This window comes from Polyodon spathula, chromosome 1 (genome assembly GCF_017654505.1).
Source record: "Polyodon spathula isolate WHYD16114869_AA chromosome 1, ASM1765450v1, whole genome shotgun sequence".
Lineage (NCBI taxonomy): Eukaryota > Metazoa > Chordata > Actinopteri > Acipenseriformes > Polyodontidae > Polyodon > Polyodon spathula.
This window is the reverse complement of record NC_054534.1, coordinates 4,267,628-4,555,985: the sequence shown is the minus strand read 5'-3', so window position 1 is coordinate 4,555,985 and position 288,358 is coordinate 4,267,628. Positions and strand designations below refer to the sequence as shown.

Sequence of the window (288,358 nt, the reverse complement as noted above, 5' to 3'; positions counted from 1 at the left end):
CTCCTACCTTCTGTTTTCTGAAAGCAATGAAACTAAAGTAACGAAATAAATTTTTGTCTTTTCACATAAAACTGGAGTGTGCTAACAAGGTCTTCTGATAACAGCCTGCAAAGTTTGACTCCTTCCAGCAGGTGCTTTCACAGACTGCACACAGCAGTTACCCAATGTTTTTTACTGGGTATACTGATCTATTTGAAAGGAGCATATACAGTATTACTACAACTGACAAATAGTATATCATATTACTTCACTCAATACAGACCAGTTTAAATAATCCAATTCATGTCTATAACTCAGCACATTCCCAACAGGATTTGAACTCTGTGCCACGCTCAGCTCGGACCGGTTCTGTGAACATCACGACAGGCCTGTCCATCCAACATTTTTCATCAGAGGTGTGGGCAACCAGTGTCTTTACTCGATACCTGCAAAAAGGTGGGGCTCCCACCTCTACATTCTCATTCCTATCGTCAGTGGGCAAACAAATTTTAACTGAATCTGGGTCCATCAAAGAACCACGCATCTTTGCAACCAAGACCTTCTATATATAAGGATCTAATGACTTATAGCACAAAAGGTACATGCCAGAACCATCTGTGACTATATATATATATATATATATATATATATATATATATATATATATATATATATATATATATATATATATACAGTACTGTGCAAACATTTTAGGCAGGTGTGAAAATTCTGTAATGTAAGAATTCTTGCAAAAATAGACATGTTAATAGTTTATATTTATCAATTAACAAAATGCAAAGTGAGTGAACAGAAGAAAAATCAACATCAAATCAATATTTGGTGTGACCACCCTTTGCCTTCAAATCAGCATCAATTCTTCTAGGTATACTTGCACAAAGTCAGGGATTTGGTAGGCATATAGTCAGGTGTATGATTAAACAATTATACCAAACAGGTGCTAATGATCATCAATTAAATATGTAGGTTGAAACACAATCATTAACTGAAACAGAAACAGCTGTGTAGGAGGAACAAAACTGGGTGAGGAACAGCCTAACTCAGCTAACAAGGTGAGGATGCTGAAGACAGTTTATTTAGCAAAAAAAAAAAAAAAATATTAAGCTTTGCAAGTCGACTGAAATTGCATAGAAAATGATAAAACACTGCCCTATGTGACTGAAAAATCACGTCGCTGTTGATCACATTGGACAGTTGGGCAGGCACTGTATGATATCAAAAGCTGACACCACTGGAGAGGCAAGCGGAGAGGACAATCCATCCCAAACAATCCACACCCTGGGTTTTGGCAATGCAGGGTCTTTTCTGTCTTAAACTTCTCTGAATGTTTTCCTGCCTGTAAACCTGCCTGTAAAAAGATAGTCACATGTGTTGACACTATTGTATAAAACTATGCTCTTGGACTTGTTTTTTTAATGAAGTTGTCTTTTTGGATTGAAAGCTTTTCAAAATGACAATTTTCTGTAAATGCAGCATCTGTCTCCTAGTTCTTTGTTATGCTCTGATGTAGCACAATTTAATTTTGCATGCTTCTATTAGTTAAAGTCGCATGATTTTAATCAGCAGTATCAAGGTTTGGCAAAACCAAAAGCTGCAGCATCAGCAGGTTTGAGGACAGAGACTCTTGACAAGCGTATTAATCTGTAGGTAACAGCATAACTGCCAACAGGAAAAATACAATAAATACAAAATAAAAAAGGAAATGTAAAAGCTGGGGAAGAAAACAGGAAAAAATGTATGCTTAAAACATTTCTGTTATTTATCAAAAAATATGAGTAGAATAGACCATGACAAAACATACCATGTTTAAAGCTGTCAAGTATAAATGAAAACACTGCTAAAGGAATTACATAGACTAAGCTGAAACATCTTTTAACTAGCAGCTTGAAATTCTCTAATCATCCCTTAAGCAAACTCCAACCTTGCTATGGATATTTATTGTCAGGGATCACCAGATTAAATCTCTTTATCATCACTATTTTTTACAAAAAAGTAATGTACAATATAAGTTGAGGGGCTGGATACCTCACTCCTGTTACATTACATTATACACTGAGTGTACAAAACATTAGGAACACCTTCCTAATGTTGAGTTTCACCCCCTTTTGCCCTGAGAACAGTCTCAATTCGTCGGGGCATAGACTCTACAAGGTGTCAAAAGTGTTTCACAGGGATGCTGGCCCATGTTGACTTTATGATGTTCAGATATCCTGTGGCATTCAAACATTGCTCTATTTTTATCAAGGAGCTCAATGTGTGCCATAAAAACACACTCCACACCATCACACCACCACCAGCAGCCTGCAACGTTGACACGCGGCATGATGGATGCATGTACTCATGTGGTTTTCTCCATACCCTAGTCCTCCCATCAGCGTGAAAAAGCAGGAACCGGGATTCATCGGACCAGGCAATGTTTATCCAATCCTCCAGTGTCCAAAGTTTTCGTTCCTTAGCCCACTGCAACCGCAGTTTCTTGTGTTTTGCTGAAAGAAGTGGAACTCTGTTAGGTAGTCGGCTGCCATACCCCATTCCTGTCAAGGTACGACGAGTTGTGCATTCTTTTATGGGTCTTTCGGCACCAATGTTGTACTGGACAGGTGTTCCTAATGTTTTGTACACTCAGTGTATATCCCATTGTGGCAAAGTGGTTTTCAGTGCATAGGTGATGCAATACTCAAACAATAACAAACAACAAAGTTCACAGTCCAAACATTCCTTTTTCTATAATCTATAATCTAGGTAGTTTGTCGACCGTAAATAGTAACTGGCAATACACAACAATGTGTATTGCACAGTTAAAGCCGCAGGGTTCAGTCCCAAAATAATAAAAAACAGTACAAACACACACAGAACACAAACACAATCTGATCACTATTTCATTATTTTTTCTTCGTCTCTGCCTTCTCCACCTACCCCCACTGTCACCTCCCATCGTAACCTTTGCTCTCTCTTCCCCTCTGTCCTTGCTTCCACTGCCCTCTCACCTCCCTTCTATCGACTCCTTCTCCCAATTCTTTGTAGACTCTGCTACCTCCACCCTCTTCTCTTCCCTCACCTCCTCCCTCGATTCTCTCTGTCCCCTCACCTCCCCACATCCCACCCATCCCTTCCCTAACCCTGGCTCTCCTCTGTGCTCCACTCAGCAAGAACCAAACTGTGCTCTACTGAAAAGAAATGGAAGAGAACCAAACTCCCTGCTGCCCGAGATCTCTACTGTTCCTTCCTCTCCCCCTTCTCCTCTACTCTCTCCTGTGCTAAACGCTCCTATTTCCAATCTACTATCCAATCCTGCACTAACAACCCCCGGAAACTATTTTCTACCTTCCCCTCCCTCCTCAACTGCCCACCCCCTCCCTCCTCGATCTCCTCTGATGACTTTGCCTCCTCTAAAATCTCTGATATCCACAAACACTTTAACACCTCTCCCCCACCCACCCTCTCCTGCTCCAACCCTAACACCCTCCGTCTCACCTAGTAACTCGCCATCTCCTCCTCTCCCCTCTCAGAGTCTGACCTCTCCTCCTTCCTCCTTGGCCACAAACCCATTACATGTGCCCTGGACCCCCTCCCCACTCACCTCTTTCAAGCTGCTGTTACTGCTCTACTACCCTACATCTCCTCCCTTCTCAAGACCTCTCTCCTCTCTGGCCTCTTTTGCTCTGCCTTCAAACAAGCCTCTATCACCCCCCTCCTCAAAAAACCTACCCTCGACCCCACCTCCCTCCAGAACTAACGTCCTGTCTCCCTGTTACCCTTCCTCTCTAAAGCCCTTGAGCGGGCAGTAAACCACCTGCTTTCCTGTCTAACCACTCTCTACTCAACCCCCTTGAATCTGGTTTCCACTTTGCTCACTTGACTGAAACTGCTCTCCTGTCTCACTAACTCACTAAACTGCTCTCCTGTCTCACCAACTCATTAAACTCTGCCTGTGTTGCCTCTCTCTCCTCAGTCCTAGTTCTCATCAGTCTCTCTGCTGCCTTTGACACTGTCGATCACTATATTCTCCTATCCTCTCTCACTGACCTGGGAATCTCTCCACACTGTTCTGGCCTGGTTCTCCTACTACCTCTCTGACCGCACCTACCAGGTAACCTGGCACGGCTCAACCTCCACACCTAATCCTCTCTCAATTGGAGTCCCACAAGGATCAGACTTGGGTCTTCTCCTGTTCACTCTTTACACCTGCTCCCTGGGCCCCCTTATCACATCCTATGGTTTCTCCTACCATTTCTATGATGATGATGCTCAGATCTTCCTCTACTCCCCCCTCTGACCCAACCATCCCCTCCTGTATCTCTACCTGTCTGTTTACTATCTCTGTCTGTCTCACATCACCTCAAACTTAACCTCTCTAAATCTAACCTCCTTTTCTTCCCATCCTCATCTTCCCCCTCCTCTGATCCCTATCTCCATTCCCCTGGAATTTACTACGCTCTTTCCCTCCTACTCAGCCAAGAACCGCAGATTAACCTTGGACCCCTACCTCTCCTACTCCCAGCACATCTTCACTGTAGTACCTGCAGTTTCTTCCTAACCAACATACAAAGAATCCAACCCTTCCTCACCAACTACTCCACGCAACTCCTCGTCCATACCCTGGTACTCTCCTGCCTAGACAACTGCAACTCCCTCCTGGCCAGCCTCCCTGCGTCCACCACACATCTGCTCCAGCTCATCCAGAACTCCACTCTTCACCTGGTGTTCTCTCTGCCTCTCTTCTCCCATGCTACTAACACTGCTCCTCTCACTCCATTGGCTCCCGATCACCGCTCACATTCAGTTCAAGACTCTTGTACTCACCTCTTTTTGTACATTTTTTTTTAAATTTAGTAATCACCAGTTATTTATTTTATTGTTTTCTCCACAGTTTAGTAATGTCTAATTATTTTTATGTTCAGCCAACCACTACCACCCCTGCGCTGACTCAGGAGGGGCAAAGACGAACATATGTTGTCCCCTGAAGAGTGTGCCGTCAGCTGACTGCTTCTTTATACACTGCCTACTCACCATGTAGTCACCCAGAGCTACAGCATCAGAGTACAACGCAGCCCTGGGAGACTTACAGACAAGCCTTCATGTGTCCGGCCAGACCACAGGGGTCGCTGGTGTGCGGCAAGGCGAGGATACCCTGTCCAACCTAGCCCTCCATCCCATGGGCATTGCTCGGCCAATTGAACGCCTCCCCCTGGGAGCTGCCGTGTTCGGTCAGCAAAGAAATAGCCTGGACTTCAATAGGTGATGTCCAGACTATAGGGCGCATCCTGCACTCCATGTGTAGCGTTTGTACTGGATGCGCCACTTGAACCCCTCGCCTACCGATGCTTTGACCAGACTGCACCCAGCTACCTCCAGATCCTCATCTCTCCCTACATCCCCACCTAACCTCTCTGCTCCGCCTGCACTACAAGACTGGCTGAACCTCCTCTACACTCCCCTGTTTCCAGAGCCCGGTCCTTCTCCACCCTCGCCCCGTAGTGGTGGCTATGGATGTCAGGACTGCCCAGTCAATGACCACCATCCGGTACCTCCTCAAGAAACACATCTTCAGACTCAAGACACACCTCTTCAGAATATCTGTAAAATTCTACTCTTCCCCTTCTGCACAATATAGCACTCTGCCTTTAATGCACTTTAACTTACACCTATCTGCTCCATATTTTACTGTATTTAATCCTGCACTTAACCCAATCTGTAGTATTTTGTAATAATAACAAGTCCAGAGTGAGTGCTATACATGCAAGTGATGAAACACAATTAATAGTGAACAATATTGCAGTGTTGTCCGAGTTTAGTGCTGGTCTTTAACAACAGCTGTCTAACAATGACAAACGAGAACAATTAAAATGACAAATCATGAACGCAGTGATAACTGAAAAAATACAACCTTATCCATAACTACTAAACATTTGAATTTGATTTTTGTTTTAGTATTTCTAAACCAGTTTGGATATAAAGGATAAACACTGCTAAAATACTTCCAAAGATGATGATTTCATCTTTAAACGAGCCTTGACCTCTTGCTCACCAAATACAAGTTCTTCATTGCCAATGCATATAAAAAAGAAGAATCTCTTTTTTTTTTCTTCTAACCAATATGAGAGATGTAAGCACAAAAAATAAAATAGCTTTTTTAATGGAAAGGTAAAAACAGAAATAGTATATATCTGACCAAATTTAAATGCTATTTTTTTTTTTTTTTATCAAAATGTAGGTCCTTTAGATAAAAAAAGGAAGATATTTCCTTTACAGCTTTGTACAGCTTTACAGCTTTGTGCCTTCAAGGACCTGGTTCTATGAAATAAATGTGTGAGCTTATGCTTTAGAATTTATGAAAAATAATATGCTTAATTGTCCTTACTCTGTCTTGCTCAATGAAAATATACATAATATATGTAATCCGTTGCGTACCCGCCTGTCACATATCCGCCCGAACAGTTTATCCTCCATGATCAAGCTCTTCAGCAATGCAATGCTTTAAATGAGTTAAATCAATAACTTTAAACACTTCAAATCACAACACATGAGTTAAATCTAAAAAAGAAGCTTCAGTCTTGTCCAACCTTCTTCGCCAAAAGAAAATTGGTGGTCTCCTTTAAGGGTGTGTGTTCACACTGGGTCAGTTTAGAACAGGAGTGCCCAATCCTGGTCCTGGAGGGCCAGTGTCCCTCCTGTTTTTTGTTCCAACTGTACACTAAATTGCTTGATTGGACCAATTAAGCCTCTAATAAGTGTTTGATTGGTCCAATTAAGTAATTTAGGTGACAGTTGGAACAAAAGCCAGGAGGACACTTGCCCTCCAGGACCAGGATTGGACACTCCTGGTTTAGAGGGTTTGGTCTGCACTCGGTGCGGTTCGGTATGTTTGCTGTGAAGTGTGAATACAAAGTCTGTTTGTGAAATGAACCGTACCGAGTCTACCTAAAGATGTGATGTCAGTCCAATTGGGCACCGAGTCTGGTTCGCTTGCTAAACGTCAATATGAATAACTGCTGGACTCTGTCCTTTTGCACACAGGAAACAAACTATACAAGGTAACCTGACTTGGAAGTAAACATTTTGCACATAGTTTAGTTCATATTCTCAGGAAAAAAGTAAAGGAAAAAAACTAAAAATGTCTTTGGGAACTACATTAGGGTTACCAGACATCCCATGTGAACTCAAGAAAAAATAAATAGTCCCACTTTTTCACTGTCAAAATCTGGACAGTGGGAGAAACTGAAGCTCTGACAGAAATTTGGTCAGACACCAAAACCCAATCCAAAGTGGACAAAACTTGTGAAATATATTCAGTCTTTTCTTAAATTGCTTTGTTTAATGCCGAAAATAGGAGAACATTGCAGAATTCCTTAAAATGCATTATTTTCCTACTGTAAGCATTCAATACATGCAGCCCTATTAATTAGATACTCCTTCCACAACAATCTTTAAGAATCTCAAACATGCTATATTACAAACAATAGCAATGCATCGATGTGTAATCTTTCAGTATGCCTTGCAGGATATTGTAAACATCCGGTTCTCACACCATATAAATCATTCACTTGAAAACTGCATTGTGAACACAAATGGTCCTGAAAGAAAATGGAACAGAACAAAAATAAATACAAAAATAACTAACTTTAGTTTGAATCCAAACAAAGTCGGTCCCTTTGCTCTCAGATAAGTATGAACTGCAAGCACATCCTGAAATAGATTTAGTATTAAAACTGAAAATTGCTAGGTTTTTTTTTTGTTGTTTTTTTTTGCCAGATTATAAGCAGATTCTATATATTTCTGCAAAGCATGTTAACTTTTGTTGCATCTTATATGCACCTCCTTCCAAAAACCCATAAACAGTCTGAATTAAATTGGATACTTCACTTGTTACTAAAAAGAGATATTTTTCAGCTCAATGAGCTATATATGACTTGAGAGTCATCACAAAATTGGGTCTGTTTCTCACAGAATGGCTTCAACCATGTTTTGTGGTTGATCGAGACTTTTGACCTCTAATATCTGGGGTAGTGAAAGCTATGGGAGACTAAATATTAAAAAATAGATCTATTGTTTTCTTTATTTTAAAACTACTTATTTTTGTGTCTGTAATTGTTAAATGTTGAAAATAATTGCTATATTTTATAAGGATTAAAATGTAACATCATTATTAAATGAACGTCAAATAAAGTGTTACCCATTACATTACTGTTTAGACACCCAGACCCAAAGATAGACTTCAGGGACTGTTGTATTAATGTTAGTGCTGAACAGGCTGCTGTTCTCTCTCTTAAAATCAGGATATGCATTTCTTCTCAGGAAAAACTCCAGCACAGTCTTTTGCTCCCATGAGAAACACACGTATTTCTCAGCTACCATAAAGGTAGTCTGCAATTAAATTCTTGAGAGGACATTTTGCTGTGGTAGCACTTTAGAAAGTACTTTGCAAGCAGCAAAAGGGAATTTCCTCATAAACTCCACAGCAGTTGGCATTGTTGAACTTGCTCTGCAATGTAATAGTTTCCATACATTGCCAGTAGACTAAATTCACTCCACGCTCTGATGCTGAACAGGGGGAGTTTAAAACAGCCCCCTGTCATAACATTTCTCTATATATTTTGAGTAGACACTGATCTGCACCAATTCCATTATCTTACACAATTGCAACTCCGTGCTTTAACTCTCCAGTGGCACACAGAGCAGTGAGCAGTATGGCGAAAAAAAAAAAAAAAATCTGACTGAAAGAGCAGATTTAATTTACATTAGCAAGACTAAAATCTCAATGACTTGGTATCCATTCAGCTTAGAAACTCCTAATTCTCTCTCCATTGTCATGAGAATACGACGTATCAGCACACATCACTGACATTCTCACGCTATAGGAAGTGTGCAGCAAAAACATGGAACAGCTAAAAGAGGTGCGTGAATCACCTACTCACACTGAAAAGCAGGGTTTTCAATGGCAACAAGTTCAAAAGCTGTGCCAAATGTGGGAGAAATTTATAGTTGTAATTGAATGAATTTTCTAAAATGACATTTTAAATCTTGAAAACTAGGTCTGTGTAGCGATGAGACTAAAGATGCCGTTAGGTTAATTTTGTCCCTCAGCCTTCCTTCCCTCATAACATTCTTGATTGATCAACTTCTAAAGAATCTGATATTGGTAACAGAAGGTCGTAAAGCTGAGATTACCTGCTGGTCTTTACAGTGTGGTCTAAACAAACAAAGGTGATTTTTATCTGTTAATTAAGAATGTCTGTCTAAAACACAATATACAAATGTATTCCTATAAAGGGTACGACTGTGACACCTGCTGGATGAGGTGCCATGACTTTCTCCAATTAAATTAATTGTTACTATGAAATATTAGAACATAAGAAAGTTTACAAATGAGTGGAGGCCATCTGGCCCATCTTGCTCATTTGGTTGTTAGTAGCTTATTGATCCCAGAATCTCATCAAACAGCTTATTGAAAGATCCCAGAGTGTCAGCTTCAAAAACATTACTGGGGAGTTGGTTCCATACCCTCACAATTCTGTGCCTCCTATTTTCTCTTCTTAATGCACTTTTATCTAATCTCCATTTGTGACCCCTTCTTTCTTGTTTCAGGTCGAAAAAGTCCCATGCGTGAACATTATCAATGCCTTTTAGAATTATGAATCCTTTAATCAGATTTCCGCATAGTCTTCTTTGCTCAAGACTGAATGGATTCAGTTATTTTAGCCTGTCTGCATATGACATGCCTTTTAAATCCGGAATAATTCTGGTCAATCTTCTTTGCACTCTTTCTAGAGCAGCAATATCCTTTTTGTATATCCGAGCATCTTGATATATATATATATATATATATATATATATATATATATATATATATATATATATATATATATATATATATATATAAAATATAGGGATATATATATTATATATATTGCGGATTCGCCTCCCCTATATAGCGCGTATCCTGGCAGGGGTAAGGGATATATCGCGGTCCTGGCATTGGCTCCCCATTTTTATTGTTAACTCCATATGCCTTAGCTGCAATATACATAGGCATACGTTTGCGTGTGTTTGTTGTAGTATATACTTGTTAATGTTTTGCATCGGGTTAGAAAAGAATTAAACAGCCAATAACATTATTAATAGTAACTTTTAATAATATGTGACATATCTAGTCTTGCTGGAGCAAATGAACGTTTTAGCCAACAAGTGTTCCACAAGTGCACACCACTTCGCAAAATCGTTTTAGGTGTGATGTCAGCTCCCTAGCAACACGCTTCCTATGTTGTCGGAAAATGATTCTTTCATGCAATTACTTTGAGCATTTGTTACGTTTTACATGCAAACACGTATATATATATATATATAATAGATATATAGATATATAGATATATAGATATATAATCTATATATATATATATATAGATAGATAGATATATATTATATATATATATATTCTGCTTTTAGCATTTTTCTTTTTTAATTCTGTTTTAATGACTAACAAGGAGGCATCCTTTCACTAACTACTGTATGTTTCTGGCCTACCTCGTGGGAGCCAACTGAATACCAAATCAAATCACTTAATAATATTGCACTACCGGCAATCGTATTATCTGTGACTTTCATTAAAGCTGACACTGTGGGAGATTAGCTAACGATTAAGGAAGGAAGATGTTATGTTTAATAAAGTTTTCTTTTTTTTTTTCTTAAATGGTTTCACAGCTATTGTTAAGGAAATATGTATTTCAACTTTTAGGTATGAACAACATTTGTAAATGCTTATTGGTTACTTAATATTGTAAAAAACACATTTCTACATAACAGCGTAATTGCTTTAATATTGTCGTGTTTTTTTTTTTTAGTAACAAAAAGCTCCAAAGAATTGTAAGGAAATCCATAGTGTCCACCCTTTCGGTTTTGTAAACAAATGAATGTGACCTTAGCAGCAAGGCTTTCTGGGAAAGAACTGCCAGAATCTGACCTTGGCCGCAAGGGGAGCTTGGAAATAGCCGCTAACATCCGTCGAAAAATTGTTGCATGGAAACTGATTATTTTCACTCAACTCAGGTATGCTACCAATGGGATTCAGAAGGAATGCTGTAGAACCCGGATCAGCTCAAATTGGTGTTCAATCTGTGGTTATGGAAATGAGATACTGGTTTCCCCTGGAGACACATCTGCTTTAATATGTTTTAAGTTTTGTTGGCAATTTTTAGCCATGTTTAAAATCAAGTCCCCCCCCCCCCCCCATTTAGATATGACAAGACCTTGGTTTAAAATCTCATACAAAGGAACTGAGTGCCCCCTAAGTCCATGCTGTGGTAATAGTTGGTTGGCTTACAGGATAAGTGCCCACACTGAGCCACCAACATCTTTTTTTCTACAGCATCTGCTTTTCCATTCAATAATAACCAGACCCAACCTTGATTAGCTTGAGATCTGATGTTGTAGGACTGTGTATTCAAAACCACTACATTTTGATTGTATTCAATAATCTTTAAATTAATCCAATATATCTGGATCGTTCTTAGCAGTCCCAAGATCTGAAATCGAATTTCAGTAAACTCAAGTCTTTACAAGTGTAATATTATTGCCTTCTATTTAATACACCACTGAGATTGCCCAGCATCAGAGCGGACATTCATAATCACTTCCCTCTATTTCAATTACAAGTGTCAAATTGCATTTAACACTGGTTGTATTACTTTAATTTATATCATTAAATGCATTTATATGCATTTCAATTAGCAGTTTGGTTAGTGTTAAAATATGATTACATCTCTTACCATCTACAGTAAATGCAGCAAATCATTTATTCAGAATGTAATGAAGAAATGTACGCTGGGGAAGACTCATTTATTGTATATCAGGCTTACCTTGCCTGAATTCTGCATCTCTGCACTTGTTTCAATTTTGGTATTTCCCTGGCAGTTTCAGTTTGTGTTAACACATTTATGAACCCCTAATGACACTATGTAACACAATTTTTGTTCCTGCGTAGTAAGTGTTATTTTCTAATTGCTTATGCCTCAAAAGTATAAAAAATGGCTATTCCCTACAAACTTTGCTTTTGTGACCAGGACAGTGATATTTTGAAATTGACCTATTTCCAATGAGAAACTGGTCTTTTCATTCACATAAAGTCAGAAAAAAACAACATATGAATCCAAATTAACATGTATTTATATTAAAGTAATACAAAAATGACTACAAAAGATTTAGAAGTGAGTAGTTTTTCGGGATTTACGATTATACTGTAAATCACTTTCACGAATCAGCCCCCAAATGTAGTCTCCCGTCATGTTCTCGTTATACTGTCCTTGGTAGCGGCGTTCAAAGTCCAGTATATCCTGGTGGAAGTGCTCGCCTTGCTCCTTCGAGTACGCTCCCATGTTCTCCTTGAATTTATCAAGATGAGCATCAAGGATATGGACTTTGAGGGACATCCTACAGCCCCTTGTGCCATAGTTCTTCACCAGAGTCTCAACCAGCTTCACATAGTTTTCGGCCTTGTGATTGCCCAGGAAGCCCCAAACCACTGCGACAAAGCTGTTCCAAGCCACTTTCTCCTTACTAGTGAGCTTCTTGGGGAATTCATTGCACTCCAGGATCTTCTTTATCTGTGGTCCGACGAAGACACCGGCTTTGACCTTTGCCTCAGACAGCTTAGGGAAGAAGTGTTGAAGGTACTTGAAGGCTGCCGACTCCTTATCTAGAGCTCTGACAAATTGTTTCATAAGGCCCAATTTGATGTGCAGTGGTAGCATCAGCACCTTCCGGGGGTCCACCAGTGGCTCCCACTTGACGTTGTTCCTCCCCACAGAGAACTCGGTCCGCTGTGGCCAGTCCCGCCTGTGGTAGTTCGCCTTGGTGTCCCTGCTGTCCCAAAGGCAAAGATAGCAGGGAAACTTGGTAAAACCGCCTTGGAGACCCATCAGGAATGCTACCATTTTGAAGTCTCCTATGACCTTCCAGAAAAATGCAGATATGTATCCACTTAGGCAGCTGGAACTAAACTGAACTGGTGGACTTAAGGCCCCTGTATTTATACTACTATTTATATTACTGGAAAGTTCTAGAAAGTTCTAGAAGTTACTTCAAGTTTACTCAGCACTGAATCTATCTGGAATGTTCTGGAAAATAGGTACATTTCAAAATATCACTGTCCTGGTCACAAAAGCAAAGTTTGTGGGGAATAATAGCCATTTTCTATACTTTTGAGGCATAAGAAATTAGAAAATAACACTTACTACCCAGGAACCAAAAAAAAAAAAAAAAAATGTGTTACACGGTGTGATCACTCTGTACCCCAAACTGGGAGAACCCACCAAACTCATCTTCAACATCACCTGCAGCTGTGAGATGTGCAATGGCTTGATATGGGGGTGGGGGAGCTGACGATGCACCATGTGTCATTTTTGCTTTATAATATTTCCTTTGAAGTCTACAGGTGATCGATGAACACAGACCTAAACTAAAGATACAGGGCTCTATGTATTAATATTACTTACGTGTTGTAAATACTGCAAATTCGTAGCCTCTGTCCTTCATATAATTTTTGTGTGCAATGTACTAAACATCTCACTTTCATTTACAAACTGCATAAATTACTACTCAATATACAAGAGAGAACGGAATTTTGCATCTCATTATAGATTTGCAATGACAAAAGTCTCGATTTTGAACTTCCTTCTGGCAAAGATAAATGAGTGGTTGTGGCAAAGTGCCTGCCTCTGTGTGTATTATATGTTGTGTGCTAATGTTGGTGTATAGTCATTGGTACACTGGATATAAACGGGTATAAAATTGTATATTTGTATTTAGGCACGAGGATTGCACAGCACTTCACGTGCAAGTAAAATGTAATAATATATGAGCACAGGGAATTGTGCTTTATTCATTCACGTGCAGTTGTACCGCAACTCCAATTGAATGATTGATTAGCATCAAGTCTCGATACAGCTGCCTAAAAGCAGCATGTTTTCATTCACTCGGGGTTGTGTGTTCGGGAGTGGAGAACGGGTAAGAGGGAGAGGAGAAGCGTAATTATAAATATCAATTGCTACGAGTGCTGAAAGCACCAGCACCGTATTTGTTTTGTGTAGCATTCACCCACCCTGTTTTGTTAGTGTCTACTTGTTTTGTTTGTCTATTTATTTTGGCCTCACATGCCGTATGCTGTTTATGTTACAAACCTTTTATTTTCTGACTGTCTGTTCATTTATGAAATGCTGAGCGAGACCATTTGCTCAGCTCCACCAAACTCCACCTCTCTGTTGTTTATTTCCGGGTTCCTGTTTCTGGTCTGACGTCCTCCACTCCGGGAAGAAACATGGGAAGAAATAACCTACACAATACATTCACTAGGACACTGTAAGCAAACAGTGTTGGATCTTTAAAAAGCATTCCAAGGTGACTTCAAATGAGCCAGTGTTAAAATGCGATGAAGAATGTTACACAAACGCATTACAATGTATTATATCAAACTGAATGTGATTCTTAAACACAATGCAAACAGACCCTGCATCACATCACAAAACATAAAAGAAATGGTCCCCAAAAACAGAAAGCATAAATAAAACTAAGCTTGTTTCTATATATGGAAGTTTACCCTGGTAAATATGCACAGTAATTCTGCAGGTTACCATGTTTGTACTCGTCTGTACCCTAACCATGCTTCCCTATGCTTTCAGTGCTTTAATTTAAGAATATCACAGAAACAGTTTGCTTGAGTCTATGCATATTTTATTTGTGTAAAGGAAAAAAGTACAGTTCATACAGTAGGCTATGCAAGTAAATACGTTTTGATGTATTTCAGTTGTCTATGCACTGCATAATTAATTACTGATAAGAAGAGATTTCAGTTTGTGTTTAATTAAAGAACTCTGCAATGATTTATTTCCGTGCCTCCCTTCATTAATAAACTACCTTAACATGTAAAAGAAACCATGGTATTGGAATAAGCAGGCCCACCGAGAGGGTGAGGAGGAGGGGGCCCTGGGGAATTTTTTTCTTTTTTTTTTTTTTTTTTAAATATATAAAATGTTTTAAAACAAGTAGCCCTACACAAGACCTTTGTATTCCCACCTCCACATAAAAAAAAAAAAAAAAATTAAAAGAAAACACTCCAGTCCTGCACACCGAGCCGCTGTGCTTCTGTTGCGTAATGACTGTGTGAGTGGCACCAGTGCATGTGGGTCAAAACACTTCCTTTCACACAATGATTTGAACTTTCGCATTTCATATTTGACTACTCCATAGCAAGGCATATCGATCTAATGCATTTTTTTAAAGACAATCAGAATTTATAAATATTAAAAGAACCCCAAAGTTGCACAATATATAACACAGTATGAATTATTCTATTATTAAGATCTATGATTTTCTCAAAACAACAGGGTGCAGCAGTTTGTTAGAAAGAATCATATTGTGTAAAATAAATAAAGTATTTTCTTCAGCTGGTGGTAAACACAATTGGAATGATCAGTTATATTGCTCAAAATACAAATATATTTACTAATACAGGTTGTTAGTTAAGAGCAGAGATGAGTGGTTTATTTTTGGCACAAGATAAATAAAATAGTGTACCATAACACCATTAAAATGTATTTTAATGATAAAAATGTATGTTATTTGATGTTAAGTAAGCTTCCAATTAATGACTATTATATGTGAAGTTTGTACAAAAAAAAATGTATTCACTTACCTAAAAAAAAGTTTTGATACTGTAAATAACTTAAATATAACTACTTTGATAAAAAAAAGTAAACTATCCTACTGCAGATTTTAATTGAGATATTTAAACTTATAGGAATCGTTGACATCTTCCTCAGAGACTGCTAAGATTGCAAGTATCATTGCTTGTTTTATAAGCATGTTTGCAATAATTACCAAGTTTGTGTAAAGCCAAGCAAACACCTTTGTTGTTGCAATTACCTATCTGTCAATGTGATTTTTCAGGAAAATAGAAACAAAACCATTGTCGACTGTCTGTGACTGCAACAAGGGGCACATACCAATTCTTCCCTGGGCCCCATGATGACTCTTGACAACCCTGGTTATAAGAACCTTCTAAACAGAGGATACAGACTTGAATAGTCAAGTAGAAAACCTTCCCTTACCATCCTAAGACAGTTTTTAAAATGTGATTTTATTTTCTTAATTTCTGCATATGGTCTTTTTTATATGCTGTGTTTTGTATACTGTTACATAACTATAAAATAATGCACTGCACAAAAAAGGTTACCTGCCATAAAACAAAATCTTAATAAAACAAATATTTTTAAAAAGTCACATCAGGGGTAAGACTGCTTCTTTATGCAGATTTTTTGACAAAGACCTCTGTAATGAACCCCTGGAAATGTCAGCTCAACTCATCATTACTGTTTGTTTCAGGTTTTTTCATTTCTTTCTGCATCTCCCTGTGCTGTTAACCTTGAAGTGTACAAAAGTATATGACCTGAGTGAGTGGAATGTTGAAATGAGCTGAGACCGGAAGCTCCTGAGAAAGAATGTGTAATTTGAGGAAAACAACGTGAAAAACCTTTTGCATGAGGAATAATCAATATGATCTACATAGAGTCACCATCCATCTGTTTCTGTGTTAGAAACACATTTTTTATTTGGGGGGGAGGTGGGGGCACCACTATAGAATCTGATGGGATTAAACTGCCATTCATTATTTATTCCAAAAAAATGTCACACGACTCTTGCAATGTTAGAGATCTCGCTAAGATGACGCAACAGATATTTAAATTAATATATTGCGTCTCTCTTTATTAACATATTTTCTCTTAGTACATATGACAAAATGTATACTTTGTGAACTGTTGCAAGGAAAATGCAAATTGCGGTAAGTTTTCACTGCAACTGGCCCATCTTAGTACATCTACTACTCTGTATAATATTTTAGTGAACAAGACATCATTAGTGTTACTGTATAAGGAAAAATATATTGAGTACTGAGTAGCTTTTTAAGGAATAACAAGAAGGCCCCAGTGTCAAAAGCAGTAGTATTGAGATACACTTCAAAATACTGGGACATGTGAATTACAACACTGTACATACTTTCAAACAATTACGACTGAGCTTTCAATGCATGTTACCTTCAACAAAACCCCATGAATATAGCAATTGCAAGTGTAATTAAATTATATTGGTTTCAGAAAGCTTTATTTAACTCTATAGTTTTAAATTAGTTACAGACTGTACATTTAAACTAACAGTTTATAAGGATTATGTTTGATTTATAAATATAAACTACGCTGTGTGCAGTTTATAGTTAACACAGACTGCTAAAAGGTGGCACATGTGCATTTACAAGGACTTAATGGATTTCTGAATATTTTTTTTTTATTAGCATAGGAACACAACTCAAAACACATATTGCCTCAAGACTACTCAGCCTTTGGGATGGACAAAAGTCACATTTAGTATTGAAACACCAGCATACTGTAAATTAACCCTATTTAACAAGTGTGGTAGGAAGTGTAACACATTTTCTAGTTGGATACACTGGACCAATGGGTCAATATACATTTCCCCACCAGAAGCAAAGGTCCAGTAAATTAGATGTGTCTGACTGATTTACATTTGAAGTATATTGTGTTTTGAATAAATGTCAATGAGCTCATGAGAATGTACATTTTAGCTTTTATGACACAGGAGGCTACATTTCAAAGGGAATCTCTACAGTCTGAAGATTTAAAAGGAACAAGCTGCCCACAATGGACAGACTATGTAACATTGTTCTCTGATATTGAGATTTAAACTTTTTTAAGATCCATATTTGAGCTTCAGTATTTCTGTATTTCAAAATTTTCTCTGCAAAACCTTTTTGCCTGTATATTTATAATAATATGCACAGAATTTGTCTTGGAAATATCCTGCAAATTGCATTTCCTGAGTTACTGTTTTGCTTTAGCAAAGCACTTTTTCGATAATTGCTTTTCTTTCTGTTTTTCTTGCAGTATGTTTACAGCAATCTCTTTTTAGTAGGTTGTGCTGAAATTATCATTATAACCCTTTTAATTGCCTTTTAGGAAACAGTTTGGGGCCTTACAAATTAATTAGTTTAGAACATTGTACCCTGTAGCTGCTATTTCTATAAAACAGTATATATTGCTTCTTTCAAATTCATGGGCAGTTAAACATACTTATTACTCCCAAGTTCAATAAATGTATTAGTTATGCAGCACTGAACTCATTTTGCAGGCTGTGAGGTTGTATGTGCAATGATGCAGTAGGAATATATTTGCATTCAACACTGGCTTCTCCCTCTACTACCAAGTTACAATCTAATAAGAGGGCTATAGCCTGTACTAAATGAACAGTGGTTCAGCTTTTTAAAAGGCATTCTTGCAATCAATATCAGTTCGGCCCTTTATCTTTATATAAATGCCTTTTCATTTATTTATTTATTTATTTATTTATTTATTTCAGAACAGTATATTGTGCATGCCTGATTGGCTGTTCCAGGAAAAGTTTCACCTCTCATGAATATTTGTTGCATTAGCCTACTGCACATAGCACACTACACTAAAACTTACCCTTAATGTTTCAATGCTTTCCTTTCCTTGATGTAAAGAGGTTTGATGGGATATTTAAAAACAACAGTGCCTTGAGTTTAGTCCCCCGAAGTTAGATTGTATCAAACTTTGAATTAAGCCCTGGAAAAAAAACATTTGGGGCTATTAAGATTAGATTAAGTTTAAAAAGTTTATGAATAAATCCACATTTGTTGGTATATTACTAGAAAAATAAGCTTTTTTGAAAGTGAGTCACATCTCCATGCATAGTAAAATGTTTTACTGTATATTTAATGTCACTTAGTTTAATATATAGAGGAAAAAAGAACTGTTCTTCAACTTGTCTGCAGTACTGTTCAACACATAAGCTTCCCTATTTCTGTTGAGGCAAACAAACATTACTCTCTATTACACTGCAGTATTAGTTTTTGCTGTTTTTAAAACCAATGTTCTTCATCATCACATTACCATCCCTGTGGAGCTGGACAAAAACATCAGAAGGATGCCTAATTAAAGCAAATGTTCCCTGGGAATTAATACATGAATGGTAAAGCACTAGAGGCCGATTATTTATTAAGTTTGCTGAAAATATTTCAAAAAGAACAAGGAAAACTTTGATGAATCTTTAAAGTGTAGTTAGCAGATGTTTATCTACGAACAAATATGTTGTGACTGTCATAGTTATTGCAGATTTACTATATTATTAGTTTTATGATACTGTACTAACTGGAGGGGGCAGGGGTGCTGGTGTTTTTTTAAAGAGGTCCTTTAATTAACAATTACACTTCAGAGAGTGATTCCGGCAGAGGATAATAATAATCATTTATTTAGCTCATAAAGTAGTCCTGGACACCTTGGCTGGGTTGACACTTGCCTTCCTGACCTTTTCCAGATCTCTGTCTCCTACTGATACATTACAAAATCCAGGGTCAACATCATCCAAAAGCTGGCAAAGACTTCCTGGGATGTGACGCTGGGACTCTTCGGACATCAACGCAGGCCCTGGTCCATTCTACGGCAGAGTACTGTAAACCTGTTTGGTGCAACAGCTCTCACAGTGGAATCGTTGATACCCAAATCAACTTTGTGCTGCGTGTGGTAAGCTGCTGCCTAAAATCTACACTGCTGCCATGGCTGCCAGTGCTGGTGAGCATCCCACCATAGAACATCTGACGGGATGCTGCAACACTTAGAGAGTATAAGATCTCCTTTTGAAGATCGACATCAAATCCCTGCCACCCTCCTGTCTGAAGTTCAGACTGCCATTTTGGACACATGCCTCGACTCTTCTGTCGGCCGGAAAACACCATACGAAAAGATACGTTTCCAACCCAATTTAGTTTGCTGCTTTACTAAACATCCCACAAGCTCAGTGACAGCAAAATCAACCCAATAACAGGGACTAATTCAGATGAATTTGGAGGATTCGTTTCTTTAGATCAAGCTCCCATCAGCAGAGCATTGCTGAGTAATATGAAACAATGAGACTTACCCAGTCATTATGTGATTGGATTTAAATGAATGCAAGGTTGATTCCAAAATGAGATCAGGAATGAAAAAAATGATTCACTCTTATGTGTTATATTATCTCTAATTTGTACATATTTTAAAACAATTACTATTTATTTTTTATCAATAACAAGGTATTACAGTTACATTTTTCAGCAAAAAAAAAAATAGTTAGTCTTGTTACCTTTTCTCTGTTGTGCACTTACATTAGTGGTCTTTTTTTTATTTATTTTTTTAACCCTGACGTGCCAGACTGCTCTAACGACAGTGCCTCAGCACGGATGACGCAATCTTTCTACCAGGATGTCTCACGGCAATAATAAGCCATGGGGCAATCAAATCAGACTTTTCTGAGCCTTGCATCTGAATAAAGCTAGGCATGAGGAACAAAAAAATTAGTATCCCTAAATGCCAATGTTGATGATACACTTCAAAAACGTCATACAGGAAACACACCTCCCACTGTTTATATTCAAGTCCAATAGGACAAGATCGAGAGGAGTCTCGTACTTGACTATACGTACCACTTTTATTTATTTGTTTGTTTGTTTGTTTACTTACAGGGGTGGCAACATTTATTGCATCACCCCATTATCTTTACATTTACTGCTTTATCACAATATAGAATGTTTTTCTATAAACCTTTATTTTTATTTTGTTTTGTCATTGTTGATTTGCTCTTTTGCAAAATTATTGAAAGCCAGCAATTATACTGCACATTAAGTTTATATGCCAAAAATGAAATGTATTTATAATAGAACATTTTAAAAACCTGTTTGACACATTTAATAAATTAATTATTAGATTACGTTTTGTACTACTTTTTTTCAGTAACGTGCCCAACTCTATTGCTTGTAGAATAAAAAAAAAATCTTTCCACTTATGATGGATTTGACAGTTACACTCTAGAAACATAATGTAAGGAAATCCAAACCATTTTCCAAGAATTCAAATCACTTGAAACAATATCCACTAAACTAAACACCCCTTACTGATGTAAGCATGAAACCCGAGGCTTGGAAGTATCAAAGATGCATGCTCCTCTCTGCCTCCAACAAGAAATCAGTCAGATTAACCAGATGTCACTTGAACAAAAGTACAGCCACAAAGTCTAATGCTAGCTTTAAACACCACTCACAGGAGCAGGGCACCTGCCTCACCAGACATTTACCATTTCATAGTATTACAGAAATCTATGGAGCACATCTAGATTCTATTATAGGTTAATGTGACACGCTTATATTCAGCAGTGGCTATTCATGAAAAAAGATACCCAGAACTTCCAGTCAAATAAAGGAAGTAATGTTCAACAGTTCCCGAGGTTCCTTGACAGTTGATAGCTGTTTTTGAAATTATCATGACTGTATTACTTTGGATTAAAAAAAAAAAAAAAAACTTTAGTTTAGCTTTATTATTATTGTTTGCCTTATAAGGATACATTCTGACAGACTCTTACTTATTTTCAAACATGCAAGTCTCTTGTATGAAACAGATTTTGAACCAATTTCTAATCATCAATCAAATACCAGTAAGCTAATTTGGTCTAAGAGTTGAGACTTGCATTTCCATGTTGATTAAAACAGATGTCTTTGAAATTTACAATTTTTTTAAATTACTTTATACAAAGGCAATACAACTCAGCTTCCCAGAGAGTAAGCCAAATCCCTGTTTCACTTGAGTTATGATCCTTGTTTGAGGAACAAAAGGTCTTCCCCTTCATGAAACATTTTCATTACCTCTGTCTAGCAGTAATTCTATCCATATGACAAACGCGACGGTATATACATATACATTTCGGTATAACTTTACATGTAGTGTCTGTAATGACTGTGTATTTACAGCATAATTTCTTAATAAATACATGTGTACTTTGATTATAACATAATTACAATGTTATAATCAATGTTATAATCTTAAGTACATTAAGTCAATAGTAATTATTCATAATAAGAGTGTAATTATGCGCAAGTACACATGTATTTACTAAGTAACTACTATGTAAATACACATTAATTACAGACACTTAATGGAAAGCGTTACCAACTTTTCTAACTAGAAACCTGTAAGGAATCCAGACACAAAAAAATGTTGATGTCCCAAGGTCTTGACTAAACGATTGTGTCTCCATGTGCTCCCTGTCCGGGTTCATTGAGTACCTCCAGCATTCTATTGTTACGTCTTGTTTCACTGCACAAGACCGCAAGGTTACAAGAGGCCTCTCAGTCAGGATTAGTCTCCACTGGTTTGCCAAGCCAGAGCCAAACTGTGAAACTTTGACCTCATAACACATCTGTTTTTTTCATCCCTAGTGTGCAACAGTATATCGCAGTATTTTCCAAAGAGAAAAAATAACTGATGTTTCACAGATCTTCTCATTGCTTGTGGAGCACCAAATTGTTTTTTTGAATTTCAATTAACACAAAGCATTCATTCAAAGCTTGCTGTTATTCTAAAATGCATGTCCAATGCAATTTGGCTTTTATTTGATTTATTTCCAAATTTATTCCAAAAGACTTTTGCATTTTGCCACTTAGTTTACATCAAGGTCACCCCAAAATAGCCTACCAGAATGACTAAATAAACTCCTGATAAAGTGATCACTATTCTTTTTGGAGGTGATATGTGCAGATAAGTATCTGTACAGTTGTATATCTCTATGATGTCTCATTTGGCATTCATTAAGTAAGCACTAGAGAAGTGGCTTTTCACTGAAATTCTATGCAGTGATTGATTTTGTGCTTGTATTCTCCAGGCCGCTTATTCTTCCATGTGTCTAATTGCAAAGTAGCCCCTGTCTACAATGATGATTTGATAAATTAGCCTGGAGCAGCATTAAACACGAGTCACATAGGACAGCTATATACTTCAGTAGGAAGCCCTGTTTTTATGTTGTCAAGCATCTGCAATTGTGGTTATTTATATGTACAGAAAGGTACAATTAAATTCTATTGCTGATGCTTTCTTTTTTTGTTCTCCAACATGCATCATTTGAATACATGAGGACACTTTGGGTACCTTGAGTTTCTGTATGTTTACTCAATTTATTTTGAAGAAAAAGTGGTGTTTCAGAGCCCTAACTAACTAGTAACATTTGATGATGGAAGCCAGATAGGTTTGGAAATTAAATATAATGAGAGTGTACGAGGTTTTATAGAATCATGATGTTTTAGACATTTAAAAATACAAGAGGTTTGAGAACAGCTGAGAACTGTATCAAACCTTGTAATGCAACCGAAATATATCTTTTTTTTTTACAAAACACAAATTATCTGAACAATGTCATTTAACAGCACAGTAAAGTCAATGAAGTCTGTTGGTGAGTATCTTGGTAAAAATGTTGTAGATTATAGGAAGTAAGCTAATCGGTCTGTAGTTCTTGAGGTCTTCTTTATCTCCTTTCCTATGTAAAAGTATCACCGATGCATTATTCCACTCATTTGGCACTTTCTTTTGTTTAATACTATATATAAAAATATGCAACAGTATTTTTGTCAGTTTTTCACCGCCTTCTTTCACAATGTCAATTGTTATGCCGTCCTCTCTGGATGCCTTTCCTGTCTTTATATGCTTCATAGCATGTTTCACTTCTTCTGGTAGAACATCTGGAACTACTTCTTTGGGTTGCATTTTTTCCATCTTGTCTTCGTCATCTGCTACATTGCCCTTTCATCTTGATATTGTTTTCTGTAAAAGTCTTTGACTCTCTTCAAAAACAATGCACGGTTTTTGATCACAGTCCTGTCCTCATGTTTGATTGCTAAAATGTGTTTTTTCCCAATGATCAGTCTTTGTTTGGCTTTCTTAATGCTTTGGTTGTTTTCAATAGTTTTCTCTACCAACCTACAGTTGAATGACAGTGTATCCTCAGTAATGTACTTTCTTACTGTCTTGCTGAGCTCAATGACTTCAAAGATGCTATTTGTATCATTTTCATACTTTTCTTCATGAGGTTTTTTGTCTCTTGCATGATCTTCTGGTTGCATTTTATACTCTGTGTTGCAGCGATGTTTTTTCCTTTGTGCAATTATTTGCTTCACTTCCTCATAGACTTTGTTTACCTCAATTGCTTCATCTTTTTGCAAATTTTGAAGAGAGCTGAATCTATTCATCAGTTCAAGTTGAAATCTAATACAATAACATTAAATAAATGTATGAGCAGTCCTAAGTTTTAAAATTGAAGGTTTAATTTGCCAAGAAGGTGTATAATTAAAAATTAACCTCTTGCCTTCTGTGTATATCAATGAAATAATTGATTACAATAAATAAAATTACAATTTATAAAAGAGATTGCTATACTTAAGTATCTGAATTAGAAATACATGTTAGAAATCATTTAAAGTATAAACTGTAACTTTACATATACAGTGAATATAGTGAAAAAGATGTTATATTATAATATATATATATAATATATATATATATATATATATATATATATATATATATATATATATATATATATATATATATATATATATAATATAGAATATATATATATTGTATTATAATTAATATTAACCGTTCTTAATTATAACCTTGTTGCAAGAAGAAAAGGGAACAACAAGCATTGTTCAATAAGCAGTTAAATAAGGCTGTTATATTTAACATGTTCCTTATAGCTTAAATTGAAATGAAAATAAATGAACAGACCATTGTATGCCTAGTATTTTCATAGAAGGGCTTATGGTAAACCCCTACAGTCTTTGTTCAATACTTTATTAACAAACCTGTATATAAAATTAAACTAATCTGAAAAGTTGATGAGATATGCTGCTCAGAGGGAATACTGTAGTAGTATCTCTATATCAATTATATCCAAGTTAATAATTTCATGCAATATATATATATATATATATACTATATATATATATATATATATATATATATATATATATATATATATATATATATATATATATATATATATATATATATATATATATATATATACATCTATTTTATTACACATATAAACTTGTATCGTATTGTATTGTAGCAAGGATCCTGTGAACTGTGGTTCATCTGACTTTTTAGGAAAGAAGTGGTTGAAAAAGAGAAATATGAGATCAATGTTTTTTTAAAGAAATTATATCCAATTATTTTTTAAGGTTGTTATGTAATTAGTTATAAAAAAGAGTTGACCTGTTCCTTCTAGAATATATCATTAACTCATGCATAAAAACTGTCACGGCAAATTGATGATCAGATTTAGTTCGGACTCCTGGTGTATTCAATGGAGGGAAAATCCTATTTTATTCCTTTCCTAACCGAAAGATCATAATTGGATAAGTCTCCACCCCCCTGAGTTAATACTTCATGGAAGCACCTTTTGCAGAAATTACAGCTGTGAGTCTGTTGGGATAGGTCTCTACCAGCTTTGCACATCTAGATTTGACAATATTTGACCATTCTTTTTTACAAAACTGTTCAAGCTCTGTCAAGTTCCTTGGGGAGTGTTCATGGACAGCAATCTTCAAGTCATGCCATAAGTTTTTGATTGGATTTAGGTTGATGTTCTGACTGAGTCACTCAGACTTTTACCTTTTTGTTCCTTAGCCACTCCAGTGTAGCTTTGGCTGTATGCTTTGGGTCATTGTCATGGAGAAATGTGAACTTCCGTCCCAGTTTCAGCTTTCTTGCAGAGGGCAGCAGGTTTTCCTCAAGGACTTTTTTGGACTTTTCTCCATTCATTTTCCCTTTTATCCTGACAAGTGCCCCAGTCCCTGTCAATGAAAATCATCCCCTTAACATGATGCTGCCATCACCATGCTTCACAGAATGGATGGTATTCTTTGGGTGATGTGCTGCATTGGGTTTGCACCAAACATAACGCTTTGCATTTAGGCCTAAAAGTTCCATTTTAGTTTTGTCAAACCCCAAAACGTTTTGCAACATGGCTACAGAATCTCCTGAATACTTTTTTATAATTTCTACAAATTTCTAGAATACGTTTTTCACTTAGAAGTTGTGGGGTAGGATGTGCAGTAAAAAAAAAAAAAAAAAATAATGCATTTTAATTCCAGGCTATAAGTCAACAAAAGGTGACAATTTTGAAAGGGGTGTAGACTTTCTATATATATATATATATATATATATATATATATATATATATATATATATATATATATATATATATATATATATATATAATGTGTGTGTGTGTGTGTGTGTGTGTGTGTGTGTGTGTGTGTGTAAGTAATATGCTTTGGTTGTTCAGATGTTTGTGGAGTACTCAATAAAAATAAAAAAAATTACATCCAACTGTTTCTCCTTTTGTTATACTATTTAAAGTGTTTTGAATACAGTCGTCAGAAAGACTGCTTTGGGGCTTCTAGGTATGACTATATCTCTGGTCCTTCTAGTGTTAAATTTCTTCCCTGTGTTTAAGAGTGTGCTCAGAGAATATATATAAATAAAAAGAGTATGTGCGATTTCTGACACCTCTCCATGTCCATTTCCTGACGGGTTTCTTCTGGAAGGTGTTCATGATGAATAAGTTCTTGCTCTCTGCAAATTCGACTAGCCTGTCACCCCTCTCATTCCTGTTGCCATGTCCAGATTGCTGGGCTGCTATTTTGTCATTGAAGTCACAGATAATTAACTTATAGTGGCTCTTCCCATTTCCATGTATTTCTTGTACTTCTTCATAAAAATCTTCAACTTATTCATCTAGCTTGTTGTTGGTGCATATACAGTGAAAGAAAGTATTTTCCCCCTCTGATTTTCTGCATTTTTGCACATTTTTTACATTGAATTTGGTCAGATCTTTTTGTGGGTTGTAGTAGTATATAGAGGGAGTCTGAGAGAAAAAATGACACCAAAGTTTGGTACTTCTTTCTTGTTTGGTTTGCAAGGTAATCAAACATGCAATCTTCAGGTGTGAAAAAGTTATTGACCTCCCCTAGTTAACTCAACACAATTAAAGGGATCATTAGGGTCAGCTGTTTGAATACTTTGGTTAACAATCAGGCCTGATTTGGGTCAGCCCTGCCCAATATAAATCTGACTAACTTTGGCCTTTATCATCAGAGTGAAGTTGTCAGCACATAGGTTCTAGAGGCATCATGCCACGATCAAAAGAAATTCCTGAAGACCTCCAGGGAAAAAAAGTTGTTGATGCCTGTCAGTTTAGAAAGGGTTATAAAGCCATTTCTAAGGCTCCAAATGGAGAAAGTTTGGGACAATAGTGAATCATCCCAGGAGTGGCCATCCTGCCAAAATCTCTCCAAGAACAAGGTGTAAAATTGTCCAGAAAGTCACAAAGAAACCTAGAACAACATCCAGGGATCTGCAAGCCTCTCTCGCCTCGGCTAAGGTCAGCGTTCATGACTCTACCATCAGAAAGACACTGAGCAAAAATGGGATTCATGGCAGAATAGCAAGGCGGAAACCACTGCCCACTAAGAAGAACACGAATGCTCATCTCAAGTTTGCCAAAAAGCACCTGGATGATCCTCAAGAGTTCTGGAATAATGTTCTCTGGACAGATCAATCAAAAGTGGAACTTTTTGGCCAACATGGGCCCCGTGTTGTCCGGCGAAATCCAAACACTGCATTCCACAGTAAGAACCTCATACCATAGGTCAGGCATGGTGGTGGTACTGTCATGATTTTGGGATGCTTTGCTGAATCAGGACCTGGACGACTTGCCATCAATGAATTCTGCTCTGTATCAGATAATTGTACAGGAGAATGTCAGGGTATAATAGTTAAATCTATTTTTGCTCCTATGATGAGGTTTTAACCAATCATAGGTGAGCATTTCCAAGAACTATATATATGAGTCAACCTCAGTTAACTCGACACACCACTGGGATGCCATTTAGTGTTGACTTATCTAAGGTATTGAGTTAAACACGGGTGCAAAGAACCATGGCAATAACATGCATATAAGTAACGGAACTCACAAGTTTACAGTATTACAATATTTACACGTTTATTTTTAGTTAAATGTCCTTATGAACACAGTTGAAAGAACTGCAGTGAATGAATCCATTAGAGTATACAGTACTGTACAAACTTGTTACAAGTCGTCTAGTTTGATTGAAATAAGAATTAATAAAATAACTACGTTATTTTTATGAAAAAACAATCCAACCAAAAAATGCACAAACTGTTGATTATACTTTAAGTTATTGGCTTATACTGTCTAATTTTATGGCTTAAATAGCAAAAGTTATCAAATGTACGTTATACAGTATTAACTTGGTGAACAAAAAACAACAACTTACAGTTTCACACACAAATCAAGCATTGTCGATTGTTTTGCATGCAGAAACACATGCATTGAAAGCTCTGCTAAAAGATTGTTATTCCAAATAACCTGAGCTTTAAAGCCAATTGAACAAGAACTCATTTATTTGCTTCTCACTCATTGTGAACTGATACTGTAACCAACTGCACTTGGTAGATGTGAATGAATGAACGAACAATCCAATCAAATGAAGAGGCAGGATGAAAATATATTATATGGAGAAAATCCTGGACCAAGACTATCTGTCGAAATTAAAATTAATTATATATTAATTAATATATTAATATGGGGATGTGGATTTTTCCTCTAAGTTCCAGTGGTGGCCGAGTAATTTTTTAAACAAAAGTGACAGCACTTCTTTGTTTTCCTAATTGCATTAGAATAAATGGCCCCATCAATTATTTTATTTAATTAAGCAGCACAGAGTGAATTGTTCATCTCAGATTTTTGTTCTATAATTACATAAGACTTTGAACATTGGCAGAAAATGAAAACAGTTACAATTTCTAATCCAGTTGCTTCACAATGAACCTTGAAGACTGCAAACCTAAATGACTGTGTTTTAAATGAAAGCATACGATTATTATGCAAATCATTAAGCAAATAAATTACTTGTTTTACATTACTTTATTAGGAAAGCTGTATAAATGTAATTATGTTATTAAATCAAAATGAATTGAAGACTGTAGATCTGATATCATCTTGACATATTAGACCCGATAGAATAGTTAGTTATGTTTAAAGAATGGATAATTACTGACAAGCAAAGCTACAGGCGAAGAATACAAATATTAAATTACATTAAAATTGTGAAAATCGCATAGTAGCCATGAACAAAATAAAATATATATTATGAAATATATTTTAAGTCTTAAGCATTAAATTTTTAATGGTGTAATTTTAAAAGTATGCTCTTCTTTACCAATTTTAATTTCTGTGTTATTTATGAGTGACACAATGTAGTTGACTATAGTATTCTCTATCCTACCAGCTCCCAAACTGTTACACGACGGTAATATAAAGATTTAGACATTTTCTCTACAACGTAGAAAAAAAAACATTGGAAAGGTCTTTTTTTCAATTAAACAAGTTTAAAGATACATGTGGTTTCTGAGAGGAGAAGTGTACCAGTTAACTTCTACATAAGGAAGGAGAGGATGTCCTTGTGGAGAAACTGTTAAAATGGAATTAAAGAGGGTAATATCATTAAGGCAAATGTAACCAGATTACTTTAAGCAGATAAGAGGTTATCTTTGTGTTATTTAAATAGCTTCAGTGTCTTTTTATTTTGTCCACAGCCCCTCTGCCATGGTCCGTCTCTCTGTCTGTTGCTGCCTTCCCCCACAGTACGAAGACTTGTTATACTTCTTGATGCCCACATCTCCTCCATGGTCACAACTTCTTCTACCATCTTAGAAAGATCTTTAAAGTCCGTCCCTACCTTTCCCTCCCAGAATGCGGAGATACTTTGTCATGCATTTGTCTCCTTTCGACTCAACTACCTCATCTCCCTATATGCTGGTCTCCCAGGACACACTATAAACCGACTCCAGAATGTCGCTGCCAGGATCCTTACCAGATGTAAAAAACAACATTACAGGTTTTCAAAACTCTCCTGCTCACCTACAATGCCCTTCATTACACAGGTCCCAAGTACTTCCTCAACCTGCCAGCAAGCTGAGGTCATCTGACTCTGGACTGCTTGTTATCCCCAAGCAAAAGTGCACCACACTTGGAGAACAAGAACATTTCTTCAGCTTCATTGCTCTGACTCTTTGGAACTCGCTTAAATTAACTCTCAAGACACACCTGTTCCCTTTGGCTTTCAATGCTCTTTAAGCCTGATATCTGCTATTATCTGCTGTGTTGCTGTTACTATTTCATATATTATGCTACTATAATGTATTATGCATTTCTCTGTATTTAAAGTATTATGGATTTTCTTCTTGTTACTGCATCTTGTAAAGCACTTTGTGATGGTGGTCCACTATGAAAGGCACTATATAAAATAAAGATTGATTGATTGATTGATAGATTGATACAGGGAGAATACAGCAGCACTGGTATTGATTGGGGCTTGTCTGTTTATCCTGGTACTGCAGGGCTGGGGACTCAATGATTTTGCCCTGATCACATTGTCTTGTTCAGCTAGAGGAGATCAATAAGTAATGTCTATATTCAAACAGAATGCGAGTAGAAGGCATGAAATCGTCTGTCTCTTCCCAAAAAGCAGAAAAATCAATACACATTTACATCACCATTTAGACCTTCAATAGGCAGAGTTTCTCTCCGATAACATTCTTCAGGAACCAAGATGACCAGATGAATGATAATCAGTTGAGGTCTTTTACAGCTACTCACTAACTGAAACAAGACTGTACCATACATGTTTCTATTGGCATTAGGATATTCATTTGCATCTTTGTATCATACTGGTGTGCTTATTTAATTGACATAAACAGCCGGTCGGGAGATCTTTGTGAATTTCTATATTGCAATGTTGCTGTCCTACTGTGCATTTATAAAGAACCTGAGAATTAAATATTCTAAACTGCAGGTTTCATATCACCTACATTTTCTTGAACTTGACACACTGGTGGAAATATTGCATATGTCCAGACTGCCACAACACAGTGTAACAAGGTCATTTAGCAGTTTCCCCCTTATTTTTCATGTTTATGCTAAGCATTTACCATAGTTTACCGTGGTGTTCTATGCTTTTTAATATACTTTAAATTACCTCTCTGTTTTACTATGCTCACCTATGCTTGACCATGCTTTCCCCTTGCTTTATTACACTTTTCTATGCTTTTACTTTGGTAAACCTTTAAAAGGGATTCGTTTAGATACTGAATAACTGGGATGTTCAGAAGGATACATCTCTACCATTGCAACTGGAACACTGAGCACCAGCAGCTGTGAAGCACAGATTCTACAGAATGAGTTGGCTGTAAAATGCTAAAACACTACAGCACCTATGCCTGCATGCATTGCTATTTTATGTAACTGGATAATTTACTAAAGAAGAACAGAAAAGGGCATTCTTTAAGCGCTATAACTAAGTTATGTAATACAAGGAGCTGTAATTGCTATATAGTTACTTAAGACTTACCTAATATTGAAGAGTAATAAGAAAATAACGCTATACACTTTTATTTCAAATCATTTGCCTCCTTCACTTCAGTTACATGGATTTTTAAGAGTAGTGCACGTGCTTGAACATTAATTAAATGTTGTTTCAGGCTATGACTCTTTAAATTGAGTCTTAATGTGCTGGATGATAATACAGTAAGGGTTCTTTGGCTACGTCGTAAAAGTGGTTTCAGTGGTCCCAAGCTCATTTAGTATAAAAGTAATGCAAGTTACACGTTGCTTTAAAAATGTAACCTTAATTAACTATCATGGTATAAATGCAGCCCGGCCATAAAATGCTGGATGTTTTATATGCTCTGTAATGGCATTCTTATTTGTGGCTAACCTTTGAAAGACTACTTTATTGTATTGTTTAATGTCAAGCAACAGAAGGCTGTCCCTGATTCTAATAAGATTATACCATACTTCAGTTAAATTTAAAATGCTATGTATGCGTGAAATGTGAAGTAGTAAAAAAGGGAAATATTTTAAATAAATGTACAGGAGATGTATTCTAATGGAAACTGTGTCACTGTTTTTCTTGCCTTCATTTTCAATCTAAAAACAAACATTGTATTATTATAAGTTATCATTTTAATGTTATTTTTAATGACCAGTATCTTCTTTAGAATTATAAGATTGACTAACATCAAACGCTACTCTCATACATAATACATGACAAAGGGAGTATAGAGACCAATTAATTATTCACTGGTGACTCAGGGGAGTAATAGTATTGTCAAAACACCTGTGCCTTACTGGGACTGAATTACTGCAGGTCTCCTAAAGGTTTGTTCCCAACATTATCTGTTGGAAAGGATGGGTGGAATGATTAGGAATCATAGAGATTGGTCTATAATTTCTGTTATAATTATTATTTTCCAGCCAAACCCATTTTCTTTATATCAACCACAAACCAATTTTCTTAATATCAACCAATGTAGAATTGGAGTGTTAAATACTTGCATTGAATCAATGTATTTTAAAGAGTAAGTAGCAGAGTTCTGCTATAATATATAGCGTGATACGCCCCCAAGTGTTGCTATAACTCTTTAAATGACGTACTGTACCTGTAATTTTAATTTTCATTGTTAACACCCTGACTTATAACTTTAAACTCTGTTTCTAAGCTCTTTTCAAAAAGGCCACTCTAGTGCACTAGGGTTTGAGACCTGTCCTCTAAATCACTGCAGGAAAATCGATTAAAAAAAAAAAAAAAGTGCCTGGCTCTTCTATTCCGTACCACATCATGGATCGTTATTCCTTTGTTACCTGTTTCACAATGTGGGCAATAATCCTCGCATCCTTATAAGTGTAAAAAGTTGTCAGGATGTTAGCAATGCAAAGAAAGATTACAGGTATGTTATTTGAACAGTTCTAGCAACACGTGGGGACGTATCACACTGTGTTGTTCTGATTATAATTAGACACACCTGTTTTTGACAGATAATTAAAAATTGCGAAGGGGGATAGAATGCTGTTCAATTTGTTGTTTTTAGCTGATTCAGTCAGTTAGAATTTTTTAATAAGCAAAAGTTAACTACTATATAAAAATAACCTTCTACTACAATAAATATCTTGGAAGATACAGTACTTTGAAATACAGAAATAGTATACTATATATATATATATATATATATATATATATATATATATATATATATATATATATATATATAGTTTTTACAGAATTTCATCTATGTCTTCAGCATGATGCCAGAACAGTATAGACTAGCACAACAACTTCATGTTATAAATATTTGAGTATATTGATAAATGTTTGAGAATAAAGTATAAACCTTGCTTTTTTTTAAATAAACCTTTAAAAACAGTGAGCTTGGGTTGTGCTATAAGGATCTTTGCTATTACAGATAGTGAATAAAGAGGAGATTCAATGTTGTAATGCAGAAAGCCCTTGAAAATAAACCCTGTCCCTATGCTCTTGTTTCGAAGCACTCACATAGAAAGAAGAGGAGATAGTCAGGTCAGGAGATTTATTAAAGTTTAATTTTTTAAACACTTATACACTCCCATGGTTCAATGTCTACAATGTCATATCAAGGAGCCATTAAAACAAAGTAAGTTCAGTGCGCATTATATTTTGAGTTGTTCTAATGGAAGTGTCAGAAACAATCACGTCAGAACAGTTGCACAGTGTTATTATTAGAATAGAAAAAACAAAATTAATTAACTTAACCTTCAAACACTCAACTAGAATTGTCAACACTTTGGACATTACTTTTATGGGTGTAATAAATTTACTGTGCAATTGCTTTGAGTGAAAAAAAAGAAAAAATCTCAAAATAAATAAATGTAACGAACAGTAACTTTTCTTTAAAAAGTCACGCATTAGCTGGTGAATGACTAAAAAGTACATGTTTGTCACTGTGTGTGCTTGTGGGGATAAAGAATAAATGTAACGAAAATAGATTCTGTGCAAAAAGTGAAATAAACCCTTCATAAAATGTAATAGTCTATCAAAAATCCATGCCAGAACTTTAGGGGAAACCAATTTAAAGCATAATGCTTCTTCTTTCAAATTCTCTTTAGGTATCAGTTCATTTACTTTGTGGCCTCTGCAGTGGGGAATAATAGTAGATGGTATGTGGGATATCTGTCTGGCATGTTTAAAATTCGATTTTTGCTGATTTTACCCAACTTTGTTGCACATCCATTTGACACCAATGGACCATGCAAATTACACATTGATTGCATTGGGTGTGTATGCTATTTTCTTGTTGTTCCTGTTTCGGAATAGAATGGATGGGGGTGTAGCAAACTGTAATGTTATTCTAAAGAAAATCTATACTCTTTGCCATCTGAAATGTTGCTCTTTATTACTTTAGAGTCAATACAAAATGTATGCTGTTTCTCAAGTTGTGCTGGTAAATGTGTAAAGGGGTATGCAGTAAAAGAAGTCATGCACACCACACACTGAGGGATTCGCTCCTAACTAGGATATTGACTGAGAGGGACGTCTCCACTCCACATGGCTGGGCTTTGTTAACCGCAGCTCAGTGAACCAGGCAAGAAGAGCCCACTCTGTCAATACTGTTTTTTCATCCCCAATTTGTCACTATTATTTGCATGCTATCTACATCTGAGAACCATTCTAGACAAATCTTGCACAGGCACTATAGGTCTCATTCCACTAGACAAAAGCAACAAACTTGTATACCTTGTCAGAGCTTTGTATTGTAAAGTATCATCTGGGTTTAGCTTAAAAGGCCACATCCTGTCTTTCCAATACTCCTCTGATCCTTTCTAGTTTGTATTGTTTCACTGCAGCTCGCTCTGTGTTGGTTTTAAAAATGTATTACTAGTTGCAACATGAATAAATAAAAAATATATGTAAAACAATTCAAATTATTTCTAGGTTACAGAAAGGTTCATTAGATCAGTATTTTATTTTTTAAAAATGGTATAATACGAAGCTTGTTAAAGAAAGCCCCTTTCCATTGAACAATATAGGCCTACATCTGAATTATTTCATATCCCCAGGCTAATTTCTTTGGTATTAAACCTATTGGCCTCTCACCTGAATCTTAAATATTTGGTGATTCAAAGTGTAACTTTAAATGTCATGGTTTCACAGATTAGGCACATTAATTATATAAACAATAGATCAGTGTAGCAGGGTATTCCTGGGGGGGGGGTGAGGCTTGTCACTAAATTGAATTAAAAATAGTATACATCAAAAACAAAATGAGATCAATTTATATAATTTGTTTAATGGCTTTATTGGAAAGCTCTTAAAAACAAGCTTCTTAGTGATACTATTTGTCTATGTCATCCTTGCTTGGAGATGGTCAAATGTCATTGAAGTTGGCATTTTAACTACCCTCAGAGACAGCACTGCTTTTTCATCCTGGAACCACTTTCTCAATAACATAGGGTTCATGTCTAGTTAAACAGATATGGTTCACAAATCGGCTGCAATGACCCATTAACCAATGAGAAATACACATATTCCACTATGTAAATATACAGAAGCACAAGAAAAACCTGACAAGTACAGTCTTGTGCTTACTATACATTAACACCGAATGATACAATTCCCTACAAAATTCAGGCTTGAGCAGACCGCACTGAGCAAATTTGATCTAATTGCTTTCACTGTTGGTAGAAGGCTAATTGCTTCTTTAAAGCCATTTTTACTGCCAAACATATAATTGAGAGGGGCATGGACAATAAAATAGACAGCGATTATGAAAACTATGTTTCTGACCCAATTAAGATATTCTAAAGTTTGAACATGAGCACTTTTATAGATATTAGGCACAAGTTAAAGTACAAAGCCCCCTCATTATTTTGCTATCTGACATTTTAATACCAATTTATAGTATAAAATACAGCTTGTCTCTGATTGGCTTAGAGTTAGGTCATTAACTTCTGCTATAACTCGTTTTAGTTCCAATCTCAATTGCGCTGGATTAGTCAAATAGTTGTAATTCCCACGTGAAACAAAACATACAGATTTGCTTAGTGGAATGTGATTTCCTAGTTTAATAAGGTAGATTGTTGTTTCTTGTTCATATTCAGCCTAAACTTCTTTACAGAGTATCAAAAGCAATAGCCAACTCTATACGCTGTCTGTCCAAATTTGGGCTTCTGTAAAAAGCAGTCATTAACTGCCAGGAATTGACTGAGGGATTATTATTAATTCATTAACCACATTTATGAATAATTGAAACATGAAATTGAAGACACAGCAGAAAGCTGTACAAACATTAAGTGAACAGCATGGTGCTGCATTTATAGATTTTTTTAATCAGTTTTGCTGTTGCCTCAGGTAAATTATATGTCTAAGGTAAGGAATATGAAATGGAAATGAAAACCAAGTCAGCAGCCAGAGAAAACAAAGCAAATCTTCACTGGAGGTTTAGCTAGTGCAGCAGAGGCCAACCTAACTGAACTGGATACATTATTGATTAAATAATCAAAACCCAATTGTAACAAGGTTTCTCTCACACGTCTGTGTTAGGATTAGGTAATAGGTAGTACACTGTAGAATAGCTCGGAACACAAGGCATCTGTCACAGAGAATAAGGTTTGGCACATGTGGTGAGCTCCACCTGTGTCCATAGTTTAAGTGGGCAGCAAGGAACAGCATGCACTGAAAAAAATAAAATAAAGTGAGCGTACACCTGCTTCCAAAGTAGTGTTAGTCTTAAATTCTATTTTACATTTCAGCAATTTCCCCTGTCTTTGTCCTGCCTCTGCTAATTTGCATAGCTCTTCAGTATCACTGCCTCTCAGCCTAACTTTCTTTCCTTTTGATCTTTTCCATTTGTGACATGCCTGAACTGCTCAGCTGTCTTCATCGTACTCTGTGTGTCTCTTTCATAAGAGCTCATTTCCATATGTCTGGCTTGATTAGATGATCTGGCCCCCTGATTGTTTGCATTTTACTGAATGGAAGTCTGTGGATGATTTCCTCTGCCTTTCAGATGACCAGCACAACACTTCACTGATCTGCATGAATTACATTATAAGAGGCATGACCATCATCAGGTTTGCATTTATACTTTCACAAATTGATTCAGTTTTCTAAATATTAATAACAAATCTGCGAATAGAATTAAAGTGCTTTATATGTTATCAATTTCTTTATGTCTGATTTCTGCAATTTATCGTTGTTTAATGTAGCGTTATTCCAAATTGCAAATTCCACAAAAGCTAAGAACCAATGATCTTCAACGGAGCTAAAGCGGTACAAGTAGTAAATAGGGGCAGAATCTTGAAAAGAAGTGAAGACTGAAATGTGATGACTGTGTCAAAACAAACCTATAATGCAGCATATGAACTTCAGAAAAAAGTGAAAATTATACAGTGACAGAAGCCTGATTCTGCACCATAAGATAATTGAGGCAGAATAAAGAACTAAGCAGTAGGGAGGTATTTTCTTCTATGAGTCAAAGGAGGGCAAAGATTTGATTCTAATTATAAATTGCATTAAGAAAGACTAATATAGCTTTTAGGAAGTACCTATAAAACAGTATAGTGTGGCATTGTAAGCTGTTATTATATTATATTCCTTTTTAATATTGTTTCTGTGTATTAACCCCTTGCAGGTTTACAATTTTCCCTTTCCAGTCCGATGTCGGACCCTGTCTGACATCATCAAAAAGACATAAAGCACAGGTCTCTAGTTGTTTTTTCTCTGGAAAAAGCTGAGCAAACCTTTCAATGGCCGAGTGAGACCAATTGGAGCCGAATGAAGCCAAAAAAAAAAGCATATCTCATAGCCCCATGCACCACAGAGATAACACGGACATAACAAAGGAGACAGCTGCTTCTGCATCCAGCGCTCAAAGAATATCACAGACATTTGCAGAGCTTTTTGAGATGTTATTGTAATAAAATAATAACTTGGATCACATTATTGAGGAGTTTGGTGATAAAACGAGTGATCAGGAGACGATTTATCAGTATGCACGTCTATAAAGAGGTATTTGAAAAATACAGCGAACAAGGGGTGGAGCTTGGCTGGAGATGCAGTATTGAGTGTCTTTTTGCGATTCAATGCCTTTTAAACCTGTTTTACTCAGAAAAAAATGTAAACAGCACGTCTGACAAGCAATGAATAAATGGACTGCAAAGGGTTAACAATAAAATAAAATAAAATAACACACAAAAGTATATATTGTTTCTATGCAAGGGTGCTCAGAGAGGCAATGCTGTGAGTACCGCCATACAGTAGTTTATGGTACCTTTCAGCATGTTTTTGAGGTCTATTTTTTATTGTTTATAGCCAAGGCATGTTTGAATGCCTAATAAATGAATTGTATAGGAGGTGTTTTGACCCAGAACTCCACCTCAACGGTAAGTTCATGTGATTGTGGCATACAGTTCCCTGCTTGCACTCTTTCTCTTGCATGGCTCTATGCTGAGACAGCAGCAATATCTTGTTGTTGAGTAGGTTTTGTCAGGAGTGGGTTGCTGCTTCAGATTTAATCTCATTCCCTCAGGTTTTGTCAGAGTTGTCTTCTATATTTTTTTATACATATTTAATCTTCATGCCAGATGGCTCCAGACCAATGTCATTAGCCTTAGTCTCCAGATGACCTTTCAATGCGTCTGCAGTGCCAATTCCACACAGTTACAGTATTGTGAGGATCAATTGGTATATTTGCAGCAAAAGGAATGAGTTGGAGGCAACCTGAGTAAAAGAAGATTTCAAAAGTATCATCACTTTTATAAAAGAGAATTGATCAAATTTTACTTCCAGCAAATGTGTTTTTAATAAGCAGTCTTACAGTTATGAACATTTTGTTTAAAGTTAATTTCACGGTTTTGAAGAATGTTCAGTGAGGAAAGATTAATTACTCTGGCAGTACAGACAACTACTCTCCTACTCAATAAGAAAACAGCCCTGGAATTCACTACCTTGTCTGTTTGAATAAAGGGCATTTTTATTACTTGTTGAACAGTGATAGATTTCCAGAGCAATATGCAGGCAGCCATCCTTTTAAAAGGGATTGAGCTGATGTTCACTAAATAGCCAACTGAAATCATTTTTAATTTAATTTTTTAAGGGCCCATTGTGATGGTGCACGCCATCATTGAGTAGGACTGTGAAAATCATTATTTGGCAACATAAACAGCTACATGTTTATGTCCTAAATTAAGAGTATTACAACTATTGCATTGATGGGTGTATGGTTTTAAATAACAGAGTAAAAAGAAAACATGTATTTACCTGACATGTGTAACCCCGAGGTTTGAGCTGGTCCTGAAAAGAAAAAGAGAGAAACAAGAGGTTTTTGAAAACTTTAAAGGCAAAGTGAAGTTGAACGCATATTGTTGTTGGTGTACAAAAATCAACCCTTCATATACATTTGCCTGCCTTACAATAGGCTACCCAATCATCTCTCTTCCACCTTCGACATTCCAGCCCCATTCACTTTCACTGACAAGCCAACAAACTATCATTTTCCAATATTACCATTAAAAATGTAACAACAGTATACTATGTTTGCCATGTATTTACTATGTCTGGTATTGAGCTAGTCTTAACCAGTTTGCATAGAAATTTATAAAAAAAAAAAAAAAAAAAAAAAAACTCATTGCCTTGTCAGCAGTGGTAGTGAGCCTTTGATTGTCCACATCTCCTTATTATAATACACTGTGACGAACATAAAGTTACAAATCCTAGCAGTTCTCTTAAATAATTCTAATCAATTAGCAACCCCAATTACTGTACAGTGACCTTCTAGTTCACCAATTCTAGCTGGTCGTTCGGGTCTGCTGCTTTCCATTTGCTTTACGGTCATTTGAGTCAAGTTGATTTGTTCCTAAATGGCTAAAAGCATTGCTGGATATTTTTTCTTTTTTTGTCTAGGAAATCATACAGTACATTGTTACCAGATGTGTCTTTAGAACCACAGCCTGCCTTCATTGTGTCTGTAAGCAAATTAGTTATGTCTTATTATTACTATATTGCAGGAATTGCACTCTATTTACCATACCCCGTAAAACACTGTATTAAAAGGCAAATATATGCAGTAGTATCTGTAATCCTTGAACACAACTGCATGGTAGTTTTTATGTACTGTATGATGTTGTAATCAGACACTAGTGAATGTTGGTTTGTTATAGTTATGTACAACAAGATTGACTGTAACAATGCAAAAGCAGGTCATACATGCCGCGGTACACTTGACAACCATCAAGTTTTAAAATCACAATTACTTATAGATTTGTTTTTACCTTAATATACCATTCTACTCTTTCTGCAATATAAATGCAATATTTAAACAGTACCCCTGTCCCCTTGCTTTAATTTCACATTATTATCAGTTCACCTTTTGTCTTGCCAAAGCTCTCCAGGTTGGAAGGACTGCAGGAGGTTCGATCCATCAAGCCTGGTCCACTCCATTCTGTACAGCTCAGTAATCAAGCCTCCTGACACTGCCCCCTACACGCTTCTGTAGCAGAGGTGACTTGGGAGATTCACTTTGCTAAAGTACAAAAAACAAGAGCATGCATACAGAAACAAAATACTGTTATTAACTTTAATTGTAAGTTACTGGTGCAGTAAAGTGATAAAGCAATAAAGCAAAAAAATACAAAAGAAAAATAACTAAGATGCTGCATTCCAAAAGTGGAAATATGAACAGATGCTGTCTGCGTCAGCAAAACACGAGCTGCGGCCTGAAACATTGTACCTTGGGGATCTGAAAACTACACAGATGCCTGCCCATGCAATAGGACTTTCTATCAAATCCTCTGGGCCTGCAGTCCACCAGCAGTCTAAACATGGATGGTATGCTGATGTAGCCGGGGACAATCGACTTTCACTGGCTGTAGAAAAACATTTCATCCTTTGAGCGGAGAGCTTCAGTGTTTATTTGGACTGTTGCATACTGCATTACAGCACTGACCATAAACATATTCTTATGTATTGTAGCGTTCTTGCAAGAGGCAGGAGAGAAGAGACAACACGTTGGTTTACTGGAAACTACCCTTTATTTGGAACCTATTCTCCAGCGCCCTGTAGTCCACTGCTCTACCTGCTTCACCGCTTGTCTGGAACACACACACACTGAGTGTGTTGCGCTCCCTTTTTATAAATTAGCTCCATCCCTTTATCCTAATTGGGTGCCAGAGCAAACACATATCCCGTTGGTCCCCAGCCGCACACCAGGACCAATAGGTGCAGACATACAACAGCCAATGACAGGAACACAGGGTGCACCATGCGTGCAGGCTAGTTGACAGAGAAACACAGGGACAGGGCTAACCCACTTACCTCACTTCAGCAGCTTACAATGCACTGAGCGGACTCAACGTGGAGCAGCACCTATATTCACACATAACCATACAAATCAGTGCAGGCTGTTATCCCTCTCACAACATGTACAGTAAAACATAAAACCTGTTCAAAAATCAGGATCTTGGAGAAAGTCAATACAATCAGATACATCTTTTACACCAGAGGCGCTTTAAAAAAAAAAATAGTTAAATCTGCGCATATATTGAAGCTGTAAAGCAACACTTTGTTGCATGACTGGATAAAAAAGCATTTTCAAAATAGAATAGTTAAGTTTGAGGTGATACATTTTCATATTAAAAGAAGCTTGGATACTGCCTGAGGATAGTGAGGGGTTAATAATGTGTATGATCATGTCCAACTTAGACATAAGAAGAAAATGTGTCCTAAGAGCTGGGTTGTACAGTATGCTTTACATAAGCAATTTCATCTGGTGCTTGTAAGTAAGCACATGCTGAACAATGAGTACAAACAAGTCTTTGTTATGAGTATAGCATTCCCCCACCCCCTACCCCATAGTATGAGTTATACACAAGTAATTTAGGGAATACAATATGTAGAAAATGCACAGAATCAGTTTCTGGCTCCATTAGGTCAGTGACAACTGTGAACCACAAGTCTAGAGATAGAAAACCAGTCCAAGGAGGGTGGCTGGGGAATTCTACTATACAATAATTCTACAGTCCTAAATGTTTGCTGTTTCTTTGAGGCTTCAATTAATTCAGTCCAATAATTAATTGTTTAACTTGAGTAAGAAAACACAAAACTATCAGTTTTTAACATATTTAATTTAATGCACAGTGATGCTCATTCACAAAATATCCCTTTTTAGTTTCAAGAATAAAATGGAAGTAATTGTTACTTCAATGTTGTATATACGTCACAAACAATTTATCATATTCATTCTGAAAACTGTATCCATTCATAGACTCCTCACACATCTACATATAATTTTAGCATACAACAACTAGTAAATAAATAATAAAAAAACACATCTTACAAATTTACAATCTGGTCTAAGTGATCTCAATGTCAACTGAGTACATTAATCTCCGCCCCATCACGGGTATCCCATATAATTTCATTAAACATGTTTTAAAAACATTCTTGTAAACAAAAATTAAAATGAAACATTAGGACTTCAGAATTACAATAAAATAAGCATGAAACATTAGGACACTGTCGTCTTCTTTAGCCATTGGCACAGCTCAATAACTCTGCATGAATTTGTGACAGTTCTAAAAAAATGAGATCAACTCAGAAGATGGACATTTATTTATTTATTTATTTATCTATGATCAAGAATCCGATTTTATCGGGAGAGTTAAGCAATTTCAAAATAACATTATTTCTACATTTTTTCTAATTGCACTGCTATTTTCTTTCTCATCCTGAGACGTTTAACCACTGCATGGTAATTTACTCTCACTTACAAATCCAAACTAGAAACCTCTGTGAATGTTAAATATTTTATTTGTTGGTAAACCAAAGAATTTCTTGAAGGACTTGTCCTACACAGTTCTGATTGTACAGTTTGCACCATAGGTGATGCATATAAGAAGCTTAGCCATCCCAAAATAAGTTGCCCAAACCCTCACAAGAAATTCTTCTGAGTGAAGAATTGTGAGTGAGGAAGATAATTTTTTTTCCCTGCAAGTGCGCAGAGTAGGTCCAACAAACATATTTTTAGTTTTCCTACTGCGCAACTGCCAGACCACTAAGGCAGCTGGGATATCAAAATCAACACTTTAGTACAGATACAGGATTTAGTTGGCATTTCAATGTCATTGGAGGAGAAGATACTTGGCTTGTTTAACACTAGAACACTTTACATTGAAAATTAAAGTTTTTTCTTATTTTTTTTCAAAAATAGCACATATACATGAACATGAAAAACTGTAATAAAATATACTTTACACAATAAACTTCTGTGTAAAGAAGTGTAGAAAGCTGTATCCACATGTAACATTATAAAACATAAATAACTAGTTATAAACATTGCATAAAACAAAAATATAACATAGCTCTGTTTGTCTGTTCAGAGTTCTGTTACAGATTTCTAAGTAATCTACGCAGAAAACACGCTTTTCAACTGTACCAGTGCATTTGCTACAGACTGCCTTTTCACTGCCTTTTATTGCATTTAGCAAATTGGCATTGTCTTTTAAACCGTGTTTAATCCGTGTGCCAGTGGGCGCAGCACTGGTTGAAGGTTGAGGGGAATTTACCAGCTGGCTTTCGTGTCACTTTCAAAATGTTTCTGCTGTAGCTCCAGGGCTAGCTGAAAAATTAAGTCCCTCCAAGTGATTGTGTTGCCAGTGCACTCCTTGTACAAAACCAAAACGTTGATAGCTGCCAGGTCCAAAATATTATAAAAAACAGCCACACGCCACCAGCAAGTACCACCTTTGACAGAGTACAGCCGTGCCATTTGATCCAGTATATTCACAATATAATTTGTTGCGTTGTAAAATACAACAATCTCTAGCTTTCAATTAGCATCAGTCCCAATGGTCACTGATTTGTGCGGAGAGCTTATAATAAGCTTTGTTTTTATAGCATTACTTACCTGTGTTCTTAGTTTATTTTAAATAAATATGTAGCACTTATGTATGCTTTTGTAGTATATATTTAATATAGTGTTTTGGCTGTTTTTAGCTGGTTTATAAAACACAATTCAGCTACTTTTTGGCTGGTTACTTCCAAAATTTGTCAGGGCATTGCAAAAAAAAATCTGTCAGCGCTGTTGTTTAACGTCAATTCTTACCACCGATCTGAGCCCCCCATAATGCAACAGATGGCAGACAACGATAACGCTGAATCCGTTTCGCTCATGCCCTTGCCTGGAACATCCTCTTCACAATTTCTACATTTATTCGAATTGTGTTATCTATACAAACACCTTGACCTGAATCTCATTTTATAGAACAAAATATTTTCGTAGCATATTGACTGTTTTCACGCACCATCGTTTTGTGAGAATTTGATAACTGTGACGCTACAGTCAGAACATAATTCCTTCAACTGTTTGAACAAATAGATCCTTTCATAACATTGTTTGTGTTGCCAAATTATGAATGTTTCTGAAGTTTTTCTTTAAATTTTTCCAGTCCTTCAATTCATTTTCAGTGAAAGCAGGGTCTTCTGAACCTCTGCAAGTGTCTGCAAGGAAAGTAGAACAGTTCTGTTGCCGTATGGCCAAGGTCCAAAATACTGGATTTAGTTGCATTTCAATGTTATTCGAGGAGACAATGTTTGGCTGGTTTAATGTCAATTCTTCCCACCGATCTGAGTTCCATATAGCTATTCGAAAGTTTATGGTAAATGGTATATTTTGCAAATATACCTTATAAAATACGTTGAATGCCCCTTGATTATAAATACAGTAGTAAATGCATGTTTAGAAGCTTAATAGTCAGTATTAATAATTGATTTAAATAGGTGTGAAGTGAAGGAAATGGTGTTTGCAATTGATGTAGGTACTGCAGGACTACAGAGCAGGTTAACGGATTTAAAGGTTTTAAAAAACAGGGCAGCTTTTTATCCTTACTGTTTTTCTAATTTGATTAAATAGGCATAACATGTTTTAAAGCACAAACTAGTACCTTGTTAAACTTCATTTATTTGGCTTCCTTATGTTGGGGGAAAAAAACAAAACAACTATTTAAAATATATATGTAGCATCCCTGAGCGATTTCGCTGTCTGTATTTTTTTGTTCTATACATTATTATACAAGTTCTCAAAAAGACTCAGGAGAATGAATCTGGTTTACAGTTTTTATTTGTGTCAGTCAGTCCAAATATTTTTCAAACTCAACACAATGAATGAAACATAGTATCCAGACTCACTAGTAACGGAGTAATAAAAAATAATGAAGTCTTAATTTTTTTTTTATATATATATATATATATATATATATATATATATATATATATATATAATATATATATATATATATATATATATACTGTGTATGTATCTTACTGTACATTGTTGAGTTCAATAAATACAATAGCCTCTCCAAAGGAAAGATTCACGCCTATGGTTTGCACCCAGCAACTATTAAGAGGTTTCACTTGTAATAAATGAAATGAGTAATGGTTATGAATTTTAATAATCAGCAGGGAGGATTGCAGCAAGGAAATAGTCACAAGGGAGGCTGTACTCTGTGAATCAAGCAGCCAATTAAGCAGGTAATCAGAAAATTGAACCTAATTAAAAAACAAGTGGGGTTTAGCACTGGGGTCAGAGGTGCTCAGCAGGCACTGAGAAGAAAAAAGGAGCTGGTGAGCAATCTGGTGCTGAACAGCAGTCTATGATGTTAAACACACACAGGGTCTTATTTAAAATAGTACTGTACCAGAATTCTCTTTAAATAGCTGTCATTAAATTTGCCTAGATGACATGAAGATTATATGCACTTTCACACCTCCTGCTTGAAATGGCTGTTGTATATGAAACCATTATATAAAGCTGATGTCCCTTCCAAAGGTCTTATTTTAAAATGAAAATGTCCTTGATGACTGTTGAAGTTTAGCATGGTCACTACACTTTTATGATGGTTATAATTATATACTTATGTTATTAGCAATTTTAGTAAGGCTGTTTTCTGATTTTATGAACAAAATACAGTTTGATCTTCATGAAATTGTTCTAGACTGTTGTTAAAAAGCCAATAACATTTTACAAAGTTCTTTTTAAGCATGGATGGGAAGTGCTTTAATTCACCAAAAGCCTTTCCATACTGATCAGTTGGAAATCTGTTTTGACTTATACAAAAAAAGACATATCAACTTATTTACTTGTGCATCGTTACAGATTTTTTTCTGAAATATAAACAGTATTAAGAAATATATATTTAAGGAAAGAAACAAAATAAGATGGCCTGGCATCTACACGCTTTCTTGTTCTAACATAAATTTGGAGAACAGAGGATAACTGTATTATATACAAACCTTAGCGTCCACCCTTTTGAATCCCTTTCTCATAATGGCATCTTTTTAGAATGGTTTCCCTGGTGATGTGTCTTATTGTTTCAAACTGTTACTTCATTAAATACCTGTTTTTACAGGATTATTTGTATATAATGAACACAGTTACTAAATTTTAAGCATATAATTGAAATATTTTTTAATAAGTCCTCTTTAAAAGTTTCATCCTTAAATATTTTGGCATGAATATAACTGAAGGACACTGGGCACAGTATTCACAAAATATCACATTAAATTCAGCGTGAAATATCTTTTGAAGGTCAGAACCATAACTGTAAATTAAAGTACAAGCTCTATTCAGATGTTTCAAGTTATATAGCATTCATCCGAAGACTTAAGACATAAAATTTTACATTGCTGGAAAGCAAGCTGAATATCCTCCAAACAGTATGTTCCAGTGATGTCTTTCTATCTTATCTAAATGATAAATGGGCTGCTTTCATTTTTCAGTCTAATGCACTAAATGTGAAGTGTTAAATTAAGTCCATTGGATTTAAGCAAGAGGCAGAGCCTTTTTTTGTCATATGCACTCAATTAACCTCACTGTCCTCTAGACTGAAAATCAGCATCGCGGGTGTCATTTGAATTGAACACATGCCGGCTTCCCATCATGTTATTGAGCTGCCCCGTCTCTCTCCTGCCCAAGAGCAGGGTTAGGAATGAGCAGCCCCATATCTCTCCTGTGCCAAGGAGTGCTTAATTTTTGGTATTCCTTTGCAATGTATTGGACTGAATCTTCCAAACTGTTTAAAAGATTTTCTGTGAAATGGTACCTAATTAACTCTTTATACACTAAAACTAACATCCAAAGTTAGAATATACTTTGCACATTATTCTTTATATTGTTTTCCATTGGTCATTATTGTTTAATAAAACACAAGAGTGTGGTTCTCAATTAACAATAGTTCAAGAGGAATGAATCTAATGAACAAAAATCTTTCGGTCTTAAGATTATAAGATATTTTAGACCAGATATAGGAACAATGTCCAGCAAATTGATACAATGAATGCTTACAAATCATTTGGAACATATTTTTAAAAAATGTTCATGGATAATTTAAACAGCTAATTGTGTTATTGTGGCAAACCTGCTATTATTAAAAATATAAAAAATCATGTTAGTTCTACTTTGTCCAACAGAAAAGGACCATACTGATTTGATATAGAGAGGTGATGTCACTTTTGTATTCTAGACAAAAATGTTTTTTAAGTTGTACTCAAAGTCTCAGAGTAACAATGACCACAGAGACCACATGATTGTTTTGGAATGACTGAGATAAGGTTTCGTTAACATAGTGTTTCATCAGTTGTTATTTGGTCTTAGTCTCATGTAGCAGTGTGACAGAGAGTGAATGAATCCTAGTCATCAATCTCCCTCCTGACCTGTGAGGGCACTGTGTAACAGGAACAGGGTGTGCCTCATATTGGATGGTCCAGGGTCAGTCAGAAGCCAGCCACCCAGGAAGAGGGCAGAGTCACAGTGCCGGAAGCGTTGACTGAACTAGCTATAACAGGGTGTGGCGATGTAATCTGTTCCTTCGTTATGGTTAATGAAAGGACCAGTTTGGGAAATGGAAGTAATTAATTACTGTGAGTATTAAGTGTTTTGTTTGTTGCTAACTGTCTGTGCTTGTCATTATAGAAGGCTAACCTCCGGGAGCTGTAACCATCAGCGAGTAAACTCGGACTGCACTTCACCATTGTGCACGAGTAAACCTATAAATCAACACTTTCACTAAGATCACTCACTCTGGACTTGTGACAGTGTTGAGTTTGTATTGTTTTGAGTATTATTATTTCAGGACTGAACCCTGTGGTTTTAAATAAATAAGATGCCCATGCAGCCTATACATGAATAACCCTTATAATCTTAGAGCTGTACAATCCTCTTGCCAGTTACAATATTATACAGTAGCTTACATATATGGCACACACTTAAAACACAAATACATTGTACGGTGATCTGCTCTAATTTTCAGTTGGTATATGCTACTGTAGTCCATATGTTGTGTGTGTGTGTAAAACCACCACCCCCATTTACATTAACTGTTTTTCAAAGCAAGAGTTGCACAAGCACATAAAATCTTCAGTCCTCCTTCTGCCATTCTCTCACTGCACGACAAAACTCGGCCCCTATATGGTGAGATTCTCATGATAAATCACTGATGATATCGCTGGCGACAAAAATTGGCCCCTGTATGGTGGCCTTTAGGATAGAAGAACTAGGGGTGCCTAAGTTATGTACTATGAAGCTGCAGTTCCATTTCCTGTAGCTAAAATGATTGACAATATTTAGATCAGATTTCACTCTAAGGTCAGTTAATTCTGTGCTATGAAGAGTCCATATTGATCAAAACCCTGTCAAGCAGAATAAAAAAGTCTGAACTACAACCGTGATTTTTTTATTTTTTTATCATGTCTTATGACACCTGTATCTGACCTTTCTTGCCTACCCATGCATAATATTCATTTTCTGGGCATGTGTGACAGGGAGACCCTGTCACCAGTTCTTGGGTGCATGTGTGCCTTTATGGAAGCAGCTGGGACGCACAAAGGGAGACACTTTGTTAAGGAAATAATCAGTTGATCTGATTGGGAGGTTCATATTGGACGGGGGGAGTGCCTGGGGAGGCTGCATGGAGCTCAAAAAGTGTCTGCACCACAGCTCGAGGCTACTGCACTACCATTGCTGCACAGATGGGTGCTGAGTGAAAGCTGCCATTTTTTTGACATGAAGAAGGAGAGCATCTGCTCCGAAGCTCATCTTTCACGTTCGTGTTGATATCTATCAGTCTTGTTCACTTTTGTATTTGATTTGACACTGTACTATAACATCTGAGGTGGCTCAGAGGAATTGTCAACAGAACTAAACTCTTATAGAACAAGAAGAATATGTTTGACAATGTGATATTGTTTGGTATGTGATTTTGCTACTGTTTATCAACAAGAGCAGATGGTTTGACAAACCTTTCAGCCTATGGAATTGGTATGAAATGTTGTTTGTTGAAACATATGATGCCCATTTTAGAATTTAAAAGCTTTTGTGCTAGTTGTGACTTGCTTTAGTTGTGTTTTTAGTCTTGATGTGAAAACTGCAACGGTCTCAGCTTCCCTCACAAACAAAAGCAGATTTAGGAGGTTTACAAGAAAAAGACCTATCTCCCATGTTGCTTTTGTTGACCATAGGAATAATCAGCAGCCCCCGTGTCCTGTGATCTCAGAGTGCTGTTTCAAAGAAATGGGGTCATTAAATAACTAGATGCTAATCCATTCAGGGCCTTTTAAGTTAACACAATCTTAAAGTCAATTCTATACTGCACAGGAAGCTGGTGTAAAGAGGCCAAAACAGGGATAATGTGTTCACTTTCCCTGGTTTTAGTCTGAATTCTAACTGCAGTATTCTGAACAAGCTGCAAGCGGGATACCACACGTTTTTGGACACCATAAAAAAGTGCATTAAAATAATCAATTCTAGATGAAACAAAGGCATACATTAGTCTCTTGGCATCAGATGCAGAAATAATTGATTGGCTGTATTTCTCAAATGGTAAAAAGATACTTTAGTGACTTCTGTAAAATGAGTCTCAAATGAGAGATCAGGATCAAAGATGACCCCCAAACTCAATTTCTTGTTTAAGTTTTAATAAGAGACTACAAGGGTCAAATTCATGTAATCACACATTTCCTTTTAGTTGGTTCTGTGAGCCCACTAGCATAACCTTTGTTTTATCTGACTTCAACGTTAGAAAATTCTGTGACATCCAATGCTTGATGTCTGTAAGACAAGTAGCTAATAACACCCAGGCAGAAGAAATCCCTGGCTTTAGGGACAAATATACCTGGGTATCATCAACATAGCAATGCAAGTTCACTCCGTGTCTGTGGATAATGTCACCTAATGGGAAATTATATTCAATAAACTGTTAACTAATTATGGTACACAAGGACTTGCGTAGTTCAAACTGCTTCTTCTTAAAATACATTTGAGAGTGACTTATCAAGAGAAAAAGATGACCACATCCAACCTGTCAGTAAATTTCCATCTATTTTGTGCACCTCATTTCAAAAATAAGAAAGTTAGCCTTATGCCCTTTGTACCTTAAGGGGTTAACAGTGTCCATTTTTTAGATGCACATTGTTACAGTAATCTACCTGTAAAGTCCAAAACATGTAACCTATATTGCACACTGACTATTTTATACAATTACCAGTATTTGCATTTCTGCGGGATCCCTCCGTCTCACAAATATCCCAATACTGTACATGATTCATAATAGTAGATCTTAATAAAAGACTGTAGATCAAATTTCCATTCTTAATTATTTATTATTTTAAAAAAACAGCTTAAAAAAGAGAGCAACGTTTAGGCCAGACAGCCTTCATCAAGCTGTAGTGAAGAGGCACAGCAATCACCATTAAAATACATTATCACATTATCAGAAGTGATTGCGGATGGAAAATAACCACTTTCTAAAATCTTTTTGTGTAGGTGCTAGACTTCCGCAATCCACTTTTCAGAAACTTGCGTGGCTCTCTAGAAATATATCTGGAGTGTTTTTCCAGTAACAGAACGAACATGGAAAAATAAATAAATAAAAACTAATTGTCCAACAGGCAAAGTTTAACGACAAAACTGTCCCTCACAAAAATCTTGGGTGTCGGGGTGGCATGAATTGAACATCCCTGTAATTTAATTCTGTTTCTCAAAAGTATTAAAAAATATTCATGGCTGCACATGCCCAAAAAATCTTGTGATTAATGAAAATACATTTCCAAGTATACAATAATGTATCTATCAGGGAGAAAGCAGCTGAAGTCATATTCTTCCTTGAGTCCCTTAGGGCTCAGGCTATCCAATGTAAAAACCAAGAAAGCTTCACGGCAACACAACCTTTTTTTTTCTCTATTACCCCCTCTGGTGGGTATCCTAGTTTTTTTTTTCTATAACTATAAATCTTAACCTACATGCCGTATGTTTGAGAGGGGAATTGCTACAGAATGCAGACTCTCACAGTGTAGCTCTCAGAGGCAGCTCACACAGGGTAGTGCTGCGTGCGCAACTCATAATAGACGTTACCAAATGTTCCAGCCCGATCACATGATAATGGTGATGAATTTCATAACAATAACCTAACCCTGAACCTAAGGTTCTGGGGTATTGGCCATGGATTACCAATTCATTCTCACAGGGTAATCACTATGTTCAGTGTTCTCCCCCTCCCACACAATGTTTATGGTCACGTGCTAGCGGTGTTGAGGGTGAATGAAACACAACATAAATTATGAGTTGCACACTCAGCACTACACTGTGTGAGCTACCCTGCGAGAGCTATGCTGTGTTAGCCTTTGCTCTGCAGCACTACTCTGTGTGAGCTACCCTGCGAGAGCTATGCTGTGCGAGCCTTCATTCTGTAGCACCACCCTGTGTGAGCTCTCTGCAAGAGCTACACTGTGGTAGCCTTTGTTCTGCAGCACTACTCTATGTGAGATGCAGGCAAGAGCTGCACTGTGCAAGCCTTCGTTCTGTAGCTATATACTTTTGGTATGTTTTGCTACTGGGGAATGTAAATCCCCACGTATAATTGCTCAGAAATGCAGGTTTTAACAGGTATTGTAGTTTCACTAACATGCACAAGTCCACATGGACATTTTATCAAGTAAACCACATAACCAGAGACACATGTGAAGTCATCCTTAATATAATTTTTCCGTCCAAAATATCGATGGTGGTAAGTCTTAGATCTAATCATACTGTTACACTGTGCACAGTGTCTGCATGCTTTATTCCCTCAATAGATAACAAATGTGTCTTGCCATCTTTAGTTCTGAATGTGAAAGTATATCTCGCAAGTTCTTCCCTAGTCTGTAAGACATACGTGGTGGTTCAGAGCAGATCTTTTCTAACTTTTCATTCTCAGCAATTAAATACCATGTCTTTTAATAATTTTAGAGAGCATAGAAGATTTTGGCTCATATTCATAAAACTTACCGTCTCCTTTATTGTGCTAGTAATAGTGTTTAGCATGACAGCATTTCATCGGGAGATGCATAAACGCCATTTACTGTCAAAAATAAATAAATCATAGCAACGTTAAAATAAAGTGCCCTTAGAGACCAATTGTCTCATTAGCATATTAGTCATGCAACTGTATTGTGCCATTAATTGACCCTTGTCTAAGTTGTCTGAACAGGATAGACAGCTTACAAAAATGTTTGGAGCCTGTTCATTGCTCTAAGAAAATGTTTCTAACCCCATCAGCTATACATTATACAGTATGTGTAATACAACAGCATGATTTGTTTTGTGTGACCAGTAGCCTATAGGTAGCCTATATATCACAGCACAATGATTTAGACATTTAAAAAGCATTGAGCACTATAAATGTGTGTGTGTGATTTTATTGTATTATTTTAAACCCAACACCCTCAAGAATTTAAGAAGTGCAGTCTCAGTCCCTTTCCATACAAAAAAAAATATGTTGTCAATGTATCTCATCCATAACAATACATTCTGCTGATACATAGTACTCATATAGATATTATAGTCATCCAACTTCCCCATTAACAAATTGGCATACGATGGGGCCATATTGCTTCCCATAGCAGTGCCATGTGTCTATAAGTAATATTCTGATAGAAATTTAAAATAATTCTTATGAAGAACCAAATGGGCAAGTTAAATGAGATAATCCACAGGTACATCGATTTCTGCATTTCTTGATAGAAGCAGGCTTAGACTTTTTCAACCCTCTGGGTGGAATGTTTTTATATAAACTGCTGATAACTATACAAACCATAAACGTTATTTCCGAAATACAATTTTTTGTCAATAAATCAGTGGTGTCTCTTAGATTGTTACTAAAGCACTATATGAAAATCAACAAATCGTGGTAGAGGTTGAAATAATGAACCTATCCCCGATATTATAGGGCAGCCAGGTGGATTAACCAAAGTCTTATGGACTTTAGGTAGTGTATTGTTGTATTTAAAACCTTTTTTGTTCTGGGGTAATCCAGTTATTATTAAGACCCATCTCAATCCCATTATCAATTTCAGACTTGTATTTCATTGTGGGGTCCGAGGTCAAGTTTTTATAATATTTTGTATTACTTAGTTGTTCTAAACTTTCAAAAATATAATAGTTCTTATCCAATACTGCTATCGATCCCCTGCTATCTTTACATTTTCGTAGAGATTTTAAAGCTAATGATTCCAACTTAGCTAAATTATACTTGTGATTGTGTTTTTTATTCAATGATTTCTCGTGTCGTTTTTCAAGTATGTACAGCTGGAATAGTCACAGTATAATTCTTAGCGGGTTAATGGATGTCAGAGTGAGAGCTAACAACATCACTAGACTCCCTATCCAAGAAAAAGTTTTCTAAAGTAGTCAATTCATTTAGTTTCCAAAAGGAAAGCGTCACAAACGTTAGTAGCACAAAAGAAAGAGTTTTTTCTAGAACAAATCTACCTGCCTTGGCCCCTCAAGCAACAGTACCTGTCTTGCATACCATACTGATATATTTCTTGTTATCGTTTTTGCTTGTTGCCATGCACCTTTGTATGGAGCTGTTGTCACTCACCTCAGTTGCTAACCCTAATTCAATTTTATTATCATATTTGCATTTCTTTACCACACAGTATTCTATCTAATTTGTAGAAATATTTTCAGATCAGAGTTTTCAGAACTTTTGGATACTACTGTATTTTTGAAAAAATATTGCTAATCTGGGAATTTTTCGGCTATGCAGAATTATCCTATGGCATCAGCTCCTTGTTCTTATGAAAGACATATTTCCGCTGTTACATATTTATATCAATATAGATACAGATATAAATGAGTGCTAATCTTGGACTACCGAATGCTAATCGAGGTGTGTGAGACCAGTTGATAGTGTTTACTACAATACATTTGTTCAAATGTGACCCCACAAAATGTACCCTTTTGAGTATTTATGCCCCTAAAATTATTCTGAAGTGTAAACAAATGAATTATTTCTGAACAATATGTAGAAAACATTTGAGATGCATTGTAATCACTGTTCATTTGCCATACTATGTGCACATTTTCAGCTTCTGAAACTATTTTGCAAATGCTGGATGGTTTTATTGTATCATCTAGAAGAACAAATCTTCAAGCGTGAAGATTTCTGCACAGATGAGACAGGGTTCCAGAAAGGGCAGCTGCTCCTCAAATACAAAGGCATATGGAGCACTGTCCTTTCCAGCTTCAGACTAAGGTGACAGGTTAATGATGTGACAATAGATCACATTGCTCAGTTTGAGGAAAAAGGGTTTCCATTGATACATGCAGTGTCCATCAGAGCCTTATGGTAGACACCACACACAAATGATCCTTTTTTTTTTTTTGTTTTTTTTTTGTTTTAATAAAATGATGCATTTAGTGTGAACGGGGCAAATCTCTTTTGAAGTAGCTTTACTTAAGAAAATGTGACTTTCTTGCTTTGTTACAAATATGATTACAAGGTTATACTTTTAGAGAAAATAACAGACCATCCTTATAACTTTCGATAGTACAATACAAAAACAAGAGGGAATGAACCAAAATCCAATATATAACAACCTCTATGTGCCCTACAAGTATTGTCTTTATTGAAAAAAATGTATTTCAGTGGCAGGATATTAAGTTTGACATTGTTGATGTCATATAAGCTGCAACAGTGAACAAGAGATACATTTATTAAATAAGCCATTGTTATCTCTTAGAGCCAAGTTCATGTTTCTAACCATTGTAACTAGATTGGAAAAATGGTATGTGCAATAAATGCTGTAAAATGAAACTTGTATCGTCTAGTCTGTAAACCTAGGCTTCTACATTCAGGGTTATTTTGAAAATACAAACATTTGAGACAGTTTGATGTTGTCTGTAGACAGTTGAACTCCTTGTTTTCTGTTTATAAAGTTTGTACAATTAAGAGAAAAAACATACTTCTGTATAGCGTGTAGCATTTCTGTCAATAAGTAAGAGTAATGGGATGGAGGCTGGGTGTAAACTGGAGACCCTGTGCACTGCAAATGAACATCATAACCTTACCGCTGCTAGAATTCTGACTAAAACCAGGAAAAGTGAATATATTACTATTGTTTTGGCCTCCTTACACTGGCTCCATGTGCAGCATAGAATTGATTTGAAGATTCTGCTGTTAACTTACAAGGCCCTGAATTTATTAGCACCTAGTTATTTGCAGGAGTTACTGACCCCGTATTTTCCAAACCGCACTCTGAGATCACAGGATGCGGGGCTGCTCATTATTCCTCGGGTCAACAAAAGCAACACGGAAGGTAGGGATTTTTCTTGTAGAGCTCCTACATTATAGAATGCTCTGCCTTCGTTTGTCAGGGAAGCTGGGACTGTTACAGTTTTCAAGTCAAGACTAAAAACACACTTTTATAAAATGGCTTTCTTATCTTAGTGGGTTTTAATGTAACTTTAAATTTGCTGCTTTTGTATTGTGTATACAGTTATTTGAATATGTTATTTAAATGGTCTGATTGTGGCAGTTGTATGTGTGACATGCTATACAAATGTATTGTGGTTTCTTCTCTTTTTCCGCTATGTACTGTACAGTTCAATACTTTTGTATAAAAAGCGATATATAAACGCAATAAATAAATAAAATAAAATAAACCACAATTCAAAAGGTTATAGAGCTCTTAACCTCATCGCAGCTCATCAACTGGGGACAGAATCCGTAACGTCATTGTACCACAGAACACTGCCTGTTGCATAAGAAACTCATTTCCATTTAACAGTGAATCTGCACCAGTCACCAAACTTGATAGTTTGTTTCTATCAAGAAGCCGGGTGACGTAAGGAAGCGAGGCATGCCTCTGAAGGGGGCCCTCTAGTGGGTTTGAGCAGCAAACGCATTTTTTTTGCACCCTCTTCTTTAATGTAATAGCAGGAGATTTAAATAAAGTGAAACTATAAAAATAGACATTCCATGCTATTAATAGACCTTTAAGTGGCCAAATTTGGTTAATATTATTAAATCCAATATACTAACCTTTATTGGTATGTGACACTGTATTGATAGTCAGAATCTTAGCATTTGGTGACACAGCTGAAATCATTCACACTTGAGAACCAGTTAAAACAATGCTCTTCTCAACCTGGTGCTGCAACAATGTACTGTACAGTGAGGCTTTTAAATTCCAATGAATACATTAGCACAGCCTTGAATGCCGCAATTTTAAACATGCTTTTCATGGCTATTGACAGCTGACATTTATCAACAATTGCTTGATAAATTAACATGAAATGCTGAAATGGCTTCTATTTTCTCTATAACACAGTACAATGATGCGTATCACCACAACTCTAAAGTAAGCTGAATGTAAGTAACTGTGGCAGCAGTTGTGTTATTTATCAGAAGCACTTTATAGGTAGTATTGAAAGCTGAAAACAAACAAACAGTCTACAGGAATGTCATTCTAGAATCTAGTTTTAATGAGTCCAGGCCAAGGGTCTTGAAGCATGTGCTCATGTGTGTCACCAAATCAAGGCAATGTCATATTAATGTACAAGGCAACCTGACAACAAAGCATTCTGACATATTCAGAATGTATTAGAGAAGTCAGCCCATTTTGTTTTCCATTTCGTTTTTATCTCTGTTCATGTTTAGGTTTGATTTTGCAGCAGAAACAAAAGACAAAATAAAATGTGTGAAACAATGACCAACTGTGAAGAAAAAAAACAAATGCAACTGAGGAATACAAAGATTGTATATAAGAAATTGGAATAACCAATATTTCATGCTTAAAAAATGGAATATGGATTTCTGAAAGGACTGTATACAGTGTACCACAGCATGCTATGAAAACTATTTTGCTAACAAGGAAATTTGGAGGTGGAGGAGACATTGTAAAATAAATATTCTATGATGTTCAGTTTTAAAAACCTAAAAACTGAACTTACATTTCGAGAATATTGAATAGAGAGAAGTAAGGCAATAGAGTCAAAGAGATTTAATGGTCTGTTTTCTGTGTGAGGACTGTTTTTGTAAGAAGATGCACACTGAACAGGAACAACATTAGCATGAAGCAGACAGTCAGCGGGAGGCAAAAAATGGGGGCAACAACAGACTGCTGGTTAATCTAACATGACATTGTTATAGTGCAGGCTGTCACAGCAAGGGATTTTACAACTACCACTTCACCACTTGGTTAGCACTGAGTAGAATGAAAATATCCACTTTTCATACATTTCTATAAGAAGTACTATTACATGTTTTAGGTGTTAAAATCAAGCTTCGCTCAGGAAGAAAGTGGAAGCTGCTAGAGACTGGAAGATGCTGGCAGATGTTGATCAATGGCTTATTTTTCCACCTGAGATTGCCATCGCCATCCCTCGATCAGACATTGTCTTGTGGTCTGGATCAGCATGCCTTGTTCATCTGGTAGAGTTAACAGTGCCATGGGAGGATGCTGTGGATGAGGCGTATGAGAGGAAGAAACTTCGGTATGCTCAACTAGCTGCTGAAGCAGAACAGTGAGGATTGAGAGTCCAGGTTTACCCAGTGGAGGTGGGTTGTTGAGGAATTGTGGCACACTCCACAACTCGGTTTCTCGGAGACGTCGGGCTCAGTGGCCAAGGGGAGTTGCATCGCACAGTGAAGAACTTATCTGAAGCAGCAGAAAGGAGCAGCAACTGACTCTGGTTGAGACAGAAAGATTCTGGATGGGGATCTCAAGCACTATAGAAAGAAAGGAGGATGATGCTGGGACGCCAGAATCACTGTTGAGCCCTCTTGAGGTGTTGTGGGCTAGTCAGTGAAACACTGAGGATGGAAGGTGCCCACTTGAAGACCCCAGAGATGTACCCTACTTAGCTCAATCCAGACGGTTGTCATGCTGATGCACTGGGGAGACCACACTGGGTTGATCTTAGTTGGTGCTTATCTTGGCGAGAGCCGAGTTCAAATTAGGATGAAGTTCAACATCTACTCTCATGTAATGGAAATCTTGTCATAGTGGCCAAGGACGGCACCAACTGCTTCTGTGTAGATTTCAGAAAGGTAAACGCTATTGCCAAGTTCGATGCGTACCCTATGCCTCGGGTCGACGAACTTCTAGATAGACTGGGAAAAGCAAGGTTTATCTCCACTCTGGATGAAGGGATACTGGCAGATGCCCTTAACCCGCAGCTCTAGAGAGAAAACTGCATTTTCAACACCAGAAGTGCTGTTTCACTTTAAAACCATGCCGTTTGGGCTTCATGGTGCGCCCTCTGCCTTTCAGAGACTGATTAGCCAGGTTTTACGCCCACTTCATGACTATGCAGCAACGTATATTGATGGTGTGGTTATTTACAGCTCCACCTGACGATAGCATTTGACTAGGATTGTAGCCATCCTTCAGTCTCTAAGGGCAGCCCGGCTGACACCTAACTTAAGGAAATGTGCGTTTGCCAAAAAGAAACTCAATATTTGGGATTTTTAATGGGGAATGGAAAGGTGAGACCTGTAGTCATCAAAATCCAGGTTTTGGTTGATGCAGCGATCCCTAAAACCAAGACTCAGGTGAGATCACTACTGAGATTAGTCGGTTATTACCACCGCTTTATCCCTGAGTATGCCACAGTGGTTAACCCATTAGTTGACCTCACCAAAAAGAGTGCTCCTAATTTAATTAAGTGGTCAGCTGAGTGTGGGGAGGCGTTTGATGCGATTAAGCATAGACTTTGCCAGGCCCCCACCAGATTTCACCAAGAGATTCATCCTCCACACCAGATGTAGGTTTGGGTGCTGTCTTGTCCCAAAAGATAGCTGGAGTAGAACACCCAATACTGTACATCAGCAAAAAGATGCTACCTCGGGAACGCAACTACTCCGTAGTCGAAAAAGAGTGTTTGGCCATTAAATGGACTACTCACTCATTATGATACTACCTGCTGGGGCACTCGTTTGATCTCGTCACAGACCACGCCCCACTCAAGTGGTTAAGCACAATGAAGGACAGAAATGCCCGAATAACTCGGTGGTATCTGGCATTGCAGCCCTTCATGTACCATATGGCACACCGTGAGGGAAAGGACCATCAAAATGCAGATTATTTTTCCCGGGAGAGGGGAGTAATGGGAAAGGTAGATTCAGCCGAGTGTACCTTCGGCTCCACTCTGAGCAGTGGGATATGTGACAGAAATACAATGAGTTCTGGTTGTAAATCTCCCTCTCGACATGTGAGGGCACTAAATAGCGAAAAGAAAAGTATCTGGAAGGGCTGGCCTGACAGTTCGTTTCTGAGGTCAGGAAGTCGGTCAGCCTGGATGGAAGTGAGACTGTTGCAGGTACGTATTGACCTGGAAGGTAAATGAGGTAGCAGCTACAAGCTATAGACACAGATGTAATAGTTTACCAAGGGATCATGCAGGGTAGCATAAAAGGGGCCAGAGAAACGCTAATCTTTTCCTTCGCTTGGGTTGTTATTGTAAACCTGGAAGGACTGAGAGCTGCAGTAGAAACTGCCGAGGAATATTCGTGAGTTTGTTTTGAGTGTTAGTAATTGTCTTGTTTATTGTATCACTAGATGGCTAAACATGTTCCAGAGCTGTTGCTTTTGGGCCAGCACAAGCCGGAACCGCACTGAATGAACTGTCAACAAATAACCTGTCATCACCCACCATGAGCACTATTATGTGCACCCGGGACTAGTGACCGTGTTTTAGTATTGAGGGGCGGATAATGTTTATTGTTTGGGACTGTAAACCCGTTTGTTTGGCTCCGCGCATTACACATTGTTGTGTATTGCCGGAACGTTTCTCTTTTGTTGGTCAACAGACCCGGATTATAATTAAAAAGACCTGTTTCCTACCGGATTACAATTGTTTGTGATTTCTTCTGCACTGCATCACCTCTAGACCTGTTCACAATCACCGGCCAAATTGCCACAGAGCACTACAATACACAATGGAAACCCCTTAAAGCAGTGATTATAATCAAGGCTTTAAAATCCATTCGTTACCTCCTATTAGCCCCTTAAGCTGTGCTAAAGAGCTTTTTGTTCTTATTTGCTTTTTACTTTAATTGGGGATATGCAGATTTTTGAAGTATCTCTCTATCTTAAATGTGTTTCTTTCTCAGTGCCAGTATGGTATAACTTCCAGTGAAGAACAACAAATACATTCGGCTGATATATTTTAAGCTTGGGGTATCGCTTGTTTCAAATTCAAAATCAAATAATGAATCATCTTACCTTCCATGTCTACAGCGAAAATAAGATCCAAAAGCTCTTCATCCTCAAAGACAGGATCCTCGACCCCACTGGAGTAATCACAATTAAGCCTACTCCCATTCTCCAAAAATAACTACATTGCAAGTGCCTTACCTTATGAAAACCACTTGCCAAATTCTCTTTTACAAAATTAACTCTTTGTTTTCACTCCTAGCTACAATCTCACCTGGAGCCAAAGTTCATCGAGCCTTCCCTGCAGCCCACGTGACATTTTGAAACCTATCAGTACTGACAGATCACATTTCAGCGCTGTTTTAAATGATGCCATTGACAAACAAAGCAGGCAGCTCTGTGAAACGAAATATTTGGGCTTGGCCCAGAGGTAAATGTTCCGGGGCTTGGCATTGAAAGGGATAAGTTAAATAGCTCTATAACTGCTTGTGCAAACCTTTGTGTACAGTTGTTAAGCTGCATGCCTGCCCAGCCTACTCCCAGTTACATTTGTAGTAATTTACATGTTCTTATATTGTGGGTGTTTCTTCTGCTGCTTGTCTTTTCTTGAATAATCTTTAGTGCAGGTGCATATTCAGCAATATATATATTGACATAATGTCTTCATTTAGACAATGTGGGGAAGCTATAAGAAAGACCAACAAGATGCTTGGATATATTGTGAAAAGTGTTGAGTTTAAATCAAGGGAAGTAATGTTAAAACTGTACATCTAGAATATTGTGTTTAGCTCTGGTCACCTCGCTACACAAAGGGTATTGCTGCTCTAGAAAGAGTGCAAAGAAGAGCGACCAGAATTATTCCAGGTTTAAAAGGCATGTCAGGCTTAAAGAATTGAATCCATTAGTCTTGAACAAAGAAGACTATGTGGCGATCTGATTCAAGCATTCAGAATTGTGAAAGGTATTGACAATGTTGACCCGAGGGACTTTTTCAACCTGAAAAAAGAAACAAGGTCCAGGGGTCACAAATGGAGATTAGATAAAGGGGCATTCGGAACAGAAAATAGGAGGCACTTTTTTTACACAGAGAATAGCGAGGGTCTGGAATCAACTCCACTGTAATGTTGTTGAAGCCGACACCCTGGGATCCTACAAGAAGCTGCTTGATGAGATTCTGGGATCAATAAGCTACTAACAACCAAACGAGCAAGGTGGGCTGAATGGCCTCCTCTCGTTTGTAAACTTTCTTATGTTCTTATGTTCTAATAATTAGAAAATACCTGCAGTTGGTAATGAATTGAGACATACATTAAAGCAATGTGAGAGCTGTGTGCAACTGTTCACCAACAATCACAGGAAAGCAGCTCTATCGAAGTGGCGGCACAAGAGGTGTGATAATGGCTGCCCAGTGCCCTAGAATGGCAAAGCTTGCAGAAAACCATTAAAACTTATTGGGACAAGCAAAAAGGTTGCTGGATGCTACTGAGGTTGAAATTTATAAAAAAAAATAATAATAATTCTGAACAAGACGCATCTAACCCCATATTGAGTCCATTCTCAAAACATTTTTTGGTCAGTCAATGTAGCTTCTTCATCTCATTAGGAACAGCAGTTCTTCAGTCTTGTGAATTCTTGAACCCTGAATTATTGACTGCTTGGCTGTTCAATTATTCACCACTATATCGAAAGGTCAAAAGAATCAGGTTGAGCAGAGGTCATGTAAACACCTACCATTCAGTTTGGCAAATTATACACTCTGCAGCAAGGCCACCCCTGTCTCGCTTATCTGTACATGTTTCCTTTACATCATCATAAATCTAATGTTGCATGAAGGTACTGACCTTTGATATGATGAACGGCAGCAAAGACCATTGAGTGCCAAACTTGTTGGACATCTGTATCTCAGACTGCAGTTACAATCAGAAAATCGAGGACTGCCATGCCATATGTTAAAAAGTAGAAAGCAAACATTCCAGAAGACTTAAAAATTCTGTGAGAATGATTGCCAATTTAGCCTGGCCACATGTATAAAGGAGGAGCCAGGAAACTGTGTTTCAACGAGGGATTCAAACAGTTGGTCTGTGCTCTACGGCCTGGTCACTGAGATAGCTTTACCATAGGTGATTTATTGTTGCTCCTGGCCCAGCCAAAACGATGGCCAAAACTATTGTTTTGTAGTTTGTTTAGTATATATTTCCTGAATGAATATCTGTTACTAGCCATTCTTTTAAGCATCATATGTATAATATACTCTGAGTGTAGAAAACATTAGGAACACCTGCTCTTTCCAAGAAATAGACTGACGAGGTGAATCCAGATGAAAGCTATAATCCCTTATTGATGTAACCTGTTAAATCCACTTCAATCAGTGTAGATGAAGGGGAGACAAGTTAAAGAAGGATTTGTAAGCCTTGACACAATTGAGACATGGATTGTGTATGTGTGCCATTTAGAGGGTAAATGGGCAAGAAAAGATTTAAGTACCTTTGAATGGAGTATGGTAGTAGGTGCAAGGCACGCCGGTTTGAGTGTGTCAAGAACTTCAATGCTGCTGGGTTTTTCATGCTCAACAGTTTCCTGTGTGTATCAAGGATGGTCCACCATCCAACAGCAGGCCAGTGGTCGAAAACGGCTCATTGATGAAAGAGGCCAAAGGAGGCTGACACGAATTGTTCAGAGCAACAGACGGGCTGCAGTTAGTCAACTGACAGTCCAGTACCATATTGGTGCCAAAAGACCCATAAAAGAATGTACAACTCATTGTACCTTGACACGAATGGGCTATGGCAGCCGACGACCTAACAGAGTTCCACTTCTTTCAGCAAAACACAAGAAACTGCAATTGCAGTTTATTAGGGCTAAGAAATGAAAACACTGGACACTGGAGGATTAGAAAAACATTTCCTGGTCTAATGAATCCCAGTTCCTGCTGTTTCATGCTGATGGGAGGACTAAGGTATGGAGAAAACCACATGAGTACATGCTTCCATCATGCAGCGTGTCAACATTGCAGGCTGGTGGTGGTGGTGTCATGGTGTGGGGTGTGTTTTCATGGCACACATTGGGCCCCTTGATAAAAGTGGAGCGACGTTTGAATGCGACAGGATATCTGAACATCATTACCAATCAGGTGCATCCCTTCATGGCAGCAATGTATCCACCTGATAATGGATTTTTTCAGCAGGATAATTCCCCATGCCACAAGGCTAGGATTGTCCAGGAATGATTCCATGAACATGACAGTGAATTCAGCTTACTGCTATGGCCTGCCCAGTCACCAGATCTCAATTCAATTGAGCATCTGTGGAATGACATGGAACAAAATATTTGGAGTAGAGATCCACTATCAGCCAACTTGACACAACTGTGGGAAGCATTGCAGTCAACATGGGCCAGCATCCCTGTGGAATGCTTTCAACACCTTGTAGAGTCCATGCCCAGACGAATTGACGCTGTTCTGACGGCAAAAGTGGGTGTAACTCAATATTAGGAAGGTGTTCCTAATGTTTTGTACACTCAGTGTATATTATGTTAACACATCCTGGCTAATTATTTTTGATGTATTAAATCACAGCACATGTCATGATAAGATGCCTCCTGAAAGAGATTTGTTTCAGAGTGAAAAAAATCAAAGCTTGCTTTACATGTGCTTCCTCTTAGCAGTGTGGATATCTTGCATTCGTTAACAGAACAATGCCTTTCCCCTGAAACATGACCTAATTCTTCATACCTAGGGGATAAAATCTTTTTTTTTTTTTTTCAGTCTTAAACCACGGTTTCAAAATGTTGCATTATAATGTAAAGTTAAAAATGTATGTCTATAGAGAACCAGCTTCATCCTAAACAGCCTTTTAATGTCATGAACAGCAAATGGCCACAGGGGACTTTGCAAAGTATACGGATCAGCAGCTGAGGATGTATTATAGCACATAGGAATCTGTCAGTGTATAATATACAGTATGTTCCAAAGTTTAAAAATAAACAGAGCAAGGTGAACAGCAGTGTAAGTTTGTTTTGTATATTTGAATTATGCCTCGTAAACTATCGGTAATTGTGTTGTGCCCTAATCCGGACTTCTTTAAGAAATAATGTGTACTCTGTGGGTGATATAGTTGGCAGTTCATATTCTTAAAACAATATCCACTATGTTATAATTAGGTCTGCTCCAATTAATAGTTTAACCAATGTGAGAGTCAAAGATTTGCCCTAGTTTTTATGATGTCCAATCATAAGTGAGCAGAGGCGGGACATGCATATGCTTGGCCCTAAGCAGTGTAACAATAGCTGAATTCTGTGGGGTATTGCTTATTATAGAGCGTTACTGAGAATTATATTGAAAATGTCGAATTCATATTTCGGTTTACGTTTTACAAATAATAAATGAATATCATCAGACAATGGAGGCATTGTAGTTAATTTGGTTACCAATCAATTTTCAAGAACTTTCTCAGAAAAAATCGAAACCTTTAAAAGAAAGAGGTATACCCGAACTGACACAGGAAGAAAAGGGATATACTGGCCACTTCCAAAATTGAAATTATTAAAGGTATCTGAGGCTTACCGATAGCTGTTAATTAAAAAAAATAATACTGCTGGAACTGTATTTTGTTCCATACAGAAAAGGTGATATCAAACAGCACTGGCTACAGCAAACTAGGATATCTAACAAAGTCAGCACAAAAACATGAGTGTTCCCAAAGTCAATTGCGAGCCTGTGTTTTACTCCAAACTTTTGGACAAACCCGGATTGATGTTCAATTTGATGGATAAGCAGAAGCGTAGGGATACAATACATCAGAACGAGCAGCAAGAACTGGCTCAGAGGCACGATGAAGCACCAATTCCTCAAATAGAGGTAATTCTGTGGAATTACTTTCTCTGATACTTTCTACGACAGCATGTTAAGCAATCACTTGTCAATAGCCACAGTATTCTAGGGTACTGCTAACAAGATTCAGAGCGACTTAATCTCTTCAGTGTCTCAGGTTTTGCTAGATGGAATAAAGTTGGGAAGCTATCAATGAGCTACCGAAAATATTTTACCATAATGACCTTCTACTCTCTGTGTATGGAGCCAGAAATTCCATCACTTTCATGTACTGCCCCTCTTTTCTGACTGTTAAGGCCAGAGGTCGGCAACTTGTCCATACACAGTCACGCATGTCCGTGGCAAGAGTTCCCTGTGTCTGTGGCAGTGAATACATCCAGCACACACACGCATATAATTGTATATAACTTTCATTTTGTTTGTCGGTGGACAATAACTGTTTTATTTAATGTCCGTCACCTCTCGATATGGTGCTGACCCCTGGTTTCCCTGTCGCGCTTCTTTCTCTGATATGTGTCTCCAGGTTAGGCCATTGTTTCTTTACTTCCTCAACTACAATTGAAATAAAAAGTATATGCTTGTAATAACCTATACTGCACAAAATGCACGCATTTATATATGCTATCAGTTCATAATTTCATGTTTTATAATGCCTACCATTAATGCCCAAGTCCACGGCAATGTCTTTCCATATGTGTTCTTTTTTTTGTAATCTTTAATTTATGTTTTGGTGACACACAATTAGTTTTTCCATGCGTAATTACGTCAATTAATTTAACCCTATGCAACTTACACACTGAGTCTGTAATTACATGTACCATGGCATAACCTGCGAGACAGAAAAGAGGGGCAGTACATGAAACCAATGGAATTTATGGCTCCATTCACAGAGATTAAAAGGTAATTATGGTAAAAAGTATTTTTGGTAGCTCATTGCTAGCTTCCCAACCTTTAAAAATACTTAATACAGGAGCAAGTGTTTGAAATAACTTATTGGTCATATAGTTTCTGATGCTATGACAACTGTATGCAGTTGTGTAATATCATATGTGTTATTTTATTTTTATTATTATGTATTACGCAATAACATTATTGTAGTAGAAATGTAATAATTAGCAAACATTTTAACTTCCTTTTTAGTGCACTAAAGGATAAAGTGGTTTATGATCAGAGCTTGATGGTCTTCAGCTTGTGCAGATGGGGCCCAGCTGTATTCAATAGCTGCTCAAACTGAATTACTGACATCCTGAAATATACATGAAATCTTTTACAATCCAGTTTGAGCTCCTGTATCAGCCTTTAATATTCCCCCAGCTGTTTGCTTCTCTTTACTATCGGGTTCACTCACTATCACCTTGTTTTGCGTTTACTTCTAATATATAAAATGAGCATATCTTCTGCTGGAGCTACTGATATTTAAAGTTCAGCCATTTTTATTACATTACAAGTACGATATTAACGCATCTAATATGCAATGGATTGATGGTAAGTTTCGACCCGTGTAGAGCATGCCAGTGTGAAAGGGGCTTTAGTTGCAGGATAGAGCAGTTAAAATATTATTCTTATCAGTTTCTTGCAAGTTGCATGTTATTGCGTGCTTCAAAAACAACAGGGCTCTAAAAGATAACCCACTATTAGCTCACACTGGGTTTGATATACAGAACTTAGTTTGTACTTTTTTTAGGATTAATTATTGATATTGAAAATTGCATTTCATTTATAGAGTGGTCTGGGGTATCAGTTTCAATTCAAGAATCACATCTTCATTTTGTTAATTTTTTTCCTGTTGCATTAATTTTGCAGTGGGATTCCCAGCAAAAACTGAAAATGGTAAAGTTGTACTGCCCATTTACTACACTTGGCTGGAAACTTGAGCTGAAGGGCAACCTATGAGAAAAGATTATCTCTGTATTTTCCAGGAGAAAGACACATTAACTCGAAACAGCTTGGTGAATGCAGTAAAAAAAAAAAAAAACTAAACAAAACAAAAAGCCATCCTTGCAGAAAATAAGCATCCTTTTTCTTGGTTAAACCTGAGCTAAACAGCTGTATTTCAAAACGAAAGTAGTTATACAGTATACGTCATTTTGTAATATTATATTACTATTCTTGTAGATGTGTTTCTTAATGTAAGGTGTATACATTCATCCTTAAATAATTCATTTGTATTTCAAAGCAGAGGAAAAATTAAAACAATATAATGACCCCTTTGGGTTCTAATAAAGAGATTGAATATATTAATAATTAGGCTGCAATTTAATGTTTAAATTAGCATATTGCATCTCTGATCCTACAATTATTAATTCTCTTAGATCTAAGTGCTACCTTTGATACTGTGTAGACCACTGTATCTTATTGAATCGTCTTGAAAACACAGTGAGACTGTCTGGCCTGTTATATCCTAGCTCAAATCTGATCTTTCCGATAGATTTCAGTTCATCTCTATTAGGGAGGCAAAATGTGAAAGGTCTGAAGTTGTCTGCGGAGTTCCACAGAGCTCTATTCTAGGTCCTTTGTTATTTTCATTATATAAGCTACCATTAGGTGATATTATCCGCACACACACAGTGAACTTCCATTGCTATGCAGATGATACCCAACTAGATCTGTCCCTAAAGCCAAGAAATACTCCTGCTGGGGAATTACTTGCTGCTTGTCTTGCAGACATCAAGCGTTGAATGTCTCAGAATTATTTAATTCTAAATTTAGATAAAACAGAGGTTAGGCTAGTGGGCTCTTAGACCAACTAAAACATGTGGGATTACATGTGCTTGACCATAGTAATCTCTCATTAAATCTTAAACTAGAAGTGAAAACTTTGGGGGTCATCTTTCATCCTGCTCTACGATTTGAGACTTATATTAGGGAAGTTACAAATGTATTGTTTTACCATATGAGAAATATAGCCAAAGTTGGACCAATTATTTTTGTATCTGATGCTGAGGGACTAATGCATGCCTTTGTTTCTTCTACAATGTATTACTCTAATGCACTTCTCTCTGCTTTCTCTAAAGGTGTGCTGTCTCGCTTACAGCTCACTTACAATACTACTGCTAGAATAATGACTAAAACTAGGAAAAGTGAACATATTACACCTGTTTTAGCCTGCTTACACTGGCTCACTGTGCAGTATAGAATAGATTTTAAGATTTTGCTGTCAATTTATAAAGCCCTAAATGGATTAGGGCTCTCACACTCTTAAATCAGTGATAACATCAAACACTGTACCTACATTCTTTATGCAGATGATACTATTTTATACTCATGTAATCTCGCCTCTTCCTTGGCAATCAATAATTTGCAGGTTGATTTTGATTTTATTCAAGGAGCCTTAATTAATCTAAAGCTTCTTTTAAATTAAAGTAAGACAAAAGCTATGGTATCTCCTTCTACAAGGACAAATGCTACTAAAAAATTATCTTGAGTTTCTTTACATAACAAAGTTATTGAGATAGTTGATAAACATAAGTATCTGGTTGGATAGTAATCTTGATTTTAAGGTCCATATTGATAATGCAAAAAAAAACATTAAGCAAACTGGATCCTATATATCATGCAGCCTTGAGATATATAAGAATTCAAGTTACAGTACTGTCGCAAATAACGCTGAATCAGCTAGGCTGGTCAGTAAAACATTGAATCCTTTTGTATGGAGAATCTCAGTAGATAAGGCTCATGGTTCATCAACTGATTCAGATTCAGTTGTATTGAGTTTGCCCACTAATGATGATAAACAAACTACAAGTTAGGTGCCTGCTGATAAGAAAAACAGTAAGTTTTGGCCCCCTACTGTATTCTGGATGAATGACATCCCTTCTAAAGTGTCTCCATGTGAGCAGAAAGAAGTGTATAGTAACAATGTGTACAGATCCAGAACTATTGTACATGGTGCAGAAGTAACCCTGACACATAAATTAAAACATAATCCTCTTGTTAATTGTGCATGTAATATGTGCCAAAGCAAGTCATCAGTGACTGGGCTCAGACTTTGTCCGGCATGCAGTCATTTGGCTAAACACTGTAGAATCTTGTTTGAATGCAATGATTCTGTAGGTGTTTCTTTCTCTCATTTAAATGTAAACCCAAAAAGATATTAAGAGGATTGAATGCATGAGTTGTGAAAGGGTCACTTAGTAAAATGGGCGCATCTGGGAAAATTAGACTGTGAGGAAGGTGTCCCTACTAAGCGTGTACAAGTGTCTTGTAGGTACGAAGTAAAGGCCATGGCGACTCACACCTGTGATGCAAGACGATGGATTCGAGAGCCTATTATCGTGTTCACTGAGCCTACCCGAGTGGAACCTGAGACCGAAGTGGAGTCCTGCTGGGAGCGGGCTGAAACCCTGGACATGGATTGGAGAATTTAAAATGAAATGTATTAATGCAATAATATGTGTTATAATCCTTTGTATTGTTTGTATAATCTTTAGTTTGGAAAATTGTGTAAGTGTGTCATCAAAAGTAACTGGTAATGCTGTTTTAATTCTTAATTGTGAAACTTATGTATTTTCTTTATATAAAATCATGCAGTAGAAGCTGGTATAGTTTGATACAAGTGGCCAGTTTTTAGGCAGTTTCTTATCAAGATGGGCTTGATTCCCAGAATTGAATGCAAGTTTCTGCAGCACCCTTTTTAGCCTAAGAAAATGTTGTTAAATGTTGAAATAAGGTTTGATATGCTTGCTTTTTACTATAAACTATTTGTGCGTGACCATATGCTTAACACTGCCTGTTATAATAATATACATGAAATTGTTTCTCGTCAAGATAGGTTCGCATTTAAAATAGTTAGTAATTGTGTTCTATAGGGAGTAAACTGTCTAGTTTGACTCTGAGTTAAAAGATGATGCAACATAAAGGGATATTGTTTGAAAAATAAAATAAGAAGCTTAAAAAGTAATTTTAAGAAAAAGAATAGAAGATGGGTTTTAAGAAAGTAAAAACTTTATAACTTGCTGTGAGCCTGTCTTGAAGTCGTGCCAGAAAGTGAAGGGATAGTTGACATGAAGAGCGGAGTTCTCTTATCAAACAGCGTCAAGGTTAGAGAGTGTCTTCTCACCATAGAAAAATTGGAAAAAACCTTGATTATCGCTGGAAATTGGAAAGCTAAGCGCACAACTAGAAAACTGGTTTTAGCTGTTTTTTGTGCAGCTGAAAAAAATAGGAGGTCGTCCGCAGTTCAGCTGAATTCGTGCTGTTAGGAAACTCATAGGACAGAGACATTACAATGTTACACTTAAATAAAAAACAAATAGATTATCCATGAAGAGAAACTCTATATTGGGAAAAACATAAGATGGAAGCTCCCTATAATATCTGTTAAGCACACGCCTGTAAAGAGAGAAGGAAAACTAATTTGAAGAATAGAATGGCATGAGGGAATATATTATTAGACATTAATACATATAATCAATATAATCATAACTAATAGTGTTGTATATATTTCAAACAACACTCATATATTCAAAATAATATTATTTTCTTTGTTTCACCTAGCTTTTTAGATAGAGGAGGGGTCGAGAAATGAGCGGGTGAGATCATGATTGGATGTGTAGACCAGGTGTTATATTTTTATTAATTGTTGACACAAGGCTCTAAATTTTTAGGCTGTTGTGTGCCAAAGAGATAAGAATTAGACTTGATAAAGATTCTCCATGTATTCCTATGGAGACGAATCCTATAAAAACTCACACTTTTCGCAAAGGGGTACCACATTCAAGACCTTTGCTTGACAGGGTGAAGTGGTCCATCACTTGCAGATCTCCACCAGACTGATTCCTTTGTTCACGCTACTTTTCCTTATAATAGGAGGTAAGCATATTACTAACATTATTATATCTTACATATATTGGTTGCATTGCTATAAGGTTTTGAAACTATGTTTTGGTTTTAAGAGTGTTATATTGAATGAAACTGAAATATAGAAGTGGGTGCTTATAAACTACTTGTGTTGGAATTTGGAGGTCTGATCAACCTACCTTTTTCCAAATATTAAAAGCATTTTAATAAACCGAAGGAGCATTGCTCTGATTCGTAAAACTTAAAATGAATGAGTCTTGAGTGTCTTTCTTTTCGATTAAATAAAGGTTATATGAACATACTTACAGCTCGTCCAGTGCTCGAACATAAACCACTAGGAGTTTATAACATCTCTGTCCTCCTAACGTCTCCCTTGAGTTAAGAGTGTGTGCAGAGTAAACAGAAATAAAAAATAAATAAAAAGAGCGCGTGAAAATCTGCGAAACGCAGCAGACGTGGCAGTGCTCATCATTGTGTGTTATACAGTTTGGTTGGCTGGACCTCCTTGGCTTTGAGAAGGTTACTCTTTGTAAATTACCTCCATATAAAGGAATACTTTATAGTTGCTTTTTGTAACTACAGTATTAGATTGCATACATTTTTTTTAATTTCTAAAAGATCACTTGGCTAGATTGCTCCTTGATCTTCAAATGATTTACAATCTAAACATAAGTTGCAGTCCCAAAGAACTTTAGTACAGTTTAAGAGTAAGCTGCACGATTATCTACCTGACAGTGCATGTTCTAAGTAGGTGAGTAGACTTTTTAGTGTTTGTTACTGTTTGACTGTTGACTGTTGATTGTATTATTATGATCTGTATTGTATGTTTGTATCTGTGTTTTTGTATCCTGTTTTATTGTGTTGCTGCTGTCTTTCTTGACTAGGTCGCACTTGTAAAAGAGATTGTAATCTCAATGTGCTTACCTAGTAAAATAAAAGGTTAAAAAAAATATCACAGGATGCAGGGCTACTGGTTATTCCTAGGGTCAACAAAATTAACACTGGAGGAAAAGTTTTTTCATACCTTCCCTTCTTTCATTAGCGAAGCTGGGACAGTTAAATCAAGACAGAAACCATACTTTTACAAAACGGCTTTCTTATCTTAGTGAGTTTTATATACACACTGTTTTTTTTAAATATGTTATTTAATATGCAGCAGTTGTATGTGACATGCTTGGGGAGAATTACATACAAAGGTATTGTGTAAATGTAAATGCCTTTTTGAATTTACTGTTGCTTTGTGATACTTTGGTATGAAAAGCACTATAAACAGGATATTATATACACACACACACACACACACACACACACACACACACACACACACACACACACACTGTACAAAAATAAACGCAACATGCAACAATTTCAAAGATTTTACTGAGTTAGAGTTCATATAAGGAAATCAGTCAATTGAAATAAATTCATTAGGTCCAAATCTATGGATTTCACATGACAGGGAAAACAGATATGCATCAGATACCTGAAAAAAAAGGTAGGGGCATGGATCAGAAAACCAGTCAGTATTTGTCGTGACCACCATTTGCCTCATGCAGCGCGATGCATCTCCTTCACATAGAGTTGATCAGGCTGTTGCTTATGGCCGTGGAATGTTGTCCAACTCCTCTTCAATGGCTGTGTGAAGTTGCTGGACATTTTAGAGTTGCCTTTTATTGTCCCCAGCACAAGGTGCACCTGTGTAATGATCATGCTGTTTAATTAGCTTCTTGTTATGCCACACCTGTCAGGTGAATGGATTACACCGTGTAACAATTTTTTTTTTTTTTTTTGTTCCTGGGTAGTAAGTGTTATTTCCTAATTGCTTATGCCTCAAAAGTATAGAAAATGGCTATTATTCCCCACAAACTTTGCTTTTGTGACCAGGACAGTGATATTTCAAAATATCACTATTTCCAATGGGAAAACGGGCAAATGTGTGTCTTTTCGTTCACATAAAGTCAGAAAAAAACAACATATGAATCCAAATTAACATGTATTTATACTAAAGTAATACAAAAATGACTACAAAAGATTTAGAAGTGAGTAGTTTTTCGAGATTTACGATTATACTGTAAATTTACAGTATAAACGTATATCTCGAAAAACTACTCACTTCTAAATTAGCTCAGGTATAACCAATCGCCTTCAGAATCACACACCAAGTTAAGTGGCCTCCACCTGTGTTAAATTATAGTGATTCACATGATTTCAGGATAAATTCAGCAGTTCTTGTAGGTTCCCTCTGCTGGGTAGTGCATTTCAAAGCAAAGAATTAACCATGAGCACCAAGGTGCTTTCAAAAGAACTCCAGGACAAAATTGTTGAAAGGCACAGATCAGGGAGTGGGTATAAAAAAATATTAAAGGCCTTGAATATCCCGTGGAGCATGGTCAACATGATTATTAAGAAGTGGAAGGTGTATGGCCCCACCAAGACCCTGCCTAGATCACGCCGTCCCTCCAAACTGGATGACCAAGCAAGAAGGAGACTGATCAGAGAGGCTACCAAAAGGCCAATGTCAACTTTACAAGAGCTACAGGCTTTTATGGCTAAGACTGGTCAAAGTGTGCATGTGACAACAATATCCCAAGCAGTCTACAAATCTGGCCTGTGTGGTAGGGTGGCAAGAAGGAGGCCTTAACTCAAGAAACCCCACCTTGAATCTCGTTTTGAAGAATGCAAAAAAACACTCAGGAGATTCAGTAGCCATTTGGCAAAAAGTTTTTTGGTCTGACAAAAATAAAATTGAACTTTTTGGCCTAAATGTAAAGCATTAGGTTTGGCTCAAACCCAACACAGCTCATTTACCAAAGAACACCATCCCTACTGTGAAGAATGGTGGTGGCAGCATCATGTTATGGGGATGTTTCTCATCAGCAGGGACTGGGCAATTGTCAGGATAGAAGGGAAAATGAATGGAGCAAAGTACAGAGAAGTCCTTGAGGAAAACCTGCTACCTCCTGCAAGAAAGCTGAAACTATGACAGAAGTTCACCTTTCAGCACGACAACGACCCAAAGCACACAGCCAGCATTACAATGGAGTGGCTCAAAAATTTGTGGCATGACTTGAAGATTGCTGTCTATCAACTCACCCCAAGAAACTTAAAAGTTTTGTAAAGACAGTTTTAAGAACATAAGAACATAAGAAAGTTTACAAACGAGAGGAAGCCATACGGCCCATCTTGCTCGTTTGGTTGTTAGTAGCTTATTGATCCCAGAATCTCATCAAGCAGCTTCTTGAAGGATCCCAGGGTGTCAGCTTCAACAACATTACTGGGGAGTTGATTCCAGACCCTCACAATTCTCTATGTAAAAAAGTGCCTCCTATTTTCTGTTCTGAATTCCCCTTTGTCTAATTTCCATTAGTGACCCCTGGTCCTTGTTTCTTTTTTCAGGTCAAAAAAGTCTCTTGGGTCGACATTGTCAATACCTTTTAGAATTTTGAATGCTTGAATTAGGTCGCCGCGTAGTCTTCTTTGTTCAAGACTGAACAGATTCAATTCTTTTAGCCTGTCTGCATATGACATGCCTTTTAAGCCCAGAATAATTCTGGTCAATCTTCTTTGCACTCTTTCTAGATCAGCAATATCTTTTTTATAACGAGATGACCAGAACTGAACTCAATACTAAAGATGAGGTCTTACTAGTGCATTGTACCGTTTTAACATTACTTCCCTTGATTTAAATTCAACACTTTTCACAATGTATCCAAGCATCTTGTTAGACTTTTTTATAGCTTCCCCACATTGTCTAGATGAAGACATTTCTGAGTCAACAAAAACTCCTAGGTCTTTTTCATAGATTCCTTCTCCAATTTCAGTATCTCCCATATGATATTTATAATGTACATTTTTATTTCCTGCGTGCAGTACCTTACACTTTTCTCTATTAAATGTCATTTGCCATGTGTCTGCCCAGTTCTGAATCTTGTCTAGATCATTTTGAATGACCTTTGCTGCTACAACAGTGTTTGCCACTCCTCCTATTTTTGTGTCGTCTGCAAATTTAACAAGTTTGCTTACTATACCAGAATCTAAATCATTAATGTAGATTAGGAATAGCAGAGGACCTAATATTGATCCCTGTGGTACACCACTGGTTACCACACTCCATTCTGAGGTTTTTCCTCTAATCAGTACTTTCTGTTTTCTACATGTTAACCACTCCCTAATCCATGTACATGTGTTTCCTTGAATCCCAACTGCGTTCAGTTTGAGAATTAATCTTTTGTGCGGGACTTTGTCAAAAGCTTTCTGGAAATCTAAATAAACCATGTCATATGCTTTGCAATTATCCATTATCGATGTTGCACCCTCAAAAAAATCAAGCAAGTTAGTTAGACACGATCTCCCTTTTCTAAAACCATGTTGACTGTCTCCCAGGACCCTGTTACCATATAGGTAATTTTCCATTTTGGATCTTATTATAGTTTCCATAAGTTTGCATATAATAGAAGTCAGGCTTACTGGTCTGTAGTTACCTGGTTCAGTTTTGTTTCCCTTTTTGTGGATCGGTATTACGTTTGCAATTTTCCAGTCTGTCGGTACCACCCCTGTGTCAGGAGACTGCTGCATGATCTTGGTTAGCAGTTTGTAAATAACTTCTTTCATTTCTTTGAGTACTATTGGGAGGATCTCATCCGGCCCAGGGGATTTGTTTATTTTAAGAACTCCTAGTCCCTTTAACACTTCTGCCTCAGTTATGCTAAAGTTATTTAAAACTGGATAGGAACTGGATGACATGTGGGGCATGTTGTCCGTATCTTCCTTTGTAAAAACTTGTGAAAAGTAATCATTTAATATATTTGCTATTTTTTTTTTTCTTCATCTACGATTTTGCCATTTGTATCTCTTAAACATTTAACCTCCTCTTTGAATGTTCTCTTGCTGTTGTAATACTGGAAAAAACATTTTGGAATTGGTTTTAGCTGCCTTAGCAATGTTCATTTCTATTTCTCTCTTGGCATTTCTAACTTCCTTTTTGACTTGCGTTTGCAGTTCCGTGTACTCTTTCTGCGTACTTTCTTTTTGGTCCTTTTTTAATGCTCTGTAAAGTGACTTTTTTCGTGTTTTTTTTTTTTTAAATTGACCTATTAAACCATTTTGGCCATTTAGTTTTACATTTAGATTTGTCTACTTTAGGGATGTAATTGTTTTGCGCCTCTGGTACTACATTTTTGAAGAAAAACCAACCTTTTTCTGTGGGTGTTTTCTCTATTTTACTCCAATCTACTTCTGTTAGTGTCTGTTTCATACCTTCATAGTTTGCTTTTCTAAAATTGTAAACCTTAGCTTTAGTCTTTACTTTTGGGGTTTTAAAAAACACTTCAAATGAGACCATGTTGTGGTCTGAGTTTGCCAGTGGTTCTCTGACCTCTGTTTTAGTTATTCTGTCTTCGTTATTTGAAAAGACTAAATCAAGGCATGCCTCCCCTCTAGTCGGTGCCTTGACAAATTGTGTTAGGAAGCAGTCATTTGTCATTTCCACCATTTCTATTTCATCCTTCGTGCTCCCCACCGGGTTTTCCCATTTTATATGGAAGAAGTTGAAATCCCCCATTAGTATGGCTTCTCCTTTGCTACACACATTTCTAATGTCATTGTATAACAGATTATTTTGCTCACCGTCTGAATCTGGCGGTCTATAGCATGCTCCTATTATTATGCCCTTTGAATTTTTGTCCGTTATTCTGACCCATATTGATTCGGCTTTATTTTCTTTGTCCAGGTTTAACCCCTGGGCTTCAAGACTGTTTCTTATGCATAGTGCTATTCCTCCTCCGCTTCTGTCTTTCCTATACAGTGTATACCCACAAATATTATATTCATCCCCATCACTCTCAGACAACCAAGTTTCAGTAACACCTATCACATCATAGTTACTTATTAGTGCAGTAGCTTCAAGTTCTAGAATTTTTTTTCTGATGCTTCTAGCATTTAGATAAATGCATTTAATGGTTGTCTTACCTGAGTTGTTGTCCTTGTTTTGATGTGGTCTCCCTTCTGTTTTTTTGTTGATTTCTCCCCCTTTTCTTTCTAGTTTAAATGCTTCTGCACCTGCTCGAGGATCTTTTCTCCAAATAGACTGGTTCCCTTGTTATTTAAGTGCAGTCCGTCCCGTCGATACAGATAGTCCTCGTTGTAGAATTTGGTCCAATGATCAAGATGGGTGAAGCCTTCCTGTGTGCACCACATCTTCAGCCATGCGTTTTGATTAATTATTTCCAGCTGTCCATATGGTCTTTTGCAAGGTGCCGGTAGTATACCATAAAATACCACAGTTTTGGTTTTCTCTTTTAATTTCCTTCCTAGCTCTCTGAATTTGTTTTGCAGAGATTTTGGTCTGTCTCTTCCAATGTTGTTTGTATCGATGTGGATGACTACTACCGGGTCATCTCCTGTTCGTTCTAGGAGCCTGTCCAAGTTCTCAGTGATGTGCTTGACCGAGGCTCCCGGAAGGCAGCACATTGTTGTAGTAAGGGGGTCCAAACTGCGAATTGAACTTGCTGTGTTTCTCAATATGGAGTCCCCAACAATCATGACCTCCCTTCTTTTTGCTGCCTGGTCACCACTGTCACTGTCAATCCATCAATGGAGAACAATATATGTGAAGGTCAAGGTAGTTTTTTTGAGGAGTTGTTACTGTTTTTCCAGTATTTGATTTCCATTTGGCTTTGTTGATGAACATGGTTTTGTAGCAGTTTTTCACCGAATGCTGCTATTCGGGGCTGTATCCTTAACTGCTTGTTTGCATATGAGCCTGCCTTTTAACCTATTCTAATAAAATACAGTTTTGCATTTTATTCAGTATCTTTGTCTTTGAACCTTATATCTTTTACATCTTTTCGGTTACTATCTGAAATGTGTATCAACTTGGCTGAGTAGTTTTACTTTAGAAATCATTAAAAAAAATGCTTTCTGAATATGTATCTGTGAGGCGAGACTGTATTAAATGGAATGTCCAGACAGTAATTTATGTGTACAGAAATAAAATAATTTATTTTTATTATCTATACACAACAAAATAATTAAATAACAAAAGAAAACAAAATGGTGTGAGGGAAGGAGTGCAGGGGTGAAATCCAAAACAAACCGTGATGACTCGTCTTTAATCGTCTTCGTGGCGAACCATACATAAACAAAAAAAGACAAAAGAAATGTTAGTGTTTTTTTTTTTTGTTTTAAAAATCCCGCTGCACCAAACCAGTCTCTCCCTCCACCCATTACTCCTCCTATTTTACTTTCGGACCAACCCCGAACACAGTAGTACGTTCCCTTTAGTATGTAATGTCCCGCCTCTGTAGTCAGTGGAACACCAATCCCCAACTGACAAGAGTCCTTATCCTTCACTTGACTCCAGTGGCTGGAATTTACATACTCGTACTTCCGCCCCTCACCAAGGTGCCGCCCCTCAAAAAGATGACTTTTGCCATGGTCACAAGATCTTGGTAAGGGAAGTCCCGAGTTGGTTTGATGCCATCTACTGTCGGGAGGCTGAATCACAGACCGAAATCCCTTTGACTCATCACAGCATCTCTAAAAGGTAAATGTTTCAGGCGGCAGGCCCAGTTGGATATTGAAACAAGATATCTATAATGTATAAAAAAGCAAAAATAAATATTAAATCAATAAATAAAAAAATAACAAAACGTATGTATGCTTATCACCCCTCACATTTGTATTCTTTTGTAACTTCAAGTGTCATTATTATTATTATTATTATTATTATATTATTATTATTATTATTATTATTATTATTATTATTATTAAAAAACAAAAATACAAGCTGAAAAATGCACTTCATCTCAGTACCGTTCATCAAGTGTGATTTTACCAGCATAAAGTTTGACTGTTCATGACAAGATACATGCTAGTTGCTGCAGAAGCAGTACATTTTAATTATGTTTTGTTTTTAGTTCACTAAATTCTTTAAAAAGTCCGTTAACACCAAATTGAGGTGCATTTTCTTCCTCCAGTTATATGGAATATGTTACCATGGTAATAAATCCTTATATTCTTCATGTTCAAACACAGGTATGTGAAAAAAAAATTAAATATATTCCTGTAAAATATTGTAACAGGGTCAAGAATGCCCTGTTCACATTTATTTTACACTTGTATGTTATTATCATTTGTATAATTGTATCCATTGATTTGATTAGTGCATGTTTTATGTTGTCTGACACTTTATAATTAGTTTGTATCACGTTATGTTGGCATCTCTACCCTTTTTACATTGATCTGCCTTATTGAGCCCCGACTAATTGAATCATTGATACTGTAGGAGATGCCATTCTGCATAAAGTATTAATTACGTATTTGATTATAAGTTTCTACTATGTTATTTTCATACTTTGATATAGCTTAAAGCATGTGAAACTAGCTAAGCAAGACATTTGCAGTCTCTCATATCTTGGCGTGTGGGCAGAGAACCAAAGTTAGCAGGTGTCTAATCAAGATGTGTGGAGGAGTGGAGACACAGTGTGAAAACAGATCAGGTTAAGTCTGTAAAATGCTTAACCCTCTGTGGTCCTATGTTGGACCAGGTCCAACATTACAATTTCCCTTTCCAGTCAGAAGACTGACCATTGATTCTGGAAATTATATTTGTCATGGCATCCCCACAAAGGACACAAATATTTTAGTTGAGCTAATCAAAAGGCAAAACCTGCTTCTCTACACATGTATAGCATTTCAAATCACTATGCAGGAATAAAATTAATTATAGAATTGCAATTAAAAGATCAATTCAAAACACTGTAATAGAAAAGAGGTCAGGCCACCTACTGTTTTATCATATGGCACCTGCGGTGTATTTGCAAGGAATGAGAAGGACACCATGTTAGGTTGAACTATATACAAGTTTACAAGAAGTACAAGTACAAATGCAGACATGTTATTGAGTTGGCAGCAGTGTGCAGAATGACCCTCGGAAGATCCGGACTGCTATACTTCCCTATGACTACAGGCAACATATGGAGCTGGACTACATATGCGAACACTACAGCACCATATTGGATGTGTATACATTTCCCTTCCATAGATTGCCCTCTGGTCACATGTTTTTCATCTCCAAATAAATACTTTTAGACACAGAATGCCAGGAAACGCCGTAGTGTGTGTTTATTAGGAACAACAAAAAGAAAATAAACAAAACAAAACGTAAACCAATCTCGGGCTAACTAATAATAAGTCAGACTAAGCCTGTTACCTTGTCACCAAAACCAAATTGTAATCCAAATCATAATCCAAATACCTTTTCAATAGTTCATTGTCCCGTTTCCACAATACTCACAATAACCAGCTTGCTCTCCAACACCAAACTCCTACCGTCACCCACACGAAACACACACACACACTCACACTCTTTTAAACTTAACTAATTAATCCACTAATTACTCTATTGACTAAACCTGGATTTGGTCCTGACTCCAGTAATCTCTACTGGGTCCTAATGCCCCCAAGGATGGTTTCTACTAAATACAATATATTTATTTTAAACCAGGCTTAATTATATCTAGCTTCCCTTATTTTCACAGTATTAACCCATTTTTAGTTTTAATTTCCAACACTTCACATCAAATACGTTTTTACAAACCAGTTTGTTTACATTGTCTTTTACGTTTTTAAACCGACCAATCCCTTACTATATATATATATATATATATATATATATATATATATATATATATATATATATATATATATATATATATATATATAAAATGTTATTTATTTATTTATTTATGTATTTTTATTTATTTTTTTGCTGTTAAACCTTTATCTTTAATAAATGTCATTTGTGAGGTACCCAAGTTGCTTACCTGGTAAAAACAAGGCTGGGTGGTGTGCAGGGTGATTTATACAGGCTGGGAAGCTCAGGCTCTTGTCCTGGCTGTGCCAAGTTGCTAATAAAAAGGCCATACACTAGGTTTAAATATGGAGATTAGTTTATGAATGGCAGGGAACCACTGCCACCTCCTGAATTTCACCAAGGTTACAAGTTAAATGACAGGTTCAGTCTTAATGTATTACGATTTCTATTACATGAGAGAAAATGTTAAAACTTCATGCTGATTTGAACTTGGCTAACTGCCAAGATAAGCACAAACTAAGAAGTAGCTTACAGTAAACTAATGTGATTGATGTGCGTCCATTTGTGTTTCCTTTCATCCGAGGATGTAAATATCCTTCTGCCTGGTGTTGATGGCTGAAGTGTAATGCTGGCTACCGGGATCAGTTTATTTTGCCTCCCAATGCATCAGCACACACAACAGCTGCAATGATGGCTTCGGGGATAAACCACAGTGTAGTCTCCCCAGCTCATCAGCATGTCAATCATCTGGATTGAGCTAAGTAGGGTATATCTCTGTGGTCTTCAAGTGGGCACCTTCCATCCTCAGTTTTTCATCTAATACCTAACAATACATTAAGAGGGCTCGATGGTGATTCTGGCGTTGCAGCATCAATCCCATCTAGCAGCTTCCAGCTGTCCTGGGCGAGGCTTGGTTTTAACAATTTTTCTTGGCAGTTGCTCTCCTCGGCGTAGGAATGTTGTCTTTTGTGTGTACTCCTTTGATGGAACTGGTGGCAACTCATTGGTCATGTTACGCTTGTCTTCCAATGGTAAGGCCAAACATCGCAGTACCTGCGTACGGCGAAGTAAACCGTCCTTGGCTAAGACCCACCTTACATCCTGTCAAAATATGCCTTAATATTTGTATTTAATATGTGCCTTAATAAGACATGAGGGATCCTCTCATACCCAGAAGTTTAGGTTCTGTGGTAATGGGAGAACATCATATGTTGACCTGATGAATAAACTGATCCTGCTCTGTTCCATTGTCCATAGGTCTTTCCAGCCAATCTTGCATTGTTCCACACTCTCCTATCTCATTCATTCTCCCTGCTTGTCCTGGGAAACGGCCTTTATGCACCTCATCCTCTCCTCCTGCTTTTGCACCGTGCTGACTACCAGCTTCCACTGTTGAGCTGGTGCTGCCTTATGCAATGTAGGAGGAGCTGAACTCAGATCAAGACCTCCTCTTCCATGCTGAACTTACCCCATGATATCACTGATTTGAAGGGCAGCCTTAGCATCTTCCACAGCTTTCTTTGCCACCCACTTTCTTCCAGTTTTCAACACTGGTGCTGCCTCCCTTATGCATTTGTCGTATGACTCTACTGATGTAATTTCCAGTCGGACCTTGGCACACTTAAAGTCCTCGGTTAAAGCAGAGACTGGTAGCTGCTGTATTCCTTTACCATAAAGTCCCACTCTGCTGAGGGAGCATGGAACTCCCAACCATTTTCTGACATAAGAACTGATTAAAGTTTCCAGCTTCTCTACTTTTGTCAAAAAAACCTTGCACACAGTCAGTGGCCACAGAAGCCTTGTCAGTAGACCAAACTGAAAACACCAGAGTTTTAGTTTGCCCGGTAAAGTGCTGCTATCTATGCTCTTCAACCCTTCCTCTGCTTTTTGTTTTACTTCTCCCACACAAACTGTGTCCTTTGGATCCCTGTCGTACCATCTCCCCAGACTTTTCACTGGCTTCTCAGACACTGTTGGTATTGCCTTACCAATAATGTAGTACCTTTTATCTACTACTTTACCTGTAATTATAGAGATGTTCCTTGATTTAGTGGGCTTGAATTGCATTCATTTCCATTGTTATTGGTTAATTTGCCCAATAACCGATTAATGCATGCTACTGTTGTAGTCATGGTTGTCATGTCATCCATGTATGCTCGAATTGGTGGTAGTCGCATTCCAGAAGCCAAGCTCTCTCCTCCCACTACCCATTTTGATGTCCTAACAATTACTTCCATTGCCATGGTAAAAGCCAGTGGAGAAATGGTGCATCCTGCCACATAGTGCTGAATTCTGAGATTAAAAAAACTAAAATGCAAATCTCCAAAGTAAGCTTTCACTAAATTTGTTATTGTCTTCGGTACAATAAAAAAATCAATTGCTGCCCAAAGAAGTTCATGTAGCACTGATCCGTATGCATTAGCCAAATCCAGGAATGTCACACAGAGCTTCTTCCTCTCCTTTTAACTGATTGAATTTGTTGCCAGATCATGCTGATGTGTTCTAAGTATCCTGGGAAACCTGGATTGCCCGCTTTTTGTACTGAAGTGTCAATGAAGCAGCAGTATTTAGATCTGCCTGTGGTTAGATCAATTGAATAGATCCCAATGTATTTTTAAGCTAACTCTAAACAAAATAGGAGCAGAAACGATTCACAGTGTATTTGCTCTATTCAGGTTTTATGTTAGCAGTGAGAATAGGCAAGTGATTACAATGGTTAGTCTTTAATTTACACAAAGGTCCATGATTATTAGTGTGGATCAGTAATCAGATCTGATTAGGAGGATAGTTCACTATCCTAGTTTAATGAGTGGCACTGAGGTAACTGCTGACTGAAAAGGATTAACCAGACGAGATAGGAATTTAAAATAAAATCAGAATAAGATGGGGTGATATTTTGCTGATACTGTATTGTTTTAGTTGTCACTCAAATTTAAAGTGTTTCTCATGTTAAGCAGAAAAAAAAAAAACTGAAATGTCACACTGTGATATTAATAACACTGTTCTCTGTTGTTTGCTCATATTACAACAGACTAGAATACATTTATTAATATCAAGCAGTATTTTATTCATTAAAAAAAAGACTTTGCAAAAGTGCTTTTTAAATATCTCCTAGACATCGAATCACCAAACAAGACTTATCAGTGCCAAGGTATGTGCCACAGCTTGGAGTTATTTAAAGCTGCAGTGACGACAATCGTGTTTGATTTGACACTAAGATGTAACACTTTTTTTTTTTTCTACATTCTTCAATCGTTGTGTTTGCATTCCCCAAAGAGAGCTACAGGTGCTGGGTCACAAACTTCCTTCTGAGTCATAGGCTCCTGTGACAGAAAGATAATGAGTTCTGGTGATAAATCTCCCTCCCGACCGATGAGGGCGCTAAAGAACGGGAGGAGAAGTATCTGGAAGGGCTGGCCTGACAGTTCGTTTCCGGGACCGGAAGGTGGGTCAGCCTTGAAAGAAGTGAGACTCTGTTATAAGACCGTATTGACCTGAAAGGTAAACGAGGGGCAGCTGCAAGTAATAAAACAGCTGCAACCGTTTACCTAGATGTCGTGTGGGATTACATACAGGGGCCAGGGTAACGCTGATCTTTTCCTTCATTTGGGTAAACATTTGGAGAGAGAAGCAGTGAGAGAGGAACTCTCGGTATTTAAAAAAGAAATACGTGTTGTGTGTTGTGTCTGTATTGTTAATTATCTGTGTTTTTCACTTTAGACAGTTAAAGTACATCTCCGAAGCTGTCGCCAAGGGTCAGCACTATCTGGAGCACCACTGCACATCACTACCTGTGTTTGCACCGACCACCCACATGACTGCACTCACCCAGGACTGGTGACCATGTGTTTGTTTTTGTTCGGGACTGTGCCCTGTTTTTGTTATCCCCGCGCTTTACACATTGTTGTGTATTGCCGGGGATTTATTATTTTGCGGTCACCAGACTTGGATTATAATTAAAGCACCTTTTCACTGGATTACCGTTGTCTGCCTGTCACTCCTGCACGGCATTACCGCTACACCTGTTCCCCTTTACAAGCCACTTTGCCACAGCTCCCCACTACATGTTAGTTTTAGGCTCAACAACCAGTTTACATCATGTCACCTTTTCCTGGTTTCTTTCCTGGATTCTGAATACAGCTACCCTGCTCTTTGCTGCTCTCTCAGCTGCTCCAACTCTGCTGCCTTGTTCTCTTCATATTCCATGGGGGAGGAGATACGCTTGTATCAGAGCAATATGGGTGCAATATATAACACCATAAAGTTGCAGAACAGCATTTCATACAGGTTCACTGCACAAGCTTAGTTATAGCTCAGGAAACAAAAACATATATTTAATAAGACATCACTTATTTTATTTTATTTTTTTTTACCAAATTGAATGTTACCGTATACTGATTTATCAGTGCCACTCTGACTGTAAACTGTGTTATGCCAGTGTTTTTACTATTTTGTCGAACCGCTTTATTCTTAATATAATAGAAAAACAACAGAAAAAAATCTTTAATATTATGTATATACAGTAAGCCTTGCTTGTACAATCTGAAGTGCAGTTGAATTGTGGCTTTGGGTTCAACTGCATCAATTTTGTACAGAGCATGCACACAACAGTGTCATTGTAAAACATCTCTGTTAGTGAAACTCCAATAAATGGTACACACGAGTATAAAACATGTAATAAGAGGCACGTCATAAAATAAAAATGCACACTAGATACAGTCCTTTAAATGAGACCAAGCCTGTAAATGTACATTTTATGATCTTGGTTTTGTTTTAATTGTATTGTTTTTATTGTTTGTAAAATTCACATTCAGGAAGTTCAGTTAGACAAATGGCTTTGATTATTAAGATTCTCGAACAGCTCTTATTGTTTTTTCTTCTTTTTCGTAAGCACTTTCTCAGCAGACACGTACCCCAGATTAATTAATTATGTTTCAAAACCTCAGTGCCTGGGACTGAAAAAAGAATGAGTGTAATCTGTGCATTCTGTTCCTAAATTAATTTGCATTAAATGGGGAAAAAAACAGCAATTAATTAATACTAACCAGTAAAGCTTGTTGCAACATAAATCAAGTTAATAGTGATTGATCGGTCGGTGAAGAAATAAAATCATCATTCACTGTATTGCCTGCAGTTAAGAGATTTGTTTTGCTTTGCTGTGTCATTACTTTTGTTATTGTTGTTCATTTGCATTTATTCTTAGGTTCTTTCAGCAATGAACAAACCGTAAAACAAATAACCAGGTGTAGTTACCTTGGAGGACCTACTGATATTCTGATATAATTAAAATTACAAACACCAAAAATCTCAACCACCAGCACAGGATTTCTTTGAGATGTCCAGTGAGAGCCACCACTCCAGACTCCACTTTGCCACGGGAAGACCCTTTTAAGAGAGCAAGATGTAGAATGATGTGTGTCTTCCACAGGACTGCATCTTCTGCTGTCCTGTGTTTTATTCACTACCTTCTAGCATCAGCCCTATGAATGCACTGTCTGTCTACCGCACTGAGCCCCCATGGCTCAGTCAGCAGTAGGACAAGAATTTATAAGGGTTAATTTGGAGAATTTGGAGGTCAATTAGGTCCCAGTCGAAATGACAAGATTCATAGATTTAATCTCCCAGGATACAGAGGTCAAGAGGAAGAGCACACATTTCCCTTAGATATTTCATGTTACAGACAAGATATTTTAAGAAAACAGATATTAAAGAAAACAATTATGGTATAGGGAAACGTAACTGCCAGTCATTCATTTGAGAATTCGATTGGTGCTTGTGCAGTACTTGACCTCGTTGACTGTGAAATGCTAACACTGCAGTCGACTGCTATGGCATTTTCTACTGCTCTAGCTAGGCTTCAGATTCTAGTTTGGAGATCATACTTTTCAATAAGCAAGTCTCTGCTTCCCCTTTAAGTTAACCTTGCGGGTTGTTTGTTACTGACTTGTAAGATTAATAGTTTGATGTTACTTAAGCAAAAAAAGAAGTAAGCAAGCTGCTTTTTGTGTAATGGTCTTGTCATATCAGGCCCATCATGTCAAAATATCAAAATACATTGTTTCTTGTTGGATAAACATTTACAGAAACTGGATAGCTTAAAAATTAACTAGATTTCATAGACTAAGCTAATTTAAAGAAAATTTAGGTTTATTATTAAGTGAAGTAGCCATATGACAGGGAAGTTTTTAGTGTGCCCTAAATTTTATGACAACTTGAAAGGTGATTCCATTCTATCCTGTGTTTTTAGGGAAATTATACCTTGGCTAAACATCCAAACATCCTTTTCCAGTTTAAAATTCAATGTAAATAAGCAAAAGGCTCACTTTTTTATTCTTCTTTCTTCCTCCCTTTTCAACTTTAGTTTTATTGAGTGAAACACATTAAGTGCGTTGATAGGAGGATTGTAAAACTTGCATCATTGTGTACTGTAAATGATTCTTCTGATAGCTTAAGGAATAAGGGATAATGTCAAAAGAGAAGCTACATTAATCCCAATGTTGTATTGTCTCGTTGATTCCATAATGACTTGTGCTTTAGGAAAATGGAATACCCAGCTGCTCTACTGTATCTAATAAAAAAGTTCGGAATCACAATTATTTCTACTCATGGATGCACGAAGGAAAAAAAAACATTAGCGACCGTATTGTTTTAATTCCTTATTAACCATTACAACCTGTAATAGGTTGACAACGTAATTTATATTGTGTTGGGGACATCATTTGTTCTGAGTTTAAATCTCAATTCGGTTTGTTTTCAGTTAAATTAACAGTTTGAACTAAAACTAAACACATATTTGCAATTGGAAAATTTCACACCTCATACTAATTCACAAAATGTTAACATTAATAGTTGATAAATGTTGCATGCAATTTTTCTTTTTTATTTCACACACCCTTACTGCACACTCTTCTGCTATCAGCATCTTTTAGGTCTTTATGACTCTATGCAAGAGTAAAAAGATCAACACAGTTTAAAGGAAGCCACTCAATTTCAGTATTGGGGATGTCAATATCAAAACAATTCAAACACATTTATTGAAAACAAAGAACAAAGACTTTTTAAAAAACTTTTTTCTTTTTTTTTTATTACCATATAATATGTATTCGAAAAGCAAGGGATTCAGCCATTGTATGAGAATTAAGTCAATAACATTATCAATAAGGATTGAAGGAAAAAGCAAAAGTGGCTTTCTGCATCAAACACACACAAAAGTAATCTGACAGACAATTACTGCACTTTGCAATTTCAGATTATAAATTGATGAATACAAAACATTCAGCCCTATCAGAACCAATAAACATCCCAAAGTGTGCACAGTAAGAATGTAGATTAATTCGACCTTCAGGGTTTATTACAGTGTGTAATCATTGGAACAAACAGCACATGTTTAATTGTGATTGCTTTCACTTGCATGAAGAAACGCTACACGTGGGGTTTAGGAAAAATAATCCTATAGCATTTAACTGTCCAGAGAGCACAGTCAATCAAAATGAATACATTTTATTTATTAATAATAATCTGTATTTCTACATAGCACCTTTTATATGGACTACTGTCACAAATCGCTTTACAAGATACGAGACTAGGGTGTGTGAATTTTGCATCAGCTGCAGAGTCACTTACAATAACATCTCACCTGAAAGACAGAGAACAAAGAAGTTAAGTGACTTGTGCAGGCTCACAACTGAGTCAAAGACTGAGCTGGGATTTGAACCAGGGACCTCTTGGTTACAAATCTGTTTCTGTAATCACTGGACCACACCTTTATTAAACTTTATTTTAGCCGTAAGGTTCCTTTGATATATGCTTCAAGTGAATCAGACAGACACCATTGTGCATTGTTTAAAGTAATTGTAGCCAACAATTTTACCTGCTTTGCATATCCATTAGCTTTGGTACATAATTATTAAATGTGCAGTTTTTAAAGAAATGCATCTTGTAACAAACATGCATTTTAAAATATTCATGTGACGTATATATGATGCAAATTAGGCTAAAGAGGTTCTCAGTTTGCTTGCCTTGCCTTCCAGGAAGTCTGGTACAGCTTTACTTCCTTGTTCATTTCACCCCAGCAGTGCCTTCCCAGTCAAAGCATGTTACTGGCATGAAGCATGAAATCGGATTGTTCTTTTGACTGGAAAGAAGCCGGTGAAGGGGTGAGAAACTGTCACCCTTCAGGTTTAATGACCCAGGAAGTACATGGCAATCTAAAAGCAAACAGAGATTTCTAACCTCAGGGTAGATTCATTCTTGTCAAAATTCTTAGCAAAGGCTGGATAAATTCACAATGGTATTAAAACACAAATTCAAGGAGCCACACAAAAGGGGATTTTGTGTCTTCTCCATCACAGAGCCTTTATATACCGGCATTCTGTATCGGCATCATTTTGGGGTTCCAACCAAATCCCTATTGAAAGTAACAGTGTGATAACCTCTACAATCCAAAACCCATTGATTATGAAATCCAGCATGATTTGTAAGTGTTGTCTGCCTAAAACCAATGTAAATTTTGCCATGCAGTCTAGCATCAAGTCTCGTCACTTTTCTTTTATAAATTTATTATCAACTATATTGAGTAACTATGTGTCGACTGTAACAGTTTTTTCAAAGTGTTAAAATGGTTTGTGAATTAATACCTTTTTTTCGAGGTACAGCCAGAGTTGGGGTAACTCGTTACTGTAATACCATAAAACTTCAAATAATAGCTGGGTCTCAAATAATTGCCTGTCTCTAATATGCGCTGGGCCTGCTGGCAAATATTGTAAATAAACACTGGGTCTCTATTTAACACCGGGTCTCTGTCATTGCTATTGAAGCACAGGAAGATGAGGAGGAGCTTGAGCATAATGAATTGACAGCAGTGAAAGTGACTCTCCAGATTAATAAATAATAATATGTAATAGAAAACGTAATTTAAAGGTAGGCGTACATGTAATGTATATTTGTTTAATGCAGTTAATACGTTACAAGGTTGTGTGTTAGGGAATATTCACTGACCGCATGAAGCATGTGAAGCTAATGATTTAATATAAATGTCGTTCTCAAATAATCGCTTGTCTCCAATACGTGCCGGGTCTGCTGGCAAATATTGTAAATAAACACCAGAGGCGTTTAATTGAAGTTTTTCGGTAGTATAACTTTTGTCAATAACAAGGTAATATAACAGATTCATTTTTTAATACGAGTAATAATTTTAGTTACTTGTCAAGCTTGTCTTGTCACCTTTTCTCTATTGAGCACCTACATGTGTGGTCTTTTTTAAATCCAGTACATTTCAGTTTAGTTGTAACTGTAAATGTGAACTGCTCTTTAAACCGGCTAACGACAGTCCCTAAAGGGGTAACTGCTATTTTCCACACAACAAACAGTATAGCTTACTGAAAAATAAGCACATAAAAATATATCACTATAATGAAAATAACCATAGACTTACTTTTCTTTGTTTTAATGCGATGAATTAGCTTGTTTCTGTGAGAAAAGTTATTTTAAGATTGGAGTTTTAAAAGAACATTTCTAGTTTAATTTTCATTAACACTGATTTACCAAGAGGAAAAAGCACAGTCGGAGCTACAAATTTCCAGCTATAATCTTTATTTATAAGACATATTTTTTGCATTTTACTAATGGTAAACTTGTGTTAGGTCTATGAACAGTACTTCATGGGGTGGATCAAGGCCCCTGACGTAGTGTTTAATGACACGGAGTTAGTAACATATAAAATGTGTATAGAGAGGGGCTCTTCCTTTTCAAGGCCCAACATATAGTGCCTATAGAAAGTCTACACACCCTTGAACTTCTTTCACATTTTGTTGTGTCAGTGCCTCAGAGTTTCATGCATTTAGATTAGGATTTTTTTCCACTTATCACACACCATACTCCACACTGTTAAGGGGAAAAAGTTTTTATTGAGAAAAAAATATATATATTAAAAATACAAAACCGAAAGATCATAATTGGGTAAGTCTTCTGAGTTAATACTTGGTGGAAGCACCTTTGGCAGCAATTACAGCTGTGAGTCTGTTGGGATAGGTCTCTACCAACTTTGCACACCTAGATTTGACAATATTTGACCATTCATTTTTACAAAACTGTTCAAGCTCTGTCAAGTTCCTTGGGCAGCGTTGATGGACAGCAATCTTCAAGTCAAGCCAGAACTTTTCGATTGGATTTAGGTCGAGGCTCTGACTGAGTCACTCAAGGACATTTACCTTTTTGTTCCTTAGCCACTGCAGTGTAGCTTTGGGTTGTTGTCATGCTGAAAGGTGAACTTCCTTCCAAGTTTCAGCTTTCTTGCAGAGCAGCAAGTTATTTTCAAGGACTTCTCTGTACTTTGCTTAATTTATATTCCCTTCTATCCTGACAATTGCCCAGTCCCTGCCGATGAGAAACATCCCCATAACATGATGCTGCCACCACCATGCTTCACAGTAGGGATGGTGTTCTTTGGGTGATGCGCTGTGTTGGGTTTGTGCCAAACATAATGCTTTGCATTTAGGCCAAAAAGTTCAATTTTCTTTTCGTCAGACCACAAAACTTTTTGCCACATGGCTACAGAATCTCCTGATTTTTTCTGCATACTTCAAACGGGATTCAAGGTGGGCTTTCTTGAGTAATGGCTTCCTTCTTGCCACCCTACCATACAGCTCAGATTTGTGGAGTGCTTGGGATATTGTTGTCACATGCACACGTTGACCAGTCTTGGCCATAAAAGCCTGTAGCTTTTGCAAAGTTGCCATTGGCCTCTTGGTAGCCTCTCTGATCAGTCTTCTTCTTGCTCGGTCATCCAGTTTGGAGGGTGTGGCAAAGTGCCCGCCCCTGTGTGTATTTTGTGTTGTGTGTTAATGTTGGTGTATAGTCATTGGTACATGGGATATAAACGGGTCTGTGTAATACAAGTGTTTAAAATGTATATTTGTATTTAGGCACAAGGATTGCACAGCACTTCACATGCAAGTAAAACAGAATAATATGTGAGCACAGAGAATTGCACTTTATTAGTTCATGTGCAGTTGTACCGAGACTCCAATTGAATGATTTATTAGCAATCGAGTCTCGGTACAGCTGCATAAAAGCTACATGTTTTCACCCACTCGGGGTTGTGTGTTCGGTGAGTGGAGAACGGGATTGGAGACAGAGGTAATAATACAAATAATAACGTAAAGTAAAATAGAAGCTCACTGTGTTTGTCTGTGTAGTCCGTTTTGTTTGTCAGTTTGTTTTAGCAAATGTGCCATGTCCCGTGTTTTTGTTTTTTACAACCTTTTTATTTTCTGTTCTGTTCAGCTCCACCAAACGCCACCTCTCTCTGTCGTTTATTTCCTGGTTCCTGTTTCTGGTCTGACGTCCCCCACTCAGGCCGTCTTTGTGACACGTGGTATCATCATGGGATCACCAGCACCTTCTAGACGCAGACCAGGCAGGAACCACAGTTTCTTGTTTAAAAAAAAAAAAATGGAAGGCTGGAGACTCCGCCGCCAGGAGACTACACGTCGCTCCCACCTCCGCCGCCAGGAGACTACACATCGCTCCCATCTCCATCACCAGGAGACTACACGCATCCGCCACCTCCATCGGCAGGAGCAGAGCAGCAGGAGCTGCCTCGGCCTCTGCCACCTCCACCGGCAGGAGCAGAGTAGCAGGAGCACCCACTCCGGCCATCTTTGTGACAGGTAGACAGCCTGATCTAGGAAGGGTCATGGTGGTGCCATACACCTTCCACTTCTTAACCTCTTGACCGTGCTCCAAGGGATATTAAAGGCCTTCGATATTTTTTTAAATCCATTCCCTGATCTGTGCTTTTCAACAACTTTGTCCCTGAGTTCTTTTGAAAGCACCTTGGTGCTCATGGTTGAGTCTTTGCTTTGAAATGCACTACCCAGCAGAGGGGACATACAGCAACTGCTGAAGTTATCCTGAAATCATGTGAATAACTATAACTTAACACAGATGGAGGCCACTTAATTGGTGTGTGATTTTGAAGGTGATTGGTTACACCTGAGCTAATTTAGGATTGGGGGGGGGGGGGGGGGGGGGGGGGGGGGGGGGGACTTATCCAACCAAGATATTTCAGTTTTTATTTTTCATTAATTTTCTTAAAATTTCTAGAATATATTTTTTTTCTCTTAGAAGTTGTGGGATAGGATGTGTGGATACATGGGGGAAAAAAACAAACTATTTTAATGTATTTTAATTCCAGGCTATAAGGCAACAAAGGGTGAAAATTTTAAAAGGGGATGTATACTTTCTATAGGCATTGTCTATAAGGGAGACGAAAACTCCCTAGTAAAGAATACATTTTAGACACTCAAACTGTATATGACAGAGTTTAGACATTTTTTTACCTTCATTGTAATATGGCACTAAAGATAACACATGGATGCCATTTTCAAATTCTCTGGAATGTTTTAACTGGAAAATGATCCATCTGTTTGAGATTTGTAGCACATCAATTTCTTTTCTTTCTTTCAAATAAAAATTGAACTAATGATGGTTGTATCTTGCATTCTGTTATATAGAATAATGATCCGATGTCTTCTTTAGGATCTCCTGGCAATCTCAGCAACGTTGCGGGAGGGATCAAGCAACACTCTAACCATAGTCACAATAGCAGCACAGTGTCACTTTGCTAAATATTATTATAGTACTGTGATTCATGGTTTCTTCTTCCTTCAACAAAATACTGCCTCACTCACCTCAGTATGGATCAATGTTCCCTCTAAGGCTACAACAACCTTTGCACTCAGTTTACTAGCTTTCACAAGTTGTAAATATCAACCTTAATCGAGACTTCAGCATGTCAAGGTAAATCGAAAATTTTGAGCGTATTCTTGCAAAGCATTAACACAACATATTTGTATCTGTCTGCAGCTGATTCTCAGATTTCCCTCTGTAAAAATGCATGCCACATTCGTCCAGAGCTTGCTTTGGCGCCAGCGAATCTGTGGGTGAATCTGTGGGCGAAGCAGACGTCTGGCGATTCTGCATCTAAGAATGCTGCTCATGAACTTTGCAGTTTTGAACTTGTTGTATAAATGAATACTAATCAGTGAAGCACAGTCTTTCTGCATTATTTAGAAGTGTAAATACTCTGGTAAACATAAATACAAATCACAGTACTCATACTTTGATGGTGTTTGTTTTATTTCCCTTTTAAAAAACTTTCAGAAGTGTTTGGAAACTGGTAAAAGTGTAATCAAAATATAAATTTTGAGTCCAAAATACACATTTAATTGTATAATACAGTAATTGAAGAAGACATACTATGTGCATTTTGTTTTTTGTGAGTTTGTTCATCATGTGACTTAAATCACATGTCTCTACTGAAACTTAACATGGCAGCTGCGCAAACGAAGAAAAAAATGCAATGTCTCAGTAAAAATTAATCTGATTACCGTCAGTCGTAAACACGTAGAGAAAAAAAAGCAAATAAGTCGGCAGTAATGGCAAAGTATGGTTTTCTTCTATCCTGAAAAACTAAGGCCCAAACTGGGCTTTCCTGTTGCAAGAAAGCCAAATTAATTGCGTATTTAATTATTGTTTAGTTTATTTCTTTCCATGCTCCCTCCCTTTAATAAAGCTATAATTAGCAATATTAAACCATGGCTGTTTCTTAATTAACATTATATTATCTGACGATGAAGAAACAACCTCAAAGCGATTGTTCTAGCTATACATTCCTTAAAGGAAATTGATGGCTATACTGTATAAAGGGTGTAGTCTCTACACTACACACTGTTTGTTTCATAAAGACATCCTGTCTGGAGACACGCCTCTTGATCAATTTAGCAAATAACAAGGCAGAATTAGCAAAGAAACATTTTTATCAGTGTTTCATATTTTATCCTGGTTATTGTAATGCTAATAAAACCCCAAACTTCATTTGTGGAGTACTGTACATAGGATTGCTCTCACATGGCATTGCTGGACTGGTACTAAACTGTTCAATATGTTTTGTATTGTTATTGTAATACCAGTAATAAGATAAAACTGGTCTTTTCAAAACACATTCATTTGTAGACTGAACTAGGTTGTTTGTGGAAGACTTTAAATATGATTCTCACAACTGTGCTGGACGTTTGTTTTTTGAACTGTTATAATATAATTCTTTGGTATTCCTGCTTATTTTAATGGCAGCAATGAGCCAGGTGATGTCATTAGACATTATGATTGGTTTGAAGTGTTTATGTTTGATAAAAAAAAAAAGGAAAATCAGTAGCCCTAAAGATAGTTACAACTGAAGGCAGTGCAGGCGCCTGTGTTTTATACAGTAGTGTAAATCAGTTATATCCAGGCCACCAGTTAAGCATGCAATCTATGTCTAAAACCCCTTTCACACTGGCATGCGGGTCGGCTGTGCAATTTCATGCTGCCTTTGATATAGCAGGGTTGACCTGGGTGACAGACACAAGTGAACAATGCTGGTATCAATGTCCTGGAAGCATCTTTTTACAGGCACTTCTATTCAAGCCTGAACCGTTGACCCAAATGTTGATTAGAGCAAATGTTTCTTCATCCTTGCTGCAATCTGGCTCATGGTGTGTCTCAAGCAACAAAAATATGGCTAAACAGAATGTACAAAAACATTCGTTGCCAAAGTGAAACCTTCACTCAGGCACGGCTGTTTTTAATTTTGTCCTCCGTCAGGTATTTCGTCTCGCTCAACCGAAGCGTCTTGACCCTCATCCTAAGGTAGGTAGCTGGGACCCAGGTTAACCTGGGTAGAATCCAGGTATGTGGTTTCACACTACATTGGATTGTGACTCTGGTAGGCAGAACCAAGGTCCGGACCTGAGTAGGAGTGCCAGTGTGAAAGGGGCTAATGATAACAAGTGGCAGGGCTTCATAAAAATGCTACATAGCATATACTCACACACATATACACTGTTGTGCAAGTCTTAGACATTTTGTACATTTTTGTGGAGGGGGCTTTATACTACCATAGAATCAACCTGTGCCATCTACAGAACATCATGTCACGTATACATTTTAAATAAAAAAACATTTTACTTTTTTTTTTTTTGGATGCTTCTCGTGCCCCACTGGGTAAATGTGAGAACCACTGGGTAAATGTCATGGATTCGCTACTGCAACACTTTATATTAGCTGCTCATGTATAGTATACGAGTTGTTACGATCATTATGTGAGTTGCAGCTTGAAAGTCTTGTATACCTGAGGGTAATTACAAGTTAAACCACTTTGAGTACACACAGACTGAAACCATTTCACTAATTTTGTGACCTTTCAAACAAATCATTTGAATACTTATGCAACTGAGATTAATCTGTTTTTCTCTGTAAATCTTACTTATTTATATTCTATATGCATTTTTTTTTTACTTTATCAGTGTGGAGTAGTTTGTGTAAATTCTACATGTAAAGTCTAATTTGAAAACGTCATGGAGTTTACTCAGGAGCCAACATAATGTGAAAATTTTGCAGGGGTGAATACTTCTGTAAACCACTGTGTGTGTGTGTGTGTGTGTGTGTGTGTGTGTGTGTGTGTGTGTGTGTGTGTGTGTGTGTGTGTGTATATATATACATATATATATATATATATATATATATATATATATATATATACGTGTGAATGTCCAAGGGTACACCTTAACGTGTCATTTGGACAGTGCTATGTATTAATAAATATTTTTAGCATCTTATTTGTATAAACTAACTGAGAGGTTTTGTATTCAGCTCAAAAGGTCTGGCATGAACTACATGGGTCATCCATTCCTATAATTGGGCAATACCAGCTAGGTTATTTGATTAATCAGATACAGCACTTTCTTATTCAGAATTAACTATATGTTTGAGTTTACTATTCCCCATTCTATTTGCTAAGACCTAAAGAGACCAGCGCAAAATTGACAAACTCTCCCTAACAGGGAGCGATACACCATGATAAATAGTCAATACATTACAAAAGAGTCATTGTACATTGACAACTCAGTAAAAGTACAATAATTACAGTCCAGTTACATTTTCATCAAGCAAACTAATACAACACCGACATTATTATAGAACAGTAAAATGAGCTTTCTTTGGATCACTTACATTCTAACATCTTAGTTTTTTTTCATAGTTGCAATCAGAAAATGCTACATGCTTGGATAAAAACTATGATATAACATACTCGCCTAAAAACATTTTCTTTTTTTACTGCATTATGTAAGAAATGTCCTAGTTACTGTACAGAAATGAAATAACAAAAACAAAGAAATATTTACAATAATGACTTAGTTTCGTATTGTCTTTTCCTATATAGTATATTCCATTATTTTCATTTGGCAATCTGACACATTTCTGCAAAATCTGAGGTAACAAACTCCCACATCTAAATATATGTGACAACTTTTACATTTGCTTTTCTTTTGATGCCTGACAATATTTCAAAACACAAAGACTGATTTTCCCATTAAGATGCCTGTGGAATATTTGTATGTGTTCATCTGTGCCTGTCGTAAACCCCATTTTCATACTGACAAGAGAGAAAAAACCTTCTATCGACAAACATAATTTGAATGTAACATTAAGGACTTAAATGATAAACAGCAGGTCAGATTTTACAGAGCTATTTTTAAAACATAATTTAATTCTGAAATCATTGGGATTATGTTTTGTAAGTGTATATGGACAAATAATAACATACATGATGAATAAACATATTTGTCATGTAGATAGGATGAGGAAATAAGAATAGTGCAACGCTCGCTCATTGAATTAAAACAAATACTTTATTCTATCTGCATTAAAAACAAAACCATCTTGACTTTCGGCTACACAAGCGACCTTCATCAGAGACAAAAGACTCTGATCACAGTGCACTTAAATACACAAAAAATGGGACAACACTCTCAGAAACACCCATTTCAAATACACAATCAATATTCTGAGATAATTGGTAAAGTTCAGTGACCACTATAATAGACTTAACTTGGGGACAAAGAAGTTAGAAATAATCTCAATTAGTGCAAAGTGCCCAGTTTACATTTAGGCTATACAAATGGGCAATAACAACCCAACACCATTAGTCAAACATCATTCTTCAATTAATTTAGAAAACCTGCAGAGTAACCTAGAATGCGACCTATTACAAGAAGAAGAAAACATAATTAGTTAAACACATTATAATCCTTTTCCAGATTACGGCCCTTTGGTGTTACGGTGTCAAAAAGTGAATCCAATATGTTTCTTGAGATTTACGGAAATTGTTAACATCTCCAGCTCGTTCAATACCAAAATAAAAAAAGTCAGTAATATTATTTCCACGCCTAATGAAATGATCAGATGCAGGATTAGATCGATCTTTGCGTCTTATTGCGCCTTGTTCACAAATTAGATTTTTTTTTTTATTCTCTTGAGGTTTCCCCGACATAAAAAAGACCACATGACATCAGATACCATAGATAGAATTCCAGGAATTGCAATTAATAATACCTTGGATAGAAATTGCTCTGCCTGTTGTGGGATTGTTTCATTCTTTTTGTGTAACAGCACTGAGTACAGTTGCCACATTTTACAATTACCAGGGGGCAATGACAGATTGGACACACTAGACACATTATGTGACACATCAGCTCGTACCAAAATATCTTTTAAATTCCTAGCTCTCTTATATACCGTAGTTGGCAAGTGCTTAAACGTGTTACCAAGTGAAGCATCCATAGATAAAATATGCCAATGCCTCCTAAGAACATTCAATAGCTCTGGACGGATTAAAGTTCCTCAGAAGTTGTGCTTTAATAAAAGGGAGAGCATGTCTTGCTTTTGCTTGTGTGATGTGGTTTTAAAACTACTGAATGGCAACAAGTCAAACTGTTGGCTATGTTTCTGTATCTTTATCGATAAGAAGAAAAGTCAACATAACACCATCAACATTTCTTAAATTGATACAGACTCTAATTACCCAAATCCTCCACCTCCACATACTGTGCACTAAATCATAACAGTTTGTTTCATGGGTATAAATTGCCTTCAAGTTTCATGTGTATAAATTGCCTTCAAGCTGAACAGAAAATGTCAAATGATGCCAGTTAGCCAAAATACATCCTTTTTGCTTTCAGACAAAATATTTAATTGCAGGATATATTGCCAGAAAGATTATTTCATGCTGCATTACTGAATTATTTACATATTTTACTTAGAAGCAAAAACATTTCTATTTTATGCCTCAGTGCATTACTGCTGGGTGAGCGCGTGAACTAACTTTCCATGGTTGAGATCACATTACAGTTTATATACACTGCCATGGACCATATCAGAAGCTACACAGAAGAGTTGTCAGTGGGAACATCAATATATAGATTTCCTCCAGGGACCCTCTTCCAACACGGCTGTCATGTCAATTCTGTTTGTGGCTCTGCTTTGTTTGTTAACTCTCTAATGCTTTCTGCTAAGCTGTTCACTGTTGATATGAAGATGGATCTTTTTTAGTTTGCCCTTCCAGTGTCTGTTTTCAAGAAACATTATTGACTGACATGCCGCTCTACTTCCTTTCATGTACTCCCTTCTCAACACCAGTCTGCTCTCTGACTGTTTCCCCTCTGCCTTCAAGCAGGCCTGCATCACACCCATTTAAAAAAAAACTCCCTTGATCCCTTATCCCTCCAGAACTACTGTCTCCCTTCTCCCGTTCCTCTCTAAAACCCTTGAGTGAGCTGTACATCGCCAGCTGTTTTCCTGTCAACACATTCTCTGCTTGACCCCCTCCAAACTGGTTTTCTCCTGGCACACTCCACTGAAACTGCTCTTCTCTCTGTCACCAACTATCTACTCTGCCTGTGCCTCCTCCCTCTCCTCTCCTCTGTCATAATTCTCCTCAATCTCTCTGCTGCCTTTGACACAGTCGACCACTCCTCCGTCTCTGACTTGGGGCTCTCCGGCACTGCTCTTGCCTGGTTCTCCTATCTCTCCGAACGCATGTATCGGGTGTCCTAGTGTGGCTCACCTTCTGCCTCTTGTTCTCTTTCAACGTGTCCCCCAAGACTCAGTCCTGGGACCCCTCCTGTTTTCTCTCTACACCCGCACCCTGGGTCCCCTCATCTCCTTCCGTGGCATATTGAATCATTTCTATGAAGATGATGCCCAGATCTTCCTCTCCTTTTCCCCCTCTTACTCTGACATTTCCTATCTACCTGCTTTCGGCCATCTCCTCCTGGATGCACTTGCATCATCTTAAACTCAACTTCTTCAAATCAGACCTCTTTTTCTTCCCCTCTTCCTCCCCCACCACTGATCTCTCTATCTCTAGTCCTCATGAATCCATCATCCTCTCTCCCTCCTCATCCACCAAGAACCTTTCCTACTCCCTGCATATCTCTACTCTGACACACTCCTGTCGCTTCTTCAGCAGCAACATACGTAGAATTCACCCCTTCTTCACTATTCCACACAACTCCTAGTTCAGGCCCTAGTACTGTCCTGCCTTGATTACTGCAACTCCCTCCAGGCTGGCCTCCCTGCCTCTGCTATCCGTCCACTCAAGCTCATCCAAAACTCTGCTGCTCACCTTGTCTTTTCCGTTTCTCGTTTCTCCCACACTGCACCGCTCCTCCACTCTCTGCATTGGCTCCCTATCACTATTCGCATCCAATTCAAAACTCTTGTACTTGCCTATTGCTGTCTAGACCTTCTTACTCCCTCCTATCTCCAGCATATAATTTCTCCCTACACCCCCTCTCACCCCCTCCGCTCCTCCTCCACCAGCAGATTAACTGCCCTCCCCCCCCCTTAAGCTTTTCTTTTTTTTAATCCAGAACATTTCTAATACTCTGAGGAATAGAAGGTCAAAGGTGAGGGACATTACAGTCAAATTCAATATGAACCTGGGGACGACAAGGAGACCAGTATCCTGTGAGCATCCTGAGAATCGGGGGTTTCGGCAGTGAGCAGTTCAGAAAACAGCAGTATTTCAAAATAGCATTATAGCATGTACATTCACACCAATAGTATCACCAGAAGGTACTGTAGGTTACTTTGAAAAAAGTAATCTCCCCAATTAATAGATCCCCTCTATGCTTCATTGTCCACCCACATGCCTTCCATTGTGAATAACTTCAATACTTCAACAGCGTCTTTACATCAAAACTCTTATACCCCACTTACTTCACCAATTATGACTTACACTTTAAATCAGCAATTGGAAACTAATAGTTATGTATAGCCATGTCACACATGCTGGACATTTTCTATTTCTCTGTGAAATTAATTACTCAACAGGCAGTGGTGCACTTGTCTCGTCTTTACCAGTCCAGCTCTTTCAAAATAAATAATGTATTTAATATCTGTAAACCTCTCATACAAATGTAACCATTAAACACTATACCATCCTTAATGATGTTGCTGCTGTCACATCGGGAATACTGTAAATAGGTTTTTTGTATTAACAGAGTTTCAGTAAAATTTACGGCTGCACTGTACAGTGATGAATGTTGTAATAATCCAAGCCTATTAAAGTAAATATAAAGGCCAGGGGTTGGATGCAAACCATCAACCACACAGCATCTGACCAATCATATAAAGAGCAGGGTCTGTAATGGAGTGATTAAAAATATGTCAATGTAGTACACTCAACAGCACCTCAAGGAAATCCATCACAGACTGGAGCCCAGTCCATGTCCCATTAGCAACCAAGCACAAAGACGCTTTATAGTGAGAAAGCGTATCTCAGTTTTAACATGGCAGTTAAAAAATTTAATTACAAGTAGGGGGATAGGTTTTTCCCCATTGGGGGCCACTGTAATGATATGGCAGCCCAACGCATTAAACTTAATTTTGAGTCTGTCAACTGGATGCAAACAGTTATAAACTTTTCCTGTGTAGTTACAGATTTGTTTTGAACCATGCACAGTTTTCAAACACAGTCAAACCCTCTTAACAGTGGACATTGTAGAAAGATGGTCCTGTTGTTAGCATGGGAAATGTATTTCTATTTAGGCATTAATTTGACTGGTCCTTGTATAAAAAATATAATAACTAACTCACCTACGTATCATTCAATTAGTCCAATTAGTTTCACTCTCTTACCTTTATTCTTTAATGGGGAACTAACTGGAAACAAGCTGTAATGGTCATTAGTAGAGAACATTTAAGCCTATGTGAGCTCAAACTTTTTAAAATTAACTTTCAAGGATTCTGTCTACTGTATAAACTTGGAATGAATAGGAATGCAGGAATGCTGCTGTGAGTTTGATGTGGGTATGGGTAGATGATTAAAGCACTGTGATTCTGATATGACACATTCAGTTTGTAAATATTTGTCTTGCTTATTTACTTGGCTGCCACTGCTACTTTCTGGATATATTTAGATATTACATCAACTCCTCAACAGGTTATACAGGGGGCATTCTTACTGCCTGCTTCAGAAGGCCCTTTCATTTGTAGCAGCCCTTGGTCTGTGGCAGACTTTATTGTCTCCCATCTGTCTGTGCTCAGAAACCTATCCTTGGTCTTGCTATGTCTAATTTTAATCCCTGTGTCTCACTTATTTGAGATGGGGTTGCACAATTTGGGGTTTTGGCGTTCATATTTTTGGATTTTATCATTTTTTTTAAATGATATTTATTTTGTGGTCTTGCTGGTCTTTACTATTTAAACATTGAAGTGTTCATACCTTTGTAGTTTTTGTGCCTCCTAACGATGCGCCAGTGATGACTTTGACATGACTTTTGTTAGTAAAAATAAAGGACTAGTAAGTTTCAATTCAATCAAGTAAAACTACAAGAACCTAAGTCAAGTAGACAAACGTTTCAGCTACTGCCTTCTCAGTGACTTCAATATACTTTAGACAGCACTAGCTGCACTAGTTTGCTATCTTGTTTTACTTTGCAATTTTGATAAAGTGTTTTTAAGATATAGATAAATCATAAGTTCTGGGGCAAATGTTGGCTACCATTGCAATAATGTAGATACTGATATTTTTGACATAAAAATACATTTTGCAAATTATCTTTTATATATGTTAATATATTATTTGGCTGAAAATGGTTCTGAAACTGTCCTTTTAAATAATGTCTTGACATCTCTCTGTCTGCCATTTCTTAACAAAGTCAGTCTCATGGCACTTGCTTAATGTGCCTACTCCAGATACAGTACAGAATTAACCTCATTCATTTATTGGATAATGAATTACTAAAGTCCTAAGGACATACCTTGGTGACTGATCAAGAGCTTATAAGGATGTGGCAGTGAAAGTAGATAACTATTTTTGCTGCTTTATTTTTATCCTCGGTGTGGAGTCAAATTCCTACTCAATTCAGCAAATGATGTTCAAAAATGTTGAATTGCGGCTTGTTAAATCGATTACTGTATTGTTATCCAACAGGTGGTCAGGGGTCAAATTGGCAAAGTGCCTTTTCGGTTGCAAGAATCACAATCTTACCACACAAACATTTTTTGAAATTGTTGGGTACAGTTCTGTGCAGGAAAAGTTCCTGTTCTTCCTCAGATTGCACAGCTTATTATACAGGTCTGGCGATAACAGGACAACCCGTTTGTGAAGTTATAACCAAATAATAACCTGCAGATCTGGGCTATACTTTAGAGGAATGCCTTATTGTCCAATATCTGAGCTTAGGAGTAGTGTATTCTCAGCACATCGACATGTCATGCTCCAGCTTAATGAGAAAAAACTACAACTGATATAGATTGAACTGGAAAATGTGCATAACAGCTAAATAAAAGACTGCAAAAGCCTGGGTAAGATAGCACAAAAAGAGACAGACTCTTCAAATCAACTGTTTTTAAGAAAACGTAATAAGGGGCCAGGGACATAAATTATCAAAAAAATAAATACTGTGAATGGCAGTTCGTCATGCCTGTCTGGAGATAAAACACTTGTTCTGAAGCACATGAATTTGTTATCTGAAAATGTTACTTACAATTTAGGTACTGCCTTCCACAGATATAGTTTTTAATATGTAGCCTTGGTTAGAAAATGAAATGTCAAGATTGGCATATGAATCCATGCACATTTGGTTATTCAAACCACTGAGGCATACAGTAGTTTTTGTAGCAAACTGCGTACAACTCCCTAAGCTTGGAATTGCAATTAACTTTATGATAAAATAATAATAGCAAAAAAAAAAGAAAAAGTTAGAAAATCTTATTCAATATTCCTTTATTAAAGTGTAAAAGGAACATATTTACAACTATAACACTAAATAATATTTCAAACATAAATTGTTTTAAAAATTGTTCAGAAATTATGCATACAGTAGGAACAGTATGATTCTCCAAAGTTCACTGTAAATAATTTATTGTGCCTAACTAAAATAAGAAATTACTTTGATTTATTTTTAGGCAAATTACATGATTTAAGTGTTTTGGCTTGTAGCTCTGATTCCAGGTCACACCAACCAACATCTGGAAGAGAAAAAAAATAAGGAAAACCTACTTGTCTTCCAAAGAATGGATTGATTTCTAACAGACTGTGGCAGGATGGAAGCCCTCCAGTGTAATGTGTCGAAGATTGGGTTGGCACAGAGGGGGTTAAATTCCTCCTTGCCAGAACACACGTCGGAATGTGGCTGGGGCCATAATGGGATAATTGATGATTAATCAGGCTGCAGCCACAGAAGTATAAAAAGGGTAATAACAGGTGTTGATATTAGAGTTAATGTTGGTATGGTGGTGGGTGGAGGTATTGTTGATGTGTACTGTGCTATGCCATGGATATTGAAGGGTGAATGTGCAGCAGTTTTTTGGACACGGTGCCTATTTGTTTTGTTTATTAGCATTTGTTTGTCTGGTTTATGTAGTAAACGCATGCAGTAGTGCTTAAATCTGCAGTGTCTGTGTCTGTGTCTCTCTCCATGATGGAAACAACCTTGCCATGATGTTAACCTGTCACACATACCTATGATGTTTCAACTGAAATTCTATTTTTACAAAATTCACAATATGATACAGTAAACAGATAAACAGTATACCTTCCACAATACTGATACTTATGACATCTTCTATTCACTTAAACCTTAAGGAAATACAGTTTTGTCAAATATGAAGCCCAATATCAGAACTTCCTGAGGCAGGAGCCAGGCCTGCGTAAAGGCACTACTAAAATAAAGACAAGGTACATGTGACTTTAACAACAGAATAGGGGTTTCCCCTTGATTACACGAAGAATCACCCTCGCTGATGTGATGCCGAACCGATAGACCTCCAAGGCCAGAAAACGAGGAACTTCAGAGAAGGGAAACTAAGGAAGGATAGAGGACAAAGTAAGGTCAAACTAGCCTGGCATACTGAGATGTGTAATTGAGAAAGGTCAGACTTGATGCTCTGAGGCCACATGGAGAGTCTTGCAGTTTATGCAGGCAGAAAATAAGCGCTGGAAAAGAGAATAAAGAAATAAACATAAAGAGGGCCAGGGGTCTCACTGGCACAGGTGCAAATGAATAGATTTCAGCAGGAGAGTGGAAAATGAAATGTAATTTTGAGACCTGGATAAACCAGTTACAACCCAGGTATGTGTTTTCACACTACATAGGATTATATCCTGGGTAGCCAGGACCAGGGTACAGACATGGGTAGGAGTGCCATTGTGAAAGGGGTTCTACCTGAGTCTACTGCAGGTTGTTTCTTGCTAGTTGACACTTTATTTTTTTTAATAAAACTCACCTCTTCATACACACTTTCTTTACAATAATCTTATTTTAACACTCAGTTCACTACCCAGCTAGAAAGAGCAATCGTTTAACAGCTTTGTAGAAACTACAAAGAGCAATCGTTTAACACCTCATTCTTGTAACAAATTATTGCCATGCTTGTTGTTTTACCATGACAATTGTTTTATTCCTATCTGAATATTTGCCTTCTTATTGGCTGTTTTAAAAAATACACACACACGCGCACACACGCACACACGCTCACACACACGTTTGTATTCATATACTTGTGGGGACTTCTCATTGACTCTCACTATATTTTTATTAACTATTTCTAACTCCAGTGAGACAAAACTGCACACAGGGTGAAAGTCGACAACAAACTAAATATTTTGGCACTTTGTTTTTTTTTTTTTAAAGACATATTTAGTTATAGGAGTTACTATCTTTGTGGGGACATTTTCTCAAATTTTGTCCCCACATTGATAGTAATACCTGCCCCACCCACACACACATTGTATTATGTTTCTTTCTTTCAAGTATAATCCTGTATATCTGATAACAAATAATGAACTACATAAATACACAACACACAGTAACTACCAGACTGCATTCCAATTAGATAGTGCTTTTTCCAACCACACTTGTAATCCTAAAATACAGGTTTGGTTTTGTATAATTTTAGAGTAGTAGTAGAAAATATTGCCTTTCTACCCAATGAGGCAAAAAACAGAAAAAGAGTTAGACACTGTAGTACTGTGATGAAGCCGTGATTAACAGAAAACATTTCCAATAACAACAATTGCAAGAGTGGGTTCATTTACAAAACCTCGATGCAGAGTGAGGGCAGATCCACCAATTAGAGATTTTAAAAACAGGTAATGAAATCCCATGGCATTCATGAGGAAAATGAATTAAACACAAAAAATGTGGCTCACTAAACACTGGTATTATATGTAAAGACTTTCACATGTTGTCTTCAAGCCTGCAGATACATATTTGTACTCAGGGCAATGCAAATAAATAAGAACAGGCCAAACTCAGTTAACAAATTCCTAATAATTCTATCCACCAACTGTAAGGTTCAAATAAGGAGAGAGAACATAGTGAACATAACTGGGTACATATAAATCACACCAAGTTTTTGTAACAGGTGTCTTCAAAACTAACAGTGCATTAAGTAATACGTACAGTAAGTATAGGGGCTTAACAAAAATGAGGAGCACCCTGTTGTTTAATCTGGCTGTCACAAATAAATACCCTGACATGTATTCTGTTACTTTAAACCCCACTCCTGTTGCAAGTAACCCTATCCATACTTCCTAAACAAGAATTGTATACTTAAAAATCAGAGCTATCCGTATGACTACATGTTGATGGCCATGTGGTAAATCAACAGTATAGAATGGTATAGAATAAGAATCGCCAGGGAATTTAATACCTAGATGTCATTTGCGTATTAGCTATAATAATATGTAACAACTTGCGTTCTCAAGATATATATAAAACATGAATCTTGTGACATAGACGGACCGATGTACAGGCCCCTTGATATATCTGCAGAATGTAATACTCTTAAAACCTTCCGCTATATAATGTTATTACCACGCTTCATCCCAATTGGATAAGTGCTTTTCCAGATATACAGAGAAATGTAAAGTGTCACACCTGTACTTACACCTGCACTATATCCCCATCACCGGGGATTTCATCCCCTGCAGGGGGTGATAACGTGCAATCAGCGCGCACACATGTAGAAACCCATTTTCTGTATTCCCATTTTCAGCATGTCATGATCACCCGTATTTAGGTTGTGTGAATAAGGCACTTGTTTCAGTCACGACGAGCAAGGCAGTGGGCACGATATGTTTCAATAGAGGGTTGATAGTTGGCATTTCATTGGCAGATGCTCTCCTATCCAAGACTGTGCACATTACTGGATCACAAGGAATAAGTGATGACTCTAGGTTCCATTCTAGAGATACAGACTTCACTGCAGTTTTCCACCCACAGCTTCCCATAAGGAATTGATGGCAGTAATCATTAAGGAATGCTGCAGTTGCTCCAGAAAATTCATGTAACTCTTTGAAGACTTGTCATGTTGAATCAGTGATGTCGAGCTGCCTAGACCCTATTGACAGTGTTACAGAAGTTGCTATGTATAAGTTTAAAATGCTATGTTAATGGCAAAGATACAGTACTAAAAGGTTAACAAGAACTACACAGTTAAATAGATAAACAGTTCTGAACTGGCACAAGGTTCACCAGACAGAAGATGGGGATATGATTGTGTGCAATGCTTTCCTGATTGTGTCATATGACATGGATTTATTGCACATCAAGACAATGACAAGACTTTAAAGAGTGACTATAATCTTTCAAAGTTGGATCTCAATTGTATAGTTATGTTTTTGGTATCCTATACATATTCTGGTTTTCAGGTAAATTTACAATTATGAGAATAATATTAATCCGTAAGCACATCTCATAAGAAATAACCAGGGATAGGTGGTTGATGCTTTCCAATGGGAATTCCAGGTGAAAGGCTCCAATAAACCCCAGCTGTGTGGCTTTTCCCAAAATAATATAGTAGGGTTATCAAATCGAGTCCCAAGTCAAGCAGTAAAATGTTTTGCCTTCGTCAGTGTCTGTAATTTATAGTGAAGAAAAAAAACATCATTGCTTACAACAAAAAAATTGCTTGAGTAAAGATTGTATTCAGGCTAGGTGTCAGCTTCTTAAATCGTAGATTTTTTTTTCCTTCTTAATTGTATGGAGATCATTGGAGACACAACAGGTCTATTAAACATCCCGTTTCTGTAACATTTCAAAGAACTGTTTGTTAGCTATAAAACTAAATTGGTCTGTTTGCTGCAGACCTGTGGGATTCTACTACATATACCTGCTGGGTGCCCAGTAACAAAGAAGCAGCATTGCTGGCATTTTCAACAGGATATGTATACTGAATGTGAATTTACTCATTTAGGTCAAATACAATGCAATGTGTGCCTATGGAATTGTAAGATCAATGGGGTTAAAACGCATATTAGCCTCCTGGTGTATGTTAATAGCCTGCGTACAATGCTTAAACAATGCGTTCTGTATTATGAAGCGTAGGTGAATGGTGTGCCTCCTAGCCTCCCTTCACCCCTGTCTCTGTTTGCTGGTGATGTCGGAAAAAAGAGTGTGTTGGGGGGGGGGGGATTAAGGCACTGCTGGCCCTATCCAGACTCATTTAAAATGCCTTTGTATTGGCAGCAGCAGCACGTGCAGGGGAGGAGCACGGGTTTGTCTGCCGGTAAGACAGCGCCCCAGTTGGAACACTGAGACAGTCTGTAGCGTGCGGTGCTGTTCAGTCTTACTGTTTGTATACAGTGCGCTGTCAAATAGGGGCTGGCTTGCATTCGCTTCTTTATGGCATAGTTAGTGCACCACTGCAGTGACAGGAAAGCTAGTGCGGGGGCAGGTGCCTTCTCCAACAGGACTTACAGAAAACAATTGACGGGATAATTGTTCATATTGTTCTCATTATCCAGACACAAAGTGTCGAAGGGGAGCAGAAGAACATTCCTGCTGACTGTAGAAATAAAATCCACAAATTTAAAAGCATGAGACCTTTATTTGCTTTTCTCATCCTCTGCATAAGCGCCGCTGTCCCGCATCTAGCTAAAGGTAAGAAGCAAGTGGGTTAAATTGAAGTAAGATTTTTTTTTTTTTTTTTCAGCAGGATGCTAAAGGTATAGTAAAGTGTGGTGTGGTTCATGTTGAGTAAAATTAAAGTAAAGCTTCTGTTTTGTCTCGGTTCTTTGAATGTGGCGTTTCAGGTATTGTCTTATTATTCAGTGAGCAACTTTCGAATGTGGGGTTACATTTCATTCCTATCCCGTCACTACACCCAGCACTGTCTTGGGTTACATTTCATTCCTATCCCGTTACTACACCCAGCACTGTCATTTGGTGCGGGCATTATTGTACCTTTTTTATTTGTTTGTATTTTGGTTGCGGTAATCTGTAAAGTGCAGTTCGTATTTAAACGTAGAGTGTTCTAAATTCCAAATTCCATGGGGGTAGTTGTCGAATTTATATATATATATATAGATATATATAGATATATTATATAATATATATATATATATATATATATATTATATATAGATACTACCCCCTGGGGACCTTAAACTCTTGGAAATATATATATATATACCTTATATATAATTATATCCTGCCCTTAAATGGATTTAAACAGAATGGTGACTTTTTTACCTTTATATCGATTATATGAAACCTCGGAGGGAAGGAGCAGTTTTGTTACACTTTGAAGTCAAGATGAGTCGACTCTGCATGTCCCTACAATTGTAAAACTGTAGTATGGTGATTATATAGAGTTAACCGATTTTTACGTCTGGATAAAAAAGCAATAGTACCGAGCATCTACGTTCGATTCATGTCGTAGATCAAGCTTCAAGGTTGTACTGTGTAGTGTTTCGGTATAAGACCTATGAGAACACTAAAATCGGTCTCATTTTGACATCATATAATATATATATATATATATTTGTGGGTATATATTTTATATATATATTTTATTATATTATATATATATATATAATATATATATTAATCGTCTCTGCACTGTTTTTTGTGGGTTTTTTTTTTTTTGTTTGTTTGTTTGTTTGTTTTAACATAATTCCACAAGATTAGTATGTTTCCTTTCAATTGATTAGATGCATGAGGGTAATTACTGTGCTATCAGCCTAGACAAACTAGTGTGTGGAATTTATACTGTATGTGAAGAGTGCGTATTAATAATGCGCACATTAATTTCGTCCGAAAACCGATCTATTTATACGGTTTCCAGATTACTCCTGATTTATTATTTGCCCATATGTCTGATACCTCATGACTAAGAATGCGACTGGAAAGTACGAGTCTCGTGTGCACAGTCCCTCGGTGATCCCATTGCGTCGGGCAGAGCGGCGGTCACTGAGCACCTGTGTAATGAATCACACGCAAATGCACGTGTTAATTACCCTGTTTGTTTGGATTCTTAACAGCCGCAGCACATTATGCGCAGTATAGAAGAATGTGCGCAATACATAGCATCAGTAAGCTATTAAAGATAATTGAATTGTAGTGTCTGTACTTGACTTGCGTATAGAGGACCCACTGCGACAACTTCTCGCAAGTAATTGCATATTTGGTTAGGAAATATGCTAATGCCATCTCACTGCTACTTAGATTATTAATAAAATAAATAAATAGATAGATAGATAGATAGATAGATAGATAGATAGATAGATAGATAGATAGATAGATAGATAGATAGATAACTTTTGCTACACTCAGTAACTAAATCAAGATGCGGATTGTTATTTTGTAATTTCGCAAGAGAACTATATATATAGTTCTCTTGCGAAACAGTTTCCCGAAGAATTAAAGCATATTAATCACAGGGATTACAAAATAACAATCCGCATCATGATTTAGTTACTGAGTGTAGCAAAAGTTATTTATTTATCTATCTATCTATCTATCTATCTATCTATCTATCTATCTATCTATCTATCTATCTATCTATATCTATTTATTTATTTATTTATATATATAATATATATATATATATATTATATATATAATATATATATATATATATATATTATATATATATATATAGATATATATATATATATATATATATATTTAAACTTTTCATTTTTAAATTGAAGTAGCGGAACGATCATCAAACTGAATATTAAAACCGCTCCTAAATTATTCATCAAATCCAATAACTTTCATAACCATTTGCAGGCAGTGTAAAACACTCTTCAACAGATTGCCCGTGGATTTTTCCAAGCAGCCTGTACTTGCTAGAAGCACAGGCACACTGATAATAATCCTAGTAAATACAGAGCCCCTTTCATTACAAAATGAATACTAAACAATTATGTTATTCTAAATGAAACTTAAAAAGGTATATTATTGTTATTATTATTGTTATTGTTATTAATATTTGCCATTGGCATTGTTTGTTAAGTACAGTGCCACTGAGATTATTTTGGAAAACGGCAGTTTACTTCAATATTCCACAGTACCAAATAGTGTTTTCTACCGCAGTAGTAAAGGGCTGTAATAGCCGGTGAATACTGCTGAAAATACAGAAGAAGCAAATACCATAGTGTAGTCTATATACTGCACATGTACATACTCTAAGAACTGCTTTAGCACATTGTGTTCTTTAAGCCTTTTAAATATAGTTGCTCTTCATGTTTACTATATGTAGTTAGATAAAGTCATTCTACGACTCTCATATCACTTATCAAATTCAATCTGTGAAAAAATATAAAAAAATGCGCAGATATAGAATTCAGATTTCTTTTTTTGTCTAGTACATATTAGATGTCTAAAGAGAAGCCTTCACATGTAGTACATGTAATACATCACATACAATAAGGTACTTCACTAAAAGAACAAAAAAAAAAAAAAAAACAACTACAAGCCCTTATAATGTCATCTTTCCTATAATCAATGTGTCAACTACCTTTGGGATGTAAATTAATTGCTCGGTGAGGACTGGGTATGAAGGCAAATCCGTATGTATGTATATATCTGTACTGTCTTTGGTTTAAGATAAAAGAGAGAGAGCCCTTTTATGCAGGACACAACACATTGAAGAAGCACAGAATGCTCTTGCAGGTGCTCATGTGGGTTAAAGGATGATTTATGAAGCAGTAAATGAGATTGAGTCCTGGCCAAATGCTATGTCAATAGCTGATTCTTTGGTAAATGATGGTGCTGTACAATTCTGTCATTTTTTTTTTTTTTTCAAGTGAAGTTGTCATATACAAAAGTGTTTCACACATTCTCAGCATCAGTGCGTGCGTTCTCTAAGTGATAATTAGCCACAGCTTTGATTAATGGTTATATTCAGTGCAGTTTAATTTCTTATGCCCAGTATGTTTTTTCAATTAAGTAAAAAAAAATTAAATTAAATTAAAAAACCAAAATGCTGTTGCAGATAGTCTACTAAAATGGGTTCTAAGGTTAGGCCAAAAACCAATAATGTAGAGTTCACATGTGACCTGCAGCTTTTTATACACATTATTAACAGATTATAGTCACTATAACAGCTCAGAATAGTGTTTAAAAGCGCACAAATGGCTTTTAATATAATGATGCACTGCTTCCCTCACAGAGCTTATTAATGTCAGTTGTGCAATGCATTGTACACAGAGTTAGTTGGGTATTCCAATAAATTCATATGAATAGCAGGGGAGGCTACTTTGGTCCTGGACCATTCCATTCCCAGTTTTATAAATTAAACGATGAAGTGCTTTAGGACATGGTCAGGGGTGTGGCAAGGATGCCTTCCACTCAGCTTGCAGACTGTATATCAAACCATGCTTCAGCAAGTAGCTACAGGACCGCCTCTGTAAAAGTTCACTGGATTGGTTCATTGGTTTATTTGACATGTATGTGTTTTGTCTTTCTTTTCTGTGATCCTACTATTCACTTCTTGAGTTAAACTCCACTTAAAACGTATTGTGACCATATCAAATGGATTGGTGGTTAGCAGGGGGGCCTTTAAGACTCCATTCAGGTTTGATCCCCAGCCTTGCTGGATTCAGCCTCTGTGACAGATTCTGTGCTGAGGAGGCAGACTTTTACAGTGGTTTCTATAATTGCCCACAGGGACCAAAGTTAAGGATACTTTGTTTAGCTGGAGAAGAGGTTGTCTCCACTAACACTAACATGTTTTTCTTATACTGCATAAATGCTTCTTAGAAATGTTGACAAGATTTGCAAAGCTGTGTTTTATTTTAGAATAGCAATCACAGCAGTTTCATGTGTCAAGGTCCATAGAATGCTCTCCCAGCAGTGTTATTAAATGGTTTTCTTTTGGGTCTTTCAATCCTTTGTAATTCTCTTAAATCCTTATGTTATAATTGCCTTTAGAGGCTTTAAAGATACACTGAACATATGCTCTAAACTCATTGGCCTGTGACGATTTATGCTGTTTTACAATAAATGCACATTTGCTGTCTTATCACCCTCGCTATATTCTCTTAAGTAGTTGTGCTATAAGTGGCTACTTACAGTTAGTCTTCACCTTCTTACAAAGGTTGCACGATACATTCTTTGTTGCTGTGTGACCCCAAAAGACCCAAAAGAACACTGCTTTTTGCAAATCCTATAAGTAGCACAAACTGAGCACTGTAGACACCAGTGAACAGAAGCACCATACAGCATTTCTCAAAGCAGGATTGCCTTGTCCTTCTGTGTGTTTGTGCCATACATCACAGCTTACACGAGCAGGATCCCTCTTAGTTGGTGCTTCACTTCAATGGCTAGGCAAATAAGGTTTGTAGTTGTTCAGGACAACCAATTGATTTATTTTTTTTTCTTGTTCTCAGTGGTTACATTTTGGGAAACCATGTGTACTGTACATCATATAACAAAACCTTTTGTTTAGTTAAAGGACTGGAATATAAAAAGAAACAATCCCCCGTAACATCATGTTTTCTCATTTTTTTCTAACTACACAGTGCAGCCTTTTATGTGATCCCAAGCCAGAGGCTCTGAATGGGGAGTCCTGTTCATCATGTAAAAGTGTAACAAGCACATTCATTTGTCATTCTCTTTGTGTAAGCTTGAGAAGCTGCTTACATCAAAAGGATGATCAAACTTCTTAAGGATCTCATTAAAATGTGGTATTTTGACAAAATAGTCCATCATTCATATTTTAATTAGATATAGCAGAATTCATGTTGAGACATCAGTGGTGCAGTCAAGTAAACACTCAACCATCCAACCCTGCTACAGTTGGTTTTCTGTTTGCCTTTCAAACATTCTCCGCAAGGTTTTCAAGAGGAGCTTTCATTGCAGTACACCATTGGGAATGTGGTGTCCATATGAGGGTTTCTCACTGTAACTACAAGCTCTTGCTGGAATTTTGTATTGGATGTGTTCTTTGCCCCATTTGACAAATGACCCGGGACTTCCACATGTGCTGATACAACATATTCTTTTAACAAGCATGCTGACACTTCATCAAGGTCTGGACATGTTTATTTGTGAAAAGAAAATCAAACTATTGAGGTTACAAAACCAGTACCAAACATCTTAGTCATACCCTTGCACTCCTAAAATCAGGCATGGGCAACGCCAGCCCTGGAATGCCATTCTACATCAGATTTTACAGGTATAGTGTAATGCAGTAGCTGCAGTAACAACTGGATGGAGGTTTTATTTGCTCAGTAAGGAAATAATGATTACTTGGTTGGAAACAAGCCTTGTTCCTTAAGTGCCAGAGTTGCCCTATCCCTGCCTTCAATTAATCTTGAGTTACTTATTACTAGTTTTCTAATAATACATTTCCTTAATGTGTAAATACATTTATGGTGTAAATATCTTGATAAATCAAGACCACCGTACATGAAACTTGTGATGCCATCCTTCTTTTTCTGAGAGACCTCTAGGATTGTGAAACCACATGGGAAAGATCCATACCTGCAGGATAACTGCGCTCTACTGTGAACACGATTGGCTGAGACAGTCTGTGAAGTACTGCATATGATTACAATGAGAAGCTGACTAAAATAACAGAACAATATCTATGCATATTGGGAGGACCTATTGGCTTCACCTACTTTCTCTTAATGTAGCTCTGAACCTATGGGGAATGAAATCAGACTCTGTTTTTTTCCGAAGTTGTAGAAGGCTGCACAGGAGGAGTCTCTTGGCCCAAGTGCAACCTAATTTGAGAAATAAAGTCATTACAATAAGTTCTGTAACTTGACTCAGTGCATCTCTATGTTCTTTCTATTGATTTTCCCATGAGAAGGGATGAAGCATTTATTTTTTTTCTCCCACTAAACAAGCTAAAAAAGGATGAATATGGGTGTTTTTTTAATGTCTGCGTGTGGCAGGTACTCTTTCAACTTTTATTAAACTATTTCATATTTGCGTAAAATAATTCATGGTATATATATATATATATATATAATACTATACGATAACCACTTTATATATATGAATTTAAATAGATTATATTCCTCAAAATGTTCATGCAACATTGATCAAATGGCTAATTCAAGTAATAATGAAATGGAAATTATGCAGCAGCTGCTGTTTTACCTGCCATTATACAAAACATTTAAGTGGACACAGTTTTTGATCCATTATAAACACAGTTATGCTGGTTTCTTGTAAGGAGGCATTTTAACAGTTTGTGAAACTTGCTCCTAAATCATACAGCAGTTCAGGAAGAAACCACTTATTTTACTTGAGTTAAGGATTGGGAACAAAACAGTACATTAGGTTACCAGCCCAGTGGAGGCCAGTTTAGAGTGCTTTAATCGACAAGCACCGTTCTTGACCCTTGGGGTTTTAATGATAAGAGCAGTTCATGCATGAGGACAGGCAAGGTCATTGCATGATGATACACAAAAGGAACATAGAGGCCATTCAGTTGATTTAGCTTAATCAGCAATTAAATAGAAATAGCTACATTTATCAACATTAATGGCACAGACACAGACATTTGGATAACAGTATTTTTTGAAGGAAAAGAAAATAAGAAGGATGAAAAGTGTTGGGCTGAAAGGTAGTACCAGCCATTATAGTTGCATTTTGTCAATTCATCCTCTATTATTAATGGTAAGAAAGAATCCACACCTTGAATTTAATCTATAGCATGGAGACTTTCACTTCAATCATTCCACTGGGGGACTGAATACTAATTTAGTAATCTGATAGTGACTAAAATACTGATTAAGGTTAGAATTAGATTAATGTGCAGATATGTGTTTCTGGAGCAGTTTTCTGTGGATGAAGCAACAACAATCATTACAGATGTACTGACTATAACATGTGTGTGTAAAGTTGAGGGTACAGTATACCCCCTCTTCATTTTCTATAGTGGAATTAAAGGCTTTTGAAGACAGGAGATTTAGACAAATCAGAATGTAATCTGTATTTTACCAGAACATCTGGATAAACACCTCTTCTCTTTGGAATATTTCCATGGGATTTTTAATGTCCACTAATTGGACAGTCTTGATTTACCACTGTACTATTTTACTGATCATCCACAGCTCATCATAGATTTTCAGATTATGCAAGATCAGAATCTGGCATTTGGATGCAGACATGAATAATAGTTTTGTTAAAATCAGTCAAACCTAATAGAAAAAAAAAATGTTTCTCAGTAAGGGATTTTTGCACCAGTAGTTTGTCAAATTTAGCTTTGACCAATGTGTGGGCAAATGCCCCAAATTCCTCAAATTTAATCCAAACTATATATTTAAAGCAGCATGGAAAACGTCAAGTATGCGAAAAACTCTGTTCCCTTCCTTTTACACTTCTTTAAGCATTAGGAGTGGTCTCGTGGATAATGTCCAGGGCTTATAACCAGAAGGTCATTGCTTCAAATCCCACCACTGCCACTGACTCACTGTGTGACCCTGAACAAGTCACTTAGCCTCCTTGTGCTGCATCCTGCGAATGAGATGTTAAAACAACATCCTATTGTAAGTGACTCTCCATGTAATGCACAGTTCACAGCCTACCTCTGTAATGCGCTTTGCGATGGTGGTCCACTATGAAAGGTGCTACATAAAGATATTATTATTATTATTATTATTATTATTATTAACCTAATATCTGGGTCACTGTTTATCCAGTTGCAGAACCCAGGCAGTTCTGTAACCCAGCGGATTATGGTTCATTTTCAGTGAGGTAATCAAGTTCACATTCCTTAAGTAGAGACTGATGCAGCAGCACAACAAACAATGGAGACTGAACTGACCTGTAGGATGAACTTTCTTTACCTTCAGTTTACAAATATCACCTCTGTGTTCTCAAAAGCCAGTGTGTTTTCTATATGTATTCAGCTTATACTAATAAAAGTGATGTACAATCGATAACTGAACTAGTTGCAACCATAATAGAGGACTACAAGCAATGAAAGCCTGTGAAAAGGGGTTGTTCATTGAAAAACACATACAGATTGCGTGCTAGGCCAGTTGTTCTTCTGTAGACAGACTGTGCATTGAAATGGGTTCAGTGGAGTGGAGCTGCTGCCTGCTAGCACAGGGGTTAGTGAAATCATCTGCTGGAGTTAACTGGAAAAACAGAAAATGGTAATTGTGATCTTGAGTGGTTTTGCAGATCCTGCAGGTTTTTTTTTATTATTTATTTATATGGGATTGGGCTGTGAAAAGAATTACAGTCCTGTTACATGCATTTAGTGTATTAATAGTGCCTTTGAAACTATATTTGCACAAGACTGCAAATAATTTAGGCCTCTTTCAGAGCTGAGTATAGAGCATTGATGCAAGTCTTACTTTTCCAGTCTCTTTTCTGGTTACATCGATGCTGGCACTTATAGGAGCACTTGGCTCATCATCAAAGTCACTGCCTGAATACAGCCTTATTAGAAATGAGGATTTTACATTTATCTAGAGAACCAATTGTGATAAATTAGATTATTTTGTTTAACACGTTATGAGGGTCATAGTCTGGGAATAAGGAGGAGATTTGTGTTTATGCTGTTTGTCAAGGTAACAGTGTTAGTATATTTGAGGAGTTGATATTGTTTATTAGGTCAGCAGTGTGGAGTAGTGGTTAGGGCTCTGGACTTGACCGGACGGTTGTTGGTTCAATCCCAGGTGGAGGACACTGCTGCTGTACCCTTGAGCAAGGTACTTCACCTAGATTGCTACAGTAAAAGCCCAACTGTATACATGGGTAATTATATGTAAAAATAACGTGATATCCTGTAATAATAGTAGGTTGCCCTGGATAAGGTCATCTGCTAAGAAATGAATAATAATGAACTGCGTTATATAAGCACCTGTTTTCAAGACCTCAGGTCTCTTCTTGAGGTGTAAGTAGATATTTAAAGAAACATGTGTTATTGTTTACATTGGCAATATCAGCTGGCTCCTATATGTCCATTTGTAAATACGTATGTATGTATGTCTCTATGTCACATACACTGTTACATGTGCATAAAAGTGATGGTCTAATATTTTTTATTTACTTATTTCCCTATTTGAAGTAACTAAGCTATCAGACTCTTATGGGGTAAAGCATGTTAGAACATCCATGGTTTTACTGCAATGTTCTGCACAATCTTAAATATGTGAAAAGAAAACCCATAATGTTGCTGCAGTTTTCATGCGTTTTCAAGCTTAAACAAAGTAATAAATAAATAAATAAATAACTCTATTATAAATAATATATATGCCCTGAATAAAATATTCTTCCTCAGGAGGCAACTGTTCACTTTATTATTCAGGAGAACCAGATCTTAGTTTGGAACAAACAACAGCACTTGACTTCTCTGCCACTAATCTCCCCCAAATGGTTGTTTTACATTTTGATGAGTAATTTATGTTTTCCTGCCTGTGTTGTTTAAGAAATTTCTGCTGTATCCCTCATCTCGAAAATTAGATTTTGGAAGAAACCTTCTTTTTTGCCAAATTCGATCCACTCTAGGACAAAATAACACAACAAAACACCTGCTGAAATGGATTTACCTTTTTGTACCTAACGTATATATATATATATATATATATATATATATATATATATATATATATATATATATATATAGATAGATAGATAGATAGATAGATAGATAGATAGATAGATAGATAGATAACTGTTGGTTGCTCTGAAAAGTGTTCATGCAGTAGCATATGGAAGGGAATTTGTTATGAGATTCAGTTCTATTGGTTGTGGGTGTAGGCTGTGGTTCACAATACTGACACCTGCATTGTGTTAGTAACTGTACTGAGTCGGGCGTGTCTGCTACTTACACATGGTAGCAGTTATGTATTAAAGGGGGCTAACATGAACAAGAAACTGAACTACAGATGTTGTCAGAGTCCTTAAAAGTCAGATCATTTGGAGCAGATCATCTGTATCAGGGGCCATATTGTCAAAGCAGAAATTTCCTCATTCTTTAAATAACTCCTATTTACTCCTAAGAGACTGCGAGGCTTGTGGGAGTCCTGATTTCTTTTACATTTCCCAGAAGAATTATTCTATAACCCCTTGTTGCTTTTCCAATGCTTAATGTGTTTTCAGCATTCATGCATTCTTCTTATAACCTTTCAAAGTTAAATGTGGAGAAAAGCTACAAAGAATGAGATACTGTATGTTCGAGGAGCAGTCAACAAACTTCCCTCTTATAATGTAGGTGACAGATAATTTGATTCATATTGTATATGTGTGGATGCGCTGGTGAAAAGTTTTCAAAAAAGATGATTTCAGAAATCTGATCTGTCAACATTTGAAACACTCATAGAACAATTATCATTTTAAAAGATACTTCGGAAAGGGAAGTCCAGTGGGCAGGAACAAAAAAAAGGCTCATCAAGCACTTTCTTGTGAATCAGCTGGCAGCAAATTTGCTATTGCAAAACAGAATCATAGGGTCAGCTTCAGAATTGCGTCCATGAAAGATATGCATTAGTGCATTTTAAAGAATTTTATGAAAGTTATATTTAAACAAAAAAACAACTGAAAATAAGATATTTCAGTTAATAAATGTATATTCCTTGATTCTTTCAAGTAAGCCTTCAGTTCTTTGTTCACACAATTCTATTATTAAAGTGGCATCGATGCCAATGTCAGTGTAATATTAATGTACAGTTGTCTCCGATTTATGGACTGCACAGTATGAGACATAACTTGTTGCTTACAAATGTTTTGTGAAAACTGTTTATGTTGCAGCATGGCTCAAGTGAAGAATTATTTTTGTTCGGTTGTGCTAGACTTTTTAGACTTTTTTTAGACTTTTGTTTTAATCATTTGAAACATTGCTGTTACTTCTTATACTCTGGACATCCCCTGAGATATCAACAGATTGTATTTCTGTGTCTCATGACAACAAGCAAACACTTTTCCATATGAGCTATTTGTGACAGAAATTCTTTTCATTAACTCCATCAAAGTGAAGCAACCATATCACCTGGGGATGTGTTTCTTGCATCTAAGATCATGTATTTTTAAACCGCTTTTCAAATGTACCATTAAATGGCAGCAAATTATTTTATAATACATTGAAATAGGCTACAGTGAGGTGAATAGAAGAGGGAGGGAGGGCAGGTTACCTTCAAGTTCTCATTATGATAATACATAAAATGCTATCAGTGAAAGCTGAGCCTTGAAGTTCAAAAAGTGATGTGTTTTTAGGAGCATATTACACGTGCAGCAATTTTTTATTTTATTTTTTGGTTCCTGGGTAGTAAGTGTTATTTCCTAATTGCTTATGCCTCAAAAGTATAGAAAATGGCTATTATTCCCCACAAACTTTGCTTTTGTGACCAGGACAGTGATATTTTGAAATGTACCTATTTTCCAGAACATTCCAGATCAGTGCTGAGTAAACTTGGAGTAACATCTAGAACTTTCTAGAACTTTCCAGTAATATAAATAGTAGTATATATACAGAGGCCTTAAGCCCACCAGTTCAGTTTAGTTCCAGCTGCCTAAGTGGACACATATCTGCATTTTTCTGAGATGGCATCAAGAGGCTGCAAGCATCGGGCAGACACATTTTGCTATGTCTGCGGCCAATTTATCAAGACAAGAGGGAAAAGTACTCCATGGAAGCATCTGCTAAGATGTGTGAGGCCTACAAGGCATATTTTGGCATGCCTGTCGGGGATCAAGACAAACCCTGGGCACCTCATTTCACCTGCGAGCACTGCAAAAAAATCTCTGGAAGGGAAGATGGACAATAGTTGCCCGGAATTTTATGTTATAAAATTTGTTAAAATTTTTTAAATTGTAAAAGTTTTTAATTTTAAAATGTTTTACAATTTTCAATGTTATTGAAAAAATCTATCATATATGAAAAATGTTGCGAGAATCTCTTACACATTAGTCATGGGTAGAATAAATGTATTTTTGTAGGATGGTACAGAGGGTAAAGAGAGCCATGAAGTTTGCTATCCCAAGAATTTGGCGGGAACCCACTGACCACTCAAGCAACTGCTACTTCTGCATCGTGGACCATTCCAAACGTCGGACTGGCAAGAATGCACCTTCTATCACGTATCTGGACCTTCCTTCATCCATTGCCCCGGTGCCACACTGCCATGAGCTCCCCGTACCCACTCCTCCGGAGAGAGAGCAGCCGTCTTTAGAAGGGAGCAGCAAGTCAGAGAGCGAGGAAGACGTTGTAGATCCAGATAACAATTTCAGAGGTGGAGCTGAGGAGAGAAACCCATACTACCCCAACCAAAAAGACCTCAACGACTTGATTAGAGATCTTGGTCTCACCAAGTCCAATGCCGAGCTTTTGACGTCTAGGCTCAAGCAGTGGAACTTGTTGGATGAAAGTGTGCAAGTCGCAGATCAGAGGAAGCGTCACCAACCTTTTTCTAGCTTCTTCACCCATCAAGATGGGCTCTGCTTCTGCCACAATGTGACCAGTCTGTTCGAGGCAATCGGAATCGCCTGTAACCAGAATGAGTGGCGCCTCTTCATTGACAGCTCATCCAGGAGCCTCAAAGCCGTGCTGCTCCATAATGGTAACAAGTACCCGTCTCTTCCCCGGGCTCACTCGGTGCACCTCAAAGAGGATTACAACAGCATCAAGACCTTGCTGGACTCCTTGAAGTATGATGAGTACTGCTGGGAGGTCATAGGAGACTTCAAAATGGTGGCATTCCTGATGGGTCTCCATGGCGGTTTTACCAAGTTTCCCTGCTATGTTTGCCTTTGGGACAGCAGGGACACCAAGGCGCACTACCACAGGCAGGACTGGCCACAGCGGACTGAGTTCTCTGTGGGGAGGAACAACGTCAAGTGGGAGCCACTGGTGGACCCCCAGAAGGTGCTGATGCCACCACTGCACATCAAATTGGGCCTTATGAAACAATTTGTCAGAGCTCTAGATAAGGAGTCGGCAGCCTTCAAGTACCTTCAGGACTTCTTCCCTAAGTTGTCTGAGGCAAAGGTCAAAGCCAGTGTCTTCGTCGGACCACAGATAAAGAAGATCCTGGAGTGCAATGAATTCCCCAAGAAGCTTACTAGTAAGGAGAAAGTGGCTTGGAACAGCTTTGTCGCAGTGGTTCGGGGCTTCCTGGGCAATCACAAGGCCGAAAACTATGTGGAGCTGGTTGAGACTCTGGTGAAAAACAACGGTACAATGGGCTGTAGGATGTCCCTCAAAGTCCATATCCTTGATACTCATCTTGATAAATTCAAGGAGAACATGGGAGCGTACTCGGAGGAGCAAGGCGAGCGCTTCCACCAGGATATACTGGACTTTGAACTCCACTACCAAGGACAGTATAACGAGAACATGACGGGAGACTACATTTGGGGGCTGATTCGTGAAAGTGATTTACAGTATAATCGTAAACCTCGAAAAACTACTCACTTCTAAATCTTTTGTAGTCATTTTTGTATTACTTTAGTATAAATACATGTTAATTTGGATTCATATGTTGTTTTTTTCTGACTTTATGTGAACGAAAAGACACAAATTCGCCCATTTTCTCATTGGAAACAGGTACATTTCAAAATATCACTGTCCTGGTCACAAAAGCAAAGTTTGTGGGGAATAATAGCCATTTTCTATACTTTTGAGGCATACGCAATTAGGAAATAACACTTACTACCCAGGAACAAAAATTGTGTTACATGGTGTTATCATTCTAACAATTTGGTGCCTATATTTAAAAAAAAAAAATTGCATATGACAGCAGATATACAAGCCAGAATAGGTCATTATTGAAGTTGAGTGGGTGGAAAGTATGTAAATCATAAAAACTATGCCTTTGGATAGCATAAACCCATAGGGAAATTGCAGTGCCTGTCAGCCTTAGGTGGTCCATTGTTTTAAACTCTCTCTCTCTTTCTCTCTCTCTCTCACTCTCTCTCTCTCATTTGGTGTGTTTATATGCAAACAACAAAAGAATGAGGAAATCTGTCTAATCCATTGCTCTAAGAAACAGTGGTTCTAAATACCACCAATGAGATATTTGAACACGTATGTACAGAGCATGTAACGGCGCAAATGCAGTATGTAAAATGCCAAGGGAGGGTACTGTTTAGTGAAGAACAGCAGAACAGTAATTAGATCCACCTTTGTTTAGATCAATTGATTGTGCTATAACTGCATTCACTCACTATTGTGGGGTTTACTAGGTGGTAAGAAAAGGTAACCACTTAGTTCATGTTACTACCAATAAATGGGGGTGTATTGTTATAAATAATGTATATAAAAGTTTAATTGTAATGAACTGTTATGGCTGAATAATCTGAACCAGCTGCTCTTGTGCCCAAGGGCTACGGTAGGTTGTTGTACCAATGTTGTACTTGATGGTTTTATTAACCCTGTTGAATCTCTTTCCTTAAAAGCTGAACCTTATTTCACAATATTAAAGAATGGGTGTCACAGTAGGTAAGATCACATAGCTCCAGGTAGAGTGTTCAGGGGTGTCTCATCCAGTGTTGAAGGGTCAGTGATTAGGACCACTGTGGTATGTCAGGTGCTTGTCACAATGCTTGACATACACACAGGCTTGACAGTCAGGACCCACTTACGTGCGGGTGATGGTTTTTTACAAACATTGCCATTCCAGGAACTCGCGGGAGACTGTCCTGATGGATACATCGATCAATGCAGTTACCGCAATGAGGAACAATCCTCTTGCATGGGCCCCCACTGTCATGTCTGTTATGTTTCGTGATTGTTGCTAAAAATGCACACATCTTATATACAGTAGGTCTAGTGGATATAATAAATACATTTACATACATTACAGACTGGAGGATTTTACTTACATTGTCTAACTTTTTTGGCCACTCAATATGGTTGATTATTCAACGTATTCATTTGTAGGGTTCAAAGTTGTGCAATTTGGACAATATTTGTAAAAAGAAATAAAACTAGCAGCCAAACATGTCCTATTGTACTATGTTTACTAACATTTAGCCCATGTCCACATAATACAGTACTTGACTTTGTTCTAAAAAAAAAAAAAAAAAAAGCTGTTAACAGAAAAGTAACCCATATGTATTGTAGTTAGAAACTTTTCCTCCTATTATAGTTTTAGACAAACAAACCCAAATAACAGTGAGGGTTATATATTTTGATAATGATTTACATTAAAATTAAAAATAAAAATAATACTGATGATTGCAAAATGCTGCCCACTATTAGGCTCTAGAATCTTTCTGTTTAATAAAGCGTGTTGACTGTCAGATACCTAAAATGTCAGACAGTTAAGATGACATACACATCAGTGAAATGTTCACAGCGTCTGCTCCAGTGTAGCCTCTTGAAGCAGGTGGTATCAGGCACTTAAGCACTTGAGAGGTGCTGCAATATTAAACTGGGAATCATGATGAATACTGAATAAAAGCTGCTCCAGTGCACAGGTTGAAATGGCGGCTTCCTAATCCTCAGGTTTACATAAGTCTCTGTATTACAACGGCTTCACCAGTTTGACAGGCAATAATCCTTCTACTGAAAAATCACAAATCAACACATAAACAGGCAGGTAATACAAAGTCATGAAATAGTGCTGTAGTTCTAAATCCCCTTGTCTGAAATCTTGCACTCTGACATAAAAATGTCCCATCAGGGCATTACAGTTCAAATCTTTATCTGTTGCACTTTCTTGGTCTGAAAATAACCACTAGTGACAAAAAAAAAAAAGAAAAAGATGATGGATTAGCTTGAATACATGCGGGGCAGTCGTTCTGTGAAAGTGGGAAATACTATTTGATTCAAATAATAGAGTCTTAAATTGAATTTAAATTTATATAAAAGGCTAAACAGGGAGCGTGTAGCTGAGGAAATATCTTTTATGTCCCTCTATCTGCTCTCACCCTGCTGCATTTGGCAGTTCATTCAGTCTTGCCTTAAAAACTAGTCTGAATGTCACCCAGGGGCTAGGCCTGCAATATCACATAGTTGGCAGCTGCTCCTGTGTCGTAGCCAAGTCCCATGAGATGCGGAAGATTTGAAAAATGACTTGCACAGAACCAGTATGCTGTATGTTTTAATGATATGAACTATTCCAAGCATATTTTACCTGAGGTGAACAACCATATGGTCACAGCAAAGTAGAATAAAACACCATTCGGATAGAAATATGTCAGTATGATGAGAATTTACCGTATTCGTTTGCCCATGAATACAGGATGCATAAGGAGCACTAACACTTGGCCATGAAAAACCGAATCAACAAGCCCTGTTGTTAGTGACAGCAACGTTTTCAGTAATGAGATGTAATTTAAATAAAACACCAGTTAGATCAAAAAAAGGTACATACTTTATATTATCGTTTATTTTTAGTCAACACCATGTGTTCTTCCTAAAGTGCTTATTCTCTAGAATACATTTTTAATTGAATGTTTTGTAGCACCATCCCTTTTCTTTACGGCACCAGCAATAAAGTCACTGAAAGGTGAGTACCATCTTTTATTTATTCACCACCAAACAGAACTGTAACTGTCACACACACTTTTTAAAATCCCAATGTCCACCACTCACACGTGCACCACCAACCCGCACACATGCGGTCCTCCGCAGCCATGCAATCTTACTAACCCCATTCACTCCCGGCCGCGCATACACACTCGCATGCATAACAGCTTAACAACGCACACAACACGTACAACATAGAACGCCCACAGCATTGGGTCTTCTAAGCCTCCAGTTGTTGGGCACAATCTGGGGCTCCATTTTGCCCCCTCCTGGTTTGGGGAAACAGAGTCACTGGTTGTGGGGGTCGGGCTCCTCAGGTCAGCCACGTATGTGTCTGGGTTGCAGACTGTGGGGGTCTTTTGCAGCAAATTGAGAGTCAGGAGTGACAACAGTGATGAGCCAAGTGTTCCAGGCAGGGTGGCAGGTGGTCCACCCCCAGTTCCCATCCCTAAGTACGGTGCTATGCGGTCCCGGTGTATCCCAGGCGGGTTGCCGCTGCTGCTCTTGCCAGTGGAGAATCGGCTCCAGGCTCTCGTCAGCCTCCTGCCCTCTTCTCCAGTCCCCTTCGTTGACCGGGGTCAGCTCACTGCACCATGTCGGCTCTTGGTTCCCCTTGACCCCTGTCCAGTCCCTCCTCCCGGTGCCAAGTGCCTGTTCTCTCTGCTCTTGCCTTGCACAATGGCCGCAGTCCTAGCAAGGCCTAATGGACAAGGTATCGGCATTTGCATGTTTCTCCCCGGCGTGGTGCTGGATCACATTGTCAAATGCCTGCACTTGTCCCTCCGGCTCCTTAAAGGATATCAGCCACTGAAGTGCTGCTTGGTAAGAGGCAGCAGAGGTAGTGGCAAAAGTGAAGGGTGGCTTCAATGACTGCCAAGAGCTCCTTACGGCTGACCCAAGCTTCACTGTACAGGTGTTATTCTAATGACTGCTATTGAGATGTTGTGGAAACATGCGACTGCTAAAAGACTGGTGGGTGTTGGGTAGATTAGCCAATCAATCAATCAGTCAATCAAAACTATATTTAGTATAGCGCCTTTCGCAACAGGTTGCCGCAAAGCGCTTTAACATGCAGAACATCAAAGATTACAATAAAAAGGCTGATAGGAGTAAATACAAAAAAAAAAAAAAAAATTAAAATACATTTTGTACAAATAAATACAAAAAATACAATAAAACAACAAAAAACTATTAAAAAATGTAGAATATAAAAGACAATGAATAAAAAGTCAGTTTGATAAATATGCCGCAGTGTTATATTTTTAAACATACTGCTGACTCATTTGAAATCCTTAATCGCTGTCATGGGTCTTGCATTTCTCAAAATGTACTCAGGAGCATTGGCTAGCATTTAAGGATCACATTGTATCAAGATCACACTATCCTCCTGCAACAATGTCGGTTGTGTGCCCACTCGTTTCAGAGCAGCAGCACTGTTGAAGGAGGGAACATTAACTGGATACACTGCGATGCTTAGAAGAAAAATTCTCGTTCTCCTGGCGAATGATCCCAAGCAAAATTTGAAAAAAAAGTTATTCCCTCTTTGATTTACTTACATTGGAGAATATTTTTTTAAAAAATCAGAGACACGACAACTCGGGTTACAATTAAAAGTGTAATGTCACCCTGTCACTAAATAATGTCTAATTTAGTTATTTTATACACACACAATTCACAAGAATAATCACTGCAAAAAAACAGTTAGAACTGAATTACTTGTATATTGTAGTTACTTATTTAGTTCCCCTCAATCTAACATGTCTTTAGTGTCTATGATGGAGTAATGGGAGCTGGAACTGATTTATATGTTCTTTTTTTTCTGCAGTGAAAGCCAGTGGTGCTTAGCAGTATACAGAGTAGCAGTTCAATTAAAGAGGCAGTGGTAGGGAGTGGGGGTTCAGTGCTATGTTTTACACCATGTCATCCTTTCAATAAAATCGTTGCTAATGGTTGGAACAAATATTAGAAAAAATGAAAAAAAAGGTTAAGATAAGAACATAAGAAAATTTACAAATGAGTTGGCCTTAAAACTTTATCAAGTCGGCTCTTTATAAATCCCAATGATATGCATCAACAACGTAATTAGGTCATCCATTCTCTTCACCTCTGTCCTAAGTCTGTCTCCACTTCATTTCTGTCTGTGTCCTCTGATCCTGTTTCCTGCACTGCACTTGAAGCATTGGCTAAGGTTGACTTGGTAAACTTCAAGTTGTTTGATGCTGTTTTACAGACTAATATTTTGGTAACTACATGTGGCAAAGTGCCCACCCCTATGTGTATTATATGTTGTGCATTAATGTTGGTGTATAGTCATTGGTACACAGGATATAAACGGGTCCGTGTAACACAAGTGTTTAAAATGTATATTTGTATTTAGGCACGAGGATTGCACAGCACTTCACGTGCAAGTAAAAGGTAATAATATGTGAGCACAGGGAATTGCACTTTATTAATTCATGTGCAATTGTACCACGACTCTAGTTGAATGGTCGATTGCAATCGAGTCTCAGTACAGCTGCATAAAAGCTGCATGTTTTCACCCACTCGGGGTTGTGTGTTTGGTGAGTGGAGAACGGGATTGGAGATGGAGGTAATAAATAATAAAATAATGTTAATTTAAAATATCTGCTCACCGTGTAGCGTTAATCCGTTTTGTTTGTCTCTTTTGTTTTGGCAAATGTGCTATGTCCTGTGTTTTTGTGTTTGTTATAATCGTTTGTTTTCTGGCTGTCTGTTCATTTATTAAACCCAAACTCCGCCTCTCTGTCATTTATTTCCTGTTTCTGGTCTGACGTCACCCACTGCAGCCGTCTTTGTGACACTGCACCTTCAGGCTTTCAGAATATCTGAGATCTTTCCTGACAGGTGAAATCAAATGAGAAATAAAGGGTTTAGGGAGGATTCTTGAATGTGTCTGCGATCGTGTGTCTAGTAGTTTTACAGCACCTAGATGCAGCAGTTGTCGTGTTATGTTTACAAAGTAACATTTGCTGAATAAAATGATTTGTTCTAATGTAGCTCTTGACGTCAGGGATAATGAAGGTGGTTCAGTGAGCTTTCAGTGTTGAAGAATAGAAACATCTTCTCATTCTCTGCAAAACAACACTTGCTTGGGAAATTGGTGTAAATTCATCCATTCATTTGACCAATTTACTGTTCTTTGAGTACAGCAGCAGTTCCTGGGCAGCAGTTAGAATTATGTCCTTAGTAAATTAGACTTCAACTGAGGTGTTCCTATTATTTTGGTCTCTGTGGCACAGTTGATGTCTGTGACTGTCTCACAAGATCGGATTCTGACCAAGTAATGACAGTTTCAGTATAACAGCATTTGTTAAAAAACTCTGGTCATTAATTGAATTTCTCCAGCCTAAATCTAAGTTCTTTCTTGCTAGTGTTTAAAAGTTGTATTATATTTTTTTTTAATTTACCAAAAAGTTAGAAACTGGCTACTGTGGTCTTTTTTATTTTTAATAATGCATTTTTATTCATTATATAGTGTTAACTGTAATGAGGCACACTTTCCCTGCTTGCAGTTTCCAGTGGCTGGTTTGTTGACTAATGGAAAATGCCAGGAATCTCATTTGCCAGTAACATTTTGTTGAAAAGATATTTTTGTTATTTATTTTTTTTCAGTATTGAGATGTACAGTAGAGATTTACTAATACTTAAATTTAAAAAAGCTATACATATCCCATTCCTAATGTACATTAATAAAACTCGCTAACCACATGGAGAGATTTAAAAAAAAAAACTAATGTTTCCTCTGTGCAGTTGTGATGATAATAGGAGAAATTTACTTTTTGTATATAGCTTTTAAATTTGAGTTCTTTTCAAGCCTCCCAAACTGAAGAGGTTTAAGAAGTGCATAGGCATATTGTAGCATCAGTAATGGGGTTGTCTATTCCACTCTGCCAGTGGAGCTGTCTTCAGAAACCCAGCTCCTAACCCCAAGCACATTAGAGTCAACAGCTCTGACAGGCGGGCACAATTACAAATCTGGGAGCTGCAATGTTCGGCTTTTGCTAATTATTTTGCCTAAATTGTACTCTGAATTTGCAGTAAAAGTAGCAATATATGCAGGTTTTCTCACTTGCCAGAATGTATGTATTCATTTTTAAATTGATGGGATGCGATTATGTTACACAACAGATTATGTGGTATGTTATGTAAGTCCTGTGCCGCAATCAAGTGTAAAGTGGTAGTTGAAGTTAGGGGAATTCCTTTTTTCTTTTTGCTTGTTTTGTTTGTTTTACTTGAACACTGCATTATATTTGAAGCAATGCCCCTGCAGACAGCTCAAGTATGCATGACTGTGGATAACTGTCCAAAATCTACTCCTGTGGAGTTATGATGAGTTGAGGTATCCAGGCAACTGTTCAAATCAAAATAACAGCATAATGAATACATATTTTCAGTGCACAACTTTATATTGGGGTTAAAACCTAAAAGTATGAACTACAATTAACACTGATTAACTGTGGTATATAACAGTAGGACTGTACAAATGTATTTCATTATTGCCATATGAGTATAGCTGAGATACTATATAGTGGTTTCTATTGACTTAGCCAGGTAGAAAATATATTAGGCTTAATGGCAGAGCTTCTTGCTTAAAATGTCAAGGATTTGTACCTTGGATCACAACCGTATTTTCTGATTCGATTAAATCATATGAACAGAACCAGGCCTGGCTTCCGTCTGTAATTCCTACACCATTGTATCAATTTGGGTTTGTATTATAAACTCATTTTTAATTAGATGTGTTACATTTTACACTTTTTTCAACTTGGAAGGGAAATTAATAGCATCAAAACTTGTGAAATGTTGTAGACTTTCCATGTTTGCTTAAGCAATCATATTTTAAGAGTATTGGAACTCTCTTGTGTTTATTGTTTTAAAAAGTTGTTGTGGGCATGTAGCAGGGAGAGATCTGTGCTGACTCTGCTGGCGTGTTCACAGTACTGCAGGAAGAGGGCGGCAGCCTTCCAACAACCACCTGTGAGTCATTGCAGTGACACGGGGAGGTGGGAAGGTAGGTGTGTGGACTTTCCCCCTTTCTGAATGGCTGGGAGGCCAGTCTTGGCAGATTGCTAGCCCTATATAAAAAATGCTCTGCTGTTTCCTCATCTCTGCCTTTGTAGACGCGCTGTGTGTGTGCGGAAGCGCTGGTCGAGGACGGAGAGACCAGCTGAGAACAGTGAACAAGTCAGAGAATGACAGCGGAGAACCCTTGGGCAGACCCCGAACTATTGTGTAGAGCAGGCAGGGAGCCGACAGAGTAGGACGGTGATCCGGGTCGTGCGGGTAGCGGCGACCGGGATAACGCTGCCGAGTGCAGCACCTTTTATGTGTAGTTTTATTACTGTTTTATTTTCCCTTGTTCTTTTCACCTTCTGTTTTCATTATTATTTCTTTGAGCACCTGCGAGTGCACTTGCTGTTCGCTTACCAGCTGTGGTATTTCCGTGGTGCTGTCTATCATCGTTGATAGGCAGCCCACGGTCAACAGTCCCCTCTGCCGGAAAAAGTATGAACTGGTCTAAAAATAAAGATGGGCACCTGTGTGGTGTTTTCAATTACACCTGTCTGTCTCCTAGTCAGTGAATTACCCACACCCCTTCCACAGGGCATGACATTTTTTGTCAGCTTAATGCATACAAAACCAAGTTTTATTTGGACCAAACAGAAAGTGAGGACTCTTCCGATGAAGAAGAGGAGGCAAGGTCCATTGTGCAGCACTGAAGTGAGGGCTGTCTCACAAGCACAGGGAAAACAGTACAAGGAAGTTTAATACAAGGGCTGAGCAACACTAAATAACTCCCTCCGGCACACCTCTTGCCTCTCGTTATGCTTTCTTGCTTCTCTCTGTCTGGTTCAGCTGCTCCAGCCAAATGTATTCCAAATTGGGGAGAAAATGAGAAAAAATAATAATTGGCAATTCCATGTTTAAAAAAAAAAAAAAAAAGAATCATTATTTTTATTCCCAGACCTGTCAACGCTCCTGTACTCACTGGGAGTCTCCGTATTTTGGACCCTTTTACCCAGCTCTCCTCTGGGACAGATTTTCTCCCATATTTTGCTCAAAACCCTACTGCTAAACCCCCTTACATCAGTGCTGTGTGGCATGGTGGTTAAAGAAACAGGCTTGTAAACAGGAGGTCCCCTGTTCAAATCCCAGCTGAGCCACTAACTCACTGTGTGTCCTTGAACAAGTCACTTTATCTCCTTGTGCTGTCTTTTGGGTGAAATGTTATTGTAAGTGACTCTGCAACTGATGCATAGTTCACACACTCTAGTCTCATATCTTGTAAAGTGCATTGTGATGGTGGTCCACCTATGAAAGGTGCTGATTATTATTATAATGTTTACAAGTCATGGCTAGTGTGTGGTTACTGCAATCCCAGTCTGTACCTAGAAGGGTTTAGGACCCAGGGGAGCCCTGTGGCAGGCATGCATTCAGTGCGTAAGGCAAGTTCACATTTTTATCCACGCACCTGCTCCCACCCCCCACCACCTCCGCACTACAGAGGAAACAGTAAAAAAAAAAAAATCACGGTTTGCACTACCACCCCCTCACTCCCGAGTTTGTGTTTTCAAAAGCTGACAGGTATGCATTCCCTTTGACAGTAAATCTAGAGCTGGCTGCATTGAGTCTCCTATCTGGACACCTGGTGATATGATATGAGCTGACAGATTCAGGCAGTTGGAGGGTTGCATATAGTGGGAGTTTTTCTCTGAAGCTGTCTTCGTTCACATTTAGTATGTAAAGCGTTTCAACCTTTGCATCAGAAAAATGGGGGTCACAAGTTCATTTTACACAGTAGTGTAGCTGTCACTCTTAGAAAACAAACATGTCTTGCCTAAGAATAGAGCTGTTTTATGGTAGACATATATGACGTGACTTAAAGATTTCATTCTCTTCAACAAAAGAGAATGCATTTATATGAAAATGCTGATTTAAAGGTCAAAATGGTTGTGATTCTTTTCATACAGTAATGAAAATACTTAAAATCAATATATTCTGCTGCCAGCTTTTAATGTGATAAACAACATTCGATACATTCGAAAGACATGCTTTCATTAATATTGTGTTTCAGTTGTCTGCTGTTGGTTATAGAGGTTGTTGGCTGTTTATCTAATCTTCATGTGGGCTTTTTGTTTCAGTTGCAGGTAATGTTTTTTTTGCAAGGCCAAATGCAAGTTAAAAAATGTAATTGTCACAGGCCATCTACATCAGTTCCTGTCTCATTGACTAGATAAGGGGAACTTGTTAATCAAAATGCATGTTGATGATATCAAGAAAAATGAGTGGAAGCAGAATGTTATGGAAACTGCTAGCGTACAGAAAGGCAACTCTGACACCTGCGAGCAATATGCCAGTTTGTATTTGTATAATTCAAGTAAAATCTACAGTCGAGGTCAGTTGTCATAAAATGTATATTTCCAGAGTTCATCTAGGCCACAGTTGCATTGATAATTTCTTGGTAGTAACAATACAACAAATGTTCTGTAAGGTTACAAATGGTTAAAACAACTGAATAAATGTCATTTATAACCACAAGTATAAAAAAGACAAATACAAATATTGAATTATCTAGGTAGTCTTAACTATAATACTTACCTACTAATATGCCATCTGGTTTACTGAAAATGATTAAATACAGAGGATTGTGTACAAATGTAAAAGTCATGACCGGAGTCAGGGAAATCTGCACATACGTTCCAGATGTTCTAGGATGCATCACAAATCACCTGCATGTCTAGTGAATGGAACCCCTTCCTGTTCGCATATGTACAATATATGCATGGTGCTGCAGGGATTTGAGTGTAACATGTGTGGAATCGATAGCTCCCATTACTCTGGGAAATCCAGCAATGTCATAAAACGCCCATTTAATATTTTGCAGCTGCTCCTGATTAAGTGGGATACTGATATAATCATTAACCATCTTTATCAAGTCACTCGTGACCATTTGAAATGACCGAGAAATGACATAGAAGGACAATGCTGCCAACAACTCCATTTGCAGGGTGTACTGCACAGACCCTTTTTGTAGGCAATTCAAGGTCCTCCAGCAGACAGAGGTCGACAAAATGCCCTATACAGATGCAATCGAGTTTTTAGATCATCACCAGTTAAATCTAAGAAATGAACCCCCATCCTGTACACCCTCTCTCTGTATTGTGGGCGTCGCAGCCGGGGTCTGTCAATCTCAGGCTCGCACTCAAGCTCTAAAATTACATTTGTTGCAACTGCTGCCATTCCCAGCAAATCCATACCGTAGAGTTTGTTTATTTATTTCTTTTTTTTTTTTTTTAACACCAAAGAACTTAAATACTGTTTCAAGCTGAGTTTTGTATACTTTTTTTGTGAATTAAAACCTTCCTTTTCCAAGTGGAAATTAACTTGTGATAAATTATGATAATTAACATGGATTTGGTTTTAAATTCCCATGCAAACAAAACAAACAGTCGCAAGAAGCACTGCTCGTTAAGATATTAACATTATTTTTGCCCAAATCAGTGCTACATACCGATGTGTTGATTAATACTGGAGTTATCATTTACAACCTTTTGAAAATCCTGCCCACTGCCCTACTCATACTGTAGGTGCTTGTGTCGGCTTGCTATTGACTATTTTGCTTTACTTTACTACAGATCAGCTGCTTGTACAAAAATCAATCTGCAAAGATCTTCAGTGCTCTTGCCAGAAGCTTGGAGATGATGTCATTGAAATAAGTTCTAAATCCTCTGAACTTGGTCTAGTAACATCTTACGCTAGTTTTGCAAGCTGATTCCTGGAAATGCAAAAAATAGATAAATTTAGACAAAAAGAAAGACTAAAATTTAGACTTGCTAAAACAAGAGTACCAGTCTTAACAGGGGGTTAATAAAATACCTTTCATTTTACATCTCTTTTAGACCATATACGACAGTTGACAACTGATGATACTTGATTCAGAGCTGGGATAAATGTGTCAGTTTAACTGTGTGTGTGTGTGTGTGTGTTTGTAAATCATTGAGAATAAATAAATAAATAAATAAATAAAGATTATTAGAGGTTTATTTTCAGTTTTCAAAGAATGTTTGCTAACTAAGAAAACACTTATAAACAGTCTTTTAAAGAGTCCTTAACATTTTGTGAATCGGGGTCTCAGTTAAAAAGTAATCACAATTACAAAAGTCTTAAATAGCATTGGTAGTGACAGTTTATCAAATTTCTTTCTTCCATATAAACTAAACTGATATCTCCTTTGCTCTTTCCGTAGTTGCGACTTCTTAAGGATTCTCCATTGCTGTGAGCTTTGTATTAGGGTGTCTATGCCAGCTTTGATCGTGCATGAATGTTTCATTTTTAACTCAAATCCCTTGCAGCTCTTGACTGTGTAAGCATGTTAAGGGAATTACATATGAGATTCTCCTTGTCAAATCCTACCCCTTCATTTACCTTGGGTCGTTTGTCATTCTTGAACTATTCTCACTTTGGTGTTGGTGAAACTTGAATTTAAGCTTTTGCAATCAATATAATGTTATACAATTGCTGCCATTCATTAGATAAACCTGTCCTCTTTTCAATCTCTAATACTTTGCAGGCATCCACATGTTCCTCTGTTGACAGAAGGTCATTTCATTGGGGAAATGGTGCATTTGATTATAAGATATGGTTAAGGTTAAGATGTTCATTTCTTTAGTATTTTTCAGCATTATTCAGCATACATGCTGTGCTCCCTGCTAATAGCTAAAGCTTGAAATAGGTCCATGCAGATGTCCTTTGGTAATGAGTCAAAATAGGCCTTCTGTCATCTTTAATTGCAATGTGTGCTTGTCTGAAGAGTGCAGAAGAACTACTGTAAGGGGCCCAGAATAGAATGTTCTTTTCTAGATAGTCACTAATTGTGATCAAGCCCTCATCACACTATCATTTTATCAGTTTTAGAGCTGTGGATTTCATATGTGGTATGCAAAGGTGTTAGGCCCGGGCCATTTTGCCTTGATTAAAGATCATTCCTTATCAAAACTGTATCAGTTAGCAGGGACAGATAACACTCAGGTGTATGTTTGCAATGGAAATAGAGATAGCTTGCTCTGATAGTGGCATTGTTATTTCTAAAGAAAAACAGAAAACACTTGTACTTCAAAAGTGGTTGTCATTGTATTGTAATATTTTGAATGTCACACATTATAAGGACTGTGCTATGAACTGAACATGCATTGCTTTGAAAAAAGAAGTGCCCGCCCCTGTGTATATTTTGTTCAGTGAGTGGAGAACGGGATAGGAGACGGAGATAATAATTGTAAAAGCAAAAAGTAGTGAAATCTGCTCACCGTGTTTTGTCTGTATAGTTCGTTTTGTTTGTCTTTTTGTTTTGGCAACGAGTGCCGTGTCCTGTGTGTTTTTTGTCTTACAACCTTTTTATTTTCTGTTCTGTTTATTTACTAAATGCTGAGCAAAACCATTCGCTCAGCTCCACCAAACTCCACCTCTCTCTGTCGTTTATTTCCTGCTTCTGGTCTGACGTCACCCACTCCGGCCGTCTTTGTGACACCAATTTATGATATTACATAACTGTTCCAATTTTACCTACCTCATCATGACTGATCATGACTAATGTAACTGAAATATATTAATTCAATATTTATGGCATGTAGCTTTTTTTTAGTTTTTTAGTTTTTTTGAGAATTGTCAAATTGAATTATTGACCTTAAGATTCCCCATAACATAAACAATTGCTATGCTAAAATGTTGGCAATACTTAGTTTAGGTTTTCTATACTAATTCCACCTGTATCTTGCATACATTTGTGTGGGGGATTATTTAGTTATTTGACAGACGCCTTTATCCAAGATGACTTAGTGTTTTTCAAACATTTAAATACAATATTCTATATATACACAACATTACACAATGTAACAACAAATTCAGTCACATTATGAAGTTATAATGAATTTTTATTAGAAAATATGAAGTACAGTATCAGATGTGTAATGCCCTTTTTGTAACACCATTGCTAGGCACAGCACACTATGTACAGTTTTACCTGACCTTGTCTTTATTATTATTAGTAGTTGTAGTCGTAGTCATAGTAATTTTCTCAGCATTTACCAAAGTGGTTTATATTTCTGGAACATCTCCAGTTATTTTCTTCAGAGCTATAAGAACGTTTAGCTTTTCAAAGCATGTATTTTGCATTACTGCAACTGTACCTTTGTAAAAATAAATGACAGCTTAACTGTTTTGGCAAGGGAAACCATTTTAACTAAGATGGAAAAGGTTTAAAGAGTTTTAAAAAGAAAGCTTGGGGGTATGATTTGAACATCCTTTCCGTCTCATGGAGAAAGCACAGTTAGGGGTATAGAGAGCGAAGACAGAGAAAGCATTTGTAATTCACACTTGTAGAAGGAATGATGGAATGTATGTTTCCTGAGGCAAGACAGCAAATATATATTTTAGAAAAAATACCACAGTAATGTTTGTTTTTGTTTTTTTTTTAATACTTTTTATTTTTCCAAGCTCTGGGCTCCGCTTAGAGAATAAGTAACACTGTTGAAAATATTGCCCTGAAGACAGAATATAGACAGAAGTAAAATTTAAAAAGCACTCATCTGCTCACATTTTATTTGAGTACAAAGTAAATTGTAGGATAAAGGTTAACAAGCTAACAACTAAAATACATAACGTACATGCTTCCAGGTTGCAGCACCTTCTCCACTACCTGACACATTAAAGACCTGCAGAACCTGGCCTAGCAATGGAAGGTAGCTGAGGCACATGCCAGGCAATTAAACCAACTGTTGATTTTTATGCAGGGCTGAAAAAGTCTGTTTGGCTTAAGCAGCCAAAAAAAAAAATCCTGTCTATTTCTTAACTCTTAACTTTATTTAACAGTAAACAGTCCAATCATGTCTCATCGTTGAATTTCATACTGATTTGTTTTTTACAGTTCTATTGTGTTTTTCCCTGTAAGGTTCCAGTGTGAAAAGAATATTTCTTTTGTAACAGAATATATGAAACCCCTGGTGAAAACTGGTATTTGGAACAGAGTTTCCCATCTCAAATGCTTGTGTTTCTCATGCTGATTTACTGTACCACATTCTCATGTTGGTTTATTATACTGGAGGGATTGCTTTCAACAACTGATAGCTAGCCAGCAATAGCAGCATCCCATGGATTCATAAAACAGGGAGCCAACACAGTGTCTGAAGGCTTTTTGTTGTATCTACCTCGAGTTTGAGACCAGTGTTAAGTGTTTCGTGTGTTCTATTGTCATGAGTAACTATCACAGACTTGCATTACAAGGTCTTTGTAATATGTTCTTTTTTCACACTACTTTATTCAGTTCTTTTTGGCTATCTTTCTCTTTGTACCCTTTATCTTTGCCTTGTTAAGACTGCATTGTCTGGTGTTAACGTTTCCTTGTGCTAGGAGTAGCAATGAGTTTTCCTTTGGGCCACCACGAGGTAATTCCTTCATCCTTCATCCAATCAATGGGATAGAGGGTCACTATTAGAATGTATTTATTTTATTTGATGTATTTCCACGAATACAGCCAGGTGAACACTAATGCTGTTCCCTGTGGGGCAGCGAAAAAGCAGCTTCAGCTTCCATGTACTGTACTGTACTCTAGAAAGAGTACAAAGAAGAGCAACCAGAATTATTCCGGGTTTAAAAGGCATGTCATATGCAGACAGGCTAAAAGAACTGAATATATTCAGTTTTGAACAAAGAAGACTATGAGGCAACCTAATTCAAACATTCAAAATTCTAAAAGGTATTGACAATGTCGACCCAAGGGACTTTTTCGACCTGAAAAAAAGAAACAAGGACCAGGGCTCACAAATAGAGATTAGGCAAAGGGGCATTCAGAACAGAAAATAGGAGGCACTTTTTTACACAGAGAATTGCGAGGGTCTGGAATCAACTCCCCAGTAATGTTGTTGAAGCTGACACCCTGGGATCCTTCAAGAAGCTGCTTGATGAGATTCTGGGATCAATAAGCTACTAACAACCAAACAAGCAAGATGGGCCAAATGCCCTCCTCTCGTTTGTAAACTTTCTTATGTTCTTATGTTCTTACTCAGCACTACACCTGTCCTTGTTACTTCTATTAGAACATAAGAACATAAGAAAGTTTACAAACGAGAGGAGGCCATTTGGCCCATCTTGCTCGTTAGTTGTTAGTAGTCCTTATTAGGACCTAATACTGATCCCTGTGGTACACCACTGGTTACCACACTCCATTCTGAGGTTTTTCCTCTAATCAGTACTTTCTGTTTTCTACATGTTAACCACTCCCTAATCCATGTACATGCATTTCCTTGAATCCCAACTGCGTTCAGTTTGAGAATTAATCTTTTGTGCGGGACTTTGTCAAAAGCTTTCTGGAAATCTAAATAAACCATGTCATATGCTTTGCAATTATTCATTATCGATGTTGCATCCTCAAAAAAATCAAGCAAGTTAGTTAGACACGATCTCCCTTTCCTAAAACCATGTTGACTGTCTCCCAGGACCCTGTTACCATATAGGTAATTTTCCATTTTGGATCTTATTATAGTTTCCATAAGTTTGCATATAATAGAAGTCAGGCTTACTGGTCTGTAGTTACCTGGTTCAGTTTTGTTTCCCTTTCTATGGATCGGTATTACGTTTGCAATTTTCCAGTCTGTCGGTACCACCCCTGTGTCAAGAGACTGCTGCATGATCTTGGTTAACGGTTTGTAAATAACTTCTTTCATTTCTTTGAGTACTATTGGGAGGATCTCATCTGGCCCAGGGGATTTGTTTATTTTAAGAGCTCCTAGTCCCTTTAACACTTCTGCCTCAGTTATGCTAAAGTTAATTAAAACTGGATAGGAACTGGATGACATGTGGGGCATGTTGTCAGTATCTTCCTTTGTAAAAACTTGTGAAAAGTAATCATTTAATATATTTGCTATTTTTTTTTCTTCATCTACGATTTTGCCATTTGTATCTCTTAAACATTTAACCTCCTCTTTGAATGTTCTCTTGCTGTTGTAATATTGGAAAAACATTTTGGAATTGGTTTTAGCCCCCTTAGCAATGTTCATTTCTATTTCTCTCTTGGCCTTTCTAACTTCCTTTTTGACTTGCGTTTGCAGTTCTGTGTACTCTTTCTGTGTACTTTCTTTTTGGTCCTTTTTTAATGCTCTATAAAGTGCCTTTTTTCGCTGAATATTTTTTTTAATTGATCTATTAAACCATTTTGGCCATTTAGTTTTACATTTAGGTTTGTCTACTTTAGGGATGTAATTGTTTTGTGCCTCTGGTACTACATTTTTGAAGAACAACCATCCTTTTTCTGAGAGTGTTTTCTCTATTTTACTCCAATCTACTTCTGTTAGTCTCTGTTTCATACCTTTAGAGTTTGCTTTTCTAAAATTGTAAACCTTAGCTTTAGTCTTTACTTTTGGGGATTAAAAAACACTTCAAATGAGACGATGTTGTGGTCTGAGTTTGCCAGTGGTTCTCTGACCTCTGTTTTAGTTATTCCGTCTTTGTTATTTGAAAAGACTAAATCAAGGCATGCCTCCCCTCTAGTCGGTGCCTTGACAAATTGTCAAGCAGTCATTTCTCATTTCTACTATTTCTATTTAATCTTTCATGCTACCCACTGGGTTTTCCCATTTTATATGGGGGAAGTTGAAATCCCCCATTAGTATGGCTTCTCCTTTGCTACACGCATTTCTAATGTCATTGCATAACAGATTATTTTGCTCACCGTCTGAATCTGGCGGTCTATAGCATGCTCCTATTATTATGCCCTTTGAATTTTTGTCCGTTATTCTGACTCATATTGAGTCTGCTTTATTTTCTTTGTCCAGGTTTAACCCCTGGGCTTCAAGACTGTTTCTTATGTATAGCGCTACCTCTCCTCCTCTTCTGTCCTGCCTGTCTTTCCTATACAGTGTATACCCACAAATATTATATTCGTCCCCATCACTCTCAGACAACCAAGTTTCAGTAACACCTATCACATCATAGTTACTTATTAGTGCAGTAGCTTCAAGTTCTAGAATTTTGGTTCTGATACTTCTAGCATTTAGATAAATACATTTAATGGTTGTCTTACCTGAGTTGTTGTTCTTGTTTTAATGTGGTCTCCCTTCTGTTTTTTTGTTGATTTCTCCCCCCTTCCTTTCTACTTTAATTGCTTCTGAACCTGCTCGAGGATCTTTTCTCCAAGTAGACTGGTTCCCTTGTTATTTAAGTGCAGTCCGTCCCGTCTATACAGATAGTCCTCGTTGTAGAATGTGGTCCAATGATCAAGATAGGTGAAGCCTTCCCGTGTCCAGCATGTCTTCAGTCATGCATTTTGATTAATTATTTCCAGCTGTCCATATGGTCCTTTGCAAGGTGCCGGTAGTATACCAGAAAATACCACAGTTTTGGTTTTCTCGTTTAATTTCCTTCCTAGCTCTCTGAATTTGTTTTGCAGGGATTTTGGTCTGTCTCTTCCAATGTTGTTTGTACCGATGTGGACGACTACTACCGGGTTGTCTCCTATTCGTTCTAGGAGCCTGTCCACATTCTCAGTGATGTGCTGAGGCTCCCGGAAGGCAGCACACTGTTGTAGTAAGGGGGTCCAAACTGCGAATTGAACTTGCTGTGTTTCTCAATATGGAGTCCCCAGCAATCATGACCTCCCTTCTTTTTGCTGTCTGGTCACCACTGTCAATAGGGTCCTTGATGTTGTTCCTTTCGTTCTCTTGTTGTTGGTTCTGCTCATCAAAATTCTGAAGCTGTTCTGACCTTCTATCTCCCTGGTGGCTTTCAGTCTGTTAGGGGTGATGCAGACTTCCATGAATTGTGGGTGTGCCAGTTCCTCAAGGTCCTGTTGCTGTCGCACTTCTTCCAGCTCCATTTCTAGCATACTTACTAGTTTATGCAAGGAAAACAGGAAAGTATCTCCACTTACCGGCTTATTATGGTGTAACCGAATGCCAGCGTTTTTTGTTTGGAAGTGAAACCCCATTGTTTATTATTACACTCCAGAAACTTTGTTGATGCTTCTCCTGCTTGAAATAGAAAGTCAAGAAAGTACTTTACACAGCATTTTCATGTTCTAATTAGATCATCTCTGGAAATTAATTTGCTGGTTGTCATGGGTTACAAGCCCAGCAACATACAAAATGATGCAATGCACTGTAGGTTAACCAGGAGAGTACAGGTATCTCTTTTAGGGATTTTACCCAGGTCAGCTGTCCGCTACAAATAGTTCTACCAGAGTCAATGAGGTACAGTAACTCCATTAGCTTGGGCCAACAAAACGATTCTTAACTCTCATCGGCTTTTTGCAAATGTGTGGTTAAATCTGCCAGTTTGACATGTTTTTATATAAGACTTTATTTGTATTCCTCAGATACTTTATGTTGCTGTTATCACTCTTTTTCTTTTAGCAAAGAAAACAAAAAAATACCCTCACTTTTTCCGAAATAAAAGCAGTCAGCTGCAACAGGGAAAAGTGCAAAAACTTATTTTACCCACTTTTTGAGAGTCCTCAATGCCTGCTATTTCCAGGTCATCAGAAGCTGTCCAGTATTTCTGCTTCGTGGTGTTAAAATTATTGTCAAGGTGAATTGGTCAGGTAATGGCTAGATGGTGGAAAAAAGAACCGTCAACTATAGAGCAATACAATGTGTCAGGCAGAGGCAGTAGAACAGACAATGGGCAATAACATTACGGGATTTCCCACAACAATATAGCAATAATGTCATTGTTTGATGTCTTTGTAGCTATCAACCCAGAGGTGTGGTTTCAGGCACAGACTTATTAGTTGTTAGGTCCAGGATGTGGTGTCTGAACCTTGAGGGAGCTTGGTGCAGTTCCTTGTATTATAGCTTCTCCAAACATATAATTTTGCATTATCTAGATTGCATGGATATGGTACAACATTTGTCTCTCTCAGCCTTTATTCTTGAGCTTCTTCATCAGCCAAGCTACAGTAGTTACTTTATACAATCTGAGGAGTTGCTACTGTAGCACTCCACATGTGATCATTTATGCAATCAATTAAAAATTGTCCAATGGACCAAACCAAGATAGTTCTACACGGGACTCTTTACTACCATGTGCATGAATTCCTGTTCATTTATTTTCCATTCAGAACAACATCTCAATCAACATGTATTTTAATAGTTTTTGGCTGCAAATTTTGCTAATCTGAATTGTTGGAAAATAAACTAAATAAATGAAATGACATTAAATGTATTAAGATAATTTTAGTATCTCTAAAATAGTGCAATTGAGGGTTTTGTAATTATGGCTGAAATACTCTGTCTGACAAATTATGTATTTATCTCTCTCTGTAGGCACTTGCTTTTTGAAACGTCTACTTGAACCCCTTTTCTCTTTCTTCCTTTAACTTCACAGGGGAAGTTTGTGAGCCCAACCTATGTGAGAACAGGGGTGCCTGCTTGACGGGGTTGGCTGACGAGCCTTTTTCATGTGAGTGTCCTGCTGGCTTCACAGATCCCAAGTGTTCTAGTATTGTGGAGGTTGGTAAGTGCAACCACAGTCAAAGGCAACACCTCTCTGCAGCATGTGTGTTTCTTACAGGGCACTGGCCTGTCACAGATTGTTCACCTACCTGCCATCAGTCTGTAGCTAGCTGCCAGTGTCTCACTTGCTGTTCCATGTGCACTTGATGTATGATTTCTTGTTGCTTTGTCCTATGTTGATGTCAGTATTTTTGTAGTATTAATGCCTAGTGTTTGTGTCATTGTGACAGTAATTGTACACCTGTTGCAAGATCAGGGGCCTGCAGGCATACTTATTGGCACTTTTCAAAGAGTATTTTGGCAGCTTCTTGTCTACTTTTTATGAAATGACTGTCTTTACAGCAATGATCACATAGGTCATCTGCTTGCGCTGTGCTGCCCAGCACTCTCTCCCTACTAACTAATAAAGATCTCTTGTATACTGAGACCTATTTATTCCTGGTCATATTTTAATTTACATGCACTACTCTGAATTGTCAGTGGCACTTTGCTCGTAACTTATGTTTGACTACATTGAATGAAGCTGCATGCATCCAAACAGAAGTGAGCCAGACTCACTCCAGTACAAGGCCCTGCAAACCCAAGAACTCAGCCCAGAAAAGAGTCCCTGCAGCCAGCTGGTCGTGAAGCTCACTGCTCTAACCCACACAAACACTAACCAGGTTCTGGACAGCACTGCTAAAGCACTGCCAATCACAGTCAACCAAACTGTAAAACAAATCAAAAGCTCCTATTTGGAACATTAGGACAAAGAAACAAAAACCCAAATTAAACTTGATTGCCATTGGACCGTAAAATGAAACTTTGCCATAGCACAGTATTTCTTCACCGTCAAAGACATAAAATTGATACAAATCCTGACCAAGTACATGTTCAGTGACCACAGCCTGGCCATTGAAAAAGGCCAGCACAGGCAGACCTGGCTACCCAGAGTACAGAGGCTATGTGGTCACCTTGAGACAGGAGAGGTTGAGACAGAGATACACTTTCTCCTACACTGTGATAAATACACCCAAACCAAGGACATATTCTTTTAAAAAATCATTACTCCACTCCCACATTTCCAACACATGACAGACCCAGAAAAACTATCGGTTGTATTAGGAGAGGGACACACAGCCCCACTGGCTGCCCAGTATTTAGACGTCTGTGACAGCCTGAGGGATGCACAGTATCGCGTCAACCGCGTGGAGGGTGGGGGGGGGGGGGGGGGGGGGGGGGGGGTGCACTGCTGGGGTAGAGGGGGGGGTTATTTAGGGCTATTCAGTATTTCAATATTTAGTTCAGTGTCTTTGCTTTTTTTGTTGTTTTAAAGCCCAGACAATCAATACTTTGCACTGAGGACAGCAACTAGTTATGTTGCCACAACTGCCGAATCAGCCAATCACAGCCCGCCAGCTTGACTGGAGCTCAGCATCTTTCAACAACAAACCGAGGCAAACAGTTTAGTAATGTTGCTCCTTTCAGATATCTGGCACTGTCCAGATAAACTATAAGCAATTCTAACAAGTATGTTTAATAACGTTTTTCTGGACTATTTTCCAAAAATCTTCTCAGAGGAAGAGTACCTGATGAATCATTACAAGTTCAATGTAAATCCCTGTTTTAAAGTGTTGTTTTAAAGAAAACAATGACAAAATGATTTTCTATCAGTGATAGTTTGTTAGTTGTTGTTTTACTAGGAGCAGATTACAGACTCTCCTCCACAGTTTTCACAGAATGAGCATACAGTAATTATAGAAAGTGTGCCAAAGATTAGGGTATTCATTTGGGACCTAGAAGCTGCATTCCCAAAGGGCATGAGGAAAGTGACTTTCACATTCTAAAATAGCAGGTCACATTCCTAGCAAAGCCTGCAGAAAAGAAAAATCTCTTTACAAAACATTGCTCAAGTAACCTATGTGAACCCAACATCTGGCTAACCTGCAGCTCAGCTATCAAAGAACTTACAGTATTTGTGTCATACAGAGTGTGCATATATATATATATATATATATATATATATATATATATATATATATATATATATATATATATATATATATATATATTGCTACAGACTAGGGGGAGGAAGAGAAGAAGATGTAGCCCAGGAGGGGCCAAAAGACCACACCCCCCTCAATGCCATGGGAGAGTGCCAGGATAAGGTTCACCTGTCTCTAATTAGGAATTTAGGAATGAATGCCTCTTGCCTGAGATTAGTAGGCAGGTATTTAAAAAGGAAAAAGTGTTTGTTCAGGACAGTCTCCAGTCTATGTGAAGAAAGGCTGTCATGATGAAGAAACTTTTTAATAAGGTACTGTGTGAACCTTTTTTTACTTGTTGTGTGTTTTGCAACTGGTAAATGGCTTAGCTGTCTGGTTTTATAGTTTAGGGTTTTTTCTTTAAAAAGTTTAGTTAGCAATCCATGTGTGAGTTAGGTTTTTGTTTTGATTATTTTTCTTTTATTTCTGTATTTTAATAAAAACAACCCAATAAAGTGCTATAAACACCTTAATCTTGTGTCTGGGTCTGCATCTAAGGGGCAGAAAAGTGAAATAGATCAGATTTATATATATATATATATATATATATATATATATATATATATATATATATATATATATATATATATATATATATATACACACACACACACACACACACACACACACAAATTAAGGCTGTTGTGACTAATCTTGAGAATAAAAAAATTAAAAAATTGTTTTAATCGCAAATTTCTGTGGTTCTCATTCCTGGTCCTGGAGGACCACTGCCCTGCTGGTTTTTGTTCCAACCAAGCGCTCAATTACATAATTGAACTAATAATTTGCCTAATCTGAGCTTTTTAATTATTCTAAACAGATGGATATTTCAATGTAGGTATAAAATTGTATAATGAACTTAAATTCTCCAGATTTTTTATATGCTACACTATTTAAAGTCAAATTAAGCTAATTAGTTCAATTAAGGGTTCAATTATGTAACTGAGCGCTTGGTTGGAACAAAAACCAGCAGGGCAGTGGTCCCTCAGGACCAGGAATGAGAACGACTGGCATATTTAATTGATACAATTACTGCATCCATCTCATTTAAGTTTGTTTTATTACTAATGCTATTATTAATATCATCATCCAAACACAACCCAGCATAAAATCCTGTGTTCCTATTTCTGGATTTTCTTGATAGTTGTATGTTTATTTACAATCGAGCATTGTTAAATTGTTTGAATCAACTGCTAAATCACAATGGAGTCGGTTTATTACTCACCTTACTGCATTTACAGTTATAAGTTTCCTTTAAAGTTTCATTTACTCAAACTGATGTTTTTTATTGCCATTTTAATAATAATCATTTCTAATTCTCTTCATTAATAACTTGAAATTGCCTAAATAAAATAAAACAAAGCTCAACGTTAACAGGTCTGCAGACAGTACCTGTCCAACAGCACTGGTTATACTTGTAGTATGGTACTTGGCTTGATTCATGGGTTTGTAGCGACGTGGTAAATTTAGTAATTTTGAATGCTGCTCTCTAGACTCGAGTATAATGGCTACATTATTTTGTATTTAATAGCTGTCAATGTGTAAAAGTGAGTGTATTTTGAAGGATAAAAAAAGACTATATGATAATCGAGGAAATAAAATAATCTTGAGAATGTTTGAGAATGAGACCAATCTGCGTGCTGACTGTTATCAAGACCAAGACCCGACGTACCGAGACCGAGACCCAGACCAAGTCCCGATGTGCCGAGACCCAGACCCAGACCAAGATCCGACGTGCCGAGACCGAGACCCAGACCAAGTCCCGATGTGCCGAGACTGAGATCCAGACCAAGATCCGACGTGCCGAGACTGAGACCCGGACCAAGACCCGATGTGCCGAGGCCGAGACCCAGACCAAGACCCGACGTGCCGAGACCGAGACCCAGACCAAGACCCGACGTGCCGAGACCGAGACCCAGACCAAGACCCGATGTGCCGAGACCGAGACCAAGACCCAGACCCAGACCAAGACCTGACGTGCCGAGACCGAGACTCAGACCAAGACCCAATGTGCCGAGGCCGAGGCCGAGACCCAGACCAAGTCCCGACGTGCCGAGACCGAGACCCAGACCCAGACCAAGTCCCGACGTGCCGAGACTGAGACTCAGACCAAGACCCGATGTGCCAAGGCCGAGGCCGAGACCCAGACCAAGTCCCGACGTGCCGAGACTGAGACTCAGACCAAGACCCGACGTGCGGAGGCCGAGACCGAGACCCAGACCAAGTCCCGACGTGCCGAGACCGAGACCCAGACCAAGACCCGACGTGCTGAGGCCGAGGCCGAGACCCAGACCAAGACCCGACGTGCCGAGACCGAGACCCAGACCAAGACCCAACGTGCTGAGGCCGAGACCGAGACCCAGACCAAGACCCGACGTGCCGAGACCGAGACCCAGACCAAGACCCGACGTGCCGAGACCGAGACCCAGACCAAGACACGACGTGCTGAGGCCGAGGCCGAGACCCAGACCAAGACCCGACGTGCCGAGACCGAGACCCAGACCAAGACCCAACGTGCTGCCGAGACCGAGACCCAGACCAAGACCCGACGTGACGTGCCGAGACCGAGACCCAGACCAAGTCCCGACGTGCCGAGACCGAGACCCAGACCAAGACCCAACGTGCCGAGGCCAAGACCGAGACAAAGACCAAGACCCGACGTGCCGAGACCGAGGCCGAGACCCAGACCAAGTCTCGACGTGCCGAGACCGAGACCCAGACCCCGAACAAGACCCGTCATGCTGAAACTGAGACCCAGACCAAGACCCAATGTGCCGAAGCTGAGACCGAGAACAAGACCAAGACCCGACACGCCGAGACCCAGACCCAGACCAAGACCCAACGCGCCGAGACTGAGACCCAGACCAAGACCCGACGTGCCGAGACCGAGACCCAGACCAAGACCCGACGTGCCGAGACCGAGACCCAGACCAAGACCCGACTGTGCCGAGACCGAGACCCAGACCAAGACCCGACGTGCCGAGACCGAGACCCAGACCAAGACCCAATGTGCCGAGGCCGAGACCGAGACCCAGACCGAGACCCGACCGAGACCAAGACCGAGACACAGACCGAGACCCAGACCAAGACCCGACGTGCCGAGACCGAGACCCAGACCAAGACCCGACGTGCCGAGACCGAGACCCAGACCAAGACCCGACGTGCCGAGACCGAGAGACCAGACCAAGACCCAATGTGCTGAGGCCGAGACCGAGACACAGACCGAGACCCGACGTACCGAGACCAAGACCGAGACACAGACCGAGACCCGACGTACCGAGACCGAGACCCAGACCAAGACCCGACGTGCCGAGACCGAGACCCAGACCAAGACCCGACGTGCCGAGACCGAGACCCAGACCAAGACCCAATGTGCTGAGGCCGAGACCGAGACACAGACCGAGACCCGACCCGAGACCGAGACCCAGACCGAGACCCGACGTACCGAGACCGAGACCCAGACCAAGACCAAGACGTGCCGAGGCCGAGACCGAGACCCAGACCAAGACCCGACGTGCCGAGACCGAGACCCAGACCAAGACCCAACGTGCCGAGGCCGAGACCGAGACCCAGACCGAGACCCGACGTACCGAGACCGAGACCGAGACCCAGACCAAGACCCGACGTGCCGAGACCGAGACCCAGACCAAGACCCGACATGCTGAAACTGAGACCCAGACCAAGACCCGACGTGCCGAGGCCGAGACCGAGAACAAGACCAAGACCCGACGCACCGAGACCGAGACCCAGACCAAGACCCGACGTGCCGAGACCGAGACCCAGACCAAGACCCGACGTGCCGAGACCGAGACCGAGACCCAGACCAAGACCTGACGTGCCGAGATCGAGACCCAGACCAAGTCCCGACGTGCCGAGACCGAGACCCAGACCAAGACCCAATGTGCCGAGGCCGAGACCGAGACCCAGACCGAGACCCAGACCAAGACCCGACGTACCGAGACCGAGATCGAGACCCAGACCAAGACCCGACGTGCCGAGGCCGAGACCCAGACCAAGACCCGACATGCTGAAACTGAGACCCAGACCAAGACCCGACGTGCCGAGGCTGAGACCGAGAACAAGACCAAGACCCGACGCACCGAGACCGAGACCCAGACCAAGACCCGACGTGCCGAGACCGAGACCCAGACCAAGACCCAATGTGCTGAGACTGAGACCAAGACCCAGACCAAGACCTGACGTGCCGAGATCGAGACCCAGACCAAGTCCCGATGTGCCGAGACCGAGACCGAGACCCAGACCAAGACCTTAAAATGTGACCTCGAGATTGGCCTTGAAATGGAGACTGGGTCTCGAGACTTCATCTCTGCTTAGTGTGCATATTGATTGATTGATTGATTAATTGCCTTTCAGATATCACAACCTCAGCAGCCGTTTTCTTCCCATATAAGTCACCAGTCACTTCTAACAGCATGTTGACAGATGTTTAATGTTCCTAGATTTACAGCAGTTTAGAATACAGATACTACAGACAACACCTCACCATGTCATTTTCAAAGTGTTCATCAATCAACTCATTATACTGCACTGGTTATATCTGCTGTGCACTTTGTTTCCTCATCATTTTTAATAAAGACATGTGTATTTGTCACATTGGTATAATCCTTCTTTTGATTTTGGTCAAAATGATTTATCTTTAACTATGGCCTTGATGTTAATTGTCTGCTAAAGATAAACAAACAAATAAATACATACATGAAGGTGAACAAGCAGGGACTGAGCCCAAATGCAAACTACTGGACTAGATGTAGTATGCAAATTAAGTTTTAATTGTAAGCCATCTAGTCAACACTTTGAATAAGCAAGACTTTGTTAAGGCAGTACATCATGCTATATGTATCTCTTCATAAAGTGAGGTTATGTAGTTGTGTTGCTGAAGATATCTTGCCAATAGTACTGTATGCTGCCCTGCTGTTTGCTTTCACTAAGGGCCCAGCAGGGGGAAACATGTAAGGGTTTACAAGTCTCTTCAGGTAGTAGGAACATGCAAATACAACATGCAGAACAATTCACAATTTCAGGCACAAAATGTGATCCCAGTATGGACACGCTGTATTAGAGAAATTGCTAAGAAATATTAGTTTTGTGGAGCCGAAATTTTGTAGCAATTGTAGAAGCTGATATGCACAAAAAAAAAAAAAAAAAATACATTGCCCTTCGAGTCCAGTTCTAGGAAATAACACTGTGTAATAATTTTTTTTTTTTTTTTTTGTTCCTGGGTAGTAAGTGTTATTTCCTAATTGCTTATGCCTCAAAAGTATAGAAAATGGTTATTATTCCTCACAAACTTTGCTTTTGTGACCAGGACAGTGATATTTCAAAATATCACTATTTCCAATGGGAAAACGGGCAAATAAGTGTCTTTTCGTTCACATAAAGTCAGAAAAAAACAACATATGAATCCAAATTAACATGTATTTATACTAAAGTAATACAAAAATGACTACAAAAGATTTAGAAGTGAGTAGTTTTTCAAGATTTACGATTATACTGTTATAGTATAATCGTAAATTTCGAAAAAGTACTCACTTCTACTACTACAGTATAATTGTAAATCTCGAAAAACTACTCACATCTAAATCTTTTGTAGTCATTTTTGTATTACTTTAGTATAAATACGTGTTAATTAGAATAGAATACGTCATTTATTTCATGCAAAATAAATCCTTTGACCGGAATACATCATTATAAAAAAGTGTTAATATTGCTATTTTTTTGTAGTTATGTTTTAGTTTACCTAGTACTTTCATCCAATTCAAAGCACTGCACAGCTTAAAAACATGAGCATAACATACAACAAATAGACACATACACACTCCAGAATATTACTTTAATTTAAAAGCAGTTCTTGAGTTTGGCGAAGTACTGTACTACGACAGATAATAAATTTCACAATGTGCCACCTATAGTTACGTAAGAACATTTCATAACAAGCCTGATTCCTAGTAGTTGGTTGATCTAAAAATCAATGCCAATGATTGAGCATCGTCCTCCAATATGTTTCAGTGAAACAGGCATGTTTTAAACTAGAAAACAAACATGTTGGCAGAACGGAGGGCTGTGAATTGGTTATACTGTCAAGGAAATACCTCAGGTTCATGAAATAACTTAGATTTAAATGGAAATTTCATAAACACATCGTACATTTATGCAACCTTTAACCGAGATGAGATCGAGTTTGACACCATTACTCTGTTTGCTGGCGGCCCTGATTGTAAGCTGTGCCGGTTCCAACTAGTTCACAATGCTGCAGCTAGAATGCTTACACACACCAGCAGTTCACAACATATCACTTCCATTCTTAGATCACTGCACTGGTGTTCTGTTACACTTAGTATTGATTTTAAAATTCTGCTCACTACTTGTAAGGCACTACACAGACGTGGTCCTCAATATTTGCAAGAATTATTGATGCGCTGTGCTCCTAGTTGCAGCATGTGCTCAGTAAATGCTAAACAGTTGGGGGTTCCCAGAAGATGCTAAAAATCAGGAGGGGCAAGGGTCTTTATTTGTTATGTCCCGTGCCTCTAGAACTCTGTCCCAATTCCCATCAGGAATGCTGGCACAACTAAATCTTTTAAATCAGTTTTAAAAACATATTTATTGGATTGATTGATTGGCCAATGGCTTCTTATTATTTTTAGTTTTTAATGTAAAGCTCCTGGGATATTCTGCATGAACATCGCTGTATAAAAGAAAATTGTATTGTATGAGAACACACAGTGTAAATAATATTCCTTACTGGCTGAATAATTACAATATGAAATAATAAAAACACATAAAATGTTGTCCTCCTACTTTTTCAACCTACTCTGACTTACTTAAAAAAGAATGCACAAGCACACCCTCGAATCTATAAAAAAATGCCCTGCAACAAATTTAAAGATATAAAATAGGCTACTGACTTGATGTTGTTGTTAGGGTTTGCACTTATGTGAAAATATAGAAAGTCAAGATTCCTTAGTAAAATTCCCAGAACGTATTTACAAGTGTGTACACAAAGTGTTATATCAAATAACAGCGGCAGAATAATCGTATTATTCTCATCTATAGGTTTTACGTATTTTAATAATATTATTCATGATTAATATAGGAAAATAAAGTAAAATAAAAAGAAATGAAATAATAAAACATAATTTACCCAGCACCGTGCAAAGTACATTAAAATCACACTTTTTAAGCCTTCACTGGTAGTCTAACGACTGTGTTTTACAAGAGACAACCAGCTTTTAAACTGTCAAGCTTAGTCTGCAGGACATGTTCTTGGTGAATAGCCCAGCTGTGGCAAATAAAATGACTCCTTTTACTGAAGGGTCTTGTCATAGTTTATTTCAGAAACCTGACTGACAAAAAACGTTTTGTGTTTTTCAGCGACAAATGCAGGTCCCTTTCTGAGAACACAACAACCTACTTTAAAATCCTACCTCTCAGTTTGTATCAGCATCTTGACAGCTCTGGCTTTTAAATAAGTGCTGGGCAAGTAACAAATAGAACTTTATTTCATTAAACAAGCTGACTGAACATGTACATGTCATGTCACCAGCAATGTAATCTGTTGTGGCTTTGGTACATGGGGCCGTCTTCACAAAGCATTAACCACATTATAAAGTCTGCACCTTTTTTTGCTACAGGAAAAAAAAAAAACAGCTGTTAAGGCTGTAAAACAATTAAGACACAACTAAGAAGTGTGTCGGAGCTCTTAAATGAACCTCCTGAGATGTTTATTTGAAGCTTTTAAAAATTAGTGTTTTCTTTTAGGAAGAAAAGGTGGTGTTAACTTGGCATGGTAGTAAATGCTTTGTGAATAAGAGCCGTAAGCTTCACCTCCGTCAAAGTTAAAATAAAATCTGGAAAACAAAACCATACATAGCAAAAGGAGACCTTGCAAGAACATTGTTGTGCTGCTAAGATGTTACAGTAAAGGTCATAAACAAGTATATGAAAATCACGCCTTTCATGTCTAATAACATGGTTTTGAGAGCATAACTACTTGGATAATGTCACAGGTATGTCCCCAAAACCCGTGGGTAGATGAAGATAATTTAGAGACAAATAATACAGCCCTTATACAAGTTTCCCATGATAAAAGCATAGCAAAGAAATAAAGCATTGGCAAGACATTAGTAAACGATGGTAAATGCATAGTATAACCACGGATTAAGCATGGAAAAACTAATAAATGACATTGTCATGGTAAAGCTGTATTAAGGAATAGTACACTAGCGCTTTTTTAACCAACTGTAGATGAAGCACATAAACTACTTCCTAAATATTACTATAACTACTACTAAGTTGCTGGTTGTATTACTGCAGTATAGTTTGGAAGAGTATTTGGATATAAGCAAACCCTATATCAAAGAAGCCCTTTTGCAGACCTACTGTTTTTGTGCACATGTGCAGTGCTTTAGTCAATCAGGATGTTAAAATAGTTCTGAACAAGTGTCTAATCAACCTGTCTTTGTTATTCAACAGCGGCGGACGGGGAGGAACCTATTACAGCAGGTGGGATATTACTTGCCCTGGTAATTGCAATGCTCCCCTCATTTTGAACTTGCATGTCATTTGAGTTTTTACAGCCCTGCATGTATCGCCCTGTATGTACTGTCAGTGTAAGTCAGTGTGGCATATTAACTCTTCATTTTCTGCTTTTGTGTATCCTCCACTAGCTCTCCCATTATGTAATGTATTACAAAACTCATGCTAACTCATGAAATATCACCCTTCTGTTGTTTTGAAGACAGAACTTATAAACTAGCAATCTTATGTTGCTATATGAGAGTCAGCTGCAATGAATGAACACTGTCGTTATTTGCCAAACATGGCTGTTGAGAGCTATACTTTTATCTTATCCTGTTTCAGCTCAATCAGGGAATAATGTGTTTAGTACAATACGATTCCGGACAGAAAAAGAGTGGTCAGCATTATGTGTTTGATGGATCTCCTGACTAGCTAGCTGGCTTCAAACCATATTATCACAGCTTTCCTTGGCAGCAGTAGATAAAACTGAAATAAAGTGCTGTTCTTAAAAAAAAGTACAGTAGCTGCAGTTCTTATTTAGAAAATGTCAGGCAGTTTCTTTTTAAATGTTAAATTGAAAACTCAAGCTCCAACAAGTAAGCAAGAACTGCAGGTATAGTACCCCTTATAAAAGAGGAGCACAGTAAAAGCACAGCAAAGCAGTAAAAAGCATGGCCTGAAATCATGCTAAAGCATTAGTACAGTAGACACTGTGAAGCTCAGGGACTTACAGTAGATAAAGCATATTTATAATGGGTAAGGGTTCTGGTTTCTGTCTATCCAATATTGAGTTATCATATTTCTTTATATCTGTCTTTACCTTACTGAGACTTTCTCATTTCGTTCAAATCATGTGAGTTTGCCTTTCAACGGCAGATCCCACCAACTCAGCCTGTATATGTAGATTAGGCTGGGCCAGCAGAGCTGAAAGGTCACAATGCCAAATGGTTTGAATGGAATGAGGAAGTGTAGTGCTAGGCAGTTTCCTACACAAGCTTACATCAAGTTCAATGTCAGATAAAGAGCGATATAAAGAAAACAATGTTAATACCTCCCTATTGGTGCAACAGAACCAAGAACCAATACTATATTTAAAGAGAAAGTAGCTCCTCTTGACATTTGAAGTTGTTTTTTCTTTCAGGATTACAATGCTGTACATGATTATTGCGTTAGATGTGGTGTACATCACATTAAACAAAGTTACAAGCAGTGGCATTGGACTGGGTGGCAAGGTCATGCATTTAATTCTCAGGAAAACAAAATAATACAGTTCTGTGTCTTTTGCAGATAAAAATGTAATACAAATGGGAATATATTATGAATATTTAGTGTACATATATTTGGTTAGCCTGCATTTGGAGCATGTAAAGCAGTCTTCACTGTTGAAAGTTAAGTGCCTTCCCATTTGACACAGACACACATGCACAACAATGACTTGTTTTATATTATAGCACTTGCTTTCTACCTGCTGAACACAAGTTGTATGTTACTGTAAACTCCCAGTTGTGATCTTCATATATATACAGCCTTGCTTGCACCCACTTACATTTTATTTCTTGAAATTGTTTTTCACACAGTGCTGTGTACCCAAGTAGTCTGTTGAAAACACATAATCACCTTCTCCAAAACTAAACCTTCGTTAAAGAAAACACATCTTTTTTTTTAATTTCTTGCAAACTGTAGATAAATTAGAGGTTTATCTGTTTTCTAGTCTTTTTTTTCTGAGCTTTAACTAATATATATATATAGTAAGCGGGTCTGCACTGATGTTCTTTTGTTTGCCCCCTATTAAAGCAACACACAAGAGGGAGGAGGTGCCTTGGTTAAATAATTACATTTATGCCGGTGTCAGTTTTACACAGCCAGTGTTATAGAATGTGCAGAATGTATGGATACATACAAGTCAGGAAGGAGGGACATTGCCCACCTGCACTGGGAAAGATATATATATATATTTTTTTAATGGGAAAGGGGAGAAGTTAACTTGAATTGAGTAACCATTTCCATGTTTTATCAGTTTTTCTCAGTTAAAAACGAGAATCAGACGAGTCCAGTATTGCTTTCAGGAAATATACAATAATAATAACAGTCAATAAGGACAATCATTGAAAGCCACAGGGGTGCATTAATATGCCAACTGGAAAAGTGAATCGAAACAAAAGAAAGAATACATTAGTCAGCAGAACTCTGAGATGTCATTCCCATGTCAGGTTGATCTTTAAAGGCAACACAATCACATTTCCAATGTCCTCAGCATCTATTATTTATACAGGCCTGTTCAGTTTTCTTGCACAGTCTGTCAGGCTTTTTTTTTTTTTTTTTTTTTTTTTTTTAGGGGAGTGGTTTTGGATGGATGCAAATGCGATCTGACAGAATGGAGAAATGCACAAGGGGGGGAACAGTAATAGCATCTTGCAGTGTAAAAACATGTTATCAGGTGTCCAGCTGATTTGTACAAGAGAACCCAGAACATGATCACAGGAGTTTCCAAGTGACCTGTTGCTGTGTTTTCACTGCATGTGATCAATCAAGCCTAGAGCCCCTCTGAGGCCTTCTTAACAATTTATGGCATTTGGTACAATACAAATAAATAAAAGAAACACCTGAACTAAGAAGCACACACTTTCTTTGTAAATGCGGTGTAGCTAACATGATAGATTCATGTGTTATATGGTATCCATAACATGTCTGTAATATTTAAAAGCCTCCATGGGCAAGACAACAGATCTTCTAGATTTTGATACACCTTGAGGCGCTCAGTTTGGCATTGTAGATTACTGATGTTTCACACTGTGTGAGCTATACTAGGGCAGAACAGACTTAGATGATGATTTCCAACAATAGAGACAATCATGCGTACATGATTCAGATCAGCAGCCAGTTGACAGTGTTATGGCAGGTGTTTCTCATTTTATTTTCTCCAACCCCCACCATGAATATACCATGCAGGAGCTAATAAAAGCCATGCATGCTTTCTTAACATTTCCAAATTTCCAAAAAGGTCAGCATGATTTATCAATGTAGCTAAACTAACTGTATGAGTTATGTAGTTCTTTTGTTATCCCTGTAGTGCCCAATCCATTTTTAATAAGGGAAACTACTTTTATTTATGCAACTAGAGTCTGTGTCTTGTACAACACACTATTTTTTTCTGTCCTGCCACACACAATTCACTGCATATGAAAAACTTTGAACTGGGAAGCTGGATTTTAAAAATAATAGTGGCTAAATGTTGGATCATATTTGCTGCAGAAATTGCTGCTGTGTGTATAGCAAAGAAGGTATTGTGTGTGTAGCAAAGAAGATATTGTGTGTGTAGCAAAGAAGGGATCGTGTGTATGTGTGTGAGTGTGTGTGTGTGTGTGTGTGTGTGTGTGTGTGTGTGTGTGTGTGTGTGTGTGTGTGTGCGTGTGGGTGTATAGCAAATAAGGTATAGTGTGTGTGTGTGTGTGGCAAAGAAGGTATTTGTATGGCATAAATTAGGCATCAATTCAAAAACCGTGTAAGGGTGATAATTTTTAGTATTCAGTATTTCTATCCCAATGTCTAACTAACAGACAAAAGATAAAATGAACTAGAACGCATATTTTCTTTCCCTCCATGAATGAAGCACGAATCAGAATGTCATACAAAGTGAGCATGTTTCCTGGCTTTGCTCCTCACAGTGGTTGCATAGCTACAGGGGAAACAAAGCAGCTTTGAATCCAAGCCTTTTCTCTGTGTTCCAAAGAGAAGACCTAGATAAATGGAACTGCTGTGCTTCAAGTGCCAGAAACAGTCTAAATATTTCAATATCCAGACACAGCTATCCCCTGCCCTTTTTATCACATTGAAAGACCTGCCACAAAATGTCTTCCTTGTGTGATGCCCCCACATTATGCAATTGCATTGACTGTCTGTTTTTGGTTAAGTATGTTAATTTAGTTACTGTTTTGAGAAAACAGACATTATGATTTAATGCACTGGTGGATTAGAACATTGACATTTTACATCTGAAGGTCAGGAGTTTAAATCCCAGCTTTAAATCTCAACTCCGGCTCAGTACTTGTCCAGATTGCTGGTGGCAGAGTGAGGGATGGAGTGAGCGGTTGCTTTGCAGGGGGAAAATCAGTACAGAACCCTTCTGTCATCTATTTGGAATTGGTAATAGGCATATGCTGTTTCAGAGATTTATTGAGATATGCCAGCGCCTACTGCATCCCTCACTGTGGAGTGAAATTGGACTCCCTGCAAGTGAGGGACATATCTGGAAATACAATATATTGTGTTATATTTGGACACTATCTAACTATCACATGGGTAGATCACATGGGTAGAGGTACAGGAATTTATATTACCTCTTCTTGCAGAGTAGCATGAGAGGGCTTCCATCTTTGTGGAAAGATTAAAGTAGCATTGCTCTTCAGTGAACTGTGCTCTTTTAGACATTGCACTGTAAGTTACTGGGCAGTGGAGATGATTGAGGCCATATCATTATGCTTGGATTGTCAAAAGACAACAGGAAAACAACCAATGCTAAAATAAATCTATTGTCAATACATTTCACTGAAATTAGGGGAGAGAGAAGTATGTTAAAATAATATGCCACTAATGTTCTTAACATTAACACTGGTTTTAATGCTGCCACCCTAAAATGTATTTTAGATTTTTTTAGACCTCATTTGACTGCTTTGTTATACCATGCTTTCCCAGGAGCGCTCATCTCATTAGTGAAACTATTTTGCAGAATATGCAACTTAATTTTTTGTTTTGTATTTTTAGTACTGATGCTGCTTTTAGTGATCATGTTTTAACTTTTGTTGCTGCAGGGAGATACTTCTTGAAATACTGTACTATGCTGTGGTACAACCCCTTCTTAAAAAAACTACTTTAGACCTGAACGTTCTTAACAGCTATAGTCCTATTTCCAATCTCCCCTTCTTATCTAAAGTCTTGGAGAGGGTAGTAGCGAACCAGCTTAACTCTTTTCTTGCCTTACATAATGTTTATGAGAAATTTCAGTCAGTTTTACACCCAGGTCATAATACTGAAACTGCCCTTGTAAATGATCTGCTACTATCTTCAGATACGGGCCTCCCCTCAGTTCTTATTATTTTAGATTTAAGTGCAGTGTTTGACACTATTGATCATTCAATTCTGGCTGAATGTCTTGAGAACCTCATAGGACTGACTGGAGGTGTTCTGTCTTGGTTTAAATCCTATCTCTCAATTAGGTCACAATATGTTAAAATTGGGATGGATCCTCTCTTCTATCTGAAGTCACATGTGGTGTCCCACAGGGCTCCATTCTATGACCGATTTTTTTTTTCTTTATATATGCTACCCTTGGGCAATATTGTTTGCAGACATGTTGTAAGCTTTCATTTATATGCCAATGACACAACTATACCTATCTCTGAAACCAGGTGACACTGCGGCCGTAAATATTCTGACTACATGCCTCACGGACAAAAAGCAATGGATGTCAAAAAACGTCCTATTGTTAAACCTGGATCAAACAGAGATTTAAAAAAACAATTAAGACCAACCTTTGTGCATCTACTGGAAACCTCTTCCCTTTAGAACAGAAGGCTGAAATGAGAAACTTGGGCGTACTTTTTGACCGAGTTCTTTCTTTCGAACCTCATATTAGGAATTCATCTTAGAAATATTTCCAAAATAAGATGTTCTCTTTCACAAGACTCAGAAAGACTGATGCATGCCTTTGTAACATCTAGAATTGATTATTGTAATTGTCTATTCTCCGGCATTCCAAGTCAAGTTTTATCCCGTTTGCAACTTGTACAAAATGCTGCTGCCAGGATTTTAACTAAAACAAGAAATTATGAGTATATTACACTGGTATTGGCAGCTCTACATTAGCCTCCAGTTCAGTTTTGGACTGATTTTAAGCTTCTGTTCATAACCTACAAAGCTTTACATGATCGGGCTCCCTCTTACCTGACTGATCTTCTAATTCCATATGTTCCTAGATGGCCTCTCCGATCCCAGGGTGCCGGGCTACTTACTAATCTCAAAAAATTTAAAAACTGGCATTGATGGCAGAGCTTTCAGTTACAGGGTCCCTAAACTATGAAACGATTTGCCCATTTCTGTAAGGGGAGCACCAATGGTTGCAGCTTTTGAAATAAGACTGAAGACACATTTTTATAATCTTTTTATCTAAAAATGATTGTTTTCTTTTATCATCTATGTTTTTATTGTTACACTGATCTTGTTTTTATGTATATGTTTTATCTACTTATTTATGCATTTAATTCCATTGCATGCTTATTATTTTATTCATCTTGTTTTTATTGCCTTCTGTTTTATCTATTTATTTATGCATTTACTCTCCTGTGCATGTATTTTCATTTACTGTGGTTATAGTATTTCCTGCTTGTGTTTTCTGTTTTAGCCATGTAAAGCGCTTTGAGGCATTGCTTTTGTGAAAGGTGCTATATTAAATAGAGGTTGATTGATTGATTGATTGATTTTTTTCTAATTTGTCAACTTTAAAATAATTCTGAAACATCAGTAACCCAATAACTGCCCCAGGAATGCTCAGTGTGTGAGGTATGCAAGTCTGGTGCAGATAAAACTGCCACGTAAATGCAGATAATTTGCAAATGTTATTGCCGAGTACAACAGGGGGATTGGCAATATATAAGAATGATAGATTTTCAGTGAGCTCACCCATAATTCTTTGTGCTATTGGACCTGATCAGTTAATTTTAATATTTGAACCAGAGACCTCGCTGTTACAGGGCCATTTCTTTAACCACTGAATCACACAGCCTCCACACAACACTGTGCATCTCAAAAGTTAGCCAACACAACAAATTAATTTAATAATTCATAAGCAAAAAACAACTTTCCTGAACACACTTAACAAATGAATATCCCAAAAGCATGTACCTTTTTTTTTTTTTTTTTGAAATATTGAATTTTATATCCGTTGTTAGTATCACATCTGCCAGCAGAGCAATCACATGACCTTTACAATGCTGACCTACTGCCAGAGCACTGGCTCTGCTTCCTGCCTCCAGATAGTCAATCTGGCAGCTCTGATTTGTGTTTTGATTGACAGTCCGCCAGTACTATCTTGCTACGGTTTATTTTTCTAATCCCATTAGATTAGACTTGTTACGTTTAGTCAAAATCGGTTCAGAAAAAAAAGAAATTAACTCAGGGCTGGGCTTGAGTGTGGTTCCATATGTTTCTGTTTATATTGTTCAGGTACTGCTAACATCAATCATTTATACTAATAACGTACCTGCAGCTGAATCTCTTAGCTTCCCCTTGAAACATAAATAAAGAGGTTCTCACATTATTATTAATTGGCGGCATGCCACATTGCTTGTCTTATGTCTTTATACAACTTCACTTTATATACAGTTTTTACCTACAGTTTTGGGGGTAATGTTGCAAAGCTTTCTTTCTCATCAATAAAACTGTAATGATGCTGTCACTTAGCAGCCCATGTTAGCAGTGCTGACAATTGTTAACTCTTCACAGCAACTTATTTAAATAAAATCATGAGTTAAAGCTTTGTAAATAGGACCAATGAACCTGTAATGTAAAACTAAAGAAACGCCTGTATAGGGACAAGGTTGAGATGGGACAGCTGGGGAGACATATACATTCCAGATGTTGCGTTCCTGGCTGCCCAGCTGCCAAGTTGACCGCCATCTGACATCCACAAGAGCATTTAATTCTTCCCCTCACAAGTGTAATTGCCACATTGGGAGTGAAACTATTCCTTGAAGTTTCAGATTCTTCTACTGACATTTTCACCAACTCTAAGCAGTTCCTATTGCAAAGATTATTTGTGCTGATTCAGATCTTCACTTTTATTCTTAATTGGTGCAAATAACTCCAAGCTAGACAGTAAAGTAAAATAAGCAGTTCCTTGTTTATTCATCAGTTGCACACAGTAGCAGTTTAGCCTCACTTCAATGAAAGAAATCCAGTAGCCCAGTAGTAAAGTAACCCTGAATATGTTCAGTGGTTAAATATAAAAAATACATCTTAGCCTCGCTAAGAAAGTGCTTCTGATGCTTACAAACCAAAAACTAATGGTCTCCTAAGAGGTGAGGGGTAATTACCATTCAGAGGCTGCAAAGCACCAGTAAAGTGATGTCTCTAAAGAGAGATTCATTGCACTATTTCTAATATGGAGTGCCTTCATGATGTATAAAATGTAACTAAGTACATCTCTGTAGCTATTGTAACCCTCTCCTTTTTCATTTGCAGAAACCTGTCATCCTAACCCATGCCACAATGGAGGGACATGTGAAATAAGTGAGACTTACAGGGGGGACTCATTTATAGGATACGTCTGCAAGTGCCCACTTGGCTATAATGGAATCCATTGCCAGCACAGTAAGTTATCATTACTGAAGATAATCAAGGGTTAAAACGCTGTGGTGTTTGCAGATGAGTGTCACTTGTAAATACATCTCACTTGGCAAACACTTGAAATGTAATCACAATAGTATGCATTACAAGTATATAAAGAAAACATATGTATACATGTTTGTCTTTGTGACAAAGTGGTTTGCAGTGCGCAGGTGTAGGGGTGATGTAGTGCTCAAGACAAGGACAAACAACAAAGTACTGGTGAAATGATGGTTTATTTGGTAATCCAAAGTCTGATGACAAACAGTAAACAATAATGATAACAGGCAATACACAGCGTTTGCTTATTGCTCTGTTTAATCCGTGGGTTGGTCACGAAATAATAGTCCCAGTATTTAAACAGTCACAGTTAACACAAACACGATCATAAGTCCACAGTAAGTGCTGTAGTGCTCATGGTGCAAATACAATTAATTGTGACATGTGCAGTGTTGTCCGGGTTTTGTGCTGGCCTGTAGCGACAGCTCCAGATCGTGTTAGTCGTCTAATAACAACAGACAAGTATATTCTTTAGACACGACAAACAAACAAAACACTCACAAAACAATATGGTTCTCCTTCTGCTTCAGCGTTAACTATAACAAAGGAAGATCACCTCGCTACGTCCCCTTATATACTGTCAATCACGCCCCCTTGGTTAATGATTGCAACCGCTCCACCAATCCGCGACTGCCAAATCGTTTCCCTTCCGGGTCGATTTAGTGTACCATAGCTCTGCCCCCTTTCTAGATGGCCGACTTCTGCCTAACCCTGGGAATTAATTGTCTGGCCATCTAGTTCAGGGCAATCTGTTCCCTTAACACAGCGCCCTCACAGGTCGGGAGGGAGATTTATCACCAAGAATCATTGTCTCTGTGACAGTCTTACATAAATAATGTAATTGAGATGAATGCAGAATAAGAACTATTTAATGTGGTTACTTGTTGCAAAGAGCCAGCTGTCAAATCTTATATTGAGCAGCTAGAGCTGCAAATAAGTTTACCTTAGCATGTTCTAAATTTAGGAATCTGAGAGCTTAAGACCAGGCTCAGAGGTGATCCGGTTTGCTGTATTTACACAGAGTAATTGAAAAGCTGCCCAACTCAAAAAATCACTGTCAGTTGATAAGGAAAAGAAAAAACAGTAAAAACAATAAATTATAATACTGTATATATATATATATATATATATATATATATATATATATATATATATATATATATATATATATATATATATATATATATATAATTTGATATTTTAAACAACAATAATTGTGCTTCACCTACCCTTTCCTTTACTATCTCTTGTTCCAAAGGAAACGATTTGTTTCAAATGCTGAATACTGCATCATGAAAAACAAGCAAGCAAATCTCTATATTTACAGTACATCCCACACCGAGTGTTCATTTGACAGAACGATGATGGAACCCGATCAGGTGCACTGTGAGATTGTTGTACGCATCTAAAGAAAAATACATGTACAGGCAATCTTTGTGGGAAATGATGATGTGGCTTAATAATGGACCGGAATGTCACTGTGTCAGTATGTAATTGCAACGTAATACAAAAACAAGCCAAGATAAATGATGCAGTCAGCGGCTAAGTGTTTGTTTATAGTTCATTCTCTGAATGTCTAAGTAGGAACCTAAACAGAAGAGTTTTTATGTTTAAAGGTGTCAGCATTAATGATCAGCAAGTAGCACAGTTACGTGTGTGCAGTCTCCTCATGATAGCCTACAATTATAAACCAATTTAATATTCAAATACCAGTAGACAGAAATTACCCTGTGGCTGAACTGTGATAAAACACTTCTGACAGTCTTCTCCAGGCTTGTTCTTTTACATGTCTGTACTTCTTAAATAGGCTGAATGCAAAGCTCTGAACTATTAATTTTTGCTAAAACTCTTTTAAAAACAGTAATCAGCAATGCCTGATCGTAATGTTTAAGTTGCATCACAATGCTAGTAGACCCTTTTACACTTAAGAACAATCTTGTTAGTTATATGTTGCCATTCAGTACTGTAATTTAACTATAATTATGGGTGGTGCTGAGTAATAAGTACAAACCAGTATTTGTGACAAGTTTGGTCATTTTCCAAGTAGGAGTAATTTGCTATTACTCATTATTTGGAGAACAAAAATATATATGAAAAAAGTACATCCAGGAGGGAAGGAGGAGGGACCAGTGTAACAGTAGAAATAAGTGCTATTCTGTGTTGCAACATCTTTAAATTCAACAAAGACCACCTTTCCTTGTTTTAGTTAAACTAAAATAATGTACTTGCATTTATTTATCTGAGATCCGGTGACTGCTTTAATAATACTGTACTATTCCTTTTTATGGGTGCTTTGGCCTAGTGTAAAAGTTGCTTTGAAATAAGACTACTTGCTCCTTCTCAGACAAAGATGACTCATTTACTGATAGTTGTACTCTCTCTGAAACCAGTGGGGAAATACAAAGACCAGACTCCTGACAAAAAATAACCTTCTAACCTTAACTAGATTATGATCCTACCAGTACATGTTAACACACGCTTTGTGTGGAATATTGGATTTGTTAAACACAATCCTCACTGTAGAACAAAGTTCCTGTTTTCCCATTAATAAAGAGAAATCCCTGGAGTGAATGTCTGATTTGATAATGCATATAATAATTGCAGGCAATTTCTTTAAGTCATCACAATTACATAAGATTGCAATTTATCTAAAGCCATTCATAAGCAAAATCTACAATTATGTGATAAAGAAGATGTGATAATTGTATGAGAAATGACAATTTAACAGGCTTTGCATGGGAAACACAGACCTTGTTTAATGGAAAAGGTTAAGTCAGACGGAGTTCATCAGGTTTAAGTAAACTTGAGTTAAATGCCTTTTCCTCATTAAAATGCAACAGAATGTGTCAATAAGGCATAGCTTGAGGGAGCCCGTCTTGCAGGTAAAGAAGTTTGGGAATGCAATAAATGTATGTTGTAAAGTTGTATCAGTGCCTTTGATTTGTGCAAGTTAAAAGGTATTCCATTTTGCTCTTGCCAGATTGAGCCCATAATTAATGCATTGTTGCCCAAACAACATAACAAAGCCCTAAATTCCTAGCTGTCGGATGCCCTGAACAACAACTATTGAAATCTGAAGATTAAGAATAACATGTCCTTGTATTTATTTCTATGCTACGCCAGCCTAGATGGCACAGTATCTAATTTAATGCATTGTCAGCAGAGTTTTTGTCATAGGGATTATCTCACACAGTCAGTCAAACATTTGCAGTTCTTCTTCGGGTACCATGTAAAGTATTAGCAACAGTTGACCATGCATTTGTGTGAAGTTTTGAAATACCCACCCACACCAATACAAAGCATTATCGTTTTTTATAGTTTCCCATGGTTTCCTACTGTGAACAAAAGTACTGCGGACAAACAGGTTCTGTTTGTCCGAACATTTTCTTCTTCATTATTGGAATCATGCTACTGCTGTCATCTACTGGGCTCGGTGCCAAAATCAGAGAAACAAAATTGCAGAAATATTGGGTGTGATTCGGTATCTCCTTGACACACTGGTCAAGTGGAAGTAGGGGTGTCTTGTACAGTGTCTGTTGCTTCTCACAAGACTTACAATGTGTCTGCAGGCTCCATTCGTCATCGCCCGCTTGTAACCAAAGATGTTCTTTCCAGTCTTGATAAGCAGGTTCAAAATATTGGTATAAAATTCAGATTGCATGCAGACTCCACCAAGAATCCAATTAAAGGCAATTGTTGTCAGAAATGTGTATAATAAAAGCTTGGTGAAGCTTGAGAGAGACAAACAGACAGACACCATCAGTGCATAAGGGTGTGCATGTTTAAAATGAACCCTCAAAACAACAGTCCCTATTTTCATCCATTACCAGATGTAAGCAATGTACTGTAAAATAAATATAGAAAATATCAATATTTAAATATTTATCAAATGCTACCACTGTTTAAAATTTGCATGGAACACTTAATACTGAATTTGTAATGTGAAATTCCTTTTACTTAATGATTTTTTTTTTTTTGTTTAAAGTTTTATTTTTTTTTTACTTACAAAGCAGATTGCTGCAGTCTTGTGATTTAAATAATGGGAAGGCACATCCCAATAGCAGATTTAGATACACTGGCGTTTTAATATGAAAATAGCCAATTATTGCTATGGAATTCAGTGCCAGTAATGTGAACAGTTCCCTTGTTTGCATGCTTCCACACAGTCTGAAAGGAAGCTTACACTGTGAGTACATTACTGCAACTGAGAAGTATATTTCAATTTCAATTATATCCATATCAAACTTGCTAGATAAATACCCTTTCGTTGAAATAGAATGACATGACTGGTGAAAATAAGAGATTTACAGCTCCATGGAGGTCATCTTTTAAAATAATAATAATATCATTTAATAATAATAATAATAATAATAATAATAATAATAATAATAATTAAAAAAAAAACACAATTTAAAGTGCTTCTTCAGCTCAGGAGGTTCAGCAGCTAAAACAATTTTGCTTCACCTACCCTTTCCTTTACTAGCTCCTGTTCCAACTATCTCCCGTTCCAAAGGAAACAATTTGTTTCAAATGCTGAATACTGCATCATGAAAAACAAGCAAGCAAATCTCTATATTTACAGTACATTCCACACCGAGTGTTCATTTGACAGAACGATGATGGAACCCGATCAGGTGCACTGTGAGGTTGTTGGACGTATCTAAAGAAAAATACATGTACAGGCAATCTTTGTGGGAAATGATTATGGGAAAGGGAGAGTGTTTTTTTTTTTTTTTTTTTTCCAACATGTTGCTCAAACTTGTTGTGAATTATAAAATAACTTTTAGAATAAAGCAGTGGTTGAATCAGCAATCATCAGGGTTAGACAGTGAATTTTTCAGATACTTTCAATACACAGGTAGCCTTGCCATCATTGCTGTGCCTCTTCTGTGGTATGCATTTATTTATTCAATAATGTGGATGCTGGATCCTTTCCTCTTGTTGCAGTGAGGCTGTGTAAATAAACTTTGTAAATTCTATATCAAATATTCTTCACATAGATTAGGTTGTTTAGTTTTTTTCCGGCAGAATAAATTGCATTGTGCAAAATATGTTTGTGCCTTTACTGTGCATATTCCAGATGGGTACATTGATTTGTTATAGAAAGGGTTATTACATTGTTTTTTTCAAGATATGGTACATGCTTTTAATCTAAAACCCTTGGTTACACTCGGTTCTGTGGTCGTCATTTAAAAATATGTTTGTATTATAAAAATTCTTTACATTAAGTGTCACTAATTGCTGTGTATTTACATAGTAGTTATTTAGTAAATAGATGTAAGCTTACACACAGTTGCAATGTACTTAACACTAGAACCACATTGGTTATACTCATACCTAAAAACCACTGCCTGCAGTCATTATAACAGTTACATTTTAAACAAAATCAATATTAAAATGAAAGACAAACTATCGGATACAACTCAAACGTTTTATTCATACATGTCCTATGAAACATCTCCACAGCTGAAATGTCGTATTTAAATGAACAATTAAACATAAAAGGGTTTATTTTATAACTTCCTACATATAAAGCACTACTTCAAAAAATGAAAAACTATCATAAAATAAACATTTCAAAAGAAACTTGTGTGTTAACAAGTATATGTACCTACAATACTGTAAAAACTAAATTATATTGTAATTAACATGTTATCTCTCACGTATGTCACTCAGTGCAACACTAAATCCAGGTTGAGCTGCAGCAGCCTGCTGCTTTGTAGCTTTCTCCTCGAAATGTTTCTACCAAAGCACTATGGCTAGCTTCACAATGAAATCTTGGGTTATATATACAGACTTATATAGATATATCGCGCCCACACAGGTCAGGAGGGAGATTGTTGACTAGGATTAATTCGCTCTCTGTCACACTTACTTATTTTCGTGATCCTGCATTTCAAACACCGTCACAGCATTTAATACATGTATTTAGGAAAGGTCATAAATGGACAACTGCATAAGGCGCATGGACACTGGCATGTGTCACATTCAGTTTGAAACATGCAAGCTAACTTGTCGTTGTCATGTTGTACTTATTGCCATGCTGTCACTACATTACCCGCTCCACAACTGTAAAAAAGCAAGCTGCCCCAACTTAAGAAGGCTTTCCTGGTGTGTGTACATTTAAAAAATACGTGGCCTATCAATAATTGTGAAACTGTTACAGCAGTTGTTGCCTAGGCTTGTTTAACAAGTATCTTGGTATCCCTGAAAAGATCATTGTCCAATCTTGAATATACTGTATGGAAATAATTTAACTGAACAAGCCATCTCACAAGTGAAGTAGTAACATTGGGATATTGATTGTTTTGGAATCTGACGAATGACAGGTGTTGAAGCGTAACATAAAAACTTAGAACAGCAGTGTGGCTTGGTAACTCATTTCATAAACCCACACTCTCTGGGTCTGCCCTGCATGTGTCCACAATTTCAAACTGTTCCCTGGTCCAGGTCTCTGTGCTGCGCTTAGATTGACTAGCTTTAGCTCTCGACTCTATCTTGACTATTCTGCACACCAATTGTATATTGTTTATTAGCAAGCAGATACACCTCAACACCCCTTTCATTATCTGTACCTTTCACACACAGCATGTTTTGTCGCTGAATGTATAATTACCTTAGAGAAAAAGAAGCATTTTTATGAGCTAAAAGTCTTTTTTTTTTTTTCTTTTTTCTTTTGAAGTAAGATTCCAGGAGTTCAAAGCCTCTGAGTCATGGTTACAGTACACTCAGGGTATTAAAAACAGCATTTAAACAAGCCATTTACTGTTCCATTAGCTGCAGGTAGCTACTTAGTTTAGGAAATAGATTTGCACCATGGTTCTTTCTTGTGAAAAATAGCTTGCAATTCTGAGAAAGCCAAATGGAAATCTGCTGCAGCCCATTCATTTAGGACACATTATAGCTCTGCCTCTGGGCTACAGGGTTAATGCCGATGGCATATTTCCCTACGGAATGGAGTTGCAAATCTTTTCTTGCTTCACATGTGTTGACTCTTGACAGTTCCTTAAATCTTGACTGCCTTTCAGGGCAGAGTAATATGCAGACTGTGAGTTTCTCCAAATCTGGATATGGAAACTTGTCAGAAAGATATATCTTGGCTTATAACTAAAGCATTGGAAGAAGCTAGTAATAGTAAAACAGAAAACAACATCATGAACATGATGTTTCTCGGTTCATGTTTATTCTGCTCTGTGACGGGGAACTGCCCCATCTATATGAATGTGTTTGGAACTGGCAGGGAAACATGTGAGAATGTGGCTGGAGCTCTAATTGAATGATTCATAATTATTGATTAATTGGGCTCCTGGGAGAGGCCCTGGCTGTGGGGTGTTTTTTGTTTGGGAGTTTGCTTTGTGTTGGAGAGTTTTGTGTTTTGGAAGAAGAGTGTCTTGTTTTTTAAAAAAAAACTTGGAATCTGACCATTTACTTTGTAAGTTCACTTATTATTTCTGTTTGAACCTCTTTTCTGTTGGCCCTTGTGCCTATTTATTTGATTATTTTGTTTAATAAAGAACTTTATTTTTGACTTTACATTGTCTCTGAGCCTTAGCCCTCTGTCATCCTGTCACATTCTTTCATTTGGAAAGGGCCTCGTGGGAGTTTAAACTTTCACATGTTCTAATAAGGTGTGTCTTTTAATCAAGTTGATTGGAATTGGAGTTAATGTAACTCGGAGCCAATGTGTAGCAGACGTAGTATTGAAGATCATTGTGGTGGCACCAGTGTGCACACAGCTTATTTATCAGTAATGCACATTACTTGTTCAATATTGCGGTGAACAAACACATGCATTAAAGACAGACCGTGTCTCGCCTTTGAGATTGATCACTGTGATTGTAGTGCGCTAGTTGCTGAAGACCCGGTGAGCAGGGCAAGGTATTAAAGCATCGATTCACACAACATTTTCACATCAATCTGCCACCTGGTGCTGTGTGACAATAAGAAAGACAGCACAGATGAGGAATTATTGCATAGAGAATTTGTGTCAGAAGAAGAGTAATAAATGCTGAGGATTATATCCTGGCTAACTTGCCCCCGGCTGCAGGGACCCGAATAGGATAAATTAAACACAAAAAAAAGGGAATTTGTACTTTTAGTAGGGTCCTAGTTTGAAGAAAGCGCAAATGCACGTTTGATAGAACAAGATAAAACAAGAAACAATGCGTTTCATTCAGTTAATTCTCCTGATACGGTATGAGAAGTTCTGATTATTCTTTTTGAGTCTTTTTGTCATGCAAGACATGTGCTGGCTGGGATTTTTTTTTTTTTTCAGTCTCTTTTAGAGAGTAGTAGCTAGGAAACTCTATCTCTGTCCAATGAAAGAGAATGCTCTAAATAAATGAGTGTTGGTCACTACGGATCAGAATGTGTTTCTAATAATAAGTGAGGTTTAAGCACAACGTTAAAGGGGAAACGGAAGGACTGATACGCACACTGGTGAACCAGTGCTGGTTTGGGCTGCCTCTCACAATGGCATTGGCGATTTAGTAACAGTTGATACTGTCCTGACAGCTTCCAAGTGTAAACAGATAACACCGTGTAACAATTTTTTTTGTTTTTTGTTCCTGGGTAGTAAGTGTTATTTCCTAATTGCTTATGCCTCAAAAGTATAGAAAATGGCTATTATTCCCCACAAACTTTGCTTTTCTGACCAGGACAGTGATATTTCAAAATATCACTATTTCCAATGGGAAAATGGGCAAATGTGTGTCGTTTCGTTCACATAAAGTCAGAAAAAAACAACATATGAATCCAAATTAACATGTATTTATACTAAAATAATACAAAAATGACTAAAAAAGATTTAGAAGTGAGTAGTTTTTTTGAGATTTACGATTATACTGTATTTTCCCATTAGAAATAGTGATATTTTGAAATATCACTGTCCTGGTCACAAAAGCAAAGTTTATGGGGAATAATAGCCATTTTCTATACTTTTGAGGCATAAGCAATTAGGAAATAACACTTACTACCCAGGAACAAAAATTGTGTTACATAGTGTAATGATTCACCAGACATCTGTAATGTTTCTTATTGGTCAGTGTGGTGTGCAAGGTATATTTGTATTTGGACTAGTTTTAATTGTAATAATAAAACACCTTTCTAGTGAATACAAAGGGACAGTTTTATTAGAGATACAACTAAATAAAGGGAAAATTAAAGATGCAGTAACTAAACAAAAATAACACAGAAAGGAAGAATTAACTAAATTAAACAGTATAGAAAAGGAAACATAAACAACACCCCACTCTCACTGGTTGATTAGCAATCAAACGCAATCTATGGGAGATTCCCTTAAGGTTACAGCTGCATTCCTGACAGCTATTTAAGATTAAGGTTAGTCTTAGCAGGAGTATCGTTAGTAACACAATTTTTCTTTCATTAATATTTGATATTCAAAGCATCGTTAAATCAGTCTCAGATGTATATATAGTTTTGGTTCAGAAGACGATTATCACTCTTGCAAGATAAAGACGCTCTTTGCATTCAGTCAACCTATCGAATTATCTACTATTAAGACAGCTACATTTGGATTCTAGCTTCTAACGCAGAGTCATAATTGCCTTGTAAAACCCACATCAATTTGTATAAATCACATGCAAACAAATACTGTTAACTCTAACAGATGAACGACGTGCTGATCCAGACCACAAGACAATGTCTGGTCGAAGGTTAGTGGTGACAATCTCAGGTGGAAAAATAAACCGTTGACCAACATCTGCTGACATCTTCCAGTCTCCAGCAGCTTCCAGTTGTCCTGGGCAAGGCTTGGTTTTAACATCTTTTCTTGGTGGTTGCTCTCCTGGACGGAGGAATATTGTTTTTTGTTTGTAGTGCATTGATGGAACTGGTGACAACTTATTGGTCAGGTAACGCTTGTCTTCCAATGCTAAGGCCAAACATTGCAGCACCTGGTCATGGCTCCAAGTAAACCGTCCTTGGCTAAGACCCACCTTACATCCTGTCAAAATGTGTCTTAATGTTGCAGGTGATGAACACAAAGGACATAAGAGATCCTCACCCACCCAGAGGTTAAGGTTCTGTTGTGATGGGAGAACATCATATGCTGATTTGATGAGGAAACTGATCCTGCTCTGTTCCATTGTCCACAGGTCTTGCCAGCCGATCTTGCGTTGTTCAACACTCTCCCATCTCATTCATTCTCCCTCCTTGGCCTGGGAAATGGCCTTTTCACACTTGAGCCGTTCCTCCTGCTTTTGCACCTCACTGAATACCAACTTCCTCCATTGAGCTGGGGTTGCCTTGTGCCATGTAGGAGGAGCTGAACTGAGACCAAAACCTCCTTTTCCATGCTGAACTTGCCCCATAATTACTCCGATTCGAAGAGCAGCCTTAGCATCTTCTACAGCTTTCTTTGCCATCCATTTTCTTCCAGTTTTCAACACAGGTGCTGCCTCCCTTACTTACCTTATCTAGGTACTGGGAACTTAAAAATTCCTGACTATGCAAAGAAAATATGTTTTATGGCTTAAGCAGTGTAATGATTATGACCAATGAATCTCAGAGTTTGGTTAATGTACATTTTTGTTAGCATTGCAGTAAGTAACCTAATATAAAGACATCATTCAGAAAAGAAAAAAAAAAGTGTTGGCCTAATAACCATTTACAGTCTTATTAAAAGCAAAATAAGATTTATGAATCTCCACATGGAAACTTATATCTGAGGATCTCGTTCAGGGTGTAAGGTTTGTGTTCAGGGTGTCAGTCTTCTTCAGATAAAGTCAATCAACAAGATCAACTATAAACAGGAACAAAAGCAAATCAAATGCAATACATGCAGTTTGTACTGGGCCTCAGTAGATGGTGTTTCTGAGCCCTGATAACTTGTTACATGCATTTCTTATATCAAACATATAGGAAGTGGGATGTCCCCATTTAATCAATAAGCACTTGCAGCATCCCTTAGTAATCGTATGATAGTAACAAGCATTTTGTTCGTAGATATTATTTATGGTAGGTGTAGCCAGTGTAGCTAGGTAGATGATTATTCTGGAGCATGAAAGGGCACCTGCTAGACTGGTGTGGAAAACAATAAGTGCTTAACAACCCTTACAAGCAGTGTAACGTAGAAAACAATGGTACTAAACTAGTACTGGTATTAAACAGATTTCTTATTGGTGGTATTTTTCAGACATGACTGTAATTCTAAACTAAACACAACATTCATGATTTCGACATTATTAAGTCCTGTTGTATTTGGTTATCATTACTTCAGAGAAGGCTTCTGAACATGCATAGGTGCAATTTCCAGTAGAGTAGCTAAGAAGTCTCACCCCAACTCACCGCTAAAAAATAGCTGTTGCTATTGAAGTCAGTTTTGCAATGCCCTCTACTATTTAAAATGTATGTCATATGATTGAACTTCGTAACATTCATAAAATAAAGGACTGCATGCTCAGCTTTGCAAGGCAGAATATAGGCTCACTCTGCTAGGTTGCTTATCTCCAGGCTGTGTACAATATTATAAAGCTGTATAATTCGATCAAGAGGATGTGAGAAATAAATATATAAAAACAAACTACTAACTACCACTGCAGGTGTATCAGAGTTTAAAGCATTAAGGTGAATATTTGTGATCAGGTGAATGTATTCAGGCATGAAATAAAAACAGTCAAATCATATACATGTGCTTATGGATAGACTATATGTTGTAGATGTTTTATGAGTCTCCAGAAAGCTTTGGAAAATTAGGCTGACACCTCAGGAGAAGATCCTAGAAAAAAAAAAACATAATTTTAAAAGTCTGTGATTCAAATAATGATTCATGAACTAACATACATCTACCCAGTGTGCTCTTATTAAATTCCTCTTGAATGAATATGAATTGAAAATTATATTCATGTCACATTCTGTTTCTGAGATTTTTCCTTTGTAGCCTATATTGTGTTGACTTTGTGGATCATCTTAGAAAAGTAAAAGAGATTGAATTAAATTGTAATAAAAAAAAAAACTGAAATTCCTTTAAAGAACTATCAATCAAAGACACCTGGAGAATTGTTAACTATCCTGTCAACTCATAATATCTAATTCAGGGGAATATGCATCCCAGCTTCTAAGATGTGCATTAGTGAAGTTCATCACTAGTGCAGATTCTCAAGCACCCCTTCAGTAAAGCCTCATGTGTTTAAATGCAAAGTAACATTTACTTTCTAAGAAGGTAGATTTTACAAGCCGTACACACAACAGAGTGAGCATAATTTTAACTACAATATAAACTACAATCTTAGTAAAAGGCAGTCTATTTTTAATTTTGAATTAAATCATGTGCTTATTGAATTGTGTTAAACAAACTGACATTTTCTTTAGTTGTTACAATTTGCAATCTTGCAAGTAGCCAGGGTTTGTATTTATAGTAAGTTCACAGAGAAGACCTCAATCACTAATTTAACATTTCCATTGTATACTTTGCTCCTATATTACCTCAAAAGGTATTCATATAGTTAATTATATGTGAATAGCAACAGTTAACCCCACTTATTATCAGAGTTAATTTTGCTCTGAAATCAAACCCATTGGATTCAGTTTTTTTTGCTTGAATTAATCATACTCCAATCAAAAGCCACCGTTAATAAGGGTGGCTGTCAGCACAGTGCGTGACTGCAACCAGCCTTCACCTTTCTTCTCCATGAAGGAACTGAATCTTCGGTATTTAGCCTCGAACAAAAAAGAATGAGTAGGATCTTGACTGAAGTCTTTAAAATCTTAAAAATAGTTGACAAAGTTAACCATTACCAGTACTTTAAGTGCAGTACAGAAAGCAGTATCAAAAGACACAGGAAATAAAGTGGAGAATGATTTAGGACAGAAGGTAGGAGACTCTTCTTTAGATAGAGATTGGCAGGGATATAAAATAGATACCTAGCCATGCTGTTGATACTGAAGTATCAGGATTCTTTAAAATCTGACTTGACAAAGTTTTCAGGTAGCTACAAGAAACTGGATGAGTATTGTAGGGCCAAATGTTCTCTTCTCATTTATAAATATGATTATGTTAAGGGACTCCAGAGTGACGCATCCGGTAAAGGCGCTCTGCGTGGAGTGCACGATGCGTCCTATAGCCTGAACATTACCTGTTCGATTACTGTACAGGGGGTTCCCCTCGGCTCGCCACGCATCAGCAACCCCTGTGGTCTGAGAGAAAACCATAAAAACAATTGGCGACTACTAAATAAATAAAATAAATAAATAAATAAATGAATATTCTTATTAAGCAAAACGGTGGTTCTGGCAACAAACTCACTTTAACTTTAGATCTAATCACATTTTTTAGGCACTTCCAATACCAGATCAGATCAATCAGATCAATTAAATCTTTTTTGTCCTTCAATAAACAATATGCACAACTGATCAGCAAGGAAAGGATGTATATCTTGCCTCAATCTAATACTTTTTGGTTTCATCTAACTGGGGAAGGGTAGATGTCCTTCCCCCATGCCCATGGCTTCCCTGCAGTCAGCCTCTCCACTTATCTGCAATCTCATTTATGGGCAGGGGTGCCTTAAAAGACGAGGTCAAAGAATGTAATGCAAAATATATGTAGTGTTGTCCAGTCTGTTTTAATAAATAATGTATCCCATGAGTTTCCTGACTGAACATATGTTTCTATATAAATTCACAAAAAAACTTACAACAAATGACTAGTTTTTCGTAGGCATAAGTAATTAAGTCAAAACAAGCCTGGAAACATTTGAGTGTTTTGGCTGAGTTGAACTTGAAAAGTTGTATTACTATATAAAAATGGTTAATATGATTGTATGACATTGTAACAAGGCCTAATTAAAGCACACACACACAAACAGACATGCTATATCAAATAGATGTGTATCTGATTGCAGTGCATTATACAATCCAGCATTTCAATAAGTAGACTAATATAATACTTACCCAAGGACCTGACATGACCTGAAGTCTTGTTAAAATAGGTCACAAAAAAATCCATCAGCACTGAAATAATTTGCTCATCCTTGCCTTTCAGATGTCAATGAATGTGAAAAAGACCCCTGCAAAAATGGTGGGATTTGTACAGATATGGTTGCCAACTACTCTTGCGAATGCCCTGGTGAATTCATGGGAAGGAACTGTCAGTACAGTAAGTGTCAAAGTCTGTATTAACACAAGTAACACAAATCATAAAGCGCAGTGATATTTATTGACAGTGTGAACAAATATGTACAATATTCTCAGCATTCCATAATGTTAACACATCTTGTCTAGTCATTTAGTTGCAACTGTTAAGTTAATAACGATAAAAGCAATTTCATATTCCTGTCAAGAGAATGCATATGCATGCATGCATTTACATAAACAGTGTTTTCAACAAAAAAAAAAAAAAAAAAAATTAATTTCTTTTGGCCCACAGTAATAATGCATTAATCATAGCAGTTGTCAGAGGTTTTAAAGTTAGATCCTGTGTTTGATTGTGTGCATGTTCATATAAAACAGAAAAAAAGAGAACGTATGCCTGCTTTGAGTATAAAGCATACATTGATACTATGGGCGATGATGGTGTAGCATCCCCAAGCTACTGACTGTCTCCAGGGTTTTTATTTATTTGTTTATTTATAAATGTATTCATTTATTCTGAATATTTTTGCTTCTGATGAGTTATGGGATACAAACACTAGAGACCAACATCCTGTCAGTGTTTCCTCACTGCATAAATAGCACAAGCTAAAGATTTGGTTAAACATGAATTTACTGACGCATCTTTGTCCCTGTGAGACTGCTTGCATGGACGCCAGACTTTAAATATCTTAGTAACGAAATATGTTGCAGCGAGAAATCAGCATGCAGTGTTCAGTGGGGTTAGCCAGTGCACTGAGCACAAGCGTTTTAAAGTCATGGACATTGAAATTAAAAGGATAACCAAGGCTTTGGAAGTACAGTAGAAACTCAGAGTTAGTTACTTATTAACTGACCGGTCTACCGAACACCCCACTTTCAACCGGAAGTACCCATTCACTCAACCATGAGTGCAGTGCAACCACATAGGCGCTCCTATAAGTGCCATGCTGATCACGGGGAAGGTAACATTACTGTACCAACAAATGTATCCAGAAAGGTGAGGCTGATTTCAAAGCAAGTACAGGGAATTTTACTAGGAACAATTAGTTTTAAATAAAGCACAGTTTGTTATCCAAGCCAAAGGAGGCTGAATGTCTGTGCAAGCTGCAGGAATGTATTTTGTTTAAAATAAAATAAAAACAAGCACTACATTAACCAAGGTTTTCATAGATGTTTATGATACAGTTCCAATTGAATTGTTAACTTCAATGCAGCCTTTGTATTATTCTCTAGATTGAGTGTGTAAGTAGCAGGTGTACACATTTATTAAACCATTGAAAACTCATTTTCAGAGTTATGGACATTTCAGACTTATGAACAACCTTCATTCCCAAGGTGTTCATAACTCTGAGGTTCTGCTGTACCTTGCTGTTTAGAGCTGGATTCATGAATGGTGTTTACAAGGCATTTAAGTTTAGTCATGTCTAAGAGTTACACAAGTGCAAATTTAAGTTTGGCTCTAAGGGCTTTCAACAAAGCTTCAACCAATATTAAAAAAAAGCTATTTAAAAACCCTTTTAGTTGAATGCGTCTAAATGTCAGATAGGCACTGCTTAGTTCTTTTTATTCTTGAAAATACAAGTGGATAGGCATACAGTGAAGTGTAATTAATTGCACACTGGTGGATTAGCCAATGGGTGCAAAAAAAGTAATGTATTTTTTCATATAATTGTAAATGTTATTATCTATTGAATCAGTAGCAATGGAAAGTAAACAAAAGAGTATGTGTTTTTGCTCTGCATAAAGTAACTGAAAGAGCTTAAAATAAGACTTAAACAAGTCCTACCTTCGTTTTAAATTCTATTGTAATTTGGTTAGCCATGTGTAAACATTTAGAACAGACTGAAGCGCCTGCAGGGATAAACATGATTTATGAATAAGCAACTAAAAATAACCATAGGATTTCAGCACATTAAACATGTACCTAAGAGATAAACATGCATTATAAATATGGACCTTTGAGTTCTCATCCTGCTTTTCTTAAACAACTGCTGTAAATAATAACCTTTCAAATGGATCACAGAGGTGTTACAATAAAGCAATATTGTTTTTAGTAGCTAGCACCCTCTTGTCTTTTCAAGTGTGTTGGGCCTTGCAGTAATCTAAAGCAATGTCCAATACTTTGTGCTATGATTTATGTTAATGAGTTCAGCTTGCGGTTGGTTTTCAGGGGATGAAAGTGCTTTTATTATTCCAGCTTTGATGTATTTCTCCTTACACTGTGAAACTGTTTTTATTAACTCTTAATATCGTCAAAACCTGAGGCGCAATTTTTTAATACAATATGAGCTAATATATCCTGGCTAGATTAGTTTCAGGCAGACTCATGGTTCCTTTACTGGCTTTGAAATACAGATGCCTTCACTAATCTTCCAACTTCTGCCTTACTCCCTCCAACCCAATCATTACTCTGTTCTATGAGTGGAGGAGGAGATAGACACACAAGAGGGGAGTATTTCCAATTATAACAATGTAAAGCTGCATCCCAGCTGTACATACAGCTTCATTACAGTAAATGTGTTTTTGATTTGTAATACCTGGGTGTCACAAAGACGGCCGGAGTGGGTGGCATCAGACCAGAGCCAGGAAATAATAAACAAAAAGAGAGGTGGAGTTTGGTGGAGCTGAGCGAATGGACTCACTCAGCATTTAATAAATAAACAAACAGACAGAAAATAAACGATTGTAACAATACAAAAACAGGACACGGCACATTCGCCAAAATAAATAGACAAACAAAACGGACTTAACAAAACAAACAGTGGACTAACAAACAAACACGGTGAGCTTATATTTAACGATTACTAATATTCTTATTATTTCTACCTCCGTCTCCTATCCTGTTCTCCACTCACCGAACACCCAACCCCGAGTGGGTGAAAACATGTTGCTTTTATGCAGCTGTACCAAGACTAGATTGCTAATCAATCATTCAATTGGAGTCTCGGTACAACTGCACGTGAATTAATAAAGTGCAATTCCCCGTGCTCACATATTATTACCTTTTACTTGCACGTGAAGTGCTGTGCAATCCTCATGCATAAATACAAATATACATTTTAAACACTCGTGTTACACAGACCCGTTTATATCTATACACCAACATTTAACACATCACACGCAACATAACAGAAAATACACACAGGGGCGGGCACTTCATCACACCGGGGTACAGTCAGTGCAGGGCAGTGGAAATATTGATTAAAAACTAAATACCCCAACAAAAAAGCCACATCCATCTGTGTCTGTTATATAAAGATTGTTAGTGAAATGTGTTGTTTACAGGATCTTCTGTCTGTTCTGTATTTGGATTGCCCTGAATCACACCAGCTGGTCCCCGATCACAGCACAAATTACCACTGTGTTTTTTAGAGCTTGCTGTGTACTTTCTGTCTTTAGCTATTAACAAAATGCTTGGCAATGAATCAGCAGTTTATGTGAACAAAACAAATACAAATCTCTTGGCTCTGAATACAATCTACAACAGATTAGATTCACTACAATCTACAGTGGTTTATTTGGGGTGAATTTTAATGAATCAGTAAATTAAATTATACACTAATTATACTGTACTTCTATGTGCCTAGTTGAACAAAAAGACAGAACAAAATTGTTGTTGCAGCATTTACTGTACTGGACCTATACATAGATACCCTTAGTCTGTCATAATTAAATGTGTGGGGTTAAACTATTTATGCAGGTTTACATAACCCATTTGTAGCTAATCTGGTTTGGGGGCTAAATGTAACCCTTCAGACCATTCACTCCACCAGCTGTCTCTTAAGAATTCAGATGCTTTTGGCAGGCAACTGCACATAACTGAACTTGGCTGCCAATCTACAACATCCAGGATATTTCTGAGTTCAGTTTAAATTAAAATAAAAACAAACGTGATTCATGTCCTGAGAAGCATATTTATCCCAGGTATAAATACTGCATTCCTCACTGAAGATTAAAATTAAATATTAAATCTGAAACAAAAACACATTGAAAATGTAAAAAAAAATGGCAAGTTATCAGAATAGCCCAGCCATTTAAAGTGGAGATATCAAAAACACAAGCCAAGTTTCAGGAAACCACTGCGGCAACCTTGCTCTGAAATTTCAATGCTCTGAAATAGCTTAAAATACCAAGACACACTTTATTTACTACAAAAGATTTAGAAGTGAGTATTTTTACGAGATGTAAATCTTGAAAAACTACTCACTTCTAAATCTTTTGTAGTCATTTTTGTATTACTTTAGTATAAATACAAAAGCTCCCGTTTTCTCATTGGAAATAGTGATATTTCAAAATATCACTGTCCTGGTCACAAAAGCAAAGTTTGTGGGGAATAATAGCCATTTTCTATACTTTTGAGGCATAAACAATTAGGAAATAACACTTACTACCCAGGAACAAAAAAATAAATACAAATTGTTACACGGTGTAATTGTTTCTTTTTAGTCCTATTGCATTTTTAACATCGTTTTAATTTGACCAAATTAACATTATGATTGCAATAAGTGCAAAGACCCATCTGTTGTTTCTTGTTTTAGAAATAAGAAAAATAAACATAATACACCTATGTATATTTATATGAATGTCTTTAGTTGTGCCCTGTCTCCATACATTATATTCACACAGTGGGAGTGCTGAGTTTAAATACATTTTAATGAGAAACGATTAGTGAGATTAACTCCAGATTAACGCTAGAAACATACTCCACTGAACAGAACACTGGCAGAATAAAGGAATCATGTGACAGCTGTAATGCATTTCTGTGAGTGACAAAGGAGTTGATTTAGTGTTCACCTTGGCAATATTATGTTCCAGTGACAAATCACTGCTTCAAATCAATTTGGCTGTGAACATTTTACACAGCTTAACTCTGTGTACAGCTTCTAATGTGGACTCCAGAAAAAATTGCAGTGTTAGAGCAATGCAAAAAATGTTTGCGTTTAAAAAAGTGTTTGCTAAATTACTGAACTCAACTCACCACATTCTGATTACTTAAATATAGGGATTTTTAATGAAGCAGTAACGATTGAGGTGAAGGGTATTTCCAAAGGGATTCATGTCCAGCCAGGAAAGCTTCCCTGGGCCGAGATCTTTATTGCTGTTATATATGGAAAATCTATTTTAAACTGTTTTACGTGTGTTCTGGGTTTGTTTCACATGCTCAGACTTTAAATTGTTTCTTCTGTATGAGGCACTGTTTTGTGTTGTATGTTGTGTGTTAATGTTGGTGTATAGTCATTGTTACACAGACCCGTCTATATCCCGTGTACCAATGATGATACACCAACATTAACACACAACATACAGCACAAAATACACACAGCGGTGGGCACTTTGCCACAGGCACTTAATAACCTGATTAGTAACCAAAGAGATTTTGCTAGGTGTCTAATACTGTTGAATCATATATCTCTGTGTTGTAAACTAAAATATGTAGATTGCATTGAAATAAAGTTATGTTGTTAGAATCTAACAGTAAGTGAAAATAAAGGAAACAAGCAATAAAATGTTAGTATTATTATGTGCTAATAAGGGTTCCCTTATATAATTCATGCAGCAATAAATTAATGCAGATGTTGTAAAAATTGCAAGTATATTGGCAGCAATGTGAATGCATGGTAATTTGTTCATTTTAACTGACCCTAGTATTAACAACATTTCAAGCACTGTTGTTACTTTTTTGCAATTTACTGTGTGACAATTATCAGCTCTGCTGTCAATAAAAGTTCCATACATACCTATGTTATTATTAGATTATATGATGCCTTTCTTAAAGAAAATGTATATACAAACAAAATACTAAAGAAAATGAAGAAACCTTCCTGGGCATGGGCAGCCTTGGCTTAGTTCAAGGATTTTTAAACAAAAAGGGACATGCAATTTTTTCTACTCGATAACATGGGTCCACCTCATTCCAATGTGGTGAATTACAAATAATACAGCCTAGTGCAATTCACCCTTTAGCAGCACACATCTCATTGCATGCATACCCATCTTCAAAACCGACTCACTCACTCTCAAGCAAGCCACCCTGTTCACTGTGCCATGATAGCAGCACACATCTCATTGCATGCATGCCCATCTTCAAAACCCACTCACTCACTCTCAAGCAAGCCACCCTGTTCATTGTGCCATGATAGCAGCATACATCTCATTGCATGCATGCCCATCTTCAAAACCCACTCACTCACTCTCAAGCAAGCAACCCTGTTCATTGTGCCATGACAGCATCACACATCTCATTGCATGCATGCCCATCTTCAAAACCCACTCGCTCACTCTCAAGCAAACCACCCTGTTCATTGTGCCATGATAGCATCACACATCTCATAGGCATGCATGCCCATCTTCAAAACCCACTCACTCACTCTCAAGCAAGCCACCCTGTTCATTGTGCCATGATAGCAGCACACATCTCATTGAATGCATGCCCATCTTCAAAACCCACTCACTCACTCTCAAGAAAGCCACCCTGTTCATTGTGCCATGATAGCAGCACACATCTCATTGAATGCATGCCCATCTTCAAAACCCACTCACTCACTCTCAAGCAAGCCACCCTGTTCATTGTGCCATGATAGCAGCACACATCTCATTGAATGCATGCCCATCTTCAAAACCCACTCACTCACTCTCAAGTGTTGGGCTTCATCCTGCACTGCCCCCCACCTCCACCCCCTTACCATGGACCTTTATGAAATAAAGATAAGCATCTTTTTTTTTTCTTTTTCCAACCCAGCTCCCACTATTGTACTTGGTAGAAAGTTGCTGGAATATCAGTTGGAAAAATATCATTAGTGGAGACTTTATTTCTGATTAATTTCTTGTGTTAATCAGTAAGCACAGTGAGATAGATTTAGCTGTCATTTCAGTATTCATCTGTCATTACTGATGACACATCTCAGAGAGATGATCTATGCTGTGTGGTCACTGTGCAGTTTTTGCACACACCTGTTACCTCTTCTTGTGCACACTTACTTCCTTGGATTGGAGCTCGTTAATGAGAAAGATCATCCATATAGGCATGATTTAGCAGAATTTTAAAACATTTGGTCATGTGTGCTGACAAAATGGGAAAATTAAACGATGGGGTTCTGATTCACCACGCATCATGTAACTCAATTCTATTCAAATAAAAAAAATAACACAGGTACTGTCAGAAAATCTGATTTGAAAAGCGGCTATTAATATTCCTAAATCAGTGAGCATTGTCACTTATTAGAGTTAATGACCCTGAGGATGGCTCATGTTAAAAAATGCCCTGATAGGAAAACTTACACTTAATTCTTTATGGTACTTGAAATATTTCAGTTAAGCTCATTCATTGTACTTGTGTGTTAGTGTATTACCATGCAGTGTATCAATATGTGTGGGACCCTGTGGCAGGGCAAGATCCCTAACTGTATATTCACTGGGTGGTGTCATTTTGTAGTCCATGGGATAGGTGTCATGGCCAAAGCCCTTGAAAAACAACATTTCTCAGAAGCCTCTAGGGGTGAATGGGAAACACCTGGGTGTAGTTGAGGGACTTGGCAATTGAATTATTGTTTGAGTGGATGTAATTATTGGTATGGGCATGGGTATATAAACTGTTGTGGGGGGGCGGGGGTGGGGTTTCTTGTGGGTGTTCAAGGAGGAGGAATGGGAGCGAGAGAGAGGAGAAAGATTGCTGCATGCGAACTCTGGTCCGATCTGCATTTCTGAGTTTTTGACATGTTCTGCTGTTACAGATGACAGCACAGTTTTTAGGTCATGCTCAGTTTACCATAAAAATGTAAACCAGAACTGGATTTTGAATTCATTTAAGAGTAACCCTTAGTACAGGAATCAAAGTTAATGGATCTTTTTTACTTTCCCCAGAAAACATACAGTTTTTTTTTTTTTTAAACGCTTATTTCTTTATTACAATGAAGTAACTACATTGCACTAAAATAGATTTCCTCAGGCATTTCCCTATATTAAAAGTTAATATTAAAACACATTTTTGAGAAGGAACATGGTATTCCAAAAAAAGGACATCTCATTTGGCTATGTAATATCCATCAATATAGTTATGCATAGGGGTCACCTGCAAAAAAAAAAAAAAGGCCTATATCAGCTCTTTCAGCTCTTTCATGGGTTTAAGAGACCAGTACCCTTCAACAACTTAACATAAATATTATTGTATTGTATTGGTAAAATATTCCTTATCTATTCCTGATAATTTAAACTGTAGGCGATAGATAATATTTAAACAGATATACTATGCAAATATAATGGCTAAATTCCAACTCAGACACTTACAATCTGGCCTGCCTAAATTTCCCCCTGTAGTTCAATTAGTTAAGCAATTCCTCACTCCTCCCACTTTAACTGCTGTGTCGGTGTGCTGGCACAGAATAGCTGCCGTGTGTAAAGAGCTTTGGGATCCTATGGGATGAAAGGTGCTATTTCAATCCAAAATATTATCTTTCATTTTTTTAAAGTAGGGGTACGCCTGGTAATTTTGAGTCCAAAGTGTTTGAAGACCCTGGGTAATAGTGAGAAATGACAATCTGTCAGGTATGGTAAAGGGGTTCTACCTCCCAGGGTCTGTCATTGCTCCAGGAGTTTCAGAACCCTCCATCTGTGTGAAAAAAAAAGGACATTCCATTGCTTATCAGTACTTACTTTGGGAAGCTGGTAGAGGGCATAGCAAGATTCTTGTTGTTTTTTTTATTTATTTTTCATTTAGCACATTCTTCTCTCAAACTCAGCTGTGGGTAAATATAAAATGCAAGTTGGTTGTTTATAATTTGGCTTGCTACTCTCTACCTGCCTTTAAAGATGTAATTAACATTTTTACACCATCTCAATGCCTTAATTACAAACAAGATATCTGCCAATGATGAAATGAGCTGAAACATGTTTCTAGCGAATACATTCCTTGAACAAAACTGATTTCTTTCCACTCACTGCAAGGAAGTTTTTGTCACTATGCTACACACCGCTTGTTTCACGAAATAAATGCCTGGAGAAGCACATAATAAATGCAGAATTAGCAAGAAACAATAGGGGAGATTCATTACGTGTTTGAATTAAAAAGGGCGCAGTGTAAATCTGGTGATATTGATCAATTAACTTGCTAGAGCGTCGAACTAGTCAATTAGCTCCCTTTTGTTGTGCATCATTTGCTGGACTGAAAAGAAAGGCTCATTAAGTCAGTCTTGCTATTAATCAATATGATTTTTTTTTTTTAAAGTGACATTTGAAGGCAAATAGTATTGGTAGGAATAAACGTCAAAAACTACCAAACCTGTTTAGAATGTCAAGCTGTTTAGAATGTCAGACATTTCCATCTGTGCACTATTAGAAGTATCCACTGCAACACAGTATCAATCTAGAGACAGTTATTAGGTGGCACAGGATGATACATTTAACCTGTTGCATTCTATCAATATCAGGACTACCTGTGGACTGTTAGAAGCATCAACTACTACAAAGTATCAATCTAGGCTAAGTAAGTCACACAGTTTGATAAAATTAATTTGTGTCATTCTGTCACTCTTTTAGTTAACCCTTTTGTGGCCAGTGTAAATGTTTCCAAATGGGAAGGACTGTGCAGTAAATGACTGAGGGGCACATTTGTACACGTTACTTGTATTTTGCACATGAATGTCTGTAATCTCTCATTACATGGAATCATTACTGTTGTACAATGTATTAAATTTTTTCCATTACATTTGCATAGTCCAACTATTTAAACAGTATCTATAGCCAACAGTTTAAACTGATAAGTGAATAAAATATGTTGAACTTCACCATTCTGTTCATTTTGAACTCTGGTAAACCCCTATCCATGACTATATATTGACAGACATTACATACCATGTTCCTTCTCAAAAATGTGTTTTAATATTAACCACTAATAAAGGAAAATGTCTGCTTTAATGAATTTTCAGATATCTATTTCAGCAAATGTAGTAGAGTAAAAAGATCCATTAACTTTGATTCCTGTACTAAGGGTTACTCATAAATGAATTCACAATCCAGTTCTGGTTTACATGTTTATGGTAAACTGAGCATGACCTGGAAACTCAGCTGTCATCTGTAACAGCAGAACTGGGATGAATTCAGAACAGCAGAGCACCCCAGAATTTGGGATGTCCTCTGAAAACCAGAGCGGCTCAGAATTTGGGACATTATCTGAAAAACAAAGTGGCCCAGAATTTGAGACGTAGTCTGAGAACAGGGCAGTCTGTATGTAAAATTTTGATTAAATTACGTTAGACATAAACTAATGTATCCTGTAACAAAACTGTAATAGTGGACAGGATGCATATTTGCAATTAAAATAAATCATGTGAATGATTATAGATATCAGCTATTTGAAAGAAAAAAGTAAATCACCACAGAAAGCCAATTCTTACATTTGTGCAGAACATGATAATTCAGCTCAAGTAATAGTCACCCATAGTTTGTTATATTAGTACAGCAAAATACAATATTATATTTTAATTGAAAGGTTCTGGAAAGCAGGTCTGTCTCTCTCTCTCTCTCTCTCTCTCTCTCTCTCTCTCTCTCTCTCTCTCTCTCTCTCTCTCTCTCTCTCTCTCTCTTTCTCTCTCTCTGATCACAATGTTAAAATGCTTTCCCACTATTGTTTACATCATATTCCTCCGACAGACAAGGACCAGTCAAAACGCGAGATTGTTATGCGATACTTGTTTGGGTGGATGGATTATTTTTGTGTCATGTGAGCCTATTTTTGTTTAAACTTTTATTTTGCTCTGTGAGCGTTTTTTTTTTTTTTTTAAACCTTTTGTTTCAACCAGCAGTACCTGGTGTGTCTGTCAGCTTCCTGGTCTGGGGACGTTGCTACTCAGCCACAGACCCTTAAAAAAAATACACAGGAACAAATATGCTGGAGCCCGGTTATTTCATTTTGCCTTTGTGTCTTAAAGGGATTATTTAATATTCAATGATGTACATTATTTGTCATTCACTTTTGTTCTTTATGGTTAGATCATTATTTACAGTACCACCAGCTATTCTAACACAAAACTTCCATTTTCAACCACTTGCAAAAGCTGCATTTCTGAAGTGAAATCTTGCAATAGGTAATGTAGTATCATGCTTCTTCACTGTTCTTGCCTTCAGGATTTGCTCACAATCTGCAGCCTGTGGCAGTAGCTAGTTCTTTGGACCAAGTATATAAGCTTTGTCTAGCTTAGTCGTCATATCCAGAGGTGCACATAATGGAAGTCTGGTGTTCTTTATGCCAGCTTAACCTGTGCTCATGATATTTTAACAGCACAGGGCTTGAATTTCATTTGTGTGTGAAGGGAGGATTTCCCCCCTATGCTGCAGCCAATGGGGGATGCCAAAATTTTAGGGGGGAATGTCTCAAAAAGGCACTTTTGTGTGTGTATGTATATATATATATATATATATATATATATATATATATATATATATATATATATATATATATATATGTGTGTGTGTGTGTGTGTGTGTGTGTGTGTGTGTGTGTGTGTGTGTGTGTGCATCATTCACACTGGTGTTGCTTTAAAATAAGTCGCTTTCAGGAGACCTAGCAGCTGTTCATCACTGTGAGACAGAGCACTCTCCATTGCTTTTGCCATTGCCTGAAGTGAAGTTTTTGCTGCAGCAGAAGAAAAAGATCCATTTCTTTTTAACTAGGGCTCCATTTCTTTTTTTTAAAAAAAAGCTTTACAGTCAGCCCTATTTCAGCCTGTTTTTCACTGTTTTCATTTATGTATGTTTTAACTACTGAATAGTTTGTGCTGTATGCATGTAACATATCAAATGAAAGGCCACAAAATTTCCTTTCATATTATATAAGTTGCAAAAGACTCAGGCATACTATATGTGGTAGAGGTGAGAATGTATGTAGAAAAAAAAAAAAAAAAAAAACGCTTTTCCAAAATAAATTGTGTGTATATATATATATATATATATATATATATATATATATATATATATATATATATATATAATATATAGTCGGGACGGGACGACTGTTTAGACGTGATAAGGGAATTTATTTTTACAACACAAAGAACGTTGATCAATCTCTACGTGGTCTTATTGGTAAATGATCGATTTTTCCGATGTGGATGGTTATGTTCAAGGGGAGACTTGGTTAATCGGTTGTCCATCACCTTAAACCCCCTCCCTGAATCGTAAAACTAACGCAGAGGGGACTGACTGAGAAGAGAGAGAGAGAGAGAGAGAGAGAGAGAGAAGGTTCGAGAGTGTGGGGAGAGACAGACACAACGTGCGAGAGAAAAAGGAGGTTCGAGAGAGTGCGAAGGAACAGATGCAACGTGAGGGAGTGAAAGAAAAGCTTTATAGTAAAATAAATATTATCTGAACGGTATATTTTGTACTTTATTAGCAGAGTATAAGAGGCTAATATATTTCAGTAAACCAAACGTTTGCTGTACACAGTCACCATTGTATGGTATAGTCTAGTTTATTATTAATTTACTTTTCTGCTGGCGTCTGGAACTGCTGCTGAGACCCAAATAGCACTCGGGGTGACCAGGAGAAAGCCCCGAGTACCTCTGGCCACGTTGGAAAAGAAGATTTTTCGGCTGTCATTGTGTTTATTGTGTCCTTCTACGAACTTAACTCGGAAGCAAGAAACAGAACGGTGTTGCTAGTCGTGGGTACTTGAGTACACGTTTGTGCATGTGTGTGTGGGCCCACTGTAGTGCAAGAGTTTAATTATTTTGCATAGCCACGCATATTATTTAAGAGTAAATATATTATTTGTAATATTGATTGTATGTTATTTATTGTAATACCTAGCCTTTGTTTATTTTGTTTATGTTATTATTGAAAATACCTTATTATTGCGCATTTATTTGAGTAAATTGTTTACTTATTTCTGTTGGTGTGTGTTGTGTGAGTGGATACTGGGGTTAGTTAATTCCTATTAAGGGGTGCACCTGTATTTAGATGTCCCTTACATAGGTGGAGGCACTGCATTAAAGAAACAGTACACATACATTTCTAACAGACAAATTACACAGTGTAACAATTTTTTATTTTTATTTGGTTCCTGGGTAGTAAGTGTTATTTCCTAATTGCTTATGCCTCAAAAGTATAGAAAATGGCTGTTATAGTAGTATAAATACAGGGGCCTTAAGCCCACCAGTTCAGTTTAGTTTCAGCTGCCTAAGTGGATACATATCTGCATTTTTCTGGGAAGTCATAGGAGACTTCAAAATGGTGGCATTCCTGATGGGTCTCCAAGGCGGTTTTACCAAGTTTCCCTGCTATCTTTGCCTTTGGGACAGCAGGGACACCACGGCTCATTACCACAGGCGGGACTGGCCACAGCGGACCAAGTTCTCTGTGGGGAGGAACAACGTCAAGTGGGAGCCACTGGTGGACCCCCGGAAGGTGCTGATGCCACCACTGCACATCAAATTGGGCCTTATGAAACAATTTGTCAGAGCTCTAGATAGGGAGTCTGCAGCCTTCAAGTACCTTCAAGACTTCTTCCCTAAGCTGTCTGAGGCAAAGGCCAAAGCCGGTGTCTTCATCGGACCACAGATAAAGAAGATCCTGGAGTGCAATGAATTCCCCAAGAAGCTCACTAGTAAGGAGAAATCGGCTTGGAACAGCTTTGTCGCAGTGGTTCGGTGCTTCCTGGGCAATCACAAGGCCGAAAACTATGTGGAGCTGGTTGAGACGCTGGTGAAGAACTACGGCACAATGGGCTGTAGGATGTCCCTCAAAGTCCATATCCTTGATGCTCATCTTGATAAATTCAAGGAGAACATGGGAGCGTACTCGGAGGAGCAAGGTGAGCGCTTCCATCAGGATATACTGGACTTTGAACGTCGCTACCAAGGACAGTATAACGAGAACATGATGGGACACTAGATTTGGGGGCTGAGTCGTGAAAGTGATTTACAGTATAATCGTAAATCTAGAAAAACGACTTGCTTCTAAATCTTTTGTAGTCATTTTTGTATTACTTTAGTATAAATACATGTTAATTTGGATTCATATGTTGTTTTCTCATTGGAAATAGGTAAATTTCAAAATATCACTGTCCTGGTCACAAAAGCAAAGTTTGTGGGGAATAATAGCCATTTTCTATACTTTTGCGGCATAAGCAATTAGGAAATAACACTTACTACCCAGGAACAAAAATTGTGTTACATAGTATTATAATTTAAATAAGTATTGGGAACTCAGGTCTCCTCACTTACAGCGAGTTAGGTGTTGTGTACTTCAGACACTAACAGGAGTGGGAGGGGCGTTACATATATATTGCAATCATAGATGGCTAATGATACCTCCCCTTTCAGTCTAGCTGCTACGATGACGGAGCAATAGACTCAAAACGAGTCTTATGGTTAGATCATTAAGTCTGCCACATGATGAGAGGCTTAACTTCAGGCAGTTGTAGTTCTGGCTAGGAGTACTGCATACACACACCGAATACGTCTCTGGAAAGCCCCGAGTCTGTACCTTTAAACAAGCCATTTGGTGGCTGTTACAGTGCCTGAGTAATATGTGCATAACCTTCAGTGCACTGGAGCCCCAAAATGAATAGGGCTGAGTTTTAAGAGTTAAAGTGAAAGTTACCGCTTGCAAAACAACACCTAGATAAACTTAATATTGCCTTTTGTTTACTTATACTGCAGTATACTGAGTTTCTATAATGCTTAAAGATAGCGACTGAGAATCACGTATGAGAGGATAAAGTCTTGTGCCACTTAAAATACCCAGCACTTTTTAAAATGTATGTATTTTAACCAAAACTACTCATTGCGGCTCATAGTGATCTCCTCACTGACACCCATTTCTTTGTAGATTGTTGTAGCGTTTCAGGTATTATAAATTGGGTGAAAAATATAGCTGCTTGGTGTCCTAAAATACCTCTGCATGATTTTCTCACACTGAAAGTTGCAGATATGCAGGAGCAGCTTGGAAAATGCGTGATTCCCGCCATCCCACACTGAAATTCAAGTCCTGCAGCATTACACGAAACCCTTAAACTAAAATCCTTTGTCATACCACCTAGTGAGTGATACCTGATCTGAGATGATATCTACCATGACTTTGATGACAAGGAACATAGTGTGCCTGCATGGTTCCTTGGGGGATTAACTCCTACCTACAATAAGGTTAAAGTAAGACCAAGCATTCACACCTTGGTGTTTTGAAACCTCCTGTGAAGTCAGATGCCCTCCACCCCCTCTAGGCGCTGTAGGATTCCAGTTTTGCAAAGGGACTGGAGTGGCTTCACAGCAAACCTTAAACAGATTTTTCTGAAAAACACCTTCACACACTGCATGTGCATAAGACAACCCTTAGCGGTCCTTTTATGCAGTGCCTCTTAGTAGTGTCAGGTCCAGTTTATTTTCACATAGGTATCTGTATTCACATTTTTTGTAATTGTCCTTATTTGAAATCAGTCGTATTTATCTATCGTACTTACTACATGTTCTTAATGGACTTTAGTTGTATAAGCAAATATTTGTACTGTAAGTTAAACCCTCTTAGTTGAACTCGCTCTTACATGTAATTATTTACTATATTCCTTATTTTGCTCTTATTTGAAATTGACAATATTTTCTACTTTATAACTGCTCTTATCTATAATGTGATATTCTATAATGTGATACATGACCCCTTGTTATATCGTCCCACGCTATACTGGGGATTTGGATATATCACGGTGCTGGAGTTGGCTCCCCATTTTTACTGTCTAAATGCGTATGCCTTATCTGCAATATACATTGGCACTTAGAATTGCTGTGTGTTTTATTTTGTACTGCACATCACAAACAGCAATATACAAAACAATTAAAAACAAAGCGTTAATATCGTACTGTTATCATGCACACACGCATTGCACAATAACACAAAGCAAATTAAATAGCTACTTGCTGAAGCGGTTTTTGTTTTAGCCAGCAAGGTGTTCACGTGTGGCAGCAATGCACTAGCAAAAGCCACAAGGTAGTGACGTCAGCTCCCTAGCAACACGCTTCCTATGTTGGGAATGGATTCTTTAAATGCAGAGGGTTTGTGCATTTAAGAAAGGAGAAGAAGACTCATGAAATTAGTTGAAGACTGAAGTTGATGAGACTCAATTACCCTCCACTGTACGGATTAAAACAGTGTGCTGCTTTTTATACAAAAAATGAGAAAAAGCGGGTTGCCTAGAGGATTTATATTGGACCTGACGCACCGGATATATCGCATGGGTGGTGTATTTTGTAATGTGATACTTTGTATTGTGATATTTTGTAATAACTGCCAGTCACCCTGGATATGGGCATCTGCTAAGAATACATAATAATAATAATAATAATAATAATAATAATAATAATAATAATAATAATAATAGATCTCAACTTTGGAAAGGATGTATTAATAATTACTCAAGTCAGTGCAACTTAATTAGCAGTACTTACCCTATGGAATGTGATTAAAGGTGCAGTGGTCAGCAGCTGGATACTAAGATTGTGTTAAAGCAGTCTTACACAATTAATGCTTTGTTACGGAAGTCCAATTTTGCTCTACCAGTATTAAACAGATAGGATGGTATTCATTTTTGACTAAAATGTAATCTCCTGTGTATACAATGTGAATCACAAATTGAAAGGTGCACATTCCCTAATGTGAGCAGGAGTGCTCCTGCAGCTCACCAGTGTAGCTCTTTCTTTATGAAATGACACACTCTACAGCGACGCTCAGAGAGAGCTTCATGCACAGTACACATGACTTCAAAAATGCAGATGTAATCCCAAGAGGGTCAAGACACATCCCAGGCAGGAAATTCTCTTAAATTAAATTTATTTCCAAAGAACGACATGTCCTTGTATCCCTTATAACTTGTATAAAATAATTTTCAAAGAAAAATAATTTAACTTGTTAATTTTCAGAACAAGTTGTCTTCAATTCCTTCATTCATGAATGCATAACTATATTTTAATTTAAGATGGGGTTTGCATGAGCAATCCTTGTTCACACCAGTCTGAAGTATTGTTATAGTTTTGTTATATATTTTCTCCAGAAAAAGCCAAGAAAACCTTTCAATGGCTAAGGTGAGACCGACAGAAAATGAAAAAAGGCAGATCTGAGCAATACACATAGCCCCAGCACCACAGAGATAACACAGACATGAAGAAAGAAGATAGCTGCTTCCGCATCTAGTGCGCAAAGAATATCAGACATTTGCAAAGCTTTTTGAGATGTTATAGTAATAAAAATAATGACTTGAATAGCATTGTTGAGGAGTTTGGTGAAAAACGAGTTATCAGGAGAGGATTTATCAGTATGCAAGACTATGAAGGGGTATGTGATAAATACAGCAAACAAGGGGTGGGGCTTGGCTGGAGATGCAGTACTTAGTGTCCTGTTGATATGCAGTGCCTTTTATACCTGTTTTACTATGAAAAATTATAATTTTAAACTGTGTGTAAAATAAACGTTGCGTGTGAAACAGTGGCCACGACCCACCCAGTTTGCACACAGGTCCACCCAAATCTGCACCTCAGGTACATTTTAAAAAAAATAAAATAATAAACGTCAACTGTGCGCCCCAAAGGTGGGTGTTTAAGTTTAGGTCAAATAGGCTATTTTTTAAAGTGCCACAGGCTTTAGCCAATCAAATCAAAGTAGTAATTGTGATGCAATATTTGGGTGGGATCTTCCTCTCACGCAACGAATCATGTGCAAGCCATGTTTGACAGCTTGTGAGGCAGTTGGCGCGGATCTGTTGAAAGTCTGTTGAAAAGTCCCAGATGTTTATTTTAATGTGCATTTTTAAAGTAAGTTAGTAGTGTTGCGGTTAACATCGCAAAACAAATATGCACACGCTTTTAGTTCTTTGAAGAGATATATGCGATTTTCTGGAGTGTCATGACTATATAAATGCAAGCCCTGACGCTTTATCCTGTGAGGTGGAGCAGAGACGAGAGGATACTAACTAGGCAATGGTAAGTAATTGACTGGCTTTCATTGTATTTAGTAATTGCTTAAAACATAATACTGTATTCTCACTGGTTTGGTGATGCTGCCTGTTTGACTTTTTAAAGTGCATTCACTGTGAATATATGTAAGTACATTTATTTTTTGTCTGCTTCAAACATTTTAAGTGGTTTAGTTGGGAGAGTGGTTAGGAGTGTTCCATCTATAGACAGTTTTTCTACTTAAAAATATTTTGGGAACTGAAAAATTACTGTCTGGAATGTGTACTGCAGCAATAGCAGGCATTGGCAAATCGAGAGCTGATTTTGTAAGTAAAAAATAAGTTGCTTTTAACTTATTGCAATTTACCGTGAAAAAATAAGGCATTTATTTTCCTTACAGTATTTCACACTGTGAATTCATACTTTTATCTGTGCCGTGCATTTAGTTACTATGGCAACGGGGTCAAACAAATACCGACTTCATGATTGGTGTTCGAGTCATTCTACAATGACCTAAAAAGGTTTACAAAACTTGAACGTGTTGCTCAATGTGTCACGCAAGGTTGTTTTAAAAATATATATTTTTGTCTGCTTGTTACGTTTTTTCAGCCACAATATCTTTGTTTAGCTGTACTAAATGCAGTACAACTATGCAGTATAAACAAGAACAGCCATTTCTAGATGGAAACGAGGTAGTCTCAGCACAGCTAAGATTGTAGTTTTGGTTTGAAGGCAGCAGGACCTTAGCCTGATTTTATATTTTTGCTTGACAGACACCCTTATGCAGGGCGACTTACGGAGGTAACAAGTTATTACAATACAGCTAAGACAAAAACAGTACTGCTTTTTTGTTTGGGGATTTTATTTAGTTTTTGTTTTTTTTCTGTAGGTTGCGTGCATATGTGCTTTGTATTTGTAGTGTATACGTGCAACTACTGTTATAAACTGCAGAAAATGTTTGCCTTACTTCACTCGGCACCATACATTTTCAGTCTTGGCTACTTTACTCTGCTCAAACCCAGGGGAGATATTTCATGTACGCAAAGTATTGATTTAAATCATGTTTGTAATGTAAACTATTTCCTGTGACATCAGACCTTTGGTACTTGCCCGTCCACCAGAAGTTGGGGCCCACCCAAATTTCCATTCCTAGCCTCGCCCTTGTTATAAGAGTAAAATCAAGTACAAGATACAGGAAGTAGTTATAATTAAGAGCGGTAGTAGAATTTGGCAAGGTATGGAACAGTTCAGTGCAAGCGCAAGCTGATGCAAGTACTGGTACAATAGGGTGCCGTATAGTCCAATATAATCGAGAGTTGTGAGGTTTACAGATGCTCTCTGAACAGATGTGTCTTGAGGAGGCTCCAGAAGTTGGTCAGGGACTGAGCAGTCCTGATATCTGTGGGTAGGTCATTCCACCACTGAGGGGAAAGGGTGAAGAAGGAGCGGGCTCCAGAAGCAGGGAAGCGGAGGGTGGGTGCAGCTAATCTGCCAGTGGTGGAGGAGCAGAGGGAGTGAGAGCAGGTGTAGGGAGAAATCTGGAGATAGGAGGGAGCGGAAAGGTCGAGACAGCAATAGGCGAGTACAAGAGTTTTGAATTGGATGCATGCAGCAATAGGCAGCCAGTAGAGGGATTGGAGTAACGGTGTAGTGTGGGACAAACAAGGAAGGGAAAAGAAAAGGCGGGCTGCAAAGTTTTGGATGAGCTGGAGTGGATGGATAGCAGAGGGATTGAGGCCAGCCAGAAGGGAGTTGCAGTAGTCAAGGTAGGACAGTACCAGGACCTAAACTAGGAGCTGTGTGGAGTAGACGATGAGGAAAGGGCAAATTCTGTGTATGTTGCTGTGCCTTGCAAATTTAAGATATACCCTCCTATTAATTGATACAGATACAGAGAAAACCGTTTAAAAAGCAAAATATGCAATAGAAATACATAACCTTTAATGGGATGTTAATAAGTAAATTATCACAAAGTACACTTAGTCACATAAGTAGAGGACAAGAAATTTATGATTTAGTAACATTTGTAAAATAAAATTATGCTTTGGAGTGTTAACACAGTACATAATATTTGTACATTAAATATGAATCATTTCTAACAGTAGTCTTTCATTTTTAGAAGTGACAATGTTAGTAATTCTTATACTTTTTTAAACCTCATCTAAGTAATCCCAATACATTTTCAAAGAAATAACTCTAAACCAGAAACAGGATCACTTGGCCCAATACACTTGAAAACCCCATTGTGGATTGATGGCACAATGTCACACTTGTGCTTTGGGTTATCTAAGATGACGTATGATGTTTTTTCAAGAACTTGAACACCACTACTGTCTTCTAGACGTGGGGTACCCTGTGCTACACTTTTCTGTTGTCACATCGATGCAACTTTTGCAATTGAAAGAGTAATAGTTTAAGAGCCCACTGGGTGGTTCTTGTTGGTTGTTAAAACTATTGGTCACAAATATTGGTCAGTGGCCAATCCACATACCCACACCTTCTAAATAGTTATACTTTGTTACATCACAGTCTTTTATAAAACAGCTTTACAGATTTTGCTAAATAAAATTATGATCTGGAGAATTATGTTGTTTTCATCTTTTAAAAAGGCTGTCTTGGCTCATGAACATTGGATCACAATTACAGAAATAGCTATCATGCATTTCTAGTTAGCACATTCCTGCAAATTGAAATAAGGGCTTGGGATGATAAATGACCTAACCTTTAATATCAGAAATAGTCTTGATACTCACTGGCAAAGCTCATTTACTGTGTGAGTTCTGTGTGCTAGTATATGAAGAGTAAAAGGCTTTGAGGACTCTTTGTTTCTCACCTCGATGCATCCCCTTGCTGAAATGGGAGAAGACTTTCAAAAGACCGTTAGTTACCAGAATGGTATTTTGGACGGCGAAACCAAAGCTCATACCTTTCTGGGTACTTCAGTGTTTTGTTTAACCTCGTTTTATTTTAATAATGTTGTTTTATTCAGGTCACCTTGTTTTAACCTGCAGTCTGGGGTTTTTCTTGACAGAATGCTCTGGTCCACTTGGAATGGAGGGTGGCATCATATCCAACCAGCAGATCACAGCTTCGTCTACACATCGCGCTCTCTTTGGCCTCCAGAAATGGTACCCCTACTTTGCCAGACTGAACAGAAAGGGCCTGGTGAATGCCTGGACTGCCGCCGAGAATGACAGATGGCCATGGATTCAGGTAACAGGTGGAAACTGAGAGCAAAGGGATCAAATAAAAGGTGGCTGCTTGGAATGTCACTGACAGTGCTGTTGTTAGACTGGGTTTAACAAACATCACATACATGCAGCTGAGCAGGTTCTAAACCCAAATGGATATTGGTTTGTTTTTCTGATTTTCAATGAATCATGATTGATTTCATACCTAGCAGACTGAGTTGATGTAAAGCCTCATTCATCAACCTAATTCTGTCTTATAGTTGTCTTTTACTATTATAGTCTCTAATAGTAAAGTGATCACTCACACCCTCCTGGTTGGGGATGTAATATCAAGATACACTGCACATTATTTTTCAGAAGGAACTCTAACACTTTACATTGAGTGTCTTTGATAGCTGTGTATTTGAACAGTAGTTACTTTGTAAATAAACGTGTACTTCACATACTTAGAATGTTATTATAACTCTAACCCTAACTCTAACCCTAATTCTAGCTCTAACCCTAGCCATAATCTTTTTCTGATACAATTGTGCACTTATATATTACATAGAACTATTTACACATTAAGTACATTGTAACTATGAATAATAACATTGTAATGCTGTGTAAGTACACATGTATTTACTTTGTAACTGCTATTTAAATACACAGTAACAAGAGACACTAGTGTAACATGTTACCGAAATAACACATTTTATTATACAACACATTTCATTCTTTATTTCATATTGAATTCCGATGAAGTAAACATTAATTAATGTTACATTCCTATGACCATGTATTCCTATTATCAAGCATGTTCATTATAATGCTGTCCCATTCATGAGAAATTGTTTTGTTTGTACTACTTCTGCAGTGCACCCAGATTAATGTGGGGTAAAAAGTGTAGCTGGTTGATTTTCTGAAGAACCTCTTACCGCCCCTTTGTATATTATATGGTTATTTATTATTGGTTATGACTGTCTTCTTTGGGTTTTAATGACCATTTTTTCAAAGAGGACTGAAATTCAATAAACAGAAATCTTTCAGGTCACAAGAGAATAACTGACCCAACCACACCTTGAAAAAAACAAGCTTTAATAGCTCAATGCTGCCAGCTATGAAGCTGTATAGACTGCACAAAATTAAACAAGATAGGCTTGTTTTGTTGTGACCAGGTAGCAGTCCAGTTATCTCTTACTCTGTCAAGAGATAACACAAACAGCATCTTCTTTAAGAGCACATAGTAATGCTTTAATCTATCTTGTGATATTTTTCATTATACCCACTTCACCCCACCCCTACAAGGGTAAAGGCATGTTGCTGTTCACCTCTAACAGATAGGAGTCAGACAAAGAAGCTTCTACTTTCATGCCTTCTACTTTTCATTTCCAGTTGCCTTTAAATTACAAAAGCCGTTTGCAGTTCTGTTCAGATTAACCGTGTATCTTGTTTTTAATGAGCCTAGTGTCAATAACCACATGCTGCATTAATTAAACCTTAAAAAATAGCACATGCACCTCCTCAAAGGATCGAAGAGTCAGGAGAGTAGACAGTTAACATAGCCTTGCCATGCTTTCAATAGAACTCCACTAATCTATTTTTACGAGGGCCCTGCTGTACTCAATACCAGTATTTGCACAGCAGGTATAATTGGTTTAATGTCTCAGTCATTTCTACTTGCTGATTATAATTGTGATCTATGATGATATTTTTTTCTCCACATTTAAAAGTGGGATCAGGTGTATGTTTGAAGCAAATGTTATTTGTTTTATATATACAGTGCCTTGCAAAAGTATTCAGACCCCTAACCAGTTCTCTAATATTACCGAATTACAGATGGTACATTGAAATTTCATTCTGTTTGATATTTTATTTTTAAACACGGAAACTCAGAATCAATTATTGTAAGGTGACATTGGTTTTATGTTGGGAAAATTTTTTAAGAAAAATAAAAAACTGAAATATCTTGCTTGCATAAGTATTCAACCCCTGTGCTGTGGAAGCTCCCAGTTTGCACCGATGAAAGAAATTACCCTAATGGGGACACAATTACCTTACCATTGGCCTCCATCTGTGAACCATTAAAGTTGCTGTCACATTTTCTGGATAAAAACCCCACTGTTGAAGGATCATTGGTAAGGCTGTGAATCTGAAGGAAAATTAAGACCAAAGAGCATTCTACAGAAGTTAGAGATAAAGTAATACAAATGCATAGATTAGGGAAAGGGTACAAAATAATATCCAAGTGTTTGGATATCTCAGTGAGCACAGTTGGATCAATAATCAGGAAGTGGAAGCTGCATCACACCACCTAGGCACTGCCAAGAAAAGGCCGTCCCTCAAAAAACAGCGCTCAGACAAGAAGGAGACTTGTGAGAGAAGCCACAGAGAGGCCAACTATCACTTTGAAGGAGCTACAGAGTTCAATGGCTGGGAGTGGAGTAGTGGTGCACCAGTCAACCATATCAAGAGTTCTGCAGAACACTGGACTGTATGGCAGGCTGGCAAGAAAGAAGCCGTTACTCAAAAAGTACCATCTGAAAGCACGTCTGGAGTTTGCCAGAAAGCATGAGAGTGACCCAGCTGCGATGTGGGAAAAGGTTTGTGGTCAGATGAGACAAAGATAGAGCTTTTTGGCCAAAACTCAAAGCGTTATGTGTGGACACACCATCCATACAGTGAAGTATGGTGGTGGCAGCATCATGCTGTGAGGATGCTTCTCATCAGCAGGGACTGGGCATTTTGTTACAATTGAAGGAAGAATGGATGGAGCTAAATACAGGACATACTGCAAGAGACTCTGCTTCTGTTTGCTAAAAAACTGATGCTTGGGAGGAAATTCACCTTTCAGCAGGACAATGATCCCAAGCACAAGGCCAAAGCAACATTGGAGTGGCTCAAGAACAAAAGGTGAATGCCCTGCAGTGGCCCAGTCAAAGTCCTGATCTCAATCCCATTGAAAATCTGTGGCACTATTTGAAAATTGCGGTCCACAAGCATCGTCCAACCTACCTGAACAACCTAGAGCAAATGGGCCACAGTCACTCCGACACTGTGTGCACAGCTGGTACATATTTACCCCAAAAGTCTTAAAGCTGTTATTGCAGCGGAAGGTTGCTCTACCAAATATTAATGTGTGGGGGTTGAATACTTATGCAAGCAAGATATTTCAGTTTTTTATTTTTCTTAAAAATATTCCCAAACATAAAACCAATGTCACCTTACAATAATTGATTTTGAGTTTAAGTGTTTTAAAATAAAATATCGAACAGAACGAAATTTCAATGTACCATTTGTAATTCCGTATATAACATATGTATGTGTGTATATATATATATATATATATATATATATATATATATATATATATATATATATATTATATATATATACGAGTGACGATCCCTGGGAGGGTGGGGGTCCCTCAGGGTTAACCTGTGTGAGGGGGGAGTGGTTGGGGGGTGGTGAAACGTGGTTGGGGGTGACTGACTTAAGTGCATGCTAGGAGCGGGAGGCGCGGTGTAGGAAGGAAGGGATGTGAGTGACTGGAGGGGAACAGGGGTAGAGCGAGGGCATAAATAGGGGGTGCATTGCCCTTGACCCCCATTCTTGGCACGAATGGTAGAAGTGACAGGATAGAGTGTAAGAGTAAGGAAAGTGAGAAATAACAGTTGCTTAAATAAATACGGGCTCAAGCCTTTAAAATACCTATATTGTCTTGTACCTAGAAGTACATTTTTTAATTGGGTTCTTAGAAAAAGAAAAAATGCCAATCAATGGAATAAAATGGTTAAATAATATTCTAATGTGTGGAGTTTGCCTATGAGACTGACAGTGATTGGTTTGTATAGGCTTTGTTGTATCTTAATCTTAATATATAAAGAAGAAAGTTTGTCTGTCTGTCTGTTCCTTTATGCATTCGCACACCAAACTCTGCACAGCCTCATCTTTTATCCAGGGGAAGGTCGAGGGCTATGTTTGGATTCGAAAATTTTGACCCCTGGGTTACTTTAGTATTATTCAAATTAATGAAACCCACAAAACCACAAAAATGGATCTAAAGAGTAAATATTTTTTAAAATAATAATTTTTCAGTAACTTATAAGAAACAATAAGTCTACCGTTCCCCAATTTGTAATGCATGAAATATTGAAACATAGAATTTCCCGGGGCAATGCCGGGTACTTCAGCTAGTATCAAATAAACTTGATTATACTGTGTTTGTATTTTTAGCAGTATTAACAATAAAAAGTATGTCTCTGTGAGCCTACCTGAATTTTATTTTTTTAAATCCCACGATTTAAAATATCAATATTGGTGCCTTCCCCGAAGGGGATAAAATATAGGCTAATTTTTATATATATATATATATATATATATATATATATATATATATATATATATATAATATATATACATGTATATTATTTTGTTCTGTCTTATATGTAGCTGGTATAATGTATTATACCTTGCTTACAATATAGTAATGTGAGTTAGCACGCACCATCTAAAAAACTCTTGAGTGCCTTTCTCTTGTTTGAACAATAGTAATAATTAAGCACTGATGTACAATGAATCGATCTTTCAGGTGCAAGTTAATGGACGTTGAAGGAGCTCCTGTGCTTGAAGGGAAGTTGAAGGTGCTAAATGTTTAACATGGTCATTATTAACCCTTAGCGGTCAATTTATTCAGCGCTTGTCAGGAGCGTTAGGTCCAATTTATTTTCACACAAGCTGTTTATTTTATACGTGCTGTTTAAATTTTTTTTTTTTTCAGAGTAAAACAGGTTTAAAAGGCCCTGCATAGCAAAAGGACAATAGTACTGCATCTCCAGCAAAGCCCCTCCCCTTGATTGTTGTATTTTTTACATATCTCTTTATAGTTTTATCACCAAACTCCTCAATGATGTGATCCAAGTCATTATTGTATTAATATAACATCTCAAAAAGCTCTGCAAATGTCTGTGCTATTCTTTGAGCGCTGGATGCGGAAGCAGCTATCTTCTTTCTTTGTGTCTGTGGTGTAGGGGATATCTGTATTGCTCAGATACGCCCCTTTTATTTATTTTTTTAATTTCCTCTGATTTTTCTGAAAAAAAAAATGACTAGAGACCTGTGATTTACGTCTGTTTGATGATGTTGGACAGGGTCCGACATCAGACTGGAAAGGAAAAATTGTAATGTTGGTCCTGGTCCGACATAGGACCGCAAAGGCTTAAAGACATACTTTATAAATACTATATTTTCAATTTTATTATTTAAAATTACTGCCTCTGAAAAGACTGGGCAGCTGTTATTTTCTACCCCCTTGTAACTGTCATCTTCCATTGGCCACTCACACATGGCACATTTGCAGACTGACATTTCTAAAAACTACCACCCAGAGTGTGCAGATGTTTTGCTGTCATTCACTAGAACATATTCAAAATAGATTCAACATGTTTTATTAGGCAAGACAAATGCAGGTGAACCCTTGACATTTTAACCAGTTAATACCATTGCAGAAGGACAGTGTGCAATATTTTTTCTTCACTTTTTATCCCCAGAATTGGCTCCAGACTGAAAATGTAACAAAGGAGAAACAGAATGAAAATCCATTGCTTTGAAGTTTTATTTCAAACTTATGTAAACAACAAATTGCATCAACTCACTTTCTGTTAGTTCATGGAAATTATTAACCAACAAAATGTGATGTTTTAAAGCTGTTGTAATTGAGGTTTTAATTGGACCATGTGGAATGACGGATTTCAGCTGTGAAGTTGTCCTGACAGGGGGTGCATAATTGTAAAGAGAACATGGAGAGATTCCATATGCTTTTCGGGTTGTTTGTGTTAGTAATTGGTAACAGTGAGAAAATGTGTCACCATTGTATGTGTGTCAGGAAAAAAAAAATTATATATATATATCTGTATGTGTATATATATATATATATATATATATATATATATATATATATATATATATATATATATATATATTAGTGCTGGGACGAATACAGGATTTTCATGTTTGGATGTTCGCTCAAAATCTAAATATTCGTTCGGATATTTGTTACTTTTTCACAGTAATAAAAGCCATTATATTGCTATGAACACGGGCAGAGACAGCATAGCAGCAGGAGCAGGGGGTGTGACCGTGGCCCCTGAGTGTGCACCTTTATTTTACAGCAAGACCTTACACTATGTAACATGTTAAAATAGAAAAATATCCCAGGAGTAAAGAATAAGTTGTGTAGGACTTACTTTACCCCAGTGAATTAACTACAAAACAAAGGATGCCCAATAGCAGTTCAAGTTAAATATTGTTTTGTTTATTCCCAAAATAAACAGTACATAAAATTGACAACACATTTTATTTTTTTCATTCCTTGCTTTTGCCGTTTCTTCACAGTAAACAGTGGCCATGGACATGTTTTGTGATGGTGGTCCACTAGGAAAGGCGCTTTGTAAAAATAAAGATTATTATTATATTATTATTATTATTATTATTATTATTATTATTATTATTATTATTATTATTATTATTATATAATATTTCCTTATTGATTAGGGTTACTTTTGCATTTTTGTAGCTGAAAAAGTAAACAAATTAACAAAGATTAATTTGTTAAATTAAAATGACTACAAAAGATTTAGAAGTGAGTAGTTTTTCGAGATTTACGATTATACTGTAAATACAGTATAATCGTAAATCTGGAAAAACTACTCACTTCTAAATCTTTTGTAGTCATTTTTGTATTACTTTAGTATAAATACATGTTAATTTGGATTCATATGTTGTTTTTTTCTGACTTTATGTGAACGAAAAGACACACATTTGCCTGTTTTTCCATTGGAAATAGTGATATTTTCTAATATCACTGTCCTGTTAACAAAAGCAAAGTTTATGGGGAGTAATAGCCATTTTCTATACTTTTGAGACATAAGCAATTGGGAAATAACACTTACTACCCAGGAACAAAAAAAAAAAAAAAAAAACACGGTGTTATTCTCCCTAGTCCTGCACGCTGGTTTGTAATGAACTCTCTGGCAGCTGGTTGAGTAGTCACAAAGCAGACTGCGTGTTGGTCTCTAAACCTAGAGTATGACATTCGATTCTGTCACTACCTTCTATTTTATGCACCTTCCTATCAGTTCCTTAAAATTCATCATGGCGAAGATGCTACTCCTGGTGGTACTTAGTTACAATTATATGTCTGTGGCAGTACACTCTTTCGGTAAAACTTTACATCAATTGTCACTAATGACTTAATGACTATGTATTTGCATAGTAGTTACTTAGTAAATGCATATGTACTTACAAATATTTTTAATTGTTTTATGCATAGTTAACATGTACTTAAGGTGTCAAATGTTATACATGATATAACCCTAATCCTAACCCTAACCATAACTCCTAACACTAAACCTAACTTTAAAACAAACGCTAACCCCAACACTAAACCTAACCCTAACATGAAACCTAACCTTAACCCTTTTCTGATGCAATTGTGTACTTACATATATTGTGAAAAGATTGTACATTGTAACTATGTATTGTAATTTTGTGTAAGCACACGTATTTACTATGTAACTAAAATGTAAATACACAGTAATTAGAGACACTTAATGTAAAGTGTTCCTGCTCTTTCAATATATACAGTCTTCCAGTTGGACATGCATTATTTAGTGATTGCACTCTGGATAAGCTTTGTTTAAGTTCGTACTGTATGTTGTACAGTCTTTTTGCTATCTAACTGGGGTAAGTCTAGATGTTTCTAACCATTCTGTTATGGTTAATTTGTTGCTGATATAATGTGATAACCCACTGAAGCTGCCTTGGCATTCATCAGCTTTAGTAGAAGCATTAGCTTCAACACATGGTAAAGGCCTCTGACTTGGCATGTGTTGTTCCTGTCAGCTGAACAGTTTTACAATCACACCACGATCAGGCCCATTCTCAGCGTTTCCACTGTAGTCGTCTTTATTCTATGGTTATGTTATTAAATATCTGTTAGGTTTCAGGTATCATGATATCTTTATTCTATGGCAGGAATGGGCAACTTTAATGTAGCAGAGGGCCACAGAATCACTAAAACCATGTGGGGGGCCATATATTAAATATTGCATAATCCATTAATTTATGTACACATTACTGTTATATAATGTATTACTAACCATGAATTATTAACTGATTAACATTATAAAAACAACTGATTTAAACACAACATTTTATTATAAAACACACACACCCACACACACACACACACACACACACACACATATATATATATATATATATATATATGATCATATATCATATATATATAGTCATATATATACCTATATATATATATATATATATATAATATATATATATATAAAAATTTGGAAACCTTTTTTTAGGTCCGTTCCATAATGAAAAGCAAGGTATTATTAAAATAATAAATAAAAAACTTTTTTTTTTTCTTTTCTTGATGCTTATTGTTGCCAATCAGTGTGACACTTGAAGGTGATCCTGTTTGCGCATGAGATGGAAAAGGGTTTCATCTGTCAGTCGGTTTCTTTCCTTTGTAAGTAAGTACTCCCAAACACAGAGCACAGTTTTAGTGCCCACTCTCTGAGATTTGGAAAACGGGACTCTGGAATCAGTTTCCAAAACGGAATACCTCTTTCGTGCTTCTTTCCAACAAAGAAAGGGTCAGCCTGTAGTTCGCACAGTTCCATTTGCAGTTTGGAAGGCTGGTCACTTACAACAGCAGCGAATGGGTCGTTAAACAGCATCAGGTGAGGTTGTAAACTTTGAAAATCTTGAAATCGTTCACTGAAATTAACCAGCAGCGTTTCAATGTCAGTGGTGTACCTTGTGAAATCTGATTCGCACTCTGGCACAAGTTGTGAAGTGGGCGAGATCCAAATGCAACAGCTGACTTTTGAAAAGCTGGAGCTAGCTTCTGAAACCATCCAGGTGAGCTACAAGGTCCAATACAGTTTGGTCCCTGCCTTGCAATTGAGAATTCAGATGATTCAGATGTCAGGAAATATCAGTCAAAAATCCCAAATCACAAAGAAAAACAGAATCCTCCAGTTTTTCTTGAAACTCCTTAGTTTCAGAGCCTGTATTGTTTTTTTAGAAAGGTGACAATCTCCTTTTGAAGTGCACAAAATCTCTCAAGGCTTTTCCTACGACTCATCCATCGCACTTCAGTGTGCAGCTGCAAGTTCCCATACATGGCTTCCACTTCCTCTAGGAAACCCAAAAACTTGCGATGACTCAGTGACCTGTTGCCCCCTCAAATCATGTTTGTTACTTTTGTAATGACATTCATGACGTAACTGAAGTTTAGTGATTTTCCACACAGCGCCTCTTGATAGATAATGCAGTGCAGTGCTGGACAGTCCATCCACTCTCCTTCAATAAACATGCAAACCCCGTCTTTGATCCACGCATAGCAGAAGCTCCATCGACAACATCCGCAGACAACTTTTTGAAACCTCCGAATTCTACTGCAGCTTCCTGAACTGCATGAAAATTATCAGATCCTTTTGTTGTTCCATGTAATGCAGCTAACTTCATAAGTTCTTCATGCAAGTTAAAATTGCTATCAATTGTCCTTACATAGATCAGTAGCTGACTTACATCCAATGCATCTGTACTCTCATCTAGTGCCAAAGAGAAATTCTTTGTGAAACTGTACGCCGAGGGATATGGGATATGGGATAGGGATATGGTTCGAAATTTTGAGCTAGTTTGTCATCACCGATGGCCTTTGCCATTTTTACTACGCCATGTTTCGCTGTTTCTTCATCAGTCAGAGGCTTTTTAGCTCATGCCAGCTCGAGAGCAACCAGGTATGAAGCAGTAACCTTTGATGTTTGCACACTGGTAGCTCTTGAGAAACATCTCTGCTGCCTTAAAACTCTGCTTTTAAGATCAGCAATGACTGCATCTCTGGCTTTGCCAGGATATTTTCGTATTTTGCTTTGTGGTGACTACTGTAATGATGATTCAAATTAAATTCTTTTGTCACTGCCACAGATTGTAAACATACGAGGCATTGTGGTTTACCTCTATATTCGGTGAAGAGATATTGTTGCTCCCATCTTGAATTGAAGACTCGGTTCTCTTGATCAATTTTTCATTTACTCATTTTCTCAAAAAGCCAGTATAAAATCCAGGCTTGGATGGAGGTGTCTCTGTGGTGGGCTTGTGCGCGAGGCTTCAAAATACGTCATCACTGAAGCATGGAAACTGCCATTGCATACCACATCCACATCGACTGGTCTTCCACATTGAAGCAAACAGGTTAGTTAAAATATAATATATATATATATAGATATATATATTATATATATATATTATATATATATATATATATATTAAATTTTTTTGCGATAGAATAGTTAACTGTTATCCCGGTCCAAATAAAATTAACTTGCAGGCCACCAGTTGCCCATCTATGTTCTATTATTACTGTTCTAATATTGTAATATTATTACATAGCTGTTAGGTTTCAGGTATCATATTCTGGGGCAGTCATTACTTTCAAATATTCAGCCTGTTTTTTTGTTGTCTGAAAACATTTATTTTGTATTTTGTCACAATGTACTGAAACATGACTGTTAGCCTAGTCTTGAATCTTGTTTAGTATTATTTATTATTATTTATTTCTTAGCAGACACCCTTACCCAGGGCGAGGTTTAAGTTGAATGTATCAGTTTAAACCTTGATCGTATACCCATGTAACAAATATCATCCAGTAAGTGATACCCACAAACTCTCTGTTACTGGGTTAAAGTGATGACTGAAGAGAGAAAAATGGAACTGGTTCATTGGTCATCCAATTATGTAAATCTACTAGAGCAGAGAAAATTAAGTTGAAACTCCCTCTCACACACACACACACAAGCATGTGCACAAAAAGACTAAATTGCAGTTCCATCACTTTTCTCTTTATAAGCTGCCTCTGACATGCATTTCTCAATGTAATTAACTTTTTTTTTTTCTTGTGTTCAATTTAACAATAGACCAAACAGGCCCACAACCTAGAAAGAAAAAATCAATTCAAAAGAGTGTACAACATCACAGAGTCCTTAATCAAATTAAACACACCACTTATCCCCCAAATGTTCCTGGAAATTGTAAAGAATCTTTTCTTACTTTCCCATGTATTGTTTTTTTGTATTGCACCACATTCCCTTTATCCAAATAATTCAGCGTTTAGTTGATTGTTTACATCTGCTTACAATTTACAGCACACAGCTTTAGAATGTGTCCTGCTTTCTCCACTCTGCTTGGATCATTTACAGAAATGGCCTTCTCCCTTCCCACAGAGATTTAGGAGTTGAAGCCAAAGTGTAGAGATGCAACAAGTAATCGATTATAGATCGCAATGGCTTTTATTTTTCACAGAAGTCACAGCAGCAATGTAACGGGGCAAAGGCTGCATGTGACTCAGCGACCACTTACACCACAAGTGAACATCTTAACCAATATGCAAAAAAGCCTTGCTCCTCTGCAACAATCAGAATCTGTAACGACAGTGCATCACATTTGATGACTGCAGCCCTTCACGTTTATTTTTCAAACATGACTATATAGAAAACCTGTATAAAAGACGAACATGGATTTTTTATTATTTTTTTTTTCCTGTGGTAAATTAAAATGTTCCTAAATAAAATATTACATTTGATCATTTTTTACAAACATGCAGGTGCCTCTATCTAAATATTGGTAGTTCAGTGTCCAGTTACCTGCAAATGTTTTTTAAGGCTGAAAAAGTTGAAGAACAACAAGTCCTGCTGTCTTGGATAGCTTACTGTTACTTATTGAACCAATTCGTCATAATAAGCTACCTGGCAAGCAGTAGGCTTATTTGAAGAGGCAGCGTTTCGATTGTTCAGATTAATACCAGATCAGTCTCAGCATTTAAGGAAGTAGCCTGACGAACAATAATTCCTGTAAGATCAGAACACCCTAAATCAGATGCCAGACAAGCACTTTGGAAACACTTTGAACAAGAAAATCTAATTTCGAGAAACGTCTCAAACAAGATCCTTTATTAAAATCATCACCACTTTCTTTGGAGTACAAGGCCACTAGTTTTAAGGTAAAATGCCACGTGAATGTTACAAAAAGAGAATGCTTTCATAAAATGGCTTTGTTTTTTGCTAATTAAATAATAATAAAAACTTTTTCTGAAAGTTAAAGCCTGAAAATGCCTTTTTTTTTAAAGAATGTTTACACTAACTCATTACTTTTTAAATAATTTTATTTTATATAATTAAGGCTCTGTACACTTAATTTATAAAATAGTTTCCACACACATTCTGTGAAATACAATACTTTGCCCATGACACTACCATGAATTTTAAAGACATTGTCCGCAATTTTCACAGGGTTTTATTTATAACCGATTTAAATATAATTAGTTGTTTATTATTATTATTATTATTATTATTATTATTATTATTATTATTATTATTATTATTATTATTATTATTCACTGAAAATATACACTGTATGTGTGACTCCTCAGTGAAAAATGTTTTTTTTTTTTTTTCTGACAAGCTCCATCAACACTTCTGATGCATGGGCAATTCCATCCAATCTGCAGTGTGTTTGTATTACAGGAAGTAAGCCCCTGCAATCATCAGTGTGCGGCTGCTTGATGTTTCACTGCAAAGTTCTCCAATTATCTGGCATCCATTTTTCTGGAGGCGTCGACTTTGAACATTTTGTCAATAATTTAGATGATAACCTCTTTAAAGAATCATTCATTTCCCTCACATAGTAGCCCTAAATGGACCTGAAATTCAGGTATATTATATATCCAAGTGTTTCCAGGCAACAGTGGTAGGAACTGTTTCTCTGCACCTGTTATCTGTTATTGTAGTGTTTTTAATCTCATACTGAGAAGCTATAGCACTGAATAGTTCTTCCCGCAATTCTTTTTATAACACTATTCAATTTGTATGCCGTAAAATTGAGACACGTGGCTAGGTGCGCAGATTCTTTTAAATTTTTTATACAGTAAACAGTGCATCAATTCTCCTGTTCTGATAACAGGGCCATTGGGCCTTATTCACACATCATTTAACTACTTTATTTATTCAAACTATTATTCATTGTGTGTAATTGCTATAGTTTCTATTATGGTATTCCCAGCATGCTAATCAGTTTAAAGACAATTATTCAAGTCAATCGTGCATTTATGTAAATAAAAGACAGTTATTTTTCCTAATTGCAATTTTTATGTGAGATTTTCACTGCACGTCAGGCTTTGGGCTGTGTTTTTCAAAAGTTATCTCAGGGTTATATTTCAGAGTAAACCGTCTTAACAAGTAGCTGATAAAATTGGTTATTTCTGTCATCCACTTGAGTGTTGCAGAGTGACAGGTTCATAGTTACACACTGGAGTGCCTGATGTCATTGATTCTAATAGGTCTATGTATGCAACAGAGGTGGTGTAAAGTAGTGGATTTTAAAAAGTCTTGAGGATTAAAACAGTAAATTCTATCTAAACAGAAGAACGTTAGTTAAGAGCACTCTGATATAGTGTTTCCTACCAGTACCAAGTCGTTCTTTAAATTGTTCTATTCACATTACTCTTCCACTGAGAGACATGCACAAACCATGTGATTGTATCTTGCCATTTATCATGATCAAGCAACTGACTCCCTTGTATTTCCTTCTAGATAAACCTGCAGAGAAGAATGAGAGTTACAGGACTGATAACTCAAGGCGCCAAAAGAATCGGGAGCCCGGAGTATATAAAATCATATAAAATAGCCTACAGTGACGATGGGAAGACCTGGAGAACGTACAAAGTTAAAGGCACTGATGAGGACATGGTAAGGAGCAGACTCTTTTCTCCAGGATGATGATTATTATTATTATTATTATTATTATTATTATTATTATTATTATTATTATTATTATTATTTCCATAAACAGGGAGTACACATGTATGTCAATAGTCTTAGTGAAAAGATCGGTCCCTGTAGTACAGTAATACAGAGGAGTGAACAGACTAAACCAAACAATGTTACCAAAGTTATAAAAAAGGATCTTTAGCGCATAATCGAAACCCCCACACAAACCTTTTAAAAAACGAGGCTATCATCTACAAAGAGCCAATAAATAAATGATCTAAATTATTAGAACTATGCAGAAAACTCACAAGCTACTTTAGGTTGAATGATTCCACTGTCAAACCCCACAGTAAAACTGGTAAAAGGTGTTATTTTTCACTGGCTCTGGTGCTCCACCGGGTTACTGAGACAAAATCTCCAGGGAGTGTTACCTCAGTGCAGTGGCCTCTACTAGAGGACAGGACTGGCCAACATCCACTACTGAGCTCCTGGATGTAAAGAGGTGATTGGCTTGGTGGACAGGAAGACGCCCACTAACCTTCAGTTATCCTGAGCTGTTGCTGTGGTGAGGGAAAATATATGGAAATTATACTATACTCTGTCTACTGGGAATAGTTAAAGTGCTAACACAGTATTTATGCCACAGTAAGTATCAAGTGCAATGGCTTCTCTCTTGTGTTTTAATTGAGCCGGCAATCAATTTATCGATTTATCAATCCATCCATTATATGTAACCATTTAATCCTATAGAGGGTCGCAGTGAGCCAGAGCATAACCCGCAATATATATATATATATATATATATATATATATATATATATATATATATATATATATATATATATATATATATATTATTTTTTTTTTTTTTTTTTTTTTTTCCCAAATAAACATTTAATTGTTTTCCAGTGTCACTACTCCAGTGTCACAACCGATACATTATGTAATAGGGTGTTTTCATTTTTTTTATTGATAACTTTTATTGTCTGGCAGACTTTTTTTTTTTTAAAAATAATATATGTATATAATCAAAATATTCTAGCATTTAAATTGTATTTTCAATTAAGGGTTTGACATTACCGTGATCCTGTTTAATTAGTGTTTCAGTAATTAGTGTGTTTGCTATTTGTTTTTTTTGTAGATTAATATATAAATGTAGATTAGTGCATAAAACCTGTGGGTCATATAGTTTATCAATAAAAGTTTGATCTCCCAGTTCTACGTGCTATAGCTGTACAATTTTGAAGCACCCATTTAATGTTATAAATAGACAATCAGAAACTTAGAGGAAAAATGGGGGCTTGGAGGTCATGGTGTGTGGGGGGGGGGGATCATAATCGTATATCTTAGCACAGTAGCCACATTCAGCACCTTGAATACTGTAATATCATCTTAGGTATGGTTAGGGTACAACTACTGCAGAACTTGGCAGCTGGAGTTCTGACATGCACAAGCCCCACACTGGCAGTGAAATTACATATTGCTTTTAAGATTATTTCTCCTGAGCAAAGGTTTTTGCCACTGAACACCCTTCCTCATTCCTGAAGTAATGTGTACTTGTGACCCGCCCTACCTGTTGTCTCTCTCTATAGAAATATACAAGAGTTGGGGGTGGCCCCATATTATTTGAATGTAGTGAGGAAGGCTATTCAGTCCCAACAATTACAATTCTCTAGGCAAGCTCAAAATGAATTACAGACAATAGTAAGGGCAATTTGTTAAAAAATGTAAATGGCATTTGAACAAATTACTTTTTCATAAAGGCTGAAATGCCACTTGTTTTTGGTAAGTAGTTGGTGGTTTTGAACAGGTTCCGATATGTAGCAGAAATCCTGCCAATAAAGGTTACAATATAAATAAATTTTTGATTAATTGGTTGAATTCACAAAGCTTGATCCATGCGCTGGCGCTCTCCTCGCAACATCAACAACAACAAATTACATTTATAAAGTGCTTCTTTATTCGGAGGCGCTGTTGAAAAATGTAATAATCTGGAATTCCAAAGATGCCTTTTAATAAAAAAATAAATAAAAATCTAATCAAAAATAAATGAAGCAAAGGCCTGACTAAGTAGATCTTTGGTAAGAGAACAGTGCATTTTGTTTTTCAGATCTTCCGAGGGAATGTTGACAACAACACCCCCTCTGCCAATTCCTTCACTCCGCCTGTGGAAGCCCAGTATGTAAGACTATACCCACAGGTCTGCAGAAGACACTGCACCCTCAGAATGGAGATGCTTGGCTGTGAACTGACAGGCACGTTTGTTTGTTTGTTTGTTCACTTACTGTACACTGCAATGTCAGTCATGATTCAGTAATGCAGTTAATATTTGGATAATTTTCTAATACGAAAACAGAGAATCTCAAAGAATGTTTTAGTGTGGAAAAAGGGCCACTCAACTCTAGGAAAAAAAAGAAAAACACAGCTTTTCTTTAGCTTCCCTGCACTCAAACGCCTGCTTTGCAGCTGCAATAACCAGAATGATAAATTACTTAACAGCAATTATTCTTTGGGTGTCAGCACCTTCAATGTATATTTTCAAAAAGAATGACTTTTGAAAACATGGAACTTGTTTTAGTATTTCACTGTAATTGAAATAGGGTGCTTTGTGTTCCAAGGTCATGACAATCCAATATCCGCTGTAACTAGGTCATCTCATGAGTGTAGTTCTGACTGTATAATGTGTAAAACAGCAGTAAGGTTCCTGTTTTAATTAATTAAATTACCATTTTATATATAAGGTAGACTTTTGCCAATCAAAACCAGTGTTTAGACCAGACCATGTTGAGATTAGTGATTTGTTAACAGTGCTGAACATAAGCTGTACCATACCAAAAATGTCTTGCCTTGTTATAGAACTATGATATTGAAGTTTTTACAGCTGTTTCCAGGATCTGGAGTAGAGAACTATGTTTTCCGTTGTTCTGAAACATGGCTAGGGAATACTTGTTTGACAGGTAATGAGAGCTGGTGCAAAGAAACTTGTATCCCTTGTACTGGATCCAGTATGGGTAGCCTTGATTCATATCGCTGCCATGAATTGACAGCTGAGGGAAGTATATTTGGCATCCATAATGTCAACACTGAATCATAAATTCTGAGCCTAGTAGACAAATGTTTTGATAAAATAGCCCTTCCATTGTTTTAAAAAATGTCAAGGCTGTAGAAGAACACAATGGCCATGGAGCTTGCCGACATGCAGCCACTGTATCTTATAGTAAAACTGTATAATTTGTACCCAGGCTGTTCTGAGCCATTAGGGATGAAAGCGGACCATATCCAGGATTATCAGATAACCGCCTCCAGCATCTTTCGAACTCTCAACATGGACATGTTTACTTGGGAGTCCAGCAAAGCCCGTCTGGATAAGCAAGGCAAAGTCAATGCATGGACCTCAGGGCACAATGACCAGTCACAGTGGCTACAGGTAGGATACTTTTCCAATCTTAAAAATGAATAGGTTTCATAGCACTGCGCCCTATGTAAGCTTAAGAGCAATGCAAGTTACTCAACATGCACAAATAATGATCTGCAATTATGGTCTCAATGAGTAGGAAGCAGTGTTGTTGCTATTGAATTCCTCCTGTGTATTGTATGCATCTGACTGGCAAGCCTGGAGTGATAACGTTACGTAAATCTGGATGTGCTTGTCATCTCATCTTGGAAGGAAGCAACTTGCAGGCACTTTTTCTGCTTGATCTGCAAGAGACTGTCATTTTGTGTTTTATACTAATTTAGTTTATGTTTTGTTTTGTTTTACTTCGGTTAAGAATTGTGTTTATTAAACAATATGAACCCTTGAATTGTTTTCGCTCTCTCTAAGCTCTGTATTCGATATTATAAATCCTCAACTACACTTAGATCCACAGAAATGAATTGAAAATAAGAACCAAACTGCATTCTTATTAAACTTGATTTGCCAATCTAAAAGTACATTTTAAAACAAGCAGTTATTTCAACAGATGTTCAATTTTACATGAAATAACTTTTTCTCCCCTGCAGAGACAATCTGCGACAGTTAACAAGTTCATGCACAGTGTGCAAAAATGACACCACAATTCTGTGACTTGTGAACATGACAAAACAGTCATATTATGGAAAGTGCTAGACTGTGTTTGAGCTTTTTCAAATTATGTTAAGCTACTTTTCAGTTAATATTATAGTGACATGTTCCCATTTGTTCTTTTGCTGGGGTTGACACTTGAAATGACAAAGAAAGTGTAAGACTGAAAACAAGACCCAAACAGAGATTCCTTTGTCCTAGTGTTTTACCAGATGTTATGTTTTAAAATAAAAATAGGTTTCTTACAAAATTATTTATTTCAGACCTATATGATAAATGGATCTACAACTATGGCCAAACGTTTTGCATCACCCTATAGAATTAACTAATTTTGCATCATAGTCAAATATAACCTGCTGAATAATGTTACGTTAAAATATTGAATTACATACCGCTTTGTAGTTTTCCATTTACATATACAAAAACCTGACAAAAATTGGAAAAGTGACTTTTTTAAATCTAAGATTAAATAATGTACTACTGTTATGGCATCAGGTGGACTTTTGTGATATAATTTTGAAATTTCTTTGATATATATTCATATAGTTATTTTTGTTGTAATTATGTTTCAATCCTAAAATTCTAGGTGATGCAACACTTTTGGTCGTAGCTGTAAATGTGTGTATCATGTGGATTTTTTGCTTTTGTTTTTGTTAGCTATAGTCTCGTTAATTGGTGGCATATATTGTATTTGTCTACCTGCATGGCATTTAGAAAACATATTTTGCTGAACCAAAATGCTCAACTGGAACTAACAGTGCCAAGAAAAGGTCAAACATTCTTGTTAAGCAGTGGAAGGCAGGTTTAATCTTTCAAACAGAGTCAATCCTGTTCAAGCCTTTTCAGTCTCTTTAATTAATAGTGTTGGCAGGCGTAATTCCTATATGAATGTAATTTAAAAGTGCAATTCTGAGCTTGATATTTAACATGTACAAGATCTGTAATTAGGAGCACCAAATGCCAGCCAACACATTTGACAAGGAGCCCTGTGCAACATGAAAGCAGAAAGGAATGTTTAAAAGAGATCTGATTAAATATTTTTATATTTTTATTAATTAATCATTTATGTATATATATATGTGATATATATAATATCTAATATATATATATATATATATATATATATATATATATATATATATATATATGTGGATGCATGCAATGAGGTGTGTGCTGCTTTCATGGCACAATCAAGTGAGTGGTGAGGCGATCTGAACGACAGAAAAGTACAAGCAGAATGTAAGTGTTATTATAATATGTGGATCTGATGTATGGATGCCAATCTGCCCATTGTATCCAGGCTGTCCCTTTTTTGTTTCATTGTTTTAAAATCCTTGACCCATGCCATAATCTAATATGTTTATAAATGAATAATAACATAGGTACATCACATGTGGAACTTTGATAGCAGAGCTGTTAATGATTGTTTTACTAGGGTCCACTACATTGAACAACTTACCATGCACTCACAATGCTGTAAATATACTTGCAATTTTTAATCTGCACAAATGTATTTCTGCATGATCTGTATGGCAGCTCTTATTAGCAAGTAATAATCCTAACAAACTCTCTAAGCATGTTGTCACAGAAGACCTGCTGGTTTATTGCTTGCTTCCTTTACTTACCCCTACTGTTCGATGCTAATCATATAACCTCATTTCAATACAATCTACATATTTTAGTTTACAACAGAGGGATCTATGATTCAGCAGTATTAAACACCCAATGTATTGAAAAAAAAAAAGTAATCTCTTTGGTTACTACTCAGGTTATTAAGTGCCTCGTACTAGACGAATGATTCGTGAGCACATGATTATATACACACAGTACTGTGCAAAAGTTTTAGGCAGGTGTGAAAAAATGCTGTAAAGAATGCTTTCAAAAATAGACATGTTAATAGATTATATTTATCAATTAACTAAATGCAAAGTGAGTGAACAGAAGAAAAATCTACATCAAATCAATATTTGGTGTGACCACCCTTTGCCTTCAAAACAGCATCAATTCTTCTAAGTACACTTGCATAAAGTCAGGGATTTTGTAGGCATATAGTCAGGTGTATGATTAAACAATTATACTAAACAGGTGCTAATGATCATCAGTTCAATATGTAGGTTGAAACACAATCATTAACTGAAACAGAAACAGCTGTGTAGGAGGAATAAAACTGGGTGAGGAACAGCCAAACTCAGCTAACAAGGTGAGGTTGCTGAAGACAGTTTACTGTCAAAAGTCATACACCATGGCAAGACTGAGCACAGCAACAAGACACAAGGTAGTTATACTGCATCAGCAAGGTCTCTCCCAGGCAGAAATTTCAAGGCAGACAGGGGTTTCCAGGTGTGCTGTCCAAGCTCTTTTGAAGAAGCACAAAGAAACGGGCAACGTTGAGGACGATAGATGCAGTGGTCGGCCAAGGAAACTTACTGCAGCAGATGACAGACGCATCATGCTTACTTCCCTTCGCAATCAGAAGATGTCCAGCAGTGCGATCAGCTCAGAATTGGCAGAAAACAGTGGGAACCTGGTACACCCATCTACTGTCCGTAGAAGTCTGGTGGGAAGTGACCTTCATGGAAGACTTGCGGTCAAAAAGCCATACCTCCGACGTGGAAACAAGGCCAAGCGACTCAACTATGCATGAAAACACAGGAACTGGGGTGCAGAAAAATGGCAGCTGGTGCTCTGGACTGATGAGTCAAAATTTGACAAATGAGTCAAATATTTGGCTGTAGCAGAAGGCAGTATGTTCGCCGAAGGGCTGGAGAGCGGTACATGAATGAGTGTCTGCAGGCAACAGTGAAGCATGGTGGAGGTTCCTTGCAAGTTTGGGGCTGCATTTCTGCAAATGGAGTTGGGGATTTGGTCAGAATTAATGGTCTCCGCAATGCTGAAAAGTATAGGCAGATTCCAGCCTTGCTGAAGCACCCCCAGATCATTACCGATCCTCTACCACATTTGACAGTGGGTGCGAGACACTGTGGCTTGTAGGCCTCTCCAGGTCTCCGTCTAACCATTAGATGACCAGGTGTTGGGCAAAGCTGAAAATTGGACTCATCTGGGGGTGCTTCAGCAAGACTGGAATCAGGCAGATTTGTCTTTGTGAGGGATGCATGAATCAAGCCAAGTACAAGGTTGTCCTGGAAGAAAACTTGCTTCTTTCTGCTCTGACAATGTTCCCCAACTCTGAGGATTGGTTTTTCCAGCAGGACAATGCTCCATGCCACACAGCCAGGTCAATCAAGGTGTGGATGGAGGACCACCAGATCAAGACCCTGTCATGGCCAGCTCAATCTCCAGACCTGAACCCCATTGAAAACCTCTGGAATGTGATCAAGAGGAAGACGGATGGTCACAAGCCATCAAACAAAGCCGAGTTGCTTGAATTTTTGCGCCAGGAGTGGAATAAAGTCACCCAACATCAATGTGAAAGACTGGTGGAGAGCATGCCAAGATACATGAAAGCTGTGATTGAAAATCAGGGTTATTCCACCAAATATTGATTTCTGAACTCTTCCCAAGTTAAAACATTAGTATTGTGTTGTTTACAAATGAATATGAACTTATTTTCTTTGCATTATTTGAGGGCTGACAACACTGCATTTTTGACCAATTGTCATTTTCTGCAAATAAATGGTCTAAGTGACAATATTTTTATTTGGAATTTGGGAGAAATGTCGTCAGTAGTTTATAGAATAAAACAAAAATGTTCATTTTACCCAAACACATACCTATAAATAGTAAAACCAGAGAAACTTCTAATTTTGCAGTGGTCTCTTAATTTTTTCCAGAGCTATATATATATATATATATATATATATATATATATATATATATATATATATATATATATATATATACACATACATACATACACACACACACACACACACACACACACACACACACACACACACATATATATAATATATATATATATATATATATATATTAGATATATATATATCTATATATATTATATATATACCTTTATTTGTACTTAAACATTCAGAATTTGTACTTTGCCCTTTTTAGCTTCAGCGGGTGTGTGCAGTTTTGCCCCATTGACAGGATTACAGTGTAGGCACCTGTACTGTATGTACCAGCACATCCCATATAGACAAGTATTTAAGCAATAACTATGGGGTGCATCAAGTGTACACAGAGGATACTGAATGATCGTTCATGGTGTACAGTTTTTATTCACCGCAGTTGGATGTCCCAGTAAATCATGAGCCCTGACAGGGGTGAGTGGTTTATGTAAAACTATACATAAGAACATAAGAAAGTTTACAATCGAGAGGAGGCCATTCGGCCCATCTTCCACGAACGATCATTCAGTATTCATGTTTATACCACAAGTATATGTTTAAAAAGAATAGCAATAAAATGTGTACATTTTTTATATGAACTCGATTAGTTCGGGGATTATTTTACCTGACAAATCTTTGCTTTCATTGTCAACAGACTGTGCTTCGACACAGATTAATTTCGAACCCTGTTTATGGCCTTTTCGTAACCGTCTTCAGATAGAGCTTGAGCTCAGTCTGTCAATTTACATCATCTCTGTTGTTTCCTACCTTTACTGCTTTTAATGAAGGGGCTATAGTCCGCTAGGATAAGTCAGATAAGTCAGACAGTCAGATAGCAACTGGCATTTCTTGACTAAACTCGGTTGTTTCGTACCATTGCTGGTAGCAAGTAAATGGCTACAGGCTGCTCAGATAAATCAGACGTAGGCACTTATTGACTAAACTCGTTCTCAAGGAAATCGGAGTCCAAATCAAAACAGCAGTAGAAATTTGAAATTATTTCTGACATTTTAAAGTTGTTATAAAACACGTATAGGTGGCAGTATTGTTTGATCTACCGGCTCGCAGCTCTGTCCTGAATTTCAGCAGCACTCCACTGGATTAGAACGTAAACAAAGACACATTCAAAACTAGTCCCAGTAAGCATGTTATCCCACTCATGTTATCCCACTCATGTTATCCACTCATGTTGTCCACTCCTGTTATCCCACTCCAGTGAGATAATGAAAATATATTCCATGCTTGATATATCCTCTCTTGAAATATAAAGAGAGATAACTGTATTCCTCAGTCGATGTACAACAGGACCACAGGGTACTTCATTTTTTATTCAAGCGGTGGCACCCTCTTAGAATTCACTTGATATATCTTCTAATTGTGCAATTTTCTCTTTTAAATGTTTAATATTTAATGTGTGGATCAATAATTGACACAGAAAGTACAAATTGTTGGTCCTTACACTCAAGCATTTTGGGATATCTAGGCATGCAAGTTACAGATACATAATATTATACTATGTTACTTGAGAGAGATAGGAGCAGGTGACACCTAATCAAATGACAACTAAGGTGTGTTTGTTTTTCAAGCTAGAATTTAGACTTGCCCAAAGTGCTGCTCTTGGGGTTACATAAAACACATAAACCGAATGCAGCATTTTCTTGTTTGCATTTTTGGGAAAGCATCTTGTACTGGAACCCTGCTGTTACATGAAGTGTAACTAAGAGGAAACTCAGGAAAAAAATGAAACTACTGTAACTGCTCATAAAATGAGAATCATCTATGCTTGTTTGGGTATGGTGAAGTAGTGATTACAGACTATCTGGCCACTGATCCCATCTATTAAGGTAGAAGAAGAAGCCACCACCCTCTGAAAGAGGAAATGATCTGACGATCTCAGGTCAGCATGGGTTGACCGTGACAAAGCTATGTACCCCTTCCACCAATGGGACTGCCTGCATGAAGGTGGAAGTTGGGGAGGTGGATGGTAGGATTCCAACTGGGATTGCGACACACAGGTGAGTTTACCTGAGATTTATATAGGAAGTGATCTAATGGGCAATTATTCAATAGTCCTAGAGAGCAATCACTCAATAACCCCTCCCCCGAATATCAGCCTGAGGTTCCAAGTAGTGCAGATCTGCAGAGAGTATAATCAACACAGAGGGCAACACGCTGTGAATGAGGGTGCAATGGAGTGTACAGAGCTTGGCTCGCATACAATCTCAAAATGTTTTTGTTCGTTTAGGAGAGTAAAAACACAGATATATGTTAGATCTGTACATTTAGTCTGATTTTGGTGCATCTAGCTGCTCTTTTCACTAGGGAACATGCAGTACTTCAAATGCAGGGGATTGAACATTGCCATCTTTGACTCAGTTCAGTTAAACTGAGGCATTTGTCATTGGGGGATAGTGCCAGGCCTGGAGCTGCCAATTGATGACAAATTGTAGGTGTAGTTTTGAGATCTGCTTTGTTGAAAATTAATCTGGGATTCAGCTGAATTGGTATTCTCCTTTCACATCAGTAGTTGTCTGTGTGTGTCAAATCTCCTTTGATTCATGTTTGGGCCCCAACAGGGTTATCAAATTGAGTTTGTCTTTTGTAGAGAACATCTGTACAGTACCTAGTATCAAATTAGTATTTTGGTTACATAGGCTGTCCTTGGGAGGTAGCTGTAGACAGCCCTTCAGGCATCCTGCGGTTAAAGCAGTTTGAGTGTCTCAGACCTAATGCCTCTCAATCAGGAAGTAAATTGTGCATTGTGGTACCTTTCATGTCTCTTGCCATTCTTCCCCTGCCACTGTAAATCATGTTTTGTTTGTCACCTGCACCCGTAGTTGTGATTTCAAGCGGGAGTAGGATTACCATATTGCCTATCTGGGCCTGTTTATCTTTCTATGTACAATGCAGTTTATTATAGTATTCAGCCCTTTTCTGAACAGTACATTTCAATGGTTTCCCTAAATGGGCTTCATTAGTTATACAGTAAGATACTTACAGAGGTTGGACATTCCCATAAGGCCTTTTGATTCGATGGCTCCACGAAGATAAAAAACACTCCAAAATCTGTTCTAGATCTGTTTTATTGAACGGGTAGACCCAGCTTCAGGTCAGCTTCTAAAAATACATAATCACATAAAGTAGACTTTGGTTTGGAAGAATATAATATGGATTGATGTTCTGAGTACTGCTACGTCAAACCCAAACCTCTTCCACAATAGGGGACTTTACTGAACACCACCTGTATCTTCTAAGAGGACTGAGATGGGTAATCTGAAGCTGTCATGTGGTGCTTTGTGTCTGTATCTTTGTTTCACAACATAATCACTGTGAAAATGCACATCAGCACCTTGAGCAGATAGATTTGTTTTGTCATTACCAATGTTATGCTGTCTAGTCCTCCAATGATGTAATGTACAGCTTGCATGTAAGCAGTTTGTCTGATTTGATCTTGTTTTGGAAATACATGTACTGTACAATGATTAGTTGAGCACTGTATTTATTAGTGGGAGTATAACAGATGGATTGGAGTCTTTTAAACTGAATGCAGAATAAAGCAAGAGCTTTAATATATGTTATAAACTGCTGGAATGTAGGTCAAACAATTTATTGGGCTTTGAATCTTTGAGGGCTAATTTTCTTCTTGTATTGTTTTGTCTTGGAATTGCTGCCTTGGTGTGCATTTTACAAAACTGAGCAATACACCACTGTCAAGTTGGTATAGGTCCACTGTTGATTAGGTGTAGGACAGGTTCAATGTTAGTCTGTGTTTTAATAGTCCTGGATAGACTCCATTCCTCAGCGATTGGCTGGATATCTTCAGAAAGTCTGTTCTCTACAATCTCAGCTTAATGAGAGTGAAAAACTGCAGTGGTGACAGGAACAGAGATTCAGCAAATACTGTGATTTCATATCAGGACTGTAAAAGTTTGGTTGTTATAACTGTATCAGGCTTTATAGCAGCTTCAAGTGACCGTTGGCCCTGTATACCAGGTCTTGGACTGTGTTGTGATTGCACCTATAATGTAATACAGGAAATGCAGAGCTCTCATTAGATAATGATGACAACATGATTTATAATGGTTGCCATGAAGTTTAAGTCTTATTGTGAAACTAAAACCAGATATAAACTAAAAAGTAAAACTGCCAAGTAAGTTTCCTAACGACAAAACATAGGATAACAATAATTTCTGTCAGTATTAACAAGTTTTATAACTAATTTATGAAAAGGGATTTTGTAAAATCGAAATCCAAATTTAATCACAAACTTAAAATACCGACATTTTATTTGAGTTTAGACAAGCCAAGCTGTGTGATGTGGGAAACAAAACATAAGTGTACAGGGATATTCACTACACTCAAACCCACCGAGGTCTGTACTTTTCAACTCTCTATCCCATCGGTGCTATAAATAAAAGATGTTTAATTATTTTTTGAACTTTTGAACATGTCAGTTCTTTTTATCCTGTGTTTGTACTGCTGTGGGAAGTCACCAGAAAGGAAATCTATGCTGGAAGAGTTCTGGCAGTTAGCATGAAAAATAACAGAGCAGAGGTGCAAGGTGACCCTTCTTAATCAGGAGAAAGCCGTGTGATGTATCGACAGCTGTCAGCACCCATGTTTGAAGTACAGAAGACTTTCTTTAATCTTTTGCTTTTCTTGTTTGATTTTTCTTTTCTCCTGGTTTTTAAATACACCCACAAATCCTGCCGTTATAAGATTTCTAATATTCATGATATGATGTGGCAGAGCTTTACAGTTTTACAGTACTGTTCATACCGGTAATGCTTTATAAAGCATATCTACACTTGAAGTTGTGCATTTAGCTTATTATCCTTTACATTATAGTATTAGATTTAAAAAAAATAAAATAAACATAATTAATATCCACTATCATGTGTATTTCACTTAAATAATCTTTTAAATTAACAAGGACGGGGACAGGAGTTCTATTTTAATCTTATAACCAGTGGAAGATCTTAGTACTGCAGGCCTAAAACTACACTGTAAATCTGATTATTTTTTCTTTTTTTATGTCGTTGTTAGTAAATGTATAAATAAATCCCAGGAGGAATACCCCAACTGGATTAATATAGAGTTAAAGTGTGTTTATCGACCCTTTATTGATCTTTTTTTTACTTTTATTTGGCTGTGTTCATGACTAATTATGAGTGATGAATATTAGAAAACCATGTAATGCATATAAAACCTTAAATGCAATTTTACTGTATGTGTAGAGCTGAGACTTTAAAACCAGTTCCAATTCTCTAATTGGTATGTCGCTGCTAAAGGAATTTGCATTGCAGTAGAACTGCATGACTGAGTCAGTTCTCTCATGTAATGTAGTTACCAGGATTACGTTGCAGGCTAATTTTGTAGTCCCATGAGTCAGTCAGTGGCACTGCTCACAAAGAAGTCATGAATAAGAACTCTCGATGTCATCTCTGTTAATGATGTTGATGTGTTTTATTCAAGGTAATAAGGTCACATAAAATAGAAATACTGTTGAATATTCCACCCTTAGACCACTACAAATCAGTGCCGCTATTTGTTTAATGCTGCTCATAAATCCCTGGAAAAAAGAAGGCATTATCCTCTACTGAGGATGTTTATTTACTGGGACAGGGATGGAGTGGAGACAGACTTGTGTTAAGCTTATATAAATCCAGTTAATCTCTTTTCCAATTGTGATGACGTTTGCTAAGGATGCCCTTTAGCCCAATATTGAGAGTATCGAATGTAAGAGTATATGTAGGCATCTGTATTTAAGCTGTGTGGAAGGATGTGTGCCACTGAAATATTAAGTTATCTAAGAGGGAAAGACATATAGGTATCCAAGCCTGCCATGTGTCTTGGAAGTGTCAATGCATAGAAAATCAAACACGGTCTGCATCATTTAGATAACACAATTTTAAAAAGCTGTAGGTTGTAAGTCAATCAGTTGCTGACAAACTGACCTTAATGGTAACCCTGTATGGGCTAAAAGACTTGAATTCGTATGAAGTTGTACATGAAACACTGGCTTGTTCAGATTGTATGCAAGGGCTCCCATTCCACTGGGTTGACACTGTCGTGTACATTGACAAATGGGACAATGAGTTTTCCTAATTCCTTCGTTCGATAATTGGTTGGACATTAATCGGAGTATTACAGGATTGATCCTCTTAGAAGGATTTTATGTTTAATTAACATTAGATTTGTTTATTTCAGTCTCTATCTGAAAACAAAATCAACACCTCTGGGCTGCTGTTGTTTTTACTGATGCCTTTAACCAGCCATTGTGTTTAGCCATAGCCCATTGATCTTTATTATTTTTTAGCTTGTTACATGCTGTTAAAACCTTTGTATTTAACAATATATTCATGACATGGCCTGTCGTCACTGGCGCGTTAGGAAAACGACAAGCCATATCGGCACTGAACGGATTAAAAAAAAATGCCGGAAGGCTTCACAAACCCACAGTAAAAGATGCATGCTTGTTGAGAACAGACATAGGGGGGAAAGGCCAACCAGACAGGTTCTAACTACACTAAGAGATACAAAGAAACATCAAGCACAAGAATAATGCACATTCTAAACGTATTATCAGGCCCAGAGATACTGCAGGAAAAAGCCCAGCAAATATCCTCTGTTCTACACTGAACCACGTTATGGACTGACAGCATTTGCAGGGGCACTTTGCATCGCTTCTCCTGACACCATGGTAAAGAAGACTGGTTATTCTGTTGAAGTTTAGCACAAACATACCAATAACACCACAGTAATATTGTACTCCCAGAGCTAGACTGCAACTCAATATACAGAGGTATAAGGCTACCTGTAGCTGAAGCTCCGGGGGTACAGTATCTTCATTATAGTGGGGTGCATTTTAGAAACCATGCAGTAACTACTTGCAGGCTATCCAAGCTGTCAGTGCAGATTAATATTCAGTCCTACAAGGGAAAATGGGTTAAAGGCACAGGAATCTTCCTGCCACAGCTGGTCTCACAGTGAACCTTGTCCTTGTTCCCTTTGAAATTAACTTAAGAACTCGGAATTGGGTAGGTATTTTATTTCAAAAGTGAAAAATAATGTATTTTAATAATTATTAGTGTCCAGCTGTTTAAATGTAAAATAAGGGTGGCTGTTAATTAACGTAAGCATTCTGATGCAGGCTACATTGTTATCAGCCCAATCAGTGGAATTGTATTTAAGCATGATCATTCCGTTTGTATAGGCCAGTAGATTATTAACATCAATGATTTGTATGGATGACCAGTCATTCCTGAAATCTCTGTTGTTGGACGTAAGTATACAATTAAATAATTAAGAACCTGGTTGGATCATGGTCCTGTATTTGAATGGACTGGAGTGCCACAAGTTAGAACCACAGCTCTAAACAGTAACTGCTTGTGAAATCGAGCCTGGCTCTTGTGTGTAGTGGTTCAGACGCTCACTTGGGGAGTGTGGTCAGCGATTCACACCTGGACTCTGCTCTGTTACACGTATAGAGTGTATGACACTGACTGTTTCTGTATCATTGGTTTTATGCAGAAAAGAGGTTCACGTGGTGCTGAAGACCTTGGTAACCTCTGTAAAACTGAAATCAAGATGCAAGTAAAAATAAAGAAAAGAAAATCCAGTAGTATCTTCTTCAGGCTACATCCTGTCGAAACAGTTGTCTACTGTACTGGTTTCTTTAAGTATTATCATCAGGTAGATTCCATGGGGGTTATAGTAATGTAGCAGGGTGATGTGTTACATGTGTGGGCAGTCACTGCAAAATACTGACACACAGAACATTGGTGTTGATACGTCGCTCATACATGCAGATTTAATTTTCCACACTGGACTGACACTAGGGTACTGGCAGACATTGTGTCAGATTTAATAAAGAAATAAAAACTAAAAAAAAAGATAAAAATAAAAGTTTGCCATATAAAATGACGAGTGCTAGCCCCACTAAAAGAACAACAGCTCAGGTAAGACAACCATTAAATGTATTTATCTAAGTGCTAGAAGTATCAGAAACAAAATTCTAGAACTTGAAGCTACTGCACTAACAAGTAACTATGATGTGATAGGTGTTACTGAAACGTGGTTGTCTGAGAGTGATGGGGACGAATATAATATTTGTGGGTATATACTGTATAGGAAAGACAGGCAGGACAGAAGAGGAGGAGGGGTAGCGCTATACATAAGAAACAGTCTTGAAGCCCAGGTGTTAAACCTGGACAAAGAAAATAAAGCCGACTCAATATGGGTCAGAATAAGGGACAAAAATTCAAAGGGCATAATAATAGGAGCATGCTATAGACCTCCAGATTCAGATGGTGAGCAAAATAATTTACTTATACAATGACATTAGAAATGCGTGTAGCAAAGGAGAAACCATACTAATGGGGGATTTCAACTTTCCCCAAATAAAATGGGAAAACCCGGTGGGGAGCACGAAGGATGAAATAGAAATGGTGGAAATGACAAATGACTGCTTCCTAACACAATTTGTCAAGGCACCGACTAGAGGGGAGGCATGCCTTGATTTAGTCTTTTCAAATAACGAAGATAGAATAACTAAAACAGAGGTCAGAGAACCATTGGCAAACTCAGACCACAACATGGTCTCATTTGAAGTGTTTTTTAAAACCCCAAAAGTAATGACTAAAGCTAAGGTTTACAATTTTAGAAAAGCAAACTCTGAAGGTGTGAAACAGAGACTAACAGAAGTAGATTGGCGTAAAACAGAGAAAACACCCAAAGAACAAGGATGGTTGTTCTTCAAAAATGTAGTACTAGAGGCGCAAAACAATTACATCCCTAAAGTAGACAAATCTAAATGTAAAACTAAATGGCCAAAATGGTTTAATAGATCAATTAAAAAAAATATTCAGCGAAAAAAGGCACTTTACAGAGCATTAAAAAAGGACCAAAAAGAAAGTACACAGAAAGAGTACACGGAACTGCAAACGCAGGTCAAAAAGGAAGTTAGAAAGGCCAAGAGAGAAATAGAAATGAACATTGCTAAGGGAGCTAAAACCAATTCCAAAATGTTTTTCCAATATTACAACAGCAAACGAACATTCAAAGAGGAGATTAAATGTTTAAGAGATACAAATGGCAAAATCGTAGATGAAGAAAAAAAATAGCAAATATATTAAATGATTACTTTTCACAAGTTTTTACAAAGGAAGATACTGACAACATGCCCCACATGTCATCCAGTTCCTATCCAGTTTTAAATAACTTTAGCATAACTGAGGCAGAAGTGTTAAAGGGACTAGGAGCTCTTAAAATAAACAAATCCCCGTGGCCGTATGAGATCCTCCCAGTAGTACTCAAAGAAATGAAAGAAGTACTTTACAAACCGCAGTCTCTTGACACAGGGGTGGTACCGACAGACTGGAAAATTGCAAACGTAATACTGATCCACAAAAAGGGAAACAAAACTGAACCAGGTAACTACAGACCAGTAAGCCTGACTTCTATTATATGCAAACTTATGGAAACTATAATAAGATCCAAAATGGAAAATTACCTATATGGTAACAGGGTCCTGGGAGACAGTCAACATGGTTTTAGGAAAGGGAGATCATGTCTAACTAACTTGCTTGATTTTTTTGAGGATGCAACATCGATAATGAATAATTGCAAAGCATATGACATGGTTTATTTAGATTTCCAGAAAGCTTTTGACAAAGTCCCGCACAAAAGATTAATTCTCAAACTGAACGCAGTTGGGATTCAAGGAAATGCATGTACATGGATTAGGGAGTGGTTAACATGTAGAAAACAGAAAGTACTGATTAGAGGAAAAACCTCAAAATCGAGTGTGGTAACCAGCGGTGTACCACAGGGATCAGTATTAGGTCCTCTGCTATTCCTAATCTACATTAATGATTTAGATTCTGGTATAGTAAGCAAACTTGTTAAATTTGCAGACAACACAAAAATAGGAGGAGTGGCAAACACTGTTGCAGCAGCAAAGGTCATTCAAAATGATCTAGACAAGATTCAGAACTGAGCAGACACATGGCAAATGACATTTAATAGAGAAAAGTGTAAGGTATTGCACGCAGGAAATAAAAATGTACATTATAAATATCATATGGGAGATAGTGAAATTGGAGAAGGAATCTATGAAAAAGACCTAGGAGTTTTTGTTGACTCAGAAATGTCTTCATCTAGACAATGTGGGGAAGCTATAAAAAAGGCTAACAAGATGCTCAGATACATTGTGAAAAGTGTTGAATTTAAATCAAGGGAAGTAATGTTAAAACTGTACAATGCACTAGTTAGACCTCATCTTGAATATTGTGTTCAGGTCTGGTCACCTCGCTATAAAAAAGATATTGCTGCTGTAGAAAGAATGCAAAGAAGAGCGACCAGAATTATTCCGGGCTTAAAAGGCATGTCATATGCAGACAGGCTAAAAGAATTGAATCTGTTCAGTCTTGAACAAAGTAGACTACATGGCGACCTAATTCAAGCATTCAAAATTCTAAAAGGCATTGACAGTGTCTACCCAAGGGACTTTTTCAGCCTGAAAAAAGAAACAAGGACCAGGGGTCACAAATGGAGATTAGACAAAGGGGCATTCAGAACAGAAAATAGGAGGCACTTTTTTACACAGAGAATTGCGAGGGTCTGGAATCAACTCCCCAGTAATGTTGTTGAAGCTGACACCCTGGGATCCATCAAGAAGCTGCTTGATGAGATTCTGGGATCAATAAGCTACTAACAACCAAACTAGCAAGATGGGCCGCATGGCCTCCTCTCGTTTGTAAACTTTCTTATGTTCTTATGTTCTTATATTCTTAAAAGGAGGGTCCTGCTCCAGGAACCTACTATTCTATGGTATCCCTCTCTATACCATTTTGGGATCCACATCCCCTAAGCTGACCTACTTCTGTTCTGTTGCTTCTGAAGTCCTGACCTCCCAGCAACTCCGGTTCATTCCAATGGTCCTGGCTGGGCAATCGCCTTCACAGGTCCTGTCTTGCAATTAAAGGGTTGCATGGTAGTAGTTCGTGCAGAGCGGACGTTTCCCTCCTTGATGCGCCCATCTGTGCAAATGGCATTGCAATTGCTCCGAGCTGTAGTGCAGCCGCGTTTTGAGCTCTGCGCAGCATCCCCAGGCACACCTCCCAGTCAATATGGACCTCCCGATCAGCTTAGCTCAGCTGGGTGCTTAGCAACGGCAGCTGCGCGTCTCAGCTGATTTCTCCCAGGCACACACACTTGCGCAGGAACTAGTGACCTGGCTCCCTGTCTCAAGGAATAATTGCATTTTAACAAGTGGTTCAATATTCCCAGTTTACCGGTGCTTAAAGTCAGTGTTTAAAGGTTAGCCATCACTCATTTAACACACAGTTCCGTGGCATAGTGTGAATGAAATGCCCATATATTCGACTTGAAATATCCTATACCAAAACATTGTTCAAAACACCTCACCAAACCCCTGTACCAATATCAGATTGGTATTCCTTCCTGCATAAATACATGATGTGTGAATTGGATTGAAATAGATTTTTACGTGGATGTGGCATTGTTTATTTTTCAAGTTGTGCTGCTGCTAATTGGATTTCTGTGTAAATGAGATCTTGTGTCTCCAAGGGAATACTCTGTGTAATCAAATTGTTAAACAAATAAATTATCTACAGTACTAAAATAATAAAATAACTCAGGGAAAAAAAAAGTTATTAACCTAATTGTATTCAATGGTACACAACAGCTGGAGGCTTGCCGTAATTCTAAGGGCACGGCTCATTATTGCTTCTCAGATGTGTCTCCTTTCTGGGTGTCGATTGTTCTCCATCAACCAGCCTTGGTTGGCGTCTGACAGATGTCGCCTGCATACCTCAATTGAAGTGATATCCTGGGCCAGGCTGTCTAATCATTCTATCCCACTTCAATCTATGATACCTCCTGTATGATAGCAACACTGTGCCCCAGTCTTTGAATTCTTGGCTTACTGTATAAGCAGGCTTTAAATGTCCACTTCAGATGCATAATTGAAGTGGTGAACACTATGATAAGGCATTGAGCACTTCAGTCAGTTCAGCTTCAGTTGGCTCCAGTTATAATCTATCGCTGTGGTTCAGAACCAATAGCACTTTCACTTTCCGGATGATAAAGACCTACGATTCTGGGATACTGGATTTTTAATTGCTACTGTTCTGTGTTCTCTAGTTCAGGTTCATTTGTGGGTATCTGAGAAGTTTAGGCAGTATTCTGTTTCCAGAAGAGATGCCATTCCCTTTACAGTGTACCCTCCAGGGGTTATTTGTGCCAATGACAATTTGTAGTAAATAACTATGAGAGGAACCAAGGTGCTTCCATAAAGACACCCATTTAATTCACCTGTAAAAAAAAAAAAAAATGCTTTGTTAGTCAAAGACATTTATCAGAAAATCATAAAGCAACTTAATTAAACTCAGGGCTATTAGGCAGCCAGCGGGGCTGTGAGTCACTCCCCCAGGAGGACTGAGAGTTTTTTGGGGGAAATGGGGGAGGGACATTGTAAACTTTTCAAAATAATAAAGTTTGGGAGTATTTATTGCAGTGTAGGAGAAAGTGCATCTCTGTCTCGACCTCTCCTATCACACAGTGACCACACAGCCGATCTTTTCTGGGCAGCCAGGTCTGCCTATGTCGGCCTTTTTCAATAGCCAGGCTGTGGTCACTGAGCCTTTACCTGGTCAGGATCTGTCTCTGCTTTGTATCTCTGACAGTGAAGAGATACTCTGTGAGGGTGTACTTTCTGTTTAGGGCCTGATAGCAATCAAGTTTATTTTGAAATTCAGTTTCATTGTCCTATGTGGGAGGGTAGTGGGTGGAGCTTTTGGGAAGGACCAGAAATGACAGCACACAGGAGCCGGAAATGGAGATTAGTCCTTAGAGCCCTGTACCATCAATGGTATCAGGGCAGGGTTTTATTTTACAAAAACAATAAAGATAGAACAGTCCAGAATTGCAAAAAATAAACAAGAAAACCACCTGGAATACCAGCAATGGTAAACTCAGGTTTGAAATAAAAAGAGTAAACAAAAATGTCACGGTTACAAAATAAATAACAACAAAGGAAGCACTGGGTTTCGTTGTGGTACTGTGGTGGGTTTCCTCTCACCGCTTCTTAGCTCCCTTTCACAGATTAATGGCCAGTCCTCCGTTCCTCACTCCGGTAATCCAACAGTGTCCAAGGTTTTCAAGCTTCTGTGAATAACAGCAGTGAATGAAAGCAACACAACAAGCGCAGCATGTGTTTTCAGTTCAGCCCAGGGAGCACGAATGGCAAAACCATACTGCTTAAAGACTGCCAAGTCCCACCCCTGCAATCAGCACGCTGCCCCACGTCAGCCAATCAACGAGAACAGCACAGCTGATTGCAATGATGGGACCCGACGGCCGCATGGTTCTACCTTGGGCCAAGATGGCTACCTGACCCGGAACTTCCTGCATGGTCAGAGTTCAGCCTCCTGATCCAATCACGGTCAACCCTACACAGCGCTGCCGGTGGTCGGGAGGGCAAATTACGACAGGGACTCCTTCCAGTCCTGTCACATCCCAATGCTCCAGATAAGATGTTTTGTTTTGTTTTATAATTTGGTTGACTATGATTGGCAGCTGCTTAGCAGTGCTGACCTGAAGCTGGTTAGTGTTAATGGGGGTCAGTGCAGTGAGCTTCAGGACCAGCTGACTGAGGGGACTCTTTTCTGGGCTGAGCTCTTGGGTTTGTAGGGCCTTGTACTGCAGTGACACTGGAGGGCTTGTGTGGAGATGCATCCAGAATTTGAGTGCTCCTTTTTGGATCTGGATGAGCAGTGGGTAACGACATAATTCAGACCTGCATGCATGATTAGGTATTTTCCTCTGTACTTAACTGTAATATATTTTCGCAGAATTCTACATGCAGGGTTTCTGCAGGATGCTTTTCCCATTTTGTGTAGTTCTACTGATTGAGTGCACCTCATACCTCACTTCCTTTGGTAAGGAAGGCCAGTATTTGGGTGTTTAGAATACTTCAGAATACCTTCCCCAGATTACTGTTCACACAGATGCCCCAGTAGGTGTTGGGGTCGAATTTGTTTAAATTCTTATAAATTGGGAATACCAGCCCTTGGTTCTAGATGTACACGGGATATAAATGTGTCTGTGGAACACAAGTTGTTTAAAATGTATATTTGCATTTAGGCACAAGGATTGCACAGCACTTCACGTGCAGGTAAAATGTAATAATATGTGAGCATGGGGAATTGCACTTTATTAATTCATGTGCAGTTGTACCGTTTTGTTTGACTTTTTGTTTTGGCTAAGAGTGCCGTTTCCAGTGTCTTGTTTGTCTTTCAACCTTTTATTTTCTGTCTGTTTCGATATTAAATACTGAGCGAGAACAAGTGCTCAGCTTCACCAAACCCCACCTCTCTGTTATTTATTTCCTGGTTTCTGGTCTGATGTCACCCACTGCAGCCGTCTTTGTGATACATGGTGTTATCGTGGGATTACCAGCATCTCCTAGACGCAGACCAGAGCGGGAACCGCAGTGTTTTTTTAGAAAAAAAAACAACAACAACAACAAAAATGGAAGGCTGGAGAGATGGCTGCACTAAGCTGGAGGACCTCCTCAGTGGTCTGGAGGACCAAGGCTGGTGTCTTGCCTGCAGGGTGTATGGGCACATGGTGGCTGTCTGCCCCTTCCAACAGGAGGAGAAGGAAATGGCCCAAGAGGGAAAGGTGAGAAGAAGGAGTGGCAGGAAAAAGCTGCACCAGCAACCACAACAACAGCAGGATGACAGTTGGGAGGTTTTTTTAAAGAACCTCGCAGCGGAGTTGTGCCCTGGCTGTGGGGTGAATGGGCACATGTTGGCCATCTGCCCCATGCAATATACAGAGGCAGAAGTAATGCCTGAGTGGGAGGAGTCCGTGCGTCCAGCGTCCAGACGGGGGGATTGTGAATGTCCAGTGCCCAGATGGGGGGACTGCGGCAATCCAAACCCCTAGAGACTGCTGTTTCCACCTCCACCAGCAGAACAAGAATTCCTGCTGCTTCCACCTCTGCCAGCAGAGGAAGAATGCCTGCTGGTTTCCCCTGCAAGAGAGGAAGAGCCGCACCAGTCCCCTGCAAGAGAGGGAGCATCACACCAGTCCCCTGCAAGAGAGGGAGAGCCGCACCAGTCCCCTGCAAGAGAGGGAGCGTCACACCAGTCCCCTGCAAGAGAGGGAGAGCCACACCAGTCCCCTGCATGTGAGAGAGAGCCGTGGTATATACAGCCACTGCTATATACAGTGCCGAGAAAAAGTTTGTGAACCCCTTAGGATTTTTACATATTTCACATTTTTCAAACCTAAAATGTTATTAGATCTTAATCTAAGTCCTAATAATGGATATATTAAAGATATGTGAACCCCTTAGGATTTTTACATATTTCACATTTTTCAAACCTGAAATGTTATTAGAGCTTAATCTAAGTCCTAATAATGGATATATTAAAGATATAACACAAAACACTTTTTTTACATTTATTTATCCACTAATGATTCAACATTCAATATCCATGTGTGAAAAAGTTTGTGAACCTTAAGATTCAGTACCTGGTGGCACCCCCTTGAGCAGCAATGACTTCAACTAAGCGTTTCCTGTAACTGTTGGTCAGTCTCTTACATCGGTTTTAAGGAATTTTGGCCCATTCCTCCTTACAGAACTGCTTCAAATCGTGACATTTGAAGGGTTCCTTACATGGACAGCTCACTTCAGGTCCTTGATTGGGTTTAGGTCCAGACTTTGACTAGGCTTTTCTAAAACGTGGAATTTCTTCTTCTGCACCCATTCTTTTTTTGTAGATCTGCATGTATGTTTAGGATCATTGTCTTGCTGCATGAACCATTTTCAGTTCAGCTTCAGCTCACGGACGGATGGCCTGAAATTCTCCTCTAGAATCTTCTGATACATTGCAGAATTCATAGTTGTGTCAATGATGGCAAGCCATCCAGTTCCTGATGCAGCAAGGCAACCCCAAACCATTACACTCCCACCACCATGCTTGATGGTTGGGATGGGGTTCTTCTGTTCGAATGCAGTGTTTGGTTTTTGCCAAGCATAACGTTTCTTATTGAGGCCAAAAAGTTCTGCCTTTGACTTGTTTGTCCAGAGAATATTGTTCCAGAAGTCTTGTGGATCATCTATGTGGTCTTTGGTGAACTTCAGACGGGCAGCAATGTTCCTTTTAGAGAGCAATGGTTTCCTCCTGGCTATCCTTCCATGAACACCATTCTTGTTCAGTCTTTTTCTGATAGTCATGAACACTCACATTAGCCAAGGCAAGAGTGGCCTGCAGATCCATGGATGTTACTTTGGGGTTCTTTGTGACTTCCTTGATGATTTTCTGGTTTGTTCTTGGAGAGATTTTGGTAGAACGACCGCTCCTGGGTAGAGTGACTATGGTCTTGAACTTTCTAGACAGTGGATTGGTGGAGCCCCAGATCCTTAGAAATGGTTTTATAACCCTTTCTAGACTGATGAGCATCATTAACAGAGATTTCTTTTGTTCGTGGCATGACGTGTTTCCACACACCTGTATGGTGAAGACCAAACTCACAAAGTTTCTGATCTTTACATAGGATGGGGCCTAAACTCACCCCTGAAGATCTACCTAATTATTTAAACACCTGATTCTAATTATCCCCTTAATTGAGCTGATCCAGGGGTTCACTTACTTTTTCACATACCCTGGATCTTAATTACTCATTGTTTTTCTAATTCATATATAGCTCTGTTTCAAAAGACATGGAATTGGCTAATGTAAACCCTACTGTATATTTAAGAAAATACTGTTTTTTTATTCAAGAAGGCTATCATGATAAAAGATTTGAAATTGTGTGAAAAACAACTGCTTTATTAGCACTTTTACCAAACAAGCATAATCGCAATTCATTCATTTCCTAATAGCCTGTCCCTCACTCTGTGGCAGGCTGCTTTTCTTTCGTATATATGTCACCTCTTTCAAGTGTAAGTTAAAAACCCAGCTGAACAAATGTTTAGTGACTGCCCCTTCATGTGGTTAGTTTAAAAACACCTGCCCCCACTCTCACAGTGTTTAGCCCTAACCCTGACTCTCACCCTGCCCCCACTCCCACTGGTTCTTTGAGGCCCATTTTCATTATGTTGAAATTGTTCCTTCTCATTCCTCACACGATTCATTCAGGCTAGATACATTTCACAAAATATATGTCCCTTTCTTGTCAACATTGGGTTTATTTCATTGTGTAAAGGAAATGTTTTATATGTTTTTGTTCTTTCTTTGTAATTATCTCCTCCACTAGCTCTTCAGTTCTCATCTGTCCTCCTGTCTATTCCTTTGCCTACTATGTCTGCACTGTTTTTTATTTCATCTGTTTATATTCATCTCTCCTAAGCAACAAATGTGTATCTCCCCACCCTAGCCCAATAAACTTACCATCTTTTTTACCCACTTTTCTTGATTGTACCTTTTTGTTATAATTTTGTAAAGCAACTTGGCTAAGTGCTGTCAAAATGTAAATAAATAAATAAAATAAATCTGTGCCTTGGAGCTACTTAAATGCTGTTACTTCACCGCACATTGGATTTCTGCCACATTGGAGGTTATTCTCCATCACCTTCATTTAAATGTCATTTAATGAGGATATTTTCAGTAACCAGTGTCACGGATTATCAATGTGTTTTATTTCACTTAAACCTTTGATAAAACACGGTCTTATCTTGATTAGTTTTTTAATTTTCTTGAAGCCCAAACCATATCAGTATGTTTCTCCAACTAACATAATTAACGCCTTTTTCTCCTAGTTGCAGCAAATTGATGTTGACGTCGCTGAAAAATGCAAAAGATTACTGTCACCACATTTGAGAAACAAAACAAGAAGAAAGTAAAGCAACAATATCTCTTCTGATTAAATTCTACACAGTTTCAGGATCATTCCCTGCTGTTCTGCAGAAAAAACATGACACTATTGCTGTGCAGGCTCATTTCAAGAAGGGCATTTCTTATGAGCAAGCATTGTTTGTAAGAATTTGGTTCCACTTCACTGAAGAGTAAAATCTGGGACTCATATTGAACAGGGCAGCTACAGTAATAGCAAATATTTTACAACACAGTGACTGTGTGGCAGTATAACCAGAAGCCCCATTGTATGGATACTAATGACAGTATTGACACCCTGCTAGCAACATAATGTTCTTTGTCCATACATTTGTGAAAAGATTATTGGGTTGTAGAATCGGAACAGTTTAGAAGGCATGGCAACAGATATGCCATTGGCCAGTCATCTAGAGATTAAACTATGACAAAAGAACACATGGTAACTAAATTTGACACTGACTGGGTGTCAAAGAGAGATCTGTCAAGTTTTTAACTGGTTTAAACTAAACTCAGGGTTTTTTTTTTTTTTTTTTTTTTTTAAACACTGGTCTGCCACATTGTCTAACATTTGACCTATTTGACATATTTCAACTGAGTAGTCATTTGCTGTTATCCCACATTTTTGCTTGGTATTTAATTGGAATTAATTACCTGTTATATGCTGGCAATGATCCTTCTTATAACTTACAAATGTGAGCTTGCAATTTTAGACAGAAATACTTGGGCTTTCTATGTGAGTGTCCCTGATGTAAACTAGAAAACGAACTTCAATTAAGCACTACTTTCTTGAATAGTGTTTTATATTTATAACAGAAAGACAAAAGAACTGATCAGAGTTCCACCAACTTGTAAACTACTCATTCTGTAATGCACATGTATATTAAATAGTTACCTGTGGTTAAGGTTATGACCCAGACAACTAGGGAATATGGTTTTGTCTTAATCATAGCCACCACAACCACAAATGTAGAAATAATTATCATATTTGTATAAATCATCCTAACCCCACTCCCTCATTAGTTTTGACTTAAACTGTTTATGGCCATGGGGTTCTTGACAAGAGGACATTCACTACATCATGCTAACAGCCACTGCTATTATTTTACCATTATTTTAGCTAAAGGTGTTGTAATTCGGTCTGCAGTTAGTCAGATAGGATTGTGCTTAAGTGGTTTGAGGGCGAGCAGGGTGCTGAGCCTCTACGATGGGGTGTTAAGCTTTGTTAGCCCTTCAGAGGGAGATGCAGTTGCAAAGGTGGTGATGGGGAGGAATTGTCGATCACAAAGTGCAAATTAAAAACATCTGGTCTGACTAGAGGTTTAAATAGCAAGCCATTAAAGATCGGAGCGGAAAAGAGCTCTTCTTCTTGCCCCCTGAATCATTGTAGGATGACCTACTGTAATCTTTTTGGCATTTGTAAGTCATTTTGAATGAATGTTTTTTTTAATCTGTAGAATTTGTACTTGTTTTTTTGTTGTTCAGCAGGTTGGTAGTACTGTTATTTATTTTTTCTCTCAGTTATGAATTATTACCCTGCAGTATGAGTGCATCTAAAGGCTCTTTAGATATGATTGATGACAGCTGATCTGGGCCTATTTTGATCTTTCATTCGGTTTCAGCTCTTGATCAGTAAAGTATATATAGTCAACTGATATTAAGATTTATTATGCCTTCATCATTGATTCTTACTTTAATTAAATTGAGAAATGTGTGAATTTTGAATGAGAAGCATACATTGTAAACTCTGTCCTGAGAAAATATTTATGATAAGTTACATTTCTCTGAACTATTTAACAAACTATTTAACAAATTTACTCATGTAAAGACCATGTTTGTCGTTCTTTAGTAAAGTACAACTGAATTTATTCTTAACCCTTTGCAGTCCATTTATTCAGTGCCTGTCAGGCATGTCAGATCCAATTTATTTTACACGTGCTGTTTAATTATTTTTTTTTTTTCTGAGGAAAACAAGTTTAAAGGTTTGTACCTTTTAAATACACACAACAAGAAATAAACAGCTTATAAAAGCTTTTGCTTTTTAGATACTGTATGAAATTATTGTTTTTGATTACTTTCCAAAATGCTCGGGGAGTTTTTTCTGTCAATATTTATAATAACTCGACAGTACTTTCACACTTAAGTTGTACCTTCTTTCCTTTGCTGTCTTCCATAGTGAAATCCCTATGGTCACAGGCACATTCTTCTGGGTTTTTCGTGTGTAGGCATTTTTTTTACATTTCGCCACAATTTGCAGTTCTGTTTTAAATCCTCCAATCCTCCAAAAAGTGGTATTTATTATTGTTGATTTCTCATACGTGATTTCTAACATTTCATTAACAGGTCGATTTGCTCATTCCTACGAAAGTGACTGGCATCATCACCCAGGGGGCGAAAGACTTCGGACACGTCCAGTTTGTGGGTTCCTACAAGGTGGCATACAGTAATGATGGGCAAAGATGGGTAATATATCAGGATGAAAAACAGCATAAGGATAAGGTAAGATAGTCGAAGGGGTTTTATTTTCTGTATTTTTTCCCCCTCAAAATTTATGTAAAGAAGAGAAAAATGTGAAGCTTGAAAAATATTAGACTTTTGTCTGTTTTTAATATTTATTGTTTTAAAACAATTGGTGCCAGTAAAGTTCTAAAATGTTTGCGCGATATTCATATTGCATCAAGCTTCCTCTTTACATAGAAACTGTCCAGTTCCTTTGTCCCTTTCCCCTGGTAAATGACAACATATAGTATTTGTTAGATACTTTAAAATGTATTTTATGTTTTCTATGATGTTTTAGCTTCCAGGGGCGTTACGGCTATAACACACAAAGAAATTGATATGTAACTGTTACCCAAGCGTTGCATGCACATCAGCTTTTAATCTGAATGTTGACTCACTGAGTCATGTGTGCAGAGATGCTTGAGTTTGAGCCCTGCCAAGCTGGCTGTACACCACCAAAACTGGAATCATTGTTTATTGTGAGATAGAAATGCAGGTGTCTGTTTAAGTCTGTGTTATATTATATTTCCCAAGGTTTCAAAGCCCCTTTCCAGACGCTGCCAGGTTGCTGTATTAAGTTTCAAAAATCCAAATGGTAGAAGGTGTTTAGATGCACATCACTCAGTGTTATTTGTACTTGCTTGTAGTAAATGTGCCCTCTTCAGTACAAATCTACTACATAACTCAAAATATTCACAGTAGCTTGAAAAACAACATAACAGTGTGTTGCAGTGTAAGGGGTTGAGGAAAATGAATATCTTTATAGCTAACTGATTATTCATATTATTCATGTTATTCATTGTAAATTGAATCTTGCATACTCTGAAGGTCATTGGGCTTCCTGAGAACAGGGTGAAAACCTGGGTCCCAGCTCAGACTTGTTTGGTTCAGCTGCTAACTGAAGTCTCCTTTGGGTTTCGATTGTTTCTGGATGCTATCCATTGTATTGTAATTATTATTATTATTATTATTTATTATTATTATTTATTATTATTATTATTATTATTATTATTATTATTATTTTATCATCAATGGTGAATACTGGTGCAACATAAAACTCATTTTGAAACTGTGTTGTATGCTCACAGCACAACTGGGTGATATAAAAAAAACAGCAAATGAGAACATATAGAATAATTCCAGTACATATTACCTCATGTGCAAGTGTCATCCCGTGCATAGAACATTACAGCACAATTCAACTGTTAAAGACCCCAATCTTTTGATACTAATTCCCATCTTTGGTGTTGTGATTTATAATAAGTTGTGTTTTGTTTATCATCCTGTTTTGAATGTTCAGAATGTTGAATGACCACTATGAATGATGGTTGGACAGTTCTCCAGGTATATCTAAACCTGCACATCTAGCACTTTTCATACCCACTGGTGACGGTAAAAGTTTATTGTGAAAATATCTCAAATCTAACACTTACACAGTTTGGGCTCCAAAATGTATGCAGTCAGAGCATATTGTATGTTGGCTAAAAGACATAAGAATCCACTGAGGAGAAACCACAAAAAGAACATGTTATACAGTATGCCAGATAATAAAATCGTGTTTGTGTAACTAGAAAGGGTGCAGTTGTTTTTATAGGGCTGTTCTCTGGACCACTGAAGTATTGGGATTAAAGAAAGCTCCAGTTTTTACAAGTTTACCAGTAGCTTCCATATTGCTGATGTGTGCTTCTGCTCAAAGCATTAAAATCCCAGGCAGTCTCTCATTTGGTTACTTGTAAGAGGTTTAAAAGATGCAGTCAATACCAGCTTAAGCATTCAGGTCCCCTCATTAGCTAAATCAATACAGAAAAATAATTCCACGAAGTTGCTTTTTTTGCACTTATTTTGCAAGATTTAAAATATTTTAAGAGTCAGCTACGATTTTTAATTAACCAAACCTTTGGTTCTGGGCATTTTTTGACAACTTTGTTTAGGCATCTTTCCCTTACTTTTATATGATGCTTACACTCATTCTGAGGTGATCTGAGTATGCGCCAATATTGAATTTGACTCTCTCTAGAATAGTCAATCTGGCAACATCTGAGCCTGTAGAATCCTAGTTGCCAGCACCATATAGTTAAGTATTTCTTGGTTGCAAAGAAATCAAATGATAACATATCTAAAAAACAATCACCAAACATACACCACATGCACAAAGCATCTTCGATATCCTGTGAAAGCTTTGCAATCATACAAATTGCATATGTTGATCATACCCCACCACACAAATGCACAGCTTGTATTTTATATTGCTATTATCACATACAAGAACCTCTGCAAATGAGTTAATCAGCAGATCTGTGGACTGCACTTGGTCAAATGAAATGATGCCTATGGGTGTTACTATTGAGGCACAAAGGTATTTGCTTTCCAGTTCTGTTAGTCTGTCTTTAATATATTCATACGTCCATGGATTTTTTTTCTCCTTTCATTAATTAAAGTGACAGTGGAAGTAATACCCAAATCACAAATCACTTTTACTGTGGATATAAAAAGTGTGAGTTTGACAGCACTGCAGGTTAATGTCCAGAACAATTCTGCCTGAGAATAATGACTTTAGAACAGATCTGATAGACCTACCCAAACTAAATGTGGAAGCCTGCATATTCCATTGACATAAACACAAAACCAGATAGATCCCCACTGGCTGCATGGGTATCTCCTGATTGGTTAAAATAGGTACTTTATTTAGGTATATTTATTTTAAACAGATCATTTAATTATACCTATTAAACTGTATGGAGGATCATATTCTTACATAAACCACCCAGAAAATAACATGAGAGAAAACAAAATACATTTTAGTGCAGGGTTACGATGTCCTAGTAAGAAGAGAATTTCTGAAGCCAAGCAGCACATTGGGTTAGCACATCCAAAAAACAAACAAACACTACAGAGCCCATAAAAAAGAAAACCACTTTACATTGATCTTATCAAACTCAGTATTGCCTTTAGAAAGATAAACTCTTTTTCTTCTCGGGGCTTGATTTGGTTAGCCCTGCACCTCGCTAGGATAAACCACAGCTGGATTTTACAGCACTGTGGAATCGCCCTGGATTGTATCAAACACCTACCTGTGGTTATACCAGGATTATGATTAAGAATAAGAGGCTGATGTCAGCCAAATTGATTCCTTAAAACAAAATGCAATAAACAGTCCAGTTGTAGCTTATCCTGGCAGGGTGTAGGTTGATCAAATCAACCCCTTAGCAGTTTTCATTTCAGTTTGTCTTCTTCATGCTCAACTGGTGGATGCACATTGGTGTATTCGAAGACATGCGGTTGTAATAGGCAGTTGTAATGGTATATGTTGTATGGATTGTCTTGTGTAAAAGACAGCATACTTTATTCTGTCACTGTCTAACAGCCAATATCAAACTTTGGTCAACACAATATAAGTTTCATACAGGAGGTAGCTGCCTAATTGATAGATTGGACCTACTATCGTTTCCATGCCTCGGTTTCCCTCCATGATGCTATATATATATATATATATATATATATATATATATATATATATATATATATTCAAATTTTATTAATTCCAGAAACTGATAAACGCCGAAGAAAAATTTTATAGGTTGCTTTCTTTCATTTTAATTAGATTTTTCCTTAGCTCTCTTCAGAAAATATAATATGCTATTATCCGTGGTGCTCAGAGACTTGCCAGGCTCGAGTTTATCAATCATATCAAACCCTTTGCTGGGGAAAAAAAAAAGATGTGCTACAGTTTCTGCTCTTGTTGGCTGCTGCTTAATAAAGTGGTTTGGGAAGCTGTCCCCAGCCTGCACTGAAATGAAACAACAAGCCTCAAGTATCACCCCAGGACATTCCTAATGTACTCCTTGATAACTAAATGTGCTCGCTTCTCTGTTCCTTCTCTTTGGTCCCTGTCTTTGTTTCTTTCTCTAAACAACATCTTGTCTTCCTGTTTGTTTCCCCCTGGGCCCTGAGGCAGGATTTGCAAGTCACTCTGTCTGTGCATTGAACCTCTGACAGTATTAACCAGGCTGTGCTCCTATACTCCTCTGCTCTTCCCTCATTTCTTACCACCACAGCTAGATCAGATACTTGGGTGGGACCACTCCTTTCTCTATGGCTATATAACACCATTACTCCAAAAAATAAAGGAGTTGTATTGTATGTTATTTCATACCCTCAGGAATCTGAAAACAGATTCAATCATTAAGTATAATGGCATTATCCTTCTCTGTGGCACTATTAAATCAAAATTCATGACATTCGCAAAAGTATCAAAAACCTCATTAAACAGTGTATAAGCCTCAGTTTGAAATACATAGTCTGCACTGTTTGAGTGTAAGTCACTGTAGAACCAATTATTCGATTGCCTGCACTGTTAATTACATTGAAGGATAACCTGCAGATTATTAATTAATTAACAAAGCGGCATACACATATTTGTTATGGGCCTATCACAGACTGACTGAGCTCCCTGCCTTGATGAGTGGTTGTCCTTTATAAACAGCAATGGTCTGCTGTTTTGAGCAGATATATTTTCCCTAGCCCTCAGTGCAGGTGTGCAGAGCTGAAAGTGTTTACCACCATTACATCAAAAAGAAGTGCCATTAAACTGTGCAGAAACGTCCTGATGATGGAGTGTATCTATAATGCTGCTACTCAAACTGCTGCGTTGCTACTATACTGACCTCTCAGAAGCCTTTACACAAAACTGTGATCTCTTAATTTTACTCTTCCTTTTTAACACATTCCACATTATTTTCTCAGTCTATGGGTCTCATTTACATAAGGACGCTACACATTATGGTGGACGATAATTACAAACACTGTGCGCATTAATGATTTCAATATTTACTATTGCAATTGCATTCATTATCGTACAAAATAGTGGGCATATTATGGTTCACACTCATTTTATTGTGTCATACTATGGTAATCAGATTGAATATGTGATTTGTATGGTAATGCATGATAATGTATTTAAATGAAGCACCCCACTCAGAATAATGAGGTGAGCTTCATTCACACCATATTTACTAAAAGGGTGATAATTGTATTGTGCACATTAAAGAAGCACGAATCTATGAAAAAGACCTAGTAGTTTATACTGACTCAGAAATGTCATCTAGGCAGTGTCGGGAGCTATTAAAAAGACAAACAAAATGCTTGGATTCATAAGGAAAAGTGTTGAATTTAATCAAGGGAAGTAATGTTAAAACTTTACAATGCATTAGTAAGACCTCATCTAGAATATTGCTTTCAGTTCTGGTCACCTCGCTACAAAAAGGATATTGCTGGTCTAGAAAGAGTGCAAAGAAGAGCAACTAGAAACATTCTACGTTTAAAAAGACGATACAGTACAATACATTTTTTAAAACTAATGGGCAGGCAGTGTGCATTAAAAGTATCAGACAAGGAATACATGTTAAAATTAAAAGGTAAATAGTATAGTTTCACTTTACTCTGCCTGTCCCCTGTTGAGTGCTGTGCCTGTTGATCACTAATTTCCAGTCAATGAAAGCCACTTCCACATTCACAATAAGCTACTCATCAAAAGATATGCCAGGACTGCTGAGGCTTTCGATATCACGGTGGTCACGGGTAAGTGTCTGACATTATCATGCACATTAAATTAATGCTCAATACTTGTAGCATGCATGGTATAGTATGTAAGTTAGCCAAATACTGTGCACAGAAATGAATGTGTTCTCTGTTAGTAAATGGAACAGTAAAGATTTATCGAGCATGTTAAGCTCACTACTTTATGTATGTGCTAACTCCAAATTTAGCGCCCTTTCATAAATTGCATTATGTGCATTAATGAAAAAGCACTTTTTTCATTTTCTGTTTCATTGCCTATTCTTTCTGTATTGTCTGGTTTGATATTTGCATATGGAAAAAAGACAGCAGTTTTCTTATCTGCTGACATTTTTATACTACCTTCGTTGCATGTTGAAATAAAAGATGTTGCCTTTGTTTTTAATCCCACAAAAATATGTCATGAAATTACTTGCAGTACATTTGAACACACCCTGGCATTTGTTGAAAAGCCAGCTTAGACTGGAGACAAACCAGTCCATTGTGAAGAGGCAGGGTTTCTCTGGGGAAGCTGTCTTTTGCTGTGCGGAGGTGTTTGAGAGGGAAAGTGCACGCATGAGCTTATTTTTACAGCAACCAGTCCAGGGCAGATACAAAGTGTAAGTCTAGTATGTTCAAACTATCTGTTTCAGTAAATCAAAGGTGCAGCCTCTCAGGTCTTGTTATCAATAGCAACTTCAGTACTGTTTTCATGTCCTTCTTTATCACTGTACAGTTTGTATATTTTCGTCACTTCTCACTGAAGACACAACGCTATAGAGTAATCTTTTCCCCCGTCTGGGTCCCCAATGCTGGGCAGACAGAGGGTCCATTGCACTTCCACTAACACAAGGATAAACACTGCTGTTTCTGCCAAGCACAGAGAACATTGGGGGTCACTATGGAGAAAAAGAACATTGGGGTTCACTATAGAGAAAGGGATGTTATTAAAGTCAAGAAAAAAGTCTAAAAATAAACAGTTGAGCTAAACAACAGTGGAGAAAGAAGGCAGGAGAAGTGATAATGGGACTTTAAGAGTTATGTTATTATTTAGGTTTACTTGCCCTTTCTGTGAAGAAGTGGCTCTTGATACGGAACTTGCAGAAATACAAGTATAAATACATGTTAATTTGGATTCATATGTTGTTTTTTTCTGACTTTATGTGAACGAAAAGACACACATTTGTTTGCCCGTTTTTATTTTGAAATATCACTGTCCTGGTCACAAAAGCAAAGTTTGTGGGGGATAATAGCCATTTTCGATACTTTTGAGGCATAAGCAATTAGGAAATAACACTTACTACCCAGGAACAAAAAAAAAAAAAAAAAAAATTGTTACACGGTGTAATTAAGGCCCTACCTAAATCGTGGCAAGATCCTCAGAAAACGCAGCTCAATTGTGGCTAAAATCACGAAAAAAATAGCTAAAAGAAAGTCTGCAACAGTTTTTTTTTTTTTTTTAAGTTTGTTTGTAAGTGCTGTAGACCATGCTTGGCAACATCTGAAAAATTTAGCCAGCATATTTTTGTTTGTAATGCAATGCCTGATGTAAATCTTCCGTTCTGTTTAGGCTTGCTTTGGTGTTTCAGCATTATTTATTGTGAAATATTGTAAATGCACCGTTTTGCCTACAGAGTGACTTACTGTAAACAATTTCTATTTATACATGCAGTCCTATATAAAATTGCCTTTGAAAAATAATGCAAGTTATTTCATGGTTTGAAATAAGAAAATGAAATGCTGTTTGTGTGGCTTTTTAAATTACCTTAATTAATAAGATACTAGAACTACATTTCTGCATTTCTTCGTGCTTTGGCCGCAACTGAGCTGCGTTGTCATCGATTTGAAATGCCAAAGGCAATATTTTGAAGCTTTGGATATTACCACAAGCAAATTGAAACAGCATTTTGTTGGCTGCTACAAGGGCAATTGAAAACCTACTGGTTTCACAGACCATCGGAGGAGGATGTCAGCTGCAGAGCAGTGGAGATAATGTGATTAGCTGCAGAGCAGTGGAGATAATGTTATTAGCTGCAGAGCAGTGGAGATAATGTTATTAGCTGCAGAGCAGTGGAGATAATGTTATTAGCTGCAGAGCAGTGGAGATAATGTGATTAGCTGCAGTGGAGATAATGTTATTAGCTGCAGAGCAGTGGAGATAATGTTATTCCATAACTTACGCAGAAGACTTGGATTTTAGTTGTCTACAAAACCAGCTGAGAACCCTGTCAGGTTTGATTTGTGCAGCTAACAGGAATGTTTCATCATTGAGTGACAATGCAGTCACAAAAGTCACCACTTTAATTAATGTGTTTAAGGCTGTCCCATCATCAGATGTTTTGTTCTCTGAAATCCCTTCACTCTTCGCTTCTTGGTGAGCTGAACATGACTTACATTGCTAAGGAGTTTATTTAAGTTAATGACAGCCGCTGTCAGTATTTTGGTACATTTAAGCGAACCTGTGAAATATTTCATTTAAGCAATTGAACTGAAAGAAGAGGGCTTACCATATATATATATATAAAGGAGCAGCCGCGCCTCCCCTGCCCCCGCGGTTCCTTCGCCTATGAAAACATCTATTAAAACTTGCTGCAAGGGTATCAGAGGAAGGCACGAGGGGATGTGTAACTAAATTATTAATAAGGTGCATACAGTAATTAGACTAGTTTTTAACCTTTACCCAACTTACCCAAAACATTAGTATAAACATTTATGACTACTGTATTTCTGCTGCTTAGCATTCCCTTATACAATATACCAGCAGCTATACGTAACAGAAATATGGATTATGCTATTCCCCAACATTATATTCCAGCTAATCATGGCATGGCATCTTGCTTGAAATTCTATGGCATAGAGAAGATTAGTCTTTCAAGTAGAGGCGGGACTTGATTAATAAGTTACAACGCTGTGAGTGCTATTGGATTTATACACTGGATACTTTAGTACCGAGGGGCCTTAATGAAGAACTTAGCCTAGTCCTGTTTCTCTAGCTTTCTTTAGCTGTTATTGGTTTTTGAATTTTAATGGATTTCTTTTTCTGTATAGTTTTTTCTTTTAATGATTAAAAATGTTTATTTAATGTATGTTTAGCATGCAAGTATTTCGAAATTATTATTATTAATATATTTGCCCTGTTGAAACCTTTTTTGTAGACAATAGATCACAAATTCCTATATGGAAGCCTTTACAGTTATGTGTAAATGACCAAAGGTTTTCTTGCTATTTGAATCAAAGTCTATATGGGACCCGTGTATAGTAGTTTCTCCAGATTGCTCTGAGGAAGACGCTTTGCAGTGTCGAAACGTTTGCACTTCTGTATGGACTACAATAACTGTCTCACATAACTGGATTGATTAAAGGTACACTGCGAAACTACCAAGTGTGCTCTCACCTTTTATGCTTCTCCTGGACAGTCCATTTAGTGAAGTCATCGGTGGTAAGCAGCCTATTCTAATTCATTGTCCTGCTGTGATTGAGCACCTGCTACTGTTTGAATTTTACTTGCTGAAGCATGGAGGCACGTCTTGATATCTTTTTGTATACCGACGTATTGCTGTGATGTATGGTGAGACTGGGGCAGTGGCACTCACTTATGGCTCTTTCAGTCCAGGGCAACCAAAGGACTTTAATTGAGTACCTAGTTTGGTCAATTCAATCAGTGTTGTAGTCAACACTACATAAAATGTGGACCTTTTACCTGTGAAAGAAAAATACTAAAAATAAGAAAATGTATATAATAAAACACAAAGTGTTCAGATCAGGTGACGATTAGAAATGCATTGAGATGCAAGACAAGATAGGACACGGTTTTTAATACAATTGTAATAGTATTGCATTTTGTTTTGTAAGGTATTGTAGAGCTGATATTTTTGTCTGATCTCTAGTTTTGTCTATTCACTATTCACATGCCATAGGCCACACGGAGCCACCAGTAGGTCAGCTATTCAGTTTCTAGTTCACATAGTAACAGAAAGGCTACGGCCTGCCCATAGCACAAAGAATTTTTTACATTGAAAGTGCAGATTTCTGGTATGTACTAACACAGGGAGATTGGGAAGTTGCTTAAAGTATAACTTCCTAACTAATGTATTGCATTATATCTTACCTACAAACTAATCAGACAGTTTGGACTCACATAGGAATGAGAGAAAATCTCTCCACTGTTTCCCTTGGACTAATTTGAATTATGTTGCTGTCCTTATAGCAGCTTTTAAAAAAGCACAAAGTACCAGAAAACTCTTATAATTGTATGCAATTATTTATTGCTAACACAGCATGCCCCAAACCATCAGTTATCTTTATCCCCAGGTGTTTTGTTATTTGATTATTTCTAAAAGTCATTTCTAATTTGTCTCAATGTGTAGTAGGAAAACGTTCTGTTAAATGAATGGCACTCAGGGCTATTAAAATCAGTATGAGTAACCTTATCACTTGCCTGCCTCATAATGTGATGAAAGTCTGTTGGTTCTTTGGTTACTTTTGTTCAAACATTTAAATTCAGGACAGGTTTTCCAAAGTATGTTGCAGATCAAAATGTTTAAGCTGATATTTCTTGTGTTCTGTAGGGATTGGTTACTGTAGGTATAAGGCAGCAGGTAGTTTTAAGCCATGCAAACAGGGAAAACCAAAACTTCCAGGGCCCTGCATATATATATATATATATATATATATATATATATATATATATATATATATATATATATATATATATAGTAAGGTACCAGGGAGGGGGTTAAAATCCTTCCCTGCTAAAAACCTTGTGAGAATGCACATTTGGGTGTTATGGGGTTTAATTGTGTAATTGTTTTAATGTTTAGTTAATCCTCTGCACCTGGTCGTAATTATAAATTAGAGACAGGTGCAGGGTATTTAAGAGAGACAGGCAGTTTGTTCGGGGTTGCTGTGCGTAGGGAGGCAGAAGGTGTGGTCTGCTTCCAAGCAGTCAAGGTAAAGTGCTGTGTTAAACCTTGTGTGTTGTGTTTGGGTTACAGGTAAACAGCTTAGCTGTCCTGGTTGAGTTAGGTTCCAGACTGTATAGTTAGTGCTCCAAGAAGGAGCTAGGTGTTTGTTTGTTTTGTTTAATTTATTTGATTGGTGTTTATTAAAAGTGCGCGTCAGCGCTTAAAAAATTCCATTTCTGTGTCCTGGGTCTACTTTGAAAGGGGCAACGAACGTGAAAAGTGAAAGGATCTTTTACTATATATATATATATATATATATATATATATATATATATATATATATATATATATATATATATATATATATATATACACACATAACTGTTTCAGTTACATGAAATAGAAAATCTATATACACAGACAAAATCTATTGTCTGTGACATAAAACAAAAGCACAGGTGTACCCCCCCCACCCCACGATATGATTCTGAAAATATGACTTGCTTTTAAATCTGTCACGTGTTGTAGCAGCATGTGAAATTACCCATTAACAACCCAACAGCAAAAGGAAATCAAACTGTTACCCATGCACAGAACTGCGTAAAATGCAAAAGGCAATGCAATTTAGCAAAACTAAAATAAAAAAACTACTATCAGTCAGTAATACTCAGAAATCTTGTGTGTGGCTGGTTAGTGCATTCATTTGTTTTTATAAACAAATATATATATATATAGATATATATATATATATATATATATATAGAAATATATATATATATAAAACAAAACTGACTGACTACACGACTGACTGTAATAAACTGCAGGATTACTCATGTGAGTTTCATGTAAACCTGCAGATCCATTCTATTACTGAAAGCTAGTGTGCTGTACAATGTAAGATTAAAATCGTGCATGCACCACATTTTAAATCAGTGAAATAAATTCCAGAATGTACATCAATCATCCTAGCTATTCTGTGTGCCTTAGCCAACTCATTGATGCTTTGAAAGAAAAAAAAATCAATATTTCCAACGAAAGGCAAAGCTAGAAAAAATGAAATCTCTGCTTCCCATTTCTATACACGAGGGCACTGACCGTTGATACATTTCTGACACAGTAACCACCCACTGAATCCAGATAAATGTTCAGGTATAAGGGTCCCCACCATCACTTGAGTAACATGTTGCATTTCTACTCTTCTCTAACAATTCAGAGTACCATAAAACAGAGAACCATATTTTTTAGCTGTTTATTATATCCAGCTGTGAGAGCTCAAACTGTGTCTCTTAGCAAGTTCTTAAGGTATTTAATTAGTCTGGACATTTTTAATCACTGTTGGATTTGTTGTCCAAATCCCCACTAGTTTCACCAGATGTCCTGTTAGTGTCAGAATGAGAAAAACATGGGAGCTGTAAAGGAGTTTTAAACAAGGTTTTACAATTCTTATTAATTATGAGCATGTATTGCTAGCATGAAATAATTGCATACAGTTATCATAGTTTTCTGGTGTTTGACATTTTCTTAAACGCTGCTTTGTCAGCTTGAATAGGCCAGTATGGACAGTTCTGTGGGGAGGGAAGCTCCATCAAACTTTTGAAAAGTTAAGCTGTTGTCATGGAGGTTTTGTTTCTTTGGAACTATGTGTTTTGGCGTTAGGTGAAGTGGGGTGCAAAAATATTATATCTGCATCCCGAATGAGTGGGTCAATTGTTAAAGCTGTTTTGTGAATCGTGGTAAATGAGACATTTATTATTGTTTTACCTGATATTTATTTCTTGCTTTACCATCCAGAAAGGTAGTCCTCTTAAACATTCCTCCATTTTTAAAGAATGACCTGATAGAGAATGCACTTTCCCAATACAGACAAGTAGTTTCGAGCCTGAAGAGAATCCCACTGGGATGTAAATCCCCTAAGCTGAAACACATTGCTGTTAGGAAACATAGGGTGTTTTGACCTGGTGATTTTAACTGTACAATTAATCATCTGGAGGACCGTAATCATCCTGAGCCACACCCTCAGTCCGCCACAGAACTTTCTTTAATTTTAAATAAGCATGACTTGACTAATGTATGGAAAAATTTATATTTCAAATAGACAGTATACATGAGTCAAATACTGCAATAATAATGTATATTTGACCAGGTTAGATCGCTTTTATATTTTTAAACAGCATTTCATTTGGTCACCAAGTGTTTTATTTCTCCAACTGGGTTATCTGATCATTCACTTCTAAAACTATCTGTAATGGTACCCTCCATAAAGCCAGGAAAATCCTACAGGCATTTTAATATTCACTTTTTAAAAGACATCCATTTAAAAAAATGCATGAGCTTTTTCTGAGAAAGGTGGAGAGAGCAAAAAACTGCTTTTACTTTCCTGGCTCAGTGATGGGATGTGGGGAAGGTGCAGATCAGATTGCTGTCTCAGCAGTACACTACTAATGTCACAAAGAGGATGACTGAAGCTTTGGAAGAGCTGGAGAGGGACATGTTAGAGCTTCAGCAAGCTCTGCAGTCCAACCACAACAGCAGGTTAATTCAAGACCTCAAGAACCAAAAATAATAGCTGGCTGAGCTGCTGAATGTCAAAGTGCAGGGGGGCGTTGATGAGGTCCTGAGTGCAGTACATAAAAGCTTTTCACAGCTTTTCTTTGGATGGGATAAAAAGAGCAAAGCAGAAAATCAACCATTGTCTTAAACACTGTTAGGAGAAGAGTTGCGGGAGCATGAGGAGATCTGGCTATACACTCTCAGGTTCTACTCAGAACTTTTCACAACGGAGGCTGGAGAGCAGGCTGAGGAGACACGACGGTTCCTGGAGGTTCTTCCAAGGATTACTGAAAAGGAAAAGAAAGCGTTCAATGGTCCTTTAATGCGCCTGGAGCTCTCTGATGCCCCTCCAAGGGCTAAAAGGAGAAAAAGCTCTTGAAATGGATGGGCTGCCTGTGGAATTTTTAAAAACTTTCAGGACACTATTAAAGGATGACCTGTACGCAGTCCACAATGAAAGCATGGAGAATGGAGAGCTGCCTTTGAGCTGCAGGAGAGCAATAATAATTCTATTGCCAAAAAAGGGGGTCTATGTAATATAAGGAACAGGATACCTGTATCTCTGTTGTGTATGGATTATAAAACCATCTCTAAAGCTCTGACAGACAGACTAAGCTCTGTTGTGGGTTATATTACACACCCTGACCAAGCCGACTGTTTGTCCAATAGATGCATTTTTTACAATTTTTTTTTTTAAATTTGAGACATGTTGGCTGCTTCCAAGCTCTTGATTTCCCTGCTGGGCTTATCTCTCTTGACAAAGAGAAAGCCTTTGACTCAATTATTTATGGAATGTATTTGATGCCTTCTGTTTTGGGCTGAGATATCTCAAATATACTCACTATACTGTGGTATTGTTAGCATCCTGAAGATCAATGAGGAGTGTTTTTTTAATGTCCTCTCTCAGGAACACTTTACTCCCTATCTATTGAGCCTCTTATCAACAGACACAGACAGGTTTTAACCACTTCAACACCATGACGCACATATGTACATCAAATGAAAATCCATTTACAGTACCATGTTGTACCTGCATGTGTCAAGTTTTCCATTCTATTTTGTGATCGGTTTCTCAGTCTAGCGTTTCAGGTTTCATTCTCTAAGGCAGTGCTAGTACTGTGGAATGTGCAATGAAAGTCAGAGGAGGGTCAGGTGACATTTGTATCCAATTGTGTGTCATGTAGTGATTCCAATCCACCTGTGGGTGTTTAGAAGACTAAAATATATTTCAGGAAGCCATTCAACTTTTACAAGTATTTATATGTAGTATTTTAAATTATTGTTTTGTTTTATTATTAGTGTTACTTGTTTAGTTTACGGGGCGTGAGCTGGGGGATGTTAGATAGGGCAAAAGAAGCAGAAGGGAGCGGTAAGTAGGACAGAATGTTGGCTAGAGGACCGGACCTAGGATAGAAGAGCGGGTGAGGCCCACTCTAGTAGCAGACCAGCGAAGCTGGACACGGAAGCTAGGATAGAAGGTGGTCACTGACTGAGGGTGGCGATGCCGACACAACCCAGGGGCAAAGGACCCAGCAACCGAAACCGGATAGAAAGATGGTCACTAACTGAGTGTGGCGATGCCGACACAACCCAGGGGCGAAGGACCAAGCAACAGAAGACAGGATACGAAAAGTGGTCACTGACTGAGGACGGTAATGCTGACACAACCCAGGGGCAAAAGACCCAGCAACCGAAAACACATACAAGGGTTATGACTCGGGGAGCCGCCCCTCGGGAGGAAGATGGTCCCGGAAGAAGTTATGAGAAGGGGTGCTCGTTAGACCCCCAATTGACCAAGACTTCACGCTGCCTGGAACCTGAAATAAGAACAAGGCATAAAGGTTGGTATGGGACTCGAGCACGGAGTAGCCATGTCCCGAATTGAGGCAGAGTATGGAACAGAGCCTTGAGTGAGGCAAGATAAGCGCAGGAACTGCGAAAGAACAGAGTGTGGCCGGGGGTCCGCTCTGACTCAACCCCCACCCCCCCCCCGACTCCTCACGAAATCTCCTACCGTGAGATGAACAAAAGCAGCACATGCCAGCGTATAACAAACAAAAGACCAGAAGGACAAACGGGTCAAACAGTAGGATGGTTAGTAATTTAGTAGTATGTGACTATGTGTATACCTGCTGCTCAGTGGAGAGGAAAAAACCCCTTGAGGTTGATTAGGGGAAAACTTCTAGTGGCCTCGGCAGACAGGTAGCCACCACTCCGGGCATACTAGCATTTTTAGAAGGAGCAGCAACTATATCAAGGAAGGATGAATTAATGTAGGAATCCACTGCAGAGGATGACCAACTCCCCCACATTCATGATTAGGCTGGGGGGAAGGGAAGGGGGGGAGAGTCAAGGAGGGAGGCCTGCTCTGGACGCGAGGGTGGAGAGGAGGGAGGCCTTCGAGGAGGCAAGAGTGGAGAGGAGGGAGGTCTGCGAGGAGGCGGGGGTGGAGTTGAGGGGTGTGAGGCCTGCTCTGGAGACGAGGGTGGAGAGGAAGGAGGCCTGCTCGGAGGCGAGGGTGGAGAGGAGGGAGGTCTGCTCGAAGGCGAGGGTGGAAGAGAGAAGGGAGGCCTGCTCTGGAAAAGAGGGAGGGGTCGAGGTGGGAGGCCTGCTCAGAGGCAAGGGTGGAGGAATGGAGGGAGGTCTGCTCGGAGGCGAGGGTGAAGGTGGTGATCATAGGAGTGAGAGGAATCAATGAACAGGGGTTCTGAGGAGGGGCTGGGGGGGTTCCTGCTGTGGAGATACCTTGAAAAGGGAGATAGGGAGATAGCATCTGGAGAAGCTGAGGATTCTGGATGGGGGTTGTGGAAGCATATGGGACCAACTGACTGAACTTAGATACCGAAAGTAGAGGCAGAAGGAGAGCTGGAACTGAGGGCTGAGGTGGCAGCTCGACTAAACGAACATATGAATCGGCTACTGGGGAAGCACGGCGCCGTTGCGCCCCATATTCTAGAAATGAGGGCAGAGATGAGATGTCGCCTTTTTATGTGTTAGTTAATACAGGATCAATCAGCGGTTTGCTAGTATCATGTCTGTTTGAAATGGAAAAGGTAAACTCACATTCAGAGATTTGGGTTTCGCAACGCCAGTTATTCTCTTTATAGTGGAAATCCTTAGTTCATAATCAAGACAGATTTCCAGTCTCGTACCACGTCTCAAACCAAGTATTAATGCTGTAACATTTGGGAGGATGAGAGGAGATATGAATAGGATTGCTGAGGAAGTGCCCTGTATTTTGATTAGATGGGGATTAGCTTTAGCCTTGATTGTGGGAATGCTGCCACGATCTGCATATTGGAGGAAGGCTGGAGCATTGTAGGCTCTGGAGAAGTGCAGTTGCAGATTTAAACAGTAAACTAGAGCGACTTTTGCAGCTGCAGTAGTGAGCTGATCTGAAGAGGGAGTGGAGATCTGCTGTAGTGAGGAGCGATTAACAGTAGAGGTCGGGATTTGCTGAACAGAGCAGAGGTCTGAGGAAGAAAACAATGGAGTGCTGTCAGTAGTGTTCAGAGGCCCAGTTGTGAGAGCAGAGATCTGCTGAAGCAAAGATCTGCAATGGTGAACGGAGGACTACCATCGGTAGAGTGCGGTGGTCTGCTGCAGAGAGTAAGAATCTACTGAATGCAGTAGATATTGGTCTTTCAGTGTTAAGGCAGATTTAGATGGAGTCAGAGATGGGGTTGCTTTTGGGCAGAGATGAAGATTGCAGAGATTTGTGACCGCTGCAGAACCAGAGAGGATGAAGAATGTGTTGCTCCGAGGCGTTTTCAAAACCTATTGATTGGTCGGGAGCAGTTTATTGTCTATTGGGGGTAGGAGGACATTGACTGCAACATTGATAAATTGTAGGACATGGTTCCATGACTGACTGGCGGCTCGCGTTGATGAAATGATGACCTTGATGAAGCTGGTCAGATTGGAGGAGCAGCGCCAGATGAGGAAACACAAATCTGGGAACAGGGATAAGTCACAGGAATGGATGTGTGATGCAGGGAAGCAGGACGTTACTATGATGGTAGATACGGAGCATCTCAAAAACAGCTGAGTAAGGTTGCTTCATAACCAGGTCCTTGAAGAGGGGAAGAGTTGAAATTGGAGAACATCGGTTGTTACAAAAGGTTGAGGAGGAGGGGGACTCCTGTGAATCCCTTGGAGTGACAACAAACTGCAGGAATGTATAGAAAAGCTGCAGCGTGCGAGCTTCACAGTGATAGCAAACCAGCTTAGAGACTGTATAAAATTTGTGGTGTTATACTGCCATCTAGCGGTTATGATTGGAATTAACCATTGGCTTGAGTCTAGCCAGGTAGAATATATTGGTTATTGTGATTAAAATCCTTCTTGGTGTAGAACAACAATTGCATATTCTTTTAGATTTGAATATCTTCGTTACGTGTTTTAGGACAGTTAGTTGTATATATAAATACGTTAACACAGTATTTAGATGTCACAGTTTGGCGAGTTGAACGAGCCCTCACAGATTGTGAAAGAGCAGCAGCAGCAAGCCAGAAGGTTGCACTACTGAGGCACAGAGCTCGCAGTCTTGGATGAAGCTGCCTGGTCACCATGGAGACTTACCACTCCCCGCAATCGCTCAATGAGGGCGTTGCCGTGGTAGCCATGGACTGAGAGGCGCCGGTGGAAAAGTTGCAGAACAGCAGTGTTGTTGGAACATGTTGTGACCAGTCGAAAGCACAAGCAGCCACACGTTGAAATGGAGTATTAAATTTACTGGATAGGTCTTTAAAACATTGAACGTAGCTAATAGAAATCCAGGGCAGGATCTTATGAAGGAACGGTAAATTGTGCTGGCTCTGGGATCGGTGGAGGGGCGCTTAATTGCAAGCGAAGAGTAAAGAAAGATTCAGCTGACACAGCTTTGTGGTGGATTTAAATAGAGGAGCTATGGCAAGGCAAAAGCTGATGATGGGAATGTCGATGTCCTATTGAAGGAGCTTTAGAGGTTTTAGTGGAGGGCCAGTCTGTCTAATAAAGACGCGGACAAGTTGAGAAATGAAGCTGCGGTTTGGACAGTGCTGTTGCTGGGCTGGAGGCTGGAAAGCGCAGGAAAGACTAACGTTGGAGCTCCTGCAGCCGAATGGAGAAGCTGAATGATGAGAAGCAGCATCGGAGCAGATAGGAAAATATTTGATAATGTCTTGGGAGCGCTGCGCAGAGAATTGACCTCCAGTGAAAGGCAACGAAGTGTAGATTAGCAGTGAAGCATGAAAAGGCGGTGTCTGCTCATTTGCTACAAAAACAAAATGCTAGACAGCGAAGGTGCAAATGATTAGGGCTTAAATAGAAAATAGGTACTAATTGACAGGAAATTGGAAGCCCCCTGCTGCATGCCCCCTGAACTACGTGGGCTAACATTTATAGTTTATATAGTTTTTAGCTAAAGCTAAACATGGCAACGTATGTGGTGTTTCTATAATGAGCAACGGGAGTGAAGCTGGTTCGGAAGATTTCGATACCAGCGATAGTAATGCTGACTTATCAATCAGCGATGATGATGAAAAGGATGTGGAGCCAAGAACAGTACAAACTGTGCAAACAAAAGAGCATGCAGCTACTATACAGGTAAGCCAGTTGCAAACAGGAAGCTGTTTGGTTTGAAATGGCAGTGCTGTGACAAAATACTATCAAAACACAACACTGGGTACAGGCAATGAAGCAGCCAGATCCATCACAATGCCTGCGCAAAGTGGCCCTGTACACTCATTTGTGACTATCCCTCCAACACAAGGAAAGCAGGGACTGCAACAAAAGTGCAGGGTCTGCTACGAAAATGAAAACAAAAGAAAAGACACAAAACAAATGCAGTGGCTGCAAGGGCAACCCAGGTTCTGTTGTATTGAACATTTCAGTAAATGTCACAGAGCAAGTCGATAATACCGTGTAACAATTTTTATTTTTTTTGTTCCTGGGTAGTAAGTGTTATTTCCTAATTGCTTATGCCTCAAAAGTATAGAAAATGGCTATTATTCCCCACAAACTTTGCTTTTGTGACCAGGACAGTGATATTTCAAAATATCACTATTTCCAATGGGAAAACGGGCAAATGTGTGTGTTTTCATTCACATAAAGTCAGAAAAAAGCAACATATGAATCCAAATTAACATGTATTATACTAAAGTAATACAAAAATGACTACAAAAGATTTAGAAGTGAGCAGTTTTTCAAGAGTTATGATTATACTGTATTTACTTTTATTTTTTTATCTCTGTATTGAACATGGGTATGTAGTACACAGGAGCATAAAGGGTTAATGAAAAACACAGTTTAGGTCATTTATTTGTGTTTTATTCATTATGTGTTAACATTTTATAGCAATTACAGGTTTGAAAACATTGTTATTTTTTTCAAAATCTGGTACCTGGAGTTGAAGTGGTTAACAGAACTTTCTATCCCAGACAGCTTGGCTCAACGAGTCAAGGTTTCCGCTTATGCAGATTTCTGTTTTTATTCAGTCAAGCAGATGTTGACAATTTATATGAAAGCCAGAAATATTTTGAAACAATTTAATCAGTCAAAATAAACTGGCACAACAAGTGAAGGTTTTTGAATAGGGGATTGGAAGGGGTCTGGAACGTCTGGTTCTGCCAGGTGGCTTGCAGTGGAGCCAGGAGGAGATAAAGTATCTGGGAGTGTACTTGGGGAATGAGAGCGCAGTTAGGAAAAACTGGGGGGGGTTGTAGGAGAAAGTAAAAGAGAAATGGCGTTGGATTTTACCAAAGATCTCTTACCGGGGAAGGATTTTAATTATAAATAATCTGGCAGCCTTTGTGCTTTGACACATGTATGGAGCCTCAGAAAGACCTTTTAATATAAATTCAGAGAGTTTTTGAGATTTTTCTGGGACAGGTTACATTGGCTAAGTCAGTGCGTCTTGTTTTTGCCACTGGAAGAAGGGGGACAGAGTTTGATGGACCTGTCCAATAGACATAGAGCATTCAGGCTGCAAACAGTGATGAAACTGTTGTATAGCAGTGAGAAACTTCCCTGGACAGATGTGGCTCTGCTTTTATTATGTCAGGTTGGAGGGCTGGAGTTTGATAAACAGCTTTTCCTCCTGGACAGTGCCCTGGTCAACTCTCCCAACTGCCCACCATTTTACCACGTAATTACTCTTCGTTAGATTAGGCTGAACGGCTACTTTTATCAGTTTCAAACACCCCTATCCAGAGAGCAGCGGGAAATTCTAAAAAAAGGTTTCTAGAAAAGAACCTAGCCTGACATGAGACCCCTTTCCCCTCTTTATTCATTTCTCCATAAGAACATAAGAACATAAGAAAGTTTACAAACGAGAGGAGGCCATTTGGCCCATTTTGCTCGTTTGGTTGTTAGTAGCTTATTGATCCCAAAACCCCTGGTCCTTGTTTCTTTTTTCAGACTGAAAAAGTCCCTTGGGTCAACACTGTCAATACCTTTTAGAATTTTGAATGCTTGAATTAGGTCGCCACGTAGTCTTCTTTGTTCAAGATTGAACAGATTCAATTCTTTTAGCCTGTCTGCATATGACATGCCTTTTAAGCCCAGAATAATTCTGGTTGCTCTTCTTTGCACTCTTTCTAGAGCAGCAATATCTTTTTTATAGCGAGGTGACCAGAACTGCACACAATATTCAAGTTTAGGTCTTACTAGTGCATTGTACAGTTTTAACATTACTTCCCTTGATTTAAATTCAACACTTTTCACAATGTATCCGAGCATCTTGTTAGCCTTTTTTTATAGCTTCCCCACATTGTCTAGATGAAGACATTTCTGAGTCAACAAAAACTCCTAGGTCTTTTTCACAGATTCCTTCTCCAATTTCAGTATCTCCCATATGATATTTATAATGTACATTTTTATTTCCTGCGTGCAGTACCTTACACTTTTCTCTATTAAATGTCATTTGCCATGTGTCTGCCCAGTTCTGAATCTTGTCTAGATCATTTTGAATGACCTTTGCTGCTACAACAGTGTTTGCCACTCCTCCTACTTTTGTGTCGTCTGCAAATTTTACAAGTTTGCTTAGTATACCAGAATCTAAATCATTAATGTAGATTAGGAATAGCAGAGGACCTAATACTGATCCTTGTGGTACACCACTGGTTACCTCACTCCATTCTGAGGTTTCTGTTTTCTACATGTTAACCACTCCCTAATCCATGTACATGTGTTTCCTTGAATCCCAACTGCGTTCAGTTTGAGAATTAATCTTTTGTGCGGGACTTTGTCAAAAGCTTTCTGGAAATCTAAATAAACCATGTCATATGCTTTGCAATTATCCATTATTGATGTTCCATCCTGAAAAAAATCAAGCAAGTTGGTTAGACACAATCTCCCTTTCCTAAAACCATGTTGACTGTCTCCCAGGACCCTGTTACCATATAGGTAATTTTCCATTTTGGATCTTATTACAGTTTCCATAAGTTTGCATGTAATAGAAGTCAGGCTTACTGGTCTGTAGTTACCTGGTTCAGTTTTGTTTCCCTTTTTGTGGATCGGTATTACGTTTGCAATTTTCCAGTCTGTATGGGGAAGATGAAGGCCATCTGTTAAAAATGGAACATTCAACAGATCTCCCCCTGGCAAATATACGCAAAAAAGTATATTAAATATGTGTTAAAATACATAAAAAAAGACAATAATAAGAATTTCCAGACACACGTTAGAGGGAGCGGCTGGAGGTGGGAGAGCAGGCCCGACAGGACTGGAGGAGTCTCTATAAACCTCCTCTACCCAAAAGATCAGGTGCCCTGCAGTGGAGACTCCTGCATACCATTGTCACTGTCAGCTCATACCTGTGCATCCTAGATCCTGGAATAACAGACAAATGCCCCTTTTGTTTTCTGTAATCATTTAACCTCCCTTTATATTTTTATAAAGTGCCTGTTTGTTGACCTTGGTTTAGAATATTTGTGTCAGTTGACACATTTTCAGTTGGGAGATACCAAGCTCTCTATTTTTAAAAGCAGGATGGCTCACATTGCTGGTGTTGGTGAATCCACTGTAGTTACTGTTTTTAGAATGCTGGTTATCAACAGGATTAAACTGGATTTTAAAGATTACAGTATGGTACATTATCTGGAAACATTTTCTTTGAATTGGTGTATTGCTGTTGCACTTTGTGAGACTGAGTTTAAATATTTATTTGTAATTTTCCTTTTTTGCTATCCTTTAAAATGTTTAGATACCGTATTACTTCCAATTAACGCTGCCCTCGAATTAATGCCGCCCTCAATTTTTTTAATTTTTTATGGTACAGTCCCGACAGACAACCCGAGATGAACTACTTACAGTACAGCAGTCCTTCACTGCCTTTTTTTCCCCCAGCAGAGTTCAGTGCCAACACAGCAGGGGATAAAACAAGGGCTGTCTGTTTACCTCGTCCTCAGCTTGGATGGTGAAAACTTAAACTTACAGGAACTTCGAGCTTTGCCGGTCACTCTAAGCGCTATCCTAAAGCTGGCCGAAGATATCTTCTTGTAGGGGGTTTAGTTGTTTTATTTTTACTCAATTGTAATTTTACTCAGTCCTGTACAATTATATATTTAAAAAAAAAAAAAAAAAAAAAAAAAAAAACTTGCTTGCTATCTATGAGAAGATTTAGTTTCGGTTTCTCTTACAGCAAAATTACAACAAGCAGTTAAATTACAGTGAGAAAAAAAAAAATAACCAAGGATATATTGGTATAAGGATATAAGGATATATTTTAGTTTTAACAGAAATCAAACCGATATTCTATTTTTCGTTAAGAAAAACAACTGCATCACACTGTACTACCGTTCTCTCTCCTCTTCTTGTCGCGCCCCATAGCAACCAATACACACTCCTGATTTGCTGGTGCAGTACACCCCTGAGCTCCCAACTTCCATGTAGTAGGCTCTTGTTAACTGTCAGTAAATGTATTCAAGACCCAAAATCACACAAAAGTATATTGCTGCAGATCGGAGCCGCTTCTAAAATGCCTTAAATTATGTAATAAAATATTGCAGCATTTGTAAAGCATAGTATTATTAATAAAGGCCGCCCTCGTATAATCACCACTCTCGTTTAAGGGCTGCAGTCATTTTGATCAATTTAAAATAAATGCTGCGTACCAAATTGAAGTAATATGGTATTTGATTATGTAATGCTGTACTTTGTGTTTTATTGTCTTGTAATGTCAAAGATGTGTTTCTTTAAAGTAGAATATACAGGGTTTTTTTTTTGTAAAAGTATTTATCTATATATCTGTCTGCCTGTCGATGCTGCATAAACTGATACTGTTTATAATAATAATAATAATTGTAAAATTTATGTGTGGTGAGGGGGTTCATGTATGCCTCTGTGGCTCCTTTGCATGTTCATTTCCTTCTCTCTTTTAAAATTCCTGTCTACTCACGTGGCTCTAGAAGCTCTGGCCACGTTGACCTCCCTAAGCACAGGCGTTCCTTGGAAGCCCCGATGACTTCCATTCTTCTTAAATGTATCCGCTATCCTTCGCTTCATTTTCTTTTTGAGAAAGTAACTCTTACTTCCCAGCCTTGGAGGCTGGTAAAGTCACAAGAACATAATTCCTTTTTCAAGTCCTAGGACTTACTCCCCACAGCCTTTGCTCCTGTTCCGTAATAATAATAATAATAATAATAATAATAATAATAATAATAATAATAATAATAATAATAATAATAATAATAATAATGTATATCTTCTTTATATCTTCCAAATAATCTAACGTATGGTCTTTTTATTTTTTATCTTGCCTGCATTTCTCATAGTACCAGTTCTTACAGGTATTTATCAAGTGTTATGGACTGGGAATTATTTAACCAGATAGTTTTAACAGGATACAACAACTGGGCTGAGGCAAAGTGAGATCAAGAGTATTTAACAAGGGCACACCTTCAGTCTGGGCTTCCAACCCAAAGAGATCTCCTGGCATTTAGCCTGACCACTGAACTTGCATGATTATGTATAAAGACTCCCTGTACTCTTGGTTGATTAAAGCAGAGTTATGGAAAATGTGTGGGCAGACTAGAGGGGACAATGTTCTTGTTCTATATAGACTGGTTCTGTTGTACTTTGATTCTCACAAGCAGAAGTCTATAGGACGATGTACTGCGCACAGCTTATTTTATTACAACTTGGGCCTCATAGGCAATGTTTTTTTTTTTTTTTTTCCAAACCCACAATTTCTTTCATAAGCAGAGGAACAGTGTTTGGTCAAGTTCCATAGGAGAAATACAAATACATAAAAGGAAATCATTAGTATGTTATCTTTAAATATCAGAGCTCACATTTTTTATGTTGGTGGGATCTTTGTGTGAGGAATGTGTTTTCTGGTGGCAACACCAACATACAACACTAGTGAAAGGTGTTCTGAAAATGTATTTCTATTATCTGTGGTGTTTCATACAGTTGATGGATTAGACACTTCAAAACAAGCAGTAGCCTTCCCAGTGCTACACGAAATGAGATTCTGTAGGATTAAATCAGTGCAGCACAGGTACACTGGCTGATTTCTTTGTTAGGAAATAATGCACTGGCAGCAAAGAGTCATTCTCTTTCTGGGGTGTGCACTGCCTTTTAACAACCAGGTTACTAATTTGGATATCTCATTCTGTAGATGTCGTTCTGGTGATGCATACACTTAATGAGGCTTTCTAACTCGCATTTAAAATGATATTCCTGGGTATATGGTAGAGATGGGCCAAATTACCCAAATATAATTAGCAGTTTGATGGATAGCAGTTTGTCAAGGTGTTCATCCTCTACGAAGTCCATTACTTCCTAAGATGTACTGCAGTATACTTTTTATTGTCCAGTAAACTTAATTAAAATGAATATAACTTTCTCCTCCCTAAGGTTCCACAAATACTGATTAACACTGATCTTGCACTATCTAATCTTACCTCAGGTAAAGTAGTCCAAGACTAGTGCTCATCTGGGTCTGTGAAATGACCTGTAATGTGTTAAGTAAAAGATTAAGACAGGGTGATGTGTGCATCAACACTGTAAGAAAATGCTGATGTGAATGCTTAGCTTTTTTTTTCTGCCTGTCACTAATTTGTTAATTCTGTGTACTTTCGGCAGGTTTTCCAAGGAAACTTTGACAATGACACACACAGAAAGAACGGGATAGATCCCCCCATCTATGCTCGGTTCATCCGGATCCTGCCTTGGTCATGGTACGGACGCATCACTTTACGGGCCGAGCTGCTCGGCTGCACAGAAGAGGAGTGAACTGCTGGGAAAAAAAACTCAGCTCCCCGGAATAGCCCTCAAATATCTCCATGTGAACTGTGCGAAACCTGTACAAATTTAAAATCGATTTCTCATGAACAAGTGTTCGGTTGTGATAGGCAGGAATCTCTGATTTGTACAATGGCCTAAGCCTACCCTTGTCAGATGTTTGTCTTTTTTATTTACTTAGAATGGCTGGGTTGAAACTTTTCTATACAGCATGTGTTTGTTGGTGGGAGGTGGGGGAAGAGAGTTCATACTGTGGTTAAAAGATCCAGGAAAGCTGCAGGTTTGTTTTTAAAATTATTTTAATTGTATTTATTTATTTTTTAGGTAGAAAACGGTAAAGTGATCCCTACCAGTAGATTGTTTGTATAAATTCAATCACAGTCTTAAAGATGTGTTTATGAGCACTGCAATTGCATCAAAAGTACACAACACATATGGAACACAACATTTGTACTAATGATTCATCATATACTTCTGACATTTAAAAACACAGTTTACTAAAGTGAATTACTTAATTAAGGATAAACCATATTATCCACTGCGGATTAAAAAACAAACAAGCAAATTTATTTATATATATATAATGAACATTGGAGCAGCAAACTTGTCCTGAAGCGTATTACTGGAAAACAAGTTGCTGTTTATTATTTTGCCAGTGTTTCCCATTTTGTATTTAAAAGAATACATTCCCAATTATAGAAAAGGTTAATATAAGACACTGCAGCTTTATCACTACTTTGGGTCTAGGATGACTATATTTAAGGAGTGCTGTCAAAGGTGTCATTGTGTGTTGTATTTTATTTATTCAAGCACTTCAATTGAGTTTATGGTTGGCTTCATGTTCTCTTAAAACATTTTTAAAATCTCATTTTGAGCTATGATGTAAGTCCAGCTTTTAGAAATCTCTCTAGAAATTGGTTTTAAACAGCTCAAGATAGATGTCACTTATTTGTATGGTTTTATTTTGTAACCATAGTTCTGAAGAGATGCTTAAGAGTAAAATACTTGTTATGTATATTTAAGGAGACATTGTATGTCTGCTGGTAACAGTATGAGTTGGAAATGGAAATGTACAGGAACATCATTTTAAACTGAGTTGAGGGGTGTGTTGTTTGTTAATATTGATTTTAACAACATTTTTCAACTAATCCTAAAATGTTAATCACATGAGGTATAACAGTATTACAAATATTATGTCACTTTTTATTTTGCAATAGCTTCTCCAATAGCTTCCAATAGCTTCTCCAAGGAATGTTCTTCTGTGATTGTAATCCTAAAGCCACTATAAATCCTGAAGCCTCTGTAAAGTCTACTAAACAAAAAGATATTTTAAACAAACAAAAGCCATGACAACCATAGGGCAACTTCATGGAAGTAATTGAGGGCAGATGAGAGGGTATATAAACTTGAGTATAGGTTTACAAAGGTTCCACAATACAGGGCACACACCGTATTATCTTTTATCGTTTTGATGCATAATAAAAAGCCACTAGACTGTTACTGTGTCTGTAACCATACTAACAAAACTGATTAATTTAGATGTGAAATGCATTGTAAGATTTTTGTCCTAAAAGGAATGTCAGACTTAAGTTTATTTATCATTTCTCAGATGTAAGGCTTGCAGGGGTGGAAATGATGGCAAGGCACTCACACACACACACACACACACACACACACACACACACACACACACACACACACACACACACACATACAATAAGCGCTATTTAAATGTTAGAATCAGATGTTTCCTCCCCTACCACAAGCATGATTAGGGCGGTTGAGGGTCACTGTAAATTGAGTAAATTGACTTGACTTGTTCAAAATCCAGGAAAGAAGCACTCTATGGCAGTCCTGATCACTAATGTGGTAAATGATTTGACCTCTAGGTAAGTACTCATGGGTTCATGCTGGGCAGGTTTATCAATATGCTGGAGTGGAGATATTATACCAGCCTGCTTATTCTTTCCCCAAAGTCTGGTTTGCTCATATTCTAATCTGTAAGTCATTAAGAGTGATATTCTAATCCTTAAATCATCAAGACCGATATTCTAATCTGTAAATCATCAAGAGTGATATTCTAATCCGTTTATCATCAAGAGCGTCATTATTGGCACGGTTTGTAAAACTATAACTTGTAGACAGAAGTGGATTGGAACCAACTATAAGACAAAATGGCCACTGGTTATTAATGTATACTGTGTAACCGATATCTGATTGTTTAAAGTGGATTAGAATATATTATGATACAGAAGGACAAAGTCATCCATTTAGACTTTCCTGACAATGTATGCTTTAAGGTGTAATATGGAAGCAAACATAGCAGAGCTATAAACACCTTTTCGCCCACCAGGCATGACTGGTTAAGTCGCCAACAGAGAAGGCAGGACATGGGGAAGACAGTCAAAATAAAGTAGATGGATTTTTGACAACAATCAGCCCAAAACTGAAGGTGTGAAATGTATGTGGATATTTACCCACCAGCTTTACTGACTATCCTGAATTAAACAGTAATTTTTTTCAAGATTTTTTCAGTATAAAAGATTGCAAACAAATGAGCTCACATTGACTGGAATTAAAATTGAATATGTATTTCGGGTGCACAACAAAGTGTGTCTTCAGTGAAAGAAATGTTCTGTGGTATTATTATCAAAACCGGAAAAGGATTTTAAAAACTAAAATGAGAGCCCTGTAAACAAATGTTTTTTTTATTTTTTTATTTGCGGAATAACAGTTCTAACAGTTGCCTTTTGAATTCAGTTAACTTTGAGTAGGCAACCTTGTTTAATGTCTAATGCAATCTCTCAAATATCAAAAAGTCACACAAAATATAATGGCATAGTAATAACTTACATTTTATAGCACCTGAGTGCAAGATAGTACATACAACAAACTCACAAAACGAGTCTGTTAATTTCTTCTTGAAAATAAGGATACATTAAAACTGACACATTTAGAAACAATTAGAGTTCTGATATTAATAGCTTTCTCTACAGTGCAAAGAAACTAGAAAAAAACAACTGCGATGCACGTCAGGATGTTATTTTCTCCATTAAGCAGTTCAACACAGTTCTTGATACAGTGGTAAGGTGGGGGGTTCACTTTTAGTGATTTCCCAAGAGACCACTGCTAGCACTGTAATAATACCAAGTGCTTTCGATGGAACGTCTTTTGATGAAAATTGTATTGTAATTTGAAATGACAGCATGTGGTTAGATTTTAATGCTTTGATTATTATAGCATGAAAAAAAAAATCAGTCAGTAGGTCAAATAGGGTAACCCTTGTAGGAGGCACAGAACTTGTTGAAAGATTGCCCCCGTTATTTTGTAATCTGATTTACACATGATTATATATTGAAACATCAAGGGCAGATAATTCAAGTGACCTTCTGTAGAAAAGTAAAGCAGATGTACTATTTACCATTTACCATCAACATGAGCTAAGCGCGAAGTAACCAGATTACTAGATATAGATCTGTAAAATAGCAGGGGATCACTTTATGCTGTGATACATGCAGTGCAGCAGATAACCAGTTTGGGTATATGAAAATGATGGGGGAAGGGGTGGGGGGTATTAGGCAGTTATATTTCCATCAGTTTTCTATATTTGCCATTGTTTCCACCCTGAAGTTTCTAAGATGTTGAAAGCATGTCCCAGTGTTGTCCCATTGCACACCAATTAAATTCTTTATAGTGTTCCCTTGATAGATTTTGTATACCTACTAGGTTATGTAGATGTTTGTTGAAAGGGCTTACAATGTAAATTACATTAACCGGACATATGGTTGACTTTCTCCTTTGGGAACCATTGCATAATTGTCATTGTAATGTAGATCAAATTGTGGATTAAATCTTGTAATATTGAACTGTTGTTACTATAATGTGGTGCTGGCTTATGAATTGTCAGTGATTGCAAAAAACATATCCAAAATACTAACAAGTACATTTTAAAAAGCATAATTATTTATTGAAGGCAGAGTGGCCACTACAGCCTTTGCAACTGTGTGATATATATATATTTTTTATTATTATTATTATTATTATTATTATTATTATTATTATTATTATTATTATTATTATTATTATGTATGTAATCTAGTCCTGCAGGTTAATGCAAAAATTAGTACAAGCTTGTCTGGTCTTCAGTCTTAAAATAAAAACAAAAATGGAAATGATCCTAAATATTGAGTCTTGCTTTGATTTCTCAGCATGGGCCATGAATTATAGCTCAGAGCAAACAGGTGTGCCTTCAATATGGTTTCCACCCCCCTAAAAACATCTTCCTAATGCATGGAGACATTAAAAATCCCAAACTCCTTCAATGATCTGACATGCCCAGTAACCAAAGAACCCATATCAACAACAGCTTTCTTTACAAAATTACAACTGATTAAAACCGTATGTGTCTACAACAGAGCCAATGAAAACTCTGTCGTTATTATTTCCTGTTCCCACAGCCTGTGGTAAGCCCCTTCCTTAAGTACTGTATCCGCACAGAATGTTTGTTTGTGTGCTTAGAAATTATCTCACATTAAAAGTGCATGGGAGGAGGGTGATGCTGTTATCATGGGGTTTTCCAGTAATTAAGTGGGCCAACCCCACGGAATGTGTTGCATCAGAATCTATTTGCAAATGCCCGTTTAGAAAGCACAATGCAAATAACAGTAAAGAATGAAGTCAAGCCCCTGAGAAGAAGTAGAGGAATCATAGCAGAGGATGACAAAGCAGTGTCAGCTGTATTGAATGAATAATTTATACACCTTTTCACCAGTGAGAACGTCAAGAACATGCCTCCAGGTACAGACAGCTCACACACCATGTTAGATGCATTTTTCTATAAATCAATCAGAGATACTAAGTGGAACAGGGATTCTCAAAATCAACTAACCAACCAACCACGCCTGACTGCATCCACTCAGTACTTCAAGAAACAAGGAAAATAATCTCTATGCCACCAGCAGAGATGTTAGGCAAATCAATACAGTCAGGGTCATGTCCAAGCTGACTAAAAATGAATACAAGGAACGAACAAGGAGATCCATCACCCTTAGCTCCATAGTATGTAAAATCATGGAATTTATCCTATAATGGGATTGTACATATATTTACAAAATTATACTGTTAGAGACAGCTGACATGGATGCCTGACTAATCTTCTTTGAAGTCGTTACTGCATAAACAGAGCAGATAATATAATACACCTAGACTTTCAAAATGCATTTGATGAAATGCTGAACAAAAGACATATTGCAAAGCTCAAATCAATGGTAATCCAAGGAGCTCATCAGCTTATATGTGCAACTGGTTAATACAGAGGAAGCAGAGCATACTTGTAAGGGGTGTGACTTCTGCATTTTTGTATTCTATGGGGGCCTACATTGATCAGTGCTTTATTAGCTACAAAAATTATCTAGATACGGTTATCAGCAAACTTGTAAATGTTTTTTTAATAAAACATCAAATTCAGGGGAGTGGTCGACCCTTATGCAGAAGCTCAGGAAAATATCTTGATTTGCCAAATTTCTGGAATTTTACTTTAAGAATTGTGAGATGTTACTGACCAATAACACAATGTAGGATTTAAATACCAAATGCAGGGTATAGAACTAGATCAAGCCTGCTAAGAGAAGGAGCACCATGTAGTATCATTCTTGCTGTCAGAAACCAGGCAGTGAATTCTTGGTTATATAGTAAAATATTTATTCATCCCCTTGAACGTTTTCACAGTTTGTTGTGTTACAGCCTGAAATCTTGATGCATTTAAATGGTTTTTTTTTCCTTTGATTTACACAACCTATTCAACACTTTCAATGTGTGAAAAAATGGGGAGGGGGGAATCAATTAAAAATAAAAACCTGAAAAGTCTTCATTAGTTAAGTATTCACCCCCTTTGCTATGACACTTCTAAATAACTCAGGTGCAACCAATTGCCTTCAGAATTCACACAGTAAGTTAAATGGAGTCCATCTGTGGGCAGTAAAAGTGGTTCACATAATTTCAGATTAAATACACCTGTCTCTGTAAGGTCCCACAGTTGGGTAGTGCATTCAAAGCAAAGATACTACCATGAACACCAAAGAGCTTTCAAAACAACTCAGGGATAAAGTTGTGGAAAGGCACAGATCAGGGGAGGGATATAATAAAATGTCAAAGGCATTGAATATCCCTTGGAGCACAGAAGTCGATCATTGAGAAGTGGAAGGTAAACGGCACCACCCAGAATCTGCTTAGATCAGGCTGTCCTCCCAAACTGAGCAGCCGGGTAAGAAGGGCATTGGTCAGAGAAGCCACCAAGAGGCCAATGACAACTCTGAAGGACCTACAGCATTCCATGGCTGAGATGAGAGAAACTGTCCATGTTTCAATAATAGAGCAGGTACTCCACAAATCTGGCCTGTATGGAAGAGTGGCAAGAAGGAAGTCATTTCTGAAAAAAAAAACATGTTAAATCTTGCAAGGAATTTGTAAAAAGACATGTGGAAGACTGAAAAGATGTGGCAAAAGATTCTCTCGTCCAATGAAAAAAATGCAAAGCGTTATATCTGGCACAAACCCAACACAGCACATCACCCAGGTAACACCACCCCTACTGTGAAGAATGGTGGTGGCAACATCATGCTATGGGGATGCTTTTCATCAACAGGGACTGGGAAGCTTGTCAGGGTAGAGAGCAAAATGGATGGAGCTAAATACAGGCAAATCCTTGAGGAAAACCTGCTTCAGCCTGCAAAAGACCTAAGACTGGGATGGAGATTCACCTTTCAGCAGGACAATGACCCCAAGCATACAGCCAAAGCGACACTGGAGTGGCTTAAAAACAAGAAAGTGAATGTCCTAGAGTGGTCCAGTCAAAGCCCAGCCTCGAACCTGATTGAGAATCTGTGGTAAGACTTGAAGATTGCTGTCCACCAACGATCCCCAAACAACTTGACAGAGCTTGAACAATTTTGCCAAGAAGAAAGGACGAATATTACACGATCCAGATGTGCAAACTTGGTAAAGACTTACACTAAAAGACTCACAGCCATAATTGCTGCCAAAGATGGTTCTACCAAGTGTTGACTCAGGGGGGTGAATACTTATCTAACCAAGACATTTCTTTTTTTTTTTATTAACTGTTGTTTCACAATAAATATTCTCTTGTCTCTTCAAAGTGTTGAGTAGGTTAAGAACATAAGAACATAAGAAAGTTTACAAACGAGAGGAGGCCATTCGGCCCATCTTGCTCGTTTGGTTGTTAGTAGCTTATTAATCCCAGAATCTCATCAAGCAACTTCTTGAAGGATCCCAGGGTGTCAGCTTCAACAACATTACTGGGGAGTTGATTCCAGACCCTCACAATTCTCTGTGTAAAAAAGTGCCTCCTATTTTCTGTTCTAAATGCCCCTTTGTCTAATCTACATTTGTGACCCCTGGTCCTTGTTTCTTTTTTCAGGCTGAAAAAGTCCCTTGGGTTGACACTGTCAATACCTTTTAGAATTTTGATTGCTTGAATTAGGTCGCCACGTAGTCTTCTTTGTTCAAGACTGAACAGATTCAATTCTTTTAGCCTGTCTGCATATGACATGCCTTTTAAGCCTGGAATAATTCTGGTCGCTCTTCTATGCACTCTTTCTAGAGCAGCAATATCTTTTTTATAGCGAGGTGACCAGAACTGAGCACAATATTCAAGATGAGGTCTTACTAGTGCATTGTACAGTTTTAAAATTACTTCCCTTGATTTAAATTCAACACTTTTCACAATGTATCCGAGCATCTTGTTAGCTTTTTTATAGCTTCCCCACATTGTCTAGATGAAGACATTTCTGAGTCAACAAAAACTCCTAGGTCTTTTTCATAGATTCTTTCTCCAATTTCAGTATCTCCCATATGATATTTATAATGTACATTTTTATTTCCTGCGTGCAGTACCTTACACTTTTCTCTATTAAATGTCATTTGCCATGTGTCTGCCCAGTTCTGAATCTTGTCTAGATCATTTTGAATGACCTTTGCTGCTGCAACAGTGTTTGCCACTCCTCCTACTTTTGTGTCGTCTGCAAATTTAACAAGTTTGCTTACTATACCAGAATCTAAATCATTAATGTAGATTAGGAATAGCAGAGGACCTAATATTGATCCCTGTGGTACACCACTGGTTACCTCACTCCATTCTGAGGTTTTTCCTCTAATCAGTACTTTCTGTTTTCTACATGTTAACCACTCCCTAATCCATGTACATGTGTTTCCTTGTATCCCAACTGCGTTCAGTTTGAGAATTAATCTTTTGTGCAGGACTTTGTCAAAAGCTTTCTGGAAATCTAAATAAACCATGTCATATTGTGACAAAGTGCCCGCCCCTGTGTATATTATCTGTTATGTGTTGCGTGTGGTGTGTTTAAATGTTGGTGTATAGACATTGGTACACGGGATATAAACGGATCTGTGTAACACGAGTGTTTAAAATTTATATGTGTATTTAGGCACGAGGATTGCACAGCACTTCACGTGCAAGTAAAATGTAGTAATATGTGAGCACGGGGAATTGCACTTTTTAATTCACGTGCTGGGATTCAAGTGAATAATTAATTGGTAATTGAATCCCAGCACAACAGTATATATAGATGCACATTGTCACATACTCGTGGTTGGGTGTTCGAGAGTGGAGAACCTGAGAGATAGAGATAGAGATAGAGATAGAGATAGAGATAGATAAGTGTAAATATAGATTTCAGTTGTTTGTGTAGCGTTCGTCCACTCTGTGTTTTGTCCGTGTCTATTCGTTTTGATTGTCTGTTTATTTTGGCGCGAAGTGCCGTGTCCTGTGTTTTCGTGTTTGTTTAAACCTTTTATTTTACAATAAACCGGCGCCAGCCAGCGCCATCATCATTTCATTTCATCCATCCTGTGTTTTGCGTATTTCATTCCTTTTCCTGGTTCTGACGCCGCCCACTTCGGCCATCTCTGTGACACATATGCTTTGCAATTATCCATTATCGATGTTGCATCCTCAAAAAAAATCAAGCAAGTTAGTTAGTTAAAGGCCCTTGGCTTCACCTCAGGCCTAATCACCACCCAGGCATATATATATCTATATCTATATACAGTGCCGATAGTAAGTATTCACCCTCCTTGGACCTTTTCAATTTGTTGTGTTATAACCTGAAATCTTGATGCATTTAAATGGAATTTTTTGGAAATCCAAATAAACCATGTCATATGCTTTGCAGTTATCCATTATCGTTGTTGCATCCTCAAAAAAATCAAGTTAGTTAGACACGATCTCCCTTTCCTAAAACCATGTTGACTGTCTCCCAGGACCCTGTTACCATAAAGGTAATTTTCCATTTTGGATCTTATTATAGTTTCCATAAGTTTGCATATAATAGAAGTCAGGCTTACTGGTCTGTAGTTAACTGGTTCAGTTTTATTTCCCTTTTTGTGGATCGGTATTACATTTGCAATTCTCCAGTCTGTCGGTACCACCCCTGTGTCAAGAGACTGCTGCATGATGTTGGTTAGCAGTTTGTAAATTACTTCTTTCATTTCTTTGAGTACTACTGGGAGGATCTCATCCATCCCAGGGGATTTGTTTGTTTTAAGTGCTCCTAGTCCCTTTAACACTTCTGCCTCAGTTATGCTAAAGTTATTTAAAACTGGATAGGAAATGGATGACATGTGGGGCATGTTGTCAGTATCTTCCTTTGTAAAAACTTGTGAAAAGTAATCATTTAATATATTTGCTATTTTTTTTTCTTCCTCTACAATTTTGCCATTTGTATCTCTTAAACATTTAATCTCCTCTTTGAATGTTCTCTTGCTGATGTAATATTGGAAAAACATTTTGGAATTGGTTTTAGCTCCCTTAGCAATGTTCATTTCTATTTCTCTCTTGGCCTTTCTAACTTCCTTTTTGACTTGCATTTGCAGTTCAGTGTACTCTTTCTGCGTACTTCCTTTTGATCCTTTTTTAATTTTCTGTAAAGTGCCTTTTTTCACTGATTTTTTTTTTTTTAATTGATCTATTAAACCATTTTGGCAATTTAGTTTTACATTTAGATTTGTCTACTTTAGGGATGTAATTGTTTTGCACCTATAGTACTACATTTTTGAAGAATAACCATCCTTCTTCTGTGGGTGTTTTCTCTATTTTACTCCAATCTACTTCCGTTAGTCTCTGTTTCATACCTTCATAGTTTGCATTTCTAAAATTGTAAACCTTAGCTTTAGCCATTACTTTTGGGGTTTTAAAAAAACACTTCAAATGAGACCATGTTGTGGTCTGAGTTTGCTAGTGGTTCTCTGACCTCTGTTTTAGTTATTCTGTCTTCGTTATTTGAAAAGACTAAATCAAGGCATGCCTCCCCTCTAGTCGGTGCCTTCACAAATTGTTTTAGGAAGCAGTCATTTGTCATTTCCACCATTTCAATTTCATCATTCGTGCTCCCCACCGGGTTTTCCCATTTTATATGGGGGAAGTTGAAATCCCCCATTAGTATGGCTTCTCCTTTGCTACACGCATTTCTAATGTCATTGTATAACAGATTATTTTGCTCACTGTCTGAATCCGGCGGTCTATAGCATGCTCCTATTATTATGCCCTTTGAATTTTTGTCTGTTATTCTGACCCATATTGAGTCGGCTTTATTTTCTTTGTCCAGGTTTAACACCTGGGCTTCAAGACTGTTTCTTATGTATAGCGCTACCCCTCCTCCTCTTCTGTCCTGCCTGTCTTTCCTATACAGTGTATACCCACAAATATTATATTCGTCCCCATCACTCTCAGATAACCAAGTTTCTGTAACACCTATCACATCATAGTTACTTGTTAGTGCAGTAGCTTCAAGTTCTAGAATTTTGTTTCTGATACTTCTAGCATTTAGATAAATACATTTAATGGTTGTCTTACCTGAGTTGTTGTTCTTGTTTTGATGCGGTCTCCCTTCTGTTTTTTTGTTGATTTCTCCCCCCTTCCTTTCTAGTTTAAATGCTTCTGAACCTGCTCGAGGATCTTTTCTCCAAGTAGACTGGTTCCCTTGTTATTTAAGTGCAGTCCATCCCGTCTATACAGATAGTCCTCGTTGTAGAAAGTGGTCCAATGATCAAGATAGGTGAAGCCTTCCCGTGTGCACCACGTCTTCAGCCATGCGTTTTGATTTATTATTTCCAGCTGTCCATATGGTCCTTTGCAAGGTGCGGGTAGTATACCAGAAAATACCACAGTTTTGGTTTTCTCTTTTAATTTCCTTCCTAGCTCTCTGAATTTGTTTTGCAGGGATTTTGGTCTGTCTCTTCCAATGTTGTTTGTACCGATGTGGACGACTACTACCGGGTCGTCTCCTGTTCGTTCTAGGAGCCTGTCCACGTTCTCAGTGATGTGCTTGACAGAGGCTCCCGGAAGGCAGCACACTGTTGTAGTAAGGGGGTCCAAACTGCGAATTGAACTTGCTGTGTTTCTCAATATGGAGTCCCCAACAATCATGACCTCCCTTCTTTTTGCTGTCTGGTCACCACTGTCAATAGGGTCCTGGATGTTGTTCCTTTCATTCTCTTGTTGTTGGTTCTGCTCATCAAAATTCTGAAGTGACTCAAATCTGTTGGTTGTTTTGATTTCTGGTGGTTGTGTTTGACGAAGTTTCTTTTTTTTCCCTGCTTCTGCCTACCTGAACCCAGCTGTTCTGACCTTCTATCTCCCTGGTGGCTTTCAGTCTGTTAGGGGTGATGCAGACTTGTGGGTGTGCCAGTTCCTCAAAATCCTGTTGCTGTCTCACTTCTTCCAGCTCCATTTCTAGCATATTTACTAGTTTATGCAAATCCTGGATAGCGCGGGACTTTACGCACACTTGGTTTAGCTCCGCTGGGTTTTCTCGGATTTCCCACATCAAGCAGGTGTCACAGATTACTGGCTTGAAGACCATGTTGAGGGTTTTTTTTTTTAAGTTTAGTTTCTTCTGCAGCTGTCAACCTGCTTTCAAACTGCTTCGAAACTGCTCTGTACTTTTCCACGCCTGTACTTCTCCCACTCGCTGTCGCTGGGAAGACTACCTCATTTAACTGCGTTGTTCTGCTGTGCTGTTGGCTTCTCCCCTCGTTCGTGTCTCAGAATGGCGCTGAATTTGAATCAGCTGCTCCAAGTTTCAGCTTTTTTGTTATCAGAAAAACATACGCGGCTGTTTGACTTTGAGCTGCTGCTGTGTTTCCCCAATGTCCTCTGTTTTCTGATTAAAGCAATTCAAGATGCAATTTCTCCTTACTGATTCTAAACTGCTCTGTACTTTTCCACGCCTGTACTTCTCCCAATCGCTGTCGCTTCCACTCGCTGTAGCAGGTTGGAGAATTCAAAGGAAAAAAAATTCAATTTAAATGCATCAAGATTTCAGGTTATAACACAACAAATTGAAAAGGTCCAAGGAGGGTAAATACTTACTATCGGCACTGTATATAGATATAGATATAGATATATATGCCTGGGTGGTGATTATGCCTGAGGTGAAGCCAAGGGCCTTTAACTAACTAACTTGCTTGATTTTTTTGAGGATGCAACATCGATAATGGATAATTGCAAAGCATATGACATGGTTTATTTAGATTTCCAGAAAGCTTTTGACAAAGTCCTGCACAAAAGATTAATTCTCAAACTGAACGCAGTTTGGATTCAAGGAAACACATGTACATGGATTAGGGAGTGGTTAACATGTAGAAAACAGAAAGTACTGATTAGAGGAAAAACCTCAGAATGGAGCGTGGTAACCAGCGGTGTACCACAGGGATCAGTATTAGGTCCTCTGCTATTCCTAATCTACATTAATGATTTAGATTCTGGTATAGTAAGCAAACTTGTTAAATTTGCAGACGACACAAAAGTAGGAGGAGTGGCAAACACTGTTGTAGCAGCAAAGGTCATTCAAAATGATCTAGACAAGATTCAGAACTGGGCAGACACATGGCAAATGACATTTAATAGAGAAAAGTGTAAGGTACTGCACGCAGGAAATAAAAATGTACATTATAAATATCATATGGGAGATAGTGAAATTGGAGAAGGAATCTATAAAAAAGACCTAGGAGTTTTTGTTGACTCAGAAATGTCTTCATCTAGACAATGTGGGGAAGCTATAAAAAAGGCTAACAAGATGTTCGGATACATTGTGAAAAGTGTTGAATTTTTGGCAATATTCTCCAAATGTACAAAAATCATTGAATCAAACCATGGCAGTAATGGGCCATTCAGGTTGCGTAGCCAGGATTTTGTTTCAGGGATGGGTGGGGGTTGGTAAAAATTAAGTACACTCCAAACAGATGTCTGTAAAAGTTCTGAAGCCACCTGTTTCTGTGGTGATTTTTAGTCCCTTGCACACATGTTGTCCAATCAAAGCAGTCAAATGCTGAATATGGTGTAAAAATGAAAGGACCCTGCCCAATCACAACTACATATATGTTTGACAAAATTAATTAATTAAGTTATTAATTTATTTATTGAAGTGTTCTTAAGCGGGCAGTGACGCAAACTACTCATTGGTCGGAGTACATTGCTTAGGACGGGGCTTTACAGTGTCACAGATGCCTTGTATGTTTTTCTCTCCCTCGTCGTTGAATAATGAATTTTGGGTCCACTGCGAAACTGGGCTATTCATTGTCTATCCTCTATCAAGTGCTTTTTGTTGGAAAATCCCAATCATTATCTGAAACCATCACTAACACTGTCCTTTTTATTCATGAAACGTGTTCATAACTCATCCTTTTAATTCTAGGTTCAAATCAGTAATTTAAAATTTACATCGACTTTAAAAATGATCATCTTTATCTATATATGTTTTTTAACCTTACTTACAAATGCATTCTAACTGTATATTAATTTTCCCCATCAGTAACTATCAAAACACAAAACAATAGCAGATTTACAGATTTACAGTATTCTGAATGCATTTGACAAGACGTTAATATACTTGAATTCATTTCTTGTAATTTACCTTAGAATTCTGATTGAGCATTTTAAAATTCTGGTTTAAAAAAAATAGATTTTCTCAAATGGTAAAAGTGAGCAAATTTACTGACATGTCACTTGCCAAGTTCTAAAAATACCCCTTCAGGTGAAAATTCCAGAGTTGTGAAGCATAAGAGTTCTCTGTCAGCAGATAAGGCTTGTGTATGGTGTAGGCTGTGTGAAGCATATGTGGCCTCTTACAGCTGAGGTTAATTCAATATGTTTAAATAATAAACAAGTGGTGTATGGCATGTCTGCTTCTGATCCCCATTAAGCTACAGTTCCCAGCCACGATTTCAAGGGCATCATTTCCAATCCTTTTCTGAAAGCTCTTCATCTTAGTTTGCCAAAATTGTTGTCTTGTGTTGTATTCAAAAAACAACCCAATGATTCCAATAAAACACTATTCATCGGGCTATTTAGAGTTTATCTGGCAATAAATTAAACCACATCCTTGGAGTTCTACTCCTAGAAAACAGAAGGAGAAGAAATAATGGGATTTGACCTGTATCACAAACCTTGGTTATTAATGAAAAAGAAAAACACAGAATTGTCCAAGAAAGGATTTATTACAGAACTGGAAACTCGGTTGTCACGTAGACTAGAATCCTAATAAATGCTTTAAATTAAACATTTAAAATTTGTTTATTCCAAATTAAAATTATTAGGTCAATCAAGAAGAGTTTTGTCAAAACAAGCCTCGTTCTGATATCAAGAGAGGGAAGGGTTAACCTTGGATTTCACCACTGGTCCTTATGCTACAAGCAAAGAACAATTGCAAGTCATTTCCAATAAGCATGCTGTACCAGAAAAGCTTCTGGATGTTTTTTAAGATTTGGTAGACATGCCCAACACTGGTAATGTATTCAAGGCCACAATTGATTTTGCTGGAAGGATCCAGTGCACTGGAGATTAAGGTAATGGAACTCAATTTACAGTAGTCCAGATATGAAGACATGTACCATTGTTTGTTTCATTACTATGTTTTTGGTTTGTTTTTGTCCCCCTTGTGTTGTACATTGTTGTAAGCTGATGCTGTCAAAGGTATGCACCAGGCACACCCTCTTTCATGAGCTGCAACCAATCGGGCTGAAGTAAACTCTCAAACTCCAATGCACAGGGTGTCAGAAGAGGCTTGCTAACATTGAAACCCTATTCATCACAGTGTAATTGTTAATTTCTGCAATATAGCACAGCTGTATCACAATATGGGAGCTGATGGAAATGTCAACTCTCCTTCACTTGTACATTATTGCATCTAATTAAACCTAATAACTTTACCAGTTTGAAATGTCGTTCGGAAGAGCATAGTGAGTTTGGAGACGTGAACCTAATTGACATTCTGCTTCTACTCCATGCTGCAAATGTATGTAGATTGTAGGTCTTGGTCATGTCACCGTTCCTTCCCTACCCAGTGTCAAAAAGAAATGAGTCTCTGGTAAAACATTGGATTCAGTCAACTGAAATGACAGTTATTAGATTTCAAACCACACTTTTATCTGCTCCAAGTACATAGGCCAGGGAAATCATCAGCAGACATCATTTCTGTGCTAAATAACATAATCTTGAAGGGGTTATTATTTATTTATTTATTTTTATTTGTTTAATGTCTGATGTTCAAAGGATTGATCACTGAATCTACAGTATGAACCATAGGAATGTCTACTCCAGTGGTCTCTCCCATTTATAAAACATGCTGAGAGATTCGCCTGACCCAAGCACCCTGGATTGTATTTACCAACAGGAAACATTTTGTCTTTGAAATGGTCAGCTCCAGGACAACCAACTTTTCATCTCAAGCCTTTTAAGCAAAATGCATTGATTGTGATGTGGGTACTAAATAATTGCTTACTCAGGACAAACCTACATGACATTTAGGCAACTTGTTTAATTTTGCTGCTGAAAACAAAATGTCACATAGCTTACATATACTACAATATCAATTTCAATATGCACTAAGGTAAAATTATATACTACAATATCAATTTCAATATGCATTAAGGTAAAATTATATACTACAATATCAATTTCAATATGCATTAAGGTAAAATTAAATGACATGAAGGGTAAAGACCTCAAGACATAACTTCACTCAACAGTGACTCCTTTGGTACACTGCCAATAATAATGTATTTTGGAGATTGTTATTATTTTAAATTGAGAGGAACGGTAGTTCATCATGTCAAATTACAGCAAAGCGCGAGAACTGCTAGTGATTGAGAGGAACGGTAGTTCCTCGTGCCAAGTTACAGCAAAGTGCGAGAACTGCCGGTGATGATGACTCTCTATACAGCACAGATAGTTTACGTGTTTTCAGGGTATTGGTGCAGCAAAAGTAAATCACCCAAAAGCACCATTTCACTTTTAATTTGTAGTTCCCAACACTCTTAGTGAAATGTTGAAAGAAAAAGTAAATACTTGTCATACAGTAAGAGAAATAAGTCGCCAAAGGAAGGTAAAAATGTCCATCTCCATATTGCGACGTTTTTTTTTTTTTTTTCAGATTTTTGCAGAACCCAGGCATTTTTATCCACACATATGTGTATTAGAGGACATCCGAATTTAATGACAATTAACGTATTTTGTCAACATGGAAATATACTCGGGAACACACTTATTTTGACGTTTGTATTAAATGACTTATTTCTGTTTTAAAATAGAACATTTGCCTGCAATTTCTGAGCCATAATGAGAATGATGAAGATGGATTCCGAGATTTTGAGCAGGAGCTCTGAAAAATGTTGGTTTGCTGTGACTATAAAGCTCACTATAGTCCCTACTGGCACAAGGAGGTACGATTTCCTGTCTCTATACTGGTCTGTTAGAGTAACACTATTTGTGGTCCCCGCTGGACAAAAAGGAACATCATTTTTGAGAATTAGTTATGCTGAAGGACAGCCTATATATATATATATATATATATATATATATATATATATATATATATATATATATATATATATATATATATATATATACATTAATTATACAATATTTTTTTTTGTTTGTAATATCATAAATACATTAATATAAATATTGAAATAAATGAATACATAAATGAATACATAGACATTTTTGTTTTTATTTATCTTGATATTTATTTATTTTTCACTATCATATAAACAATGACATTTAATACTGTATGAAATTAAAATAAATACTCAACAGTTCTTCAATTGTATATTAGTGAAGATTTTTGTTTCCAAAATTATATGAAAACATTCAATACAATTGGAATAATACATAATCAATATTTACAAAATCGTGTTCATCTCATTGTTATAAAAACTGTGACTTTGCTGCTACTCTACTTGCAAGCTTGCATACTACTTTGTGGTGTGAAAGCTACAGCTCCTGCACTGACCTGCATTAGAAGCATGTCTGGGTTCCATTCCCTCACAGGGTTTATATTGCAAACTTTACAAAAAATGTAATGCATTTTATGTATGTGCAAAAAACATATTTTTTATATGAACAAAATGTAGCTGTTATGAATGACACTTTCATTGAACATGCATACTTTTGCACACATAACTTTAACATGCACATATATATTGTTGATAGTTTCTATTGCATACTGTTGGTGAAATAATATGAAATCATGATCAAATTTGGATATGTCAATTGCATTATGCTGAATCAATTATTATGCCTCACTGCAGCTTTCTGGATGAAACTGTCAGCAATTTTATTTACATCAAGTTCTCTGGTATGGTCCTGATGAACATTAAGGACAGCTACATTATTCAGTCTCGTCTGTCCCATTGATGACCGGGGATAGTTTTTAAATCTTCTGAGGCTGGAGAATGAACGTTCGGCAAAGCAGGATGACACAGGCACAGTGAGAAGTGTTATGTTCTGTAGGGTATAGGCAGAAGACTCAGGTGGAAGTTCACAGTCTTTATTTACAGGACGGTACTGCGGGTATAACTCACTAGTGGTCTACTACTGAACGCGCAAAAACAACAACAGGTTCCCCGTTATACAGTAGGACCCCAGGCAGCTGCCGCTTGCCTGACTAGAACAAAACCACATTACTACATCTCCTCTCCTCTTAGTCCCAAAGTCTGAATGTAGTTAATAAACATAGCAACTGAAAGGGAACAACTTTTTAACATTTAGTGGGAACTCTAACTAAGAGCATGGGTGCAGACTGGCCCATACTCAAGGCACCATAAGGGGATTATTCTGCCCCTTTTACTACATAGTCCTTGAAATGTGCAGGTGCCTTCCTCTCTCTAGTGGGGTAGCATGGTTCAACTTCTGGCTCTGTATCTTGAGGGCCAGATGGATGGATCTCTTCATTGCTGTGCTGCTCTACATGTGTACTCATGCTCTCCTCTCCTGTGACTGTGCTGGGACCGAAGTCTGCCAGTGGCTGTGGTCCCCATGGAGCGGTGATGGGGCTTTGATCCAAATGGAGTCGCATGTGATTCTGGTGCCTTTTGGTGATCTGACCATCCTCTGTCACAACTTTCCATGATATTGGTCCTTTATTTTCAAGTATTGTACCTGGTATCCATTTGTTTCCATGTGCTTGAAAATCCCAATCTCTAGCATATATATATATATATCATGCAGGACCTTCTGCTTTACTTGCTTCTGGTAGACTTTGTTCGACAGGCAGGGGTGCATTAGGTCCAGGTGTGTTCTCAGTTGGCGTCCCATTAATAATTGAGCCGAACTTACCTCTGTAGTAGTCTGGGGGGTTATTCTGTACTTTAGAAGGAATCGTGCAATTTTTGTTTCCAGATTTCCCCCTGTCATTTTCTTCATTCCTTCTTTGAATGTGCGGACAGCTCTCTCCACCAATCCATTTGAAGCGGGATGATAAGGAGATGTCTTGATCCCGTTTTTCTGCAGGAATGTTTCAAATTCAGTGCTCACAAAACTGGGGCCATTGTCTGTGACCACCATGGCTGGCAATCCATGTGTTGCAAAATTGTCCTGCAGTTTCTCTATGGTCATTGTAGACATGATTGAGGTCATTGTGTGGACATCAATCCACTTTGAATGTGTGTCAATTAATATGAAAAACATCTTACCCATGAAAGGACCCAGAAAATCCAAATGCAGTCTCATCCACGACGGGTTGGGCCACTCCCATGGGTGCAGAGGTGCTTCAGCAGGTGTTTACTTGACACACTTGGCATTTATTTACTGCTGTCTCCAGGTCAACATCCATGTTTGGCCACCAAACATAACTGTGGGCCAGGACCTTCATGCGGGATATTCCAGGGTGGGCTTCATGCAGCTCTTCCACCATTCGCTGTCGGCCTTGTGGGGGAATAATCACCACAAAAGGTTACAGTGCTGCAGCTGAACACACTTGGGGCCATCTACCGAGTACAAATTGGTGAATTTTTGAAAGCACAGGATCCTGGCAAGTCCAAGTCTTGATGTACTGCGCTTGAATATGGGTTCCCTCTAGATGTTCCATCAGCAAAATCACATCTCTAATTTCCGGTGTTTCTCCCAGCATTTCTGGCAAGGGGAGATGGCTTAAGGTGTCTGCATTGACATGTTTTGTCCCCTCTTTGTAGGAGATTGTATACTCATAGGCTGCTAGGGTTAATGCCCACCTCTGAATTTGGGCAGCTGCAAGCTGTGGAATGCATTTGCTTTCACTGAATAGACCCAATAACGGCTTGTGATCCGTAAGTATGGTAAAATGCTTACTAAAGGTACTGGTGGAACTTCTTAAGGCCAAAAATAATCGCTAGGCCTTTTTTTCCAGCTGGGAATATCCCCTTTCTACTGTTGTCAGGGAGCAAGACATATATCCAATAGGTCGCTCTGAGCCATCAGATAATTTGTGTGACAAGACGGCCCCCAGTCCATAAGGTGATGCATTACAGGATAGATATAGCTCTTTAGCAGCATCAAGATGCACCAATAACTTGTCTGAATGGAGGCATGCTTTGGATTTCTGAAAGGCTTGGTCCTCTTCCCTCCCCCACTTCCACACAGTCTCCTTCCGTAGCAGATTGTGCAGTGGTTCTAGAATGATAGACACATTTGGTAAGAATTTGTGGTAATAATTCAGCATGCATAGGTATGTCTTCAATTGTGTCTGATTTGTGGGTCTGGGAGCCTCTTTAATGGCTGCAACTTTTTCTGCAACAGGATGAACCCCATTTCCCTCAATTCTGTAGCCCAGGTACACTAATTCAGATGCCAGGAAACAGCACTTGTCCAAACGTAATCGCAGACCTGCTGTTGAAAGTCTATTCAAAACCTTGTCTAGGTGATCCATGTGACTTGCATCCTATTTCCCTGTGATAAGTATATCATCAATGCGAACCACCACATGTGGGATGCCCTGCAACAGGCTTTCCATTGTTCGTTGGAAAATGCCTGGGGCTGAAGAAACTCCATAAGGCAGTCTGCTATATTGATACAGCTCTTTGTGCGTATTAATTGTGGTGAATTTCCTATAACCTTCATCCAATATCATCTGTTAATATGCTTGAGACATGTCCAGCTTTGTAAATTTCTGACCTCCCCCTAACACTGCTAGCAAGTCCTCAGTTTTCGGAATTGGATAATTGTCCAGTTTTGAAACTTGGTTGACTATGACTTTATAATCACCACATATTCTAATTGATTTGTCTTGCCTGACAACCGGTACAATTGGTGCTGCCCACTCAGCGAAAGACACTGGTTGAATTATTCTTGCCTTTTCCAATCTCTGAAGCTCTGCCTCCACTTTGTCTCTCAGTGCATAGGGAAAAGGCCTGGGTTTAAAATATCTGGGCTTTACTTCAGGGTCTACATATATTTTTACAGTGGCTAGGCCTTCCTTGAATACTTCAAATATAATATTATTTACCTAGAACTGACTGAAGTCTTGGAGGTTTATCCACTTCTAGTTTTAATATGGCTCTCCGATTCAACCTAATTTCTGTAGCCAGTCCCGGCCAAGAAGGCCTGGACCCTTCCCTTTTACCACCAATGCTGGTAAATGCTTCTCTTGGCCCTGGTATTTCACTTTGGTGGATACAATGCCCAGGACTGGAACCTGGGCTCCTGTATAGGTTCGCAAGCTTACACCTGTATTTTCTAAATCTCCCAATCCTAAACTTTTGTAAGTATGTTCACTTAATATTGTGGAAGAAGCACCTGTATCCACTTCCATTTCCACAGAATGTCCATCTAAATCTATTAGGATTCGGAATGGATCAAACTTCTTCCCCTTCATGTGATACAGTGTATAAGCCTCTCCAATGTCCTCTCCCCCCTTCAAGAAATTTGCTCCGCGAACGTCACTTTTCCCTCTAAATGTTGCTCTTACAGATTTTTCATTTGCTTTATTTCTGCATTTTCGGGCAAAATGCCCCCTCTTGTGGCAGGAGTGACAAATTTCATCAGCAAATCGGCACGTCTCAACACTGTGCTTTCCACCGCATTGGAAACACCTGAACGTACATACTGTTTTTGACGCAGAAGACTGAATTATGTTGATTGTAGATTCGGCTTTGGACTGCTGCTGTAACTCCAACACATCTTTGGCCGCTGTTTCCATGGCTGTTGCTAACTCCACGGCTCGTTGTAAAGTCAGATCGGATTCTGAAAGCAACAGGCGTTGGATCCGATCATCGTTTATCCCGCACACCAGTCTGTCTTGTATCAAGTCATCCAGCGAAGCACCAAAGGCACAGAATTTGATAAGTCTGTGTAGCTCGGCTACAAAAACTGATACTGTCTGCCCTTCTTTCCTGACTTTAATGTGGAATTTAAAACGTTGTACTATGACGCTCGGTTTTGGCTTGAAATGGTTGGTTAGTACCGTTGTTAACTGCACAAATGTTAAATCTGTTGGCTTGCGGGGCTGGATTAAGTCCCGCAAAAGACTATAGATTTTGCTTCCACAAACACTTAAGAACTGTTTTGCTGCGTCACTTATTTCGTTCGCTTCAAAATAATACCCTAATCGCTCCACATATTGTAGACAGTCTTCTGAGGCTCAAATTCGCTTATTTTGAATAAGCTATTTAATTTAACATGAGTTCTTTTGTAGGTCAATCTTGTCTCCAATGTTATGCTCTGTAGGAAACAGGCAGAAGACTCAGCTGGAAGTTCACAGTCTTTATTTACAGGACGGTACTGCGGGTACAACTCACTAGTGGTCTACTACTGAACTACAACAGGCTCCCCGTTATACAGTAGGACCCTAGGCAGCTGCCGCTTGCCTGACTAGAACTGAACCACATTACTACAAGAAGGATTTCAATAAACTTGCAGTACTCTGGTAGCATAGTACACAAAGATTCATGGCCTTCAGCTTTTAAAAATGAAACAACATCGTCAACACTGGAGACAGGGTTATTCTTCTGTCAGGTTATATCCAAAAACACGTCTCATGAAGTTTCAATCTCTGCTTATCTAAGTCATCTGCATAAAAGTCTGTTACTTGCTCAACTTTAACCATCTCACTACCAGTTACAAATTGTTTCATTTGTGTCAAATGCTCTTGAACATCATACTCGAATCTTAAGACAAGTCTCCTTGTAACATGGTCAAAAACTTTGTTAAATAATTTTTGATTCACATCCATCTGGGTTGCGAAAACATGGGGACTACTTCATTCATCAATTCGCCTAGGTGCCTCCCTTACATGAGGCAGGCAGGGCTCGTTAATATCAAATTGCTTGGCCTTTGCCCAAGCTTCTCAAAACCAGTTTCTCTCAACAGCTGCATGATCTCCTTTAGAGAAAAAATCATTCTCTGCGCTTCTTGAAAATGTAGGTTGGTCTTTTATAGACTAGTGTTAAGAGAATTGACTCGTTCAAAAATAAGAACCAGTTGTAGATTGAAAAATGTATCAAACTTACAAAGCTGAGAAACAAATTTGTGTGCTTTTGCCCCCATGTCTGAGAAATCGGTGCTATCGATTTCCTCCAAAAATGTCAGCAGTGTAGCATAGTTGGAAGCCACTGGTCTGAGGAATGTTGGGCGAAGACGCTGTGCAGGACCGTAGGCTTCTTGTAAGGTCTCAAAGCTTGGAGAGCTTCTGATACAGACTATCACCTTCCGCATTAGAAATAAGAAGTTCCGAACTGATTTGTTGCATCACATCTTGTATAACCAGGTTCAGTGAATGTGCCATACAGTGCATGTACACAGCTCTTGGTTCTTCATGCTTGACCCTTGCTTGTACTCCAGACAGTAAACAACTGACATTCGCGGCCCTATCGTAACACTGACCTCGACATTTTCTAATGTCAAAATTGAACCGTAGCAGTGCATACTTTACAATGGTAAATAGCGTATTAGCATTGGTCAGAGGTGTTTCGTAAAATCCAACAAAAAGTTTATCAACACAAAAATCTTCTTTTACAATCATGAAGCAGATACTTGCACTTTAACAGAACTGCCTGCTGTTCCGTTAATTATAAGTACGTAGTAAACTCTCTCCTGTACACAAGCGCACAGCTTTCACAGCACCTCATTTGACATCAGAGTGAGTATTTCGTTGATGATTTCGTGAGACATCCATTTGTAAGACCTTCGCTCCAGCCATTTTTTAAGCTCGGGTACATCATCAGTATGAAGACAGAGCTTTTGAACGAAATTCGAATTTTCATCGGTGTGTCCACGAAAGGCAATTCCTTGTGCTGCTAAAAACTGCAATGAAGTTATAATTTTCGGCATTGAATCCTTACATGCTGCATTTCACTTTCCTACATGTTCTCCCTTTTCAGATGCAATTACACTCTGACCACCCGCTCCGTTTACAGAAGACTTTTCGTGGGACGAAAACCTT

At 37.7% G+C, this 288,358-nt stretch overlaps 1 protein-coding gene across 2 annotated transcripts; it reads left to right on the top strand.

Moving 5' to 3' along the window:
- The first annotated feature begins 108,447 nt into the window (after positions 1-108,447).
- edil3b (EGF-like repeats and discoidin I-like domains 3b) lies at positions 108,448-266,943 on the top strand. 2 transcript variants are annotated; one of them, XM_041244836.1, is made up of 11 exons: positions 108,448-108,803; positions 142,984-143,058; positions 153,629-153,658; positions 161,909-162,037; positions 176,112-176,225; positions 197,159-197,340; positions 210,977-211,132; positions 213,264-213,408; positions 214,396-214,580; positions 239,239-239,394; positions 264,471-266,943. In XM_041244836.1, the coding sequence occupies exons 1-11, from the start codon at positions 108,740-108,742 to the stop codon at positions 264,618-264,620; spliced, it is 1,386 nt and encodes a 461-aa protein (XP_041100770.1). In that variant the 5' UTR covers positions 108,448-108,739; the 3' UTR covers positions 264,621-266,943. The 2 variants fall into 2 exon arrangements, with proteins under 2 accessions (XP_041100770.1, XP_041100761.1); XM_041244827.1 differs by having other exon boundaries at positions 142,984-143,112.
- Positions 266,944-288,358: the final 21,415 nt, after the last annotated feature.

Bases quoted from the DNA above. Each gene is read 5' to 3' on its own strand.
- edil3b (XM_041244827.1), top strand. From the start codon at position 108,740: ATGAGACCTTTATTTGCTTTTCTCATCCTCTGCATAAGCGCCGCTGTC. The intron at 153,659-161,908 runs GTGGGATATTAC...TTTCATTTGCAG, and splicing joins GGAGGAACCTATTACAGCAG to AAACCTGTCATCCTAACCCA. The intron at 239,395-264,470 runs GTAAGATAGTCG...TACTTTCGGCAG, and splicing joins AAAAACAGCATAAGGATAAG to GTTTTCCAAGGAAACTTTGA.